Source organism: Pongo pygmaeus, chromosome 7 (genome assembly GCF_028885625.2).
Source record: "Pongo pygmaeus isolate AG05252 chromosome 7, NHGRI_mPonPyg2-v2.0_pri, whole genome shotgun sequence".
In the NCBI taxonomy this organism is placed as follows: domain Eukaryota; kingdom Metazoa; phylum Chordata; class Mammalia; order Primates; family Hominidae; genus Pongo; species Pongo pygmaeus.
In genome coordinates, this window is record NC_072380.2 from 11,943,155 (window position 1) to 12,231,512 (window position 288,358).

At 42.8% G+C, this 288,358-nt stretch overlaps 2 protein-coding genes and 1 non-coding gene across 4 annotated transcripts; 1 reads left to right on the forward strand and 2 right to left on the reverse strand.

Annotated features, from left to right (window-relative positions):
* Positions 1 to 10,633: 10,633 nt before the first annotated feature.
* Positions 10,634 to 10,739, reverse strand: LOC129043248 (U6 spliceosomal RNA). Its single transcript, XR_008504354.1, has one exon. It is a non-coding gene; the product is annotated as a U6 spliceosomal RNA (small nuclear RNA).
* Positions 10,740 to 13,509: 2,770 nt separating this feature from the next.
* On the forward strand, positions 13,510 to 122,076 carry MFHAS1 (multifunctional ROCO family signaling regulator 1). Of its 2 annotated transcripts, XR_010127149.1 has the most exons (4): positions 13,510 to 16,507; positions 108,305 to 108,431; positions 115,000 to 115,110; positions 119,385 to 119,407. XR_010127149.1 is itself a non-coding variant. In XM_054498161.2 (3 exons), the coding sequence occupies exons 1-3, from the start codon at positions 13,510 to 13,512 to the stop codon at positions 119,416 to 119,418; spliced, it is 3,159 nt and encodes a 1,052-aa protein (XP_054354136.1). In that variant the 3' UTR covers positions 119,419 to 122,076. The 2 variants fall into 2 exon arrangements, 1 of the variants encoding a protein (XP_054354136.1); XM_054498161.2 differs by lacking the exon at positions 115,000 to 115,110 and having other exon boundaries at positions 119,385 to 122,076.
* Positions 122,077 to 201,997: 79,921 nt separating this feature from the next.
* CLDN23 (claudin 23) lies at positions 201,998 to 204,228 on the reverse strand. The gene has a single exon (XM_054498163.2). It carries the CDS (start codon positions 203,694 to 203,696, stop codon positions 202,815 to 202,817), a length of 882 nt encoding a protein of 293 aa, XP_054354138.1. The 5' UTR covers positions 203,697 to 204,228; the 3' UTR covers positions 201,998 to 202,814.
* Positions 204,229 to 288,358: the final 84,130 nt, after the last annotated feature.

Sequence of the window (288,358 nt, forward strand, 5' to 3'; positions counted from 1 at the left end):
GATTTCGCCATGTTGCCCAGTCTGGGCTTGAACTCTTGAACTCAGGTGATCCACGCGCCTTGGCCTCTCAAAGTGCTGGGATTACAGGCATGAGCTACCACGACTGGCCCTTATAGATGCTTTTTAGATTAACTTTGAGCAAGATTAGACGGCTGGCTGTGATCAGAAAGGCTTCTGGTACGTAACTGTATTCTTACTCTATTTTCCATCGTCTTCTTTCAGCGAGGCAAGCTTGGCTTGAAGTCTCTCTCCTTCTTGATCTTACGGTACTTCCTTGAAAGTCTGCAAGAACTGCACACATGAAAACATACTATTTCTTGGTTAGAGGACTATCCACTTCTCACCCCATCTGCTTTGATATAACAATTTCCTTTAATGGACTGTAACTTGTAAACTCACTTCCAGATAAAAATTTCTATGTTAAGATTCTTTGGGTTTTAAAAAAGAGAAACCAATTCAAAGGCACTCTAGCAAAAGCAGGAGATTTATTGTAAGTCTTGAAGGCAGGGAGAGGAGCTAGGATTCAAGAATACCAGTCAAGAAAGCAAAATGTTGTTGGAAACTCAAGAAACGTGGCCTCTTATATTTGCCATCTTCTTTCTCCATGGACCGGCTTTTCTCTGCTCCTAAGTCCCCTTAATAGTCTGGAGTTGGCTGCTTATGGTTCCAAATTTACCATATGGACCCAGAGAAAGACGGCTTTCCTTCTCTCAACGCCTAGTCCAAATTTCTTGCTGTATTTTTTTTGTTTTTTTTTTTTTTGAGATAGAGTCTCGCTCGGTCGTCTAGGCTAGAGTTCAATGGCGCAATCTCTGCTTACTGCAACTTCTGCCTCCTAAGCTCAACTGATTCTTCTCCTGTCTCAGCCTCCCGAGTATCTGGGATTACTACAGGTGCCTGCTACCACGCCCAGCTAATTTTTTGTATTTTAGTAGAGACGGGGTTTCACCGTGTTGCCCAGGCTGGTCTCGAACTCTTGAGCTCAGGCAATCCATCCACCTCGGCCTCCCAAAGTGCTAGGATTACAGGCGTGACCAAGTCCAAATTTCTAAGAAAGAGACTTTGGCCCCGTTTCAATTAAGCACCTACCTCAGGTCTAATTATTCTAAGGCAAGGATGTGGGGTCACATGGACAAATGGCTCCCGACAGCCCACTACTGGGGGAGAAAGGGAGCAGTTGGAGAGCCATTGCGAATTTACACAGATACGAAAAAGGTGTGCATCATACCAACAGTATTTTTAAAATCATGTCCTAGAATCTTTTGTCAGGTTTAATGTTACGCATGAGGATATTTAAAAATAAACTATCCATTTTAAGAACATCATCTGCAAGAAAGTGAACACTAAAATTCAAGAGGAAACCTGAGTTTGGTTCCCGTTAAATCCAGTTGCTCTGCAGAGACACAGCCTGTAACACAGTCTGGATAAGCAGCAGGGACATATGATTATGTCCTAAGCTGCTAGGATAAGGCTTCTATAATTTTTCCAAATAATTTTGGAGGATATTTTCATTGAATTGGTACAAACATGTTAAACTTGCTAATAAGAACTTACTAAAATAAGCCCAACTAAGAAAAAAATAATAAATTCAATGTTCCATACTAGAACAAAACCAAACCTCTAATACATCAACTTAATATTCCAAGTATTGTTTTGAAAATATAAATTAAATGTTAACATCATCGTATTCAAGATCCACCAAGACAATGGAACAATATTATCTTACAGAGAAAGGGAAGGGCTTCCTCAAATTGTTCTGTAATACTAGAGCAGCCACTGTAGTTAGGGGACAAAGGAACCAGACAGAGGGGTCTGTTAGCTACTTCCATCAAATCAGAGAATTTTGAAATAGACTGTATCTTGTTAACTTTATCAGAGGACCACAGCTTTGGAAGAGCACCTTAATCAATAGTGGATAAATGCTTTATGTGTACGTTTTGAGGGAGAGAACAAAGATAGAAGTCTTCTTAAGTTGTCTCAAGTCTAGGCAGCTTAGCCAGGGCCTTACATAAATATTTGTGGGGTTAGTAATGAACTTATGACCAACGGTGATGCTTACATTATTAGACACCATAGTCCCTTATGGCATTATTTCAAGGACTCTCACTATTTCATAGGATGACATCGAGAGTAGATAGAGAATTAGGTTTTCTTGTTTTGTTTTACAGAAAAGTAAACAGAAATTGTTTTTGCTATAAGAGTCATTAGTATCAGAAATAAATGATAACTTTGCTTTTCCTGGGTTTTAGTAAATACATGGCTTCATAATGTTGACGAAAAAAGTCAAACTCTAAAATATTTGAAGAAATATTTTAATCGGATCCCAATATGAGTGACCATGGCTGGTGACACAGTCCTCAGGAGGTCCTGGGAACATGTGCCCAAGGTGTGGGGCACAGCTTGGTTTATACATTTTTGGGAGACATAAAACATCAATCAAATTCTTTTTTGTTTGTTTTTTGAGACAGAGTCTCACTCTGTTGCCCAGGCTGGAGTGCCAGTGGCATGATCTCGGCTCACTGCAATCTCTGCCTCCCGGGTTCAAGCGATTCTCCTGCCTCAGCCTCCAGAGTAGCTGGGATTACAGGCACGCACCACCAGGCCTGGCTAATTTTTGTAGTTTTAATAGAGATGAGGTTTCCTCATGTTGGCCAGGCTGGCCTCAAACTCCTAACCTCAAGTGATGAGCCCACCTCAGCCTCCCAAAGTGCTGGGATCACAGGCATAAGCCACCTCACCCGGCCAATCACATACATTTAAGATGTACATTGGTTCAGGTCAGAAAGGCGGGACAACGCAAAGCAGGGCTGGGGCTTCCAGGCTATAGGTAGATATAAAATTTTTCTGGTTGACAATTTGTTGAGTATATCTAAAGACCTGGGATCAATAGAAAGGAAATGTCTGGGTTAAGATAAAGGATTTTAGTGACCAAAGTTTTTAATATGCAGAGGAAGTCTTCAGGTGGCAGGCTTCACAGGGAATAGATTGTAAATGTTTCTTACCGGACTCAAAAGAGTGCTAGACTGTTTCTCAGTTGATTCGCTCCTGGATCCAGAAAAAGGCCTGGAAAAAGGGAAAAGGGGATTCTTCATAGAGTGCAGATTTTTCCCCACAAGAGGTGACTGTGCAGGAAACTTTCAAGGTATAGCAAGGAAATATATTTGGGGTTAAAATATTTTGATTTACTTCCTTGTTATGTGATGTTACGACAGAGTCAGGTTGGAAGGCAAGCACATTATATAGGGTTAAAATAACCTCTCTGATGAGATTTGATGGTCTGTAGGCCGTTACTCCCCAGACCCCTAGGGTAGGAATTTGGGCAAGAGAAGAAAAAAAGTCATAGTTTAGTCTGTCTTCAATAATAATAATATTAATAATAATAATTACACTCATTTGGTAGGACTTAACATTTTTTTCCCTTAGTTTTTTTTTGAGACAGAGTCTGTCTGTGTTTCTTAGGCTGGAGTGCAGCGGCGTGATCTTGGCTCACTGCAACCTCCACCTCCCGGGTTCAAGCAATTCTCGAGCCTCAGCCTCCTGAGTAGCTGGGATTACAGGCTTTTGCCATCATGCCCGGCTAATTTTTGTATTTTTTGTAGAGACGAGATTTTGCCATGTTGGGCAGACTGGTCTCGAACTCCTGACCTCAAGTGATTTGACCACCTTGGCCTCCCAAAGTGGTTGGATTACAGGCATGAGCCACCATGCTCGGCTGGACTTTACATTTTCAATGCTACGCTTTATAGTATGTGTTATGTCATTGTAGACTTTTCTGAAATTTTGGAACTATGATGTTCAAAAAGGAGGGCCCAATATCCCTGGGTCATTTATTTAAAAGGTAGGTACTAGTACATTTATTTTTAAACATGGAAAATATTTCAAAACCTTGTGGACGGAAGCAAGGTCTTAAACCATTTGTCTCACTGTGACTGCATCTCATTATAGTTCAGAGTGGTAACTGAAACTCCATTCCCAGGGCTACACAGCTTCTGCTCTGCACACACACCCTAGGAAGGAGGCGTGGAAGACAAAAGCACCTGAACTTCACTACCATGCCTAGGAGCATGGTTGGGTCTGTGGAGAGTGATGCCTTGCTCTCCCTTTCACTGAGGCACCATACAGGCCCTGATATGGTTTGACTGTGTCCCCACCCAAATCTCATCTTGAATTCCCACATGCTGGGGAGGGACCTGGTGGGAGGTAATTGAATCATGGGGGCAGGTCTTTCCATACTGTTCTTGTGATAGTGAATAAGTCTCATGATATCTGATGGTTTTATAAGGGGAGTTCTCCTGCACAAGCTTTCTCTTTTTGCCTGCTGCCATCCATGTAAGACATGACTTACTCCTCCTTGCCTTCTGCCATGATTGTGAAGGCCTCCCCAGCCACGTTGAACTGTGAGTTCATTAAACCTCTTTTTCTTCCCTGTCTCAGGTATGTCTTTACCAGCAGCATGAAAACGGACTAATACAGGCCCCTTTTGAAAAGCCCCACTATAGAGTATCTCCCTGTCCAAGGCTTGCCGTTAGCAATAGACACGAAGCGGGGGATGATAGGGACATCCTTTCTGCAACCCATTCTCCCTCTCCCCTCCTCCTGGACGTGCTTCATTTCAAAATGCCAAGTATGCTACAGTTAGCCTCATGTGTCATGACTATTTCACAGATGTTTTCCATTTGTCTTTCACTGGACTAATTTTCCTTGTTTTTCTCAGAAAGAGGATGTTTTCTCCAGGATTGGGTGGGCAGTTGGGGTTTGGGAGGGGACACTGCTACTTTGGGACCCCCAGGAAAAGTTCTGGAATTCTAGGTGACGTCAAGGCAAATCCTTCGGTTTGCAGTGAAATGGCCTGGGTCCTGTGGAATATCTTCAGCTGAAAGTACTTTCAACGGATGCTAAAAATACATTGCAGTTTATTTTCCCCAGTAGGGAGCATATGTGTTCCCACTTGACCTGGAAACACAAAGAAATCCAATGTTAAATGTAATGTTGCTCATTCCAAGACAAATGAGTTTTCTGGAGAGCAAGGGAAAGAAAAAACAACAGTCGTCTGGGTATAGTTTTGCCTTTGCTCTCTGGAGGAGTCAGTGTCTTGAACACATACTTTATGCTCCATGCTTGTAGTTAAGTGGCAAGTCTCAGGCTTCTTAGCCATTGCTGATCAGAACTGGCTTGCTTTCAAATCAGATGAGTCCAAGGCAGATTTATTAAATTTGGGAAAGAGGGGTGAGGTATGTTTTAAATATTTTTTAAATAAAATTTTTAAAAATCCAAACAAAAGGGGTCAGATTCTTTGTATCTAATCTGAGCTTAATAAATTCGTCTTCCGTCTTTTTTCAAAAAATGAAGTCAAAATATGAAGTCTGAAACACCCTCTAATTGGAGTGTAGATTTACGGACATTGGTATTAAACCCTTTCTGTGTAAAACTAGCAAATTGAACAAACACAGCTGATCTACAGCTAGCATAGACATTCTGTTGGTTTCCTGCAGTGACATTTAAGAATAGTTATTCAGCCCAGTTCTTGTAGTTGGGGACACTGTGTTTAGAGCTTTGGATTGCCCAATATAATATTCTTCAATTTTGTAAGAGCTCAGCTCAATTTCTACTGAAGACTGGGTGGCAACCCTGTCTCCAGCTGGTACCTCTTTCCCTCTTCTCTATAGCTTAAAATACACGGTCTGCTCCCAGTCAGTTAAGAACCAATCTCCTCCACCCTCCCAACCCCCGAAGAATTAGCACAGTGATTAAGTACATGAATTTTACAGTCTGCCTTGTTTTGAGTGAATTTTGCCACTCAGTATCTCTGCTTTCATTTTTCTCCATCTGTAAATGAGGCTAACAGAACCTACTATTCAGGGCTGTTGTGAAGATTAAATGAAATATTGCATGAAAAGCAGACAGCATAGTGCCTGGGTGCATAGAAAACTTTTAAGAGATGTTAGCTATTATGACTCGTGATTATTCTGAGATTTCCCATTGAGTGATGCCTAGTGGCAGGAGAGAACGCCATGATCACCAAGACCTCCTTTGACAAAACTGTTTGATGTCAATTTTTAAGACTTTATTTCTAATCCCCTGCTTTGGACCAAGCCTAACATCTTTCGAAGGGATATCTCTTCCTGGCCGGCTGCAGTGGCTCACACCTGTAATCCCCAGCATGTTGGGAGGCTGAGGCAGGTGGATCACTTGAGGTCAGGAGTTCGAGACCAGCCTGGCCAACATGGTAAAACCCCATCTCTACTAAAAATACAAAAATTAGCTGGGCTTGATGGTGTGTGCTTGTGGTCCCAGCTACTAGAGAGGCTGAGGCAGGAGAATCGCTTGAACGGGGATATTGCAATGAGTCTAGATCACAGCACTGCACTCCAGCCTGGGCAACAGAGCAAGACTCTGTCTCAAATAAATACATACATAAATAAATAAATATCTCTTCCTTTTCCTCTTTCTGTTTTTCTCTTGACTTTTTCCACTTCTATCTCCTCCAAAGACAAGCCAAGAAGGGTGTGGCTTAATTAAAATCTCGAAAGTGAGATTTTCTCTTAGTTGCCTTTAGCCACATAGGAGGAAGCATTGTTGTTGCTGTCATTTATTTAAAGCAAAATACGATCTAAAATTACAAGAAAGGAGAAACGTGGGAAACCCTTTGCCCCTTTTCATGATACAGGCAGAATATCTTCAGCTTCTCCAGACTTCAAGGAGAAAACTCAGTTCATTTTCTCATAAGATGTTGTAACCCAGCCCTGGGTCTCATTTGTGTGGAAGGGTTAAGTGATTGCCAAATTTTCTTTCAAGACTAGACAGGTAATTTTCATACTCCAAAGTCAGCTGGAACCTCTAGCCCATGAATATCCTGTCTTCTAAGGTAGTGAACAGTTAGGTAAATGAAATCAGAACTAAAGTCTAAATCAGAACTAAAGCAGCTGAAAAAGTGCTACATTTCCAGGAAGCTGTGCTTTCTGAACTCCTGAAGGGTAAAGGGAGAGCAAGTTAAAGGGTTTGTTTAAAAGACCAAGTCAGTTAACAAATTGTACTAGTTTCCTAGGATTACCCTAGTTTTAAGAACAGAATGTCTCCTATCCTGAGAAACTCCTCGGTCTTGTGCACATTGAAACATTTTGCCACCTTAAAATCAAGACTTGATTAAGTTGTGATAGATTAAATTAAAATTCAATGGAAAAGGGTGCTCATATGATTTTCAAAATGCATCTTTAATAGAAATAGAATAATATAAATTTAAGTGGAAAAAGCGTAGTGACTAAGTGTCCTCCTAAGAAGCTATCATTATCTAGGCAAATCCTGGCCACTCTGCCCATGTAGTTACAGTGCTTCGTTTGGTAGCACTTATACTAATTGCAAACTTGATCCCTAGAAGGAAATAATTAGCCTTTACAGGGACTCCTTTTGAAAACCCAAACCTTAAAGTGACACCAAATATCCTATAGGCCAAGAAAGGAGAAAGTTTCCAAAGGAAGTTGTTTAACATTTTCAGCGATGGGAGGTCAAAGAAGGAGGAAGGGTGAGTTGACCTTTAAGAGGGAAAGGCTCATCAGCATGGTGGGGATGGAAACCAGATTCCTGGACTGGCCCAAGGAGGGAGCGAGGGGAGAGGAGTCAGACTAGCGTAGACCAATTATGGAAGATATTTGACAGAGAAATGAAGTAAAGTAGTCAGACAGTAGCTAGGGCATTAGCAAGGTCGAGAGAAATCCGTCAAGATGGAAGAAGGTTGATTGAATATGCTGAAGACAGAGCAAAAGAAACCAGGATGAAAGCTTACTTGGGGCTTGTTGATAGTTCTAGCAAAGGATAGGAATAAACTACTCTTGCCCACCTCTATTCAGACTTTTTTTTTTGAGACAGAGTCTCGCTCTGTTGTCCAGGCTGGAGTGCAGTGGCATGATCTTGGCTCACTGCGACCTCTGCCTCCAGGGTTCAAGCGATCCTCCTGCCTCAGCCTCCTGAGTAGCTAGGATTACAGGAGTGCACCACCAGGTCTGGCTATTTTTTTTTTTTTTTGTAGTTTTAGTAGAGAGGGGGTGTCACCGTGTTGGCCAGGCTGGTCTTGAACTTCTGACCTCAAGTGATCCACTGACCTCTATCTCCCAAAGTGTTGGGTTTACAGGCGTGAGCCACCACACATTGCTAATCCAGACTGTTCTTGACAAAAGACACTTATCTGGAGCATCTAGGATTCTCCCTTCTAAATAGCCATGTTTTGGGGCCTTACTCAAGACACAACCTGTTTCCACATACTCTCCACTCTCGTGAATGACTCTGCCCTTGCAGAGAGGGTCTAGACTCTGGAAGAAAGCCAATGTGTATGGAATGTTCTTGCCATCATAAGGCAGCAGCGAAAGAGAAGACAATCTAAGAGTTAGAAAACAGGATATATTAAAAGGCTTAAGCTGAAAAGGTTTTGGAAAGTTTATAGATTAGGTTCATGACATCGGATAGACCTCTAAGGAAAGAAAATTTTATATAATAGAGTTCCTCTTCTCCAAACAATGTTGTTGTTGTTTTTGCTTTTAGAAAAACCCTACCATTTGCAGGGACACGCTTATCCTTTGCAGGGCCTGGGGAAAGCGTACACGTGAAGGCCCACATGCCACACGCCTAAATATCTAAATGTGTTACATCACCCTAACAGATCTGGCACATTCACACTCCTTGCCCTAGCCTGGGCTTCATCCAGCACAGAGAGAAGCTTTGTCAGCACACAGCTGAGGTCCAGCTCCTGCACAACCCCCACGTCTAGGGATGCCCACCTCAATAACTTCTTTTGAATGACTATGAAAGACTGCCCCACGCTCCCCATCCAGGCTTGAAGCTATTTGCATTGGGAATTCAGGGTCCTCCATACCATGTGTGTTCTAGAAGGTGGAGGGGGCATGCCCCCTTGGCCCATCAGAAACTTAATCACAAGGGGTACAGCATGGTGAGAGGAGGGCCGGGTTAGGTGCCCATGGCAGGAGTCCTTGCCTGGGTTGATACTTGGAAGGATCACTTGAGCACAGGAGTTCGAGACCAGCCTGGGCAACATAACCAGACCCTCTCTCAATGAAAAAACAAAAAAGATGATACTTTCATGAATCATTTCTTTCTTTCTTTTTTTTTTCTTTGCAAGATGGAGTCTTGCTCTGTTGCCCAGGCTGGAGTGCAGTGGCATGATCTTGGCTCACTGTGACCTCTCCCTCCCGGGTCCAAGCGATTTTCCTGCCTCAGCCTCCGGAGTAACTGGGACTACAGGCACCAACCACCACGCCCAGCTAATTTTTGTATTTTTAGTAGAGATGAGGTTTCACCATGTTGGCCAGGCTGGTCTCGAACTCCTGACCTTGTGATCCGCCCACCTTGGCCTCCCAAACTGCTGGGATTACAGGTGTGAGCCACTGCACCCAGCCCAGGAATCATTTCAATAGTTCTTTACAAAGCAGTTTCTTTGAAAGTGGAAACCACAAAGAAAAAAAAATTTTTAAAGCTATATGGAACACAATATATTTTCATAGAGTTTTCTTTTATCATTAACTTGTCTTTTATCATTTGCCTTTCTAGTTTTTAGCATACTGACTTTCTTTTGTTGTGTTGTGTTGTGTTGTATTTTGAGACAGAGTCTCACTCTGTTCCCCAGTCTAGAGTACAGTGGTGCAGTCTTGGCTCACTGCAGTCTCCACTTCCCAGGCTCAAGTGATCTACCCGCCTCAGCCTCCTGAGTAGCTGGGACTACAGGTGTGAGCCACCACACCCTACTAATTTTTATATTTTTTGTAGAGATGATGTCTTGCCTTGTTGCACAGGCTGGTCTCGAACTCCTGAGCTCAAATGATCTGCTCACCTCAGCCTCTGGAAGTGCTGGGATTACAGGCATATGCCCCTGTGCCCATTCACATACTGACTTTCAAAGAACTCATAGATAAGGATTCTTACAAGGCTTCCTACCATATTGACTGCATCAGCTGAGAGGCTCACAAAGAATTGCCCCCTTCAGCAGACTTATTCACTCCAGGCTTTCGGGCTTTAGTGGGGGTTGAAGCCCTAGCGCAGGGTCCTAGCCAGTTCTTTTTATTAGATAAAGCAAATTATAGATGATCTCCTGACAAATGAAGAGTGAAGTTTTCCAAGGACATTTAAAATAGAAGTATAAGCTGGTCCGGGTGGCTTATGCCTATAATCCCAGCTACTCAGGAGGCTCAGGCAAGAAGACTGCTTGAGCCCAGGAGTTCAAGTTCAGCCTGGGCAACAAAGCAAGACCCCCATCCCCCCCCCAAAAAAAAAGAAAGAAAAGAAAAGAAAGAAAATATAATTTTCTTTAGAGACAAAGTCTCACTCTGTCACCCAGGCTGGAGTGCAGTGGTGTGATCTTGGCTCACTGCAACCTCCGCCTTCTGGTTTCAAGCATCTCTCGTGCCTCAGCCTCCTAAGTAGCTGGGGACTACAGGTGCGCACCACTACGCCTGGCTAATTTTTGTATTTTTAGTAGAGACGGGGTTTTGACATGTTGGCCAGGCTGGTCTTGAGCTCCTAACCTCAACTGATCCACCACCTCGGCCTCCCAAAGTGCTGAGATTACAGGCATGACACACCATGTCCGGCCATTTTTCTTTTTTAAAATAATTTTTAAAATAAAAACATTATTAAATAAATGAACACCATGAATTTGCATGTCATCTTTGTGCAGGGCCATGCTAATCCTCTCTGTATTATTCCAATTTTAGTATATGTGCTGCTGAAGCAAGCACAATTTTCATTTTTCAATTGATTTCAGCTTCTGCAGGAGGAAGTATAATTTTCTGATGGCCTCTAAAGAGGAACAGTTAGCAGTTATTGAGATATAATCACGTAAGGTGGTGTAGCATGGTGATGCCTACTCCAGTCTCCTTACCCAGGCTGAGTTCATATTTGTGTTAGAAGGAGCTGCAGGATGGAGAATTTGGGGTCTGGCTCAAGAACAGTGTGAGTACAGGTGATGATCACAGGGGGAATACATTCTATACGGGGAATTAGCAGTCCTGCCTCTACTCTACCTTGCTGGTTGATTGAGAAGTCACTCACTTTGAGCCCATTTCCTCCACTGTGGGGGAAAAAAGGGTCAGCCTAGATAACTCAGAATATTTGTTGTAAAATTCTGACTGTCTCTGGGAGGGAGTGTGGGTGGGGCTACCCTGAACCATTTGAACTCTCGGAAGTCCTTCAGAGTGAACACAGATCAGCTCTTGCTGTTCACTTACTCACATTTCACCTGTGGTGTCAGAGCCTCGGGGACCCAGCAGAACTGGGGAACATCCTCCAGTTATAGCATGTACTACCTGCAGCCTGATAACCATCACTGGGGTGGATTTCCAGCCTCAGATGTTCAGGTGCTCTCTTTGGAAACACAAACTTCTCATGTTACTGCACCAAATATGGGTCCCCAAATGACAGCCATAGTGCACGTCGGGTAGAGCTGCAGTGGGTCAAGTGGTGCCTTTAACCAATTAAACGCAGTTTTGGATCCCTGAAAACTATTTGCTTCCTTATCAATCAACCTGAAGGGAATGATGGAGGTGACATTGGGAGTCTTGGTAGGTTTCCAGGCTTTCATAAGTTCGGGAGAAATTATTGACTTAGCATAGATGTGAGCTCAAAGAAACATTTCCTAACTGCAATAAAAATAAGCATTAGAGTTGAACAATGGACTGTGACTGTTTCCCGAAATAGCTGTTTTCTGGAGTCCGCGGAACAACATGTACTGTATTAATGGGGATACAGTATTTGTTTCACAGCGTTGTTGTGAAGATAAATGGGATACCCCAGATAAAACACCTTGTGTCCCCCCACATCTTAACAACCCTCCTTTAGGCTGGCGGGCCACCTGCTCAAAAGCCTTCCCCAGGGGGGTTAAAACCGTGGTTTAGCAGGTCTGGTACGGGTGGGCTGGGGGAGATCCTCTAAAGCCAGTGCGACCTTGACCCCAGCCAATGTCCAGGCTCTTGACACTATCCAGAGAATGAGTTCAAGGACAACTCAGCAAATAGTGACAATATGGAGATTTATTGCAAAGGGAAAAGTACACACTCAGGAAAAGGGATTGTGGGTGCACTCAAGAGACGGTCACTCACAACGGGGCTTGGGGCTGCTACCTTTATGGGTTTCTTTAACCAAGGGGTGAAATATTCATGAAAATTCCTGGAGAAGTGTGGAGATTTTTCGGGACTGTGGTGCCACCCATTTTTACTTCAAATATGGGTGTTCCCGGAACTGTCATGGCACTGGTGTGACTTAGGATGTTAAAGAGCATATAATGAAGGCCTAGGAGAAACCTAGGTCAAATCCAGGACCACGTTAGGTCCAGCCGGTCTTAGCCAGCTTGGTACACACCTTGGTTTTCAGGGTCTTACCAGCCCATAGCCTCTAGTCAAGTGAAACTGCTGCCTGGAATTTTTTATTCTCCTCTGAGCACCCTGCATTACTCCTGTCTCATGTTCAACACGAAATAGGGCCTCAGGAAATATTTACCAAATGAATGAATGGTTGCCTATTCTTCTGCTTTTGTTTGACCACACTCTTGTCCTAAGCTCCTATGATGATACCCAGGGCTCCCGAGTTGTGCCAGGTCCACTACGGCGTGGATGCAGGGCGAGTGGCAGGAGAGCAGGTAAAGGATGAGTAAGGGAAGCCGGCGGATCCGACGCATTAGAGAACAAGAAAAAGAAATCCTTAGAGACTGGGGGCCAACAAAGAGCCAGGCGCCGGCGAACCCACCAGGGGAACCCCGGAGCCCCACATCCGCCGCGGGGACGACCTCCCCGCCCAGCATGGTCCGGGGCGCGGGCCCGCCCCCCGCCAGGCGCCCCCGGCCCCTCACCCGGCGCCCTCCGCAGCTCCCGCCCCCGGGGCGTGCCGGGAAAACGCGGCGCCTCCGCCGGTCACGTGGGGGCCGCTCCGGCGGGCGGTGCTGCCGCTTCCCAATCGCGCCCTCCCAGCGCCGGGGACGCGGCGCCCGCGCTCCCGCCCGAGCCCGGGGAAACGGAGACAAGGAGGCGCCGCCGCCCCCTCCCCCGAGGCTGCGCCCCGGCCCTGCGCCCGCAGCATGCCCGCCGCCGGGCCGAGCGCCGCCCTCCCCCAGGAGCTCGAGGAGGCGACGCCGCTGCCGGCCGCGGGACCGCGGCTGCGAGGGTAGCGGGGCCGGAGCCGGGCACCCCGAGGCGCCGCGCGGCGGGCGGAGAGGGAGGAGGAGCAGGCATCCTCCGCCGCGCGCGGGCGGCGGCCCTGCTGCCCGGCGCGCCCATGGCCCGGCCGCAGGGAGAATGCAAGCTGCTCTCCACGCGCTCGGCGTTCCCCAGAGCCGCTCGCGTCGCCGCCGCCCCCTAGCAGCCGGCGCTCGGCCGCTGGCTGCGCTAGGACCCGCGGCCGCCGGCCGCCGAGCGCGGGAGGGCAGGCAGGGGCAGGAGCCGGAGGGCCCGGGGCGCGGCGCGGCATGTAGCTGCGGGCTCGCGCGTCCGCGTGAGGCTGTCGGCCCGGGGCCCCGCCATGGCTGGGATGGACAGTGGCAACCTGAAGACGGCGAGGCTGTGGCGGGACGCCGCCCTGCGTGCCAGGAAGCTGCGGAGCAACCTGCGCCAGCTCACGCTCACCGCCGCCGGGGCCTGCCCCGGGGACGGGGCCGACGCGCTCGAGTCTCCCGCCTCCCCCCAGCTCGTGCTGCCGGCCAACCTCGGGGACATTGAGGCACTGAACCTGGGGAACAACGGCCTGGAGGAGGTACCCGAGGGGCTGGGGTCGGCGCTGGGCAGCCTGCGCGTCCTGGTCCTGCGCAGGAACCGCTTCGCCCGGCTGCCCCCGGCGGTGGCCGAGCTCGGCCACCACCTCACCGAGCTGGACGTGAGCCACAATCGGCTGACCGCCCTGGGCGCGGACGTGGTGAGTGCTCTGAGGGAGCTGCGGAAGCTCAACCTCAGCCACAACCAGCTGCCCGCCCTGCCCGCCCAGCTGGGCGCTCTCGCTCACCTGGAGGAGCTGGACGTCAGCTTTAACCGGCTGGCGCACCTGCCTGACTCCTTCTCCTGCCTCTCCCGCCTGCGCACCCTGGACGTGGATCACAACCAGCTCACTGCCTTCCCCCGGCAGCTGCTGCAGCTGGCGGCCCTGGAGGAGCTGGACGTGTCCAGCAACCGGCTGCGGGGCCTGCCTGAGGATATCAGTGCCCTGCGTGCCCTCAAGATCCTCTGGCTGAGTGGGGCCGAGCTTGGCACGCTGCCCGCCGGCTTCTGCGAGCTGGCCAGTTTGGAGAGCCTCATGCTAGACAACAACGGGCTGCGGGCTCTGCCCGCCCAGTTCAGCAGCCTGCAGCGGCTCAAAATGCTCAACCTCTCTTCCAACCTCTTCGAGGAGTTCCCTGCCGCGCTGCTGCCCCTGGCTGGTCTGGAGGAGCTCTACCTTAGTCGCAACCAGCTCACCTCGGTGCCATCCCTTATCTCGGGCCTGGGCCGGCTTCTCACCTTGTGGCTGGATAATAACCGCATCCGCTACCTGCCGGACTCCATAGTGGAGCTGACCGGCCTGGAGGAGCTCGTGCTGCAGGGGAACCAGATCGCGGTGCTGCCCGACAACTTTGGCCAGCTCTCCCGGGTGGGTTTGTGGAAGATCAAAGACAACCCACTGATCCAGCCCCCCTACGAGGTCTGCATGAAGGGGATCCCGTACATCGCAGCCTACCAGAAGGAACTGGCTCATTCCCAGCCGGCGGTGCAGCCCCGGCTCAAGCTGCTCCTGATGGGCCATAAGGCTGCAGGAAAGACTTTGCTGCGCCACTGCCTCACCGAGGAGAGGGTGGAGGGATGCCCAGGAGGAGGGGACAAGGAGAAGTGCTACCCACCGTCACCTCCCGCTGTGAGCAAGGGCATCGAGGTGACCAGCTGGACGGCCGATGCCTCCCGGGGCCTGCGGTTCATCGTGTATGACTTAGCTGGGGATGAAAGTTACGAGGTGATCCAGCCCTTCTTCCTGTCCCCAGGGGCCCTGTATGTGCTGGTGGTCAACTTGGCCACCTATGAGCCTCGCCGCTTTCCTACTACCGTGGGCTCCTTCTTGCATCGGGTCGGGGCGAGAGTGCCCCACGCGGTGATGTGCATCGTGGGCACCCACGCGGACCTGTGCGGAGAGCGTGAGCTGGAGGAGAAGTGTCTAGACATTCACCTACAGATCGCCCTGCAGGAGAAGCACGACGCGGAGGGGCTGAGCCGCTTGGCCCAGGTGGTGGACGAGGCACTGGCCCGGGACTTCGAGCTGCGCTCTGCCAGCCCCCACGCAGCCTACTACGGCGTTTCGGACAAGAACCTTCGACGGCGCAAGGCCCATTTTCAATACCTGCTCAACCACAGGCTGCAGATCCTCTCCCCGGTGTTGCCTGTTAGCTGCAGGGACCCGCGCCACTTAAAACGCCTTCGGGACAAGTTGCTGTCAGTTGCTGAGCACCGAGAAATCTTCCCCAACTTACACAGAGTACTGCCTCGATCCTGGCAGGTGCTGGAAGAACTGCATTTCCAGCCACCTCAGGCCCAGCGACTGTGGCTAAGCTGGTGGGACTCAGCGCGCCTGGGCCTGCAGGCGGGTCTGACCGAGGACCGACTGCAGAGTGCCCTCTCCTACCTGCATGAGAGCGGCAAGCTACTCTACTTTGAGGACAGTCTGGCCCTCAAGGAGCACGTCTTCCACAACCTCACCCGCCTCATCGACATCCTCAATGTCTTCTTCCAGAGGGATCCCTCTTTGCTGCTGCGTAAGCTGCTCCTAGGGACCAGTGGAGAGGGCAAGGCGGAGGGGGAAAGCTCCCCGCCCATGGCGCTGCCCACCCCGAGCCAGGAACTGCTCCGGGCCACCCAGCTCCATCAGTATGTGGAGGGCTTTCTGTTGCATGGGCTCTTGCCAGCTCATGTCATTCGGTTGCTGCTTAAGCCTCATGTCCAGGCCCAGCAGGACTTGCAGCTGTTGCTGGAGCTGCTGGAGAAGATGGGACTCTGTTACTGCCTCAATAAACCCAAGGGCAAGCCTTTGAATGGGTCCACAGCTTGGTACAAGTTCCCATGCTATGTGCAGAACGAGGTGCCCCATGCAGAAGCCTGGATTAATGGGACCAACCTAGCTGGGCAGTCTTTTGTGGCTGAGCAGTTGCAGATTGAATATAGCTTTCCTTTTACCTTTCCACCTGGGTTGTTTGCACGGTACAGTGTCCAGATCAACAGCCACGTGGTGCACAGGTCGGATGGTAAATTTCAGATCTTTGCCTATAGAGGGAAAGTTCCTGTGGTGGTGAGTTACAGACCTGCCAAGGGAGTCCTGCAGCCAGACACCCTGTCCATTGCTAGCCACGCATCATTACCAAATATATGGACCGCATGGCAAGCCATAACCCCCTTGGTGGAGGAACTGAATGTCCTACTTCAGGAATGGCCTGGACTGCACTACACCGTGCACATTCTCTGTTCTAAGTGCCTTAAGAGAGGATCGCCCAATCCACATGCTTTCCCAGGTAAGCGGAGAGAGGGAGAGGTTCTTCTGTGGTATGCTGTAAGATACGTTTTTGGAGATACTTAGTTCTCATTTGGCAGAATGTTTATTTAACTTCACGAGTTCTCCAGGAAAGCTGCATAAGGGAAACACGGAGATTTGGAGATGAGCAAAAGGCAGTAAGTACCTGAGCCTTATGAGATGCAGTCACAAGTGTCATCCTCTCCTAATAGACTCCGACTTCCAAAACGGGTTCCAATCACAACATTTGCCATCTCCTTTCCCCTCTTGTCGATGTAGCCCACATTTGGTGGAAGGAAATTTCAGGTGGTTGAACAGATGCTGGACAGTGTCCGATGTTAGCCTCTTACTGATCCTTGGCTAAAGTGTTTATTAGACCCATCTCAAAGGGGTAGATGAGTTTGAGTTTCAAGTGTCCAGTGTCACAACTTTTAAAAAAAAACTTAAATTTTCGTGAGTACATAGGTTTGTATATTTATGGGGCGCGTGAGATGTTTTGATACAGGCATGCAATGCATAGAAATCACGTTGTAAAATGCGGTATCCATCCCCTCAAGCATTTAAGCACTCTGCTTACATTCACAGTGTAATCAGAAAGTAAAAATTACTGCTCACTTTTCTTAAGAAATTCCAGAGAAAATCTTTTATAATTGGAGTGAACGATGGATGAGTAAAGACAGAAATTTCAGACGGTAATGCATGACTAAATCCTGGGGCTGCTGCTCCCCTCCGCCCACTCAGGGGCATGGAAGATAGATGACTGAAATCTTTGAGGGGCGTTTCCTCGGGAATTTCCTGGCAGTTTCGAGTTTTATAGACGTCTTAAGGTTTGCTTTTTGGTAAGTGTTAAGCAAATGAAGCTTTCTGGCAGTGCTTAATAATTGAGATGGAAGGGACAAAAAGCTAAGAGTTTTCTGGGGAGTGTTTTCCAGTAGACTTTTTTTTTCGTTTTCTTTTTTAAACCATCATAAGCAAGTGGAAGAATTCCAGGACTAGTTGTCTGGTGTTTTTTGTTTGTTTTTTTTTGAAGACTTTTTTTTTCTTTCTTAGAGCAGTTTTAAGTTTATAGCAAAACTGAACAGAAGGTACAGAGATTTCCCATATATCCCCTTCCCCACAGGTGTAGCTTCACCAATGTCAACATCGTTCCCACCAGAGCAGTACATTTGTTTCAGTTGATAAACCTGCAGTGACACGTCAGTATCAGCCAAAGTTCATAGTTTACACAGGGTTTACTCTTTGTGTTGGGCGTTCTTTGGGTTTGGACAAATGTCCAATGACCTGTATCCCCCATTATAGTATCATACAGAGTAGTTCTACTGCCTTAAAAATCCTCTGTGCTCTGCCAATTCATTCCCCCCAACCCTGGCAACCACAGGTCTTTTCACTGTCTCCATAAGTTTTGCCTTTTACTTGTATGGGATTTTTTTTTTTTTTGAGCCTGATTAATTGGTATCAAACTAGTTTTTAGTTGGGAACGTGTCCATTTCCTCATCCTTTGTAGTTCTTTAAACAACTGTTTTTTTTGTGTGTGTGTGTGTGTGTGTTTTGTTTTTTGTTTTTTTGTGGAGCAGACTTGGTTAACAACATTCCAAGTGTCCTAAGCGCAAACCAGACAGAACAATAGCATCCTTGCAAGTTTCTCACCTGGGTCCCCACCCCCAGGGGACCCAGAGGGGTGATGAAATGGAAGACTGCGTCCCACTCTGATCTTTGTCCTGGTCAGAGGGGGACAACAAGAATGCAGCTGGTAATAGTATCAGGAAGGAATTGAATACCAATATTTCCGAAGGTGACATCTTTCCATTGCCTTAGATCTAGGTTGAATTTAATTCTTCAGCATGAAAAAAAGCCAGCGTCTTCAGTTACCAGTCAACTGAGCCATCCATTCTGTATGTTTATCTGGAATCTTGTCATACTCCATGACTTGGTAGACTCTTCAGTTTGTTTTATATTTGTCATTGTGTGTTATTCGTGGAAGCAAGATACTTCTTTATTGTGATACCAAGTGGAGTGAAGTGACTGGGAGTTACACATTTACAGGGTAGTTTACTGAAGGAGCTACTTGACGCCATTCTTAATCCAAAGTAATAAAACGAATGTTATTAGCAACAAAAGGAGAGACGTAGGTTATTGAGCAAGTAAAGATCTTCTAAGAACTTTGAGGAGTAAGGAGCAAGGCTGGAGTTTTTTTTTTTTTTTTTTTTCCTAACCTCAGCTCTTTATGTTTGATTTTTACCGGTCATAAATTCCATAGACAAGCTTGTACTGAGATGCAGAAACAAGCCCCTTGTCTTGTTTTGTCTATTTGCCTTTCAAATGAGGCACACCTGGTTTTGCAATCCAGGCTGTAAGGAAGAGATTTTTTTCAACATGGAAAACAAATGATTGAAAAATTGTAAAATTATCTTATAGATTGAATAGGAATAAATCATTAGTTGTTTTTAGAACACAATTATAAAATATATGCATATACATATAATTATAAAATATGTACATATAAAATACATACATATATACACCAACATACATATTTTTGTCTTATAGTCTTTTTGTTTTTTTTGAATTGTGTTGTTTTTCAAAAGTAGCAAAGGGCATAGAATAGTAGAAAACATGATTATAGTACGTTTCTCATTACATTAAGAAGATGCAAAAAACATTTTCCTCTTCTGTATTTTTCTGTGATAGCCATCATTTGTTAGTAATTGTTATAGTTGCGAAAGACTTGGTAAGAGTTAAAATAGTGAGTTAGAAATAAAAGCTAAATGTAGGAACAGAATTATGTTGAGTGTTTAAGTAGAGCATACATTAAAAATAGATTCATTGAATCCCTAGATTATTAAAATATATATTAATTCAGCAGAAACCCTTTGAATCTATTGGTAGCCTTTGCCTTTTCATGTTTTTTTGTTTGTTTGTTTGTTTTTGAGATGGAGTCTTGCTCTGTTGCCCAAGCTGGAGTGCAGTGGAGTGATCTTGACTCACTGCAACCTCTGCCTCCTGGATTCAAGCGATTCTCCTGCCTCACCCTCCCAAGTAGCTGGGATTAGAGGCATGCGCCACCACACCTGGCTAATTTTTGTATTTTTAGTAGAGGCGGGGGTTTTGCCAGGTTGGCCAGGCTGATCTTGAACTCCTGACCAGCCACCTCAGTCTCCCAAAGTGCTGGGATTATAAGCGTGAGCTACTATGCTTGGCCACCTTTGTCTTTTTAAGAAGTCATTTTGCTTTTGGGGACATTAAAAATTGGTTACTTTTATGTTTTATAAAAGTGTTAAGTTGTCCTATAAACTATAACAATTTTATATGAAATGCTGAAAAAGTTGGACTTTGAATTTTCTTAACTTTGGGATGTTAAAGTAAGAGTAAATAGTTAATTACTGTCTCCCTTGATTTTATACAGAAAAAATGTATAAAGTTGCACTAATACCTTTTAAAGTATTTTTATGTGAAAAGCCTATTTTGGCCTTGTCCTATTGGATTTTCTGGCCTGAGCTGCCCTACTGTAGTTGACCACGGAAAGTATAATGATAAATTTCTCTTTTCTTATTTTGGTTTATACAAGAAAAGTAATGGGCAGCGTGCAGTGGCTCACGGCTGTAATCCCTTTGCTTTGGGAGGCTGAGGCAGGAGGATCACTTGGGTCCAGGAGTTCGAGACCAGCGTGAGTAATGTAGCCAGACTCCGTGTCTACAGAAAAAAATAAAAATAAAAATCAGCTAAGCGTGCACACTTGTGGTCCCAGCTAGTTGGGAGGCTGAGGTGGGACAATCACTTGAGCATGGGAGTTTGAGGCTGCAGTGAGCTATGATTGTGCCATTGCACTCTGACCCTGTCTCTTAAAAAGAGAAAGAAAGAAATGATTGGAAAATGCACATCCAGCAATCACTAGTTTCATAGTTTTTGTAAAAATAAATCACATTGTCAGAGAGATGACTTATTTGTCTTATTTAAAATAGGTAATCTGACAACGTGATTATCTTTTTAAGACATCTTATTTAAGACAAATGGGTTGAGTGACAGGAGATTCTTTTGGAAACTCGGAGATGGCCTGTGGTGAAGCGTAAATGTCACTGTGAAAGTCTTGACCTGCTTTCTCCATCCTGGCCAACATCCTAGCTTGGTCTTCGTGGTGAAACCCCATCTCTACAAAAAATACAAAAAAATTATCTGGGCATGGTGGCTCATGCCTGTAATCCCAGCTACTGGGAAGAATGAGGCACGAGAATCCTTTGAACTTGAGAGGCGGAGGTTGCACTGAGCTGAGATTGTGCCACTGCGCTCCAGCCTGGGCGACAGGGCAAGACCCTGGCTCCAAAAAGAAAGTCTTTACCTGCTTCCTGCAGGTACCCTTTCTTTTTTACAGACTTGCTGCCTGTAGCTGGTAGCCAGGATTCCCTTCCTTTTGCTGTTTTCCTTCTCATTGCTTGGTCCTGTATACTTGTCTTAGAGCAAGTTTCTTCTTGTGGGATATTTGCTTATGCTTTTATTCTGTTCTACCAGTATGACCTCTAAACTCAAAAAGTTGGTACTCTTGAAGTTGAGCGAGGATATATTAAGATGTGGTGGTTAGAACATTAGGCCTGCAGCAAGATTCAAGTCCTTTGATATTCCTTTTAAGCGGATGAGTGAATACTGTGTTTTTGAATTGGAAGAGTGTGTCTTAGTGAGTTGAACTTGCATTGACTGCAGATTTTCATTAAATATCCTACTCTCCAAATTATTTAAGGTCATTTTAAAAAATAATGAGAAAGCAACCCAAATCAGTAGATAGAATGAGTTATGTGGCTTTCTTTAGCTTTACTGTCTTTCATTTACTCAGTAACTTGATGCCTTTCTGTATCTCCTGCCAAATGTCTTCTGTCCTTCAGTTTCTTGCGCACGGAGTGTACCTCTCTGACAACACTCAGCGTATTTGACTTGTTTTGTTGGTGTTTGGGTGTGTCATGATATATCTTTGATTAGGCTGTTCACCGCTTCTTCTGAGCCAGAGACACACCCGAGACTTTGTAGCCTCTGCAGAGCCTCTCAGATGTTTGCTGAATGATAGTTTGGTCTTTTTGTGAGAAATATCTTTTTTTTTTTTTTTTTGGGGGACAGGGTCTCACTCTGTCACCGAGGTTGGAGTGCATTGGGGCAATAATGGCTTACTGCAGCCTCGACCTCTTGGGCTCAGGTGATGATCCTCCTACTTCAGCCTCCTGAGTAGCTGGGACTCCAGAAACACCCTACCATGCTTGGCTAATTTTTGTGTTGTTTTGTAGAGACAGGGTTTCGCTATGTTGCTCAGGCTGGTCTCAAAGTCTGCCTGCCTAAGCCTCCCAAAGTGCTGGGATTATAGGCTTGAGCCACCATGCCCTGCCTGAGAACTATCTCTTTTTCTTTGTTACTCACACACTCAGTGAAAATCCCAGGTAGTATTGTAATGATTATCTGGCTTTGTTTAGCTTCCCAACTCCCTCCCCCTCACAGTGTTCCTTCAGCATTCCCATTGTGCCTCTATGACTGGTCTTACCCTTGAATGGGTCCTTCATTTTGACCACTGAAGCAAAGCAAAATTCTTGCCTTATTATATCTAAGTTTTAGAATTACTGGAATTTGAACATGACCTAGTTGTTTGGATTGAATTAGTCATTGTTTTTAATTTCACAAAGGTTATTCAATATCTCTTTGGTTAAGCTTTATTAATATTGATGCTTCTTGGCTTTTCTTTTTATGAACAGGCCTCTGAACTCCCTGGGACTTTGTTTTATGTAAAAATCAAAACCTTAATCAGGCACTAGGATAAACAAATACTGTGCAGAATAGAATTCTAGAAGGCTAGAAAGGCCTTTGGAGTATTTGAATTATTTTCAATATTAGGTGCCTCTTCTTTAAACCCTGGAATAGGCTCTTAAGTCCATCCCTGCACAAGTAGTTTAGAATTTCGTAAAGTATTTTTTCTTTAAAATTTTTTTTTCCTTTTTTTTTGTGTGTGTGTGTGAAATAGAGATAGGGCCTTGCTATGTTGCCCAAGCTGGTCTTGATCTCCTGGCCTCAAGTGGTCCTCCCCCCTCAGCATCCCAAAGGATTAGAGGCGTGAGCCACCATACCCAACCAGTATTTTTTATTTAATGGATATTTTATGTCATACTCTGAGGTTATTCCCCTTTGTCCGTGAAGAGGTGAGGGGCTTTAGCTCTGTATTACAGGAGGGGAACGAGTGGGGAAAGCTGGAATTCGACATTTCTGGTTTTCTTCTCATCTACCCATTAACTTGCTTCTATCCATGGGAGCCCTTTCTTTTTTTCTCTTTTTTTTTTTTTTTTTGAGACTGAGTCTCGCTCTGTTGCCCAGGCTGGAGTGTACTGGTGCTGTCTGGGCTCATTGCAACCTCCACCTCCTGGGTTCAAGTGATTCTCCTGCCTCAGCCTCCCGAGTAGCTGGGATTACAGGCATGCACCACCACGCCTAGCTAATTTTTGTAATTTTAGTAGAAACGAGGTTTCACCATGTTGGCCACGCTGGTCTTGAACTCCTGACCTCACGTGATCCACCCACCTTGGCTGCCCAAAGCGCTGGGATTACAGGCATGAGCCACTGCACCCGGCCCATGGGAGCTCTTTTTGATTAAGGACACCTGACAATCTATCCATTAGGGCATCAGAATGCCTGTTGATTTTGTTTGGAAAACCAGCGGGTGGGTGCAGGCCCAGTACTGCCCTCTCTTTTCTCTGGCAGCCTTGGCGTCCGTGTTCCCTGGGGATGGAGTTCTGCTTTGTGTTTCCAGTCTCTGTGAAAAGCACATCAGGTAGGGTCAGGTCTCAGGCCTCTCTGGTTCAGCTTTTCTTTTCTTTGGTTTTTGTTTTTGTTTTTGTTTTTAGATGGAGTCTTGCTCTGGTGCCCAGGCTGGAGTGCAGTGGCACAGTCATGGCTCACTGCAACCTCCACCTCCTGGGTCCAAGTGATTCTCCTCCCCCAGCCTTCCGAGTAGCTGGGATTACACCACGCGCCACCACGCACGGCTAATTCTTAATTGATGCCTGGCAAATGCTTTTTTGGTTGTTCATGATGTTTGGTTGGTTTGTTTGTTTTGAGACGGATTCTCGCTCTGTCTCCTAGGCTGGAGTGCAGTGCCACTATCTGAGCTCACTGCAACCTCCACCTCCTGGGTCCAAGTGATTCTCCTCCCCCAGCCTCCCGAGTAGCTGGGATTACACCACGCGCCACCACGCACGGCTAATTCTTAATTGATGCCTGGCAAATGCTTTTTTGGTTGTTCATGATGTTTGGTTGGTTTGTTTGTTTTGAGACTGATTCTCGCTCTGTCTCCTAGGCTGGAGTGCAGTGCCACTATCTGAGCTCACTGCAACCTCCACCTCCTGGGTTCAAGTGATTCTCCTGCCCCAGCCTCCCGAGTAGCTGGGATTACAGGCGCATACCACTACCCCCAGCTAATTTTTGTGTGTGTTTTTTTTAGTAGAGATGGGGGTTTCACTATGTTAGTGAGGCTGGTCTCGAACTCCTGACCTCAGGTGGTCTGCCCGCCTTGGCCTCCCAGAGTGCTGGGATTCCAGGTGTGAGCCACCATGCTCGGCCTATGATGTTCTTTATCTTAATGCATTTTAAAGGAAGCCAGTGTCATTTTCCCATGTGGTTTTTCTGGTATACACATTCCTGCCTTCCATATCTATCGCCTAATTCTTACAGAAATGGGGGAAGAGTGCGCAAGGGGCACTTAGCAGCAGGATGCAAGTGTGCATTTAATGTAGGAGCTGGCTGGCCACAGAAAGCCTTCTACCACCTGACGTTGAGGCAGTGAACACTCCAGCCTCCCAAAGCTGATGGTTCCCTGGCTGCTGCTTTCTTTCTTTCTTTTTTTTTTTGAGATGAAGTCTTACTCTGTCACCAGGTTGGAGTGCAGTGGCTCAATTCTCCTGCTTAGGTTCAAGTGATTCTCCTGTCTCAGCCTCTCCAGTAGCTGGGATTACAGGCAACTGCCACCACGCCTGACTAATTTTTGTATTTTTAGTAGAGACAGGGTTTCACTGTGCTGGCCAGGCTGGTCTCAAACTCCTGACCTCAGGTGATCCACCCGCCTCAGCCTCCCAAAGCGGGATTACAGGCGTGAGCCACCACGCCCAGCCAACATTCTATAGCAGGGAACATATAGATGGTGAGGAGCATGAGGTCTGATGGTGGAGGTGGAATAGGTGCAGGAAGGAAGATGTTTTCAGTGGTTCCCAGAAAGTGTGTACAGGTTACACCTGCTGGTGTGAGTTCATGGAAGGTCATGGAAGGGTGGCTGGCGTAATGCAGAGATGATCAATCGCATGTGTGCTCTGTACGATGGTGGCTGCGTAGATAACAGTTCCCAGACTCCACTGCCAGCAGGGCTGACTTATTTGTGGAGACCAAGAAGGAAACATTCTGAGTTATTTTTATTTTTGGCACTAAATCCTTCAAAACATTTTTCCTTCCTCAATCTCTTAGCTGAGAATACTGGGGCTTTGTTTATTAAAAGAGTAAATTTAATGAAAAGCTATCACCAACAAGTTTTTTTCTTTTGCTATAAATTTATAGAAGCAAAGAGTCTAAAAAGTGCACGTTGGAGCAGGAGAAGAATGTGGGCAGAGGAAGACAGAGGCACTGGGTTCCTGCTGGTGGGCTTGCAGGGACATTGTAAGTTTGGAGCCTGTTTCACCCATCTTAGGAAGGGATGGGTCAGGCGTGATGGCTCACACCTGTAATCACAGCACTTTGAGAGGCTGAGGAGGTGGATCACTTGAGGTCAGGAGTTCGAGAACAGCTTCGCCAATGTGGTGAACCCTCATCTCTACTAAAAATACAAAAATTAGCCAGGTGTGGTGGTGTGTGCCTGTAATCCCAGCTACTTGGGAGGCTGAGGCAGGAGAATCACTTGAACCCAGGAGGTGGTGGTTGCAGTGAGGTGAGATCGTGCCACTATACTGCAACCTGGGTGACAAAGCAAGACTCCATCTGGGAAAAAAAAAAAAAAAAAAAGGAAGGGATGTCCTGTCCTAGACCGACAGCCCCCAGCACCCAGCCTATTGCAAATGGTTTCCTTCACTTTTGCAAATCTGAACAAGCACACCTGGGAGAAGGGTGAGGAGGCAGGGAAACTGGAATCGTGTTAAGACTGCTCTCTGGAGGTTTCTGTTTTGTGTGTGCCATTCTGCTTTTTGGGTGATGTGGCTTAATGAGTCAAGCCCTGATGACTGATGCTGCTTTTCTTCCTCATCTTCCTCCTCCTCCTCCTATTGAGTGAAAGTCACATAATATGAAAAAGCCATTTTAAAGTAAACTATTCCATGTCATTTAGTACATTCCCAGTGTTGTGCACCTGCCAAATCTCAGCCAAGCATCTTTGGAGGGGTGGGGCAGATACATTGGTGGCATTCTTCCTGGGGCCAATTGACTGGGAATTCTTTGCCAGGCTTTGTGGCAACTTTCTTTCCAAGGTATGACTTAAGAAGAGTAGGGGTTTTGGGGCTAGGCCTGGAGATGCCGTGTTGATTGGAGATCTTTGACACGGTTGCGGGGATCCTCTTAGTGTGAATGAGAGGACAGAAAGGAGGGCATCCAGGCCTCCTGGTCTGTTCTAGGGTGTATGTGATTTAATGAGGGGTGACATACACGAGCTCCATAAAGAACACATAGAAGAGAAGTACAAATAAATGTTGTGTAATTCCTGTCTTCTGCATAGAGCTTTCAACTCCTGGAATGACTGGCAAGACCTAATGAAGGTAGAGTGGCCGCGGGTGGTGATGGTGGCAGTGATACAAATTTAGATGATTACCAAATTAGACAGATAAATGTCATCAATCCCTGTTGAATACCTGCTCCATACAGAAGTTTGAACTGAACTGGGAGTTCCAGGAAAATAAAATACATGATCTTGGGCTTGGGGAGCTGTGTTGGGATCTTGGTTAATGTCATTATTGATTCTTGTAAATATGGAATCTGACCCCATATGGAGAAAATCATTTGCATATTTGAATATTACTTTGGGGGGAACCCTGGCTTTTGATTTTTCCAGAAAAAAAATGTGATCCTACTGAGCAAAGCAGGCCACAGCTTTGAATTTCCTTCAGATGTATGAGTAGGTGGAAAGTAATGCTCAAGTCATTCTTTTGAGTTGACTTTCAGTTTGGATTACTTGTTTGCGAGAAATCTCAGGCAGAACTTGTGAGGATGCTGGAAAAAGGAAATTCATTGTACATGAGGATTTCTAAAAACTTCCCAAACTAATCAACCTTTCCGAGGAAAAGAAATGCCTCTTGTTCAGGAGTCCTTAACCTTTTTTTTTTTGAGACGGGAGTCTCTCTCTGCCACCCAGGCTTGAGTGCAGTGATGCGATCTTGGCTCACTGCAGCCTCTGCCTCCCGGGTTCAAGTGATTCTCCTATCTCAGCCTCCCAAGTAGCTGGGACTACAGGTGTGTGCCACCACGCCTGGCTAATTTTTTTTGTATTTTTAGTAGAGATGGTGTTTCACCATGTTGGCCAGCCTGGTCTCAAACTCTTGACCTCAAGTGATCCTCCCGCCGTGGCCTCCCAAAGTGCTGGGATTACAGGGGTGAGTCAGCATGCCTGGCAGTAGTCCTTACCTTTTTTGTCATTTATAGACTTGCTCCCATTTGGGAAAGGATTCAAATCATCAGTCATTTCTGAACACAAAAGACTATATGAATGCTGACTCCAAAGACAGCATCCATTAAAGTGCATACCATCATAATAAAAATATTTGACTGCTGGATTTCTTTGCTGAGAGATGCTTTGATGAAGTACTTTTCTACTATTAGCATATTAAATGTTGAGAAAATTAAAGAGTTTAATTTTCTTAGATCCTCCTTATTCCTAAAATGAAGTCTATGCTATTAACATTGTATTAGTACTAGGTTATAGCAGTAGTGAATTTTAGGTCTCTAGAACAAGCCTCCCTCCCTTCCTCCTCACTCTTTCTGTCCTTCGCTCCTTTTTTCCTTTCTTTTCTCTTTTTTTGAAAAGAAGGAATTTTTAAAAAAGTAATGGAAATGGAAAATATAAAATCAGAAAAATATTTCGCCTGGGTGCCGTTGTTTGACTTACCAACTTTATTATTGTTTTAATATGATTCTTGTTTTTCATGTCATAAAGGTTATCGTGTTAATCATCACATCAGTCTCCCTGTTTTTGGAAAAAAATAGAAGAGGTGACAATGTTGACATTTTCTCATGTTGCAGAGACGGTGCTAAGTGCCTCCTAGGGGTGATCTCATTTAATCCCCACAGCAGCCCTAGGAAGTAGGTATTATTACTGTCTTTGCTTTCAGAAGGAGAAATTGACATTTAGAAATTAAGTGAATTCCCCAGAGTTAGAGAACTCTAGGATATCAGCCCCGAACCTCTGCTCTGACCCACCGTCATGTGGGTCTCAGGTTGCCATTGATTTCCAGAGTACACCAGCTCACCTCCTCTCCCTTCATATTCTAAGTTCTGGGCAGACAGAGTCTGGAACTGCACGGGAGCTGCCCGTGCAGAGGTCAGCGGAGGTCATGATCAGGTGGAGGTAAGGTGGGGAGAGCACCATCAGGGGTCTCAGAGAAGGGTTCCTGGAAAGGCCACACTGCAGTTGAGTGTCAGAGGATGATTTCTAGTTAACCATCTGAAGAAGGGAGGTGGAGCATTTCAAGTTAGAATGCCATTTAAAAGGCAGGGAGCAGACAAAGACTTCAGCAGGCCTAGAGGTGGGCAAGTGTGCACAGATGCATTTTGCATTTAGAAATTATAATAAGGGAGAGACTTCTTTGTTTAAATGACATTCATGAACTGGTAGACACTTGCCAGTGACCCACTGGCCCATCAACTAGAGTTTTGGAAGCATTGTTCTAGCCTGTCCCTTTGTCATTGGGCTGGGCTCTCTTGAGACCTTGTAAGAGATTTATGGCTGGGAAAACGGAAGGGTAGTTTCACATGATTTGCTCAGACTCATAATCAAGTTATTGTTAAGCTGACAGAACACCTGCTCTGCAGAGCCATGTCTAAGCGTGCTGCTGGTCACTTTCACTATGTGGGAGTAGAGGGAGAAGAGGAGCATTGGTTGTTCATTCTAACATCAGCCAGAGAGCCGCATGCCTCTGTAATCCCTAGGAATGTGTTCCAGAACATCAATTTTCCCTGCTCTAAATCTTACCCTAATAGATCCTGCAATGAAGGCAAATTCGGATCTGACACAATTACCATTTTATTGTGGGCTGTTTAAGTTTCACTATATTTACTTTATGCTTTTTTGTGTGTGACACTACTCACTGATTGAAAATGCCATTTTTATTAAATTTGCATTAATGGAACACCATAGTGTTTTTTTTGTTTTTTTTTTTTTTTTTGAGGCAGGGTCCCACTCTGTCACCCAGGCTGGAGTGTGCAGTGGCACAATCACAACTCACTGCAGCCTTGACCTTCTGGGTTCCAGTGATCCTCCCACCTCAGCCTCCCCAGTAGTTGGGACTACAGGCACATGCCACCATGCCCAGTTAGTTTTTATATTTTTTGTAGAGACAGGATTTTGCCACATTGCCTGGGCTGGTCTCAAACTCCTGGGCTCCAGCAGTCCACTCACCTTGGCCTCTCAAAGTGCTGGGATTACAGGTGTGTGCCACTGTGCCCAGCCCTGGACCACCATGTCTTATGCACTTCATTTGTTGGACACCACTTACCACACTATGACAGTGGTTTCATTTTTTTTCTTTTTTTTTGACTGAGTCTTTCTCTGTCATGCAGGCTGGAGTGCAGTGGCATGATCTTGGGTCACTACAACCTCTGCCTCCTGGGTTCAAGTGATTCTCCTACCTCAGCCTCCCGAGTAGCTGGGACCACTATTTAGAAGAGTGATACGTTTGTGGATAAAAACTCTTTTCTTCATAGAAGAGGTGGAATACAGTATGATCTCTGTTCATATGAACACCTTATGCTCTTTTAAAAATACTTTTTCCCCTTTATAAAAACTTACAGGCCAGGTGCGGTGGCTCACACCTGTAATCCCAGCACTTTGGGAGGCCGAGATGGGAGGATCACGAGGCATACACCACTATGCCCGACTAATTTTTGTATTTTTAATAGAGATGGGGTTTCACCATGTTAGCCACGCTGGTCTCGAACTCCTGACCTCAGGCAGTCTGCCTGCCTCAGCCTCCCAAAGTGCTGGGATTACAGGCATGTGCCACCACACCTGGCTGACAACAGTGGTTTCTTGCATCTTATCATCATTTGAGTTTGTCTTCCCTTGCCTGCCAACTTATCAAAGTTTCCTCAATTACATTTAATCAAATCCTAGGGAGGACAAGATATTTTTAAGTGTTAGTTTATATTTTGTTTGTATTTGCTTTGTAGTTTGACTTGAAACAGTTGGGATTTTGTGTAGTTTTCGAATTGAAGCATTATAATATGGTGGTTAGTTGGAAGAGCTCTTGCAGTAGACTGCTGGGCTCTAATCCCTGTGCCACTGCTTCTTAGTTGTGTGACTTTAGGCATCATAATAGTTTGTGTTGGTTCTGAGGATTGAGTTATATGTGTTAAATGCTTAGAACAATGCTTGACACCTGGCAAGAGCTCAATAGGAGTTTGCTGCTGTTTCCACCATTCCAGAAGGTATAAGAGTCTAAACATACATTTAGAAGAGTGATAAGTTTGTGGATCAAAACTCTTCTTCATAGAAGAGGTGGAATACAGTATGATCTCTGTTCATATGAACACCTTATGCTCTTTTAAAAATACTTTTCCCCTTTATAAAAACTTATAGGCCAGGCGTGGTGGCTCACACCTGTAATCCCAGCACTGTAATCCCAGCACTTTGGGAGGCTGAGGCAGGCGGATCACGAGGTCAGGAGTTCGAGACCAGTCTGACATGGTGAAACCCCGTCTCTACTAAAAAAATGCAAAAATTAGCTGAGCGTGGTGGCGCGCACCTGTAATCCCAGCTACTCAGGAGGCTGAGGCAGGAGGATTGCTTGAACCCGGGAGGCAGAGGTTGCAGTGAGCTGAGATCATACCACTGTACTCCAGCCTGGGTGACAGATTGAGACTGACTCAAAAAACCATAAAAAATTTGGAGGGTAGAAGAAAAAAAAGTTTCTCATGGTGGGTATCTAAAGTAATCACTACACATTTTGCTCTGTGTCTTTTAGCTTTGTTTCCTCCTTGAGCTTAGGTTTTAAAAATATGTAGTTATAATTCTATAAATAATTCAAATATTGATTTTTTAAACTTATGCTAACATGAATGTAATGTCCTATGATTAGTATTTATACAGTAATTAAAAATGCTTGCATAATAGTACATCAAGGTGATTTTTCACCTTTGTTTATTTAACCTTGTGTTCTTTTTGTTTATCCAACCATTTGTGCTCTTGTTCCCAGTTTTTTTTTGTGAGTGATTCTCTGATGACTGTATTTCTTTGTGAAAACTCTTTTTTATTTGGGCAGTAATCCCCGAAGTAGAGTCATTGAGTCAAAGGCAAAGAATGTCATTAAATCTCAATGCACGTTTACGTTGCCTCCCATGAGAATGGGCACGTCAGATGCAAGATCTTTTTCACTGTACCTCCTCAACACTGGGTATCATCTATAAAATGCACTAACGTTTAATGGAAACAATATGTCACTGGTGACTGAAGATTTTAACTAGTGGATGTGAACGTTTTCTTGTATAAATGTTGCCTAATTGTGTTGCTTCTTTTCTGAATCCTCTAATAACATCTTCTGGCATCATCTTGGTGGTTATTCTTTTTTTTTTATCACGGTGTTTTATCAGTTTATATTAACTCTTCATATATGAAAGATAATAACCTTTTGTCTATCATGCTTAAGGCATTTTTTTTCTAGCTTGTTTCCCTTTTTGCTTTAAAAACCTTTAATGTTTTGAAGTTTTAAATTTCATTCAGTATATTAATAGCTTCTGCTGTGATTTCTTCTAGAGCTTAAAAAAAACCTCATAACATTTTTCTAAATACAAAGGTGACAGCAGGAATCACATAGTGATTCTTCACCCTTATAACTTTAACTGAAAATAAAAAAAGTACTATCCATATGTGGATGGTAGATTCATTAGCAAAGCCCCCTTTTTCATAACCCCTCCCCAAGCTGTCTCCTCTGTAAAATGTTTCTTGCTGATTTCTTCCAGGGAAAATAAAGCATGTATCTGCATATATTTTAATAGGAATGAGATCATGCTGTACTCCTTGTTCTGCACCTCGCATTCGATCACTTCAAAATATATTTTTGAGATGCCTCCATATGAACAGTTAGAACCCTATTATAGAAGATTATTGTGTGTGTGTGTGTGTGTGTGTGTGTGTGTGTGTAGAATGTTATAGTATATCCTACAAATATAGCATAGTAGTCTACCAGTGGATGTATTGTTTAGTCACACCTATACCGACAGACCTTTGATCCTTTTCAGATTGTTAAACTAAGTACGTTCTCCACCTTCCAGAGGTGTTAAGAAATACTCAGTTTTATTTCCTTCAGGGTTAATAATCCCTTTCTGTGCTCGAAACACTCTTGAGATGCAATTAGAAAAAGACGAATCTCTAAATCAAAGTGGTGGGACCTAAAAAAAGCCTTGAGGGTTATGAAGCCTTCGCTTTGTGATTTGAAACAAGGTAATTTTTTAAAATTGGCTTTGGTGATGCGTATTGGAACACCATTGTTTTCAGCATAATTATGCATTTCACAGCTTAATTCAGCCATTACACGTGATGCAGTGTTTAGACATAGCAATAATTACAAATTGTACATGTTTACAGATAAATATACCGCTGATCAAAATAAAACAGTGGCAGCAAGAATGATGTTCTGTCCACGTAAGAAATCAATGAAAAATAATTAAGAACGAACTGTATCTCCTTGACTCAAAACATTGCATCTGCCTTTCTGTCCCATCTGTTTTCTAAACAAAAGTCTGCCCGTGCTGCGTGGTTGTTTTTATTTGTATCCTATAACCATCCTCTCGAGTTCCACACCGTTGTATTTTCTACACCTAAGCTTGGTGTGTTCTGCACAGGAAATGTTTCTTGGATGTTTTATCCTCAAACCAAGTGGGAATTTAAAATTTAAGAGATTACTCACACTCTTTGCTTTTCTGTACACATGATAAAGAGTGGGTCTAACCCAGCACTCTAAAATGTGTTTGACCTGTAAAAAAAAAAAACAAGAAAAACAGTAAACAATTAAATCCTGTTATAGTTGCTTCTGTGTTTAAAACATACTTAATGACATATATATTTATTTGAAGCTAACAAAGTCCTCAGTCAGGTTCTTGGGAGTTTTTTCACAGGACTCATTGAAGTGTTTAGTCTTTAAAATCCTTCATCTCACGCTAACTGCCAAGTCAATGCAGACAGTGTGGCCGAACAGAGCTGGTCACATTTTCCCTGAACATGCTATTAAAAAATATATTTGCTGGGATTCTCTTGACTCATAGCATAGCTGAGGTGCCTTTGATTCAGGAGGGCTGTTGCTTATGAATTGCATGTGGAAGAACTAAAAATAGAAATGTGAATTTTCCAAAAGAACACTATGATACCAAAAATGGCTCACTGGCTTGCCTAGAGCTGGGCTGTTTTGTGCCCAAGGTACAGTGATAAGAACTGGGATGCAAAGCCCCGTAGGGTGCATCTGTCCCCTTCCCTGACACCACTCACCCCCAGATGGCTCATGAGTGGCACTGCCCGGTTGTCTCCATCTCACTTTTGCACGATGTTCTGCTGCCTGTCTGGGATGGAGCAGGTGTTCTTTTGAATGTATTTGTTAAGCCTCTGAAATATATGCATTTCCCCCTCCCCAAGAAAAACACACATGTGCATGCTCTGTGCTTTTCCCTGGTTACTGTATTGTTCCCATCTTTTTTTTAATTTTTATTTTTTCCCTTGGGATAGGGAATATCCACTCATTTTCTATTTGGTCCCTTCAGGAATTTGCCTTAGGGGCTGCTGGGCCAGGCTTCACTGCAGCCAGCCAGAGCTTATCAGCCGTGTGTTAACCTCTCCCAGACACTTCTTGAACGCAGTTCATGCATCCCAGCCTATGCATCTGAGCCTTCTCTGTGTAATGTGGTGAGGCATTAAAAGCTTACCCAAATAGCAGGGATGATTGCATCTTGTTGATTACCAGGGCTGATAACATTTTCTTGCTTAGCTAAAAAGAAAGCCAGATGACTGTTTCCAGGAACTGATAAACTGCCATGCATCCGGCCCCAGGTGGTCCGCATGAAGGAAGCTACAAGGTTGGAATCCTCCTGCTGTCCCCTTTTACAGTTCATAAATCTTCTGATTTATGGGGCCATTTGTGATTGCAGACACATTTATTCATGGGGGGATTTCCATCGAGATCATAACCCAATGTAAAGCAGGAGGAAGAATCAGGAATTAGAATGGTGTACATTGTTCTTTGTTAGAAAAGAATCCTGATTCTTTGGTTGTAGACAAATATTTGCTTTTGAAGAATCTGGTGGTGTGTCGGTGGCTTTGTTCATATCCGTGCACAATCACATGCTCCCTTGCCTCCCAAGGACCCAGAAGCTTATGTTACACAGTTCGTTTTATGCTTCCCATCCGGGCATGTGTTATCAAAGTGTGAATAACTTTTTGCCTTAGCCTCCTCTTCCTTCCTTCCTTCTCCCTCCTTTGATTTGGCTCATTTCTGGAATGGGGCTGATTTTCATCTCAGGGAGTTGATACAGTTTCCTGGGGAGGGTGACAGAACAAGTGTCACCTTAGCTATAGCTAGAGATGAATATTGCCATGCAGCTTACTTGCTTTATGTTAAACCAGCATTAGAGAAAGAGGCCTTGCATCTTTTATCAGCAAGCAGTATGTTAACCTCTCCCAGACACTTCTTGAATGCCATTCATACATTTGAGCCATGCATCTGAGCCTTGGATGAAATTATATCAGTGGATTAGGAAGTCGGGGGCCTGGACCTCTGGGAAACCACTTGGCCTCCCTGGGCCTCAATTTCTTCTGTAAATAGGAAAAAATGATTCTAACAATTCCTAAGCATTTACATCTGCTATCAGAGTCGCCTTAGATGTTGTGAGGGGGAAATGAATGAATAGATGTCAAGTCCCCAAGTAGTTTTTTCTTTGTTTGCTTGTTTGTGATCACTGTGTCGCCCAGGCTGGAGTGCAGTCTGGAGTGCAGTGGAGTGATCTTGGCTCACTGCAACCTCCACCTCCTGGGTTCAAGTGATTCTTGTGCCTCAGTGTCATGAGTAGCTGGGATTACAGGCCTGTGCCACCATGTCCAGCTAATTTTTGTGTTTTTAGTAGAAACTGGGTTTCACCAAGTTGGCGAGGGTGGTCTCAAACTCCTGACCTCAAGCGATTCATCCACCTCGGCCTCCTAAAGTGCTGGGATTACAGGTGTGAGCCACCACGCCCAGCTGCAAGTAGTTTTTACCATATAATAAGGGCTCAGTAAACATTAGCTCTGATTACCATCATCCTGGTTTACAGATGAGGAGCGGAGACACAGAGGAGGGCTAAGTCATGTGGCCAGGGGCACACAGCACGTAGCAGAGCCCAGGCTGTCCTCAGGAACCTGTGGTCTTTGCTGTCACCCTGTGCTGCTTCTCAGGAAGGCAATAGCTTGTCACCCATTAAAAATGGGTAGTTATTTGAATGAAAAGCAGAATAACCCCCGGAGGCAGAGGTTGCAATGAGCTGAGATTGCACCATTGCACTCCAGCCTGGGCAACGGAGCGACGCTCCCGTCACAAAAAAAAAAAAAAAAAAAAAAAAAGTAAGGACTCCTTGTGTGAAATGCACATGCTTGCTTTTAACATTGCAGTACTGGACTGTACACATTTGCTGGGGATTGGCAGTGACCAGCCATGGGGCAGAGCATGGGATGTGGGAGGGGAGCAAGGCCCTGACCCTGGGAAGCTGCAGTCCAGGGAAGCAGCGTGGACAGTAAGCAGAGACTTACAGGGCTGTGTAATAAATTCCAGGAGAAAAAGATCTCCAGGGGCTCAGAGAGGCCTGTGGGATGGAATCTGTCTTGATCCAGGTGTGTGTGTATGTTAGCTGGATGGGAGGTCTCCAGGGGAGGTGAGGCTTAGGGACTTTCTGTAAAACCAGGGCCCCTGACGTGTGATGGGCTGTACAAATTACTGGGAGCCTAACTATTCATTTATCAACGCACGTCTGTAAATATTTTTGTTTTCTTTTTAAACCTTTTTTTTTTTTTTCCTAGGAGACAGAGTCTTGCCCTGTCATTCAGGCTGGAGTGAGGTGGCGCAATTTCAGCTTACCACAGCCTCAGATTCCTGGGCTCAAGCTATCCTTCCACCCCAGCCTCCCGAGTTAGCTGAGACTGTAGGCGCACGCCACCATGTCTGGCTAATTTTTTTGTTTTTTGTTTTTTTTTTGTAGAGACAGGGTCTCACTATGTTGCCTAGGCTGGTCTTGAACTCCTGTGCTTAAGTGATCTGTGCGCCTTGTCTTCCTGAAGTGCTGGGATTACAGGTTGAGCCACTGTACATATCCCGTGTAAATAACTTTTAGCCTATCTATTCACTAGCTAACACTTTTTCACCAGAAGGAACTTCTGGCATCTCGGTGTTAAGCTAAATTAAAGCCTGATGGTTGTTTTCAGAGGATGAGAGGAGAATACTGAAGGGTCAAATGGGGAAATGTCAAATTTCCATTTTGTCAGCACACTCAGGGCAGCAGTGTGGAAGATGGATTTCAATGGAGTAAGAATGGAGTCAGAGGGACCACTTAGAGGTAATTCAGACAATAATAAACGATAGAGGCTCCCAGGTAGGTCCTTGGGGATGAAGGCAATTGAGTCTCGGATGTTAATGAGGCAGAGTCCTGGGCCTCTCTCCTCCTAGCTCTGAGCTCTTGAACCTTCCCAGTCTCCGGTTTCCTCATCCATTAGACAGAAAGCATGACTGATTTAAGTGTATGTTTCAAGAAAAATTTTAACCACAGTGGGAAGAAGAGTGCAGTGTATTTTAAAGAACAGAAAGCGGAAGTGATTTGATAAGATTAATTTCAACAGGACTGATGTGGAATGGCTGCTAGCTTAATTGGTTTATTAGAGTCCTGTAGCCACCCTCTTATGATGGATACCAAGTGAATTCCAGGAGATTTATAGTCTTAGGTTTGTAAGCAGTGCCATTTGCAGAGGAATAAGTTTCTTTATTTCTTAAATTTGGAGGGGTCTCATAGAAATAAGAGACTTTATAAATATCTAGTAACCTGTCACTGCTTTAAAATACCGCAAAGATAAATGATGCTGATTGCCGCGTGCTTGGCATGATGAATTATGTATGTAGCGTGCCCTGGAGTTCTTTTTGGCCGTGCATAACGAATCAGCTTTGTTCTAGCTTATTTTCAGTGGTAGTGCTTGTAAAAGAAGAGGTCAAAGCAGATGCATTGAAGAGATGTGGTTGGTGCAGGATAATTGGGTTTTGCTGTCCTGTTCTGTGCATTGCTTTCGTTTGTGCTTTGATTTTTCATTATCAACTTTGGGGAGGGTGGGAGAACAGCTTTGTGGCATTAACAGCTGCTTGATAGCACAGAGCAGGCAGTGACTCTTCTTGGTTCATGCACCTCGAAAGCGGCTCTCTTTTTGCCTTCCTCCTCCTCCTCTCTGCACCTGCTTTGCATAGCTCTTAACTACTTTTCCACCTAATAATAAAGGAAATTGAAATAAATGGTTAGGAACATGCCCATGATCTTTTTTCTCACTGACTTTCTCTAGATTCTAGATGAAACTAGAGAGGATTAAGAAGTATAAAATACAGCAGAGAATGTCTTTTTTTTCCTCTCCCTTTTTCTCTTCCCCTAGCAAAGATTTTTTTAGAATCTGAGTGAGATATCAGAGGTGCTGTTTACATATGAAGTAGCGATGACTATGGGTGGAAGCCAGTTGTAACGTTGCATAGTCATTTATAACTTCTTTCTATGAGAAGGTTACTACCGACTTTATGAGAGGAGCCTCCCAGACACAGGTGTCATGCCTGACTCATGAGTAATTCATTAGGAAGGGCCCAAGCCGTGTATTTCATTGTGGGTTTGTGAGCAGCCTCATCTTCCATAAGATGATCATTTGTTGGGCTGATCCAAGGCAGATCTGAGTAGTTGGGAGTAGCTCCAAATTGAGATGAGCCCAGGCCTACTGTGCATATCTGTTTGGAAGGGCACATCTGTCTACCAAGGGCTGGTTCCAGTATGTTAGCAGAGTGGCACTAGGTAATCAGTTTACAGAAGGTTTAAAAATGTTGAGGCTATCCTTCTCAGTGATTAGTTATGGCTTTTAGCTCATACTAGATTAAAAAAAATCCTTGCCTCTTTGCAAGAATAATCATTAACTTAGTTTGTCTATATTATTAGCTGAAAGATGCAACACAGTGCTCATGCAGTGTAGAGAAATGAGATAACATCTAGAGTTTACACGTAAGTAGCTATTTGTCAGGATATTTATTCATTGATTCTAGGTTAATACAGCAAGAATTTCCAGAGGCCTTGCAGCAAGGGATAAGAACCTGGGAGATTCAGCTGAATCCCCCTCAGAGCCTGTGCGTTGGGAACTTGGTCTAGAAAATGGATCAGGCTTGTGCACTGTACCACTTATTATAATAAATGGTAAAAGTAAATCCCGACAGAGTGCCACAGGAGTTCAGACGAGATTATAATAAATGGTAAAAGTAAATCCCGACAGAGTGCCACAGGAGTTCAGACGAGAAAGAGGATCCTTCCAGCTGAGTGGGGCCATGGAAAAACTCGAGTTCCGTTTATTAGTGGTAGGAAACGCATGTTGAGAATGAAGGATGGAGTTAAACAAATGGTCTTTCCCTCAAATCCCAGGGTTTTTAACCTGTTACTAAAAAAGTATAGCAATTTATGGCCAGGCACGGTGGCTCACGCCTGTAGTCCCGGCACTTTGGGAGGCCGAGGTGGGCAGATCACAAGGTCAGGAGATCGAGACCATCCTGGCTAACAGGGTGAAACCCCGTCTCTACTAAAAATACAAAAAATTAGCCGGGCGTGGTGGCGGGCGCCTGTAGTCCCAGCTACTCGGGAGCCTGAGGCAGGAGAATGGCGTGAACCCGGGAGGCGGAGCTTGCAGTGAGCCGAGATCACATCACTGCCCTCCAGCCTAGGAGACAGCGAGACCCCATCTCAAAAAAAAAAAAAAAGTATACCAATTTATAATGTTTGAATTATCATTAGCCTATTGGCGTGTAATAATACTTTGCATACTTTTAAAATCCTGCGGTTGGATTAATAAAAAAGAGTAGAAACATTGTTTTTATAAAAAAATTTTTCTGTGCGATACCTATAAGGAAGTACCTATGGGCCTACTTTTAATTTTAGACTATTTTAGGAATGTTTTATTTTATTTTTGGTATCTTAGGAACCATAAGAAGCATACTTTCAAGAATGTGAGGGTATATTTTTAACTTTTGTTATAAAAATGTAACAAAAAGTTTATATGGTGAAGAATTTAGTGGGTTTGCATATGCTAATGACCATTGTGATTTTAATAAAACCACAGCGTGTGTTTAATTCCATTTCCTACGAGCACAGACTTGAAGAGCTCAGTCCATCTGCTTTATTATCTTGTTTCCTTTAATCTATATTAATGCACCTTAGCAGTATCAGAAATTTTGTTAATATATTATGTGTAGCTGAACTGTAAGCTAAAAATAGATCATACCAACCCATCTCTCTTTCTTTTTTTCCCACTGTCACCTTCAAATTTATTCTTAGTGACTTGCAAATGATGGGATTGCACCTTAAAAATTGTCTTGTATCAGATATGTATTTCCCCATTCTCTAAAGAAGGCTAATTATGCAAGTACACGGTTCTTTCTTGATGCATGAATTCATATCATGATTTTATTTTCAGATTCCTCGAGGTAATTGCTTGTTAGACTGGTTCACAAAATGAGAGATTTCCAAGTAGTCATATGAACAGTTTTCATCCCGTTCATGCCATTCTGTCTTCTGCAGAAAATAAGTGAGTCGATCACTGTTTATGAGAATGTGTAAGAGACTGGGGAGAGAGAAGGGACTCAGTGGCCATTTTGTATCCCGGATCCTTTTTACTAGGGATAAGAGTGATCCTTACTGGCTGACTGCAGTGGCTTATGCCTGTAATCCCAAAACTTTGGGAGGTTGAGGTGGGAAGATCGCTTGAGCCCAGGAGTTCAAGACCAGCCTGGGCAACATGGCAAAACCCCACTTCTACAAAAAATAAAAAATTAGCTGGGCGTGGTGGTGCATGCCTGTAGTTCCAGCCACTGGGGAGGCTGAAGTGAGAGGATTGTTTGAGCCAGAGAGGCAGAGGCTACAGTGAGCTGAGATTACGCCACTGTACTCCAGCCTAGGGGACAGTGAGACCCTGTCTCAAAAAAGAAAAAAAACAAAAAAGAAGTGATCCTTACTAAGTCACCATAGATCCCTGTTCTAGGTTCCCATTCAGTGTCAGAGTTTTATCGTCTGATAAAACAGGGATCAGTTAGAGAGCTTTTAGCAGGCAAAATGACACTGAGTTTACTGGACCAACGGTAAAGAGAAGTGCTCCTAGGTTCCCAGGCCCTCTTCTTCTATATTCTTCCTGCTTAGAAAAAGAGAATAATAAAACCACTTCAGCTAGGAGTAAAGCTTTCCAAAAATTGCCCAGCCAGATCCCCAGGGACACCAGGATTTCAGCTTCTCTGTCATCACCTCTGTTTGAGGTTGGCATGCTTTGGCACTTTTTCCGTGGCTGCACTGTCAGGAGAGCAGGCCAAGCTGCTTGAACAAGGAGGGGTGCAGAGGACAGTCATTCTGTAGCTGGAATAATCCCTGCCCTAGTTTTTCTGCCTTCCTGAGAAAAATAATAGACACCACTTGTTTTACATCAACCAAGCTTCTGACCTTTTTGGACTACGAAAATTAAATTCTTCTACAACACTAAGTGTCAAATTTGGGAACCAAAAATAGTTGGACTAAGTGGCTGCCTGGTTTAATAGTGGCAACTCAATTCAGATCATAATTACTAGAAATTTCAAAGAAGTTATAGGAGCCTCACCTTGAGTAGACTAGGATTTGACAGTTGAGTGATATAAAATTGTACTTAACAGCCATTTTCTAAAATGAAGTTTTCTAGAGAGTAATTCATGTCAGGTGTCATCTGTTGCTTTTCTATGTGATTACACTTCACCAGGGCTGTCCTGGGAGGGGTCCCTGGTTGTGTTTAGCTTTCGTCGAGTTAGGGTAGTAATTCCTAGTCTCCTTCCTCTCCATCCTCTGTACCTTATGTCTCTCTTCCCATTTTTGATTGTTGTATCCAGGAGTTTCTAATTTTTGCCTTTTGAGTTTTGTTTCTTAAACTAAGTGGAGCTAGGTTTTTATGGAGAAATAATTTCTCAGCCTGTCATCTTGAGAGTGAAACTTTTTTTTTTTTTTTGAGGCGGAGCCTCACTCTGTCATCCAGGGTTGAGTGCAGTGGCACAGTTTTGGCTCACCGCAACCTCCAGCTCCTGGGTTCAAGCGATTCTCCTGCCTCAGCCTCCTGAATAACTGGGATTACAGATGCATGCCACCATGCCCAGCTAATTTTTTGTATTTTTTGTAGAGATGGGGTTTCACCATGTTGGCCAGGCTGGTCTTGAACTCCTGACCTCAAGTGATCCACCCACCTTGCCCTCCCAAAGTGCTGGGATTACAGGCATGAACCACCATACCTGGCCTGAAACATGTTTTTGGTTTGTTTTTTAATCTAGGTGGATTCCTAATTGATTTGTTGGAAACTTGATACCCTTTCTAGTAACTAATATGTGGTTCATACCTAAAGCCAAAAGAAATCTCAAGTAATTTTTTGGATGAGACAATTTTACCACCATGTTTTATAACTTTATGATATCATCTTATCTGAGTCCTCTCTCTCTCCCTGTCTCCTTCCCTTTCCTTTTTTCCCTAGTGCCTGTAGGTGTGAGTTTAAAGATAACATGACTGCCAAGTGACCCCAAGTTCAAGGACTTTTATCGTGGCATGCAACTGGAAAATTCAGTTTACATGATACATTTCAAAACTGTCTGGTGGGTAGCTGGTACAAATGATAGGAAGAGAGTAGCTAATTTTATGCTCATTGTGGTTCTATAAGATGATGTAAATATACGAGGATTTTAGGAGAAATGAAAAAGTGATCTCACTGAAACAGTTATTTGTAGATTGCATTTTGACTTGTCTGAAACACATCAAGGTTAACATAAGAATATTTAGGATATGAATTTGGTCCAAGGAACATTAAAAATATTTTTACTTGGTGATTCTGATAGGAAGACGTTGTTTCTACTAATGTCATTGTTTCTACTAATGTGGGAGGGTGGGCAAAGAGGACGAGGAGTCGGGCAGGGCCGTTTTGTTGCTTGGTGTGAATGGCATCCTTGAATTGTGCAGTGGACGGCCCTCATGGCCAGTAGCAGCAGATTTGGTTGAGCGTAGGGGTAGAAAATGGCTTTGCTTTTTTAACTTACCCTTCTGTGTTGATGTTACCAAAACACTAGAGATTTCGTTTAGGTCCTGCTGCTTGCCGCACAGAAAGACAATCACTGCTGAGACGAGTGTTGCCAGGGAAGAAGGCTTTAATCGGGTACTGCAGCCATGGAGATGGGAGCTCAGTCTCAAATCCGGCTCCCTGACCAACTAAAATTGGGGGCTTATATAGCGGGAAGGCAACGTAACTACGTGCCGGTAAACAGGAATTAGGGAGGTATAAGGAAGAGGAGTTGGTCAACAGGAAGCTGGTGGTCACTGAGGCAGCCATAATGGGTGAAGGGTCTGGCATCTCCTTGTCCAAATGCAGTGATCTGGTGAGTTTCAGCTCCTTGATATCTGGGAGACCTGATGGTTGGTTTTCTGAGAAAGGAATTCAGATAAAACAAATGTAACTTTCGTAAGTTTTAAGACAGGGTGGGTCAATTTCTAAGCTCATTAGAAACTACACATTAATATATGAGTTCTGTGAGATGGTGGGATGGGTTTCAGTTAGAGGTAAGGGCCAGACTCTGAGTGAAAACGGGCCATGGTCTGGGTTACGGACCAGTATGTTAGGGAAATGATTCTCTGAGGCAGTCCAAATAGGTAGGAATCAGATGACCAAAACAGAGGTTAGAAACATTTTAATGATATGGTCTGGAAAAATCTAAGGACTAGAGACCACGGGTACAAGGGGGTCATGGCTAGTGGAACAAGAAAAGATCATACATGGTAATAAATATAGGTAAGAGTCCATTCTGGATGAGGTCAGCTGGGCAGGAATTCTTTATGCTCCATCTAAGCAGGAAATACATGGAGGCCTTTGAAGACACACTGGCATGTGTGCAAGGAGCCACTGTTAATTTACAGAGGAAAAAGGAATGGAGGGAGTAACAGCGTCAGTTTGAGGTCCTGTGATATATCCATTGGGGGTGAATTGTCCCACAGTTATTAAATTATTTAAAAATCAGTACTGTATTCTAAGTTACACTGCCTGATTTCAATGCTTACTTTCCGGCTATAGTAATTAAGACAGTGTAGTATTGGTGTAAGTATAGACAGATAGATTGATGGAACAGAATAGACCCACACATACATGCCCAATTGATTATGGACAAAGGTACAAATATAATTCAGTGAGGAAAAGAATATTTTCAAGTGGTGCCAGAACAATCAGATAATTGTATTAATAAAAATGAGCCTTGAGTCATTCCTTGTACCATATACACAAATTAACTTGAAATGGGTAATAGATCTAAATGTAAGTGCTAAAACTATACGGTCTTACCAAGGAAGCATAGGAGAAACTCTTAGTGACCTTCAGAGGGGCAAAGATTTTTATTGTTAAATAGACTTTATGTTTTAGAGAAGTTTTAGGTTCACAGCAAAATTGCACGGAAGGCATGAGATTGCCCATCTGTTCCCTGCCCCCACACATGCGCAGCCTCCCCCATTAGTAGCATCCCCAACCACAGTGGGACTGGTTACAATCGATGAACCTACCTTGACACAACATTGTCACCCGAAGTCCAGTCGTTCACACTAGGTAGGGTTCACTGTTGGTGTTGTATGAGTTTGGACAAATGTGTAATTAGATGTATCCACTGTTACAGTATCATACAGAAGAGTTTCACTGCCCTGAAATTCCTCTGAGCTCTGCCTGTTCATCACCTCCACCCCCTAACAGCAGATATTTTTTCTTTTTAACATAGAAACTAAATAATTCTTTAGTTTAAGAAATTTTTTTAAACTTAATCTAAATTTAAAACTTTGGGTCTTCAAAAGATCTGTTAAGAAGATGAAGAGGCAATCTATACTCTAGGAGAAAATATTTGAAAAATATATATCTGATTAAAAAAAAACCTCTTATAGCTGAGACAACCTAGTTAAACATGAGTAAAATATTTTGGAATAGAGATTTTCCAAAATATGATATATGAATAGCAGGTAAGTATAAGATGTCAACATCATTAATCATTAGAGAAATGTAAATTAAACCACTAGGAGATACTACTGCATGTTCCCTAGAATGGCTAAGATGAAAAAGACTGACCATACCAAGTGTTGGTAAGGAGCTGTGACAACTGGAGCTTTCCTACACTGCTCTTGGGAGTGAAAAATGATACAGCATTTGGGGAAACAGTTTGCTAGTTTCATGTAAAGTTAAACACGTTTACTAGCTAACTCAGCAATTTCATTCCGAGTTAATTCACCCAAGGGAAATGAAAATACATTTTAAAAAGACACGCAAATGTTCATAACAGCTTTTTCCACAATTGCCACATACTGGAAACAACTTGTCTGGTGCATGGATAAACACATTGTGGTATGCGACATAGCAAGGAAAAGAGATGAACTACTGATAAAGGGACATGGATGACTCTCAAAAGCATTACGCTGAGTGAAAGAAGCCAGACAAGAGTACATATTGTATGAGTCCATTTATATGAAGTTCTAGAAAAGGCAAAACTGATACAGTGTCAGAAAGCAGGTCCGGGGCCGGTGGTATGGGGAGGGGATTTACTGCAGAGGGGTACAAGAGAACCTTTTTGTGGTGATGGGAATATTCTACCTCATGATTGTAGTGGAGGTTACAAGACTATATCTGTCAAAATGCATCAAGTTCTACATTGAAAATTGGTGAATTTTATTACATGTAAAATGTCTTTATTATATCTTGTTAATTTAAAAAATAAGTTTTGATTAAATGATTTCCTTAGATGTCCTGAAACGTGTCCTTTTCACACTAATTTGGTGTATGTCTTGTGATTATATCCTTTGTATATGAATATTTTGGTAAGTGGAACATTGTTGTTGGAGATATATCCAGATTTTCTACCTTAGTTTGTGTGATTGATTATATTCTCTTAGACTGAACCACGTGAAATTGTTGATATCCAGTCATTCTTGACCTACAAAAGCAGCAATTTCGCGTGGCATAAGTATAGTAGCAATTTTGTTTGCTTTTTAATTCATTGGAAAGACTTGGCAATGGTCACATCTTGATTGTTAAGTTTCAAGGATTTTGTAAGACACAAGGCCTCAGTGTTCTGTTTTAAATTACGTGTTTTATTTTGCTTTAATTCAGTTCGGTAGATGTTTTGTATATGTCTACCACTTTTCAGGCATTCTACTTGAAATTACAGTGGATGAATGTAAAGATGAGTTTGATATTACCTCAGGCCAAGAAACGTTAAGTGATGAAATTAAAAGGCACGTGTAGACTTTCTGTCATAATCGCTAATAGGAACTGTGAAATAGAACTCCCAGTTCTTGTCATGTCCATTGCAGTGATTATAATAAGGTATTTGGGCTTTCACAGTGATGAAATAAGTGGTTGTGGGTTTGTATACATATGTATACATAAATATGTATGCATATGAGCCCAGAAGAAATGGAAACGAGACCAGTGATTTAATTTGCATGAAAATTAGAATAGTCTGCCAAGAGCAAACATCTCTCTCAGCCTTTTTCAAGAGAAAAAAGGTCTTGTAGTTTCACATTACTCAGTGGATGACCTCACACTGACTCTCCTTTAGTTATTGGTTGAATGCATGGAGCCCTCAGTCCTAAGTGAGATGGTCTGGATGATGTGATGGCGTTTCATTTGGGAAAGCGGCTGTCGCTTCATCCTTAAGCCTCCTGTTTGCTGTGACGGTGGCAGAGCCACACGGCACCACAGGAAGAGCCCCGGGGAATTCCTGAAGACCCATTCTAGAGAATCTGGTACACGTGTATGTAGGTTGGTCACCTTGATGCCATATTTTCTCAGGCTTCTAGTAGAGATGCATGCCAGCAAAATAGAAAGGAACAGAGGGCATTCTTGAAGTTTCCTAACTGGCATATTTTCTCCTTCTCTTTTTCTAATAATTAAGTATAGGGGACTGAGAAGGCAGGGGTTGTTGTTATTTTTACATGGAATGGACCTACCCTAGCAATCAGATAAGATTGTTGACACGTAGCACAGTCTGTTGTCTTTGGGCATCTGCCACCAAAGAGAGTGTACCCAAGAAGGGCTGTCGTGTGGGTGGGATGGGTTTCCATATTTTGTTCTGTGCTCTTTCTGTGGAATCTCAGGCCTGCGTGTGCTCCCTCTGACCGTACCTTTGCTCTTGATGAAGGATTTGCAGCCCTGAGAGAGAGCAGGCAGACCCAAATTAATTATTTCCATTTTTTGTGGCACTGTGGGACAATGGGAGAGAATACAGGCTTTGGAGCCAGCCAAATGTGGTTTCATGTCCTAAATCCTCCACCTAAGGTATGCAATCCTGGTGGGCAAGTTATTTTAATTTGTTGGAACTGCCACTTACCTGAAAATGAGATTAATACCAGATGTCACTTAAAATTAGTAGAAAGTACAGTTGACCCTTGAACAATGCAGGCATTGGGGGCGCCAACACCCCATGCAGTTGAACATCTGAGTATGACTTTTGACTTTGCACAACTTCACTACTAATAGCCTACTGTTGACTGGAAGCCTTACTGATAGCATTAACAGTCAATAACACATATTTTGTATATTATATATATTATATATTATATTCTTACAATATAGTAAACTAGAGCAAAGAAAATGTTATTAAGAAAACCATAAGGAAGAGGAAATATATTTACTATTCCTTAAATGGAAGTAAATCATTGGTAAAGGTCTTCCTCCTTGCTGTGTTAAAATTGAGTAGACTGAGGAGGAGGAAGAAGAGGAGGGGTTGGTCTTGCTGTCTCAGGCATGGCAGAGGTGGAAGAAAACTGTCATATAAGTAGACCTGCACAGTTCACACCCGAGTTGTTAAAGGATCAATTGTATTTTATTAAGCTGTCTTTGAATAGCACCAAGTATCTTAGTGTATGAGAAGGCCTTTGAGAAGTTCCACAGTTAGGAAACATGGTGAGCTTTTTTTCTTTTGGTATGAGGGGCACAGAGTCTTGCTCTGTCACCCAGGCTGGAGTGGAGTGGTGTGATCTTGGCTCACTACAACCTCCACCTCCTGGGTTCAAGTGATTCTCCTGCCTCAGCCTCCTGAATAGCTGGTACTACAGGCGTGTGCCACTATGCCCATGTAATTTTTGTACAGACGAGGTTTCGCTGTGTTGGCCAGGCTGGTCTTGAACTCCTGACCTCAAGTGATCCTTCCACCTCAGCCTCCCAAAGTGCTGGAATTACAGGTGTGAGCCACCGCACCCAGCCGTGGTGAGCTTTGTTTAACGAAGCATTATTCAAACTTAGTGATTGAAGAATCTTTATGTGTGTGTATGTGTGCGCATGTGTAAGAAGTATCATCCCCTGGAGCTGGTATTGTGCAGAAAATATGTTGAGAAATACAAAACAGGGATATCTAGGTTGTGTTCATCTATGTAGTCTTTTTTGACTGAGAATGCTTTATCCTTGTTGTTTCGGATATTTTCGCTTTCTTTATTTCTATTTTGGTCTGAATCATGAGTGTAGTTGATCCTTGAACAACATAGATTTGAACTGCGTGGGTCCACCTAGACGCCACCTGTGCGTACAGAGGGCTGACTCATCTCATATGCAGGTTCCGAGGGCCAACTTCAGGACTTTATGCATAGATTTTGGTATGCTGGGGGTGGGGGCCCTAGAACCAAACCCCCCATATATACTGAGGGAGGACTGTTTATTTTCGTTTTTTACACAGCTGTATTGAGGTGCAGTTGTCATACAGTGAACTGCACACATTTCAGGTATACAGTTTGGTCAGTTTTGATGTGTGTATACCTGTGAGGCCATCACCACAATCAAGACAGTATCACCCAAAAGGCATGTTTTTAGTACAGTTGTAATCATAGCATTGCATAATCGTTGTCAGTAACACAGGTCTCATCTGTTGCTCTAGGTCTTAGTAAAATCAATCACTCTTATTGAACCCTTCCTGGCCTCCAAAACTGGATGGGCTGTTTAATAGAATTTTTTATATTTAATAGAATTTTAAACATTAAATTTCAATTTTCTTTCATTTATTAGAAATTTCAAAGGGTAATCATGTTATATATTTAGATTTTGATGACATGGAGACATCTGGGACTTGCTTAGTTTTAAAAAAGCAAAATTAATGTCATACAGCTATTGTAAGGACTGAATAAAATAATGCATATAAAAATGCCTAAGACAATGCTTGACATGTAGTGGGCACTTACTAAACAATTTCCTTCCTTCCCTTGCTGGCTCCTTAACTACTCCCTGCCCTGCATATCCCCCGTGCTCTGTCCCAGTTTGTGTTCAGATACTAGACAGATGGCTGTTGCTTTGGGATAGGTCAAAGGCTGTCAGGCATGGAGGCAAGCAAATGACCCAGATCAGTGAACGCCAGTCATTGTCTTAGAGCATTTTGTTTTGTTCAGCTCAGCTATTTGAATCATCTTGGATTTTCTCATTTGTTTAGAAAAAGGTTTCCCCAAAATTGGTGGTGTTGGGTTCCTGATAGCAAAATGTATCAACAAGTGGGCAGTCAGCAGATGGAATTTGCCCAACTCTACAGGGAAACTTGCTTTAGGTATTTTAAAAGTTAACTTGTCAATGTCACTGTAGGACAGTTATATAGCTACTGAGTTTACAAACAAAAGATTTTTTTTTTTTTTTTTTTTTGAGACGGAGTCTTGCTGTGTCGCCCAGGCTGGAGTGCAGTGGTGCGATCTTGGCTCACTGCAACCTCTGCCTCCTGGGTTCAAGTGATTCTTCTGCCTTAGCCTCCTGAGTAGCTGAGACTACAGGCACCTGCCACCACACTCGGCTAATTTTTATATATTTTTTGGCAGAGACGGGGTTTTACCATATTGGCCAGGCTGGTCTTGAACTCCTGACCTTGTGATCCACCTGCCTGGGCTTCCCAAAGTGCTGGGATTACAGGCGTGAGCCACCGTGCCGGGCCTGAACTCGTTTTTAATTAGAGTTCTTATTATTTCAGTGGCCGAATGGAGGAAAAAAGAGAGGACCTAAGCCCAGAAAATTCACAGCTTTGTTTCAGGGTCGAAAAATTTGGCATGTTTTGGCCTGGAAGATGTCTCATTATGGAGTCAGAAATCTGAAAGGGATATTAAATTAGGAGCAAACTTGTCCTGTGTTGGTTAACCATTGAAAGTTGCATTGGCAGTTTAATAACTAAACAATAGGGCCACATGCGGAATTTATTGATCTCTCATGAACTTTCTGTTTAAATCTTTATTGCTTTGACTTGATAGGCTTCTTTTTTTCCCTTCCACTTTGCTTAAGGGACTGAATTTGTTTTTGGCGTTCTAAGACTCTTTTTAGAATTTGGCAGTGCCTCTCTAGGATGTTTTCTTCTGCACTGCCTCCAAAACAAAATTATAAACAGGCTGACTCTTTCGGGATTTTTTTTTTTTAACTTTCCTGATGTAAAAGTGTCAGGTTTTGAGCAAGTTTGAAAGACGAGAACTAGAATATATTTCTGTTTCTGATCTAGAGAATCCTAGTGACTTGTAGGGCAGTGTATAAACAAAGCCATGTGGCTGCAAGGTTTCCCGTGTGAAGCAATAAACTGATAAATGCCTATGACGGGAATCTGGCTCATGGGCTTGAAACCATCCATTAACTCATTAGTTGATAAGACATCATGGGGGTCTGCTAAGTGCCATGGTGATGCTCTGTGCTGGGAAAGATGCAAAGATGAATAGGCTAGGAATAAAAGACAAATTTTATTTTTTAACTTGTCAGTATTTTTAATATTGAAATGTAGGACCTTGCAAGTAAAATACTATTAAGCTAATTTCCCAATTTAGAGTCTTTGAATTATTGTCTTGGATATTAAATATATTCAGTGTTTCCCACCAGTGGATCCCAAAGCCTCACCTGATACATTTGGCAATGGTCAGGCCCTCTTTTTTATACTCCAGAGGATTTCCAACAGGAAATATGTACACACCACCCCTTACCTCCCTTGCTTCTTTTCTTTCTGCCTCCTACTTTCTTTGATCTTGAAATAAGGGGAAGTATCTTCTGGGCAAGTGCTGTTTCTGTGCCAGGCTGTGCAGATCATGCTTGCCCCAGTGCCATGAGAAAGACACTCGAGTGAGCTCGGGACAGATCTCTCCAGCACTGTCCTGGCTTGACCCCACCTGACCAGTGACTCTTGTACCTTGCCCAGCTCCTTTGGCTGCTGGTGCAAAAAGAGCTAGAGAGTTTGTTTTCCAAATGGGCCCCAGATCTTACTTTCAGAGCTGTGCATGTGAAGAGTTCATGGGGAATCCCTCATCTCAGCAGACATGGGGAAGACTGTCTTCTAAACTGTAGTTCTGAAACAGGTAAACATTCAGTCCCCACTCGCTCTCAAAGCACAAAAGTGAGGAGGCTTATTTGGCATTGAAATAACTCAGCGTCATTTCTCATCTGTGTTTTTGAATCTGTTATGGCCAGTGTTTTCTAACCCCCTTCATATTACCTTGTCAGTAACTTGCTTCAGATGCAAATAATGGCAGAAAGCATAATTCTTTTTTTTTTTTGAGACAGAGTCTCACTCTGTTGCCCAAGCTGGAGTGCAGTGGCATGATCTCGGCTCACTGCAACCTCAGCCTCCCAGGTTCAAGTGCTTCTCCTGTCTCAGCCTCCTGAGTAGCTGGGACTACAGGCGCCTGCCACCACGCCTGGCTAATTTTTGTATTTTTAGTAAAGAGGGGGTTTTGCCATGTTGGCCAGGCTGGTCTTGAACTCCTGACCTCAAGTAATCCACCCGCCTTGGCCTCCCAAAGTGCCGGGATTACAGGTGTGAGCCACCATGCCTGGCTGAAAACACTGTAGCAAGTTCATGAATCAGGATTAAGGAATCTGTGGGATATATAAAATGATAGAATAAATTCTGTAATGTTCATTTGCATTGTGCAGAATAGAGACATTAGTGTGCATCTCAGTTAGGATTTAATTGCTCCTTCCCTGTGTTCTTGAAAGCGCTCGGTAAGCGCCTGTAATCCTCCATTGTATGATTCTAGCTCAGGTCTGGCTCTTTAACCAGACGATGAGCTCCTGTGGTAAGATGCCATGTCTTAATTCATCTATTTTCCCCTTGTCCTAGTACAATGTTAAGATTGCCAGATAAAATACAGGATGTCAGCTGAGTGTGGTGGCTCATGCTTATGATCCCAGCACTTTGGGAGGCCGAGGCAGGTGGATCCCCTGAGCCCAGGAGTTCGAGACCAGCCTGGGTGACATGGCGAGCCCTCTCTCAACAAGAAATAAAAAATAATTAGCAGGGGGCACATGACTGTGGTCCCAGCTTCTTGACAGGCTGAGATGGGAGACACAATTGAGCCCAGGAGATGGACACTGCAGTGAGCTGTGATAGTATCACTGCACTCCAGCATGGGGCACAGAGTGAGATCCTGTATCAAACAAAAAAACCCTAAAAAACCCAAAACCAAAAAAACAGGATAGCTAGCTAAATTTGAATTTCAGATAAACAATAAAGTGTTGATTATGGGTGAGTCTTATGCATACATCTATTGTTACATCTGAATTTCACGTAAGCAACGAATAATTTTTAGTACAAATATGTTCCGTGTGATATTATGATTTAATTAGTCATAATACATATTTTTTTCTTTCTTCCCTATTTTTGAGACAGAGTCTCCCTCTGTCACCCAGGCTGGAGTGCAGTGGCACGATCTTGGCTCACTGCAACCTCCACCTCCCAGGTTCAAGTGATTCTCATGTCTCGGCCTCCCGAGTTGCTGGGACTAGAGGCATGCACCACCACACCTGGCTAATTTTTATATTTTTAGTAGACATGGGGTTTTGCCATGTTGGCCAGGCTGGTCTTGAACTCCTGACCTCAAGTGATCCTCCCACTTCGGCCTCCCAAAATGCTGGGATTACAGGTGTGAGCCCCCGCACCCAGCCTATATTTTTATATTGTAAATTGGGCAACCCTATACAATGCCCATGACTTAGAAACGATTTTTTGCTTCTAAATCAGTGTAATGTGAACACAACTAAGATAAATCAAGGTGTTCATGGAGTTGATGGAATGCAAAATGGGAACTGGAAATAGTAATTAACCTCCTTTACCAGTGTGTTAGTGAATATGGACCGTTCAACCTACAACAACTAGATAACCTTGACAATAGAAATAGGTAGCTAAGCCAGGGGTGGTGGCTCCTAGCACTGTGGGAGGCCGAGATGGGCGGATCACTTGAGGTCAGGAGTTCAAAACTAGCCTGCCCAACATGGTGAAACCCTGTTTCTACTAAAAACACAAAATTCGCCAGGAGTGGTGGTGCACACCTGTAGTCCCAGCTATCCAGGAGGCTGAGACAGGAGAATCGCTTGAACCCAGGAGGTGGAGATTGCAGTGAGCTGAGATAGCACTATTGCACTCCAGCTTGGGCGATAGAGACTCCATCTCAAATATATATACGTAGCTAGGACCTGAACTAATGGGTGTGCCCACACTGTTGCCTTGTACTTACCAGGCACTTGCAATCGAAGTTGTGCGTTTTTTGTTTTTTTTTTTTTAAGAACGAGCAGACATCTTGTGCAGTTGTCCAGGTTAACTTACAAAAATAGTTGTCTGAGTGTATGGAACTGTAATTAGGAGTCAGATCCTGGTTCTCTTCTGCCTTCTCTGCTATTTCTCGTTGCTCCTTTTTACTCCCGAAAGGTAGAAAGGGGCAAGTCAGACAGGAGCTTGTCTCCTGTTGAGCTAGAGGGAGTAGCTTCAGAGCAAACTATGACGACATGGGGTCTTTTAAGCCTCTGTTTTTTGTTTTTGTTTTTTTTTTTTTTGTGGGGTGTGTGTGAGTGTGTGTGTGAGTCCGTGTATATGTACACAGTGCAAGTAAATAAGCCTGAGTGGATCGGAAGAGCCTCTTTTGTATAGTAGGAGACATGGAGCCTGTAGGGGCAGAGTTGGGGTCTTGAGAGCAGACACATGGGCTGAGTCAGGCAGTTGCTGCTGAGAACAGAATCAGGACCTCCTGCTTCCTTTGGGTTGTATTGGGTTTTTTAGGCCACCTTCCCAGCCACAAAGTAGGACTCTGAAATACATCTGGGTATAAATGTTCTTATGGAAATGAAATCACTTCTGACTTTAAGTATGTAGAAGTGAGGGCTCATACCCTTCTCCCAGAATGTAAATTTGACTCATTGGGGTTAACAACAATGATAGCCTAAGATAAGAAACTGTTTACCGGACTTTGTTCTTATGTCAGCCAAGCTAGAGCTTTGCATGGTGGGAAGCTTTCTGTTGGCTGTGCCCTATTAGGGAAGGCAAAAATAGAAAGCTTTTTCTCTGGACTTCAGAACAGAATCAATGCATGGTTATTAAAAGCATCAATGGCAAATGGCCATGGAAGTCAGAACCTCAGCCTTAATGAATGGCGATGGTGTCCACAGAACCCATTATTTTGCAAAGAAATAAAATAATAAAATCCTCCCATTGGTTTTAGAGTGGCTGAAACCAGCAGGCACCAGGTATAAACCCTCTTACGGGGGGGGTGTGTGTGTGTGTGTGTGTGTGTGTCTGTGTGTGTGTGTTTGAGACAGAGTCTCGCTTTGTTGCTTAACCTGGAGTGGCGTGATCTCAGTTCACTGTAGCCTCCGCCTCCCAGGTTCAAGCGATTCTCTTGCCTCAGCCTCCCAAGTAGCTGGGATTACAGGTGCATGCCACCACACCCAGCTAATTTTTGTATTTTTAGTAGAGATGAGGTTTCACCATGTTGCAGAGGCTGGTCTCGAATTCCTGACCTCAAGTGATCTGCCCGCCTTGGCTTCCCAAATGTGATTACAGGTGTGAGTCACCGCACCCGGCCATTGTGGTATGTTTTAAGTAGTCACGCTAATGACATTTATACCTTGCTTGGCACTCCTGAAACCTCAGCTCTCTGGAGGACAGAATATCTGCTAAGGGTGCGACTCCCATGGTGCTGGAGAGGGGTCTTCTTCGAATGGAAGCCGGCATTCCACCACCCACTCCCTATGTCTCCAAAACTGGGCTTGGCATCGCTGTTCCTGAGGGAGAGCTCTGTCCTTATTAGGGATCCGCCTGGTGACCTCAGATTTACACTTAAACTTCAACTATGTTGAGGGAAAACATTTTCTCTCTATCACCAAGAGAATGGAGAACACTGTGATCGCTTTTCAAGTCTCACCTGCCAGGAAATCTTTATTTTGTAGGGGGCATCAAAACTTCCTCTTTTTCCATGTACCTTAGTTTACTATTACTTTAAGTGTTTTGGTTGGTTTAACTTCCTGTATTTGTCCTATTTTAAGTACATTCTTTAGTTAAAGTGTTACTCAGTGAATGGAAAGAGAAAAACAAGGCAAGAGGAAGGGGTATAATATGAAAGAATAGAGTTTTGTTTTGCAGCAGTAGATAAGAACCGTGAACTTTCTAGTCCCTGGTGTTTTAATAGTATATGGAAACTCGATTTCGTTGTACTACATGGTAGGATGAATTTAATTAAGCTGCTAAGCAAACTTGTTGATTTAGATAACAACTCCACAGGTAGAGTTTGAAGAGGCTGTTTTGTGGTATCTAGACCTCACTTTTAAGAGTATTTCCCTGAACCTATCCATGCATTTCTGAGACGGTTGTTTGCTGACTGTTCATTTTATGTTTGTGCAAAGCCTAGTGTCCTACTGACTTTGTAGGGACTCATTGAAATGGCAGAACTGTGTGCATATTAAGTGCTGGAGGAATGCTAAATATTAATATTTGGGATCAACCACAAAATGTAGTTTCTAAGACACCCAAGACTAAATAAACTGTAGGACAAATGAAATGTGCACATTCTTTTTGGTAAAATTCAGCATCCTGAAAACCACCAAGGGTTAGGAAAAAGAGAAAACTGTATTTTTCATCTTCTGTAGTTCATCTAGCCTTGGGATTGTCTCCTAAGCTCTTGAGGCACACTGACATACGTGACCCTATGTAAGACTTTCGGGTGACAAAGTCGAGGAGATTCACTAAGGAGGAACAGAGCAGGTGTAGGTGATTAGTGCCCAGGGTGGTAAAACCACGGATGGAGCTATCGGGGTGAATATGGAACCTGCTGGCTGGAGATGGGGAAAGAGAAGAGACCGCTGAGATTACGTGAGTGTTGAAGGGTTAGATGAATTGGTGTGTAGCGGGTGCTGGCCTGGTCTTTCTGGGTGTTCTGATTTTTTTTTTTTTTTGAGACGGAGTTTCACTCCTGTTGCCCAGGCTGGAATGTAATGACGCGATCTCCACTCACAGTAACCTTTGCCTCCTGGGTTCAAGCGATTCTCCTGCTTCAGCCTCCTGATTATAGGTGTGCGCCACCATGCCAGGCTAATTTTGGGGTTTTTAGTAGAGACAGGGTTTTGCCATGTTGGCCAGGCTGGTCTCCTGACCACAGTGATCCACCCACCTTGGCCTCCCAAAGTGCTGAAATTACAGGCGTGAGCTACCGCACCCGACCCTGGGTGTTCTGATTTTATCTCTACTGATAAACTCTGTGGCTTTGGACATTTCAGAGTCTCTGGTTCTGTCTCCTAATCTTTAAAATGAGAAGCTGGATTAAATGATCTCTAAAGTCTGTTCCAGTTTAAAAATTCTATCGTTTGCTAGGAAAATATTAGCACCACAGTCTCTCTCTCTAATATGGGAAGTTTTTTCAGATTGGGTATCAGTGAGACTTACATTGCTATTAAACATTTAATAAAAAGTGGGAAATTATTACTGTGTATTGTCACAGACATGTTAAGCTATTTGCATTTTAATGAATGAAAGAGAACTTTAACTGTTAACATTTACCAAGGGGTGTAGCTGAGAGTTAATAGTTTACAAGGGGTGTAGGTGAAAGTTAATGTTTTATAAATGTTAACTAGTTTAATAGCTGTTAGTTGCCTCTGGATTTAAAGGTATACACACTGATTTTTGGTTTTGGTAGCCTCAAACCTAGTCAAGAATCATACAAAATTACCTTCATTAGAACAAGCATAGTATTAGCCATCAGTGCTATGTAAGGTAAGGTAAAGGTTTCAAACTCTCTGTGAGGCTTCATTAAATTCCTTTGCTTTCCTGAAAGTTTCTACCATCCTGAGAAAGTCTAGCGGCTTCTTCAGAGACCTGGTTGCTTTCTGTCTCAGAATATTTAAAGGAAAGTACATTTTCTCAAAATGGAATTTTCCCTGGGTCATACCAGGCAATTAGGGCTTTGAGCCATGAACCGTCTTCAGGATTTGGTTCCCTCTGAGAGAAAGGGAAAGGAGATAACTTTTGCCCTTGCTAGCAAGTGAAGCTTATCTACCCTTACCTGTTTGCAGTTTAGACAAATAGTTTATTTATACAAAAGCATAGTTTCCCTTGACCACAATGAAGCATCCACTTAGACTGCTCATTTCTTGACCAGGAGACACAAAATGCATTTTCAGCCCAGGGAAGGTTCTTTGGGGCCACAGTTGGGCTGAACAGGACCGCAGCTGTGAAGGTCTAATTTGCAACTGGTAAATATCTTTATAATAACCCCACGTTTCTTACTGACACAGAATACACACACGTGTAAGTGCACACACATTATGCACATGTGGGCTGGTGAAGGCAGAAAATCAGTGAACTGAAACCTTTCAGAATGAATTGCTGCAAGGCCGGGTGTGGTGGCTCACACCTGTAATCCCAGCGCTTCAGGAGGCTGAGGCAGGCAGGTCACTTGAGGCCAGGAGTTCAAGAGCAGCCTGAACCACATGGCAAAACCCTGTCTCTATTAAAAACACAAAAATTAGCTGGGCGTGGTGGCTCACGCCTGTAGTCCCAGCTATTCGGGAGGCTAAGGCAGGAGAATCGCTTGAACCCGGGAGGCAGAGGTTGCAGTGAGCTGAGGTCATGCCATTGCACTTCAGCCTGGGCAACAGAGCTAGACTCTCTGTCTCCAAAAAAAAAAAAAAGAGGTGAAAAGGAATTAATTGCTGCAGAGCTGTTCTTTGCATTGTGTACCTTTACCCTGCTACTGGGAGGAAGTGGTCAGTTCCATCACGTAGCAATTTAAGAGAAAAGTAAGTATAATAGTGTTTTGAATTGAGAAGTAAATCCCCCTTCCTACCTTCAGATAAAAAAAGGTAACTTGATTTAACCACTTTTTAAAAACACCAGTTTTGAGAACGGAAGCCGACTTCACACTGTTTGATTAAAGTGGTTCTGTGGCTATTAAATTCATTTGTGTTAAGTAGCCTGTGGGCCGATGGCTTGCCATGGCAGTCTGTGTTTTTCATTTGTTTGCTTTAAAAAACACATCCTAATGTAAGGACCAAAATCTTTGTCCATTCTCTGTTGAGTACTCAATTTATGGTTTAAAAATAACTACCTCTTGCGAGATCTGATTGTTTAAAAAAATTAATAACTGCCCAGCTCCGTTAGTAGTAAAAGGGCTTGTCTTTATCTCATGAAATATTTTAATTCAATTTCCAGTTAAACGATCAGGGGTTTTTGAGTTCTGCCTGAGCTGTTTGCCCTTTACGTGTGTCTCTTTATGTTATTGGTTTTCACTTTTATTCCTTTGCCTGCAGTGGAGAAGAAAATGAAATGGGATGTCATAGCTTTTTTTTTTTTTTTTCTCTTCTTCCTCTTTAGGCCTGACTGGCCCTTTTTAAAATGGAAAGTAGAGGCACTCCCTCCAAATGGGTTCAGCAGTGTGTAAATTGGACTCATAATCCCTTCTTTGAAGACTAGGAGGAGGCTATTATGATAAATGTTGGAGAAATGATTAAAGAGATGAGAACAGCAGGATGCAAGTGGCAACTGCAAACCCTGTGGTGTCAGGTGGAACACTCTGGGAGCTTGGCTGAAAGGGACAGAGAAGCAAAGGGATTAGCCAGTGCAGCTCTGAGCGGGCTGGGTGGAAAGCAGCCATCCCGGATGATTGTCCCAGCAGTTCAGTTGCAACCCAGTGTCTAGGCTGTGCTTTGTTTTTTCTCACCTTTTATCCTAGGATGGGGAAAACATCCCGTAACAGGGAAGGATGTTTGGATAGTGCTTTTAATATTACCTATGTGCATCACAGCAAGTATACTGCCTCTTTCAGTATTTACAAATCTTTTTCTTAAGCATAACTGTGGTGTGAAATTGAGGTTATTCAGCAACATGGGCTATACCAGGTATTGATTAGACTAAGCTGAGCATCCCTCAATGAATGAATTGACTTTAAACACCTGCAGTCTGAAGCAGTTGGGAATAGAAACTTTCCTATCACTGTTTATGATAAAATGGAATTTTAGTCCATACGCGTTTTCTGAAGGTCCAGAGTGTGCAGAGAATTTACTGCAAAATTGTTTTATACGTCTGTCATGAGATGTCTTCATCAGGTAGTTAGTAAATGACAATTCTAAGCATAGGGCTCTTTTTATTTCTTAGTATATAACCACCAGCTGTCTTATCAATAATGAATTTCCATTCTGTCTTTTGTCAAGGTAGATCCTGCCTGCTTCTGAGTAGATCCTGTCTGCTTCTTTGTTTCTTAAGATATTTCTGGCCGGGCATGGTGACTCACACCTGTAATCCTAACACTTTGAGAGGCCAAGGCAGGTGCATCACCTGAGGTCAGGAGTTCGAGACCAGCCTGGCCAACATGGTGAAACCCCGTCTCTACTAAAAATACAAAAATAAGCTGGGTGCGGTGGCACATGCCTCTAATCTCAGCTACTCAGGAGGCTGAGGCAGGAGAATCACTTGAACCTGGGAGGTGGAGGTTGCAGTGAGCCCACATCAAGACATTGTACTCCAGCCTGGGTGACAAGAGCAAAACTCTGTCTCAAAAGAAAAAAAAAAGATATTTCTAACTAGTGAGTATACACAAGTACCTGTGTCTCCATTCTTCCTGCCAATTAAAAAAAAAAATCATTGGTGTTAGCCTCATTTTGAGGATTCCTCTGAAAAATCTAAGACAGTTGTTTTTCTGAGTGTGTTTGGAGGAGGGATGTTGGAATTCACTCATTCATTTATTCATCCATTCAACAAATATTTATCGTGTCTGGCATATAGTAGATGCATAGTAAGTTTATTCCTTCATTCTGCAAGCATTTGTTGAATGCAGTTTATCAAAGGTCATCGTAGACACTGCAGAAAGTCATTGTTTTTATGGGTTTTACGTACTTGTGATGAGAGACAGAATGATGGGCAGGGGTGGGGCGGTGCTATTTTAGATAAGGTAGCCAAGGAAAACCTGTCTGCAAGGGATAATTCAGCAGAACCTTGAATGAAGTAAGGGAATGAGCAACCTTGTTATGTGAGGGAAGAGCATTTGAGGCAGGGAGAACAAGTGCAGAGGCCCCGAGACAGCTGTGTTCTTGGTTTGTTTGAGGCACGACAGGAAGGCTGCAAGCAGGGGGAGGAGAAAAGAGATCAGAGAGGTGCCAGCAGCAGAGGGAGATTCTGTGAGGGTTGGGAACTTTGAGCTGAGAACATTTTAAATGAACTAGTTTTAAAAGGTCCTGGAGAGTGTGTGGTGAATAGGTAAGGGTGAAGGCAGGACACTTTTGCAGTAGTTTGGGCAAGGAACACTGATACCTTAGACTTGCATAGTATCAGTGGAGCTGGTGACCAGTGGTCATTTTCTTCTCCTTCTCCTTCTTCTCCTTGTCCTCCTCCCCCTCCTCCCCCTCCTTCTCCTCCTCCTCCTCCTCCTCCTTCCCCTCCTCCTTCTCCTCCTCCTTTCCCTCCTCCTTCTTGTCCTCCTTCCCCTCCTCCTCCCCCCCACCTTTTTTTTTTGAGACAGAGTCTCGCTCTCTTGCTCAAGCTGGAGTGCAGTGGCGTGATCTCGGCTCACTGCAGCCTCCACCTCCCAGGTTCAAGTGATTCTTCTGCCTCAGCTTCCTGAGTAGCTGGGATTACAGATGCATGCCACCATGTCCGGCTAATTTTTGTATTTTTAGTAGAGACAGGGTTTCGCCATGTTGTCCAGGCTGGTCTCAACCTCCTGACCTCAAGTGATCCGCCTGCCTTGGCCTCCCAAAGTGCTGGGAATACAGGCGTTAGCCACTATGCCAGGCCCATTTTCTAGATCTGTTTGGAGGATTGAGCTGAAGGGGTTGTTGATGGATTTGTTCTGGATTTTGAGAGAAAGAGGTAAAGACAAAGGTTTTTGGCCTGCCAGCCGGAAAGATGGAGTTGCTATTTATTGAACTGGGAAAGCTAGGGAGAGGAGCAGATTTTGTGGGGAAAATTAAAATTGGGTGTGGGACCCATTTAGGTTTTTACTGTGGTTGTTATAAAAAGCTATTATTGTCTCATTCAGTCTTCTCTATGCTTTTCTATAGGGATAAGTGTGCTTTTGTTAACAAATCTCAGAGTATAACACTAAGCTTAAGATAGGGAAATAGTAAGTCAAAAAAAGGAAAATTCAGGATAAAGACTAGAAAAGACCACTGAGGAAGAAGCATTCCCAGGAGCCTGCCGTGGGCCTCCCAGCAGGAGGGTCTTGTCAAAGGCCATTCAGTGAAACCGTAAGTGTCTCATTGAGAACCTGTTTCCGGCAGCCTCACAGATACCACTCACAATCTTCTGTTCCTGGGTCTGCCTCTAGATAAGTGTGCACCCAGGCTTGGGTTTCACTACCCGATATGCTCTGTGATATGCTAATATTACTAAAAAGGAATATGATTTTCTACTGCTTCACAGATACATCCATTGTAATCTTGCCAATATTGGTATTGATGATGAAAGCACCTTTTTAAAAAAGTTTTTAAGTGTCTATAGGACTGTTTCTGACTTTTATATGAACTAACCTAGAAAACTACCGTTATTTGTTCAGCTGATTAAATCTGAAAAAGAATGGCAGTTGAAGCAGAACGTAGAAAATCCACTTGATTTTATCCTCTTTGCATATGAATGACAGAGGGCCAGTTTAAATTTCTGTTCCTAACTCTAAAGGGAAAAACACATGTGCATTCAGAATACTGAGGGTAGTTGTATCTTAATCCATTTTATAGGTCTTCTTAGTTTTCCTCTTACTCCAACAAAAATGAGTTCTTCTTCTTCTTCTTCTTCTTTTGTTGCTCTTGTTCATATCTTCATCCAAGGATTGCTTTGTCATGCCGATAGTTTTGGGCCTTCTTTTTAAAAATACAGCAGCAACCTCACCGACCAGTATTAGAACTTAAATTTGCTTATTTGGCCATCGGTTATGGCCTCTGTGCCAGACCCTGTTTTGATGTAGTAGTAGTGCCAGGTAACACCCCTTCTCTCTAGGAGTTGAAAATCAAGTTGGGGAAGAGGAATGGTCGGTAATCCAGTATGCCAATGTATAATTTAAGCTTTGAGAAGATGTAAGAGGGGTTCAGGGGGTAGAGAGTGATGGGTGGTGCATGAGAGATGGTCTGGGAAGGAGGCATCTGAAGTGGAGAGCTGACCTTGCAGGAGCCTCCCGTTTATGCCAGAGAAGGTGGACATAAGCCAGCCCTGCTCTGCAGAATTAGAGCACGCCAGTTGTGTCGTTTTTAGATCTTTTCAGATAAGAAGCTAGTGCAAGAGTCATGCTAACTTTAAACAATGACAGGTGTGCTGTGTATATGCCTAGGCGTATTTGTATTTTTGTAAACAAGACTGGCTAAGTGTGAATAGAGTCATGTATTGAAGAAGTCTGGACTATTTCCTAAAATGAGCAAATGACACATTTGAAGCCTGCATCTGGTGAGACTACCTGTAGGTCATTTTTCCCATTTTAAAGAGAAATAGTAATATTGAGACAATGATTAATTGACTTAGAATCATACAGTTTTTAGGGCTCATATGGAAGGACCTTTGGAGACAACGTTGGCTGATTTTTCCTGTTTCTTTGGATGACAAAGCTGAGCCTGAGAAACTGCCCACAGTTCCCCTGCTAGGTTAGTAGTAGAAGGGCTGACAGTACATTCTGGGCTTGCTGACTTCAGAGTTCCTTCTTCTCCATCTGTCATTCTTTTCCAGAGGATTAAAATCTGTGTCTCCATGCCTTTCAGCATGACACCCATGTAGTTAGAGTCCCAGAGAACAGTGGATTGTTAATTACTTAAATTGATCCCACAATCACTTATAAAATAAGATTCTGCTATTTTTTATATTTCGTCCTCTTTAGGCAGGTAATTCTGCTTTGGTTAATGATAAAACAGAGGTAATTAATTATTCAATTTCTACCTTTCCATTTTTGGACCTTAGCGTAAAAGTTAAGTTTAAGAGAAATGCGACTCCTTCCTTTCCAGCCTGTCAGATAGGGATGAGTTCGCTGGTGTTTATGGGAGCAGGCGCAGGGTGAAGTGTGGGGAGAAATGAGCCTCTGCCCTCTCTTCTGATGTGCTTCTTCTACACTGGACCAGCTCACCTTTCACTTTCTTCTTTTTCTCTCCCAGACAGACCCTGCTCCCTGCTTTCTCTCTCACTTTCTTTTTATTTATGTGTTTATTTATTTTTGAGACGGAGTCCCACTCTTTAGCCCAGGCTGGCGTGCAGTGGCATGATCACCACTCGCTACGGCCTTAACCTCCTGGGCTCAATCCATCCTCCTGCTTCAGCATCCTGAGTAGCTGGGACCAAAGGTGCACAACACCGTATCTGTAAGTTTCTTTATTTTTTGTAGACATGGGGTCTTGATATGTTGCCTAGGCTGGTCTCGAACTCCTGGCCTCAAGTGATTTGCCCACCTGAGCCTCCCAAAATGTTGGGATTACAGATGTGCGTCACAGCACCTGGCCCTCTTTCGCTTTCTTAGATGCTAACCAGATACTACTCTGTTGTTTTCCTGTTAATTCAAACCATGCTAATTTGTAAATGCAGATTGCCAAGGCCCAAGTGAGAAACTGGAGAGATCGATCACAGGGAGCACCATGAGCATCCGTCCTGTGTCCTGCAGCATCAGGTGGGAAGGAAGAGGAGGCAGTGTCTGGGATTTCTCTGTGATGGTGCATGGGTTACCAGGATTAGGGCATTGCTTCTCCAGCTTTAACGTGCTGTCCGATCACCTGGGCACCTTGCTCAAAATGGATGATGCTGAGTCCAGAGATTGGGGCAGGGGTTGAGGTTCTCCTTTCCTTACCAGCTCCTGGGTGATGCCGGTGCTGCTGGTGCAGACCACACTTGATAGCAAGGCTGTACGGATGAGGCTTCTAGTGCGATTTACACGTGCCTCCTGTGTCACTTCGATGTTGTGAGTTACTGTGTACCGAGGAAATGTTAGCATTCAAAATCAGACGTGGGGTCGGGCATGGTGGCTCACGCCTATTACAATCCCAGCCCTTTGGGAGGCTGAGGTGGGTGGATCTCCTGAAATCAGGAGTTCGAGATCAGCCTGGCCAACGTGGTGAAACCCTGTCTCTACTAAAAATACAAAAATTAGCTGGACTTGGTGGTGGGTGCCTGTAATCCAAGCTACTTAGGAGGCTGAGGCAGGAGAATTGCTTGAACCTGGGAGGCAGAGGTTGCAGTGAGCCAAGATTGTGCCACTGCACTCCAGCCTGGGCAACAGAGCGAAATTCCGTTTCAAAAAAAAAAAGAAAAGAAAATCAGATGTGTGAAGTTACAGTTTCTCCAGAAGAAGGTAGGGTGGGTTGTGCTGCTTCTTTCAGGACTTCCCTTGAAAACCTGCAGCAGGCAGTCCGGTTACTAAGATGATTTTAAAGGCGCAGCCTTGTTGGCACTCAGCCTCCCACATTGCTTGGCTCTCTGTTTCATTCTTTCACCATAGAGAAACACCAGCCCTGATTATTTTTAACTGCATGCCTTGCTGAGACTGAGTAGGGGTTTTTATTTCTGGAGCTAATGCAGAACATACATCTCTCTTTCTTTAAATGCAGGAAATCTCACATAGGGTTGCCAAAGTAGGATGGCATATTTCCTAAAATTCTGCAGCAACATAAGGGTGGCTTATTCTGGGATACGAACAGGAAGATCAAGTCTTTTTGGTTCAACCCAAACTCTCGTACCAGTGGGGTGTGGCACATGTGGAGTCTGGAAGGCTTCATGGAGCAGTGAAGAGTAAAACCAGGGGCTGGCTTCTTGTTCCTGTTCAGTCTCTCTGCAGCCTGGAAGGAGCTACTTAACTCCCTTTTGGCCTTACCATTGCCATTTTTGAAATAAAAGTCCTCCACTCGACTGTCTGACCGAGTGATTGTCAGCTCACAAGGCCTCTTACATTCAGCATGTTTGCTTGAGAGGAGTGAGTGAGTGTTTTGCATGTGATGGATCCATTCCCAGCAAACAACAAAAAGAAGTCTTTTTTTTTTTTTTCTTTTTTTTTTGAGATGAAGTCTTGATCTGTCGCCCAGGCTGTAGTGCAGTGGTGCATTCCCAGCTCACTCCACCTCCCGGGTTCAAGCAGTTCTCCTGCCTCAGCCTCCCGAGTAGCTGGGATTACAGGCGTGTGCCACCACGCCCAACTCATTTTTGTATTTTTAGTAGAGATGGGGTTTTACTACGTTGGCCAGGCTGGTCTTAAACTCCTGACCTCAGGTGATCCGCCCGCCTCGGCCTCCCAAAGTGCTGGGATTATAGGTGTGAGCCACCACGCCCGACCCAAAAAGAAGTCTTGAAGTACAGCCCGCCATTGGTATTTTTAGCACATTAAGAATATCTTAAAGAATATGCGAAGAAGATGTTACATAGTTAGCTTGACCTTTATTAAGGCACTTGGTAATTGCCCTACATTTTATTATTTTTTACTTATTTAAGGTTAAATGAAGACATTTAAAATATTACATGTGATGGGGCTTGTAGTTTTACATACAATGTCAAAGTTTGTGTGCCTTGTTTAAAACAAATCCAATATGAGAATATGCTTTTGTGTAAGAAGTGTATCATTTTACAAAAGGATTTATAAGATATTTAGAAGGAGGAATCCTGTAGTACTTTAAAAAGCGGTACCTTCTACACCATCTTTTTAGGAGCATATTTATCACACAAGGCAAGGCAAATCACTAAGTTAGGCATCCAGTACATAGAATTAGACTAGAAGTGTAGTGAGGTGTGAGATTTAGGGGGACAGAGATTCTAAGAACCAACGGCATCGAACTAATGGACTTGTTCCTAAAGGAATGTTGAAGAAGTGATCATCCATCTTAAAAGACTGTGCCTTCAGAAGAATTGAAGGATACTTTTGCTCTCGTGTACAGTGTGCTGTGTTTAATGGTATGTCATCACTGGGTCGGGTCCATGAATGACCAGCACCGTCACGGCTGCCAAGTCCTTGAGATTTGAACAAGATGTTCCAGATGGTAATGAACCATCTTTTTTTTTTTTGTATTGAGACAGAGTCTCGCTCTGTGGCCCAGGCTAGAGTGCAGTGGCACAATCTCAGCTCACTGCAACCTCCGTCTCCAGGGTTCAAGTGATTCTCATGCCTCAGCCTCGTGAGTAGCTGGGACCACAGGTGTGTGCCACCATACCTGGCTAATTTTGGTATTTTTAGTAGACACAGGGTTTTGCCATGTTGGCCAGGCTGGTCTCAAACTCCTGACCTCAAGTGATCTGCCTGCCTTGGCCTTCCAAAATGCTGAGATTACAGATGTGAGCCACTGCGCCCGGCCAGTAATGAACATTTTGTTGCGTTCCTGGAGTCTTCTTAATAATGAGGTAATGGCAGTCGGGTTGGAACAGTAGGTGCTTGGATATGTCTTTTGATGGATAACAATTCTTTAAAAACATTGAGTTACACTGTACAAATATATATGTGTATATATATGTATGTATATATCCATTTACTAGAATTAAGACAATGCATTCAAATACTAGTGGGTCTGTATCATTTTTTTTTCTTTTTCCTCCAATTATTGTGTTTATCTTGACTCGCTATCAAAACTCTGGAAATACTCATCTGAGACAGTCCAAATGGTAGGTTCTGGATTTTCCACTGTAATACTACATGAAATGAGATATTCTTTGTTTCTTAGAAACAGGTGGATTCAGCGAGGTGATTGTTACTCTTTGGGCTCATGTTACAAGGATATCATGATGGTGTTCCATTGATATATGTAATCAATAATATATTATGTTATTTCAGCCAGACTTAGGAATAAATAATACTGCTCTCTTTTATTGAGAGCAGCTTGGTGATTTTCAAAGTTTATTTATATGCCGTCATCAGATCTGCAGAGCAAGCTTATGAGATGAGGAAGGCATGGATTGGTGGACATAAGAAATGGAGGGTTAAGGCAAGTGGTTACTTACCCACAGTCATTAAATTCATAATTGGTAGATTTGGGACCAGAACTAGGATATCTCATTTCCAGCCCAGTGTTCTTTCTGTGATATTTGTTAAAGGGGCCGTTTGGTTAAAAGGACAGTCTGGCTCTTTAATGATGATAGCTTTCAAATATATAACACTCTACAGTTTGACAGGGTTTTACATAGATAGCACATTTTCTTCACAAAAAGACAAATAATATCTTTACATTACATTTGTTGGATGAAGATGTGGAGAAATTAGAGCCTTTGCATACTGTTGAGAAAGAAAAAAAACTTTATTTTTCTCTTTCTCAGTCAGTTTTTGCATCAAGTCTTTTATAGTCCTTTTTTTTTTTTTAATTCTCTCTTCCCCAGGTTTAATTTTCTTAAGAGGCAGAATTATAATACTAAGTAATACCCGAATAGATAGTTCCTGCAGGAAATGGGTTTATTGTTCTCATAAATTTTAGTGGTCTAGTTTGTCACTATTACTCTCATTTCTTAATAGCATTTGTTTTTCTAAGTAGTAACTTGTACTTGAATTAAAATCTTTCACATGTGTAGAGTGGAGCAAAGAGACCCTGCATATATTATAAAATGGTACATGCCTTTGCTTAGTTGTCATTGTGTTAGATCAGAGAAAGAGAAAGTCCTTTAAAATATGAAAATAACTGGTACTCAGGAGGGGAGAAGAGAAGGTTGAAGGTACATGGATTTTTTTTTTTTTTTTGAGGCAGGGTGTCGCCCTGTTGCTCAGCCTGGAGTGCAGTGGTGCAGTCTCGACTCACTGCAACCTCAGCCTCCCAGTTCAACCGATTCTCCGGCCTCAGCCTCCTGAATAGCTGGAATTACAGGCACCCGCCTCCATGCCTAGCTAATTTTTGTATTTTTAGTAGAGACAGAATTTTGCCATGTTGGCCAGGCTGGTTTCGAACTCCTGACCTCAGGTGATCCACCTGCCTTGGCCTCCCAGAGTGCTGGGATTACAGGCATGAGCCACCGTTCCCAGCTGATATATGGAATTTTATGTGAGGCTTATTAGGAGGTGTGGGATATAGGGGGAAGAAGGACAGCTTTGCTTCCTTTCATCTTTCAATATGAAAGCACAGCAGGATAGCGTAAAATTTTTTTAATGATGTATAGTTTGCATACAATAAAATGTACCATTTTAACTATACGTTTGGGTGAGTTGTGGCAGATTTAGATACCTACTACCACAATCAAAAATATAGACCCTTCCCCTCAATCCTGGGGTTCCTTCCTGCCTCTTCCCAACCAGGCCTCCCTCATGCCAGCCTCAGGCCACCACTGATGGCCTTTTTGTCACTATAGATTAGATTTGCCTTGTCTAGAGCTTCATAGAAATCCTAACGAATAGTCTTTTGTCTGACCTTTTCACTCAGTGTAATGTATTTGACACTCACTCTTGAGCTGCTGCACAGGTCAGTACTTCATCCATCTTATTGCTGAATATGCCAGTTTATTTATCCATTCACCAGCTGATAGACGTAGAGGCTGTTTCCAGTTTGGGGTGATTATAAATAAAATTGTTATGAACATGCATGTACAAGTCTTTGTGTGTTGGACATGTCATTGTTTCTCCTGAGTAAACACGTAGGAGTGGAACTGGTGGGTCACATGGTGTTAAATCATTTCACTGATTTTACTGAGCAGCCATAATACTGTTTTCCATAGCGGTTGTACCATTTTACATTCCCACCCACAGTGCACAAGAGTTCCAGTTTCTCCACATCCTAGCTAACACTTGTTATTTATTTATTTTTTTCATAGTAGCCATCCTAATGGGTGTGCAGTGGTATCTCATTGTGTTTTAAATTTGCATGTTCCTAATCCTAATGATAAGTGGTGTTGAGCATCTTCTTCTTCTTCTTCTTTTTTTCAGTTGAGATGGGGTCTCACTCTGTCACCCAGGCTGGAGTGCAGTGGCGTGATCTTGGCTCACTGCAGCCTCCGCCTCCTGGGTTCATGCAATTCTTGTGCCTCAGCCTCTCGAGTAGCTTGGGAGTATAGGTGTGCACCACCATGCCTGGCTAATTTTTGTATTTTTAGTAAAGACAGGGTTTCACCATGTTGGCCAGGCTGGTTTCGAACTCCTGATCTCAAGTGATCCGCCTGCCTTGCCTCCCAAAGTGTTGAGATTAGGCGTGAGCCACCGCGCCTGGCCGAGCATCTTCTTATGTACTTACTGGATGTTCTTCTTTGGAGAAATGTCTGTTCAACTCCTTTGCTGCATTGCTTTTTAAAATCTTTGGACTTGAAAGCCCAGCAAGGATAACTATTTTGTTGTTCTGCTCTAAGAATATATAAAGATCTTGCTCAACTCAGCAGAACATTTGTATCATCATTTCAGAACTGCAGTGGTATGAACATCTAGTTGCTAATTACATATTTAGAATAGTTCATATTTCAAAATGCTAAATAAATATTTGTGGGCACTGAGCCTAGTTATTATGTTTTGCCAAAGTCACAAGTTCCCCCACTGCACGTCCCAATCCAGTTCAGCTTGTACAAAAATGCTTAAAATCTTTTTTGCATGAAACTATGTTTTGGTCATGACATTAAGCAGACAGAATGAGACTTATATGTCTTTAAAGAGTCATTTTAAATAAACAACAAGATGACTATCACTGCGGGGGAACAAAAAGAGGAAAGAAGAAAGGTTGGTTAACTTAGAGAAAAATGGCAAAATTCAGATGGGAAAGGGAATCAGAATTTTTAGACCCCTGTGTGTAGAAAGGGAACTAAAGGAAGTTATCTAGGCTGTACTTCATTTGTTCTCCCCAACCTTGAGTTCATGGATAGAGATGAATGGAGATACCAGGAAGTGTTCAAAAAGGAAAACTGGGTGGTTGGGCGAGGTGGCTCATGCATTTAATCTCAACACTTTGGGAGACTGAGGTGGGAGGATCACTTGAGGCCAGGGGTTTGAGACTAACCTGAGCAACATAGCAAGACCCTGCCTCCACAGAAAAAACAAAATTAGCTGGGTGTGGTGGTGGACACCTCTAGTCCCCAGCTTCTTGGGAGGCTGAGGCGGGAGGATCACTTGAGCCCGGGAATTTGAGGCTGCAGTGAGTTCTGATCATGCTACTGCACTCCAGCCTGGGCAACAGAACAAGACCCTGTCTCTAAAAAACAAAACAAAACAATAAAATAGAAAGGAAAGCTGGGTACTTTTTCTAAGAAGCCAAGAGCCATTGATAATTACAACTCACAGAAGCAGACTTTTTGAGTGGGACACCACCCAGAACCTGAGGCTACTCAAACTATTATTTTGTGAGAAGCAACAGTGTTGCCTGAAATTTGCATTTGAAACAGTATGCTTTTCTCACATACACAGCCTTTATGTAATTGTTCAGTTGTGTTTTAAAAAGAAATAACATCATTGAGGTGTTTGGTTTTCTCCTTTTCTTTCCTCTCTGTCTTGCATGGCTCAGCATGTTGTTTTAGGTCAACAGATATATTATAGATTGGAGTTCAGCAAACTTTTTCTGTGAAGGGCTAGATAGTAATTATTTCTTGCTTCACAGGCTGTAGTCTGTCTGGCAACCACCTGCCTGTACCACTGTAGTAGCATTGGTTAGCAGAATTGCACCACCTTGGAAAGCAGTCGTAGATAATATGTAAATGACTGGCTGTGGTGAAGTTCCAATAAAACTTTATTTACAAGAACAGGCAGCGGGCCGTCTTTTGGCCGACTTTTGTTCTAAATAATCAAAAGAGGCCATGAAAAGTTTAATTTCCATACATGAGAACTGGGTCTGAATATTGACTCTTCTATGTAGTATAATGGGTGTCCCAAATACTCTTACCCAGTAAAGGATCTTTTAAAATTTTAATTTGAAACCATATTCAGTGGCAGGAATCCTGAGGGAGTGAGAGAGAAAAGCTTTATAAATATTAATAAGTGCTGAAAATTAAGTTGTTGAAAAAATTGTTCTCATAGAAGATCATTCTATAGCAAGTTTGGAATTTAGTTTCAACTTTCATTTCCTTGTAGAAACATCTTCATCTTGAGGAAAATGAGAGAATTAATGAACATTTGTTTCCTGAGTGTGAGCTATGGTACCTTGTAGTCACTGAGATGGCGGTTGCATGGTGGGTATCTCATAATTCTGCTCCGGGATGCCCACCATCTAGAAAGATGCTCAAGACCCATGGGACAGGATATTTTTTAGGAATGTGTGTTTTAAACTTTTCTTGCAGTATTTAATTTGTAAATAAACTTTATTAAGGTATAATTTATATACAGTAAAAACGCACCTTTTTTTTAAGTGTGTGATAGATTCTATGGGTTTTGACATGCATTCACTCCCAATCAAGATAGGGAGCATTCCCATTACCCCAAATGTACCCTCACTGCCCTAATGCTCACCCTCGAACAACCACTCATCTGCTTTCTGTCCATGGCAATTAGGTTCACCTATTAGAGAACTTCATATACATTCAGTCATTTAGTATGTACTTTTTTTGTGTCCGGTTTAGAGGTTTCCAAACTTCCTTGGTTCACGGCGCCTTTAGAATCCATAATTTTTTCATGGTGTTGAAAGTTAAAAGGGATACCTACCAGTTCCATTAGATCCAGAGAACTCATTAAAAGTAGCTTACATGGTGTCCCACAATTATTGCTGTTTCCCTCAAACATTTAAAATATCCAGTGGCATGTCTGTGAGTTCACTGGGGGCCCTGGGGTGATTTCATGCATAGTTGAGGAACCACAGATCTGGCTTCTTCTACTTAGCATAATATTTTGGAGGTTTATTTATGTTGTTACATGAATGAATACAGTCATGCATCCCTTAATGATGGGGATACTGAGAAATGTGTCATTAGGCAATTTCATTGTTGTATGAACATCATAGAGTGGACCCACACAGCTTACATGTTACAACCTATTATGCACCTAGGCTATGTGGTCAAGCCTGTTGCTCCTAGAATACAAACCTGCGCAGCATGTTACTGTAATGAATACTATAGGCAATTATAACACAGTGGTAAGTATTTGTGTATCTCAAATTTGAACATAGAAGAGGTACTGTCAAAATACAACATAAAAGACAAAAAATGGTGCACTTGTATAGGGCACATCTCGTGAATGGAGCCTGTGTACTGGAAGTGTCTCTGAGTGAATCAGTGAATGAGTAATGAGTGAACGTGGAGGCCTAGTACATTACTGCACATTACCGTAGGCTTTCTAAACATGGAACACTTAGGCAACACTAAATTTATTTTAAAAAATTGAGTTATGGCGGCAATAATGTCACTCTGTGACAGGAATATTTCCACTCCATTATAATCTTATGAGACCACCATAGTATAAAATGTCATTATGCTGCATGTGACAGTAGTCTGTCCTTTTTTTTTTTTTTTTTTTTTGACAGAGTCTCACTCAGTTGCCCAGGCTGGAGTGCAGAGGCACGATCTTGGCTCACTGCAGCCTCCGCCTCCCAGGTTCAAGCGATTCTCATGCCTCAACCTCCTGAGTAGCTGGGATTACAGACATGTACCACCACGCCCAGCTAATTTTTTGTATTTTTAGTAGAGACAGGGTTTCACCATGTTGGCCAGGCAGGTGTTGAACTCCTGACCTCAGGTGATCCGCCCACCTCAGCTTCCCAAAGTGTAGCCTGTTTCTTTTTATTGTTGAGTAGTATTGCATTTTAGGAAATACTGCAATGTGTTCATTCATTTGATGGGACATTTGGGTTCTTCTCATTTTTTTGGCAATGTGAATAAAGCCACTGTGAACATTCACATGCAAGGTTTTGTGTAAGCATATATTGTCCTTGCTCTAAGATTAGAATTGCTAGGTTATATGGAAAGTGCATGTCTAGCTTTTTATTTACTGATTGATTTAATTTATTTATTCTTAAAGACAGGGTCTTGTTCTGTCACCCAGGCTAGAGTGTGGTCGTGCAATCGTGGCTCACTGCAGCCTTGAACTCCTGGTTTCAAGCAGTCTTCTACCTCAGCCTCCTGAGTAGCTGGGACTTCAGGCATGCACCACCACGCCTGGCTAATTTTTAATTTTTTTGTAGAGATGGGGTCTCCCTATGTTGCCCAGGCTGGTCTTGAACTCCTGGCCTCAAGCGATCCTCCCACCTCAGCCTCTCCATATGTTAGGATTATGGCATGAACCACTGCACTCAGCCCATGTCTAGCTTTGTAGGAAACTGCCAAACTTTTCTAGCATGTTTGTACTGTTACATTCTGATACGGTTTGGATCTGTGTCCCCACACAAATCTCATTGAAATGCAATCCCCAGTGCTGAAGGCGGGGCCTGGTGGGAGATGATTGGATCGGGGGCGGTCTCTAATGGTGTAGCACCAATCCCCCTTTGGTGCCGTTGTCACGATACTGAATTATCATGGGATGTAGTTGTTTAAAAGTGTGTGGCACCTCCCCCTCTCTTTCTTCCTCCTGCTTCTGCCATGTAAGACACCTGCTCCCCCTTTGCCCTCCGTGATGAGTAAAAGCTCCTTGAGGACCCCCTAGAAGCAGATGCTTCCATGCTTTTTGTACAGCCTGCAGAACTGTGAGCCAATTAAGCCTCTTTTCTTTATAAATTACCCAGTCTCAGGTATTTCTTTATAGCAGTGTAAGAATGGGCTAATACACAATTCGACCAATAGTTTGTGAAAATTCTTAGCCTGGGCAACAAAAAGAGACCTCGCCTCGACAAAAAATTAAAAGTGAAAACTTAGCCTGGAGTAATGGCATGTGCCTGTAGTCCTGGCGACTCAGGAGGCTGAAGTGGGAGGAACACTTGAGCCTAGGAGTTCAAGGTGGCAGTGAGCTATGAGTGAGCCACCACACTCCAGCCTGGGCAACAGAGAGAGACTCTGTCTTGAAAAAAAAAAAAAAAAAAAGAAAATTCTGGTCGCTCCACATGTTCATCAGTACTTAGTATTGTCAGTCATTTTAATTGTAGGCATTCTAGTGGTTATGTTTTATATCTTAGTAAGGTTTCTATTTGTGTTTCCCTGATAGCTAATGATGAGCATCTTTGCTCATTGTGCCATTTGTGTGGTTATTGGCTGTGTGTGTGTGTGTGAGTGTGTGAAGTGTCTTGTTTGAATTTTTGCCCATTTTTAATAGGGTTGCTTGTCGTCTTATCATTGAGCTGTATGAGTTTTTAAATATATTCTAGAAACAAGTCCTTTGCCAGATGTATGTATTACAAACATGTTCTCCCAGTTGGTGGCTTGCTTTTTCATTTTCTTCAAGTGTCTTTTGAAGAGCAAGAGTTTAACATTTCAATTTGTCAAAGTCTTCTGGTTAGTACTTTTTTTTTCTTTCTCTCTGTCCCTCTCAAGGTTAAGAAGACCTTCACCTAGAAGTTTGTGATTTTGGCTTTTGCATTTAGGTCTAGGATCTATTTCAAGTTACTTTGGTGCGTGTGTGTGTGTGTGTGTGCACGCGCACACGCGCATGTGCACCTTGAACTAAGGGTTGAGGTTTATTTTCTTTTCCATACAGATATCCAGTTGTTTTAGCACCATTTGTTGAAAAAAGCTATTCTTTCCCCTTTAAATAGCCTAGGCTCTTGTCAAAAATCAATTGATGGCTGGGGGCGGTGGCTCACACCTGTAATCCCAGCACTTTGGGAGGCTGAGGCAGGCAGGTGGATCACGTAAGGTCAGGAGTTTGAGACCAGCCTGGCTAACATGGTGAAACCCGTCTCTACTAAAAATATAAAAGTTAGATGGGCGTGGTGGCGCATGCTTGAACCCGGCACATACTTGAACCCCGGAGGCGGAGGTTGCAGTGAGCCGAGATTGCACCACTCCAGCCTGGGCGACAGAGTGAGAGTGTCTCAAAAAAAAAAAAAAAAAAAATTGACCATTTATGTGTCTGTCTATTTCTGAACTCTATTCTGTTCCACTGATCTATATGTCTGTTCACATTACCTTGATTCTTGTAGCTTTGTGGTAAATTTTGAAATCAGGTAGTTATGGAGATGTATTTTTCCCATCCAAGTACTAACCAGGCCCGACCCTGCTTAGCTTTCCAGATCAGGTAGTATGGCTGTAGACAAGAAGGTGTATTTTTAAGTTGGATGTATTCGATCAAACTTTTATCAAATGCATTATTCTACTCATATTGGAAAAATGAAGTGAGAGTATCATTTTTCAAAGTTGGCATTGCTTGGGACTGATTTGTGACTCCCAAATTATATGTTGAAGCCCCAACCCCCAACGTATATTGGAGGTAGAGTCTATAAGGAGGTATTAAGGTTAAATGAGATCATAAGGGTGGTTGCTGATTCAGTGGGATTAGTGTCCTTATCGGAAGAGTCCCCAGAGAGCCCACTGTCGAAGCCCCAACCCCCAATGTATATTGGAGATAAGAGTCTATAAGGAGGTATTAAGGTTAAATGAGATCATAAGGGTGGTTGCTGATTCAGTGGGATTAGTGTCCTTATCGGAAGAGTCCCCAGAGAGCCCACTGTCTCTCAGTCTGCCATGTGAGGACATAGCAAGAAAGCAGCATTCTACAAGTCAGGAAGAGGCCCTCAGCAGACACCAACCATGCAGGCACCCTGATCTTGGACCTCCCAGCCTCTAGACTGTGAGAAACTACATTCCTATAGTTTAAACTACCCAATCTGTAGTATTTTGGTATAGCAACTTGAGCAGACTAAGACAAAGAGCAAGCTGACTTTAAAGGAAGGGAAAATATACTGAGAATATTGGCTGGGCACGATGGCTCATGCCTGTAATCCCAGCACTTTGGGAGGCCGAGGTGAGCGGATCACCTGAGGTCAGGAGTTTGAGACCAGCCTGCCAACATGGCAAAACTCCGCCTCCACTAAAAATACAAAAATTAGCCTGGCATGGTGGTGCTGTAATCTCGGCTACTCAGGAGGCCGAGGCATGTGAATTACTTGAACCTGGGAGGCGGAGGTTGCAGTGAGCCAAGATCACACCACTGCACTGCAGCCTAGACGAAAGAGCAAGAATCCATCTCAAAAAGAAATATATAGGATAGGATTCCTTGCTTTAGGGCCAGCTTTGGTGACCTTGGGTACATGTTTCCTTTCCTGTAAAATTAGAAAATTGGTCCAGAGAACTCTAGAATAGCCCCCACTAATGTCCTATTTAAATTTAATAACCTGTAATTTTAGATGGATTATGAGTGATTTTCTCTTTTACTTGTACTCTCTGCCCTGATTCAGGTTTTAAAATAGCTGAACAAAAACAATACTGAAAGTCAAATCGTTTGATGAAAACAGTGGCTGACACTTAATAATAACTTAGTCTTCTTCTAGTTAAAATGCTTCAGGAAAATCCTGATGTAGATAGAACCAGACTCTAGTTTATTTATGAGTTTTTACAGTCATTTCTTCCTTGGGCCTTTTGCTTAGTGTTTCCTGACACAGAACTTGAAGCAATGCTTTCTCCTTAGTTAATGGCTCCCCAGGCCAGAGGTGTGGGGCCACCTCTCATATCTGTGTCTTGGGACAGATCTCAGGATTGGAGAGAAATTAGAGGTCATCTAGTCCCCTGCATTTCAAATGTGGTCCCTGGACTAGCTTCGATCTCCCCTGGGAGAATATTAGGAATGCAGAATCCCAGGCTGCACCCCAGACCTGCCAAAGCAGGCATACTCTAAAGCAAGGCTGAGAAGCACTCTTCTAGTTGAACAGTGAAGAATCTTCTGTATGGTCTTCCCAGCAGACCGTCTGGCCTCTGGACACCTCTGAACATGACCTCATGTGAGGCAATCTGTTCCATTCATGGATAGTTCTGTTCAAGTCTCTTTTTTGTATTTATCTGAAATGTATCTTCCCCTACCTTCTAGTTTAACTTGCTGTCATCCATTGGTCCTGCCAGTGTGTCTGGCACTGAGGATACCCCACACAATCTCCTTTCTCAAAGATCTCGCAATCTTTTGTTTGTTTGTTTGAGACAGAGTCTCACTCTGTTGCCCAGGCTGGAGTGCAGTGGTGCGATCTCGGCTCACTGCAATCTCCACCTACTGGGTTCAAGCGATTCTCCTGCCTCAGCCTCCTCAGTAGCTGGGATTACAGGTGCCTGCCACTTTTCTTGGCTAATTTTTGTATTTTTAGTAGAGATAGGGTTTCACCATGTTGGCCAGGCTGGTCTTGAACTCCTGACCTCAAGTGATCTACCCACCTAGGCCTCCCAACGTACTCTGATTACAGGCATGGGCCACGGCGCTGGACACATCTCAAAATCTGATATAGAAATAGAGATGTCCATGAATGAACTAGAGCACAGTGTGAGAAATGCAGTGAAGAAGATGATGTCCAGGGTGCTGAGCTACACAGAGAAGGGTGCTGGAGAAGGCCTCCAGGTGGGGGTGCAGCCCGGTACACATACTGAGTTGGAATCTGCCAGACTCAGGATGGGAAGGGGTTCTGGGAGGGTGCTCCAGACCCAGAGAAGAGCTTTGCAGAGGCATGAGAGGTGACGTATTGGGGTCCCTGAAAAGTTTGATTTCCTTATGTTAAAGTAGCAAGGAGCTGGGAAATTGGGCAGGGGGCTGGATCACAAAGGGCCCATTCTGCAATGTCCAAAGAGTTCACTTGAATGTGAGAGGCTGGGGCGAATAGATTTGCATTGTAGGAAAAAGGCTGCTGGCTGCAGTAACGGGCCAGAAGAGGGAGGCAGGGGTGCTCTCAACAGATTGACAGAGCCTAATCTGAAGGAAAGACATGAAGGACCGAGCTAGGGGCAGGATAAGAGCTCGGCCCCTAGTCTCTAAGGAATCTCCCTCAGAAATCTAAAGCAGCAAATCCTGTCCCCTCAATTCTCCACTTTTGCTCGATGCTTATTTATTAGGGGCCAGTTCTTTCCAGGCTAGGCACGCCATGAGGAGTGCACAGATAAAGCTGGCGTGGGCCTTGCCTGCATTACAGAGTGTCACTGCTTAGTGGGCAGTGGGCATCTCCAGTTATTCCTTCTTCATGTGATATTGTTTTAAATGCCCTTAGCTTTTGCGTTTTTCCTCTGTGGAGTGGTCTAGTTGATATTCCCCTTACTTGGTCGTGTCTGAAACTGAATTGCAGGCTCTAGGTAGTGGCGTGAGCAATGTGGACTAGGGCCCGGGCTGTTACCTTCTTTCTGTGAAGACAGCCTAAGATGCAGTATGGCCCTGCGTCTTTGAAGGCCATCTGAGAACACTGCAGCTTCAGACTGCCCTAGGTCAGAGCTACTGGCAGTGCCCCAAGGAGGCCTTGGCATGTGTTCTGCCTCCCCACTATTTCTCTTCTGTATCTGATGGCTTTGATTTCACCGCACCTAAGTGTAAGCTCAAACTATATCCTATTAGGCATTATCTTGTTAAACAGTTCCTGTTGCTCCAGGCTTTTGAGATGTTTTTTAATCTCTGGTTTCATCCTGTTAATTGATTCTCTTGGTTGTAAGCCACACAAATGATTGACGAGTTCCCTTGTATATTTGCATCAGCATCATTCACTGAAACGTTCACGAAGGTAGGGCATATGTCAGAGTCCTGGCAGATGTAGGCTGCTTCACACTGTGCCTCCAGATCGGGAAAGGTGGCATTCCTAATCACCGGGGGAAGTAAATTCATCAATAAATGTGGTTTAGGACAGCTGAAGAGCTGTTAGAAAAAAAAGGGAGCTGGGGTCCCTCCAACATTCCTTAGATGAAAATAAACTACATAGCAAAGAAAGTCTCTTAAAAAAAAAGAAATTAAATTGTCTGAAAGATTTAGATTTAAATAATGAACTCATGAAAATTATTAGAAGAAACATGAGTAAGTTTTAAATATATCTTGGAATGGAGGCAGAAGACTTTCTTCCCCCCTAAGTGTGTCACAAAACACAGAAGCTGTAAAGAAAAAGACCAACTTTCCTAAAAGAAAAATTTCATGAGGAAATTTTAAAGTTCTGTTGGGCAAAAATTCCATAAATGAGGTCAAAAAACAAGGAATATATTGGAGAAAAATATTTGCTGCCTATGTGTCAGAGCTAATTCCTTTCACATGGAAAGAAGTCTTAGAAGTCAATAGAAAAATGAAAAATGGAATAGTTAAACCAATGTTCATTGCTAGAAGTGAGCAGGTGAAAACATAGTAAACTTCACTTTGTTTAAAAATGTAAAGGAAAATAAAGAGATGTCATTGTTTTCACCTGTGAAATTGGATGTGATTAAGTCTGATAATACCCACCTTGCTGGTGAAAGGATGAGAAAACAGACATATTTAGTTGACCAGTGTTGTTGAAGGGCATTTCTACAATATCCTTAGACTAGAATTTAAAAGGTTCATATTCTTAGGCTCAGTAATTCCACTAATGACCCTGTAAATGTTTTCCAGCATGAACACAAAAATAGCTACACAGATATTTGTAATAATAGCATTTATACTAGCAAAAAATAGAGGCAGCCTATATGACCATCTGTAGGTGTCCAGCAAAATATTGTGTAGTGTAAAAAATGGCACAATTCTCTATGTACTAACTAGGAAAGGTTCAGGATACTAAATGGAAAAGCAAATCTCTATGCATAGGAGGATATTGTGTTAAAAAATTAAAAAGATATACGGGATATCAGTAAGGAAGATATTAGCTATAAATTAACAAAAATGAAGGGAATGTATTTACCTTGTACAACAAGACATCTGCATATGTCAGCGGTGCAGGGTTGGGACAGGGTCTCACTATGCCATCTCTGCCTTAGATGCCATCTTTCTGCTCTGTGGTACTAATTATGTGGGCCTCTGTCCTCATGGAAGCAAGATGGCTGCACTGTACCAGACCTCACATCTGCATTTCTGATGGAAAAAAGATGTAAGGAGGAAAGTAAGAAGTTGGAATCAGAAAACCCAAAATATTTCCAGAAATGTCCAACCAACTTCTTCTTTTTTTTTTTTTTTTTTTTGAGATGGAGCCTCACTCTGTCACCCAGGCTGGAGTTCAGTGGCATGATCTCAGCTCACTGCAGCCTCCACCTTCTGGGTTCAAGCAATTCTCCTGCCTCAGCCTCCTGAGTAGCTGGGACTACAGGCGCCCACCACCACGCTCGGCTAATTTTTATATTTTTAGTAGAGATGAGGTTTCACCGTGTTGGCCAGGCAAGTCTTGAACTCGTGACCTTATGTGATCTACCCTCTTGGGCCTCTCAAAGTGCTGGGATTACAGGCGTGAGCCGCCATGTCTGGCCCAACTTCTGCTTACATTTCACTGGCTAGAACTATCCCATGGCTACCCAGACCTTCAGGGAATCTGTCAAAGCAAAAATTTTGATTAGGCACGTGTTCTTCCCTGACACACAATCCAGAGTTCTGTGAATATGGAAGAAGAGGAGAAGGGATATTGGGTAGGCAGCTAGCAGTGTGCAACACACACACACACACTTTGTGTTTGCATGCAGTATTTCTGGAAGGTGCCTGAGAAATGGGTAACAGTGGTTACCTCTGTGGAATAGACTGGCAGTCAGGAGGAAGGTGGACATTTATTTTTCACTTTATAGTGTTCTTTCCTGTAAATTTTTAAAAAAAAATATGTTTTAACTTTAAAGGAAGGAAGTTGGTAGGAAGCTGACAACAATCCATTATCAGAACATCTTGGGTACAGCTGTCCAACCAGTTACTCAGAACCAGGTCACTTAACCTCTGTGGACTTCAGCCTCAACTGCAAAATGAGAGGCTAGAATAGATAGTATCTTAGGCTCCTTTCACCTCTGAGCCTCCTCCAGTTAATTACACAATCTCCAGGAGCTGAAGGAGAGAACTAAGAGTCAGCTCCTTTAGCAAGAAAAGACATCCAGCATTTTAAACAGGTTCTTACTTAGCCTTTGTTATGGCTGAATTGTGTTCCCTCTAAAATTCATATGTGGAAATCTTAATCCCCAGAAGGTAACTGTATGTGGAGTTAGGCTCTTTAAAGAGGTAATTATGGTTCAGTGAGGTCATTAGGTTGGCCCCTAATCCAGTAGGACTGGGGTTCTTACAAGAAGCGGAAATTTGTACCCAAACATCCACAGAGGAAAGGCCACGTGAAGACACTGGGAGAAGGCGGCCACCTGCAAGCAGAGGAGAGAAACCAACCCTGCCAGCACCTTGATCTTGGACTTCCAGCCTCTAGAATTTGAGAAAATAAATACCTGTTCTTAGGATGGGCATGGTGGCTCACACCCATAATCCCAGCACTTTGGGAGGCTGAGGCAGGTGGATCACTCGAGATCAGGAGTTTGAGACCAGCCTGGCCAGCATGGTGAAACTCTTTCTCTGCTACAAACACAAAAATTAGCTGGGTGTGGTGACACGCACCTGTAATCCCAGCTATTCGGGAGGCTGAGGCAGGAGAATTGCTTGAACCTGAGAGGCGGAGGTTGCAGTGAGCCGAGATTGTGCCACTGCACTCCAGCCTGGGCAACAGAGCGAGATTCCATCTCAAAAAACAAAAAAACGCAACCCTTTTCTTTAAGTTCTCCAGCCTGTAGTCCTGTGTTACGATAGCCTTAGCAAGCTGATGCAGTCTTCTGTCCCTTTACACTTTTGTGAGGGGAGCTCTGCATTTTGCAGAATCTCTAGGATAGCATGAGATTGCACTGACTTATCTACTGCCTCTATTCCCTTCCCTGGTGAAAGCAGGTCCCCTAGGAGTCTAGCATGGGAACCTGCAAATGCTAAACGTGAGCTGGGGGCAGAGAAGCGCATCTGACTGGAAGAAGCAAATCTGTTCCCGTGAGGCCAGCACAGCCTTCCTCCAGGGTCCGATCGCTGTGCACACCGCCTTCCTGGGTTCCTTGGGGCCTTGCCTCCAGCTTGCTTACCTGTTCTCTAATCTATTTTCTTTCCTTGAACTTCAGAATTGATGGATACCCTGTCTCACTCTTGACTCCTTGCCTGGCTTCTGACTGCTAAACCCATCTGTACTACAAATGGTTTATCTTTTAGAGATGATCTATATCTCTTCAGCTGGTGAGATTTGAGAGCAGGATCTTATGTTGTATGAGTGACCACATAATAGATATTGGCAAGAATCATTTTCTTCTGATGGAGCAGAAAGGGATGTGTGTGTGTGTGTGTGTGTGTGTGTGTGAGAGAGAGAGAGAGAGAAAGAGAAAGAGAAAGACTTTCATTGCCCTTTAAGCCCACACCCCAGCACTGCATCTGAGCCAGAAGACTCTGAAATGGCCTGCAGTGTTCTAGGCCATTTAAGGGAGACTGAATCTTTTCTGAGGCTAAGTGAGGGCTGGTTTTCCTGTGCTGGAGTGGGTAAGGACTCCGGGGTACCCTGTGTGCTGGGAGGGAGGCAGGCCCATATTTCTAACAGATGCTTAGATGATGGAAGGTAAGGAGAGGTTGGCCTCCAGGCATCCTGCTCCCCGCAGAGCCCCAGAGAAGGTGGCCTTATTTATGGAGTTTGCCTGTCTATTTACTGGCTTCTTCTCATGGGAGCATAGAAGACCCCGCTGGTCAGGTGTCAGACAAGAGAGCTGTACGGATGCATAGATTCAGTTCTGGCTCGCAGGCAGGTAGCCTGAGCTCCTAGGGGGAACTGTTTTTTGCTAAGTAGCAAATGAAAAGCATGTTTATTTATGCACAAAATTAAATCTCTCCTATTTTTATACGATTTACCGTTGTTTTCTTCCCTGTAGGGAAATCTGCTGTGATAGAGAACTGCGTAACAGGCATTTTATGTGAGCGCTCACTCATACATTCTGCACCACGTGGCTAAGGTCTTTGAAGCCCAGGGAGACAGGCACATCTCTGAGTGGCGAGATTCTTTCTTTTTTCAGCCCCCACTATCTTCTGTGCTACATCAGAGATGGAGCACAGCCAACGTGGGTCTGTTGAAATTTCGCAGATGATGCTCTTCTTGGTGACCTGTGGGTTCATTACCTGTGTCAAAGACTGAAGACGGGAGAATTAGGGAAGTGGTGGCCTGGGAGAACCAAGGACATGTTTATGTGCCCTATTTAGGCGATTGTTCTACTTCATGCTAAATTTGTGAGTTTTATGAAGCCTAGAAAATTAAGCAGAAAATATATTTTTACAGTATTTTAAGCTGGAACAGACTATTTAAAGCTGGAAGAGACCCTAGAGATAAACCAGTTCAGTCTCTTCGTTTTGCAGTAGAAGGGGCGAGGCCCAGAGGACTCATGGTGTTTCGGGAACTTGCAGGGAGTTAGCGCAGCACCAGGATCAGAGCGCGGAGCCCCGTGTCCAGCTCCCTACTCTTTTTGTTCTGACAGTGATGCCCACCGGGCCTTCACAGTACATTTCTCTGGATACAGAGAAAAACATTATTCATCTTAAAGCAAGGTTTCAGAAGCTGGTTTTATAATAATTTGTTAGAGGCACATAACAACTTGCAAATAAACATTTACAGTTAATGAGAAAAATGGATATCCCTGAGAAAAACCGTTTGTAGTTACTGTGTTCTAGTCAGAGCTCTTGAGCTAATTTAAAAGGAAAGTCAGGATTCTGGCAGGAGGAGGGCTATCCCCAGATTCCAAGGATGGGAAAGAGAATCTCTGTGTGGACTGGAATCCAAGACTGTTCTGTGTCCCTCTGTCTCTCCTTCCCAGTCTTCTGTCTGTGTCCTCTGTGCGGGATCCCATGCCTGGCTCTATTACCCTCCCTTCCTGCCACCAGCCTGTCAGTACCTCCTGTCCTGATTTTCTGGTTTTCAGTCATTCCAACCCCTTCTCAGTTTCCCTGACTTGGTCCCTGTCCCCGTCTCAGTCCCCCTGACTTGGTCCCTGTCCCCGTCTCAGTCCCCCTGACTTGGTCCCTGTACCCTTCTCAATCCCCCTGGCTTGGTTCCCTGTCACCATCTCAGTCCCCCTGACTTGGCCCCTGTCCCCGTCTCAGTCCCCGTGACTTGGGTCCCTGTCTCCATCTCAGTCCCCCTGACTTGGGTCCCTGTCCCCATCTCAGTCCCCCTGACTTGGGTCCCTGTCTCCATCTCAATCCCCCTGACTTGGTCCCTGTCCCCATCTCAGTGCCCCTGGCGTGGTCCCCTGTCTCCCGCTCCATACCCTGCCCCCATCTCTGTCCCTCTGCATCAGGCATGGTCACGTCTCAGTGCCATCTCACCCTCTCCCTGAGGACTCGCTCCATTTTCCTCTCCCCTCAGACCAGCTTCTTCTGCAGCTGTGCACGATGCAAACGACCGCTCCAGCCCCTCTTGGCTTCGGTCCCCCACCACAGACTAATTCTATCTCTCACCCCAATTTCAAATCCCCAGGGAGCAGTCTGATCTGCCTGCTTCAGCTCCTCTCAGCCTGCCTGGTGCTGTCACACAGAGGAATTGGCTGCCCGTGGCCAGGTGGACAGTCCTCGTCTTGTGTGTGGCCAGGGTCTCAAGGCCTCATGCTACACACTTGTGTATAGCATCTCATGCAGGCTTCACCTCAGTCCTATGAGGCATGCAGTGACCTCGCCCTTAGACATCTGCAAACTCAGACCTGGAGCTGTCAGAGCCATTTGTCGAGGGACACGCTGCTAGGAGATGGCAGAGCTGGAGCCAGCCCCCAAAGCCAGCGCTGCGCTGTTCTCCTTTTGATGTGGGCTTATCCAAAGTTAATCAGTGAATTCCTCACATGTCCACATGCTCCTATGCTGAGTAAACCCAACTGTCTTTTGCACATATTTGGAAAAGTTACTATTAGGCACCTAGACTAGGCTTGATAGCAATAGGATTTTATCAAAATCTTAATGGAAAACCTGCGTAGTATCTGCTAACATCTTTGCATGCTTGGAGGCAGAGGAGGATTTAATATACATCAAGTCTGTGTAGCAACATCAAAGGAAGATTTAAACACTGCTGGCTTTTTTGTGTGATATTTAAAAAGCACCCCCCGCCTTTTAAGAAAATGTGAAGCTCTGGCGTAAATCAAAGTGTGATTAATCAGTGTTGATTGACTTGTATTTTCATAACCTCTGGCATTAGTAACGACTTTGTATGGACATAAGAGTTGTAAGCAAATTTGGGAGGGAGGTGACTGCTTCATGCTATTCTCCATGCCGATCTTCGATCTTTGTACATGCTTACTTGCATTCTGTAAAATTCGGCGTGATGAAATCCAAGAACCAAAAATGCAGGGTGGAAATAGGCTTAGTAGTAAGTGACCTTCTATTTCCACTTCCCTCCTCCTTGTTAAGATTCTTTGACCTCCTGCCACAGGGGCCTTACAGGCATCCTGTAAGCTTTGCACAGAAGCTGCTAATCCCCCGGCAGGCAGTTCATTCCGTTTCCATCTGGCAGCTGCTCCCTCTCACACCCAAGGACTCACAGGGAGTGGCCACTGGGCCTGCAGACCCCTGGGAACAGGCAGGGGGAAGATATGTGGAACTGAGACCCAGAGGCCTCCCCACTTCCCTGTGCTGACTCACGTAGGCTCTCATCTCTGTTGGCTTTTAAAGGAAGAGGGGTAGGAAGGACAGTGAAATTAGAAGCCTTGCCAGGTCTTGCTTGAGAGCTTCTCTCTCTCACTGCTGCTATTTTTTCTTCATCAAGTGTGTGATGTGGGTTTGTTCAAAGCATCCAGTGGCTTCTCCACTTAGATCATTTAATTCCACGGTGCAAATGGCAGCACAGCTTTGGGCTGGAATCACACTTTGCACTTGGTCAAGGCCACCTTTAACTGCCTGGCCAGGCGGCTAGAGATTTTCCCGGGGCACCCCTGGAGTTTTTCCCATCCTGACTAGAGAGAATCTCAGAGCGGGAGCCAGCCCCAAGTGAGAGGGCCTCTGAAAGACCACAGGATGGGAACATGGACGTGTGGCCTCGTTTCCTCAAGGGGATGCAAGGAGATTGATTTGGCAATGGGGGATTCCATGAAAAAAATAATTTATGATATTAGTCCACTTACGTAAAATTGTTTGGGTGAGTGCGGGCGGATGTGCAGGGTGGGGAAGAGAAAGACACTGAGATCAAGTGAGTAAAGGATTTGGGAGCAAATACCATTCTCATGCTAACCTGACTGTCAGATAATATACCGTCAGATGAAAGAAGAGAATGTTGCAGTTATGCTTATGGCATGATTCTGCTTGGAAGAAAAGAAATCAACACAAAAAATTCCTGGTGTGTGCATGCGCTTTTGGAAAAAGGTGTAGGGAAGGGCACACAGCAGTCTAACCCTGGGGACTTGGGAAGGGGGAGTAAGGGAAAGGACTATATCCTTTTCTTTACACATCTTTATATTTATTTACTTATTCAAACCAGCACTGTTAATTTTTGTAATTAAATAAATTTAGAGGAAGACTTTTTAAATGTGAGAGAGCTGTGCTAGGGGAAAAAAATCAGAACAAAAACTAAATTTACACTGGGATAGATTATTTTAAGTTTTGTGTTTCATAGATAATCTATATAGACTGGGTGTGGTGGCTCATGCCTGCAGTCCCAACACTTTGGGAGGCCAGAGGGGGAGGATAGTTTGAACTCAGGAGTTTGAGACCAGCCTGGGTAATGTAAAGACCCTGTCTCTATCAAAAATAGAAAAAGTCAGCTGGGCATGGTGGTGTGCACCTGTGGTCTCAGAAACTCGAGAGGCTGAGGCAGAAGGATTGCTTGAGCCTGGGAGGCTGAGGCTGCAATGAGCTGTGATCACACCACCACACTCCAGCCTGGGTGACTCAAAAGGCACAAAAGGCTCTGCGGGGAAAAGAAAGTTGTCTATTCTGTCCACAGCCATGTATTTCCCTTCCTGGAGGCAGCCACTTTGGCCAGATTCTTGGATATTCTTTTTTTTTTTTTTTTTGAGATGGAGTCTTGCTCTGTCGCCCAGGCTGGAGTGCAGTGGCGTGATCTCGGCTCACTGTAAGCTCCGACTCCCGGATTCATGCCATTCTCCTGCCTCAGCCTCCCGAGTAGCTGGGACAACAGGCACCCGCCACCACGCCCGGCTAATTTTTTGTATTTTTAGTAGAGACGGGGTTTCACCGTGTTAGCCAGGATGCTCTCGATCTCCTGACCTCGTGATCCGCCCGCCTCAGCCTCCCAAAGTGCTGGGATTACAGGCGTGAGCCACCGCGCCCGGCCAATTCTTGGATATTCTTAAAGAAATGCTCTATGTTTTAAACAATCTAGAGACTTGTTTATAATGTATATATTTGCATGTATATAATGAGTAGGGAAAGAAAGTCTCCCTCCCCAAAATGGTAGTAGAATAGAAACAGTGTTTTGTGTGCTTTTTAAAAGTTAAATATATACACTGCGAAATATTGGTATATAGAGAGCTGTTTGATTCTTTTTTACTGGCTGCGTGATAGTCCGTTATATAAGCCGACTTTATTTAGCCAGCGTTCTATTGATGAGCATTTTGATTGTTTTCAGTATTTTACTCCAGAAACAACACTGAAGACTTGAGATTGTATTCTTTGACATGTGTTAGTATATCCGTAGAATAAATAGCTTGAAGCGGAATAATTTTTCTCCAAAAAGGGGCTACAAATAATACACTTCCTTCAGAAACATGTGAAAGTGCTAGATATTCTTTATAGAACAAGGTCTGTGTTGGAAGTGGGACAAAATATAATGATAGTGACAGGGACTATAGAGAAGGAAGTAGGAAAGTCAGGGCCCTTGCAGTTGCTTCTATCATAGACACCTCTCTTTCCAGAAGATATTTTTGCTCAAACTTTGGTTTTTATATTTCAGGGTAACAAGGGTGTGAGGGAGGAAGTCAACATTGAGTGAGCTGCTATTATGTGCCAAGCCTAGGGTTAAGTCAATTTCAAGTATTGTTTAATTCTTACAGTGTTCCCGTAAGGTCCATATTTGGCATTTACTATCTACAGTTCACAGATGAGAAAAATGAGGCTCAAGAGGCTAAGTCAGTCCCGCAGGGTTATCCAGTGGATAAATGGCAGAGTCACCTTTCAGACTTCATGAAAGTACTTGTGCTTTTTACAGTCCTTCTCCTTCTCTTCCTCATAGAAGTATAGAAATCTCTGTAGCTCTTGCATTGTGAAGGATCTGGGGATGCATAAACCATTAACTAGATGGAAGACCAGTTTCACCTGAGGTTGACCTGTGATGTATGACTTTGCCTGTGCTTAAGAAGTCACTTTTAATAAGTTTGTAGGGTGTGCAGACAAAATTTACTGTTGGATTATGTGGATTGTCTTTAGCCACAAAGGGCTCTGTTCCAGAAACTCTTCTGAGTCTACTGACTTTAAAGGAGAAGAGCCAGCCCTGAAGTGTGATGCTCTGAAAGCTGGTCAGGTTTCAAGGTGGACCCACAAAGCCCACATAACTTAGAACATTCTGAAAGAGTATGGTGTATGGGTGGCCATGATTTCTTGGTGTTCTTAGTCCATAATGGGATGCATAGGTGAGAATGTATGGATAGATACAGGCTAGAGCAGGGGTCCTCAATCCCCGGGCCACAGACCAGTACCAGTTCATGGGCTGTTAGGAACTGGGCTGCAGGGCAGGAGTGAGCAATTTCATCTGTATTTATAGCCACTTCTCATAGCTCACATTACCACCTGAGCTCTGTCTCCTGTCAGATCAGCGGCAGCATTACATTAGATTCTCATAGGAGCATGAACTCTATTGTGAATTCTGCATGCTAGGGATCCATGCACTCCTTATGAGAATCTAATGCCTAATGATCTGAAGTGGAACAGCTTTATCCAGAAACCATCCCCCTCCCCAGCCATCCCTGGAAAAATCATCCTCCACGAAACTGGTTCCTAGTGCCAAAAAGGTTGGGGACTGCTGGGTTAGAGCCACAGCAAGGAGAACAGGAGAGGCGAGAGCCCCCCCAATCTGTGGGCTGGGATGGAGTCCAGGGGCACTGCGGCAGCACTTGAGGCTGCAGCAAGGCTGGGGCTGTGGCCAAGGATACAGGTGGCCTCTTAGGTGGAATTGTTGAAAGCCTCAGAGAGAGCACTGAGAGGAGGAATGAGGCCATTTATTATTTTTGAAAGTCAAGTATGTGTAGGTTGGCAACTGCCCATAGTTTTTATTTCAAATGGCTTTATTAAATGAATTACCTCTGATACAAATGGACGTCAATTAACAAAGAGCTTGGATGTAATTTGATGTAATTTCTCAGCTCAAGAAATCAAGTGCTTTTTTCCCCCCCTTTCATAGAAGCCAGGGTAAATTTTCTCATAGCTGATAGAGATTATTATGGTACTCATTTTATCAGAAGTGATGTAATATTAAGTCTAGATGGAGGAGAAGATGGTGCTCTTTGGAGCTAATTTTCAGAGTCTGCCACTAGATTGCTGTGTGCTTCTATACTGAAAGCAGCCAGTGTCCTGATCTCTAATTACCCTTAGCCTTCGCGTCTCTTTAACGTTTGGAGGGGTATAGTGTTGGATGAACTAAAGCTTGTGTCTCACTTTTAAGTTACAGTTCTCTGAACCTTGTAAACAGGTAGGGAGTCATTTCCTGAGGTTGAAGAAGAAGAGAAAGAAGCCACGCTTATATATATCTTTAGTTGATTAGAGATTGGTGAGAGTATGTTAACCTTGACTTACCTTTCCCTAAATGTCAGCTCTTACATGTGGGTCCTTCAGTCAGTAGGTGTGTTTCCATGTTATTGCTACTCCTTCAAAGTTTATAACCATCAACTGTCTTTAACTACTTTGACCTACTGATATAATAACCATTGCTAGGTAGTGTCATCTACCAATTATTATTAGATAGTATCTAGTATTATTAATATTAGAACTTTCTACATGTTTGCATGTAGCTTCAGCTTGAATTTCATCTCATAGAATATACTTTTTTCTTTTACAAACAATACAGTGAGGCACAAATGAAATAATCATAAATATTTCACAAAAAGATGCATGCTTATATGGCATTTCTGCCTGTGTGTGCATTCGATCTGAGATTCTCTGATTCTTTAGCATGAAACTCATGGGATATGATCAATGAAATTTGTCCCTCTCAGAACCTGTCAAGCATTTTATTTTCTTGGGGAGGATGGTCGTGCCATAACCCCAATTGATATTTCTTGGTAATAGTTTAGGTTTTGGGTTAACCATAGGGTTTTGTGTTTTTGTTTGTTTGTAATTGAGATGTAACTGGCACACAGAAAAATGCATAGTTGAGTGTCCAATATGATAGATTTTGACATATACATACACCCATAAAATCGTCACCCCAGACCCCATGATGAACGTATCCATCACCCTTACTCCTTGCTCACTTGCATTCCTTCCTGGCTGCCATCCTCACCCCCAGCAACCACTCATCTGCTTCCTGTCACTCCAGGTTAGCTTGCATTGTCTAGAGTTTTGTGTAATCGACTCATCCAGTATGCACTCTGTTTTTGGTCTGGCTTCTTTTACTCAGCATGGTTATTCCCAGGTCATCGATGTTGGCGTATATATCCATGGCTCATTCCTTTTCCTTCCTGGGTAGTAGTCTATTGTATGAATACACCACAGTTTGTTTATCTGCCGACCTTTTAACGGACGCTTGTATTGCTTCAAATGAGGGAGTTTCTAGTTTTTGACTACTTCAGATGAAGCTGCTACAAGTTTTTGTATGGCTATATACTTTCTTTCCTGTTGGGTAAATATCTAGGAGTGGCATAGCTGGGTAACATGGTAGGTGTATGTTTCAACTTTGCAAGAAATGCCACCCACAGTGTAGGAGAGTTCCAGTTCCCCCACATCCTCACCAACACTTTATTATGCTGAGTGTTTTTCATTTTAGAAATTCTAGTAGGCATGCAACAAACATATGAAAAAAAGCTCAACATCACTGGTCATTAGAAAAATGCAAATCAAAACCACAATGAGATACCATCTCACGCCAGTCAGAATGGCAATTATTAAAAAGTCAAGAAGCAACAGATGCTGGCAAGGCTGTGGAGAAATAGGAATGCTTTTACACTGTTGGTGGGAATTTAAATTAGTTCACCCCTTGTGGAAAACAGTGTGGCACTTCCTCAAAGACCTAAAACCAGAAATACCATTTGACCCAGCAATTCCATTACTGGGTATATACTTAAAGGAATATAAATCATTCTGTTAGAAAGATACATGCATGTGTATGTTTATTGCAGCACTGTTCACAATAGCAAAGACATGGAATCAACCTAAATGCCCATCCATGATAGACTGGATAAAGAAAATGTGGTACATATACACCATGGAATATTATGCAGCCAAAAAAAGGAACAAGATCATGTCCTTTGCAGGGACATGGATGGAGCTGGAAGCCATCATCCTCAGCAAACTAACACAGGAACAGAAAACCAAACACCGCATGCTGTCCCTCATAAGTGGGAGCTGAACAATGAGAACCCATGGACACAGGGAGGGAAACAACACACACTGGGGCCTGTGTGGGGGGCGGCAAGAAAGGGAGAGCGTTGAGAAGAATAGCTAATGGATGCTGGGCTTAATACGTAGGTGATGGGTTGATCTGTGCAGCAAACTGCCATGGCACACGTTTACCCATGTAACAAACCTGCACATCCTGTACATGTACCCCAGAACCTAAAATAAGAAAAAAAAAAAAAAAAGAAATTCTAGCAGGCATGAAGTAGTATCTCATGTGGTTTTAATTTACAGCTCCCCAGTATGCGTCACGTTGAGTGTCTTTTCATGCTCTTATTTACCATCGGTTTACCTTCTTTGGTGCCTGTTAGAACTTTACCCATTTAAAAAAAATATTGTATTTATTTTCTTAAGTTTTGAGAGTTCTTTACATATTTGGCACATAAGTCTTTTATCAGATATATACTTTGCAAATATTTTCTCCCAGTCTGTGACTTGTCTTTTCATTCAGCATTTTTGGAAGAGCTTAATTTTTTTAACTTTGATGACAGGCTTACCGTTTAAAAAGAAACTAGTCATTCCTTGCTTAACAATTTGGATATGTTCTGAGAAATGCACCCTTGGGCGCTTGTGTCATTGCACGAACATCACAGAGTGCACTTACACAAACCTAGATGCTCTAGCCTACTACACACCCAAGCTGTAGGGTCTAGCCTACTACGCACCCAGGCTGCAGGGTCTAGCCTACTACGCACCCAGGCTGCAGGGTGTAGCCTACTACGCACCCAGGCTGCAGGGTGTAGCCTACTACGCACCCAGGCTGCAGGGTCTAGCCTATTGCTCTTGGGCTACAAACCTGTACAGCATGTGGCTGTGCTGAATATTGTGACCATTGTAACACGATGGTAAGTATTTGTGTATCTAAACATAGAAATGGTACAGTTAAAATACAGTATAAAGATAAAAAATAGTGACCAGGCATGCTGGCTCATGCCTTTAATTCCAGCACTGTGGGAGGCCGAGATGGGCAGATCACTTGAGGTCAGGAGTTCGAGACCAGCCTGGCCAACATGGTGAAACTCTATCTTTACTAAAAATACAAAAATTAGCTGGGCGTGGTGGCACACACCTGTAATCCCAGCTACTTGGGAGGCTGAGGCACAAGAATGGCTCGAACCTGGGAGGTGAAGATTGCAGTGACCGAGATCATGCCCCTGCACTCCAGCGTGGGCAACAGAGCAATACTCTGTCTCAAAAAAAAAAAAAAAAAAAAAAGATAAAAAATGTGGTATACACCTGTGTAGTGCACTTACTATAAATGGAGCTTGTAGGAATGGAAGAGTCACCACACTGACTCTGGGTGAGTCAGTGTGGGTGAATTTGGAGGCCTAGGACATTATTACTGCTGTAGACTTCAACACTGTGCATTTAGGCCACATCCAATTTATTAAGTCTTTATTTCTTTAATAGCAAATTAACCCTAGCTTACTGTAACTTTTTTACTTTATAAACTTTTAATATTTTTAACTTTTTGATTCTTACAATAACACTTAGCTTAAAATACAAAATTGTACAGCTGTACAAAAATATTGTTTCTTTATATACTTATTGTATGAGTTTTTTTTCTATTTAAATTTTATAGTTTTTTAACTTTTAAAGCTTTTTTGTTAAAATGAAGACACACATTAGCTTAGGCCTACACACGGTCAGGATCATCAATATCACTGTCTTCTACCTCCACATCTTGTCCCACTGGAAGGTCTTCAGGGACAGTGACAGTGATGGAGCTGTCATACCCCATAATAACAATTCCTTCTTCTGGAACACCTCCCGAAGGGCCTGCCTGAGACTGTTTTACAGTAGTTTTTTAAAATAAGTAGGAGTACACCCTAAAAGAATGATAAAAAGTATAGTATAGTAAGCACATAATCCAGTAACATAGTCATTTGTTATTATTATATACTGTACATAATTGTTATGTGCTAGCATTTTATGACTGGCAGTGAAGTAGGTTGTTTATACCAGCATCACTGCAAACATGAGAATAATGCATTGCTGTATGACATCACTAGGTGATAAGAATTTTTCAGCTCTTTTATAATCTTATGGGACCACCCTTATAAATGTGGGGTCCACCATTGATCAAAAAGTCATTGTATGAAGGCCAGGTGCAGTGGCTCATGCCTGTAATCCCAGCACTTTGGGAGGCTGAAGTGGATGGATCACTTGAGGTCAGGAGTTTGAGACCATCCTGGCCAACATAGTGAAACCCCGTCCCTACTAAAAATACAACCTTTAGCTGGGCGTGTTGTTGCACGCCTGTAACCCCAGCTACTCAGGAGGCTGAGGCCAGAGAATCGCTTGAACCCGGGAGGTGGAGGTTGCAGTGAGCTGAGATCACTCCACTGCACTCCAGCCTGGGTGACAGCGAGACTCTATCTCAAAAAAGCAAAAAAGAAGTCATTAGACAGTGCCTGACTGTATTTTATTCACAGTATCAAGCACTAAAAAACCTATGGCAAAAACAAGCACAAAGCAAAAGCAAAGCATGCCTGTAGCCACACTACCCCTTCCTGACAAGACAGTGTCACAGGAACCATATTCATTCACACACCTAGAGCAGAAACCCCAGTCAAAAATAAGAAGTAATGATTTCCAAGACCGTGAGCATCAGGCAACAAAGGACAGTGATCCTGAGCTATGAGAAATGAAGGAGGCAAGCCCTGTCATTGCCCCAGCTTACTGTCTTGAGAGTTTCCAGGCTGTGGTGCCAGGAGGGTGGCCTAGATAGCCGACCCAGAGGAGAGAACTGCAGAAAGAAAGATGTCCAGAGATGTGCCCACCACCTGGGACCCAGCAGGGTACTGACCAGCCCGTGTAAGTAACCAAGACTGGAGGACAAAAAGGGGGATGCTAAGATCTTACTCCAGCTTCAGTCTCCCCCTACCCAACACCCCCGAACCACTAAATGATTCTTCGTATCTCTGCCTTCCCCCATCAAAGGAAGCAATTTGCAACTACGATTCAGAAGAGGACATTTTGCACTACACTTACAGGCTTCTCTGAGCCATGTAATCCTCAAAATTGAGAAAATATTTTAAGAGGTTGGCATTAGAATCGCCCCACATGAAACTTGACTTTGTTGTGGTTTTCTCTTTAGTTTGAAAAAGATCCAGTAATCTGGTAAGACAGCAAAGCAGGGTGACCACTTCCTGGAGTGCTTCTGGTTTTGGGGTTTTTTGTTTGCCCTTGGATGGCATGCAGGGAAGGTGGTACTGCCCAGGGAAGTCTGGAAGCTTCCTAGCTGGGGACTTGTGTACCCTGTGGAAGAAGAGGGTGTGGACTCTGGCCCCCGCAGCCTAACCCTGTGCCACACCAGTGTCGGATTCAGAACCACACACCTGAGGGCACTTGAGAGACCTCTGTGTTTATGCCCCAACTTATGGATTCGGGGATGGATGAATTTAGTTCTTTAACATATATGTAGGGCCTGCCGTGTGCCTGGCATTGTTCTGGATGCTTGGGATCCAACAGTGAGTAAGGAAAATCCCACTCTTGTGGAGCTTACGTCCCCACAGAGGAGACGCAGCATCAGCTAATATGCGTCAGGTGGATGTTAGTTACCCAAAGGAGAATAACACTGGCCTTGGCCAGGCATGGCGGCTCATGCCGGTAATCCCAGCACTTCAGGAGGCTGAGGTAGGAGAATCACTTGAGACCAGGAGTCTGAGACCAGCCTGGGCAACATGGCGAGACCTCATCTCTACAAAAAATAAAAATAAAAAAATTAGGTATGATGGTGTGTGCCTGTGGTCCCAGTTACTTGGGAGGCTGAGACTGCAGTGAGCTATGATTGCGCTACTGCACTGCAGCCTGGGTGACAGAGCAAGACCCTGTCTCAAAAAAAAAAAAAAAAAAATTTATTCTGGTTTGCAATTACAATTTTTCAGAGGTTGAAGAGGTTTAGGAGTGCTGGGTTTAAATTAGTTGTGCAATTTAGTGCTTTTCCTGTCATCATAGATGCTGTGGATTTCAAATGGCCTCAAGTCCTGGCTGGATTTTATTCTGCAGATGACACTTGGGTAGGGGAGTAGATAAAGAAAAGCTGGTGTTGATAGAGCATTCCAGCCGGAATCCTCTCCCTGTAGTGCTGTGGGAGATGTTTCTGCACGCGCGGTATTATTCATGAGCAAAAGGAGAAAGTTGAGCCATTTCAAGGTTCCTTCTGGCCTTGAGGCGCTGTGGGTCCAACTTCAAGCCTGTGGGTTTTCTCTTCTCTCCCAGGACTCTTCAGGGAGGCCTCAGCTCTACCAGACCTCCCAGTCCCAACCTTCACTTCTCCTCCTTCCTCCCTTCCTTGGAGAAAAATGAATTTGTAGAAATGTTAGGAGACAAGAAGCAAGTATACTTGACCCTTGAACAACTCGGGGTTTAGCAAATACACTTGACCCTTGAACAACTCTGGGTTTAGCCCCCTCCCGTGGAATCACATCCACATATAACGTTTGATTCCTTGACTTAACTAATGATAGCCTATTGTTGGCTGGAAGCCTTAACGGATAACATCAATAGTCCATCAACATGTATTTCGTATGTTTTATATATTATATACTGTTCTCTTACAATAAACTAAGCTAGGGGAAAGAAAATGTTTAGAAAATCATAGGAAGAGAAAATGTATTTACTATTCAGTGGAAGTGGATCGTCATAAAGATCTTCGTCATCATCTTCGTATTGAGTGGGCTGAGGAAGAGGAGGGGTTGGACTTGCTCTCTCAGGAGGTTGCAGAGGTGGAAGAAAATTTCCTGTAAATGGACCTGCATGGTTCAAACCTTTGTTGTTCAGGAGTTGACTGTATAAGGCTTCTGATCATTTTTTTTTTTCCCAAGATGGTCTTGCTTTGTTGCCCAGGCTGGAGTACAGTGGCATGATCTAGGCTCACTGCAACCTCCACCTCCCAGGTTCAAGCGATTCTCCTGCCTCAGCCTCCTGAGTAGTTGAGATTACAGGCGCCCGCCACCATGCCTGGCTAATTTTTGTATTTTTAGTAGGATGAGGTTTTACCATGTCGGCCAGGCTGGTCTCAAACTTCTGGTCTCAAGCAATCTGCCCGCCTCAGCCTCCCAAAGTGATGGGATTACAGGCGCGAGCCACTGCGCCCAGCCTGGCTTCTGATCATTATTAAGGACTTCACATGATTCCCCTTAGTACTTCAAAGTCAGGTAGATTTTGATACAGTCTTTGGGGGCTAGTTTTATAATTTCAGGTCGTAAAGGTTCCTCTTATTTTCTCTTGAAAGGAAAAAGAATGTTGGGAGGAGAACGTTGTCGTCTGAATGCTTTTATGCCGTCTGCAGTAACTTCTCTGAGCCTGGAACCATTTTCCAGTAAGCAGTAGGTGACAGGCTATCAAAATAAAGAGTAACCTTTTGAAAGCACTTCACTGCAGCACTGTGAGCTTTTTATAAACTTGACTTGCGTTTTGTGAGAGGAGAGGGCTGAGCTAGGTTTGGGCTCTGCTCCTCCCCCTCCCCCTCTCCCCAACTCTCTTTGATCTGTGAAGCTTGTCTCATCCTTAGCCAAGTCTGCTGGAACTTTATCCAGAGCAGGAAAAGGGGAAATAGTTTTCCTTTCTTGGGTGGATTTGTATTTATATAAACCCTTAGCGAGCAAAATGGAGCCAAGTGGCACACGCGTGTGCAGGGAGGTGTGGTGGGAGGAGTGAGTGGTGGGAAGAGGCGGCTTTGACTTGGCTCAGATGGTGTCAGACCTTTTAAGGGTCAGTGAGGAGAGGATGGTGTAAGTCCTTGTGCACATTTTCTTAAGGACATACTTACACATAGGACCATTATAGAGCAACAAAGGGCAGGGTGTGTGTGCATCTCACTATATGTCTATATCACCATAGAGCAGCTGTCTCCAACCTTGTTTGGCACCAGAGACTGGGGTTGGTGGGCTGGTTTCACGATGATTCAAGTGCATTACATTTGTCGTGCACTTTATTTCTACTATTATTACATTGTAATAGATAATGAGATAATTATACAACTCACTATAATGTGGAATCAGTGGGAGCCCTGAGCTTGTTTTCCTGCAACTAGTTGGTCCCATCTGGCGGTGATGGGAATGACAAATCATTAAGCATTAGATTCTTACAAGGAGCGTGCAACCTAGATCCCTCACATACGCAGTTCACAATAGGGTTTGCCCACTCCTGTGAGAATCTCATGCTGCCCTGATCTGACAGGAGATGGAGCTCAGGCAGTAATTTGAGCAATGGGGAGTGGCTGTAAACAGATGAAGCTTTGCCTTTTCACCTACCACTCATCTCCTTCTGTGCTGCTCATGGACCCATACCAGTCCGTGGCCCCGGTGCTGGGGACCCTTGCTACAGAGTCATTCCCCCAACCCTTATCTGTGAGGGATACTTTCCAAGTCCCCCATTGGATACCTGAAACCACCAATGGTACCAAACCCAATTGCCATCAATTGGAAAATGTTTCCGGTCATATCTTTTGCCCACAAATGTAATGCCTTTTTCATTTTAACTAAGCACTTAGCAGGTGGTGTAACCATACCTTTTGCAGTTTGAGGTGCAGCAGCAAAACTAGCACGGATTTATTTTTCCTTTTTCACAGTTTCACAGATAGAAGATTCGTTCTCACTGTAGATCTAGTAATTTCAGCATGCAATTTTTTTTCTTTCCTTATTAAGTCAAGACCTTTCAGCTTTTTACTAAAGCACTTAACATCTTCTCTTTGGCAGATCCAAATCGCCAGCGTCACTACTCTTGCGCTTTGGGGCCATCATGAGTAAAATAAGGGTGACGTATTAAGCACTGCAACACTGACAGTGGATCCGATAACTGAGAAAGTGCCTAAGTGATGAGCAGGTGGGGAGCGTCTACAGTGTGGGGACACTGGACAAAGGAGGGTTCCCAGGGGAGCATCTACAGTGTGGGGACACTGGACAGAGGAGGGTTCCCAGGGGAGCGTCTACAGTATGGGGACACTGGACAGAGGAGGGTTCCCAGGGGAGCGTCTACAGTGTGGGGACACTGGACAGAGGAGGGTTCCCAGGAGAGCGTCTACAGTGTGGGGACACTGGACAGAGGAGGGTTCCCAGGGGAGCGTCTACAGTGTGGGGACACTGGACAGAGGAGGGTTCCCACGGGAGCGTCTACAGTGTGGGGACACTGGACAGAGGAGGGTTCCCAGGGGAGCGTCTACAGTGTGGGGACACTGGACAGAGGGGGTTTCCCAGGGGAGCGTCTACAGTGTGGGGACACTGGACAGAGGGGGTTTCCCAGGGGAGCGTCTACAGTGTGGGGACACTGGACAGAGGAGGGTTCATGGTGCTGGCAGGTATGGAGCTGGACAGCTCGAGATTTCATCATGCTACTCAGAATGGTGCTAGATTTAAAACTAATGATTGTTTATTTCTGGAGTTTTTCATTTAATATTTTCAGACCCAGATTGATGGCTGGTAGCCGAAACCTTTGAAAGCAAAAACCGCAGATGATGGGGGACCATTGTATATCTAAATATATCACTATATATGGTGATACATACAGATGAATGACAAGTTCAAGTTCATTTTACTTTTTAAATTGTTACTAAGAGAATAATGTTGTAGAAGGCCTTAGCTCTCCTTTGCAACATTGACCTCGGAAGTTTTAACTTCTTACAGTGTGTCCCACTATTAATTTACTTCCATGAATTAGTCTCAGCCTTTCACACCAGCTCTGGGCACTTGTGGATGGTGAGGTTTTTAAGTGTGCGTGCCATCCACGCGAATGCTTTCTTTTCATTGTAGGGGGTGCAGGGAAAACGTTCCCTTTGATCTCAGAAGAAGGTTCAGTGAAAATCAACTGATGAAAGGCAAATTAATAAGAATAAGAAGATTACAAAGGCAAATAAATTTATTAACATTCGAGGGGAATCACAGTAGGATACAGAAGCTATACCCTTTTTCATAGGGGAGGGAAGAGATGAGAATGTAGACAGTTCTTTTGAGAGGCAGTAAGTGATGATTAGGGAGAATGAATGGACCACAGAGACCGAAATGAACTTGTAAGTGATTCTCTTTGGAATCTGAATGGGCCTGAGAGGCAGACATTATCTTGGGAAAAAGTCTGTCAGGTGTGGTCACATTCGTTAGGCTTTTTTTCTGAGATAATGAGATTCCAGGGAGGGCATAGAAAGCATTTATGTTTCTTTTGGTAAGCTCTCTTGGTCAGATAAGGACGTTCCAGGAATAGTCCCTGCCCTTGTGGTTTGGGGAGGCACAAGACAAGGTTAGAGGGACCTTCATTCTGAGGCTTACTTAGAGGCCGCTCAGCTTTCAAAAGCGCCCAGTGTGCTCAGGTGCCATATTTTGAGGAATGATTTTTCTATACTCCCAACATCATAAAACCACCTCATTTAAGCTTCAAGTGGTGCCTCATGGTTCCTTTCTAGGTTTTCTTTTTTTTTTTTTGAGACAGAGTCTGGCTGTGTCCCCAAGGCTGTAGTGCAGTGGCACAATCTCGGCTCTCTGCAACCTCTGCCTCCCGGGTTCAAGTGATTCTCCTGCCTCAGCCTCCCAGGTCGCTGGGATTACAGATGTGTACAACCTCGCCTGGCTAATTTTTGTATTTTTAGTAGAGGTGGGGTTTCAACATGTTGGCCAGGCTGGTCTCGAACTCCCGACCTCAAGTGATCTGCCAGCCTTGGCCTCCCAAAGTGCTGGGATTACAGGCCTGAGCCACCGGACCCGGCCCCTTTCTAGGATTTTTAGAAATTCCAGAGAAATCTCATACAAAATCTAAAGAAAGCATCTATTGTTCTTGTGTTCTTGCAATTTGTATAGTATCAAGGTTCATCTGGGACTGATGAAGATGCTGAGAACAGTAAGTTTAAAGAACTTTGATATAGAACAATATTTTACTTTGCCATTGTTCTGTCTTTTAGAACCAAAAATAAAGCCCTTCTTAGTAGGTGACTCAGCTTCCTGCAACCTTGCTGGGGAAATTTCCCCTGCATATTAATACATGCCACGTAAGCCAGCTTCACTTGCTGGCCCTGGATGTTTATTCTGGCCCCCAGGAATATTTATTTTGTGTCTGGTAGAGCCTCACACTTCAAAGTGGAATCTTCCTGAAGTTTCTACCTGGCCTCTCATCCCAGTGTTGTAATGGACACTTGGGGAAGGAAGCTCCCCAGGGACTCTGGAGATGCCAAGACGTTGACGCTTTTGCAGCAGGTGGGTGTCCCGGGAGGAAGAGTGGCCTGGAGGAGGGGAGATGGGCTCTCCTTCTGTTGCAGGTGTTAGAGAAAGCAGGAGGAAGAGGAATTCCAAATAACCAGGCATGAGGAAGACGTAGGGAAGAATGCTACAGAGGATTGGATTTGTGTGAATTATTTTTGAAACAAAACAAAACAAACAAACCCCCAAACAGGCCGGGTGCAGTGGCTTATGCCTGTAATCCCAGCACTTTGGGAGGCCAAGGTGGGCGGGTCACCTGAGGTCACAGGAGTTAGAGACCAGTCTGGCCAACGTGGTGAAAACCCATCTCTACTAAAAATACAAAAATTAGCCAGGCATGGTGGTGCGCGCCTGTAATCCCAGCTATTCAGGAGTCTGAGGCAGGAGAATCGCTTGAACCCGGGAGGTGGAGGTTGCAGTGAGACAAGATCATGCCACTGCACTCCAGCCTGGGCAACAGAGCGAGACTCTGTCTCAAAAAACAAAACAAAACAAAAAAAACCCCTCCAAACAAAAGGTTATTATGAAAGGGAAATGCAGTTGACCCTTGAACACACACGAGTTTGAACTGTGCAGGTCCACTTACAGAAGGATTTTCTTCCACCTCTACCACCCCTGAGACAACCTCTACCACCCCTGAGACAACCAGACCAACCCCTCCTCTTCCCCCTCCTCCTCAGCCTCCTCAATGAACAGACAATGATTAGGAAGACCTTTATGACGGTCCGCTTCCACTTAATGAATAGTAAATATATTCTCTCTCATGATTGTCTCAATAGCATTTTCTTTTTTCTAGCTTATTTTATTGTAAGAATACAGCACATGCTATATGTGACACACAAAATATCTGTTAATCAGATGATTACATTATTGGTAAGGCTCAACAGTCTTATGGTCTGTTACATTATTGGTAATGCTCAACAGCCTACGGTCAACAGTAGGCTTTTCATAGTTAAGTTTTTGGGGTGGTCAGAAATGATACGTGGATTTTTGACTGCTTGGGGTGTTGATTGTTCAAGGGTCAACTATATAAGCTTGTAATGTGAGGGAAGAGACTAAATTCTGGTAGGGATTTGAAAAATAATAGCAGTTTTTTCCCCTTGGCTTTCTGTGGTTGAACGTTTGCCAAATGCATTGGAAGAGGTGTTGTGATCTGAGGTCCCAGCTTTTTGATCTAGAAGAGACCTGACTGATGATCCCTCAAGGGGCCCTTGGACCAAATGCAGCTCCTCTTGGTTTAGCAAACCTGAGATCATTTAGTCATCCCCTTCTCCCTCCTATCTTTCAAACCAAAAAATTATTTTAAAAAAGCTTTATGTAATTAGCAAGCAAACATTATTGTCAGGACAATTGTCTTCTGCCAGGAGTTGGGCTAAACAAGGAAAAGCTGAGCTCATGGGCTCCAGGTGGAGCACCTGCCATGAAAGGAAAACTGAAAGGTGCCCGTCATCCGTGCCCAGTGTGTGGGCCTGGCACAGCTTCCCTGGCATTATTCATTGGGAGAATCTGAGAACCATTGTGTGAGTCGCAGAAGTAATCAAGAGTGTGACCTTTTTTCTTCCTTCTACCTATAACTATCAGCACTTTGGAGGATGCTTGAAAGAAGTGGAAGAAGCTAAGTGCTGACACTGAGTTTGTTTAGTGTTGCCTAGTGACCAGGCCATGAATACTCACTGAAGATAGGTGCTGAGGGCATTCTGATTTAAGGGCATCTCTGAGAGGCCCCAACTGGCCTGGTTTGTTTGCCCTGCCGATTGTACTCTGTGACTGATAACACTTCACAAATGGTTTCCAAAGCTTCAAGACACTGAGGGGTGTTTCTGAGTGTTTTTTGTTTGTTTGTTTGTTGTTTTTTGTTTATTTTATTTTATTGAAGTTTCAGCATTCAGAATCAAAACCGGACTTGAGAATTCCACAAATGCCTGAAAATGGAAATTTTCTTACATTGTTAAACTGCCCAGAACTCAGTGGATTCCTACATTTTGAAGAGTTGCAGAGATGTGTGCTGAAAATGAAAACAGTTCTAGGAGAGGGTCATAATTTTTGATGGTGTAAGTTTTTGTAGCTGTCGTTGGAACCATACCTTAGGATATATTCAATTATCAAGTGACCCTATGAGTTTGAGTCGTTTTGAAAAGGAATGATATCTGTGGGGCATTAGTTCCAGGACCCCCATGGGTACCAAAGTCTTTGGATGCTCAAGTCCCTGATATCCAGTGGCATGGTATTTGCACATAACCTACGAACATCCTCCCGGATGCTTTATTTTAATTTAGTTTTTTGAGACAGAGTCTCACTCTGTCACCCAGGCTGGAGTGCAATGGCACAGTCTTGGCTTACTGAAACCTCTGCCTCCCGGATTCCAGTGATTCTCCTGCCTCAGCTTCTGGAGTAGCTGAGATTACAGGCATGTGCCACGATGCCCCACTAATTTTTGTATTTTTAGTAGAGCCAAGGTTCCACCAGGTTGGCCAGGCTGGTGTCTAATTCCTGACCTCAGGTGATTTGCCTGCCTCGGCCTCCCAAAGTGCTGGGATTACAGGTGTGAGCCACTGCTCCCAGTCTCCTCCCTTACACTTTAAATCACCTCTGGGTTACCTATAATAACTAATACAATACAAATGTTATGTAAATAGTTGTTAATACTATATTGTTTAGGGAATAATGACAAGAAAAAAGTCTATACATGTTCAGTACAGATGGAATTTATTTTTCTTTTCCTTTCTTTTCTTTTTTTTTTTTTTGAGACAGAGTCTTGCTCTGTCGCCCAGGCTGGAGTGCAGTGGCGCGGTTTTGGCTCAAGCGATTCTCCTGCCTCAGCCTCCCAGGTAGCTGGGATTACAGGTGCCTACCACCATGCCTGGCTAATTTTCATATTTTTAGTAGAGAATGGGGGTTTCACCATGTTGGCCAGGCTGGTCTTGAACTCCTGACCTCAAATGATCTGCCCCCCACCCCTCGGCCTCCCAAAGTGCTGGTATTACAGGCATGAGCCACCACGTCCAGCCCAGATACAATTTAAAAACAATCTTTTCGACCTGCAGTTGGTTGAATCCATGGATGCAAAACTCACTGATAAGGAGGGCTGACTCTGTAATTGAGCCAAGAGCAAACCTTGTTCACAGGAAGAATGCAACATCCCTACAGTTTTGGGGAACCACTCTTTGAATCCCCAAAACCCCCTAAGAATATATGTGGCTTAGTGCTAGAATATACCTGTAGGTACCCCAGCTGACTTGTTAGTGGCTCTGCAGGAAGATTGTTGCCAAATCCAGCGATAGCCTGCATACCTTGGGTAAGTCCCTTGCAAGTTCAGCAGCAACTCAGCCCCTTTAAGGGTGTTCCAGCTGCCTTCCCCATGAGTTCAGCATCCCATGTGGGTGGCCTTCCAGGGACCACAGCTGGTGCCTCATCATGTTTCCCAGAAAGTTCTATAGCTTGCTTTCCGCACAGCCTGCTCCCTTACCCCCCAAGATAGCTTCCCAGGGAATTTGTTGGCACCCAGAGGACAGTCCCCTGCCTGCTAGCTTTGGCCAGCTGATCATGGACAGTCTGGCCTAGGGCAGCCCAGCCAGCTTCTCCACCATCCAAGGAGCTGCTCTGTACCTTACCCTTCATTACCTATAACTGGGTAGCTTATAAGGAACAGAAATCTATTTCTCACAGTGTGGGAGGTTGGTAAGTCCAAGATCAAGGCACCAGCAGATTTGGTATCTGGTGAGGGCTTTCTGATTCACATACGGTGTCTTCTTGCCATGTCCTCACATGCGCTTGTATGAACTCTTTGGATATTTAGAAGAGTAAGCCTTTAGAGAATCTTCTCATGACTACAGTAATAGTGTCAAGAACTTACTAGGTGCCAGATACAGTGTTTAGTATGTTTCATGTATGTATTACCTAATTTAAACATCACGATATCCTTGACACAGGATATCGGGTAGTGATGAGTTTAGTCAGTCCTGCTGTCAAAGTTCAGCACAGCCACTTCTTCCTGTGACCATTGGCAAACTACCTCTTGCATCTAAGCCTCAGTTTCCTCTTCTGTATATAATGAGGATAATAATTGTCCCTACCTTCTGGTGTTGTTGTGAAGACTGAGATGGTACATAAACAACATCAAGCCAATAAAAAGTGCTCGCTAAATGTTAGTTGCTGCTATGGTCATCTTTTCTTCTTCCTGGATTAACTTAGGCTTATTTTGCAGTTTGACATACGTTACACTATGATGGTAAGGTACAGTGCACGCATCGTTCTCCATTCTGATAACAAAAGTTGCTGGGTCCTTCGTCTAAGTGTTCCCCACTCTGAAGTCTTTCCCAATCCTGTGAATCAGTATGAATCTCTCCTTCTCCAAACTCCTCCAGCATCTCATGTAAATTTCCTCGGGGACCTCATCATACAGGACTGTAGTTCTTTGCACACCTGGCCTTCCCCTGTGGACACTGGGATCCTCCACGGTGGCTGTGCCCTAAACTGTCAGACCCCTGCATCTTCTTCAGTCTTCACACACAGTAAGGTCTCAATAGTTAGTCACTCAGTGAAATAATGCACTTTATTTTGAAGATCAAGTTTATGTTAAATTTGAGAATGATTAGCTTCTGTTTTGCTAGATAGCACACACATAAACCATTCTTCATATTTGAGTTAAGATCATTTTGAAAGGAAAAAGCTGTTTTTCTTATGTTCTTAATCTAGGAACTGTGCACATTTCTTAAATCCTAAGGATACTGGCACCGCGTAGTAGATTATTGGAGTATACAAACGTGCTGGAAACTGTGGACTGTTCTACTTGTTGCTCAGTATTTGTTAACAACAAGTGAATTTTTCACATGTGTGAAACTTCTCAGTGCCTTCCACCTTCGTGCTCTGTTTCCATGGATGGCAGTGCTGCTAGAGATAAGACCCAAACAAAACCAGTTACCTGGCTCTGTGTGACGCGGAGAGTCTGGGGTACAGTTAGAGTTGATAATGGAGGCTTAATAGTCTGCTGTACATTATTTCTTTCTTTCTTTTTTTTTGAGACAGAGTCTCACCCCGTCGTCCGGGCTGGAGTGCAGTGTCTCAATCTCAGGTCACTGCAACCTCCATCTCCCAGGTTCAAGTGATTCTCCTGCCTCAGCCTCCTGAATAGCTGGGACTACAGGCGTGTGCCACCACGCCCCACTAATTTTTTGCATTTTTAGTAGAGACGGGGTTTTACCATGTTGGCCAGGATAGTCTCGATCTCCTGACCTTGTGATCCGCCCACCTCGGCCTCCCAAAGTGCTGGGATTACAGGCGTGAGCCACTGCACCCAGCCTATTATTTCAAATTCTCTGGCAAAATGATCTGACCACCGAAAGCTATGTCATACTAGCCAAGAAGCCTGCTGCACCAGGCTGGTGCCAGGGATGGGTGCTGAGGACAGGGGCTTGGCATCCGCAGTTGTTATTCTGAGTGCCCAGGCAGATAAAAGCAGGTGGAGCTGGGGCCTGTGTGGAATTCCAACCAGGAGAGAGTTTTCAGGGGAAACCAAAGAAGCCGCATCTGTGTTCAAGCCCTGGGGATGATTTTAGGACAAAAGTAGAACTTGAAGATAAGCAGGCAAGGAGCTAGGTGAGGGCAGTCTCAGAAGTAAGGGTGTTAAGAGACTGGGGAGCCCACAGCAACTTCTCGTTGGAGTCCTGGCCCCTGTGGTGCATGGTGGGTGGGTTGGTTTACAGACGCGCAGCTCTCTGTGGGACTTGGAGCAAATCTGTTAAACTCAGAGGGCTTCTGACTTATTAGTTGATGTTTGGACTGGACACCTTCCAGGTTCCAGTCTAGCTCGAACATGCTGTTGCTTGGGTTCATTTTATTACTTTGATAAGCATTTAACGTTTACATTTTTAACTTGCATTTTTATATTTGGGGATCTTTTCCTAGCTGGTGTTTGAAGTGCATTTCTGATATCCACATAGCCATGCTACAAGCTAATGATGCTAAATTAACTTTTGTAGCAGTCTGCTGTTTACAGGAGTTTGGTTAAGGAACTCAAATTACATTCAGTTAATATTGTGTGACACTATATAAAAATGTTCACATCAGGAAATTAATGTCTTTCATAAAAGTATGCCGCTTAGTTCATTAATTAAAAATAGTGTTTTTGATTGCTCATTTAGGAAAGATGAGTTCTGGCATAAAGAAGCAGTCCCTGCTTTGGGGAGGCATTAGTCTGGGGGCAAAGGGTAAGGGCCCCAGAAGTGGGTTCCCAAGTTCACATCCCAAGTCTGCTGCTGGTTAGCTCCTGACTCTGGGTACATCGCATAAGCTCCCTGAGCATTAGCATCCTCATTTGTAAAACGAAGATAAACCCATCTAGGGCCATTGTGAAGATTAAACGAGGTGTACATTTAAAACTGCAAGCCCAGTGCTGACATGGGCCTGCGCTGTCAGTGTGGTCTTTGCGGAGGATGAGACATTTAGAAATACGGTATTTTTGTTTTGTTTTGCTCTTTGAGACGGAGTCTCACTCTGTCGCCCAGGCTGGAGTGCTCACTGAAACCTCTGCCTCCCGAGTTCAAGTGATTCTCATGCCTCAGCCTCCCGAATAGCTGAGATTACAGGCGCCCGCCACCATGCCTGGCTGATTTTTGTATTTTTAGTAGAGACTGGGTTTTACCATGTTGGCCAGGCTGGTCTTGAACTCCTGGGCTCGAGCGATCCACCCGCCTTTGCCTCCCGAAGTGCTGGGATTAGAGGCATGAACCACTGTGCCCAGCCGGAAATACAGTATTTTGAGGCAAAGGAATTTCATATCGTTATATGTCAGCAGATACAGTGGTCCCCTTATCCATGATTTCACTTTCTGTGATTTTAGTTACCTGTAATCAACTGTGGTCCAAATACATGTGAATGCAGCATAATAATATTTTTTGAGAGACCATATTCATAAAAGTTTAATTATTAATACAGTATATTGTTATCATTGTCCTATTTATTGTTGGTAATTTCTTACTGTGCCTAATTTATAAATTAAACTTTATCATAGGTATCTACTTATAGGCAAAAACATAGTCTGTATAGTCTTTGGTACTGTCCTCAGTTTCAGGCATCCGCTGGGGTCTTGGAATGCATCTCCCAGGGATAAGGGGGGACTGCTGTTCTTTGGAGTCTCTAGAATTTCTTTTTTTTTTTTTTTTTTTTAAGACAGATTCTCACTCTGTCGCCCAGGCTGGAGTGCAGTGGTGCAATCTCGGCTCACTGGAACCTCCGCCTCCCGGGTTCAAGCGATTCACCTGCCTCAGCCTCCTGAATAGCTGGGACTACAGGCACCTGCCACCAATGCCTGGCTGATTTTTGTATTTTTAGTAGAGGCGGAGTTTCACCATATTGGCCAGGCTGGTCTCGAACTCCTGACCTTGTGATCCACGTGCCTTGGCCTTCCAAACTGCTAGGATTGCAGGTGTGAGCCACCGTGTCCAGCCTGGAGTCTCTAGAATTTCAAGTCAGCAGTAGAAGTGGTTGGTGCAGAGAGTTGAAGTTTTAATTGCAGTAGTGTCTTTCCCCAGTTGGTGTACATTTCACATCCTTGATTTGGTTAATTGACTTTCTAGAAGCCAGACGTGGTGGCTCACACCTGTAATCCCAGCACCTTGGGAGGCTGAGGCGGGAGGATTGCTTGAGGCCAGAAGTTTGAGACCAGCCTAGGAAACATATCGAGACTCCTGTCTCTACAAAAATAAAGTAAAAGGTTAACATTTAGCCAGATATGGTGCTGCATACCTGTGGTCCCAGCTACTCGGGAGTCTGAGGTGGGAGGATCACCTGAGCCTGGGAGATTGAGGCTGCAGCGAGCTATGATTAGGCCACTGCACTTCGGCCTGGATGACAAACCAAGAGCCTGTCTCCAAAACAACAACAAAAAATCTAGTTCCTAGGTTTAAGTAGGGCAGTTTGAACAATAATGTGTCCCATCTGCAGCCAGGAGCTGTTTCTTGAGTACTCTCTGAGAAAGGGCAGGGTGCCCTGGGTATATGGATGAGAGAATGGAAGTCATCACTGCTTTTAGAGATGTAATGATCTAATTGAAGAGAGATTACATTCAGGGCATGCAGAATAATAGCGTTCCTTTAAGTATTGTGGTGATCCATTAGGTTAATCATGTGTTTTTGCTAGACTCGTTAGATAGTGTTGTGTCGTGCATCCACTTCACACATACCTATCAGGGCAATCCCCGTGCCCGGAGGAGGCTGGGCTGATCTTAGGCTGTTTGTGTTTTTAACACCTTTAGTCTGCTGTGTTTCCACATCATTTATATAGGGCTTTGTTGAACGGTTGCTGTGGTCTGCTTGAGTCCCATCTGCCCCAAATCCTAATTATGAACACCTTCTTGGCAGCACTTGCTTCGGTGGGCTCTGGGGACTCTGGCTCAGTTGGTGATATCTAGATAAAGATCCCTGGAGTCAGTCTGTTAAAAGGAAGGTGAGCAGAGCAGTGACAGATGCTGTCTTTGTCTAGTGTGGGCCTTCCTGCCATAACCATGAAAATTTTCTCCACGGTGACGCAGAGGAGAATTTAGGTGTTGGCGCTGGCGCCCAGGCAATTCTGCTGTTCTTGGTTGCACATTTGTTCTCAGACCCTTCGCTGCTTCACCTCTGCCCTTCTCCCCCTGCCCCCATCCCCAGGCAGTGCTGTTTTTGTAAAGTGAGCCCATTTTTAGAGCACATCTCCGTAACACATTTTTCTCTCTCCTCTTACAGGGGAGTTGCTGAGTCAGCCCAGACCAGAAGGAGTGGCAGAGATCATTTGCCCCAAGAACGGCAGCGAGCGAGTGAATGTTGCCTTGGTTTACCCACCCACGCCGACTGTGATCAGCCCCTGTTCCAAGTGAGTTCTCAAAGTCCCTCTGGCCCCCGGACCTGGCTCCTGATCCCAGCTCCATAGATATGACAACAAAAGTCCAGGTTAAACTGCATCTGCACAAACCTTGCAAAGTCCTCCTGAACAGACATAATTCTCCTGGATGACATCAGCATCATGATTTATACAGCAAAACAGGAACTTTTATTTCCTCTTTTTTGTGATTTTGTTTTTACTTTTGCTAATAAAGTCAGAACATTTTTTGACAGCCTTTTTGAGATGTCATTCACATACCACAGTTCACTTACCTAAGTGTACAGTTCATTGGTTTTTAGTTTATTTGCAGGTATATGCAACCAAAAAGAACTTTTTTTTTTTTTTTTTTTTTTTTTTGAGACGGAGTCTCGCTCTATCGCCCAGGCTGGAGCGTAGGGGCACGATCTCGGCTCACTGCAAGCTCCGCCTCCCGGGTTCACACCATTCTCCTGCCTCAGCCTCCCGAGAAGCTGGGACTACAGGCGCCTGCCACCACGCCTGGCTAATTTTTTTGTATTTTTTAGTAGAGACGGGGTTTCACCATGTTAGCCAGGATGATCTCGATATCCTGACCTCGTGATCTGCCCGACCTCGTGATCTGCGCGTCTCAGCCTCCCAAAGTGCTGGGATTACAAAAGAACATATTTTTTTGATGGGCAGTCTTAACTCTGTCATTGCAGAATTAAGTTGGCTCTCATCAAAAAACAGTGCAGGCCCATTTCATGAGCAAAGCCTGCAGAAAGTCAGTAATAGACTGTTTTTTGTTGCATGGTTCTGATTTTGGAGTCAGTCCCTGAAAATCAAGGGCTGTGCAGTTTGCCACCACCTTGCTCCAAAATGGACTTAAAGACAGAGAAGGTACACATGCAAAGTAACTTTTAGATAGAACATTGGGTTACTACTATTCTAGATAACACTCATCCTGTTTGGGTTTTGTGTATGTGTGTTTTTTGTTTCGTTTTGTTTGTATTAAGAACCAAAGAGGCCGCTTTTAAGCTGAGATGAAATGCCTGTTACCTCAAATCCTGAAAAGCAGCAGCCACAGATCTTCTTGGGTCAGATCTCATGATCTGGGTGATGTCAGCACCATGATTTCTCCAGCAAAGTATTCATATCCGTGCAGCAAACTCGACTTTTTCTTCCTAGCTGGCCACATGGAATTTTTTAAGAAAAAATTATGTATGAATCTAAGCCTTTTTTTAGGGAGGTCGGAAAGTGTGCCTTTGGGAATTGTGACCTGTCATCTCCTCTTGCGAATCTTGCTGTCTGGCCGCATTCCAGGCAGTGTGACAGGTGTCCGTCTCGCCACTCACGTGGCAGCTTCTCTCCTTTTGGTGTGCTCCCTGCAAAGCAAGGGTTGCCAGTGGCATTCTCATTCATTAGCTGCTGCAGTAGAAGTAGAGGGCACTTGGCTCAGTGCCCCGTTTCTCCAAACTGGGAAACTCATTACATAGAACATCCCTAATCTATCCTTGCTGGAAAATATCACTGAACACCCAGGGGAAACTGTTATCTAATGCTCTTGTATTCAGCGTACTATTTAACTATCATGTGCATGGTTTAATTTATCACTGACCCTAAGACATTGTGAATCTTGAAGTGCTTCTTAAATATTAAAATAGGATTACAGAGTAACCGTTATTAGGTTGGTGCAAACGTAATTGCACAATTACGTTTGCACCAACTGAATATAAACCTGAATATCCCCTGTCCTGAACATATCAAACAACAGAAATTTTATTGTTTCTTTTTTAATTTCTTTGAAATTGTACACATTGGTCCCTTTCTTTCAGATACACCTGGGTGAGGATGGATAAGGGGATATTATATGTTTTCTTTTTCTTCTGTCTCTCTCTTTTTTAATACCCCGTAAGTTCTTAAAGCTCAGGGGGATATTACAGAACCAGCAGGGTATGAAACAGAGGAAACAAAAATTCAATATACTTTTCATTGGCGTAAACTTTCCAGAGCCAAGAGAGACATGAACCTATTGTTTTGCCATAGCCACATGCCGTCGAATAGGTGCAATAGAGGTAGGAGTTAAAATATCCATTTGCACTAGAAACCTTCCTGGCACCAAGCCAGCTTTATCAGTGTTTTCCCATGGGCTTCTTGTACTGCCGCAGAAAGACCACGTTTATACCAACCTGAAAAAAATGTTATCAGCCTCTCTCTCGACAGCGTATTGAACCTGAACAAACAAGCAGCCTTAAAGTCGTGGGTAAGCGGCGGTACGTGGCGGCAGACATCTAGATGCCGAGGAAGCCTCTTTAGGGATTGAACCACTTTTGACCTAGCTATCAGAATAATTTTATTTTGAAATAGGTTAAAAAAAAGTCTCATGAAATGGATGACAGCTTTGCAATATAATTCTCAACTCTAAATGAAGGAATGTTCTCTAAGTAGGGAAGTTTCATATTCCTGGCAAGACGTTTCTTGGAAATTACCCTATTTTAGTGCAGCTGCAAGGGGTAAATGGTCTCTTGTGTGACTTTATAGAAAAGCACATGTAGATGTGAAGCCTGTGCTTGAGGTGCCCAGTGTTCCCCCACCTTCACTGCCTTAAGCACCCACAGTTTACATCCATGAACACATGGACAAAAACCCATGTGGAGGCCGGGCCAGGCTCCGGGGAAGGTCCCATTCATGGGTGGATGACAATGGATTGGAAGGTGGGAGATTTGGGGGAATCGATGAGGATAGCTGGCAAAGAAGGTAGTCGTTAAGTCAATACAGCTTGGGCCTGAGCCTGAGACTTGGGGCCTCAGCAGGCACTAGACATTGGAAGTCTGGGGCTATTGCACTGGCTTCCAACTCCAGCCAAGGTAACTTAAGCAGGTCACTATAGAGGTCAGGCTTTTTTTTTTTTTTTTTTTTTTTTGGACAAAGGGTCTCACTCTGTCACCCAGGCAGGAGTGCAGTGGTGCGATCTCAGCTCATTGCAACCTCCACCTCCAGGGTTCAAGTGATTCTTCTGCCTCAGCCTCCTAAGTAGCTAGGACTACAGGCGCACGCCACCACACCTGACTAATTTTTTGTATTTTTTGGTAGAGACGGGGTTTCACCATGTTGGCTGGGCTGGTCTCGAACTCCTAACCTCAAGTGATCCACCTGCCTCAGCCTCCCAAAATGCTGGGATTACAGGCATGAGCCACCGTGCCCAGCCAAGGTCAGGCTTTCTTAATCAGACATGTTAAGTTAGAATTTCTCAGGGAAGGGACCAGGCATGAGTCATTAAAAAACAGAAGCCACCCAGATGAGTCTAACGTGTGTACACGACTTTCTGATGGCTCAGTTCCAGTCCATGCCTCTAAGGGTGGGCTCCCTGGCCAGTGGGGCCTTAGGACTGCTCTGTGGTCAATACCTGCTCTGCAGCAGGAAGGCAAAACTGTCCATGCTGTCTGCTCTCAGCCTCAGCACAGTCCCTCCCACTCTCGGGTAAGGTGAACATATCACTCACTGTTCAAATCAGGAGAGGATTGAGAGTGATGGGATGGCTGTCAGTCATGCTGGGATGATAGGTGCCCACCAGAAGGCTCCCAGGTAGACCAGAATAATCACCCTTGGTGATTGCTGGCCATTGTGGGGCTTAGGTGGTTGATCTAGATCTCATGATGGTTTTTAAAAAGACATTCCAAGCTCTTCTTTGACTGGTTTAGCCCTCTCCTTTATTGGTCAAATCAGAGACTTGTCATTTAACTGCCTGTCTTTGACTAATGGTATTGCAATGCTTTCTTTATAAAGAAGAACCCGTAGATGACTGTTATCTGATTGGCCTTTTTTAAATGAATTCCAAGCTTTTCTATTTCTCATTTTAAAAAATTTCTAGATGTTTTATTCCCTCATGGGGAGAGACAGAGACTAAGAAGTAAGTAGTGATTTTTTTTTTGTTTTGTTTTAAGAACATGATTTACTCTTATAACTTGTCTCAGTGGATTGGTGGTTGAGGTCTCCACCAGCATTTCATTGGGAAGAGGTTTCAGGAACAGGATGAAATGCCTCCCCTTCTGCACCTCACCCTCCAGGGAGAAACACGAGCTGAGTGGCTTCTTCTCCCCCTTGCTGATTATCAGATAGAAATGTGAGTAATTTCCATGCTTTGAATATCTTGAATTGATTTTCAAGGATATCTGCATTTAAGATGAGGTGAACATCACCTAGTAGCACATTTGCCTGGGTTGCTCTGAAAAATTCTGACCTCCTCAAGGATACAGATTGTGACAGATACATTTTTAAAAGCTTTATTGATGTATAATTTCCATACCAGAAAACTCGCCTGTGCAATGATTACTAATGTATTTACAGAGTTGTCTTTATACAGCCATCACCACAATCTAATTTTAGAACGTTTTCTCCACCCCAAAAAGAAATCTCCTGCCTATTTGCAGTTAACTTGTGTCTTATCCAACTCCTGGTTCATGCAGTCAGTAAGTTTTTTTTTCTTTTTTTTTTTTTTTTTGAGATGAAGTCTCGCTCTGTAGCCCAGGCTGGAGTGCAGTGGCATGACGTCGGCTCACCACAACTTCCGCCTCCTGGGTTCAAGCAATTCTTCTGCCTCGGCCTCCAGAGTAGCTGGGATTACAGGCACGCACCACTGCACCTGGCTAATTTTTTATTTTTTGTATTCTTAATAGAGACGGGGTTTCACCATGTTGACCAGGCTGGTCTTGAACTCCCGACCTCAGATAATCCGCCCGCCTGGGCCTCCCAAAGTGCTAGGATTACAGGCGTGAGCCACGTGCCCGGCCAATAAATATTTTTAGTGTCACTTTCAGGAGTGGTTTTGCTGGCTGGTGTGTTAGTATGAAGCAGATTTCTGAGTTTTTTGTGTTTTGTTTTGTTTTGTTTTGTTTTGAGACAGTCTCACTCCTTCACCCAGGCTGGAGTACAGTGACATGATCTCAGCTCACTGCAACCTCTGCCCTCTGGGTTCAAGTGATTCTCCTGTTATCCCCCCCGAGTAGCTGGGACTACAGGCACATGTCACCATGCCTGGCTAATTTTTGTATTTTTGGTAGAGATAGGGTTTCACTGTGTTAGCCAGGATGGTCTCGATCTCCTGACCGTGATCCGCCCGCCTCGGCCTCCCAAAGTGCTGAGATTACAGGCGTGAGCCACCACACCTGGCCACTTTCTGAGTTTTAAAGGGGTTCTCATAAACACGTTATCCTTGGCACAGTTCAGTCTAAAGGCAGTGGCTTGTCTTGCTCCTGCCACTGCCAGCCCCCTATTTCCTGGATGGTGGAGAGGAGCTGGAGCTGCTTGGAGAGCTCCTCCTTTAGAACTTCTTCATGGCAGCCTAATTAGGCCCTAGATATTTCAGGGGTACTGAGCCTTGACATTAGGAGTCAAAATACATGGCAAACATATACTTCCGGTGGGCAAGTTAGGAAGCAAGTAGACCGCATTATCTTTTAAAGCTTTTATTTGTGAATTCCTGTCTCTGTCCAGCTACTCTTCAGGTTGAGACCCAATATTCCAATTCCCAGGGAGCGTGAGCTTCTCTGGACAAATGGCAGCTTCTCTGGACAAATGGCAGCTTGCATTTCATTTCTAGGGATCCTGCAGAATGCTTCTCTTTCTCCTTCCAAAGAGCTTTAGAGCAAATCCGTCCTCCACCAAACTGAAGACTCTTTGATAACCTGCCAGATAACCCAGTTTATCTACTGATTTTTGTGTAAAAGACCAAGAAAATTCAACAGGTCATCGTATGAAAATGTTTTACCTTGAGGCATTACTGGCATGCGACCCACATTCTAACATGTGGTTTCTTAATGGACTGACCCTTGAATATACAGGAAATGGGCATGTGTCACTCTTATTTCCTGATCGTTGGCGTTTCTCCGGCAGCGATACCTTATCTGTCTGTGCTCTGATATGTGGGGAGTGGTGGGAGTTCTGAGACTGAAGAAGGAAGTTCATTCTGATTTTGGCTGATCATGTGTTAACAGAATTAGCAAAAAAAAAAAAAAAAAAAGAGTGGGGTGGTGGTTTGAAAATTGTTGAGCTAAGCTTTCTCCTTTTTTAGGAAGTACTAATAAGAATAGAGGGGAAGGCTGAGTTATTGCATTTGAAAATACCCTTTTAAAATCTTGGATTATTGCCTATATACTGTAGAGTTCCCATTCAAGCAAGATCCCCACTAAATTCCAGTTACTTGGTGTTTGTAAGTATTCTCAAAAGTACTGCGATTACTTTGCACAGGAATTTTGACAGTAACATCGTTTTGACATAAAGACATTTAAGACCAATTGCAGTAGCCTTTCATAAAAAGCAGGATGAAGTCTGTAGCCTTTATATCACCAAATAAACAGGCCATGTATGCCTAACAGCACACAAATCAGTATGAACTTGATAAAATATTTTTAAAAAGCAATGGCATGAGATGAATTAGGCTTCATCACAATGGAGAATTTTTCACTGACCACAGAATTTTAAAATATAGAGGGTGAGGATGGGATGGTATTTTATAAGAAAAGGCCACATGTGGAGGTTGCCTATGGGGTATTTAGTTTCCCATCAGCCACATTGATACTGGAATTTTTCCCTCTCTGCTTAGGTATCTTCATACTTTCTTGGAAAATTAAGTGGAAAAGATAGTGCTTCTTTTCCTTATGCCATCATTTTTACTGTACCCAAACTGTGACTTTAGGAGCACCAATTTTTAAGGGTAAGTCTCCGTGAAGCAGAGAGAATTTCTTAAATAGGTAAGGCCCTCTTGAGGACTTGGAGAGATTAGGGGGGATATGGGGGTGTTGGGATGAAGAGATTTTGGAGAACAGGAATCCTAGACAAACCGTATACATCTCTAGAATCAAGTTGCATATGGGAATTAGGAAGAAGGGAACTGCTCGATTCTTTTGCTTAATTTACTATGATATTGCATAGACAGTGATCTTAGATCCTTGTTCGAAAAAGGAAGTCATTTTTTAAAAATTTTACTATTATGCAGAAATAAAACATCAAGTGGGTCCACACCTTCAGGAACTACACAGGAAAGTACCGGGATGGTCACAAGTAGGGAGAGGGAGGGACTGGGGGCAGGAGGGGAGAGGGGAGGAATGGGCAAGGCCCAGTAGGCAGGTCTAGGACAGGCTCATTTGAATAATCTCAGTGGCCCTGGGGCAGAGGGGTTGCCTTAGTCATCTGGCACCTGGCTCAGGGGTGATTAGGGCAGGTGGATAGTGGCCTGGAGTGTGAGAGCCAGTAAAGGAGGTGTTCCAGGTGTGGGTTCAGGATTAGTTGGTTTGTATTTGAAGAGTATACTCCGGGCAAGTTGTTATACCATCTCTAGGAATTGGCTAATCCTAGGAGGGGCAGTCCCTTCAGAGTCTGCAAGGCGCGGGATCAGAAAGCACCAGAATACAGAAAATAAAAGACGTGGTTAATATGGCATGCCATGGCTTCAGTTTCAGCCTAAGTGTCTCAGTACCTTGAGTCATAATTTCTTTGTTGCATCCTGGAAGGGCAGATTTCAATTCCCTAACCTGGGAGGACTCGGGGGCTGGGTGCCCCCCAGGCTGGCCCCTCCCTTCAGCTCCAGACCTCTGTTTCCAGTGTCTCACCTGGCATCATCCCTGGATGTCCTTCAGGCTTCACAGGTGTACAGCTGAATTTATTGCCTTCCTCCCGCAAAGTTCTTCCTCAGTCTGTGACCTGTCTTGGCTAACAGCGTAGCTTTGCACCATCGGCTCCAAGCTAGGCATCCGTGAGCCTCAGTGCCTTCCTCTGCTTTTTTCCCTATATGTAGTAATTCTCCAACACCTTTTATCCCATCTCATCAGTGTCCTGACATGAATGAATTTGACCCACATCTTCAGCTTCAGCCTCGTGCTTCCCTCTAGGGCCCAACCCCCCCAGTCACCACTTTCCCCATCTCTGCCAAAGTTCCTGTGACTGAGTCTCAGCTGGCTGCCTGCTCTCTTATCTTTTTGTCCTTCAAACCGACAATAATTATCTTTTAACATCAGACCCCATCACATCTCTCCCTCTTGAAAAGCCTTGGATGGCTTCCTGGTGATAACAGGCTCAAGTTCAGACTCCTGGCCATGGCTCACAAGGCCCTGCACAATCCGACCCGGCCACTCTGCCAACACAGAGGACACTCCCTTACCATGGGAGGTCAACCGTGGTGGGCCCCGGCTGCCTCTCAGTCCCCTGGCTGGCTGCTGCCTTTCTCTCCTACCCAGTGAAGGCCCATTGGTTGCTGAGGCCAAGGTCATGTGTCAGCTCCTCTGGGGAGCCTCCCCTAACCGTCCTAACTGTAACCAGTCACTCTGTTCTTCATGTCTCCTCAGTACTTTCTATTTCTTTGTTTGAGACAGAGTCTTTGTCTGTCACCCAGGCTGGAGTGTATTGGCACAATCTTGGCTCACTGCACTCTCCGCCTCCTGGGTTCAAGCGATTGTCCTGCCTCAGCCCCCCGAGTAGCTGGGACTACAGGCGTGCAACACCACGCCTGGCTAATTTTTGCATTTTTAGTAGAGGCAGGGTTTTGCCATGTTGGCCAGGCTGGTCTCAAACTCCTGACCTCAGGTGATCTGCCTGCCTCAGCCTTCCAAAGCACTGGGATTACAGGCATCAGCTGCCGCACCTGGCTCTCCTCAATACTTTTTATATACCTCTTTTGGTAATGATCTCATAGTATCTTGGCTACTTTTTACCTGTGGCTTTTTCATCACATCTGACCCATCATTCATTCAACAGATCTTTGTTGAGTAATTATCCTCTAGTAGGCATTGGGCCGGGTGTTGAGGATACATAAAGAGCTAAATCAAATCCTGCCCTCCAGAACCTAATAGCCTCTTTGGAGAAGATAGGAATCAAAGCCATAACCAGGCAAACTTATCAGAGTCTAATTATAATTGAAACATGGTACCTGCCATGATAGGTGTATGAACAGAGTCCTGTAAGCACAGGGCTTACAGAAAGAACTCTACTAGGAAGAATCAAGAAAAGTTCCAGGAAGTCGTTTTTGAGGTGGATCTTGAAGGAGGAGGACAAGTTTATGGAGATAGAGAGGTGGGGAGAAACAGAGAAGGTTGGTGATTTTGATGGTTGTTTTCTCTAAGATCCCAAATGTGGAAAAAGGCATAGATGTGAAACAATTTTCAAGCTGGTTGAACAGTGGGATATTCCCTCTAGGTGCCCTTGATTAGGTATTCTTGTGTTTCTCAGTCTTACGTGTAGCCCAGGGAGCAGACTGTCTGCATTTCTGAAGGTCTGTTAGATTCAGTGGGAAAATGTTTATGTAACACATCTCCCACGTGAACCTAAAACTCACACCACCAAAGTTAGCTGCTAGGTTGAGACATGTGTTTTTACACTGCCATCCTCCTTACAGTTAGATTGATTATGTTATTAGTTGAATTTGAGGCAGTTTTCAAAACCCTCTCTTCTGGGAGTTTACTATATTAATAGGCATTCAAAAAATTCTCATGGCAGAGTGCTTTAGAAATGTGAAACTCTTTCCTAGAGCTCCAAATATCCAACTTCTCTTTTAGCTTTGGCATCAGATCACCCTAGTGAAAGGCCTGGCTCTGTCACTCGCTAGTATGCACCCTTGGGGAAGTTATTTCATCTTTTGCAACCTTAGTTCCCTTCTTAGTAAGATGCTGAGGCCGGGCGCAGTGGCTCACACCTGTAATCCCAGCACTTTGGGAGGCCAAGGCGGGCGGATCATGAGGTCAGGAGATAGAGACCATCCTGGCTAACATGGTGAAACTCCGTCTCTACTAAAAATGCAAAAAATTAGCCGGGCATGGTGGTGGGCATCTGTAGTCCTAGCTACTCAGGAGGCTGAGGCAGGAGAATGGCGTGGACCCGGGAGGTGGAGCTTGCAGTGAGCCGAGATTGCACCACTGCACTCCAGCCTGGGCAACAGAGCGAGACTCTGTCTCTTTAAAAAAAAAAAAAAAAAAAAAATTGCTGAGTAAGATGGAACTTACATGGTGGGATTGTTAGGAGTTGAAGATAAATAATGCACTAGAGTGAACAACGTAATTCCTGGCATGTAGTTAGTAAATGAGAGGTTTTTCGTTTTTTTGTTTGTTTTGTTTTGCTTTGCTTTGCTTTGTTTTGGTGATGTCATTATTATCATGCTTGAATGAGCCCATGACAATCTTGTATGGACTGGAGAAGTGTTTAGGCAGATGCTGAATTATCAGTGTCCATGAAATCGGTGTCTCTCCTAACGAGAGATGGGGGATTGGAGGAAACAAATCATAACTCCTTTTTCCTTTCCTTTCAATGTCTTTGTATATTTTATTAAAAGTTGCTAAAAAAAAAAAAAAAACACTTTCAAAAACATCCCATCACATGTCATTGTAGGGAAGCAAAAATGAGAAGAACACTTGATATTTTTTCCTCTAACCATTTTATTGGAACTGAATCCCGCTTTATTTGCTGAGGCTGCAGTAGTTTATTCATTCTATATTGATCAGGCTCCAGATTTTCGTGGACAACTTAACTTATAACATTTTAAGTAAAATCATGCATTTTAGGTGGACAGACATCTCACTTTTTAGTATATATTCCTTCTCCTAGAGGATTATTTGGTGTGTGTGTGTGTGTGTGACCGTGTGTGTTTATTGAAAGGAAACAGTTCCGTGTTTAGAGTTTTGGGTTGTTAGTTAGAGGTCTAGTTAAGCTATAAAATTACAGTAGAATAAGTGGTGACAGCCAGTTAGTACAGTTCCCTCTTTATAGCTGAACTGAGCTTAACACACTAACAGAAATGTTTGGCAAATGGACTGCTAAAATGACTCTTTCCTTTGTGGGGACATTAGTTGCCTGACATTTACATGTTTATAATGAGTCCTAGAAGTAGAAATGAAAATATGTGCAGAAAATAGATTTCTATCATCACTTCCTTTTCTTATTGAGGGTAGCATTGTCCAGTACCTTTTTGTCATCTCTGTGCTTTCTTCTTGTCCACCCATACAGGAAGAACGTTGGTGAAAAGCACAGAAACCAGTGACGTTTGTGGCTGTGGAATTTCCATGGAGAAAAGAGAGCATCTGAACACCTGGACCATCTTTTGCACCTGGCAGACCCTCTGCACTCCCCCCAGCGTGTTCTGTGAACTTGAGTGACAACGCGTGCTTGCAGGGTGCTTTTTGGAAGACTGGGGAAGAGGTGGGGAGGGGGTGGTGGGGGGAAGCATGGGCGAGAACATGGAGCAAATGTTTTACAACCTGAACCTCAGAACTGTGATCCTCCAAGGAGCGCGCTACTTGAAGAAAAGAAAAAAAAAAAAAAAAGTCGAATGGCTTCTCAGGGATTTTGTTTTCCGTGCACATATAAGCCATAGTTACAGCACAGGTGGCAGTATTTAGAGCACTCAGATTTCAGTTCTGTTAAATGTGAAAGAGGGATCGACTGACGTTCATTGCTGTTCCATAACTAGTGTAAAATATGTATATGTTTATCTTTATTTTTATAATATACAAATACATTTAAATTTATACAGTTTGAAGCTTCTAGCGTTAGTTCACACTGGGTGCAATATTCTGCATGAGAACTGTGCCAAGATGGGGCTGATTTCTTATTTTAGTGTAAGACTTTTTTGTTTTTTCTTTATTCTTTAATCCTCCTCAGATTAAAAAAAAAATTCTCCCTGTTAGCCCGTGGATTAAGTGTTGGTTCATAGAGATTGCCAATAATCAGAAACAACCTTAAATGTGCATTTAAGACCGTGTCCCTTCCCTTCTTTTCAATAAAGGTCCCTGCCTATATAAATCATCAGGCACGCTGGTGGGAAATCCTTTGCTCTCCAATGTGTTATTAGTGCTGGGCAGAGATGGGGCACACTCAGGGGCCAAAGAGGACGAAAAGTCCATGCAAAACTTGAGTCTTTTAATGGCTTAAGATAATCAGGAGTCAGTTCTGAATCTTACAAAGTGCTCTGCTTAATAAGTACCTTACTTAGCAGAGCACTTTGCAAACATATTACTTATTAGCAGAGCTCTTTGTAGACCTTCCACATCTGGCTGTCAGACCTTAAGGTTGTGAATTTAGGCTCCAGTTATGTTCATTGGAGAGCATAATGCCACACGGGTTATTTATAAATACAGAGCCTCTGATTGGACGGTCTCCTGCCAAGAACTAGTAAAACCCTTGCTTTAAAATCTTCACAAGGTAAAACTTAAAAAGCCAACCAAACAAATTGCTCTCCATTCTACTTTTAATTGGGCCAAACAGCATATGCTACAGTAGTAACATGTTTTTCGGAGAGTGTAAAAAACTCTGTTCACATTTGCCTCCTCCGTGGGTTGATCGAAAATGTATAAAACTGGCTGCTTCTCGCCAGCCTCAGACGAGAAGAGTGAGTTGCTGGTACTCGCTACTCTTTTACTTCTTTCGTAAAGTATTGACTCTTGGAAGGCCACAGTATACAAAGTCTCAACATGTTTTTTAAAAGAAATAAGGAGCAAGCGACTGCCCTGCTAGACATCACAAACCGATTTTTGTAGAATATTTTGTGCCCCAGGCGTTAATTTCACTGACTCCAGAATCTGCAGTTCGGAGAATGATTTCTTATGATCCTAAAAATCGAATGGGATCAGACGATGTTTGCATTTTTTTAGTACTTGAATAGGACACCTCAAGTTTGAGATTTCGTTTTCTTTTAGAACACAGTCACAACATTAATCTGGTGAATCCTTTTGTCACAGTTCTCGTGTGTGTGCGCGTCTGTGTGCGTGTGCATGTGTGTAAAACTGAATGGTAACATTTAATTGCTTTTTGGACCGTTGAATAGTTGGGAAGTAAGAATTTTTTAATTGGCATGAGACAGTTCCTCAACTGTTAAATTAACCAACTTTGACCCGTCTTTAGGAAAAGGCTTATTTGTATGATTTTGGGCTAACTCCCCGGGGACCATATTAAATGACAAAAATGCTCCTTTGGGTGACACACCCTACAAAGTATTTGCTGTTATGAACATAAATGCCCACATTCTTAATATCTAATATTTTTGACAAGTAATGTTTTGTGCTGTCATCTGAACCCTAGAGAAGCAGTGTCAGAAGAAACCTTGGTGTCACATGTGTCTTAGCAAAAGGGTTACCATGATAGAGGGTCATGTGACCAAAAGATGCTCCAGAGAAGCTTGAGAATTTGTTTCAGGGTGGGAGGAGGGTTGGAGATACAAAAATCACTCTGCTCTACAGGACTCCTCAGCTGTCTATGCAAGAAATTCCGTTTTCTCTTTCAGCACCTGGAAAGACACAGCAGCCCACTGAGGCGACAGGCGATTCACTAAGCACAAGAGGAATGTTTTCTAAGCAAGGCGTCCCTTGCCTCTCAAACAAATGCCCTCCAAGTTTGTTAGGGTTTCTATTCCTGCAACTTGTGGTATCAAAACCACTTCCTGGAATTGTCAAAGCACTGCCAAAATAAATGTTTTTCCCCCTTCTAAGAAAAAATGAAATGACAGTGCTCATATTTGACACTTGTGTATTGGACTCTCTTTTGAATGAATAAAAAGGAAAGGGTTTGGTGTAATTCCTGATGGGGTGCGTGTTGTTTTTCATGCCATGGTTTGTGAATTGTAATTGTGGTTTCCCATTTCGTTGTCGTAACTGGGCAGAAATTAAAAAAGAAAAATCAATAAAAATACAAAGAAATGGTTAAACAGTTGTATTCCCAGAGCTTAATTATTTCTAATTTTGTTCATTTGTTTTTACTTTTAATTCTATCAGTTAAGGAATGACTGTTTTATAGTTTTAGTCCTTAGTGGTACTGTTGGAGCTGTGGGAGGTGGGTGGTGGTAGCTCTCATCTGTTTGGTAATTGGTCCCCGAAGAGAAAACTAAAGAGTCCCTGTTTTAAAACTGCCTGTTTTCAGGCTGAGGATGTAACTCTTGAATATCAGCTCTCTTAAATCAGAATCTTTTTTTTTTTTTCAATGATCCACTATATTCCTAAGTCACAGCTGTTGAATTTATGGTAGCTTTGGAAGTTCCCCTGATCTTTCTTTCAAAGGCTCTTGGCAGAAGTCCTGCTACATACTGCCCAGGGTGCCCTATTTGCAAACTGGAAGAGCAGGCCCCTCAGGTACCCATCAGAGGATTTAGTCCTCCATATTGTTTAAATAAAGGCAAAGAGAAGATAAGGAAGGACCAAAGCCAGGGTGTTAACGTGGTGAATCCATAACGAGTCTGCAGCAACCTCAATTCTTGCCTCCTCAGAAGAAAGAATTCAACCGAGGGGCATAAGACAGCGGGAGAGACCGAGGCAAGTTTTAGGGCAGGAGGGAAAGTTTATTAAAAAGCTTTAGAACAGGAACGAAAGGAAGTACACTTGGAAGAGGGCCAAGCAGGCGGCTTGAGAGATCAAGTGCACAGTTTGACCTTTGACCTGGGGTTTTATACGTTGGCATTTTTCCGAGGTCTCCCCTGATTCTTCCCTGGGGTGGGCTGTCCACATGCGCAGTGGCCTGCCAGCGCTTGGGTGGGGGGCGCATGCGCAGTGTTACTGGAGTTGTGCGCATGCTCACTTGAGGTTTTCTTCCCTTACTAGTTGAATGGCTCTAGAAGGTCCTATACCAGTCAAACGCTGTCATTTTGCCTCTTAATGCGCATGCTTGAGCCCACTCACCCAACTCCTGAGCTCTTATCCGAAAGCGGCTGCTCACCAGCTTCAGGTGTTTTCTATCTGTTGGGAGCCTGCCTTTCCCTGGCACCGGCTGTGACCAATTATTATTTAAGAGAGACAGTGTAACAACCACCTGACCATCTCACCTGATGGTTGCTTGGGGGGGTTCTTCTGCCCTGCTCATGTCTGCCTGACTACCTACTGTAACAAGAGGAGCCCTGCCCTGAAGACAGCGCAATACAGGGAAGAAGGGATCGCTTCAGACCAGGAGGGCCTCACTGCAAGACTCCTGACAAGGCAGGTAGAGCTGTGGGGTGCGCAGAATTCAAAGCCACTTCTGCCAACAGAACAGAGGAAACTAGGAGGCAGTTAGAATTTCCAAAAGAGAAGTGTCACAAGAGGTGCGTCCCACGTGGGAGAGGTGTGGCTGGCCCTACGGCTGCATCCAGCTGAGAGGTGACAGCGTGTTGGCAGTCCTCACAGCCCTCTCTCGCTCTCGGCGCCTCCTCTGCCTGGGCTCCCACTTTGGCGGCACTTGAGGAGCCCTTCAGCCCACCGCTGCACTGTGGGAGCCCCTTTCTGGGCTGGCCAAGGCCGGAGCCAGCTCCCTCAGCTTGCAGGGAGGTGTGGAGGGAGAGGCGCGGGCGGGAACCGGGGCTGCGCGCGGCGCTTGCGGGCCAGCTGGAGTTCCGGGTGGGCGTGGGCTTGGCTGGCCCCGCACTCGCACTCGGAGCAGCCGGCCAACCCTGCCGGCCCCGGGCAATGAGGGACTTAGCACCCGGGCCAGCGGCTGCAGAGGGTGTACTGGGTTCCCCAGCAGTGCCAGCCCACCGGCGCTGCGCTCGATTTCTCACCGGGCCTTAGCTGCCTTCCCGCGGGGCGGGGCTTGGGACCTGCAGCCCGCCATGCCTGAGCCTCCCACCCGCTCCGTGGGCTCCTGTGCGGCCCAAGCCTCCCCGATGAGCGCCGCCCCCTGCTCCACGGCGCCCAGTCCCATGGACCACCCAAGGGCTGAGGAGTGTGGGCGCACTGCACGGGACTGGCAGGCAGCTCCACCTGCAGCCCCAGTGTGGGATCCACTGGGTGAAGCCAGCTGGACTCCCGAGTCTGGTGGAGCCTTGGAGAACCTTTCTGTCTAGCTCAGGGATTGTAAATACACCAATCAGCACCGTGTGTCTAGCTCAGGGTTTGTTAATGCACCAATCCACACTCTGTCTCTAGCTACTCTGGTGGGCCCTTGGAGAACCTTTATGTCTAGCTCAGGGATTGTAAACACACCAATCAGCACCCTGTGTCTAGCTCAGGGTTTGTGAATGCACCAGTCGACGCTGTATCTAGCTATTCTGGTGGGGACTTGGAGAACCTTTGTGTGACACTCTGTATCTAGCCAATCTAGTGGGGACGTGGAGAACCTTTGTGTCTAGCTCATGGATTGTAAACGTACCAATCAGAGCCCTCTCAAAGCAGACCACTTGGCTCTACCAATCAGCAGGATGTGGATGGGGCCAGATAAGAGAATAAAAGCAGGCTGCCCGAGCCAGCAGTAGCAACCTGCTCGAGTCCCGTTCCACAGTGTGGCAGTGTTGTTCTTTTGCTCTTTGCAATAAATCCTGCTGCTGCTCCCTCTGGGTCCACACTGCTTTTATGAGCAGTAACACTCACCTCGAAGGTCTGCAGCTTTACTCCTGCCTGAGCCAGCGAGACCACGAACCCACCAGAAGGAAGAAACTCCCAACACATCCGAACATCAGGAGGGACAAACTCCAGACACGCCCGACCTTAAGAGCTGTAACACTCACCGCGAGGGTCCGCGGCTTCATTCTTGAAGTCAGTGAGACCAAGAACCCGCCATTTCCGGACACACAGCAACCCCAAGCACTCACTCTGTGCCACTGCCTCCTTCTTCCTGGTGAAGGTCGTGCAATTAGCACACATCAATTTGGGCCTTGTTTTTCTTTATCAAGAAACTGAGTTCTTTGCTGAGCAGGCCACGCAGAAGTACGTGTCAGTGGTGACAATTAGAAGGGCATTGCTTATCACATATGTTGTTCCCTCCTAAGGCAATTTCCCCTTTTTGTGAGCTTTTTGAAAGAACTTCCAGGTTCACTGAACTTTTGTAAACCAAAAGGTGAGTGAGGCAGGTCTCAATAGATTTGAGGTTTATTTAGCCAAGGTCAAGGAGGCGCCTAGTAAAAAGCACAGATCACAGGAGCATCTGTGACCTGTGTTTTTTCCAAAGGGGTTTTGGGAACTTTGGTATTGAAAAGGGAAAGAGCAAGCAACAGGGAAAAGTAGGGAGGGTAGGCAATGAGGCGGATGGTTTCCTTGTGAGGCTCTGATCAGCTTCAGTGAATTTACATTTTACCTGTGAAAAGAGGGAGTAGAGGAAAAAAGCAATTATTCATTGTCTCCAGCTTAGTAAATCTACATTTTACACAAGATAAGCTCAGTAAATCTACATTTTACACAAGTTAAGCTCAGTAAATCTACATTTTACACAAGATAAAGTTAACGTTTAAAGAGGGAGTATAGGAAATGAGGCTGTGACATGAGATTGTGAAATTACAGCTGTCTGGGAACAGAAGGAACAGCAGTTTTTGCGTGACTCAGTTCCCATGCTGAACTTTCCCTTTGCCATCCTGAGTTTGAGATCCTGAGATTCTATTTTCCTTTCACTCTTTGAATAGAGTGCCTGACACATGGTGGCAGCTTCTGTGCCAAATTCAAATGCCCAGGGCTTCCTTTGCCCATGGCTGCTGGTGCCTCCCAGTGGAACTGGCAGTGACAAAGGCCATCACCTGGTGGAAATGCTGCTCCTGCTGCCAAGTCAGAAGGGGGTGTGGAAGGACTGGAAGGGGTGTTAGAAAGCAGATGACCTTCTAAAGTGATCTGTGTTTGACGGCATGAGAAAATTCACCAGGTAACAGAAACCCTATTTGAATATTTGTAACCTCTTTCAGGGAAGCAATACTTTCTTCATCTTTAAAAACTAGGAATATTTTTTAATGAAATGAATTTTATTCTAAATGCTGAGAAGGATTCAGACTGCTTCATGGAACATTTGCGTCTCCTGAGGTACAAATACAGGCTCCTCTTTAAAATGATTCTGAGATCCAATAAGAAGTGCTGCATTAAAGAAAGCTTAAAAGAGGCTGGGCACAGTGGCTCATGCCTGTAACTCCACCACTTTGGAAGGCCAAGGAAGGGAGGATTGCTTGAAGTCAGGAGTTTGAGGCCACACTGGGCAACACAGTGAGATCCCCATCTCTACCAAAAAAAATTTTTTTTTAATCAGCCGGAAATGGTGGCATGCTTGTAGTCCCAGCTACTCAGGAAGCTGAGGTGGGAGGATTGCTTGACCTCAGGAGTTTGAGGCCAGTCTGAGCAACACAGTGAGACCTCATTTCTACCAAAAAAAAAAAAAAAAAAAAAAAACCCGGTGTGGTGGCACATGCCCCAGCTACTCAGGAGGCTGAAGCAAGAGGATCACTTGAGCCCAGTAGGTCGAGGCTGCAGTGAGCCATGATCACACCACTGCACTCCAGCCTGGGCAACAGAATGAGACCCTGTCTCTAAAGAAGAAAAAGAAAGCTTAAGAGAGCCTTTGCTGCAGGACTCTGAGAACCCTTTAGATACCAATACAAAAGGTGCATCTCCAAAAGCTGAAAGAATGTGCAGCATTTCCATGTGTATCTGAGCGTGGAAGGAAGACGCCTTTCCCCAGAGCCGTCTGGACATGCCCCCAGACTAGTGTTTCCAAAGTAGGGCCATGTACTTCAGTGCAGTCTCAGGCGTTCATAACTGAGGCACAGATGGCATCAAATCATAGAGAATCACTTGTCTTTTGCATTATGTAGGAGGCAGCTAGGTGCACTGACTCCAGACTACCTCCATTTGAATCCTGGCTATTCTGAGTGTCTCAAGGTCAGATAACCAGACCCACACATTTGTGTCTTTCCACAATGTCAGACTTTTGTTGATGCTATTTCAATCACAGAAACCACGAGCTACATAGAATTACCAAGGAGGCGATTCTCCTTACTATTACCCATTCAGTCAGTAGTCAGAGCTGTGAGGCTCTAACCGTTCCAAAAGTCAGTCAGCATTGCAAACCGTATATAGTGTGGTATGCTTAATCGATATATAAATGTTATAGATTAAACATTCCACATCAAATAAAGTAAATTTTACATTAAGAGAGGCCAGGTGCAGTGACTCACGTCTGTAATCCTAGCACTTTGGGAGGCCGAGGCAGGCAGGTCGCTTGAGGTGAGGAGTTTGAGACCAGCCTGGCCAACGTAGTAAAACCCTATCTTGAATAAAAATACAAAAATTAGCCAGGTGTGGTGGCGTGCACCTGTAATCCCAGCTACTTTTGAGGGTGAACCTGGAGAACTGCTTGAACCTGAGAGGCAGAGGTTGCAGTGAGCCGAGATGGTGCCACTGCCCTCCAGCCTGGGTGACAGAGTGAGACTCTGTCTCAAAAAAAAAAGAAAAAAAAGAGAAAAGGGATGAGGGAAAGGGTTAACCAGTCCAGGAAGAGCAATGTAGACAAAAAGAATGTCCTGCAAGGTCTTGCAAGGAAGAGTCTTTTATGTGGGCACAGACTTCAGAGGTGGATGCCAGGTGCTTATCACAAGTGACAGCAAGACAGTGTCTGTTAAGATGGGCGTTTTGAGCTGGCGAAGTCCTGCTCTCCAGAGTCCTTTGGTGAGGACTGATAGTGGAAAAGTGTGCCTGGTTTTGTCCTTATCTGGCTGGGTGCAGTGTCTTTTGATTAGGTGAACATCTGGTCCCTGTCAGCATGATGCCTTTTAAAATGTAAGATGGAGTCCTTTTCTAAGATGGAGTTGCTTATGTTAATGCTGCTTGATCCACTGCCTCTGCCATTTATTCTATCTTGTACCTCAGAGTATTAGTCCGTTTTCACACTGCTATAAAGAAATACTTGGCTGGGCACAGTGGCTTACACCTGTAATCCCAGCACTTTGAGAGGTCAAGGCGGGTGGATCGCCTGAGGTCAGGAGTTCAAGACCAGCCTGGCCAACATGGTGAAACCCCGTCTCTACAAATATACAAAAATCAGCTGGGCATGATGGTAGGTAACTGTGATCCCAGCTACTCAGGAGGCTGAGGTGGGAGAGTCGCTGGAACCCGGGAGGCAGAGGTTGCAGTGAGCCGGGACCATGCCACTGCACTCCAGTGTGGGCGACAGAGCAAGACTCCATCTCAAAAAAAAAAAAAAAAAAAAAAAAAAAGATGAAAAGAAATACTTAAGACAGGATAATTTATAAAGAAAAGAAGTTTAATTGGCTCACAGTTTTGCAGGCTATACAGGAAGCATGATGGTTTCTGAGACCTCATTGAAACTTTCCATCATGGCAGGAGGTGAAAGGGAACCAGGCACGTCTTACAGGGCTGGAGTAGGAAGAAGTGGGTGGGGTGGGGAGGGGGTGCAGCATGGGGCTACATCCCTAAACAACCAGATCTCAAAATAACTCACTCACTATTGCAAGAACAGCACCAAAGGGGAAATCCACCCCCATGATCCAGTCACCACCCACCAGAACCCACCTCCAACCTTGGGTACTACAATTTGACATGAGATTTGAGTGGGGACATGGACCCAATATCACTCAGTTTCCTCTTGTGTAAAATGGGGAAACAATCTACCTCATACAATTGTTATAAATGTTAAATGAGATACCATGTGTAAAGTGCTTTGACAGCACTAATCAAATACAACTATTCTATTGCATAGTTCTCTCTTTTTTTTATTCGAGACAGAGTCTCACTCTGTCTCCCAGGCTGGAGTGCAGTGGCATGGTCTCAGCTCACTGTAAGCTCCGCCTCCCAGGTTCATGCCATTCTCCTGCCTCAGCCTCCCGAGTAGCTGGGACTACAGGCACCCACCACCACACCTGGCTAATTTTTTGTACTTTTAGTAGAGATGGGGTTTCACCATGTTAGCCAGCATGGTCTCGACCTCCTGACCTCGTGATCCACCCGCCTTGGCCTCCCAAAGTGCTGGGATTACAGGCGTGAGCCGCCACACCTGGCCGCATAGCTTTCTTTATACAGAGAAAGCAGGCCTCAAGTTCAGAGCCTTTAGCAGTATCTAGCTAGAATGTTTAATTTTTGTTTTCATTATATTTAATTGGCTTTTTGCACAAGTGATAAAACATTTGCTTTAAAAATGAACACATTTAGAAAGATACTTAAAAGTATATTAGAAAAAGTTTTAATAAGTGCAGTTGATACACAGATGTAGAAAAAAATGTGACGATATGGTAAAAATTATGAAAGTGGTATGTGAAAGTCTGCATAGTATAATGAAACTAGACAGTCTGGGGCTCCTGGTCTAATGTGATCCCACTGATTAATGCAACCCATGGGACAGACCAGGTGGTTTGCCTGAGTAAGTCTGAAGGACCACAGAAGCTTTTAAAGATGATCAGATGCAGTGGCTCATGCCTGCGGGAGAACTTTGGGAGGCCGATGTGGGTGGATCATTTAAGCTCAGGAGTTTGAGACCAGTCTAGGTAACATGGCAAAAACGCGTATCTACTAAAAATACAAAAATTAGCCGGGCACAGTGGCATGGGCTTGTAGTCCCAGCTACTTGGGAGGCTGAGGCAGGAGGATCACCTGAGCCTTGGGAGGTCAAGGCTGCAGTGAGCTGTGATGGGGCCGCTGCACTCCAGCCTGGGAAACAGGGTGAGACCCTGTCTCAAAATAAATAAATAAATAAATAAAATAATAAATAAATAAAAAGATACTTCCTCCAGTTTTAAAATTTCTGCTAGAAAGAGGCTTATTGGGAGATTATGGAACAATTATTACGTTATAAAACGAATATTTTTAAAATTTGAAAGGTAAAGTAAGTTGTGCATTCTTAAAATTTGTTTCAGCACAGCCTTTTCACATAACTCTGAAACTTGGGTAAATTTATTTGATTTGTGAAAACTTTCATGTTTTTCAGGAGGTCCTTATGGGTAGAATACTTTTTCTCGGAATGTTTTACTGAAGCCAAACTGAAAAAGTGAACCCACATGTTTCCCTCGTTAGAAATAAAAGCCAAATCTCGCTAACCGATTTGGTACACATAGAACAGAACAAATTGCTTGGGTTTATTTTATGTTCAGTGCTTGAGAAATCACGGCATGAAATGGGGTTGGGTACAGGCCACATACCCAGTGTGTGTTCAGGGGTTTATGCAATGCCCTGCCAACTAGAGATGCAGCCACTCTTTCCTACTCCAGAAAGCATTCCTCACTGGTAAATGAGCAGGACTTCCAGAATGTAAGGGACACAGAATGAAGCTCAGTTGAAATTCTCCCCAGCAAAATGGCCCATTTCACTGGGGAAAAACATTTAATTAAATTAATTAATTAATTAATTTTTTTTTTTGAGACAGAGTCTCATTCTGTCATCCAGGCTGGAATGCAGTGGCATGATATCAGCTCATGCAATCATGCAATCTCTGCCTCCCGGATTCAAGCGTTTCTCCTGCCTCAGTCTCCTGAGTAGCTCAGACTACAGGTGTGCACCACCACGCCCGGCTAATTTTTATTTTTTTAGTAGAGATGTGCTTTTGCCAGGTCGGCCAGGCTGGTCTCAAGCTCCTGACCTCAAGTGATCCGCCCACCTGGGCCTCCCAAAGTGCTGGAATTACAGGTGTGAGCCACTGCACCCAGCTGAAAAGTATTTTAAAAAGCAAAATACAAACAAGTCATAATTGAAAGTCTCTGGAAATCGTCCTAAAACATATAGCAGATGGAGAAACAGTCATTCGAGAAAATGTATAAACAGCTGGGCATGGTGGCTCACTCCTGTAATCCCAGAACTTTGGGAGCTTCAGGTGGGCAGATCACTTGAGGTCAGGGGTTCGAGACTAGCCTGGCCAACATGGTGAAACCCTGTCTCCACTAAAAATACAAAAATTAGCCAGGTGTGGTGGCAGGCACCTGTAATCCCAGCTACTCGGGAGGCTGAGGCAGGAGAATCTCTTGAACCTGGGAAGCGGAGGTTGCAGTCAGCAGAGATCACCAGTCTGGGCAACAGAGTGAGACTCTGTCTCAAAAAAAAAAAAAAAAGAAAAAAGAAAAAAAGAAAAAGAAAAAGAAAATGTACTAAACACCAGTAAGAAGAATAGCCAAAGTCTGTGTCCTTTGATCCATGACCTTGCCTACGCCTCCTCCCCATAGCTCCAGAAGCTCTATTCTGGGCCCCATTCTCGGGCAGATGCGACCAAGAAGACAGAGATTCCCGCTCCACTTGACACCCTGTCTGGGGCTGCAGTTTCACCTTGGGAGTGTTAAAGCACACTAAATATGGCCTGAGAAGGCCTCCGTACCTCTATATTTGAGTACTTGCAGATGAACTGTAACTTAGCTTAATAGACAAGATTGAAAACCTAACTTAAGAGTATGCCCTGTTGTCATGCCTGTAATCCCAGCACTTTGGGAGGCTGAGGTGGGTGGATCACCTGAGGTCAGGAGTTCAAGACCAGCCTAGCCAACATGGTGAAAACCCCGTCTCTACTAAAAATACAAAAATTACTTTGGGAGGCTGAGCCAATCCCATCGGCCATACTTCAACCACTCATAGACTGCTAAGTGTTCAAACTGTTGAAATAAGGCAAACACCGACCTGCAACCAATCCAGCTGTTCTGTACCTCACTGCCAGTTTCTGCACATCACTTCACTTGTTTTGTCTGTAAATCTTCCACCGTGTGGCTGTGCTGGAGTCTCTGTGAATCTGCTATGATTCTGGGGGCTGCCCGATTTGCGAATCGTTCATTGCTCAGTTAAACTCCTTTACATTTAATTCAGCTGAAGTTTTTCTTTTACCAGGAGGGAGGGGCTGCTGGCATTTCTCATCCTCCCCAGCTCCTTATTGTGGAAGATCTATTCCAAGCAAGGGTCACTAACAGGACTAGGGCTTCCTTGCACTTAAAGGGCAGAAGCTCTGCAGCAGGCCACGAATAAGAGGCCTGATTGCCCCTGCCAGCTCTCTCACAGGGCAGAGATTCTATACCAGGGAAGGCAAACCAAGACCACCAGGGCTGTTACATCATCCTCCCTCAGTGCCCCCCTGTAGAGCAGGGATGTCATTCCTAGAAAAAGGCCCTGTGGTGGTGGGGTCGGGGGGAGGGCATGCTGTCAGGGTGAAGAGCTCTGCAGCTCTGCCTGAGGGAACTGACTTTATTTGAAACAGTACCTGGAGAACTGCATGCCTAAGGGTGTTGTCAAAACAGTGGAGACTGCGTGGAGAGCAGTGAAGGAGGCTGGAGCTCCAGGATATGAGTGGAATGGCAGAGCAGCTGGAAGTTTCATAGAACCAGGGCAAGAGCCCAGAACAGCGCTGCTGGGATCCCAGTCAATTCTGGGATCACAGTCAATTCTGCGAGTTGGGAAGGCGCTGCACGTGCACTAGGTTTCACCCACTCAAGGCCAGTCAGAGCAGGATGTTGGGCAGACCTGAAAGCTTTCCCCAAGCTGTGCACAGGCCAGTCAACACAAGGCAGAAGGCTTGTAACCAAATGCAAGTCCAGCTGCTCACTGCTTGCACAGTCCAATTAATGAGTGAGGGCTGATAGAAAGAAAGCGACTTTTATTCCAGAGCTTAGCTGAGGGGAAGAGGTATAGGCTTCTGCCTTAAGGGAACCACTTCAACTTTGGGGGCGGAAAGCAAAGGTTTTAAGGGGTACTTGGAGTGAATGCTATGGAGAGGAGGAGGTGCGTGGTCTGCATGACTCGCAACTTGCTGGCTGCCACCATCAAGGGCAGAGCTGGGTTGTAAATTGATTATCATCTTGAGGCAATTTCCTGGTGGGGGAGAATCCCGGAGAGTGCATGGTTTGGTTCAACATTTGGTCCTTAGAATTTCTAAGCAAACATGTAGTTAGATAAGCTCTCAGTGCAGGGAGTGCCTGGTGGAGAGAAGGTAAAGGTTAGAACTGCATTCCTAAAGAGCTAAGTAAGAGGTGAACATGCAGGGAAAAAGAGAAAAGATAAAGATAATTTTTAGGAAAATGGGGTAGTCGTTTACAGTCTCACTGGTACAAGAGGCATAAACACAACCTCTGAGCAAACACTGGCTGAAAAATAAGCTACTCCAACCCAGGGGTGAGGCCTAGGAAGCCAGGCTTAAAACTAAAATTGCTCTCATTCCTGACTGTCTGGAAGACTGTGTGTGTGTTTGAGGCTGAGACATCTCAGGAGTGATTAAAGAGGGACTCCAAGCTACTAGTCCCTGGCTGAATGCAGAGCCAAACAAAATGTAAATTCCCCAATGTGTGATAGCAACCTCTGAACTACACACATATCCAACAGTAAAGGATGAAAATCTAACTAAGGAGCTTAAGCACAACCTTTGAGTAACTAGTGAGCTATGCAGACCCAAGAAGGGGAAATGTATGAGCAGGGACATCAAAGAGCTTCAATAAAGGAAATTATGTAGCTAATGATAAAAGCTGCATAATTACATGTCTTCATTTTTCTTCTCTTGAATGATTTAAAAAAGCAATTGCACAAAACAATAGGTATCTAATTTTGTTGTTGGTCCTGTAACATACAGAAATGTAATATATTTGACAACAAGAGCACAAAGGAGCCAAGTGGAACCAAGCTGTATTGGTGTAAGGAAATACACAAGATGGTATCAATTAAACCACACACTCTTTAATAACTGAATCAAAGAAGAAAACACAAGGGAAACTAAAAAATATATTAAGATAAATACAAATTAAAACCACAACATACTAAAACCTATAGGATCTAGCTAAAAAAGTGCATGGGGGAAATTTAGAGCTGTAAATGCCTATATTAAAAAGAAGAAAGATCTCAAATCAATAATCTAAACTTGACCTGAAGATGCTTGAAGAATAAAAGCAAACTAAATGCAAAACAAGTAGGAGGAAAGGATAAAGAACAGAAATAAATGAAACAGAGAACAGAAAAATAGATAAAAGCAACAAAATTAAAAGTTGGTTCTTCGAAAAGATCCACAAAATTTGGAAAACCTTTAGCAAGATTGATCAGGAAAAAAGGAGAGAAGACTCAAGTGTGAAGGAAAGAGAGGCCATCACTACTGACCTCACAGAAATAAAAAGGGTTATATAGAAACACTATTGTATGCCAAAAAGCTGGATAACCTAGATGAAACTGGGCAAATTTCTATAAAGACAAACATTACCAAAAGTGATTCAAAAAGAAATAGAAAATCTAAATAGACCTGTGTGAAGCAAAGAGATTGAGTTGGTCATTTTAAAATTTCTTACAAAAACAAAAAAAAAGACTGGGACCAGATGACTTCACTAGTGAAATCTACCAAACATTAAAAGAACTAAGACCAGTTCTTCTCAATTTTTCCAAAAACCAGAACACTTCCTAACTCGTTTTATGAGGCTAATATTTTCAAAACCAGACAAGGACATCACAAGACAAGAAATGTAGAGATCAATATCCCTAAAGAATGTAGAGGCGAAATTTCTGGGGGAAAAAAAAAAAAAACCTAGAAGAGTGAATCCAGCCACACATACAAAGAAGTATACACCATAACCAAATGGGATTTATCAAAGAAATTCAATGTTGGCTTAAGATTTGAAAATTAATTGATGTAATATAATATATCAATGGAATAAAAGACAAAAACCAAAGATTTCAGAATAAAAAAGCTAAAACCCATTCATGATGTAAAAATACGGTAATAATTAAAAAAAAAAACCTAACTATCCAACAAAGTAGGAATGGAAGGGAACTTCATCGATCTGATAAAGAATATCTATTAAAAACCCACAGCTGACATAATATTTAATAATATGATAATATTTCAGAAAAACTAAAAGCTTTTCTTCTAACTTTAGGTATAAGATAAGCGTGTTTGTTCTCATGAACTGGCACATAGTACTGGAGATTCTAGCCAGGCAAGAAAAAGAAATAAAGGCATCCAGATTGGAAAAAAGAAACAAAATACCTCTATTTCCATACACCATGATCTTGTACATAAAAAATCCTAAAGAATCCACCAAAAAAAGAGTCATTAGAACTAACTATGAGTTCGGTAAGGTTACAGGATACAAGATCATACAAAAATCAGTTGTGTTTCTACACACTAGCAATGAACATTCCAAAAATTAAGAAAACAATTCAATTTTCAATAGTATCAAAAAGAATAAAATGCTTTGGAACAAAGTTAACAAAATGAGTGTAAGACTTGTATACTGAAAACTACAAAATGTTGAAAGAAGACAAATAAAAAACAATCTATATTCATGGATCACAAGATGCTAAGATGGCAAACCATTTTTTTTTTTTTCCTTTTTGAGACGGAGTCTTGCTCTGTTGCCCAGGTTAGCATGCAGTGGTGCAATCTCGGCTCACTGCAGCCACCACCTCCCAGGTTCAAGTGATTCTCCTGCCTCAGCCTCCGAAGTAGCTGGGACTACAGGCACGTGCCACCATGCCCGGCTAATTTTTGTATTTTTAGTAGACGGGGTTTCACCATGTTGGCTAGGCTAGTCTCGAACTCCTGACCTCAAGTGATCTGCCCACCTCGGACTCCGAAAGTGTTAGGATTACAGGCGTGAGCCACTGTGCCCAGCTGTCAATACTCTAAATTTATCTCCAGATTCAACACAATGCCTGTCAAAATTCCAGTTGCCTTTTTTTGTAGAAGTTGACAAGATGATCCTAAGATTCATTAGGAAATGCTTAAGACCCAGAATAGCCAAAAAATCTTAAATTAAAAAAAAAAATGGAGGATTCTCACTTCCCAAACTCAAAAATTGCAACACAGCTACAGTAATCAAGACAATGTATTATAGTACTGGTATAAGGAGATAAACACATAGACCAATAGAATAGAATTGGGATTCCCAAAATTAACCCTTACATTTATTTATGTTTATTGATTTTTGATAAAGGTGACAAGACAACTCAATATGAGAAAGAATAGTTTCAACAAGTAGTGTTGGGACAACTGGGAATCGACGTGGAAAAGAATGAATTTGGACCCCTACCTCATACCACACACAACATTTAACTCAAAATAGATTATAAACCTAAATGTAAGAGCCAAAAACGATCAAACTCTGAAGAACATATAGTAGTCAATCTTTGTGACCTGAGATCAGATAATATTTTCTTAAGATTCAAAACCAAAAGCACAATAGACAAAAGAAAAAATAGATAAATTGAACTGAACTGTATCTAAAGGTTAAAACTCTTGTGCTACAAACAAGGCTGTCAAGAAAATGAAAACAACACACAGAATGGGAGAAAATATTTACAAATCATATATCTGATAAGAAAGTGAAATCCAGAATATATAAAGAGCATTCATCATTCAATAAAAGACAAATAATTCAATGGAAAAATGAGCAAAGGATTTGAATACACATTTCTCCAAAGAAGATATCAAAAGGCTAATGAGCACATGAAAAGATACTAAAAATCATTAGCCATTCAGGTAATGCAAATCAAAACCACAATGAGATACTACTTTGCACCCATAATAATGGTATAATAATGACTATAATGTAAAAGATGATAACTGTTTATGAGGATGTAGAGAAATTGGAATCCTGATACGTGGCTGGTAAAATGGCATAGACACTTGGGAAACAGTTTGGCAGTTCCTTAAAATGTTAAACATAGAGTTACCTTATGACTGGGCAATTCCACTCCTCCAGTTCCAAGAGAACTGAAAATACATATCCATCCAAACACTTGTCAACAAACATTCACGGCATCATTATTTATACTAGCTAAAAAGTGGAAACACTCATATATATACTGATGAATAGATAAATAAAATGTGATGTATTCACACAATGGAATATTATTTGGCAATAAAAAGGAATAACGTGATATCACTTGGATGATCCAGAAAACATTATACTAGGTTTAAAAAAAAAAGCCAGTCATAGAAGACCATACTGTATGATTTCATTTCTATAAAATATCCAGAATAGGCCAGGCATGGTGGCTTACACCTGTAATCACAGCACTTTGGGAGAATGAGGCAGGAGGATCTCTTGAGCCCAAGAGTTAGACGCCAGCCTGGGCAACATAGGGAGACTCCATCTCTACAAAAAATTTTTAAAAAAAATTAGCAGGGCATGGCGGCACATGTTGGTAGTCCCAGCTACTTGGGAGGCTTAGATGGGAGGATCACTTGAGCCCAGGAGGTTGAGACTGCAGTGCAGTGAGCTGTGAGCCGTGATCACACCACTATACTACAGCCTGAATGACAGAGCAAGACCCTATCTCAAAACTAAATAAATAAATATCTAGAATAGTCAAATAGATAGAAAGATTAGTGGTTGCTTACAGATAGAGGGAGAAGAAATAGAAAATGATTGTGCATGGGTATAGAATTTCTTTAGGGGGAGCGGAAATGTTCTAAAATTAGATTGTAAAGACAGGTGGACAACCCTGTAATTATACTAAAAAAATCATTGAATTGTATACTTTAAAAGGGTGGATTATAAGGTAAAAGCAGTAAAATTATTTTTAAAAATGATAGATGAGCAAGATTGCCTCTATATGAAAAGGTAAACTGTATATAGTCTTTAGTTTATTAGTTGCAACAGATTACTGGACATACCTGAAAACTCAGTGAGGAACCTCTGTGTGTTATAAACACTTTGCTTAAGAATTTCTATCCTGGCCAGGTGCGATGGCTCCCGTCTGTAATCCCAGCACTTTGGGAGGCTGAGGTGGGCGGATCGCCTGAGGTCGGGAGTTTGAGACCAGCCTGACCAACATGGCGAAACCCCGTCTCTACTAAAAATACACAATTAGCCGGACATGGTGGCGCATGCCAGTAATCCCAGCTACTCGGGAGGCTGAGGCAGGAGAATTGCTTGAACCCAGGAGGCGGAGGTTGCAGTGAGCCAAGATTGCGCCATTGCACTCCAGCCTGGACAACAAGAGTGAAACTACCTCTCAAAAACAAAAAAAACAAAACAAAACAAAACAGAATTTCCATCCTACGTGGTCATGGGAGGAAATAGTAGATAAATTTTACTTTTAGTTGTTAATACTGCCTTGAATTTATTCTAAGAGTTTATATTTAACTTTTGTTAGGCAACTCCTTTGAACTTAGTTCCTGAAGTTCTTTCTTGTGTGCATGTTGCTGGAAGGAGGTAGCAGGTAAATATGGCTCTCCACTTCTTTGTTTTGAACATTGAGGAGGTCTGGAAAAGTCAGCTTGATGTCAGGTCACATGTAGCAGCACAAATAGGAGCTCTGCAATAATAATAAGAGAAAGATGGAGGATTAAGAGGTTTGGAAATGAATTGCTTATCCTTCTTGTACTGTTCCAAGTGTTTTAAGTGCCTTAATCAATTTTATCTTCCCAATCACTACCTGAGGTAGTGTGTTATTGTGCTGGGACTGCCATAGCAAAGTACCATAGTCTGGGTGACCTAAACAACAGAAATGTATTTTCTTACAGTTCGTGAGGCTCAAAATCTGAGATCAAAGTGTTGGCAGGGTTGATTCCTTCCAGGGGCTGGGAGTGAAGATGTCACTCTCCGTGGCTGGTAGATGGCTGTGTTCTTCGTGTGTCTTCATATGGTCTTCTCTCCGTACATGTCTGTGTCCAAATATCCTCGTCTTATAAGAACACCAGTCATATCAGACTTAGGGCCTACCCGAATCTCATTTAAACTTAATTACTCCTTTAAAGACCCTATCTTCAAATAAGGCCACATTCTAAGGTACTTTGCATCAGAACTGCAACATATGATTTTTTTTTTTTTTTTTGAGACGGAGTCTCCCTCTTTCACCCAGGCTGGAGTGCAATGGCATGATCTCAGCTCACTGCAACTTCTGCCTCCTAGATTCAAGTGATTCTCCTGCCTTAGTCTCCCAAGTAGCTGGGACTACAGGTGTGTGCCACCACGCATGGCTAATTTTTTTGTATTTTTAGTAGAGATGGGGTTTCATCATGTCAGCCAGGCTGGTCTCGAACTCCTGACCTCAGGTGATCCACCCACCTCAGCCTCCCAGAGTGCTGGGATTACAGGCCTGAGCCACCATGACTGGCCTCCATAAGACTTTTTTTAGGGGAGAAATAATTCAGCTCATAACAGGCAAGTACTATTATTATTATACATCCCACTTCCCTCCTGTTAGGAGAGGTAAGAGCACAGGTTTCTATGAGAAAGCCCTGGAGAACATAGGCAGAGAGTGATGGAGCCATATTGAGGATGGAGTGATGATGTTTTCAGGTGAAACACAAGACTGAAATAAAGGAAAAGATTTGGAGTCACAAGTGGTTAGGCTGCTGGCCAGTGGCCTAGTAGAGTCTGAGGTCATGAAGGAATGTGCCTATTGAATACAGCTCAAATTTCTTGGTCAATTGGCTTAAATCTAACTTAACTCTATTCCCTGTACAGGTGTACTTGAGGTGGTGAGTGCAAGCATACCTCTGCTTCCAAGGGGGACTCCCTTGCCCACAGTCCCTGCTGCCTCTCCCTGAGTCCCTCATTGCTGGTTGAAGGAGGCATGGGCATCTGCTGGCCTGGCATGCAAACATGGACCAGTCCAGCAAGGCTTCTACTTTTAGGACTAGAAATGGGCAACACAACAAAAAGTAGGGGCAGAGGGAATGTGATTCGGAGAGAGGGGTCAGAGTGGCCACTAAGGCCACTTCCAGGTCAAAACTAAGATGGAACAGACCTGGTTAAGGCAGAAGAAGCTGGCTGAAAGAGAACTGAACAATGCAGAAAAGCATGCCAGAGACCATACATTCTGCGAGTGGATCTGAAGATAGTCAGGGGTCTCGAGTCACCTCCATCTCCCCAGTCCAAATATTTCTTAAAAGGACCCATCTCCCCCAGAAACCCACTGATTGCAAGAAACCCACTGAATGGATCCTTGCATTTGCAACGACAATACCCAGTTGAAGCAATACCCCTTTCCTAAGAATTCCTTCATTCCATTATTGGGCACTGCCATGGTCTCAATGCTTGTGTCCCCTCAAAATTCATATGTGTAAACCTAATCCCCAGTGCAATAGTATTAAGAGGAGAGACCTTTAGGAGGTGATTAGGTCATGAGGGTGGAGCCCTCATGAATGGGATTAATGCCCTTATAAAAGAGGCCTGAGGGAGTTGTTTGCCCCTTGCATCATGCCAGATCACAACAGGAAAGTGCCATCTATAAAGCAAAGAGAAAGCCCTCATCAGACACTGTATCTGCTGGCTCACTGATCTTAGACTTTGCAAGATCTAGTACTGTAAGAAATAACTTTCTGTTATTTATAAATGACTCAGTCTAAGGTATTTGGCTATGGCAGCCTGAATGGACTGAGACAGGCACTCATGTGCTAGGTGCTATTTGGGGCAATGAAGATTCAATACTAGATAAGACCCTTGCATAGAGCTGATTTGCTTGTGGTCACAGATGGTAATGTTCGATACTCACTACTGGATTACTCAGCACAGCTCCATGCCCTGTGCTGGCCCATCCTGGCCACAAGCTTTTCACTCACACTGTTCAGAGTATTTCCTCATCATAGAATTCCCTTCACCAGCTAAAATCCTAACCCATTTCCTAGTCTAGCTCAAATGCTACCTCTTCCTTATAGCTTTCTAGAAACTCCCAGACAAGGTTAATTTCCCTCTTTCCTATATCACTTAACACTTCTGTGGCCATCGTGGCTCTATGCCATTTGGCCTCAGAGTTCAACTTATTTACATGCCTAATCATCTTCAGCAATGTAAACTCCTAAAGAACCAGAAATGAGCCTGATTCCCCCTATTCCTAGGGCTTATCATGGAACTTTCCCCATATGATCCATTCAATGAATATCAGTTAAAATTAAATTCAACCTATGAGGACCCAGTGAGGGAGAAAGTGAGCAGGACATTGACCTTCATCCCTTATTCCCAGCTTCCATATCCGAGAATATGACCCACCCTATTTCCTAAAGTAAAATGAAATGGCGATGCATAATTAAAGGCTTCAGTCTAGCTGCCCTCCTACAAATCTAAATTATCACCAGCTCATGGATAAGCTAGGTTGTTTTTCAGCCTTGGCATGTGGTCAGGATTGCACTAGGAAGAAAGCATAATAAAACACTTCCAAGTGCTTTGAACTGGCAAAACTGTGTTTATACAATTACATGAAAACAAGCTAATGTGATGGCATTGTGGACATTTAATGATGTTTGGGGTCAGGAAATTACAGTTCCCTGGTTCTATGTTTTACTGCAGAGTGGTTTGCATCTCATCAGAAAAGAATCTCACTTTGGAGTTAGCCCTTCGTGTGTGGGGCTTGCTACAAATAAGGGCTTGGGGAAATGAATTCTTAAGTGAATTTTATTTCCTCCTGAGAGGTGAATATGATAAGTGGATTCAGCTTCTGGGATGCACCAGAAAATTCCACTACTGATGTGCAGGTGGCAGCAACGTGGAGAATAATAAAAGATATCTTCTGTGTCTTTTGTGTGTGTGTCCAGGATTTTTTTCAACCACTTCTTCTATGGAGCCCCATGGACCTTGCCAAGACCTCATGGACATGGGCCAGAGATGAGCTAATGCAGTACTAGAAAGAGCAGTGAACTTGCAATTGGAAAACCTAATTAAAGACTCAGATAGTCACTGAGCAGCCGGGGGATCTTGGGCATCTTGCTGGACTTCTTTAAATCTTTGATTGCTCATCTGTATACTCAATAATTGCTTAGGGTCCCTTCAACAGTTTGAGTTGAATCTATGTCAGTTCATTAGACTGTTGTCCCACATCTACAAAATTACTGGAGCTCACCTATCAACATTAGTGTTACTCTTCTAATTACACTGATTTATACACATGTTCTGACCTGGCTCTTTTTGTGACTAACGCTGCATTTTCAAACAGTGGCCTGAGGTAATGCGATTTGGCTGGGACTGTGACACTGTGTCCATACATGCTATTAGGGGCACAGCTTCCAGGATTGCTATTATCTCCCTAGCAGCATATTCTAATAGATAGTTCATTCATGTGATCACTGGCCTTCAAGGATTTTATCACAGTATTATTTTTAAACTCAAAAGAACTAAATGTTCAAGTTCTTAAGCCAAGAGGTTGGATGAGGGATACATTTTCTGTGCAGGGGTAATCACTTGTAAAAATAAGGATATTTGACACAATTCTAGGAAAATGGTAAATCTGACTTCAGAAATGTTTACTCTTTGGGCACCTCTAAAATGCTCTTCTTGGAATCCCTGTCTTTGAAACATGGACCGATGAGACTATGAAGTGCAGGATTCCTGAGGCCAAACTGCCCAGATGGAATCCAAAACAGATTTGCAATGCATTGGGAAGACTGTAGCTGGGAATGGCGGTGCATGCCTATAACCTCAGCTACTTGGGAGGCTGAGGCAGCAGGATCGCTTGAGCCCAGGAGTTCAAGACCAGCCTGGGCAACATAGCAAGATCTTGTCTCATAAAAAAAAAAAAAAAAAGGATTATAAAATACAGATGCTAAGAGGGATTGTCTCAGTAAACCCACTTTATTTTTGACATCTAGTGCTATAGATGCTTTCAAACACTGTCCCTTTAAAGGTTGCCTTTTTTGGACTCATAGGTCATAGCACACTGAGGTCACAGCAGTGGAAGCTGGAGCACTCTGGAAAGCAATTAGCAATATCTGTTAAAAGTCATTAATGTGTCCAAATCCCTTCATCAAGTAACTCTACTCTCAGAAATCTATCCCAACATTATAAAGAGATGGTCAAAAATGTATGTATAAAAGATGTTTCCAATAAAAATTAAAAACAACAGGAAAATGATTCAGCACAGTACGTGATAGAAAATGTCACTAAAATGATGCTTCTGAAGACTGTTCTAATAATATACAGAAATTTGTATGCAGTCTTAGTAAAGAAATGAGGTTGTGAGTTTTACGTACAATATTTTTCAACACACGTGAAGACAAATGCAAGACAAAAAGTTAACAGACGGGGCTGGCACAGTGGCTGACACCTGTAATCCCAGCGCTTTGGGAGGCGAAGGTGGGAGGATTGCTTGAGCCCAGGAGTTTGAGACCACCTTCGGTAACATGGCAAAACCCTGTCTCTACAAAAAATAAAAAAGTTAGCCAGGCATGCTGGTGCACATCTGTAGTCCCACCTACTCTGGAGGCTGTGGTGGGAACATCCCTTGAACCTGGGAGGCAGAGTGCTGAGATCGGGTTACTGTACTCCAGCCTGGGTGACGGAGTGAGACACTGTCTCAAAAAGATAAGGCTGGGTGCAGTGGCTCATGCTTGTAATCCCAGCATTTTGGGAGACGGAGGTGGGCAGATCACTTGAGGTCAGGAGTTCGAGACCAGCCTGGCCAACATGGTGATGCCCCATTTCTACTTAAAATACAAAAATTAGCCGGGCTTCGATGGCATGTGCCATAGTCCCAGCTAGTCAGGAGGCTGACGCAAGAGAATCACTTGAACTCGGGAAGTGGAGGTTGCGGTGAGTAGAGATCACGCCACTGCACTCCAGCCTGGGTGACAGAGCAAGACTTCATCTCAATAAAAATAAAATAAAATAGAAAGATAAAAAGCTAACAGATTACTTTAGATTTGGAAGGATGGGTGGTTTTTCCCTTCTCCTTAATACTTCACTCTGTTTCACAAATGCCTACAATAAGCTTTACCTTAAAGCTTTTATAATTATAAATTTTTAAAATTATAAAAGTCATTTAAGAAACACAGCTGCTGTTCGTCCCTTAATTACTTGTTCCTTATTTGAGATTGCCTTGTCTCCCAGCTCATCACCTGGTTCCTCTCTCCCTGCAGAACATCAAAGCTACAGAATTGACTTCTGCTGGTGATGACTGCAAATGTCACAGCCCATAAAGCCAGGTTTAATGGAAAATCCCAAGGTGGTGGGGACAACAGCCTATTTATTTTCAAATGATTATTTTAAGGATAACAGAAAGAAACACAGCAAGATGGGCCTTCATGGATGACTCTGGCTCTGAATCCCTGAGCAAAGTCAAGGGCCAGAGAGAGCAGACCAGTGCCAGCACAACTTGATCCTACAGGAAGGCAAGGATGGTTTCATACTTTTTTGGAACAGGCTTTTCTGTGGGAGCTCCAAACTCTTGGAAGATTCCAGTGTTTTCCCCCTAAATTAACCCATCCTAAAATAGTCAAGGTGAGGCCAAGGAAAATCAGAGAGCAGACTTTAAGCTTTGGATTTTTGGGCCACATCCAGCGTATGAGCTTTTTCTACAAATTTGTCTTATGGGGTAACAGCAAGTATACTTTGAAGGGATATCCCCCAGGGTTGTTACATCTCTGAATAATGAAATTATTGGCAGTGTTATTTTCCTTTTGATGCTTTTCTGTATTTTCTAATCTTTTTGAGTGAGTTTGTGTTGCTTTTATAAGGAAAAGAATGCTTTTTATTTTTAACATCATAATTGAGGGTGATATATGAAAAAGGTGCATAGGAAAGAAGACTCAGAAGGTGGTGAAGTAAGATTTTATATATATAATCTTATTTATAATTAATAATATATATCTTATTTATAATATATAATATATATATCTTATTTATAATATATATCTTATTTATAATATATATCTTATTTATAATATATCTTATTTATAATATTATATATCTTATTTATAATAAACAATATTATGTATCTTATTTATAATGAACAATATTATGTATCTTATTTATAATAAATAATAATATATATATAATACTTTATTTGCATTTCCTAATTGCTTTGTAATGGAACTACATTCCATTTCCCATCAGAAAAATATACATTTATTTAAATATACCTGAGTCCTAAAGTTCTAAGTGAACTCTAGAGAAATGTTTATTTTCATGGATAGATATTCTTTTATTTCTGGGGTGGGAGGAGCAATTCATTGGCTCCAGATCATTAGACATCCACATAACTCAAGCTTGATGCCGTTGGAAGTATTTACTGAGCATTTTACTTAGGACTGCACTGGTCTATTTGTTTCACTTATTTATTCATGCAATATACATTTTGGATATTTTATACTTAAAAATAATTGAGACAGAGTCTCGCTCTATTACCCAGGCTGGAATACAATGGCATGATCATAGCTCACTGCAGCCTTGAACTTCTGGGCTTAAGTCATGCTCCTGCCTCAGCCTCCCAAGTAGCTGGGACTACAGGTGTGCACCATCACACTTGGCTGATTTTTCTTTTTTACTTTATTTGTTTCATTTATCTATTTTTTGAAGAGAAGGGGGTCTAACTATGTTGCCCAGGCTGGCCTCAAACTCCAGGCTTCAAGTGATCTTCCCACTTCGGCCTCCCAAAGTGCTGGGATTACAGATATTGGCCATTGCACTCAGCCATAACATTTTTTTTTTTTTTTTTTTTTCTGAACTCAGGTGATCCACCCGCCTCGGCCTCCCAAAGTGCTGGGATTAGAGGCGTGAGCCACTGCGCCCGGCTATTTTATTTTATTTTATTTTATTATTTTTATTTTTTATTTTATTATTATTATTATACTTTAAGTTTTAGGGTACATGTGCACAATGTGCACATTAGTTACATATGTATACATGTGCCATGATGGTGTGCTGCACCCATTAACTCGCCATTTAGCATTACGTATATCTCCTAATGCTATCCCTCCCCCCTCCCCCCACCCCACAACAGTCCCCAGAGTGTGATGTTCCCCTTCCTGTGTCCATGTGTTCTCATTGTTCACTTCCCATCTATGAGTGAGAACATGCGGTGTTTGGTTTTTTGTCCTTGTGATAGTTTACTGAGAATGATGATTTCCAGTTTCATGCATGTCCCTACAAAGGACATGAACTCATCATTTTTTATGGCTGCATAGTATTCCATGGTGTATATGTGCCACATTTTCTTAATCCAGTCTATCATTATTGGACATTTGGGTTGGTTCCAAGTCTTTGCTATTGTGAATAATGCCGCAATAAACATACGTGTGCATGTGTCTTTATAGCAGCATGATTTATAGTCCTTTGGGTATATACCCACTAAGGGGATGGCTGGGTCAAATGGTATTTCTAGTTCTAGATCCCTGAGGAATCGCCACACTGACTTCCACAATGGTTGAACTAGTTTACAGTCCCACCAACAGTGTAAAAGTGTTCCTATTTCTCCACATCCTCTCCAGCACCTGTTGTTTCCTGACTTTTTAATGATTGCCATTCTAACTGGTGTGAGATGGTATCTCATTGTGGTTTTGATTTGCATTTCTCTGATGGCCAGTGATGATGAGCATTTTTTCATGTGTCTGTTGGCTGCATCAGTGTCTTCTTTTGAGAAGTGTCTGTTCATATCCTTCGCCCACTTTTTGATGGGGTTGTTTTTTTCTTGTAAATTTGTTTGAGTTCGTTGTAGGTTCTGGATATCAGCCCTTTGTCAGATTAGTAGGTTGCAAAAATTTTCTCCCATTTTGTAGGTTGCCTGTTCACTCTGATGGTAGTTTCTTTTGCTGTGCAGAAGCTCTTGAGTTTACTTAGATTCCATTTGTCAATTTTGGCTTTTGTTGCAATTGCTTTTGGTGTTTTAGACATGAAGTCCTTGCCCGTGCCTAGGTCCTGAATGGTAATGCCTAGGTTTTCTTCTAGGGTTTTTATGGTTTTAGGTCTAACGTTTAAGTCTTTAATCCATCTTGAATTAATTTTCGTATAAGGTGTAAGGAAGGGATCCAGTTTCAGCTTTCTCCATATGGCTAGCCAGTTTTCCCAGCACCATTTATTAAATAGGGAATCCTTTCCCCATTGCTTGTTTTTCTCAGGTTTGTCAAAGATCAGATCAGCCATAATATTCTGTACTTTAAGTGTATGGATAAATTCATTTGTCTGTATGCTGAAGGAACTTTCTCTCTTGCTGAGAATATAGATGAGTTAATCAACAATTATAGTTCAGCAATGGTTCTTAAAATTAAGCATGCATCAGGCCAAGCACAGTGGCTCACGTCTGTAATCCCAGCACTTTCGGAGAGTGAGGTAGGTGGATCACTTGAGGTCAGGAGTTCAAGACCAGGCTGGCCAATATGGCAAAACCTCGCCTCTACTAAAAATACAAAAATTAGCCGGGCATGGTGACATGCGCCTGTAGTCCTAGCTACTTGGGAGGCTGAGGCAGGAGAATTGCTTGAACTGGGGAGGTGGAGGTTGCAGTGAGCCAAGATCGTGCCACTGCACTCCAGTCTGGGTGACAGAGGGAGGCTCCGTCTCAAAAAAAAAAAAAAAAAAAAAAATTACGTATGCATCAGAATCGTCTGGAGGGCTTTTAAAATCACGGATTGTTGGGCTACACCCCAGAGCTACTGATTCAGTCAGTCTGGGAATCCCAGGAAATGCTGCTGTGACTGGCCTAGGGCTCACACTTGGAGAACCACCGCAATATCAGTGCTTAAAAGAGAAGTATATAGGGTGCAGTGGGACCGGCTTCAATGGTGTGTTAGTGTTGAAAGCTGTGAACGTGGAAATGAGATGGCAGAGAGCACAGGCCCACAAGGCAGACTTTGCAATCAGTCCATTAGAATCCTGGAAGCCTTAGTTACTAGGTAGCTCTCCTCCTCTTTCAGGGCCTGGCAACAGCTATCACCTCCTTCCCTGCTACTCTCTGGGACAGAATTCCCCCAACTCCATTTCTCTCCTGCCTCCTCTCAAGACTCTCTTTAAACTTCAAAGAAATAAGAAGGGGTTCTACATCCTCTGAAGAGGATAGACTCCAGGCTGTAGGTGGCTAGGAACTGGCCTCAAAACAAAAAGGACGCCAAATCATTAAAACAGTTCTGATGCCATTAGACATACAAGGAACATAACCTCACCGCTCTTGAGTCAGTCACCGAACCACAAGGCCCTTCAAGAGGAGGCTTCACTAATAATAGCATCATTGGCCCTGGCAGAGACTCTTCCAAATGCTTGTGTAGGTGAAGGTGGGTGGGAAGAAAAGGATCCATGTCCCCTCGGCTGAAAATGCCTATAAAGTCGACTGTGTTGGATAGATCCTTTGCTGTAGCTGCAGTGACCCCCATTTAGTGACTCTATGAGTATATAATGTAACCAATGGTTTCTCCTAAGTCTGCGTAATCATAAAATGTTGTAAAGCTTTGCTGTATTATTAAGTTAGTAAGGCCACATATAAAATACCTCCTGGATGAAGGTCGACTAGATGATTACAGTATTCCCTGAGTGGAAGTTCAGCTGTCAAACAGAAATGGCATGAGCTTTAATTTCTGCAACTGTGAACCTTGTATTTTGTCAGCTGGGTAAATTTAAATGTACCAGGAGAGCTAGTCCTTTAAAGTGACCCATGGAATAGACAATTTTGCAGTAGTATACTCATTCTCTAGTTTTTATTTAATATAAAGTGGAGTTTTATGGATTGCATAAATAAGTCTATAAAGGCGAGAGTCAGTACACCACAATATTATATTTCTTTCTTGAACAAATGTGTGTGTGTGTAAGGAATAAATGTGAGAATAAAAATAGCATATAGAGAGGCGAGGTGTGGTGGCTCACGCCTGTAATCCCAGCACTTAGGGAGGCTGAGGAGCATGGATCACCCTCTGAGGTCAGGAGTTCGAGACCAGCCTGGCCAACATGGTGAAACCCTATCTCTACTAAAAATATAAAAAATTAGCTGGGCATGGTGATGGTCACCTGTAATCCCAGTTACTCAGGCGGCTGAGACAGGAGAATTGCTTGAACCTGGGAAGCAGAGGTTGCAGTGAGCCAAGATCATGCCATTGCCCTCCAGCCTGGGCAACAAGAGCAAAACTCCATCTTAAAAAAAAAAAAAAGGGCATATAGACAAGAAATTTGGGGTAAAATTCTTCGCAGTTTTCTCTTTTAATCTAGTAAATTTTGCTAGTCACTTGCTTCTTTCCCTTTCTTGTCTTGCAGCTGATCTGATTTATCTTCCTATGTATCTGATGAATGGTTTATCCAGGGACTGGCAAAAGGAGAAAAACAAGATGCAGAGGAATGAGACTGAGAATACCACAGAGTGAACAGTTTCCCCAAAGTGCTTCATTTTGGCTCCAGGTAAGTTATAATCAACTGAAGCTGTCTTTGGTACATTAATTCAGGGCATCAGATGTCAGAATCCACATTTCAAAGTGCTTTCCTTGCATCTAAGAACACACTAGGCTGGTCTCTATAGAAAAAAAAAAAAAAAAGAGCACACTAGTCTGGCAGGACTTGAGTTCATGTTTTTTTTTTTTTTTTTTGAGACAGGGTCTCACTCTGTTGCCCAGGCTGGAGTGCAGTGGCATGATCTTGGCTCACTGCAACCTCTGTCTCCTGGGCTCAAGCGATTCTCCTGCCTCAACCTCCAGAGTTGCTGGGAGTACAAGTGTGCCACCACGCCCAGCTACTTTTTGTATTTTTAGTAGAGCCGGGGTTTCAGCATATTGGGGAGGCTGGTTTCGAACTCCTGGCCTCAAGTGATCCACCTGCCTCGGCCTCCCAAAATGCTGGGATTACAGGCATGAGCCACCGTACCCAGCCGAGTTCATGTTTTCTGTGTGCAATGCAATGATGAGGTAGAAATTATTATCCCCAGTTTATAGATAGGAAAACACAGATGATAAAAATAGAAATATTTGTTTTTTTAAAATGGCCATTTAGTTTTTAAACAGCAAAAATATCCTAGGAAATATGCTTGACTACATGTGGGAAAAAAGTTAGATTTTTCTTCTAAACACATACGTAAGTAAATTCCAGAAGAGAATATGGAGATTAACTGTAAACATAGAAAATACAGAACTACTAGATGAATAGAATGAATATTTACCTAATTTCAAATACAGTAGAATTTTCTAACAAAAGCCATGAAAGAAATTACTTCTTTTGATAATATGCATCTTTTAAAAGTTCTAACAGTACTGCAGACAAAATATAAACGTGGAAAATAGATTTAAGGAAATATTTGCAACATACATGAATGAAGAGATGGTGTACTATAAAAAGAAATTTAAAAAATTAGGGCCGGACGCAGGGATTACACCTGTAATCCCAGCACTTTGGGAGGCCAAGGTGGGTGGATTACTTGAGGTCAGGAGTTAGAGACCAGCCTGGCCAACATGGTGAAATCCTGTCTCTACTAAAAATACAAAAATTAGCCTGGTGTCGTGGTGCATGCCTGTAGCCCCAGCTACTTGGAAGGCTGAGGCACGAGAATCACTTGAACCCAGGAAGTGGAGGTTGCAGTGAGCCGAGGTCGAGCCATTGAACTCCAGCCTGAGTGACAAGAGCGAAACTGACTCAAAAAAAAAAAAAAAACCCCAAAATTAAAATAAACAGTCACCACCAGAAAGGGAGCATGGAGAAGCAACCAAGTATTTTTGAAAAGAAGAATCTGACTTTATGTCCTCAGGTTAAAGACAAAAACTGTAAGCAATTATTGTAGTTAGTAGGTTTGTAGGTTTGTTTTTTTCACAGTGTTATGTGTTAGCATTTCTGAAGCTATGTATATTCTATAATTGACAAAATAATGGAATCCAGATTTTTTTTACTATCAAAGAATGGAATTACAAATACACGAAGGGAGAAAGCTACAAAGCATCTTGTAGTGTTGGATTGGAATTGGAGGTATCAGTATAAATCTGTGGTTTTAAATATGTAGTTACAAAAATCAATATGAATCTCAGGACACAGACATATACCTGGCTCTGTTTGCTGAGAGTGTCTAAAAGCAATAATATTTGGTAGCAATGAGCACATTTAGTGCCCAGACATGGTTTTTAAATACCACCCTCCACTGAAAGGAACCAGAGCTCCTTGGAGAGTTGGCTGAATCCAAAAATGAAACATTTTGCTGTGCAAGTAAGTAAAGAAATGCTCAAAGAATGATAGGGTCACAAAGACATAGGAACTGGATCGAAGAGGCTCCCACTGACCAACTCTGAAACAATTTGAGCATCAAAATAAAAGATAGCACAACAGATTATCATTCACTGAATAAAATTAGAATCCATGAGTAACTACATTGATATAAATGAATGAATGAAGGAAGGAATGAATACATAAATAAACGGATGGAGAGAATGAAAAGTGCTTCCTTAGAGCAGGATGCAAACTAATAAATGAGGAATGATGGAATGAGAGAATTGCCTTTTGATAACCATCAAAATAATAACTGATTCAGCAAGAATCATCAAAGGATGGTAAAAATAGCAAGTAAAATGCTATTTTATTTTATTTTTGAGACAAGGTCTCTCTCTGTCACCCAAGCTGGAGTGCAGTGGTGCAATCTTGGCTCACTGCAGCCTCAACCTCCTAGGCTCAAGCAATCCTTCCACCTCAGCCTCCCGAGTAGCTGGGACTACAGGCGCACACCACCACACCCAGCAAATTTTTGTATTTTTTTGTAGAGACAGGGTTTTGCCATGGTGCTCAGGCTGGTCTTGAACTCCTGGGCTCAAGCGATCCGCCTGCCTTGGCCTCCCAAAGTGCTGGGATTACAGGTGTGAGCCACCATGCCCAGCCACAAGTACCATTTTAAAGATTAATAGGATACTTACAAAGTATCTAGTTGCTCCCTATCAGATAGCTTTTAATTTCAAAGAGTAAAATGGCAACTTTTACAGTAGCGCATGTTGGTAGGAACCACCTTAATCAAATGATTAGAGTTAGCAACATCAGTAGTGTGTCAGAACCACAGCACGTGCCTCCTGCACTAAGAAAAATACTGCATCACTTCTGCAATATTCCTGCCAAGATGCGTAACATGAACCTAACCAAGAGGAAACACCAAAAAACTCAAAACTCTTTTACAACATAATTGACCTGTACTCTTCTAAAGTGTCAAAGCCAGACAACAAAGGCTGAAGAACTACCCAGATTAAAGGATACTAAGGGTACGAATGTCATAGGTGTTCCTGGATTAGATCCTGGACCAGAATCTTTTATTTTGCTAAAAGAGCAATCGTGAGCCAATTAGTGAAATTAAATAAATTCTGTGTAGATTAAATTCTACTATAATCTCAATGTTAACTTTCTGATTTTGATAAATTGAATCTGGGGGTATATATAAGACTGGTCTTGTTTTTAGAGAATACACACAGAAGTATTTATTTATTTATTTTGAGTCAGGGTCTTGCTCTGTCTCCAGGCTGGAGTGCACCTCATAGCTCAATGTGTGATCATGGCTCACTGCAGCCTCAAACTCCTGGGCTCAAGGGATCCTCCCACCTCAGCCTCTTGAGAATCTGGGACTACGGATGTGCACCACCACACCCCAGCTAATTAAATTCTTTTTTTTTTTTGGTAGAGATGGGGTTTTTCTATGTTGCCCAGGCTGTTCTCAATTTCCTGGCCCCAAGCAAGCCTCCCTCCTTGTCCTCCCAAGGTATTGGGATTGTAGACATGAGCCACTGTGCCCAGCCACACGGAAGTATTTAGAGGGAAGTGGGCATAAGGTTGGCAATTTACCATCAGATAGTTCAAAAAAAGTAATATACGTAGGAGAGAGAGAGAGAAAGCTACAGAGATATGAAGCAAATATGACAATGTTTGTATTTGGGGAATCTGGGTAAGACTGTATTGGAATTCTTTATTCTGTTTTTGCAATCTTTCTATAAGCCTGAAATTATTTCACAGTAAATGGTAGAGACAGTGAGAATTTTTTTAAAAAGTCTCTCCACAAACACACACAGAGACACACACATGCAAAAACATGACTGACGGAAATTTAGCAAAAGTGTTAATAAAGTTTGTATCTGGATGGTGAGATTACATAGTAATAAAAACATTACATTTGAAATTAATCTTTATGTTTTTACATACTACACATGCTCAGTCATGTGTATTTATTTTAAAAATATCCATTTATTTAAATTTTTAAAAGCTCTAGCAGGGCCTATGGCCCTTGCTCTGCCTGTGATGAAAGGCACCTTTTTGATGACAGTTGTTTGTCTTTGTTGCTGCTTGGCTATGCATGGACACACTCATCTGGGCTCCACCAGCAGCTGTGGTGGTAGCAAAATAGTTCTGGGTATGACCATGACAGCAAGACAGCTGTAGTCTCATATGACTGAGAGTGTCACATGCTTTTCCCCTGAGGTGCTGAGTAGACCGTATACCAGCAGGAATTCTAAAAACAGCAATGTGCATCCTTTATGCTGTGGAAGCACCCTGTCATTTTCTTGTGGCCCAAGCATTCCAGAGTGAGAAACTTGGAGTGTGTCTGCATTGTTAAAAGTATCCTTTGATTTTTTGTTTTTTTGAGACAGTTTCGCTCTTGTCACCTAGGCTGGAGTGCAGTGGAGTGTGGTGGCTCAATCTCGGTTCACTGCGACCTCCGCCTCCTGGGTTCAAACAATTCTCCTGCCTCAGCCTCCTGAGTAGTTGGGATTACAGTTGCCCACCACCATGCCCAGCTAATTTTTTGTGTGTTTTTAGTAGAGACGGTTTTGCCATGTTGGCGAGGCTGGTCTTGAACTCTTGACCTCAGGTGATCTACCCGCCTCGACCTCCCAAAGTGCTGGGATTACAGGCATGAGCCACCACGCCCGGCCTGATTTTTAGAAAAAAATTATTATTTATTACAGATTTATAGAGCGTGCCCTCTTAATTGTTGTGCCTTGAAAATGTGTTCTTTTCCCTGTGGTTGTAGTTTTTAAAATAAATTTTTCAACAGCACATCTCATACTATTGAGTAGAAATAACAGGAAATCAATACATACGAGTCTGATTGTCTCATTAAAATATAATAAGTGAGTCAAAAAGGTAAGTGGCTGGAGTGAGCAGAAAGCGCTGCAGTTCTGGGCTATAAAGTATAGATGATGCAATGAGTTTGACAGCCTCTTTGACCAATTTATTTCACAGCTTTCTAATTTCTGCCAGTTAGAAGTGACACAGGTGGGTCACTGAGTATTCATTCCTCTGGCCTCAGGCCAGGTGACTCTTAATGTCAGGATGTCAGAGGGTAGGTCACAACCCAACTTTCTCCAAAACTTCTAGAAAAGTCTTTCACAATTTTATGTAGGCGGACACTCTGAATTTTTTATCAATCAAAATCCAGACCTAATTGATGAAGCCCTTTAAAACATAAAGCTGAGTCTTTTATTTACTTTGTGGTTTCAGAGAAAGTCCCATGTCTAGTTGTTCTAGATTGTTCTACTTTCCTTCTGTTGCTATGAGAGATCATTTCATCTATTTATTCTCAAAGGCTGCCACCATCCAAAACATGGAGAAAAACCCTTAGCCCCTCATTAGAGGAATGAGACTTGGAGTTTCTATTAACCCAATTTCTGACCAACCTCTGTTTGACTCAGACAATTTAAGATATACTCACATTAAATGGCATGCTCTTTGGGAAACCCAACCGGCTTTCTGATATTTACAAAATATTTAAAGAAAGAGAATAAAAAGCCTTTAGAGCAAAACCCTGGAAATATATAATTTACTTCCCAAACATTCAAAAGAGAATGTATGATAGTAAAAAGCTTATTGTTCTGGATTAAAACCAGGCAATGTGTTTAGTCACTTTCCAGAAAATAAATTTAAATCAGGATGTGAAATTAAATATAAAAATATAACAAGATTAGTAAATAGCTTTAAGATCTTAAAATTCAAGTGTGTCTCTGTTGTTTACATCGTAATTATTTCGTATTAGTGGTATTAATAATTTCATCACCTTTTAGTAATAGTAATATCTAACACATGTAGTTATTTTAAGGTGACTTATACAGTAGCCTTACTAAGTAGGTACAATTATATCTTTTTTACAGATGAAGAGACAAGTACCAAGTGTTGATTGCCCAACTCTACACAGCTAATAAATGGCAGAGCACAGATTTAAGTTCTAAATCCTGAACACAGAGCCCAAGTTTTTAGCTGCTACATTGACTTTGTCCAAGTTATTATCAGAAGCAAATTGTAGCGCCAAACTTTCCTGTTTTGCGTCCCAGCACAATTTATGGGCGGTCTCTCCTTCTCACCCAGGAGTGTTGGGTAAATGTTTAACAACCAACCTTCTGAAGAACTAATTTATAGCATTTGCCAATTTCCATGGTGTAAATATTCCTCCATGGCCAATTTCAAGTTACCAACTTGGTGTCACTGACCATGAGGTTGAGAAAAGATGGACTAAAAATTTAGCAATCGGCTCTCAAGAGCCAGTCCTATCAGATAGTTCATTTTCTGGGTGTAATTTTAAGGGTAAAACTGAGGCAAGGGTGAAATTAAGGTCTTGGGTTACCGTTTCAATGGTGTCTGACTCTAAGCCTTCCTCCAGACAAATTTCTGAGGTTACTAAGTCTCAGGGGAGAAGAACCAGGATGAGGGTTTGCCTTGCGCTCCTGAGAGTTTGGCATTCTGCTCCGCCACCTGGTGGCTGTAACTGACAGTTGCTGTATTCTCTGCTGCTGTCTTGAATTCAGGTTTTAGGGTTCTTCTCCCCGAGATAGGCAGCCTTCTTTGCCCAGGAGCAAGTTCAGTTACTAATTAGGCTTCTCGTGGGTAATCGGACTCTTTAATTGACAATCTCCTTTACTGAGACCTTTAAGATAAATTCCCAGGCATTGGGCCAAAGGGCACTTGAGTAACAAATTAGCAGCCTTGTTGTCCTCTGCTGAAACTACCCCAACTCCACAGCAGTACAGAGCATCCCCAGGCTTGGTTCATAAATGCCAGAATATCCGGTGTCCCAGCAAATGTCCCAAAGCTCTTGTCACTGTTTTCTAAGAGGCTTAGAGGATCCTCAGCAAATAGGTCTTCAAGTCTTCCACATTGATATTCGATAGTTCCAAAAGCCTAAGGCATAATCCCATCCGCCATCGCATAAGCCTGCCCTTTCTATCACTGCATAATTTTAAGATTATATATAGATATATATAAATTATATACATATATAGATTATATTATACATATATAGATTACATATATATATAGATGATAGATAGATGATAGTCAGATAGCAATGATTTGGAGGTTACCTTTTGGTTGCACTGATCCATACCACCAATCTGCTCCTTAGTGTATTAGTAACTGAGCACTAATCCTATATTTGGAAGTTCCTCAAACATTCTTCCCTTCTTCATTTATTTTATTTTATTCTATTTTATTTTTTGTAGAGACGGGGTTTCGCCATGTTGCCCAGGCTGGTCTTGAATTCCTCAACTCAAGTGATCCTCCCGCCTCGGCCTCCCAAAGTGCTGGGATTACAGTGTGAGCCACTGCACCCAGCCACCTTCTTCATTTTTGTATCTTCTACTTACTATGAATTTATTCATATAACAAGTATCTATTGAGCACAGCTATGTGCTAGTCACGTGGCTAGGATGTGGACACAATGATGAATTAGACATAGATCCAGCCCTGAGCTTGAGGGGCTACTGTGGTGTGGTGGAAACTAGAGAATACATTTAGAAGCCTTAGACAAAGCAGAATGCTGTGGGTGTGATGATGAGGGGCTACTGCACTCCAGCCTGAGCAACAGAGTGAGACCCTATCTAAACAACAACAACAACAAAAAGCCCGTACGTTGCTATAGGTTGCTTCAACAAACGGTTTCACATGTCTCTCTTCCTAAAGATTCCTTTTCAGCTGGTTTGAGACAGAGCCTAGGAATCTTCATGTTAAACGTATTAAATGGACACTCAGATAATATTTGATGCAGGTGGTCTAGGAAACCCATTTTGAAAAGCATCGACCTTTAGAGGTGGGTTGCTCCCGAGTCCCCCTGGCATCTTGCCTCAACAGTGCTTTTGTCAGCAGACTGAATGCTTAGCAAGAACCTGCAGTCCTGGAGTTCTGAATGAGTAGATTTTAAACTGGGGCCTGTATCACCCTGAGGTTACAGAGAAACTTTACAAGAGTTTCTTGCCGGGTGGTTTTCAGGGCATTCATTTATTGACCCTCAGCTTCCTTTGTACTGTTTTGTAAAATCCATCCACAGAGGCACTGCAGGGCCACCAGGGAAGGGTCTTCTCTCCCCAACTGCCCTTTTGTCCTCCCATTCTCAGCCTCAAGCTCCTGGGCTTAGGCGATGCTCCTGCCTCAGTGATTCTTCCACATTTCTGAATATTTGAGATCATAGACTACACGGATTTGTAACATTAGGTCTCAAACTAACACAGTTTGAGATTCATCTGGGAAACAGAGGATGAAATCAGAGAGGGGTGGACAGTGGGGAGGCGGGCTTTCTAGGACAATGGAGAATGGCAGGCAGAGCTGTCATTCAGGGCCATCTAAGCACAGCCTCTGCTTTCTACCTGGAAGGGGAGGTAGCCTTGTAGGTTGTGAGGCAGGTTCAGGAACAACGAGAGGCCAATGCTTTCCAATACTTCCTCAAATGGAAGCGCATGGATTACCAGTGTATATTATTCTAGATTGGCAATGCCCACCTGAGTCTAAAAGGGTTGTTGCACTACAAGGGTTTAGCTGTTTTCTCAACATTGACGAGGCCCTACCTGGACAGAGAATGACACCAGCCCCTTGAGTACTATAGGCAAGTCAGGGGCCAGGACAAACCTCTCCAGATCTCTCACTCTCTCTGGGAGCCTCCTTGTTTCTGTTAATTTCCCTCTTTTCACCTAATTCAATTGGGAAATATAGCAGGTGTATGGGAATGTGTGTGTTTCTGAGGGGGAATGTCACTTCTCACTGATCTACAACCCACCTTAAACACTGCAGCATTACATCATGAACAATTTCCCTGGTCAAAACAACAACAGCAACAACTCAGTCTAATGAATACTCAAGATTTTACTACATGGCCATGTCATACTTTATTTTTCTAGAACGCAGTATTATTTATATGTATATATATATTAGGTTTCTAAATTTTTATGGTTATATATAAAGTGCTATATCTTTCAACTTTTAGAAAGTTGCTCTACAAATCTTATTTATTCATTCAAAGAGTATTTATTGATATTTACTATGTGTAAGTCACTGGTCTGGGTAATTTAGAGAGTCCAAAGATAAATCATAATTAGACACTGCCCAGAGGAGCTTATGACTTACAAGGGAATTAGTACTCTATGGATGGAAGTTATGCTTTATTTCATCTTGATAAGGATCCTGTGAGATGGACAAGGCGGTGCCCCCGTCTTCATTGCTTTTGTATGGAGGAACAGGAAGTGCAGACACGTTATGACCCTTGCCTGAGATCACAGATGGTCTTCAGTCTAGCCTCACACTTGATTGATAGTTTGGCTATGGTAATCTAGGTAAATTGTTAAAAATAAATACATTAGGAAAATGCAATGTGATAAACATTCATAAATAAACTTGTGAAATCTTCAGGTTATGTTAAATTAGGTAATAGATATTCATAAAATGAGTCATTTCTAAGTGAGTTAAAATACTGAAACATAAATTGCTGAACATAAATATATGTTCTTGGCTTCTTGAATTTTATATAAAGACTAAATATATGTGGGTTTATTAATACACACAAAAATTATGTTTTGGGGAAATGCTTTTTAAAATGATAAAATGGTTCACATCTACAAAATATTGATATGTGACAGACACTAAAAAACATCTTATTTCCTAGGTTTTCACTAGAAATTAAAGTTATTAAGAGTTAAAAATTCTAACTAATATATATAATTCTGCATATAAAGTACACCAAAAAATACGATATATTTTTAATGAGAATTCTCCTTTTATGAACTTCCCTGGCTCTATTTGTTAGAATTTTAAACATGTGACTGAACTTTGATTCTGACAACTTTCACACACCTGCAATGATCTTCTAATTTACTTACCTTTCCCCTCCTTTTTTTTTTTTGAGACAGAGTCTCGCTCTGTCACACAGGCTGGAGTGCAATAGCATGATCTTGGCTCACTGCAACCTCCACCTCCCAGGTTCAAATGATTCTCCTGCCTCAGCCTCCCAAGTAGCTGGGATTACAGGTGTGCACCACCATGCCCGGCTAATTTTTGTATTTTAGTAGAGATGGGGTTTCGCCATGTTGGCCAGGCTGGTCTTGAACTCCTGACCTCAGGTGATCCACCTGCCTTGATGGGTGGATCAAGGTGCTGGGATTACAGGTGTGAGCCACTGCACCCGGCCCCTCCTATTGTCCTTTTCAAAAACTATCTGGACCATTTGACCCAGCAATCCCATTACTGGGTAAATATTCAAAAGAAAACAAATCATTCTACCAAAGAGACACATGCAGGTGCATGTTCATTGCAGTGCTATTCATAATAGCAAAGACATGGAATCAACAGAGGTGCCCAACAACAGTAGATTGGATAAAGAAAATATGGTACATGTACACCATGGAATACTACACAGCCATAAAAAAGAACAAAATCATGTCCTTTGTAGAAATATGGATGCATCTGGAGGCCATTATCCTAAGCGAATTAATGCAAGAACAGAAAACCAATTACCACATGTTTTCACTTATAAGTGGAAGCTAAACATTGAGTACTCATGAACATAAATATGGGAACAACAGACACTGGGGACTACTAGAGGAGAGGAAGAAGGGAGTGGGGCAAGGCCTGAAAAATGACCTATTGGATACTATGTCCACTACCTGGGTGATGGGATCATTCATATCTCAAACCTCAGCATCACACAATACATCCAAGTAACAAATCTGCACTTGTACCCCCGAGTCTAAAATAAAAGTTGAAAAAAAACCTATCTGAAAAGATTTTTAAAACTCTGTTTTTGAATACTTTCATTGATTTTTTAAGAAAAGTTGTGTCCGATTTTTAATTGTTAAAGCTTTTCTTGTTCTTTGATTTTTATTTTAAAGTGATACTGTTCTTGTTTTATAGATGTCTTGTGTTTGCTTATTTCTCAAACAGTCATAGTTTCTATGGAACTCTCTTATGCTCCCTGCGTTGTCTCTGTTTCTCTGAATTTCTGGTTTCCATTAGTCTGTTTTGGTCCTTTTCTCTTTACTTTTTTTTTTTTTTTTTGAGATGAAGTCTTGATCTGTTGCCCAGGATGGAGTGTAGTGGCATAATCTCAGCTCACTGCAACCTCCGCTTCCCAGGTTCAAGTGATTCTGCTGCCTCAGCCTCCCTAATAGCTGGGACTACAGGTGTAGCACCACCACGTCCAGCTAATTTTTGTATTTTTAGTAGAGACAGGGTTTTCCCATGTTGTCTAGGCTGGTCTCGAACTCCTGACCTCAAATGATCCACCCACAGCCTCTTAAAGTGCTGAGATTACAGGCGTGAGGCACCGTGCCCAGCCTCTTTCACTTTACTTTTATTTTAGATCTCGTTTTCCCCAAATATCTGGCAAGTTTGGCCCAGCCATTTATGAGTGAGGCATATTTTTGAGCTGATTGTAGGTTGTGTATCTCATGAGGCTTGTGTATCTCATGAGGCTTGTGTCTGGTGGTCTTTACTATAACAGGGTTGGGAAGCGACTGTGCTGCTTTATTGGGCAACTTCTAAGTGTTAATATCCCCAGAGAAGGATGCATGCCCCCGTTTCCTGTTGGGAGAGTGTAAGCTTGGGTGCAGGTGTGACAGACCCGGGCAGAGGAAGAGGCTGGGTGGAGAAAGGTAGGTAGACTCTCACATACTCCTTGTATTTTTGGATCTGGCATCTCTACTTTTGGAGAAATCTTGAGAATCATCTCTAAAGAAACTTGTGGCTATTCTTGTGGGTTTCTTGATGACACTGAGTTACTAGGTTGGTGCAAAAATAATTGCAGTTTTCACAATTTTAATGACAAAAACCGCAATTATTATTATTTTTTTTGGAGATGGAGTTTCGCTCTGTCATCCAGGCTGGAGTGCAGTGGCGCCATCTCAGCTCACTGCAACCTCCACCCCCCCGGGTTCAAGCGATTGTCGTGCCTCAGCTTTCTGAGTAGCTAGAATTACAGGTGCCCACCACCACAACTGGCTAATTTTTGTATTTTTAGTAGAGATGGGTTTCACCATGTTGGCCAGGCTGGTTTTGAATTCCTGACCCTTAAGTGATCCACCTGCCTCGGCCTCCCAAAGTGCTGGGATTGCAGGTGTGACCCACTGCGCCCAGCCCGCAATTACTTTTGCACTAACCTGATACTAATTTAGCCTGTCTGCATTGTTGCCCTTTTTTTTCTCTCACGATCTTGTGACGTTTACTCCATGCGGACATTAGAGGCACAGTTGTTGGTTCTGTGATCATGTATCAGGGAGATAAGAGTGATGGCTCAATTAATATATACTCTGAGCTACTTAAATTTCAGTCATGATATATAAGGAAGAAAAGAATCAATAAAATGAGCATATTATTGACAAGTGCTCAAACACCTGTCAGTATAAGCTGTCAACAGCAAGTATTTATAACAGATGATATTAAAAGTCTCGTGTCATGAGAAAGATAAATCTGTTTAGAAATCTTTTTTTGGTGACAAGATGTCAAGCACAGCAAGTAAAAGTAGTCTAGCATCTTCTAGTTGTTGAAAGTAAAGTTTGAAATGATGCCACTGCTCATGGTTCAATGACTCTGAAAACCATAGGCCAGGAGAGCTGCAGCGGATCTTAGGGTCCATCTGGTATCATTTCCTCTTTTTACGAGAAGGAGGCTGAGATTCAGAGTGGTATATAAATTGACTGTTCCTCATAATTAAATGTTACATACCCTTTTATAACATAGATGCTTTTTTTTTTTTTGAGATGGAGTCTTGCCCTGTCGCCTGGGCTGGTGTGCAGTGGTGCGATCTTGGCTCACTGCAACCTCCACCTCCCAGGTTCAAGCAATTCTCCTGCCTCAGCCTCTAGAGTAGGTAGAATTACAGGCACCCACCACCACGCCCAGCTAATTTTTTTTTTTTTTTTTTTTGGTATTTTTAGTAGAAACAGCGTTTCACTACGTTGGCCAGGTTGGTCTCAAACTGCTGACATCGTGATCTGCCCGCCTCGGCCTCCCAAAGTGCTGGGATTACAGGCATGAGCCACTGAGCCTGGCCAACGTAGATGCTTTTTAAAAGTTGGACGTCTCTGCAGCAATTACACTAGGTCTTTTGTGTTTCTCAGATCATGCTTAGATTGTGTGGTATAATGTTAGGAATGAGATATCTTTCCTTACACACTTGCTAAGCTTAGAGTTCATGTGTTAGAAGACAGGGTTTTGCATTCCACGTTGGGAGATGAAGCTTCCAGAGCAAATTCCTGAGCTCTAGTCATCTCCTTTGTTCCCCGGCGTTCCTCTAACAAAAGCCCCTCAACAGGCTCACCCACTGACTGCTAGATAGAGCCTGGCTTCTTTGACGGGGTCTGCTATCTAACCCCCACCATGGGCAAACGGTCCAGAGCCTGTGCCCACACGTGCTCCAGAGGTCATGTGAGCTTGCAGTGCCCCTAAGACCCTGGCTCTTAGCCAAGCACATCTAATTTCCTTTGATCCTCCAATCTGACTTCCTCATGGAAGCTGTCTGTGTCCTGGCCCACAGTGAGGATAATAGGATGAGGCCCCTTGAAGAAGTTGAGTCCTCTGAGAAGAAGACACCAAGACAGGATTAGATGTGCAGGAGATTTCCTGCGGGAATGCCTGTGAAGGATGAAGGGGAGAAAGCAGGACCAGGCAAAGGAGCGTCAGACAGAGATGCAGGCTGGCTTCTATCCGGGAGAGGAGGAAGGAGGGAGGGTGGGGGACGAGGAGTTCCAGGCAGCAGTGCAGCTCTGCAGGCATTGCAGCCAGGCTGGAGAGGATCTCCTGAGCCAAGGGGCCCATAGAGGAGTTCCAGTCATGGAGGACTTGGCAGAGAGCAGCCCAGGGCCAGGAGCAGCGGCTGGGGGCTGTCAGTCAACTTGCTCCCTGCAGCAGGAGGCTGGGGCTGTGTGTTTCCATGGCTGCTGTGCTTCTGAGCCTTTCGCCATTGGCTGCTTTCTCATCGTGCCTCGATGACTTGTTATTTAAGGTTGTGTGGGTAGTAATGATTATTATTAACGTTTATGGAGCATTTACTACATGCCCGGTGCTGTGCTAAGTGCTTATTTGCTTAGGAGATACAAATGTCTCAGGCCTCAAACTCAAGCTTTAGAAATTATTTTTTATCCCTGATTTTATATTTTGGGCCCACGTTGCACTGGTGATAGGAATGCAATCTTAGCCACTTCAGGTATTCTCCAGTTAATCCAGGAGTTCTCACCTCCCTCCTTACTCCTCCAGTTGCATCTGAGTTCCAAGGGGGTTTAGTGCCAAGGAGTGGGTGAAGGGCCTGGCCCCTGGGGCTTGTGTGCCCACTCTGGCATCTTTTGCTGAATCCTCATTCTCACTGGCCTCTGATTATCTGTGCCCGTTGGCACCTGGGTGATGTTCAAAGTTCATCTGGTTTCCTAGTGAAAGGCCCTCAGATAACCCTGCTTCCTCCTTTCTCCAGCTCGAGGCCTCTCTGGGCTGTGGGCCTCTGACCACATCTGTGCCCGTCTTGATGCCCACCTGTGCCAGGCTGCATCTGGAGCTGTCTCCTTAATGACTCCACACTGCCATTTATGTTTGACCCTCGTGACATCTCCTTCATTTAGGGGCGAGAGATGCTGGGTCCTGCTGCTTTCCCAGGGGGCCACCCAGGAAATAGGGCCCAGGCTCCTTCTGTGTGCAGATTCTCAGCCTTCTCTGAGTGTTGTGTCCTTGCTTTGCCCATATACCCCAGTCTCTGGTTCACTCAGCAGCATTTTAGTGCTTGCTTCCCTTCTGACACCAGAGTAGCTATGATTACAAAGTCAAAAGGGCTGGGCCTGGTGGCTCATGCCTATAATCCCAGCACTTTGGGAGGCCGAGGTGGGCAGATCGCTTGAGGACAAAAATTTGGGACCAGCCTGTCCAACATGGTGAAACCCTATCTCTACTGAAAATACAAAAATTAGCCGGGCAGGGTGGCATGTGCCTGTAGTCCCAGCTACTTGGGAGGCTGAGGCAGGAGAATTGCTTGAACCTGGGAGGCAGAGGCTGCGGTGAGCCAAGATCATACCACTGCACTCCAGCCTGGGTGATAGAGCAAGACTCCCTCTCTAAATAAATAAATAGTAAAAAAATAACTGATGTTGGTGAGGCCGCAGAGAAAAAGGAACTCTTCCACACTATGGGTGTGGATGGGGATGTAAATTAAATCAGCCACTGTAGAAAGCAGTTTAGAGATTTCTCAAAGAACTTAAAATAGAACTACCATTTGACCCAGCAAACCCATCACTGGGTATATACCCAAAGAAATAGAAATCATTCTATCAAAAAGACACATGCACTTGTATGTCCATCACTGTGCTGTTTACAATAGCAAAGACATGAAATCAACTTAGGTGCCCATCAATGGTAGACTGGATTTTTTTAAGCTTATAAGCAACAGAAATTTATTTCTAGTTCTTAAATAATTTCAACTTTTATTTTAGATTCAAGAGGTACAGGTACAGGTTTGTTACCTAGGTATATTGTGTGACACTGAGGTTTGGAGTATGAACAATTCCATCACCCAGGTAATGAGTATAGTACCTAAAAGGTAGTTTTTAAACCCCTGAGGCCCTCCTGCCTTCTCTCCTCTAGTGGTTCACACTATCTGTTGTTCTCATATTTATGTCCATGAGTACCCAATGCTCAGCTCCCACTTGTAAGTGAGAACACGTGGAATTTGGTTTTCTGCTTCTGTGTTAATTTGCTTGGAATAATGGCCTCCAGCTGCATCCACATAGCTGCAAAGGATATAACTTCATTCTGTTTTTATGGCTGTGTAGTATTCCATGGTGTATATGTATCACATTTTCTTTATCCAATCCACTGTTGATGGTCACCTACGTTGATTCTTTGTCATTGCTATTGTGAATAGTGTTGCAATGAACATATGAGTGCATGTGTCTTTTTGGTAGAATGATTTATTTTCCTTTGAAAATATATGCAGTAGTGGGATTGCTGGGTCGAATGGTAGATCTATTTCAAGTTTTTTGAGAAATCTCCAAACTGGTTTCCATAGTGGCTGAACTAATTTACATTCCTGCCAACAGTGTATAAACATTCCCTTTTTTTCTGCAGCCTTGCCAACATCTGTTATTTTTTCACTTTTTAATAATTGCCATTCTAACTGGTATGAGATGGTATCTCATTGTGGTTTTGATTTGCATTTCTCTGATGATTAATGATGTTGAGAATTTTTTCATGTTTGTCTTCTTTTGAGAAGAGTCTGTTCATGTCCTTTGCCCTTTTTTAATGAGGTTGGTTTTTGCTTGTTGAACTGTTTAAGTCCCTTGTAGATTCTAAATGTGAGATCTTTGTCAGATGCATCGTTTGCAAATATTTTCTCCCATTCTGTAGGTTGTCTGTGTACTCTGTTGATAGTTTCTTTTGTCGTGCAGCTCTTGTGTTTAATTAGGTTCCACTTGTCAATTTTTTTGTTGCAATTGCTTTTGAGGACATATGGAGGACTCAGAAAAACAGAAGTTTTATGAAATAAATTCTTTGCTAAGCCTGATGTCCAGAATGATGTTTCCTAGGTTTTCCCCTAGGACCTTTATAGTTTGAGGTCTTACATTTAAATCTTCAACCCATCTTGAGTTAATTTTGTGTATGGGGAAAGATAAGGGGTCCAGTTTCATTCTTTATATGGCTAGCCAGTTATTCTGGCACCATTTATAAAATAGGGAGTCCCTTCCGCATTGCTTATTTTTGCTGACTTTGTCAAAGATCAGATGGTTGTAGGTGTGCAGCTTTATTTCTGGATTCTCTCTTCTGTTTCATTGGTCTACATGTCTGTTTTTATACCAGTACCATACTGTTTTCATTACTGTGGCCTTATAGTATTGTTTGAAGTTGGGTAATATGATGTCTCCACTTTTTTTGCTTAGGCTTGCTTTGGCTAATCAGGCTTTTTTTTAGGGAGAGGCTCTATGAATTTTAAAATAGGTTTTTCTAATTTTGTGAATAATGATATTGAGAATTTGATAGGAATAGTACTGAATCTGTAAATTGCTTTGGGCAGTATGGCCATTTTAATGATATTGATTCTTTCAATCCATGATCATAGAATGTTTTTCCATTTGTTTGTGTCATCTATGATGTCTTTCAGCAGTATTTTGTAGTTCTCCTTGTAGAGATTTTTTACCTCCTTGGTTAGACGTATTCCTAGGTATTTTGTTTTTTTGGTGGCTACTATAAATGGGATTGTGTTCTTGATGTGGCTCTCAGCTTGAATGTTATTGGTGTATAGAAATGCTACTGAATTTTTGTACATTAATTTTGTATCCTGAGACTTTACCGAGGTTGTTTATTGGTTCTAAGAGCTTTTTGGTGCAGTCTTCAGGCTTTTCTAGGTATAGAATCATTAAATCTATGAAGAGAGATAATTTGACTTATTTTCTTATTTGGATGCCTTTTATGTCTTTCTCTTGCCTGATTGCTCTGGATAGAAATTCCGGTACTATGTTGAATAGGAGTGGTGAGAATAGGCAACCCTATCTTATACCTATTCTTAAGAGGAATGCCTCCAGCTTTTGCCCATTCACTGTGATGCTGGCTGTAGGTTTGTCATAGATGGATGACTCTTATTATTTTGAAGTATATTCCTTTGATACTCAGTTTGTGGAGGGCTTTTTTTTTTTTTTTAAATCATGCCCTCTGCTTCTATCTGTCAAGCCAAGGGAATCATCTCTTCTGGGGTTGAAAACTGGGTCAGCAGCATTTTTCTAAAATCTATTACACATACCAGAGCCTTGGCTTTTGCTCTGTGCTTTGTATGTATTACCTCAATTCTTAGAAGTCTATGTTATAGAAGCAAAGGCACAGAAAGATTAACTGGTTTGCTAAATGCCACACAGCCTGTAAGTGTGAAGCTGGAATTTGAATATACTTGATCACACTTCAGAAATTATACTTTTTTTTTTTTTTTTTTGAGATAGAGTCTGCTCTGTCACTGAGGCTGGAGTGCAGTGGCGTGATCTTGGCTCACTGAAACCTCCACCTTCCAGGTTCAAGCGATTCTCTTGTCTTAGCCTCCCGAGTAGCTGGGATTACAGGCACCTGCCACCACGCCTGGCTAATTTTTGTATTTTTAATAAAGATGGGGTTTAACTATGTGGGCCAGGCTGGTCACGAACATCTGAACTCAAGTGATCTGCCCACCTTGGCCTCCCAAAGTGCTGGGATTACAGGCGTGAGCCACTGCACCTGGCCTTGGAAATTACACTCTTATCCACTCCTTGGAATCATCATTGACTTTCTCTTTTAGGGTAGGTTTTGTTTCCTCAATTAACTTTTAATAATTTTAGGAACAGATGATCCAATAAGTATTTATTTACTCTGTAAAATTAGTTTATATAGAAGCTGGAGATATATTATTTGGACTTAAGAAAACATCTTTTTACCTACCCTAGAAGACAAAACACGGAAATGTTTTTTACCTGCCTAGGGTCATCACTACGTCTTTGATCTGGAAGATCTTTAAGGGAGAATAATCTGACTTAGAGGCTTATTCAATCACTTGCCATGAGGCAGAGGTTGAAGTAAGAGGGCTCTGAATCCTTTTAGCTGAGTCTATGGAGTCTGGGAGTTCACTAGGCATCAAAGGAATATATCTCAAAATATTAAGAGCCATCCATCTATGACAAACTCACAGACAACATCATAGTGAACCGGCAATGTTATGTTGCTCAGGCTGAGTGCAGTGGCTATTCCCAGGCATGATCATGGCTCACTGCAGCCTTGAACGCCTGGGCTCAAGCAATCCTCCTGCCTCAGCCTCTCGAGTAGATGGGACTACCGGCGTGAACCACTGCACCTGGATTTTAGTCTGTGGATTCGGAGTGGCTAAGAGATTCAAACAATAGCCTTGAAAATTGTATGGGTACACATATAAAGTGGATTTGGAGAGGGGCTTTCCTCTCCAAATGTGTACGTATTTATATGTCTCTACAGGGATATGTAAACATGTAGTACAAAGCATAATATTTATTATATGTTTTACCTCGATATGTGGGGATTACTGAGAGGAATGTGAAGAAAAAACAAAGACAAGGTGAAGACAAGCAAAGGAAAAGAAAAAAAAACTGCCCTGAACCTTCCCTCAGTGATGTATGATACAATCAAATTAATGCATTTAAAGTTACATTATTTAAATGAAATTGAAAACATAAACTTGAAAGAAATAGAAACAACAATGAAAAGAAAGGCTTTCATTGTCTGTGGATAAATTCTTTGTAGTTTTTGTGAAAAAGGATTCTGAAGAAGGAAAAACAGAAACTGACTTCAGATTAGTGCTGTTAGGTGACATCATACCGACAGCACACCCCGGGTTCCCCTTACCTCAATGCGGATGCAGCTACTCTATTGTATCGTGATATGGTTTGGGTGGCTTACATAGTTGCAGGAGCATGTTGGAATAAATGAATGAATGAACGAATGAAAGTATCTTTACCAAGAAGAGCTGATTGAAGCTATTGTGGCCGTTTAGTATGGTCACTTACTAATTTTTCTTCCGAAGAATTTAGTAGTTTCATGTGGTCAGTTGCTGTGGAATTTTTGGGAGTTGGACATTGATACCAACAGGAAAATACAGCATGAAAGTAACACATTTTACCCTTCTTCAAGGGAGGTTGTTCAAGCTGCTTGGCAACGGGGTTGATTTTCCCATGAATAAATCAAGGATGTCACACTCTAAAGAGTTGTTGAGTTTGAACTGCAAGATTTGGGTTTAAACCCAGAATCTATCGTTTACTAGTTGTATTTTTTGGACAAGCTATTTGGTTTCTCTGAAACTCGGTTTGTTTCCTTGTCTGTAAAAAGAGGTGATGAGAGTCATTTTCTCATAGTATTGTTGTGAACAATAAATGAGATAATGCATGGGGAAGATGCCGGGCACATAGGATGCATGGAATAAATGTGGGTGTTTGCAGTGAGAAGTGATGAATTTCCAGGCTGGAAAGATGGCATGATTCTGGGATTCCATGCTCAGTGGTCATCTCAGGGTCCGGCAAGGGAAGATATTCCTGGTGAGAATTAATTGCCTTACCGCTGTCCCTTATATGTAGAAGATGTGTCCCTGTAGCTCCTGTCTGGGGATACTTGCCATATTCATGGAGGCTGGATACTTACTTTGGTTCCTTGTGCAATATGCAACGTAGACACTATTTAAGGGACCTTTTGGTATGAGTCAAAAGTGGCATTAAGGGCAAAGTGTGCTCCCCAGATTGAGCCTGCAGGTGGCAGCAAAAACTCAGACTTGGAAAGCAAGCCCACAAAGCTCCAGGTGTATCCTAGAGGGTTCTGCTTTCAGTGGTTTATGGAAAAGACCTGGAAGCTGTAAGCAGCTGTAATTTTAGTGGATTCAACACACCATTCACAGCTGTAGTCTTTTCTCCAGTGTGAGTAGAGATAGCTCAGATCATTAGAACAAACTTCAGAAAAATCACGTATGCACGTTTCTATACGTTTAAAAAAAATCAGAACCGTCTTCTCGGCAATAGGAAATTAGGCTGTTAGTGAGAGACTGCCACCAGATGATGACCAATGAAACCATCATTAATGCCATTTATGCTGGAACAAAGCGGTGGACTGGGTTGTTAAGGAAACGTGGCACACCCTCCTCGGGGTAGAAAGGAAATAGGGAGGTATCAAATGATTTCTCATCACCTGTAAACTCATGTGGCTCTCCTACAGCTGATATCAAAGTCACTGCTTTTGAATTTCATTTTATTTAAATTATTTGTTTTGCCTGTGCTTGATTTATCTCTGCCTATCCCTTAAATATCAAATTTTCTGTCAAAAGTTTTAAGTGTGTGTCTTGTAGGAAGCATATAGTTTGGTATTACGTCTTAATCCGTTCTGAGAGTCCTTATCATCTAATACTGGTGTTCAATCCATTTGCATTTCTCCTTGTATCTCATGGATTTGATTTCACATCTTCTTACTTTGCATTTTACTATTTATTATATCTATTGTTGTTCATGCTTTTCTCCTTTTCAAATTTCTTCCAGATTAATCAGGACGTTAATTTAAAAAACTCTCTGTGTCCTCCTAAAATACAAAGCAATACAAATTTTACTATATATCTTCTATATTTTAACTTATAGGGTTAGAAGTCTCTGTGAATATGTGACTATACTAAAATAGTCACTCTGACTCTCTAAAGATTCAACATCATTCCTACTCCCCCACCAACTGAGACATTGAGAAGACATTCACTTTCCCACTGAGTCTCCCATTCCTAACCTCTATATTTTATTAATGAAGTTAAGAATTGAGTTATGGATAATTTTTATAACTTTTTTCTTTTTTTGAGATGGAGTCTTACTCTGTCACCCAGGTTGGAGTGCAGTGGCACGATCTTGGCTCACTGCAGCTTCTGCCTCCTGGGTTCAAGTAATTCTCCTGCCTCAGCCTCCAGAGTAGCTGGGATTACAGGCACACACCACCACACCTGGCTAACTTTTGTATTTTTAGTAGAGATGGGGTTTCACCATGCTGGCCAGGCTGGTCTTGAACGCCTGGCCTCAAGAGATCCACCCACCTCAGCCTCCCAAAGTGTTGGGATTACTGGTGTGAGCCACCACACCTGGTCAATTTTTATAACATTTTTGAAAACACTTTATAATTAGTAGAATAAAATAGTACAAAGAATATCGGTAATGCCCTTTACTCAGATTTACCTGTTATTAACGTGTTATAACATTTGCTCTATTCATTTGCTTTCCCTCTGTACACACACATGCACACACACATGCATACGTGTGTGATTATTTTCAGAACCATTTGAGGGTAAGGTACGTATATCATGGCCGTTATCCCTAAACACTTCAGTGTGTACTTCCTAAGAAGAGTGACATTCTCTTACATATCCATAGTATAGTTACAAATTTCATAAATTTCTATTGATGTCATATTTTTATCTAATCTATGGCCCATATTCATGTCTTGTTGGTTGACCTAATAATATCTTTCACAGGACTCCCCATTCCTCTCCAGGGAGGATCCAGGCCAGGGTTAAATATGACATTTTGTTGTCATGTCTCTTTAGCCTCCTTTGACCTGCAACTCTCCACAGCCTTTCTTAGTCTTTTATGACATCAATAGTTTTTAGGCGTACATTCCCCTCTGACATTCTAAAAATAGAATGTTGTTTCGTTTGCATTTTTCTGATGAATCTGTTGTGACTAGATTCAGGTTACACATTCTCATGAAGGGATTTTGTGTCTTCTTCAGGACATTCTATCTGGAGGCCTGCAGCATCCCCTGCCCTTCATGAACCATGTTAATTTTGATCACTATGCAGGTTGTGTCCCTGATAATTTTAATTGTTTCTGATATGTATCTGATATGAATGTAGCCATTCTAGCTTTCTTTTAATTAGTATTTGCGTAATATATGCTTTCCATCCTTTTATTACATTTATCACATTTTAACCTATCAATATCATTGCATTTAAAGTGGATTACTTACAGACAGCATATAGTTGGGTCTTTTTGTAAAATGCATGCTTATAAATTTCTGTCTTTTAGTTTGTTTAGATCACATCTTAGTCTGCTGGATTTTTATAACAAAACACCATAAACTAGGTGGCTTATAAACAACATAAATTTATTCTTCAGAGTTCTAGTGGCTGGGAAGTCCAAGATCCAGGTGCTGGCAGATGCAAAGTCTTGAGAGTCCACTTTCCAGCTCACATGGTGGGAGGGGCAGGTGCTGGCAGATGCAAAGTCTTGAGAGTCCACTTTCCGGCTCACATGGTGGGAGGGGCAGGTGCTGGCAGATGCAAAGTCTTGAGAGTCCACTTTCCGGCTCACATGGTGGGAGGGGCAGGGCAGCTCTCTGGGAGCTCTTTTATAAGGGTATTAATCCCATTCATGAGGGCTCTGGTCTTCGTGACCTAATCACCTTCCAAAGGCCCCCCCTCCTAATATCATCACTTTGGTGATTGGGGCTCAACATATTAATTTTGGGGAGATGCAAACATTCAGACTATAACAAATTAGTATAATTTAATGTAATTATTTATATGGTTAAACTTAGGTCTACCATTTTATTATTTGTTTCCTGTTTGCTTTATATGAAAAAAAGAAAAAACAAACCCTGGCAGGGGTGAAGGTTAATAAACACGTAAACCATAATACATGTGCAGGGGAACTGAGCAATTAAGTAAATGCACGGCAGATGATGGGAGCTAGTTTTCTCACTGTTGGAGTGAGATGTTACAGATAAGCAAGGGGCAAATGCTAGGATGATCCATATGGTAATGGATTAGAGATGCAGACATGACATTAGTATGAATTCATTTAGTTTAATACAGATATAGATGGTCATAGATGGAAACATTGATAGATATGTGTATATGTAGGGGTTAGTATACACACATATGTTTCTTTGCTCTATCAGCTGAGAAGGCCTGTAAGCAATAACCTGCCAGTGCAATGGGCATATGTTGCATCCACATCTTGATTTCTAATCCCATTCTCCAATAAAAGGAACTAGGGCTTCCTGAGAAATGGCTGATTCTAGGGCTTGAGCAGGAAATATACAAGATGAGCCTGGAGGCCGGGTGTGGTGGCTCACGCTTGTAACCCCAGCACTTTGGGAGGCTGAGGTGTGTGGATCACCTGAGGTCAGGAGTTCAAGACCAGCCTGGACAACATGGTGAAACCCCATCTCTACTAAAAATATATATAAAAAGAAGCTGGGCATGGTGGTGGGCGCTTGTAATCTCAGCCACTTGGGAGGCTGAGGCAGGAGAATTGCTTGAACCTGGGAGGCAGAGGTTGCAGTGACCCGAGATCACGCCACTGCACTTCAGCCTGGGTGACAGAGTGAGCCTCCGTCTTAAAAAAAAAAAAAAGAAAAAGAAAAAGAAAAAAACAAAATGAGAGTGGAGTATCTTGCAGCATCAGAAAGTGAGGAAATGGTCAAAGAACAGCAATAACAATAACATTAATAGAGATATGTCAAAAGAGTGCAGGAGCGCTTTCAAAGGTCAACTTAAGCAAGTTTTTCTTCTCATATTCATTTTTAAATTTTCATTCATTTTTATTGTATTGCTTAAAATATTGCAAGATTAGAACAAATCCTTTTTTCAAGTCAGTCTTGGAGTATACAAAAATATTAGTCATCTCTCTACCTTCTAATACTACATAGCGAAGAATGGATGTTAACAGCTGATGCGTCTTTTTACATTTCTTTAAATTTTATTTTAGATTCTGGGGTATATGTGCAGGTTTGTTACATAGGTAAACTCATATCACGGGTGTTTGGGGTACAGATTATTTTGTCACCCAGGTGCTAAGCATAGTACCCAATGGTTATTTTTCCTGATCCTTTCCCTCTTCCCACCGTTCACTACCAACATGCTTTCATGTCATGACCATAGCGAAAGGTGCACATAGAGAAAGTATCATTCCCTCCCAGGTTCCTCCTATCCATTTCCTGCTCCCCTCCACTCCTTGTAGGCAGTCCACTTCTTTGATATCTGGTTTATCTTTCCTGCATTTCTTTTTATAAAGATAAGTAGAGAAATGTATGTGTTCTTATTTTTCTTTCTTCTTACACGAAGGTAACATAAATATATGTTTGTTTGCATTTTGATTATTTTTCACTTACAGTAATAATGTCACCAATTCCAGGTCATTAAAATTTTTTCCTTATAAGATATTTATTTTTCTGTTTCAAAAGCATTTATTACCACTCAGAGTTTACAATTATATTATTTGGGATATAATTGTAGGAAAGTGTCAGATAGGAAAATTGTTCCTTTTTTCTTTCTTTTTTTGAGATAGGGTCTCACTCTATTGCCAAAGCTGAAGTACAGTGGCATGACCCTGGCTCACTGCAACCTCCACCTCCCAAGCTCAAGCCTCGTGCCTCAGCTTCCCAAGTAGCTGGAACTACAGGTGCACACCACCACATCGGCTAATTTTTGTATTTTTTGTAGAGATGGGCTCTTACCATGTTGACCAGGCTGGTCTCAAACTCCTGGCCATAAGGGATCTGGCTGCCTCAGCCTCCCAAAAAGGAACAATTAACACTTGTGCGATGAGGTAGGACCCACAGGGAGAGTACAGACGCCTAGGTGTGCCACAGCAGAGAGTTCACTCCAGAGTATGATTGAACAGAGTGCGGGAGAGGCTGCCAAAATTGGGAAGGAGAGAGTAGTAGAGAATAGGCTACTTTAAGAGGACAAGTGGCTTTCTTGAGAGGCACATGGCCAGCCTGGGAGACTTTGCCAGATGGAGAATGAAGACTCTGACCTCACTTTCCCTTCCTTGAGACTCCTGATGGGGCTCCTCAGTGTCTGAACCCAGTGGTAGCCTGAGGACACAGGGCCCCCTTGAAGAGTCCATGCCTGTCAGTCTCCCAGGCAGGACAGGGAAGACAGAAGGTGACCTTCACACTCTTTTGCAGCATCTGTTGGAATTGTACATTTTACAAGAATATATATTCCATTCCCAGGATTCTGTATTCTTATTTTGCTTCCCTGTCGTTAAGTCTTAGAATTGAATTAATCTTTACTTTCTTTTTGAGCATTTTGTGATTTTCTTTGTAGTGGTACAACAATGATCAACTTCTGAATTCTTGAAAGTCTAAAAATATCCTTCTTTTTTTTTTTTTTTTTTTTAATGAGACAGAGTCTCGCTCTGTTGTCCAGGCTGGAATGCACTGCCATGATCTCAGCTCACTGCAACCTCCAGCTCCTGGGTTCAAGCGATCCTCCCACCTCAGCCTCCAAAGTAGTTGGGATTACAAGCATGTGCCACCACCACTGGCTAATTTTTGTATTTTTAGTACAGATGTGTTTTCACCATGTAGCCCAGGCTGGTCTTGAACTCCTGACCTCAAGTGATCCACCTGCCTTGGCCTTCGGAGGTGCTGGGATTACAGGTGTCAGCCACTGCACCTGGCCTAAAAGTATTCTTCTTTTGCACTTATATTTGAACATGATGCATCTGTACAGGATTCTCAGCTCATGGGAAATAAGACTAACAATAGAAACTTCCACGTTTCTTTCTATTGAAAGTCTGAAATGAGAAGTTTGGCGCTAGCCTGGATTCTCTTGCTATTCAAGAACTCGTTTTCTCTGTCTAACATGTTGTACAGCTTAAGGGTCCCTAATCCGAGTATGCAAAATCTGAAAGGCTCCAATATCTGAAACTTTTTGAGTACCAATGTGACTCCACAAGTGAAAAAGTCCACACTTGACCTAATGTACAGAAATTTGTTTCATGCACAAAGTTGTTAAAATAATGTATAAAATTACTTTCAGGCTATGTGTATCAGGTGTATATGAAACATAAATGAATTTCATGTTTAGACTTGGTACCATCTCTGGGATATCTCATTATGCATATGCAAATACTCCAAAATCGGAAAAGATCAGAGATCTGAAACATTTCTGGTCCAAGTAATTTGGATTAGAGATACTCAGCCTGTATTTTCTCCATCCTCGGGGTTCAGAAATTTCAGTGATGTGTGGCCGAGGGTATCTAATCTCATTCATTTTGCTTGGGAATTAATGAACACTTTCTAACAGGAAACAAGTGTCTTCAGCTCAGGGAAGTTTTCTTTTTCTTTCTTTCTTTTTTTTTTTATTTGAGATGGAGTTTTGCTCTTGTCACCCAGGCTGGATTGCAATGGCGTGATCTCGGCTCACTACAACCTCCACCTCCCTGGTTCAAGTAATTCTCTTGCCTCAGCCTCCTGAGTAGCCAGGATTACAGGCACCTGCCACCATGCCCAGCTAATTTTTGTATTTTTAGTAGAGATGGGTCTTCACCATGTTGCCCAGGCTGGCCTTGAACTCCTGACCTCAGGTGATCCACCCTTCTCAGCCTCCAAAGTGCTGGGATTACAGGTGTGAGCCACTGAAACACTGAAACTGGCTTTTTTTTTTTTTTTTTTTGAGATGGAATCTCGCTCTGTCGCCCAGGCTGGAGTGCAGTGGCATGATCTTGGCTCACTGCAACCTCTGCCTCCCGGGTTCAAGCGATTCTCATGCCTCAGCTTCCTGAGTAGCTGGGATTACAGGTGCCTGCCACCAAACCCATCTAATTTTTTTATTTTTAGTAGAGAAGGGGTTTTGTTATATTAGCCAGGCTAGTTTCAAACTCCTGACCTCAGGTGATCCGCCCGCCTCGCCCTCCCAAATTGCTGGGATTATAGGCATGAGCCACCACACCTGGCCCCAGGGAAGTTTTCTTATGTATACATATGTGAACATTACCATTTCCTCATCAAGTGCTTTTTGTCCCTCTGAAACTCCTATTATTCACAAAATTAAACTCCAGGCTAGGCTCTCCATTCTTATCTCTTCTTTCATATTTTATATTTCCTTGTATTTTATTTGGTGTTCTCAGCTCTTTCTTCCATTTCTCCTCCCCAAATCACAGTTCATTTATCAAGATTTTTCATGCCCTTTCCATTAAATGTATAAATCTGTAAATCATACTTTGAATTTCTGCACATCTTGTTTTTGCTCCCATTACATCTCCTAAGCGTTCTCTAATGTTTTTTTATCAATGTTCTCTCCTGTCTTATCAGTGAGTTCTGCTTCATTAGAAACTACCTGTCTACCCTGGCCAGGCTTCCTACCTGTGAGGCAGGTACTTCTTCAGTGTCTGCCTGTTCGTGAAGGTGGGCTCCCTCAGCCACCACAAAAGTCAGGATTTTGAAGAACAATGGCAAATGCTGGACTGGCAGGAAATGATGAATGAGATGGCAGATTGGTTTTATGGTGGACGAGAGGAGGCCTTATTATTTTGAGGGTGAAGAGAGGTGCAAGTTGTGGGGAGAAGCTCAGGGGAGAGAAGAAAAGGCCCTTACAACCATAGAGCCTTGGAACAATTCATTTCTCATCTGCTGCTCAGCCCAGGTTCTTCAGTCTCCCAAAAGATCACGTTCAGCAAACATGCAGAGTACCAAAAAAGAGACCCAACAGAGTCTCTCAGTTGGGCTTCAGCATTTGCAGCTTGTACCTTGGAGGCTCCCTGCTGGGAGTGGCGAAAACCATCTCATTAGCCTAGGCTTTCTGCTTTCCACATAGCACGTCAAGCAGTGAGTCTCTGCACTTGTCCATCCTCTGGAGAATTCAGTCCTCAGGTGCACTCAAGAATCCCTTTGGAGATCTGTGCTGCTCAAAGAGGGGACATGGGTCAATGGCGCTAGCCTTACCTGGGAGTTTGTTAGAAATGCAGAAACTCATGCCTCACCCCAGATCTATTCAAAGGAATGTACATAGTAACAAGATCCCCAGATAATTTGTGTGCACCTTAAAGCATAACAAATGCATGCCCTTGGCCACCGCCCACAGCCACGGGCACCTGCTGGCATGTCACCCTTATCTCAATTGTTGGGTAGTGCTTGCAAAAACGTGGGAGGATGAAAGGTCAGGAAATTGCATGCTTAACCTGGCATTTTCTCTGAATCCCTTCCATACAGATTTTCAAGCATGTTTTTAGATGTTTGTAACAATATGGTTTGGGATGTACAGAATATTGACATTTGAAAATATCTGAGATGACTGGGTGTGGTGGCTCACACCTGTAATCCCAGCACTTTGGGAGGCTGAGGTCAGGAGCTAGAGACCAGCCTGGCTAACATGGCAAAACCCTGTCTTTACTAAAAATGCAAAAATTAGCCAAGCATGGTGGCGGGTGCCTGTAATCCCAGCTACTCAGGAGGCTGAGGTAGAAGAATCCTTTGAATTTGGGAGGCAGAAGTTGCACTGAGCCAGGATCGTGCCACTGCACTCCAGCCTGGGTGACAGAGGAAGACTCTGTCTCAAAACAAAACAAACAACAACAACAACAACAACAACAAAAACTAAGAGACGGCCAGTTCTACCATCTGATTTTACATAAGAATCCCAGAGGGTCTAAGAAACTTAACAAAAATCATACAGCTAACAAGGAGCAGAGCAAGAAATAGAATTCCAGTCTCTTAATTTCTTGGCTGCTGCTTTGTTTTCCCATTTATTGCCTAGATCTTATTGGGGAATAATTTCTGTTGTTCCGTAAACAAATGAACATTAATCTTCAAATATTAGCAGGACAAACCTAAATAAGAACCAAATTGGAAAAGACAAAAACAGCAACAATCACAAAAAAAAAAAGAGAGAAAGAAGAGAGAGAATCTGTTAAATGAAGTAGCAAGCTACACTTCTTAAATTTAACTTTAATTTTCAGTTCAGGGGTAGATGTGCAGGTTTGCTATATAGGTGAACTCGTGTTATGGGAGTTTGTTGTACAGATTATTTCATCACCCAGGTATTCAGCCTAGTTCACATTAGTTATTTTTCCTAATCCTCTCCCTCCTCCCACCCTCCACCCTCAACCAGGCTCCAGTGTCTGTTGTTCCTCTACTTACGTCCATGTGTTCTCATCATTTGGCCCCCACTTATAAGTGAGAACATGCAGTATTGGTTTTCTGTTTCTGCAAAAGATAAAGGCAGTTTCTGTTAATTTGCAAAGGATAATGGCCTCTAGCTCCATCCATGTTCCTGCAAAGGACATGATCTCATTCTTTTTAATGGCTGCATAGTATTCCATGGTTTACGTGTATAAAACAGATGGACTCTTTCAAAGTGACTCAGTTTGCCATATTGCCAAACAAATAGCTGGGAAAATTCACACAGATTTGACTTACTTCATAAACAATCCTCTGTGGCATGTTTCTTTTTTTCTTTCAAATTGCTGCTTAAATTTCATCTTGTTCGTGAAATCTTTTCAGGCTAGTATCTCCTGGCACATCATCATTCAACATTTATTCTCTTTAGTTGTTTGATGCACACACCCACACAGCTCTCTGCTATCCAGAATGAAAGAGTATAAAGTATTGGTGAATCGACTCATAGATGGAGATTAATATACTGAACATATATAAATCAGCAAATTTCAGTTAGAAAACAAAATATAACACCAAATTAAAAAAATTGTATAGCAATTTGCCTCATCTATTTTATTGTTTTATTTTTGTTTGCTATTTGCTTTTTTTTTGTTTTTGTTTTTGACGGAGTTTTGTTCTTGTTGCCCAGGCTGGAGTGCAATGGCATGATCTTGGCTCATCACAACCTCTGCCTCCTGGGTTCAAGCGATTCTCCTGCCTCAGGCTCCTGAGTAGCTAGGATTACAGGCATGTGCCACCACACCCAGCTAATTTTGTATTTTTAGTAGAGACGGGATTTCTCCATGTTGGTCAGGCTGGTCTCAAACTCCCGACCTCAGGTGATCCGCCTGCCTTGGCCTCTCAAAGTGCTGGGATTACAGGCATGAGCCACAGTGCCTGGCCCTGCTATTTGCATTTTATTGATACATAATAGATGTATTTATTTTCAGGGTACATTTGATATTTTGATACATTCATACAATGTGAAAGATCAAATCAGGGTAATTGGGTTATCCATCATCTTAAGTGTTTATCTTTTTTTTATGCTAGGAACATTTGAATTACTGTCTTCTAGCTGTTTTGAAATATACACTAGATTAGTGTTAACTATAGTCACCCTACCGATCTATTAAACACCAGCTCTTATTACTTCTATCTAACTGTATTAATGTATCCATTAATCAACCTCTTTTCATGCTCCCTTCTCTTCCTGGCCTCTGGGAACCACCAGTCTACTCTTTATCTTCATGGGATTTACCTTTTTAGCTCCCATAGATGAATGAGAACACGCAACATTTGTTAAATGTTCATTGATATGGTTTCAGAGGTTCACATGTGTCCTTAGCTAAATTCCAAGCTGTACATGTATAGGGTGGGATTTCATGAGGCCAGACAAAGAGTGACTACTGAAGAGTTATAAGATAAACAACTCATGGATCTTAACAGGTTTCAGAGACATTTGAATTCTGAGCCATTACTGAACACCTGGGATATTTTGTAGGCTCCTGGAAGGCTATTGGCTCTAGAATAAAGGCTTAAGAATTATTAAGGGCTGGGCCCATTGGCGTATGCCTGTAGTCTCAGCTGCTTGAGAGGCTGAGGCCAGAGGACAGCATGAGCCCTGTAGTTCTAGGCTATAGTGAGCTATGATCATGCATTGCAACTAATCATTAGAAAATTACCACTTCTTGGATTTTGGTGTTAGTATCTACATTAATTTCCTAGGGCCGACATGACAAACTATCACAAATTGGATGGCTTGGCAGAACAGAAATGTATTGGCTTACAGTTCTGGAGGTTAGACGTTTGAAATCCAGGTGTCAATGGGACTGGACTCTCTGGGAAGCCTCTAGGGAAGGATGTTCCTTTTGCCACCGCAGCTCCAGGTAGCCCCACACCTTCTTTGGCTTCTGGATAATCCTGCCGTCAACCTCCCTCCATCTTTCCATGGCCTTCTCTCTATGTCTCCTCACATTGGTTTCCTTCACAGATAGGCATGTGTCTGTGTCCAAATTTCCCCTTTTCTTTCTTTTCTTTTCGAGATGGAGTTTCACTCTTATTGGCCAGGCTGGAGTGCAATGGCTCGATCTTGGCTCACCACAACTTCTACCTCCAGGGTTCAAGTGATTCTGCTGCCTGAGCCTCCCAAGTACCTGGGATTACAGGCATGCACCACCACGCCCAGCTAAGTTTTGTATTTTTAGTAGAGATGGGGTTTTTCCATGTTGGCCAGGCTGGTCTCAAAATCCCAACCTCAGGTGATCCACCCGCCTCGGCCTCCCAAAGTGCTAGGGTTACAGGCGTGAGCCAACATGCCCGGCGCAAATTTCCCCTTTTCATAAGGACATTGGACATCTCGGATTAGGCCACATTCTATGAATTTGGTTAAATTTGCAAAGACCCTATTTCCAAATAAGGTCATGTATTGAGGTACTGGGAGTTAGGATTTCAACATATCCTTTTTAGGGGACATAAATCAACCCAAAACAGCACCAAAGAAGAATATCAGCAATGATCTGAAAGGGCTATTGAAATACTTTTTCCCCGGCCAACTGCATATCTGTGTAAGGCCAGATTTTCTTTGTATACTGGAACCAAAACAACACACTAATAGATGGAATGCAAACACACAGGAGAGTGCAGCTGTCTTCTATTAATGTCATTAAAGAGGCTTTCAAAATGTGAAACAATACTACTGTTCTCATTAGTTTATTTTGGAAAATGTGATTATTCATAAAAATGTGTTGTATATGTTGACGTAATCAGTTTATTATTGCTATTTTAATTGAATTAAATAAATAAATATTCTTTAACATTCTTAGCTTTAATTTAGGATACAGTAAATATTGAGAGATATAGGTAGATATTCATAAACAAAACTTGGTGGAGGGGCGTCCTAAAATTTTTTTTTTTTTCTTTTTAGAGACAGTCTATGTCGCTCAGGCTGGAGTGCAGTGACTATTCCCAGGCATGATCATAGCTCACTACAGCCTAGAACTACAGGGTTCAAGCCATCTTCCTGTCTCGGCCTCTCAAGTAGCTGTGACTACAGTTGAACACTTTAGAGCCAGAAGCCTTTTGGGCCCCTGTGAAATATCCCAGGTGTTCAATAACTGCTCAGAACTTAAATATCTGAAACCTGTCAAAATCTATGAGTTGTTTATAACTCTTCAGTAGTCATTCTTTGCCTGGTCTCGTGAAATCTCACCCTATACATGCACAGCTTGGGATTTAGCCAAAGATACAAACTCGTGTAAAGATTTTGTAAACTCTTATGTAGCTCTTTTTCTTTTTTTATTTTGGGATGGAGTTTTGCTCTTGTTGCCCATGCTGGAGTGCAATGGTGTGATCTCTGCTCACTGCAACCTCTGTCTCCTGGGTTCAAGCGATTCTCCTGCCTCAGCCTCCCAAGTAGCTGGAATTACAGGCATGTGCCACCACATTGGGCTAATTTTGTATTTTTAGTAGAGACGGGGTTTCTCCATGTTGGCCAGGCTGGTCTCGAACTCTCAACCTGAGGTGATCCGCCTGCCTCGGCCTTCCAAAGTGCTGGGATTACAGGCGTGAGCCACCGTACCCAGCCAGCTCTCTTCTCTTTAGTGCTCTGCCTCTCAAGTTCCAGCTGCTTCAGGCTGCCCAAATTCTGATCTCTGTGTATCTCTGTCTCCTTAATTATATGAGACCACTGTGTTCCTCCTCTATTGCCAGGTTTGGTAAATGCCTCCAGGTGAAAACTCATGGTGATTGTTTTCTTTCTTTGGGGGATTAATCTCCCTGAAAACAATTTTTTCATGGGAAGTTGACCAGTTTTCTAGGTGTTTATTTACAGGGAGAAGGTTAGTTCCCTGCCAGTTCCTCTGTCATACCCGTGACCCTATGCCTTTTATAACAACAGCTCTTAATTCATTTTTTTTTTAAGTTCTGGGGTACATGTGCAGAACATGCAGGTTTGTTACATAGGTATACATGTGCCATGGTGGTTTGCTGCACCTATCAACCCGTCATCTAGGTTTTAAGCCCTGCATGCATTAGGTATTTGCCCTAATGCTCTCTCTCCCCATTCCCCTTCACCCCCTAACAGGCCCTGGTGGGTGATGTTCCCCTCCCTGTGTCCATGTGTTCTCATTGTTCAACTGCCATTTATGAGTTAGAACATCTTAATTCATCTTTTAAACATTTTGAATTTCTTTTCGTAACTACTTTCAGATTACCCAGAGCTCCTAAGGAAACTGAGCCCGCACCTCGCGCGCCTCTCTGCTCCTCCCAGCGAGCGCGGCTGCAGCCCGGAGACGCCGGTATCCAGCGCCAGGTCTTCCACGCCCGACCCCTCCCGGGTCTGGGGCGCTGGACACCCGTCCTCCTCCTTTCGCCGGGATTGGCCACGCTGGCAGCGTCGCGGTGTCCAGGTCAGGTGAGTGGGTCGGGCTGCCAAGGGCGCCCAGGGAGAGGACCGCTCTGCAGGGCGCAGGCGTCGCGTGTCGCCGAGGGGCGCGGCAGGGGCCGGCGGCTGGGGCCCCCTCGCGGGGTGTGTCCTGTCCCATGCTGCAGCGTCGGGTTGTCCAGGATCTAGGAGAGCGTGGCTGGGCCTTCTGCAGGGGCCGCCGTCCATGCCCCGGGCTCGGACCACCTGCTTCTCGGCCCTTTACAGACCTCCCGGTGGCTGGGAGGGGAGGTGGGCTCGGCGGACAAATTCAGTGTCTTTCCGTTTTTGCATCCTCAAGCAGGTGGGAGAAGAGGCCCTCTCCAAACCTGAGAGCGGGGCGCACCCTCCTACCTGGGCTCTTCCTTCTAACGTCGGGGCCGAGTGGGATTTGCTTTCGCCTAGATCTCGGTGGGTCGGGACCCGCCCCCCGGGTTTTACAGGCAGCAGGTTTAGCCTCTTGGAGACGCCGGACCTCGCAGACAGGTGCCCAACTCCAGAAACAGCCCAGAGGAAACGGTGTTGGGGGCTTGAGGTGCATTTAGGAAGCCACTTTCTGGAGGCACTTATTGACACCACTCAGGTGTAGGCAGACCCCAAAGCAGGGGTGAGCTGAGTGCCGGTTCCAGGGTGACCCAGACACGCACAGTTCCCGAAGGGTGAAGGCGGTGCCTGGAGATATAGCCCGGCGCCCAGCACTTGTTAAACCACCTGGCCAGGCAGGTGCTCCTGGTTAGCCCCCTATGTTTGGAAAGCCGATTTTAAGCCATTTTAACTTATGCAGACTCTTTCTTGGTCAAGATACTGTGAACCAGTTTGGAGGGGGCGCCACTTAGCAGCTGAGTTGCATCTCTTTCAGGAAGGATTCTAACCCTTCGATTTTGCTTCAGAATTTTTGCCTAACCGGGTCCAGCCTCTCTGTTGAAGCTGATCTGCCCACACCAGTTCTGAAACAGGAGTCAATGTTACTTACCTTTCTTGCTTCTACTAAGCAGTGATTTCCAATACCTTCTAGTGTGAAGACACCTTTATGATGTCTGTTTTAGAACGGCACATAGTCATTGTACTTGGTATATTGACAGACTATGAGAAAGCTACCAGGAATTTAATATGAAAATAAATACATTCATAAATAAATTGCTTATGTATTCACAGCAAGCATTTACCTAAATTTGGAAAGTAAGGTTTGAGACTCATCTGCAGATAATGTTAGAATCCACATGCACTTTTGGTCCCTGGACCAAGAATCATCATTGTTCAAGTTGTCACTCACCTGATGTGAGTCTTTGAGGGCTGACTGCAACCTTGTTGTCCTTCTGGAAGAATCTGTGGGAAGAGGGAGCAAAAGAGTTAATAGTTTATGAGCATTTATGTGGTGGGTATTGTGCCAAGCGGTTTTGTGCTCACTTAATTCCTGAATCTTCTTAGTGTCACTTATTTACTAGCAGCATTTTATAAACAAGAAAACTGAAGTCCAGAGGGAAGAAGGAACTCTCCCAAGGTCGCGCTTCTAGTAAGCGATCCAACTGAAACTTCCACCCAAGTAGCCTGTTGACTGAGCCTGAGCTCCCATGTTAGTTACTGACATCAACTGCTCTCAATTTAATAGTTTTCTTCAAGTCATGTGAGGACAGACGGAATGTGAGTAGATAGCAAAGTTGTTAGCTATCCATTAAAAACTAATATTGCTTAAGTATTTTATTTTTAATGGTTTTTATAAGCCAGACTTTTAAAATCAAATGAGTAACTATACTAAGTACAACTTAGTAAGTACTAAGTACTTAGTGGTAGTACACTAAGTACCACTAAGTATTTAGTACAAGTACAACTAAGTACAACTAAGACATGATCCCTTTACCAAGATACTTGAACACTGGTGTTCAATAATCTGTTTGAATTTCTGCTTTCAATTCTCTAGATATAAACCAGAAGTGGAACTGCTAAGTCATGTGGTAATTCTGTGTTTAACTTTTTGAGGAACTGCCAAACTGTTTTCTGTAGTGCTTGTACCATTGACAGTCTCACCAGCAATACTTAAGGGTTCCAGTGCCTGTTATCATTCTCTTTTGTGGGAGCTGCTGGTCAACTGTAGCCTAATGAGAAAACATTAAATTTAGCATATTTCTCTTATGGAAGTGAAGGGTTTCCGTCATGGAAAAAATAGATGTTTGTTACTTCATGGCCATGTCTGAGGTCCACACCTGGGCATCAGAACAGATTCTGAAATTAGAACCCATTGTATGTTTATCCTTTCGTGTTTCTGCTGGCTGAGCTTCTCCAAATCTTCCAGTCTCATTTCTCCTCTTTGTAAAATGGTATTCTTGTGCCAGAATGGTTGAAATAAATCTCATGTATCTTCACCATTCATTAATAATGTGTAAAGGTTATGGCTGCTATTGTAACACTTATCCATAAAGACACAGGATGGTATTTTAGGTTAAACTGTGATTAGGAGGTTAAAGGATTTGTTGTCTTGATGCTTTGGCCTGTTGGGTAGATCAGTCTTGCCACCCTGAGCTTTATTATCTGTTACCCTTAATCAGTAGTTCCCTCTCTCTACATGGGCTCTACCTGCAGCCTTACCCATTTAGGTGGGAAGGTGTATTAGTCTGTTCTCATGCTGCTAATAAAGACATACCCAAGACTGGGTAATTTATAAAGTAAAAGAGGTTTAATGGACTCACAGTTCCACATGGCTAGGGAGGCCTCACAATCATGGCAGTAGGCAAAGGAGCAAAGTCACATTTTACATGGTGGCAGGCAAGAGAGTGTGTGCAGGGGAAATCCCCCTTTTAAAACCATCAGCTCTCATGACTTATTCACTATCTCCAGAACAGCACGGGAAAGACCTGCCCCCGTGATTCAGTTACCTCCCACAGGGTCCCTCTCATGACACATGGGAATTATGGGAGCTACAATTCAAGATGAGATTTGGGTGGGAACACAGGTGAACCATATCAGAAGGATACAAGAGAAAAGGCCCTGGTTTAATAACATGAGAGTTACACTCAATGATGATTTTTATATTGAGAATTCATCAATAAATTTTCATCATATTATGAATAATTATTGAAGCCTATTTTGGATAAAACAACTTATTTATTCATTCTTTATTAGGAGTTTGAAGTCGGTTTCTGGTCCTGACCCTGGAGAGGTCTGGGTTTTGTATTATACACACGCCCAGGCTCCTGCGGCATCATTCCGCCGGCATCCTGTGGCATTCCTGGCCCACTGCAGGACGTGACTGGCCACTGAACTTGACTTGTAGCCATACATTGAGTATTCTCCTGGGATGGGAAGGCATCATGCTATTCTAGAACCCCATGGTTTTGGAGAAATGATGTTTTTCTGGCAATGCCCCAAGGAACCACATTTCTTTCTGCCAAACAAACAAACAACAAACACCAAAATAAATCGTTCCTGGTCCTGTGACTCATATTCTAAAGGGTCCCTGCTGTCGAGCTTTGAGAATGACAACACTTGATCTAAATTTCACCAGTTATACCTGGGAAGCTTAAGTTGTTTCCATCATCTTGGACACGTTGTCCTATGGCACCAGTAGTGAAGTCCAGGCAGTAGCATTTGTCATTCTGAGTTACACTCTGGCCAGCTTGACATGTGACTTCCCAATAAATGTTGCTAAAGTACACAAATCAATATTCTGTACCAGTCAAACATCTGGGGTTCCTATACTGATGTGTCTGTTAAATTATATTCATGTGAGTGGGAACTCTATAGAGAAAGAGACTGTCTATTCAGGCCCCTGGTTCAGTGACTTCCACATAGTGAGCATCTGGGAAGTGGCTCCAGAGAACAAAAATACTGAAAAGATTGTTCCTGGGTCCTCTCTAACTTAGGGCTCTCTATCATCAGATGTAGACGAGTGCTGTCGGTCATGTGGTCCTAGTAACCAACTATGTCATAATACTCCAGGCTGTTACTCCTGTGACTGTATTCAAGCTCACCAGCTCTACAATGGCACCAACTGTCAAGTTACAAGTAAGTTTCAATACCGGAGGCAAAGCCTGGCTCCTGCTCTATTCTTAGCAGTAATAGATAAAAGTGATATAGATGATTCATGTGAAAATCTAGTATAGAAATGACTTTATTCTTTCCATAAGGAAGCTGCTATTATAACATTCATTGTTCTGTTTGAGGGTCAGTTGCTATTAAATGTCTTTAAAATGACGTCATCTATACACAATAGAACTAGGTGCTCCAGAGACCCAGTCAATATAATCTCACCTTCTCCTGTGTTTCTTTACCACTGGGACACTTAATTACATTCAGCTACTGTGTATGAAGCATGGAGAGGACTTCCATTGAGGTGGGAGAGGAGCTGACTCTGAAACTAAGTAAGGCAATAAAGTTCCAAAGATGAATTTTAGTGTGTTGGGGTTCAGAGGAAGGAGGGGGAACCAAGGTGATCCACTAGCTTTCTTCTGCACACATAGTCCAGACTTTAGGGATAAGTAGATTTTAACATAGGAGATGGGAAAACACCTTTAGTTAAAGGAAAAAGTGTGAAATAAAGCTTCAAAGTAATGTGTCACTACTTCTACTTCTAGTACAGCTGATAATGTTAAAATTCTTATAGCAGCAGATTGAAAGCTTGATGTCTTGGATCAACAAACAGACATCTGTGAGATTCTCATATCTTTAAATTCAAGGCCAGCATTGACTGCATATGATCTTGAGAGAAGCATGTATGTACTTCTGGGTGGATGAAGTCTTAAATGTGTTTGTCCTTGGGAAGTTGAACTCTATTCTCCTCTATCCAAGTATATTTCTTGGTAGGAAGAGCCTTACCTTCTTCAAGCCACGTAGCCATAGTCTAAGAAGCATAGGTATTTATCCGGACAATCTTCTTCTGTGACTCACCTGTTCTGAAGCATTAATGTGTATATAATTTTGATTTGAGACTTCTATAATAAATATCGTCTAAAACTGAGGTCACATTCTCTTGGATTCCTTGGTTATGTTTCTGCTAAGGTCCTCCTCCTTCCTAATGGCCCTCTGTATGTTGGAAACACCTTAGCACATCTCTGGCCATTATTCCTTTTGTCCTATTTTCCTCACTGTAGTATGTGAAATTAGAAAATGTGGAAAAGTTGTGCTGTCTGTTATCCAGGCCTGTTTATAGATGGCAGGGTTTCTGACAAGCCATCAGCATATAGTTTTCAGCTCATCTTTACATTGAGTGTGCCAGTGTCAGTGTTGTTTTTTCTTGAGCATGTTATTCGTATTGAAAACTGACGCTAGAAAATACAGATGAAATTTCTAGTGAAAAATGGGAGGCTTCCAAAATTCTGTTTCAGAACTAGAGTGCATGCCTTTAAGAACCAGTGTAGCATTGCTCAAGGAACATTCTGTGACCCTGAGCTTTCAACCTTGAATCTGTGCAGTGCCAAGGCTAAATTTATAACTCCAGAGGAAGGCGCATGTTCTCTGCAGGTGGCAGAGCCCAACAAAGGGGTCAAACCAAATATGGCCAGCCTCATCTTAACAATTTCCAATAATTTCTAAGTCACTTCTCCTTTCCTGGGTAGGAGTAACTTCATGGATGTGGGAGTATACAGAAGTGTAATTTTATGGAAGTTCCTCCATATGCAAGTGTGAGGAAATAGTAAAGAAATTCTCCCACTCTAACACCCAGTATGTAGGAAGAATTTTACAGCACATCAAGCCCTGGGGGTACCAGCGTCCTCATTCTGTTACTCCAGCCCCGCTTTCATGCTTTGCCTGTTTGTCAACATCCCTGGTAGTTAATATTTGAGTTCTTACTATAATACCTAGTGATGTGCTGGAAAATGTTTAACAATCAACTCTCTGGGAAAAAAATGTGTGCACATATGTACCTACATCTGTTTATAATTAAGCGTACTGATATAAAGGATATGTAACACAATGTACAAATAAGAAAATACACAATATTCTTTTCTTTGATTTTTGTTTTAGTGTTTTTTTTTGTTTTTTTTTTTTTTGAGATGGAGTTTCTCTCGTGTCACCCAGGCTGGAGTACAATGGCGCAATCTCGACTCACTGCAACCTCCACCTCCCAAATTCAAGCGATTCTCCTGCCTCAGGCTCCTGAATAGCTGGGATTACAGACACACACCACCATGCCCAGCTAATTTTTGTATTTTTGTAGAGATGGGGTTTCACCATGTTGGCCAGGCTGGTCTCAAACTCCTGGCCTCAGGTGATCTGCCTGCCTTGGCCTCCCAAAGTGCTGGGATTACAGGCATGAGCCACCATGCCCGGCCTGTTTTGTTTTCTTTTTGAGACAGGGTCTGAGTCTGTTGCCCAGGCTAGAGTGCAGTGGCACAATCATAGCTCACTGCAGCCTTGACCTCCTGAGCTCAAGCACTCCTCCCACCTTAGCCTCCCGAGTAGCTGGGACCACAGGCATACGCCACCATGCCTGGCTAATTTTTTAATTTTTTTGTATTTTTCTGTAGAGATGAGGCCTCACTGTATTACCCAGTCTGATCTCCACATCCTAGGCTCAAGCAATCCTCCTGCCTCAACCTCCCAAAGTACTGGGTTTACCAGTGTGAGCCACTGCACCTGGCCATGATATTTGTTATTACAAATTTCATATAGCTAACTGATATTCACAGACTGCTTTTTTATTTGGAATTCTTAGATCAGAAGCCAATCTATGGTTACAATTCAAGATTTAACAAAAGTGATGAATAAGTGCTTGATTACTATCTGATTAGGCAAATAAGTCAGTGTGTGAGTGTTCTTGACATGAATGTTTTTTGATGATTTTATTTCCATAAACAAGTGAGATGAAAGTGAAGCAATGAAGACTTGTGGGAATTAGTCCAGCGGTGACATAAATGACTTCTTTGCTGAACTGGATAGTAGATTTCAAATACTATGGAGATATTTCCTCAATTTTTTATGGTATTTAAAATTTAATGGTTATAGACACAATACACATATATTTAGTCTGCCTCATTAATACTTCACCACTTCCTTTAAGACTACACTAGGGATTGGCCAACTTTTTCTCCAAAAGGCCAGATAGTAAATATTTTAGGCTTGGTGGATTCTCTGCCATTGTTTCACAGAATTAGCCATTGATAACATGTGAGTGAATGGCCATAGCTTTACTCTGCTAAAGCTTTACAAAAACAGGCATTAGGCTGAGTTTGGCTCAAGGGCCATTGTTTGCCAGTTCCTGGTCTAGAAGTCAAAATGAAAAAAAAAAAAAAAAACAAATGAAATCCCCGTTTGTAGTGTTTGCCAATTATCAGGGTGCAAATACTCCCACGATCCCAGATTTCAAGCTACCAATGTAACATCATTAAACATACAATTGGGAAGGAATGTGCAGTAGCAAACCTTTACATGGCATTTCCACCATATGCACATAAAAGACAAATTAAATGGTACCCATGCTTTCCCCCATCATAGGTGACTTGTTCAGTATTAGTTAATAAGAACTTGACTCTTAGGGTTGCAAAGTTTGAGTCTTCTTTTTTTTTTCTTTTTTTTGAGACGGAGTCTCACTCTATCGCCCATGCTGGAGTGCAGTGGAGTGATCTCGGCTCACTGCAACCTCCGCCTCCTGGGTTCAAGTGATTCTCCTGCCTCAGCCTCCTGAGTAGCTGGGACTATAGGCACCCACCACCATGCCCAGCTAATTTTTGTATTTTTAGTAGAGACGGGGTTTCGCCATGTTGGCCAGGATGGTCTCAATCTCTTGACCTTGTGATCTGCCCACCTCGGCCTCCCAAAATGTTGAGATTACAGGCGTGAGCCACCGCACCCAAGTAGTCTGAGTCTTCTAAGAAATAGAAATAGAACACACTCTTTAAACAAATCCTGGAGCAATGGGATTAGAGGAGCCTACGAGTTCTACCTGGTGACTATGGACAAAGCCGCTCTTGTGCTGTGGAACAAGAGGACGCAGCAGCCTTCTCGGTGTTGAAAGAGCCATATATAAAGAAAATGATCATCTTGGCAGAGAACCAGGAGGTGGCCAGCTAGCCTTCCTCTGTGGGGTTATTCTTTGAGATCCACTTTACCTGACTCTTTGCAGTGTGTTTTTCTAGGATAAAATCCTGGGCATCTTTATGTTTGCACTGGCAGTGGTCCCAACCCACAATTCTTCAGGCCTTCTCTCTAAGTTGTCTATGTTCTGGAAATTTCCCAATGGCTAAAGTTAGTAGGCTGGAAAGGAAAAAACTCCTTGCCCAAATTCACTGTGAGTTGATGATAGGCTAACGTGCCACACTTAACCTAAGGATCCAGGCTTTGGGCCAGTTACACATTTTCTTCCTGTGAGACAGAAAAATGTATGTACACAGCCATGACATGATTTTCTGAAGGAGGGGGACAGTAGGGGCACATGCCCATTGCTGGAACCTACTGGACTGACTTGCTGAAGCAGCTGTTTGCTTTGGATCCCGGGGTTGAAGGAGCAGCCCCAACCACCGCTCCTGCTCCTCCCGCTCCTCCTCTGCCACATCTGCTTTGCATCCATCCTCTGTTCCCTGTGGAAATGGGAGGAACATGTTTCTTGGGAGCACCTCCGTGACGGCACATGCACCTGTCAGGATGGCTCAGATAAAGAGTGATCCTCCCAGTCCTGCCACAGACCAGGTCTGCCACTGTCTTCTCTTCTCAGGCTTCTGTCCAGGCACACTGACTCAGCTTTGAGTGCATGCTATGAATTTCCTGAGTGTTTACTATGATCATACTAACTGTCCCTAGACAAATCAATGTGGATGAAAGCCATCGGATGTCAGAATACTGAATCTGTGAGTGTTTGTTTTATCACAATTAAGTGTTTTACCAGGTATAACTTGAGGGGCAAAGAGAACTCACAATGCAGCCCTGAATGAGTCAGAGTTCCCCTCAGTTTTTCTTGAGGCATCCAACATCTGAACTCCTAGGCTTCTAAAACCATCCTTATCCGTGAAGAAAGAATCTCCAGTCATTCAGTATCTAGTTGAGTAAAAGGAATTAAATTGAAGAGCAATCTAATTTGTGGAAAACATTTGGGTCCCATAACTCTGATAATGTATTTGCAAGAAGTTTGCAGAAGACCTTTAAGAAACCTAATAACTCAGTATACTTTTCAGGGGGGTGGTGGGAATATTCCACAGGTAGTAATAGGTGCTCAAAAGACCATGGAGGATGTGGCCATATTTGTATCCCAGACCCTGAAGGACAGATTCTTAGATGTCCCAGGGAGTCCTACGAGGCTGATGCAAACACATGCATTGGAGCTTTTGTCTGCTTGGCACCATCACATCCTGTAAGGATGCTCAGACATGCATTTCCATGGGGCAAGTTTATGATGGTCCTGCTGACTGTCTGGATGCATCTGGTAACATGGGCTGGAGTAACTTATTCATCATCACCACACATGACTTATTTTTACTAATATCTAATTCTGCAATGTTCCTCAAGTTTTCATCCTATAAATTATTACCTTATTATCACTGTGGGTTCTTTAAACTGAACAATATGAAATATCTAACTATCGGCAACAGATATAGACTGTGAGGACTCCAGAAAATTCATGTGCTCTCTGATTCTATTTAATTAAATTAATTAAATAATTTACTTTTTGAGACAGAGGAGTCTCACTCTTTGGCTCAGGCTGGAGTGCAGTGGTGCAGTCTTTGCTGACCACAACCTCCACCTCCTGAGTTCAAGTGATTCTCCTGCCTCAGCCTCCAGAGCAGCTGGGATTACAGGCACGTGCCACCACACCCAGCTAATTTTTGTATTTTTAGTAGTGACGGGGTTTCACCATGTTGGCCAGGCTGGTCTTGAACTCCTGACCTCAAAAGGGATCTGCTTGCCTTGGCTTCCCAAAGTTCTGGGATTACAGGCATGAGCCACTGTGCCCGGCCTTGATTCTATTTTAGAACAGACAATAGGATAGTGAGCTCCAAAGGGCTAGACTATTTGTATGTTGTCTCAGAGAACATGCTTTTGATCTAGATTTGATTCAGTCAATTTAAAGAGATCACATTGTGACGATAGCCAGGGGTGAAGGAGGTTGGACAAACTATTTGACCCGCCTTGGTGTTCTCCCTTTTAAAAGTGGAAACAACACTTTCTGCCTTGTAGGGTTGTTAAGGAACACAGAGAATGTGGAGAAAGCTGTCCTGTTACAACTTGATACTGTCATGTTCGTACTCGAATACTAGCTGCAGATGGTTACAGAAATATCCTGCCAAGGCGAATCACTTGAACCAGGGAGTGGGAGGTTTCAATGAGCTGAGATTGCGCCACTGCATTCCAGCCTGCTTGGTGACAGAGCGAGACTCCATCTCAAGAACAAACAAACAAACAAACAAAAAATACCCTGCCAAATAGGGTCTTCATGGAAAGGTGTTCTCACGGGCAGTCAGTTGAGCAACTGTGATATCCAATTCTTGTGTAACCACCATCCTCTAATTCCACAGCTCCAGCTCCAATGGTATCTAAGATTTATAAGCTATAGAATAGAAGAGACAGTGAGCTCAGTATTGAATCTGGTCATAACTAGTAAAGAAAAAGATTTGGAACGGGAATCTTATAGTCAATAGTTCTCATTGACTTCACAATTTAAATTCTCTTCTTCCTAAAACTTCACTAGCTGGAAGACCAAGCAGTTATGACCCTAGTCACATCATCTTAAATAGAGGTCCCCCAGCTGCACAGGAGTGGAAATAGCCCTGTGATACCAGCTTAAGGCAGAGGCAAGATGTAGTTTTATTGCTAATACTGCTGTCTTCCTACCCAGTCGTTTTGCCTTTAGCATTCACGAGGGGGAGTAATTCTTGTGCCAATAATAATAAAGAATATGGTGAAATCACTTAAATACAACTTTAATTTTTGGATTTCTCTTTTGTTAGAAGCACCCTGTTGGCTACTTCCTGCCTTATGTGTGCACCTTCTACCACTTTCACTAGATCCGTTTCCATATCTGCAACTTGTAGATTTGCTGAACCCACAATTTACTTGGACTCAAAATATTAAAATAATTCCAGATACACCTACGTCCATGGGAAAAATATTTCTAGTCCATTTACTCACCACTTTGATCTACCGCATGAATATAGAATATATTCCTTATAGAATATAACTTTGGTTAAAACTATGCATATGGCCATTTAAAAATAGATTGGTATGATAAATAGACTGCAGTGGTCCTGAAACCAAACATTTTAAGTGTCTTAAGTTATATAGTTTTAAAAATATATATAAACTTTTGACTGTTTTTCTGTTTGACCAAAAGTAATGGTAGTGATAATGATTTCATAAATTCAAATTTATCTAGTTAAGCTTACTAGAATTCTTCTTCTGAAATGGTTCTTTTTTTTTTTTGAGATAGTATCTTGCTCTGTTGCCCAGACTAGAGTGCAGTGGGGCGATCTCAGCTCACTGCAACCTCTGCCCCCTGGGTTCAAGCAATTCTCCTGCCTCAGCCTCCTGAGTAGCTGGGATTACAGGCACACACCACCACGTCTGGCTAATTTTTTTGTATTTTTAGTAGAAATGTTCACCATGTTGGCCAGGCTGGTCTCAAACTCCTGACCTCAAGGGATCTGCCCGCCTCAGCCACCCAAAGTGCTGGAATTACAGGCATGAGCCACTGCACCTGGCCTGAAATGGTTCTTAACTAACAAATATGTATGCATATATATCCACACCTCACTACTTGTGTTTGTACGTACCTTGTCCATCACATAAGTCCATCACTCTGTCTCTGTGGCTGGTGGACACAGCAAGCATCATTAAGTTGCCCCAGAGGCTCAGCTGTATCTCAGAGAAACCATGTCAGCCTCACAGAACTCTCAACTTGTCATGCACAGAATGAATCTTACTATCTTCTCCCAAGAGCCAAGCTCACTGATAATTTTGCTCTAGGTAAATTTCTCCCTATGCACAAAATGCATAAAATGACATGAAAGAATCAGGCTCAAAAGCATGTACAAATGATGTACTACAGGATGACCACTTTCTCTGGACAGGTTTAAGTTAGTGCCTTGGCCTCCTTTGGACCTTAAGCCTTCCACCAGCCTTTCAGGGCTTGTGTTCCAGCTAGCTCAGCTGACTTCCCCAGGCTATGTGAGAAATGTTACCCTCAGCCCCACTCTTCTGCTCTGCAGGTCTCATTTCCTACTTGGATCCAAGAAACACCTGCCATTTCCTCTTCCTGGGAAGGTTGCTGACTATATGCAGCCACATCCCTGCATATCAGATATGTACCCTCTTCCCCTTGCTCCGTCCCTGGCTTATTTATACTATACCTTTTTTTCCTATCTTTGGTCTCCTATGAATGTATGCCTAGGTGTTACCCTATCAGAACCTAGTTTAATATATCCTGTTATGCTTTCTCCATTCAAGAATTTACAAAACACATCCAAATGTCTGTTTTATCAGAAATACTTGATCTTGTAGATAGATACTCAAGATTTTATATTGAACAATTCCTAGCCATCCCTGTCCCCTAAATAGATTTTCATACATCAATTTTGTAACTATCTATTTGTAGAAACGTCTTGTTATCAACTCTAAGAGTCTTCTATTGTGATCATCTCTACATTACGTGTTGGTTTCTCACTTAATTTCTCTACACCCAATAGATGGAGCAGTGAACCTGTGGCAGATGTAAAATCTGAATTTCCTTCTAGAAACTCAACTTCTGTAATATAGTAATAGGTTTGAGTTTTCTTCTGGAAAAACAAGACGCTTTAGAAAAGTTAATTGGTTCGTGCATTAAGCTGAAAGAGCTCCACACAACGCTTGACTTTTTGTATCTCTAGCAATTAAGAGTTAGATTAGGACTTTACATTCATTCTCTTTAGGAAGCAAATGGGTGACGGTCATGGATGGTGAGGGGGAAGTACAAAGTTTCTACTATTTTAACTACCGAGGAATACCGATGGAATTCAGAGAAACCAGGAACTAGAATATAGAGTTTGTTGGGTTCAGACTAATAATTAGCTTTTGTTTGTTTTTGTTATGTTTTGTTTTTGAGACAGGGTTTCACTTGGTCCAGCTCAGGCTGGAGTGCAGTGGTGCAGTCATGGCTGTCTGCAGCTTTGACCTCCTGGGCTCAGGCAATCCTTGAGTAGTTTGCCCTCAAATTGCCCCTCAGCCTCCTGAGTAGTTGGGACTATAGGTGTGAGCCACCACACCCAGCTAATTTAAAGAATATGAACAGACACTTCTCAAAAAAAGGCATATATGTGGTCAACAAACACATGAAAAATAGCTCAGAATCACTGATCATTAGAGAAATGCAAATCAAAACCACAAATGAGATACCATCTCATGCCAGTCAGAATGGTGATTATTAAAAAGTCAAGAAATGGCCAGGCACAATGGCTCACGCTTGTAATCCCAGCACTTTGGGAGGCCGAGGCGGGCGGATCACGAGGTTAGGAGATCGAGACCACCGGTGAAACCCCGTCTCTACTAAAAATACAAAAAATTAGCCGGGCGTGGTGGTGGGCGCCTGTAGTCCCAGCTACTCGGAGAGGCTGAGGCAGGAGAATGGCGTGAACCCGGGAGGCGGAGCTTGCAGTGAGCCGAGGTTGCGCCACTGCACTCCAGCCTGGGTGACAGAGACAGACTCCGTCTCAAAAAAAAAAAAAAAAAAAAAAAAAAAAAGTCAAGAAACAAGGCTGGGTACTGTGGCTCACACCTGTAATCCCAGCACTTTGGGATACCGAGGCAGGTGGATCACCTGAGGTCAAGAGTTCGAGACTGGCCTGGCCAACATGGTGAAACTCCATCTCTACTTAAAAATACAAAAATTAGTCAAGTGTGGTGGCAGTGCCTATAATCCCAGCTACTCAGGAGGCTGAGGCAGGAGAATTGCTTGAACCTGGGAGGCAGAGGTTGCAGTGAGCTGAGAAGCGGCCACTGCACTACAGCCTGGGTGACAGAGTGAGACTCTGTCTCAAAAAAAAAAAAAAAAAAAAAAGTCCAAGAAACAACAGATGCTGGTGAAGTTGCATAGAAATAGGAACACCTTTACACTGTTGGTGGGAATGTAAATTAGTTCAACCATTGTGGAAGACAGTATGGTGATTCCTCAGAAATTTAGAACTGGAAATACCATTTGACCTAGCAATTCCATTACTGGATATACACCCAAAGGAATATAAGTCATTCTATTTTAAAGATACATACACATGTATGTTCATTGCAGCACTATTCGCAATAGCAAAGACATGGAATCAACCCAGATGCCCATGATAGACTAGATAAAGAAAATGTGGTACATATACAACATGGAATACTATGCAGGCATAAAAAGGAATGAGATCATGTCCTTTGCAGGGACATGGATGAAGCTGGAAGCCATTATTTTCAGCAAACTAACACAGGAACAGAAAACCGAGTACCGCATAGTCTCACTCATAAGTGGGAGCTGAACAACGAGAACACCTGGACATAGGGAGGGAAACACTCCCTGGGATGTTCTGGAGGAGGATGGTGGGAGGAGAGCATGAGGGAAAAGAACTAATGCATCCTGGGCTTAATACCTAGGTGATGGGTTGATCTGTGCAGCAAACCACCATGGCACACGTTTACCTATGTAACAAACCTGCATATCCTGCACATGTACCCTGGAACTTAAAAAAAAAATTGTTATTAAAAAAATTTTGCAGATCAGTCAGCTTCCTCAGGCTCCACTTTTCAAATTTTATTTCTCTCCTCTCAGCCTCCTTTAATTTTTAACTGCCACCCTCAGAATAAAGTTAGAGAGGCCCTTTGAAAATATCTAATTCATTCTTCCCAGTTTTATGGATGAGGAAACAGAAGCCCAGCAAGGGCAAGGCCTACCCTCTTGGGAGACAGGTATCATCAAAGTTCTAGAAAAATTGCAGTGATCTTGTCTAGCCTCCCTCAGCCCGGTGGTGAGTGGCAGCTCTTTGGGAGCCACTGTGCATAGCAAACATGCTGGTGCGGGAAAAGTGTCAGTGGCCTCAGGCTCCATGTCACTCTCTCTATGCAAAACAATGGAGAGGCATTTGGTACCTGTGAAAGGCATCTCCTGCCCTCCCAGGCTCTCAACCCTGCTTATTGGTCACATTGCTTTACAAGAGGGGCTGCTGGCTCACCTTGTCAGAGCCTCGGTATAACTTGGGCCACCAGTAGGACAAGAGTTAAATGGGTTCAATCAAGTCTTAAGCCATTCTCTCCACGTGCCACTGAAGAATCAAGTCCGCTTGTCAGCACTGTCCCCCCTGCTAAGCTCTGTCTATATTTTCCTTGATTTGAACAAATGAAACCTCATTTTCATGTGTTCAGTCCTCCTTAGTGGAGGACTATTCACACATGAAGTTGCTTATTTTTTGCTTACATGTTGGCACACGCCTGTAATCCCAGCATTTTGGGAGGCTGAGGCAGGTGGATCTCCTGAGCTCAGGAGTTCGAGACCAGTCTGGGCAACATGGAGAAACACACTCTCTACAAAAAATGCAAAAAATTAGCCAGGCATGGTGGTGTGTGCCTGTGGTCCCAGCTACTTGGGAGGCTGAGGTGGGAGAATCGCTTGAACCTGGGAGGTTAAAGCTGCAGTGAGCCAAGATCATGCCACTGCACTCCAGCCTGGGTGACAGAGGGAGACCCTGTCAAAAAAAAAAAAAAAAAACAAAAAGAAATTGCTTATTTTTGATTCTGGAAATGTTACCCCCAAAAAATCAGGGTTTGTTGGTCCGATGAATAACAAACCACGCTCCTTGAGAACGCAGGTGCGTGATCAATAGGAGTTTTATTACTTGGTGTAAGGAAGAAGGGCACTGGGATTATTCTCCAAAGCAGTGTCTCCCAGAGGGAATGTGACAGGAAGGTTTTAAGGGGTAATGGAGAGAGGAGGGAGTCCGTTGCATGCAGAGGAGGGGTCCTAGTGGCACCAATGCAGTGAGTCCTCATGCCAGCACATACGTCGCATGTGGTTGCTCGTGAAGCTGCTGCTCCCCTGGGGTGGAGACTATAGAATGGCCACGAGGAAAGTTCATCGAATTCATCTGTAAGTTGCTGGGGCCTGTCAGGAGCTGCTTTTAACCTGCTGGGTGACCATGCAGGGTCTAGGAAGAAACATACTGCAGGGCACGAGGCTGCAAAACAGGCTGATTGCTCAAGTTGATTAAATTCCTAGAATCCCCAGAGACCCTCCCTGTCTGCTTACAGAAATATTCTAGAAGACAGGGTGAATTTCTTCCATATGGTATTCCCTCTGAAAGAATCTGTTAGCCTGGCAAAGAGTAGATGACAAGGTTGACTCAGGGTTACTCCGTTGTACCACCAGCTGCTTCTTGGCCTTACCACCCGATCCTAGAAAGAGAAGCAAAACTAGCTGGTAGTGAGACTGCGACGCCCACCTGTTTTCACATTTTCTCTAGTGGAAACTTGAAGTTGTTCTTCTGCCTAAAAGGCTTCTCTCTCTCTTCTTTCAGTTCTCTGCCCAAGTACCTCTTCTTCTTGACCACTTTTCCTAAAATATCACCTTTGGCCAGGTATGGGAGCTTTCAGCTCTAATTACAGTACTTTGGGAGGCCAAGGTGAGAGGATCACTTGAGCTCAGGAGTTTGAGACCAGCCTGGGTGACATAGTGAGATTCTGTCTGTTAAAAAAAAAAAAAAAAATTAGCTGGGTGATGTGATACATATCTGTGGTCCCAGCTACTTGGAAGGCTGAGGCTGGAGGATCCATTGAGGTTGGGAGGTTGAGGCTGCAGTGAGCCCTGATCATGTCACTGCACTTCAGCCTGGGCGACAGAGTGAGACCCTGTCTCCAAAAAACAAAACAAAACAAAAACAAAAAACACCTTTCTTCCTCCATCCCTTGATTTCTGGCTTAATCTTTTTCATTTTATTTGTACATGATCACTGGAGATTAAGTTCCACACAGAATGGGCCTGGATGGTATTGTTTTCCATGGTGCCCACAAATGTGCTGGCAAAATGTCAGACGCTCAAAGACATACTGGGTGAACGATCTACACAATGAAGGGAAGGATGGTTGCCAAAGCACCCTGACAGCACCTCCCGCAGCCTCCACGGTGGAGAACCAGCTGTGTGCTCAAAGCCACACCCCTCCTTGTTGAGGGCGTGTGTCCAGATAAGAGCCAGATTGGCGAACAGGTAGAGCAGGGGTGCGTTAAAGCAGTTTCTGCCCTACCTTCACAGATCTCGCCATCCTCCTGGCATCACTTGAGTAATCTAAAAAAGACTTTATCCATTCAATGGGGACTCATACTTCCTTTGGGGATTGGGAGGATTAAACATGAGTCTGGTAGGTCAGAAGGGCTTGATGCAAGACGGAAGTGCTTTGAGTGTGTTCTCTGCGGTGCAGTTGCTGTGCTGGTCAGTGGTAAGTTTAGGACAAGTTTAGGATAAATTCTTGCCCACAGCAACAACTCCTGAGACTTGCTGTGGCATAGAATGACCCGCAGGGCAAACGTGGATCCCAGACTGATGCAGGACTCTCTTTCCATGCTGTCCTGAACTTTTTTTTTTTTTTTTTTAGACGGGGTCTTGCTCTGTCGCCCAGGATGGAGTGTGGTGGCGCCATTTTGGCTCACTGCAAGCTCTGCCTTCCGGGTTCATGCCATTCTCCTGCTTCAGCCTCCCAAGTAGCTGGGACTACAGGTGCCCGCCACCACACCTGGCTAATTTTTTGTATTTTTAGTAGAGACGGGGTTTCACCGTGTTAGCCAGGATGGTCTCGATCTCCTGACCTCGTGATCCGCCCACCTTGGCCTCCCAAAGTGTTGGGATTACAGGCGTGAGCCACCGTGCCCGGTTTTTTTTTTTTTTTTCTTTAAGACACAGTCTCGCTTTGTTGCCCCGGCTGGAATGCAGTGGTGTGCTTTTAGTTCACTACTGCCTTGAACCCCTGGGCTCAAGTGATCCTGCTGCCTCAGCCTCCTAAGTAGCTAGGACTCTAGGCATGTTGCCACTATGCCTGACTAACTTTTAAAAATTTTTTTGTAGACATGGGGTCTAGCTATGCTGCCCAGGCTGGTCTTGAACTCCTGGCCTCAAAGCATTCCTTCCACTTGGCCTCCCAAAGCACTGGGATTACAGGCTGTCTTGAACATTTCTATAGCAAAAAGGAGTTTGTATTTTTAAAGGGGGAGTTTTGGCTTTTTTCTCTTGATAGGGGAAAAGTAGAGTTTTAACTCTCAGCAACCGAATCCTAATCCTCAGGCAGGAAATGTTTTGCATATAAGGCAGCGGAGAATCATTGGGTTGAGGAGAAAAGCAAAACACACAAAACATCAGTTTTGTTTGTTCTTACCAAAGCTTCCCTGGAGGTAGAATTATGATGCAGCCCAGACTCAGCATTTGCCAGGAGCCCAGTACCTGTATGGTGTCTGCTAGGTGCTGATTTCTCAGGTCCCTAATTGCTGCCTTCGGAGGTGTTAGTGGAAAAGAGCCCTGTTGCACTTTCTCCTTTCTGGCTCTGTACCCTCGAGCAAGTCCCCAAGCTCATCTCAGTAGCAGGCACTCAAAGGTCTGAATATGAGCCACCAGTTGGGACTGAAATTCGAGTGAGACAGTCCCAGCGAAAGCCTTGCAACTCCAAGTGTGGTCCATGAGCCGGCAGCATTGGCATCTCCGGCAAGCCAGTTAGGAAATCTTTTCAGGGCCTCACTCCAGATCTACTGAATCAGAATCTGCATTTGAGATTCCAAAGTGATACAGCCTACACCTTAAAGCCTGGCTTCAGAAAGAGAGAAACAAGTGATTCCAGTACCAAATGGCAAGGGAAGTGAATCTCTATCATCCCTTCCACTCTAACATGCAGCATGTGCTATTAAGTTAGCCTCACTATAGCTATTATCAGTGCTTGCTGAACTGAATGAATGTTCCTACCTCTGAACGGCAGGTTTTAAAGATGCGATTCAGTTCAGTTAAAGGCACCCTTAAAACAACGACTTGGAATTGAAGCCAGCCCTGCTGGAGACCCAATCCCCTTCATGGAACACATAGCTGCCTTCCTGTGATTCTAAACACCACTGCTACAAAGGAAAAGATTTCCAGTCTCGCCTCAAGTGGAAACTGGTGCTTCTCGTTTTCTCAACAATAGACTTGGCTTTGCACAGAAACGGCATGAACCTGAAAACAAAGCAATCAGGGACTTAAGTGGGGCCCGTTGGCTTTTTTTAGTAACCTTATGCTAAGAGGTGCAAAGATTTGAGTGCTAGATTTCAGACGCAAGTGCGGAGGCAGCCAGGAAATTGTTAGTAATGAATGTTTAAACTCCCAAAGGTTGTACTGAAGACAAAAGAGCTTTTGTGGATATACTGAAACTATTGTTTTAAAATTTTATTTATAAATAAAAGATATATACATATGTGCTTTCATGTGATTAACAGGTTCCATTTTGTACAAAATATTAAACCTAGAGTCCTCTGCGTCCTGGATGAGGCGTCCAAAGGGTGGAATAGTACAGCATTAGGACATTCGTTCTCCTCCCAGCTTCTGGAAGAGAAATTCTTGCGTGCCCTCGACTTTCACAACAAAAATAAGTGAGAAAAAAGATAAATCCCATTTATGCAATGATATGTAGCTATGAGTTAATCACGTTATTTCATTCCATGAAATCCCTTAAGCTGCTGGCATTTGCATGGCTCTAAGTTTATTTTAAGAGGCTCATTCAAACATGGCCAGGAATATATTGGCCTCTTGAGAGTTTGCATGGCAAGGAGTTATACAGCAGGAAAAAGAAAAAAAACCCAATAATTATATTGATGCAAGATTCATCGGTATTTTAGAATATTGTCGTTTCAACATGTTAAATTGTTTCTGAGCACTGCTGATTTCAACACTGTCCCTGGTCCACGTGACGCAAATGCCACCCTTTCCATATATTCTTCAGCAAAAAAATATGAAAAGCCCGTCACTCCCTAAGAGGACCCTGATCCCTTTGGAGAGGAAAACTAAACTCTTTAAGAAGAAAACCAAACCCAACCTGAACTAATCGTCTAAGGAGTCCTGTTTGGTCCCACGAAAGGAAAATTTCCATCCGCACCAGTGAGGGGCAAGTGTCCGGGTTCCAACTCGAAGCCAGGCGGGCCTGTGTGGGGGTGAGTCCTTTGCCACCCGGCCCCCCCCAGGCTCTGCAGGCGTCTAGAGGTCGGAGTCGCAGGGCAGCGAGCTGTCGCAGGGGTGGGTGCTGCACGAGGGAGCGTCCGGGGACTCGGCCGCCTCCCATCCCTCCCCGTCGAGGACGTCCACCGAGTTGGTGTAGGCCTTGGGCCGCGGCCGCGGCATGGGGAAGCCGACCTGGGGCTTGGGCTTGCGGTGCTGGGCAGGCGGCGGTCGGTGCTGGCCGTCGCTGTAGTACTTGATGGCGGGCGCCAGCTCGGGCTCGGGCCACTCCACTCGGATGGTGCTAACGCTGCTGCGGCGAGGCCCGGCGGAGGGCGCCTTGCGGCGGCGGCGACAACGCTCCTCGCACCAGGGCGCGAAGCTGAGCGCCAGCGAGAAGCCGCCCAGCAGCAGCAGGCAGCTGCCCAGGTAGCCCAGGACCAGGCTGTAGCTGACCTGCACCGTGACCGGGCTGGCCGGGGCGGGCAGGACGTCGCGGTCCCCCAAGAAGTGGTTGTACCAGGACACCGGGATGAGGCTGAGGAGGCCAGCGACGAAGAGCACGACGCCCGAGAGCCCTGCCAGCACGAAGCTGGGCTCGTCCTGCCAGCAGCGCACGCCCAGCGACGCCAGCAGCAGCCCCAGGACCGTGGCGGCCAGCGAGGTGACCATGAGTGCCCGCGCCACCAGCACAGGCTGGGCCTCGAAGTAGCCCCACTCGTCCGTCTGGCCGCACTCGCGCTCACTGCTGCTCTGTTCGCGACACATGTCCCACAGGCCCTGGTACAACTCCACGTCCACTGGCTGGTTCAGGAAGCCCTTCACCAGCCGCCAGCCTGGCGCCAGGGTGCCGGTCAGGTTGAGCAGCAGCCCGCAGGGCGCGAACACCATGCCCAGCGTCATCACCACCGGAGTCCGCATCCCGGGCCGCCGCGCCAACGGCGCCCCTGCAGCCTGCCTTCCTTCTTCGCTGTCCCCTTCTCCGCCGTCGCCTTCTCCCTGCCGTGCTCCGGGGACCCGAAGTCAGCCGTGGCTCCGGGGCTCCGTGGCTCCGGGGACCCGAAGTCAGCGCGGGCGCCCCGGGCTCCGGGTCGGGCTCCTGCGCCCTGATCGCCCCAGGGACACTCTTTGTCTCCTGCGCGGGGACCGTCCCCACTTAGGCTAGTTCCTTCCTCGCGTCCCGGCTGCTCCGCCCTCCTACTGGCCCTAATCGAAACCAGCCCGCGGGCGGGTCTGACCGAAACCGCCAGTCCGGGCGCGGGTGCGCAGGGGCGGCCGCCGCGGCCAAACCCGGTCCGGGAGAGAGGGACCCGAGGTGCGCGCAGGAAGCGGCGGGGCCACCTCGCCCGCGGCAGGCGAGATGGGGATCCGAGCGGCGGGGACACCCCACCTTGCAGCCGGGCGGCTGAGCCACGCCTGGCCTGGATTGCTCCCGGCAGGAGCAAAGGTCGCCCCGCCCCTGGCTCCTCGCGCCGCCCCGCGTGGCCTGGCGGGCGGTGGGCGGGGAGGGAAAGAGGCGGTGCTGGCGGAACGCGGTGGCTGCGCAGCTTCCCTGCTGCTTAGCGGATCTCGGTTCCTAGAATTTTTTTCTGGTCCCTGCCCGTCGACCCTACGCTTATAGCTTCGCCCTCTACTCCCAGAGGGTTCCCGATGGCCCCCAAGTTTGCTCTGCAACTTGCAGCCACTCGCAGAGAAGTGGGCGGTGCCGAGCGCTCTCGGGGGTTTGGAGGTGCGCTGGGTGAGTGTGCAGAAGCCCACCCAGTCCAGGAGCGTGTCCCAGAATGTTGCACCTGATTATGTCCTTAATAAAGGCTCCACACTCTGGATTAAATTCGTCTCTAAAGAATCCGTGCCAGTGTGTTTCTGGGCAGAAGGGTTACACGAGGATTTTACTTTCCTTTTTCAGCCTTGTGAGACTTTCAAGGGGACTAGAAAGAGGGACCAGTGTTCCTGGATGTCCTGCTTAGCATTTTTTGCAGGTTTATTTAATTTTACAGTGTCCTGTGGCCTTTCCTCCTCTGTAGGTTATTTTACAACTCTATAAATTATAGAAAGCCTGTAGTATTGCAAATGACTTTTGTCAACATCAAGGCTAATGAGTTTGTCCCAGTGGAATGATTATTGTCCAATGGATACTGACCAGTATGGCATTGATTTGTAAATTCATTTTAGCATTCCTGTTTGCCTGTATATGTGTGTCCTTTTATTCTTTGCTTTTTTTTTCCTTTTTCTTTTATCTATTTATTTGTTTTAAACAGGGTTGGGGAGTTTCACTGTGTTGCCCAGGCTGGTTGCAAACTCCTGGGCTCAGGTGAGTCTCCCGCCTCAGCCTCTGGAGTAGCTAGGACTGCAGGCAAGTGGCCAGCTTGTTTGGTTTTAACATCATACTGGTTTCCTTATTTAATAATGAGTTAAATAACATCTTTCACACATATTCATTTTATATTTGTGTGGAAGTCACGATGGTTACATTTTTTCTAAAAATTATCCTTTAATAACACTTTTTTGTATTTTCTATATTTTTACAATGAAAATGTATTACCTTTATAATTGTTTAAAATTAAAACTGTTTTTAAAATTCAAGTTAATTTAGCATTGTTTGAAATAATGTTGAATATTCCAGAGTGGACAACACTAGGAATGACAGTGACTGCTTTTTTTAAAAGAATATTTTTAAATTAAAAAAAAAAACCTGGGGTAACATACATGTAACATACAGTTGACCGTTGTAACCATCTTTAAGTGTACAGCTCATTGGTATGACATACATTCACGTTGTTGTGATACCCTCACCACCATCCACTCCTGGGATTTTTTCCTCTTCCCAAACTGACAATGTACCCACTAAACACTAACTCCCCTTTCCTCCCTCCCTCACAGGCCCTGGTGATCACCATTCTACTTTTTTCTCTATATAAATTTAACTACTTTAGGTACCTCATATAACTGGAATCGGATAGTATTTGTCCTTTCGTGACTGGCTTATTTCACTGATCATAATGTCCTCCAGGTTCATCCATATTGTAGCATGTGTCAGAATGTCTTTCCTTTTGAAGGAAAAAAATAGAATGATATTCTATTGTACATAAATACCACATTTTGTTTATCCAGTCTTCCATCCATGGACACTTAGATTGCTTTTACCTTTTGGCTATTGTGAATAATGCTGTTGCATCATTCATGTAATAGTGATATATACATCACTTTTAATTTTTTTTAATTAAAAAATTTTTTTCGAGATGGAGTCTTGCTCTGCTGCCCAGCCTAGAGTGCGATGGCAAAATTTCGGCCCACTGCAACCTCTGGTTCCCAGGTTCAAGCAAGCAGTTCTCCTGCCTCAGCCTCCTTAGTAGCTGGGATTATAGGCACCCACCACCACGCCCAGATAATTTTTGTATTTTTAGTAGAGACGGGATTTTACCTTGTTGCCCAGGCTGATCTCGAACTCCTGACCTCAAGTCATCTGCCAACCTTGGCTTCCCAAAGTGCTGGGATTACAGGTGTGAGCCACCGTGCCTGTCCTATGCATCATTTAAAATTTGTCTTGTTTCATTAACTGTGTGGTGATTGACTATCTGAAGCAGGAATCAATTTGCCATCCCTTTCATACATATCAGAAGGTATCATGTGCGACACTGCCACCTCATAAATGCTTCATGTGATTTGAATCTTCTTCCAAAATAGTTTCGTTTTTGCTTAGATCTCTGTGGAATGAGTGAAGCCCAGGTGTTATTTACCTGTGGGGAGGAAGGGAATCCTGGGTGTTCTACCTCCTAAATCTGCCTTTCGTCCTTCCATGTCTCTTTCTTCTCTACTGCCTCTTCCCAGTACAGGCCATTCTCCCAACTTTCTCCTTAAGCTGCTAACTGGTCTCCTACACCGGGCTTTGTGGCTCCCTTTTTATTAGCCACTCCACCCTCACAGCTGGCCTGCATTAACCCTTTACAAGACCATTCCCAGTCCCACCCAGCCCTGCATTCTAGCCCTGTCTCTCCCTCCCTTCCCCCTCATCTCCTCACATTATAACCCAAAGAAACTGGATTTTCCCCCACATTTTCCCCAAGCATTGTGTGCCCTTTTGCTTCTAGACCTTTGTAAATGCCCTTCTCTTTTCCTAGTGCCCTGCCTATTACTTCCCCACTCCAATGCATCCTTAGATCTTTGCTTAAGTGCCATTTTCTCTGGGAGGGTTTCCTCATCCCCTAGATTAAGTTAATTTTTCCTTTCGTATACTCCCATGACCCCGTTTGTATCACAGCACTTACCACAGTTCCTTAGTCCTTGAATCATCTTGTTTTCTAGCTGGTCTGGGAGTTCTCTGAGGGCAGGGACCATGTAGATCTTGTTCTGTCCTCCAAACACATCTTGGTGCCTGGGCCACCTCAGCCACTCAACAAATCAATTTTATGTCTTTCTGCCCTGTGTTCTTCCACATAGTACCTACAGAATTTTCCAACAAACGACCATCTGGCCAAAACAGATTGTGACATACATCTCAGTAAGCAGGTTGATTTGTCTGAATGTTTCTTTTTCCTTAGCATAGAAAACAATCTATCCCATACGGGTATGGGATAGCTCCAGATATTTACGACGAATAAGCGTAGGCCTGTGGGGGTCACTTTCTGCGGCAATAGAGAAAGAAGTGGCTGTGTTAAGCATAGCATCTGGGGATACAGCTGACCTCGGTTCCCTGGCCTTCTGAGTTCATCTGAAGTCTGAGGGAGAAATACAGCGTAAGTCACTACGTGGCAGGAATGAATGAATGATTGCTGAGATTAGGACCTGGCTGTGTAAGTGGATACCCAGATTCTACCACGGATTTCTTTTCTGAAGAAGGGCCCAGTAGTAATGCAAGAATCTGTCGACTATGCTGCAGGTTTTGAAATGAATAGTGAGCCCCCAGCAATGAATTCTGAAGGGACTGATGCTGAGTCCCCTGTTTGCCTGCACGCTAGGCCTCTGCTACCACCTCGCAGAAAGGTGCAACCTTCTGCAACAGCTTCATCTTGGAAAGCCACATTACCAACTTTGGCCAGGACAGAGGGTCCACTAGATCATCGGTCCCCAAACTCTTTGGCACCAGGGACAGGTTTCATGGAAGGGTATTTTTTCCGTGGGGTTGCAGAGGTGAAGATGGTTTCGGGATGAAACTGTTCACCTCGGATGATCAAGCAACCTAGATCCCTCGCATGTGCGGGTTACAATGGGGTTCACACTGCCATGAGAATCTAATGCCACCACTGATCTGACAGGAGGTGGAGCTCAGGCAGTAATGCTCGCTCGCCCGCGCTCACCTCCTACCGTGCGGTCCAGTTCCTAACAGGCCACAGACTGGTACTGGTTGGTGGCCCAGGGGTTGGGGACCCCTGCATTAGATCACTTTGCCGTGATAAGATGTCCTCAGATTCCCTCTGCCAGGTCTTTATTTTACTTTCTCCAAAGGCTATTTTCTCTTTTTCTTCTTGGAACTCTGAACACCCTTTCCTGTGTTTGCTAAGCGATAAGACAATTTTGTTTACAATGTTATACTATGAGAATTCTGAATATGAGTGAGAAATGAACTCCACTGATAATCATCCTATGGTAAATCCACTTCAGTGGGTTATAGAATAAAAATTAAGCTATGAAAAAACTTAAACTATGATCTTTATTTTTAAATAGCATTAAAACAGCCTGAATTGAATAAAGCCCCTTCAATATTGTATTAGTTTTTCTTGTTGGCCAGTAGTCCAACAGCTGTTTTACCACCTGTGAGTGCCTAATATTGTAGAAAATAAATCAATAACTTTTGACATCCAGTGTAAAGTAGCCCTCTTGTTAGCTCAGTATGACTTCCCTCTAATTTGTTCTCTTTATAGAATTTATCACTGCCAGGTGTTTTCTAGTATTTGTGTACTGACTTATCTGTATTGTTTCCTACACTGCATTTTAAGTTTCAAAGACTAGAGATGTTGCTTGTGGCTATATCTCAGCTGCTGGAATAGTGCCTAGCTCTTAGTGGTACTCAATACATATCTATTAAATAAATGAAAGAATTTTTGTAAAGTTCCTACATAGTAACACAATAGAAGAATATAGCATACATCGCTTTTTAAAAAGTTACAGTAACATGCATGTAAAATTTACCATCTTAACCATGTTACATGTACAGGTCACCTAGGTACAGGTCAGTAGTGTTAGGTTCATTCACCTTGTTGTGCAACCAACCTGCAGAACTCTTTCTATTTTGCACAACTGGAATTCTATACCCATTCATCAATTCTCCATCCTTGCTATCCCCTAAGCCCCTAGCAATCACCTCTCTATTTTATGTCACTCTGAATTTGACTACTCTAGATAGCTTATATAAATGGATTCATACAATATTTGTTATCTTGTGACTGGCTTATTTCACTTAGCATAATGTGCTTGAGATTCATCTGTGTTATAGCATATGTCAGAATTTCCTTCCTTCTTATTATGGCAATAAATAATATCCTATTGTCGATAAATTCCAGATTTTGTTTATGCAGTCATCCATCAGTGAACCCTTGGGTTGCTTCTACCTTTTTTGGTTATTGTGAATGCTGCTGTGATGTATACATTTTTTTTTTTTTGAGATGGACTCTCACTCTGTTGTCCAGGCTGAAGTGCAGTGGAGCAATCTTGGCTCACTACAACTTCTGCCTCTCGGGTTCAAGCGATTCTCCTGCCTAAGCCTCCCAAGTAGCTGGGATTACAGGTGCACACCACCATGCCTGGCTAATTTTTGTATTTTTAGTAGAGACGGGGTTTTGCCATGTTGGCCAGGCTGGGCTCAAACTCCTGACCTCAAGTGATCTGCCTGCCTCGGCCTCCCAAAGTGCTGGGATTACAGACGTGAGAGTATACAACATTTGAATTTGTCTTATTTCATTTCGTGTGTGGCGACTTTAGATGGCCACTAAAACAGGAATCAACTTGCCACCCTCTCACACAAATCAGAAGGCATCCTGTGATACTATGCCACTGTTTCAAAAAATATGCTTAAGTTTTATCTTCTAGTGGCTTCAAACCCTTCTTGGCGTAGAGTCACGGTGGCCTCCCTTGACAAGAGGGAAATGCTGGGTGGGATTTGGGGTGGGGCTGTTCTAGGAATCAGCAGCTGCCTCTGTCTCGCCATGCTTGCTTCTCTTCAACCCTGGCCCTTCCTGTCTACTGCAGGGCAAACATATTTACCATGCCATGGACTAAGTTCACTGAGGTCTTTGAGATAATTTTCAGTTTGTGTTGTTATTTATTTATTTATTTTTATTCACAAGGGGTTTGTTTCATTTTTGGCAAAATTTATCTTTTGAGAAAACCACACGGCCACTGGGCAAAGTCCTAAATGTAAAAATCGAGTACTACAGTGATGGTAACTCTTTCCACATTAATGTACAGACCCAATCCAATCCCAATAAAGTGTCAGACAGGAACTGGACAGATGATTTCAAAGTTCATTCAAAAAAAAATAAATGAATGAAACACATCAAGAAACTTTTAGATAGAGCAGTTATGAAAGGGTCTGCACACTCCAGCTGTTAAATGTAGTTTAAAGCTATAATAACTTAAATTCTATGTTAGCACTAGAATATGAAGGTAGATCAATAAAAATATCATCAGTTGAAGCCAAAAAGTAGACCTTAGTTATACATTTATAATACAAGAAAAGTGGGATTTCAAATCATAGAGAAAGGCATGAAAACTCAATAGTATTGTGGCAATTGGTTAGCTTTGGAAGAAGAAAAAACCTAAGTTCATACATATACATCACAAAATATGTAAAAACATAGGTAGGTGGACTACCTAGTTACATGTAAAAACTAATACTGGCCGGGCGCGATGGCTCATGCCTGTAATTCAGCACTCTGGGAGGCCGAGGCAGGTGGATCACTTGAGGTCAGGAGTTCAGAGACCAGCCTGGCCAACATGGTGAAACCCCATCTCTACTGAAAATACAAAAGTTAGCCAGGCTTGGTGGTGGGTGCCTATAATCCCAGGTACTCAGGAGGATGAGGCAGGAGAATTGCTTGAACATGGGGGTTGGAGGTTGCAGTGAGCCGAGATCGTGCCACTTCACTCCAGCCTGGGCAAAAGAGGGAAACTCCATCTCAAAAAACACAAACAAAAACAAAACAAAGCAAAAAACCACGAACAAAGCACAACAAAACAAAAACTAATAATAAAAGAATTAGAAGGAAGTGGAGGTGGAGATAAAGCTACAGGAGTGAAAAGGTTTTCTAAGCAAAACATCCAAGATGGCAATGATAGAGAAAAAGGTTGATAGATTTAGCTACATGAGAGTTTAAAATATTTTGATTTCAACATGCCTCACACAAAATTAAGACAAATCTTTATTAGTTTATGTGGTGGAAAAGAAGTTGATGTTTCATCTATATGGCAAATCAATAGGAAATCTTAGTATTGCGGTGAAAATTGGGTGAAGAATATGCACAGAGAAAAAGAAAATAGACATCAACTAATCAAGTTCCAAGGTGATCAATTAAATGACCCTTTTATTCACAAAAATGCCAAATAGAACAAAGAGAAACCATTTTTTTCTTCTTAAATTCGAATCATGTAGGGAGAAAAATACTACCCAAATTTGGCCAGAGTTGCAGAAAAAAATCACCACTAGAGGTAAAGTAAATAAACATTTATTTCAGACATGATGTTGCAATTTGTTTTTAAAAATCTTAAATATGAACCTTCACTTTGGTTTCTGAATTAACTTTCTAGGTGTTTGCTTCAAGGAAATAAACAGAATATGTAGAAAGATTTAGTATAAAGATATCCACTAGAGTACCTTTGTTGTTGTTGAGATGGAGTCTCGCTCTATTGCCAGGCTGGAGTACAGTGGTGTGATCTCGACTCACTGCAACCTCCACCTCCAGGGTTCAAGGGATTCTTCTGCCTCAGCCTCCCCAGTAGCTGGGACTACAGATGTGCGCCACCACATCCAGCTAATTTTTTGTATTTTTAGTAGAGACAGGGTTTCTCAATGTTGACCAGGATGGTCTCGATCTCTTGACCTTGTGATCCACCCACCTCAGCCTCCCAAAGTGCTGGGATTACAGGTATGAGCCACCACGCCCAGCCTAGAGTGCCCTTTATAATAAGCTGATTATAAAGTAGTGGGGCAGTATGAAACAATTAAATCTTAAAAAGAATATCTGTATATACAAAAATACTAGAAGGAACAATGGGATGTACAATTGATTTTTATTTTGTTTGAGATTTTACACATTTTATTTCTCTAGAATTTTAAACATATGAAAAAGATTATTTAAAAAAATCATGATCAGTTAAGTGTCTCCATTTTTCTAATTTTGAAGTAAAATCTCACATTCCTATGACACGCATTTTTTCTCCCGTAATTGTGAATGTGCCATAACTAGCTCTAGTCTTTTATGGCCATAACTAGCTCTAGTCTTATGTGAACAGAGCTAAATTCTATTTTGATACAATGACAGGCCATTCACAGAAATACATGCAGAATAAATGATGTGCGCATGTTCCAGGAAAAAATGGAGTGGTATATTTACACATGTCTAAGTATTTTTTATGTTTAAACTTGATATAGAAACAGTCTTTACATGGGAACAAATAGCAATGACGAAATTCAACGTACAAATCAGTCATAACAAAATTCACATATGGCATTGACTTTGAACTTCAAGAATACATTCAGCAAATATGCTGTATACTGGTAAAGAGAAAAACCAGACAGCCTGATTTCTCATCTTTATATTATTTCTTCTTTCTGAAGGTCATTTTAAATATTATCATATTAATACTGGTGAGCATAGCATCCTTAGAAGTATTAACAAACATATTTTCTTATTTTTTTCCTAGAACTCTGAATACCCTTTCTTTCCTGTGGTCGCTATGAATGGTCTAATTTTATGTTTACAATATTATGCTACTGGAATTCTAAACTTATGTCCAAAATATGTTGAACCTAGTAACACAGGGAAACATTGTATATTTCTAGTTCATAAACTTCAGTTACAATGTTTAGGCCAGGGCCGGTGGCTCACGCCTGTAATCCCAGCACTTTGGGGTGCTGAGGCAGGTGGATCACCTGAGGTCAGGAGTTCGAGACTAGCCTGGTCAACATGGCAAAACCCCATCTCTACTAAAAATACAAAAAAATTAGCCAGGCATGGTGGTGCATCCCTGTAGTTCCAGCTACATGGGAGGCTGAGGCATAAGAATCATTTGAACCTGGGAGGCAGAGGTTACAGTGAGCCAAGATTGCACCACTGCACTCCAGCCTGGGTGACAAGAGTGAAACTCTGTCTCCAAAATAATAATAGTAGTAATAATGATAATAAATAAATAAAAGAAAGTTTGAATTATATAAAAGGGAAAATTTTAGCTGAAAGATGTCAAATAAAACTGTGGTGGTTTTTAAGAGAAGTATTGCCCCATCCCATAGGACTTACTATTTTAGAGAAAGTAAACACTAATTAATTTAACAAGCCATTTTGACTGATGAATCCCCTGGACTTGGGAAAGAAAAAGGAGTATAAAAGCAAGTGTCTCCTTCCATATTTTCGGGCATAATAGTCTCCCCTTCCCTGAACAGTAATGCATTGTCATATTCTGAGTAGCAGGACGGACATGTGATTTTTCACCAGTCATTGCTAGGAGTGGAACGCACTGTAAACCTGCACTGAAAGTTCTTTATCCTGTCTCGCTGCTGCTCTCAGTTATGTTTTACCTAGACAGAAATGGGATAAATTCCACTGAAACAGCTACAATATGAGAAATAGAGGAGTTACTCATTATTAACATTGATTAATACATACTGATTTCAAAAGTACATCATATAGACACATGCAGAAACGCATATTGCTTGCTTTATGGTTGATGTAAGAGTTGTTTAAAGTCTAGTAGATACAAAGTGAATGTCATAAAATGGAGTATACGCTTTTGAGAAAGACCATTTTGTCATCAGCTCAGCCTTCTCTGCCACTTCTACCTTGTAGATGCCGTTCAAAACGGAACCTGTTAAACTTGCCAAACTTGTCATTTGTTTGCAAAGCTTGATGCCATGGATTAGGCATTTTATCAGGTTTTCAGCTCATTTGGGTCAATAACAACATATAATGTTAACAATTGGACAGGTATACTTTCATTCCTGACCCCGTTACGTGTCAGAGAGACCTGGGAAAAATGCCCAACGATAGGGAACTGGGCACACCTGCTATAGTATGTGCAAATAAGCCAACGTTGAGGCTGGAAGGACATTAGAGAGCATGTACTCTAACGTCTTACTTTCCTAATGTAAGTACCCTGGTGCAGACAGAAGTGACTTTCGAACTGATAATGTGAAGGTAATTAGCGCCAACTCTGGGAGCCTTTTTTCTTCAACAGTAAAATGAAAGCCAGGTGTGGTAGCTCACACCTGTAATCCCAGCGCTTTGGGAAGCCAAGATGGGAGGATCCTTTCAGCCTAAGAGTTTGAAACCAGCCTAGGCAACAAAGTGAGAAGCTGTCTCTACCAAAAATAAAAAAAAATAGCTGGGTCTGATGTTGGGCGCCTGTAGTCTCAGCTACTTGTGAGGCTGAGAAAGGAGGATTGCTTGAGCCCAGAAGGCCAAGGCTGCAGTGAGCTGAGGTGGCGCCACTGTGTGCCAGCCTGGGTAACAGAGCAAGACCGTGTCTCAAAAAAAAAAAAAAAAAAAAAAAAAAAAGTAAAATGAAATGGTTTCAACTCAGTAGGATTTCCGTAAGGATGGGTGAGAAAACCTTTAAAAAATACATAACATATAAAAATCATTTTTTTTATTTTTGAGATGGAGTCTTGCTCTGTCATCCAGGCTGGAGTGCAGTGGCGTGATCTCGGATCACTGCAACCTCCACCTCCCGGGTTCAAGCGATTCTCCTGCCTCAGCCTCCTGAGTAGCTGGGACTATAGTCACATGCCACCACACCCGATTAATTTTTTGTATTTTGCTAGAGACGGGGTTTCACCATGTTGGCCAGGATTGTCTCGATCTCCTGACCTTGTGATCTGCTTGCCTTGGCCTCCCAAAATATTGCGATTACAGGCGTGAGCAACCATACCCGGCCAAAAATCATATTTTTTATTAATACTAACAGAGCTGGATTAATCTATATTTGGGTAATATTGTGTTTCAACCTCCTTATACTCATCATCTAGTATTTCTGAAATTTACAATAAAAATGAGAACCTACAAGAATATAGCAGAGAGCAGTACATTTGTATTGATGACGTTGTTAGTGATGTGAGAAGGCAATATTTAGGTATATCTAGTTTTCTGTACCTATGGAATATAAGCTAGAGTCAACATACAATGCAACATTTTTATTTGAGGCAGAGTCTCGCTCTATCGCCTAGGTTGGAATGCAATGGCGCCATCTCAGCTCACTGCAACCTTCTCCCGAGTTCAAGTGATTCTCATGCCTCAGCCTCCTGACTAGCTGGGATGGCAGGCGTGCGCCACCACACCTGGCTAATTATTGTATTTTTAGTAGAGATGGGGTTTCACCATCTTGGCCAGGCTGGTCTTGAATTCCTGGCCTCAAGTGATCTCCCACCTCGGCCTCCCAAAGTGCTGGGATTATAGGCATAATCCACTGCGCCAAGCCAAAAATATTTCTCTCATTGACATTATAATTGAATATTTCTGAAAGTAGGATTTTTTAATTTTAATTTTACTTATGTATTTTAGAGATGGGATCTTGCTATGTTGCCCTGGCTAGCCTCAAACTCCTGGGCTCAAGGGATTTTTCCACCTCCAGTTCCTGAGTAACTAGGACTGCAGGTGCATGCTACTGCACCCAGCAGAATATTTATATGTAATTGGGCGATTTGAATGTGAAGTTTCAAACTGGAATGATAAAATGAAGCTGTGAAAAGGATACAAATTACAGTGGGTAGAATGGAGAAGACAGAAAATCAAAAGAAAGCAAACACATTAGGAATTGGCAGCCTTCTTTAAGAAACCTACAGTGGCTAGTCAACGCCCTGTTCTGTTATCAGCCCCCAGCCACATGTTATTTGTGTTTTGATTTAAATAGGTTTTAAATCTCTTAGACGATTGATTCTATTAGAGAGTAATTCGTGAACAGTAAATTCTAGTGATGATGTTGCTTGGTTGTCGACTCTGCTCTAAATACCAGATTTAATTGATTGGAAGATATGTGCTCCCTCTCTTGCCTGGGGAATACCCGCTGATGCCATTGGGAGGAGGTGGGCCGGATTTAGAGGATGCGTCAGCTGAAAGATACGTGGGAGAGGTAATGACCTGTGTCACCTGTTAGTCACGTTACCTGTGAAAAGTTACTTATTGTGCAGGCAATAAAAGTTACCTCATGGAGGCAAGAGTGCCTATCTGCCACTGGTTGGCAAAGAAGGAAGTTGCTGACAGAAACCCATAAAGTATGTGAATTTTGAACTGCATGATAAGCAAGATAGAAAGTAAGGGAGAGGACATTGGTAAGAAATGACATACCAGTGACAGGTTTGGCTAGTTTAAAATAAAATTGCAAGAGACTCTAGAGAAGTTGGCAATCAGTTTCACTAATTAAATTGAGGATGGCCAGTGCTCACCATACACATAGCATGATTTCCATCTTAAAGACATAGAGCATTGAGTCAGTTGGCCTGTGCTGCATAAAAATTATATCCAAATTTTTGTGACAAAGCAACAACGGTTTGTTATTTCTTTCGATTCTCTGGCTGGGCTGGGTAACACTTCTGCTGGTGTTGCCTGGGGTTAGTCATGGGGCTGATGTCAGCTGGGATCTGGGCTTGGCTGGAATAGATGTATGAGACAGCATGGCCTCTCTTTCTTTGTGGTCTCACATCCTCTAAAAGGCTGGCCTGGCTGCTTCGCTTGGCGGTTCAGGGTTCCAGCAGCAAGAGAGGGCAACCCTAATACAGAAACACTTTTTAACCCTCTGCTTGCATTTGCTAAGTAACGTGGTCAAACCCAGAGACAAGGGGATTATCTAGGGCATGTATAGAGAGAGGTGAGAACAAAGCCAGGTCACAACTCTGACTATGGATCACAAGTACGTTCAACTATCTCCATTTTATTTTATTTTATTTTATTTGAGACAGTCTTGCTCGGTTGCCCAGACTGCGTACAGTGGCACAGCTCACTGCAACCTCTGCCTCTGGGGTTCAAGCAATTCTTGTGCCTCAGCCTCCCGTGTAGCTGGGACTACAGGCATATGCCACCATGCCACCATGCTCAGCTAATTTTTTGCATTTTTAGTAGAGAAGGGGTTTCACCATGTTGGCCAGGCTGGTCTTGAACTCCTGGCCTCAAGCGATCCATCCGTCTTGGCCTCCCAAAGTGTTGGGATTACCGGCATTAGCCAACGTCCCTGGTCAACTATCTTTAAATAGGAATATCAAAATATCTTAGGAATATCTACAACCAAAGAGTAGAATTCCTCTAGATCAGTGATGTCCAATAGAGATATATGCAGTTATGTATGTAATATAATTTAAAATTTTCTAGTAGTGACATTAAAAAAGGTAAAAAAAAATGAAATTAATTTTCATATGATATTTTATTTAATCCAGTATATCTAAAATGGCTTCATTTCAACATGTACTCAATATTAAAATTATTGGTGAGAGATCTACATTCTTTTTTTGGTGCTAAGCCTTCAAAATCTATGTGTTTTACACTGTGTCACACCTCAATTCAGGCTCACCATATTCGGAGTGTTCAGTAGTGTCAGGTGGCATGTTGTCATTGGGTTGGACAGCACAGAACTAGATGCTAACAGCTGGGGAAGAGGAAGAAGTGGAACTGGAAGGCTGAACTCCATTGACAGTCTGTATGCAGAATAGTCATCTCTTGACAGCTGAGGATGGGAGGTAGGAGAGGGAGGATCTGTATAAAAAACAGAATGAATGCTCGGTAGTGAGAAATCTATTCATATAACCCGTTATATTAATAAATTAAAAAAATACTAACAGATTCTTTTTGTAAAATTTAAAATCAATTTTTAAACTTTTATTTAGGTTCGGAGATACACGTGGAGGTTTTTATATGTGTAAATTGCATGTCATGGGGGTTTGGTGTACAGGTTATTTAATCACCCGGGTAATAAGCATAGTACCTGATAGACAGTTTTTCGATCCTGTAAGATTCTATTTTGTTAACATTCAACATGAATGACTAATTAAAACAACAACAACCACCACAACAAAAACCCATGGTGAAATAAAATAGAGGGATATTTCCCTCAGTGGTAAAGAATATTTACTTAAATCAATGACCAACTTCATAAGTGGTTTAATAGCAGAAGCATTCCCAGCAAGTTCAGAACTATTTTTTAAGCATTGAGCTGGAAGGGCTAACCAATGAAATTAGATAAGGGCCTACATTTAAGGGTAAAAATATTGACAGGAAGAGGCAAAATAGAAAAAAGATCCCATTTACAATGGTGATGACAAGAAAATTAATAGGATTTCAATGAAGTCGTGGCAGGTTAAAAATGACTACAAATTGTTTGCCAGTTTGCTTAGAAAGAGGTTGAATCTAATTCACCCCTCAATGACTAGGCTTGGCCATGTGACTTGCCTTGGTCAATGGAACACCGGCAAGTATGGCGTAGCAGAGGCTTGACAGTTGCTTACGCATTGGAGCTTGTCCAAGTAAAAAAGCTAGTCTAGTGTGTGGAGGATGAAAGGATGCTTGGAAGAGGGCCATGGTACCCAGCTGCCAGCTCGATCCAAGGCTCCTGACAAGTCCATCTTGGTCCCTGCACTGCAGCCAGCTGAATGTAGTCTCATGAATGAGCCCAGACAAGAATATCAAATGATAGAGAAATAATAAATAGTCAATCATTAACTTTGGGGATGGACTGTCATGCAGCAATAATTAACTGATACAGAAGAAAACTGCTTTAGAATCCCGGAGTTGTAGTTATTTTAGAAATCATCTAATGGCCTTGCCTTATAACAAAGGGATACTGGAAACTGGGACTAGACAGCTTAAGAGAGGGGATGACATGGGCAGGTCTGAGGCCAGCAATTTCATCTCCATTTATGCATTAATTTAGTCATTCTTTCATCAAGCATTCTCTGAATGCTCACTGAGCTTGGTGCTTAGAAAAATGGAACAGGCTGAGTTCAGAGGGAGAGACAGGCATAGGAGGGAACAGCCATGATATCAAGAGATAAACAGTGTAATAAAAGTATATGCAGAGGGCTGTTTCCAGGGACATGGGGCCAAAGTGGGAGGGTCACTGAAGTGACATTTGGACTGGGTCATAAAGGATCAATAAGATTTTATGAGTCAGAGAAGGTTGGGGAAGGACATTTCAGGCAGAGACAGGAGTAGCAAAGGCCCAGAAATGTCTTAGTGTAAACAAAATCAAGGAAATGGTAGGGGGTACGGACCAGTCTCTAGCCAGGTGATAAAAGGACATGATTCAATTTGACTTTTGTCCTTGCAGAACTCATTCTGCAAATACATTTTGGATTTCCAAGGAATCAAGATTTCCAAGGAATCTTGATTTCAGCTAACTCTCCACCACCCTTTTTGCAACAGTTTTCAGCTAGGACCTACAAAGTGAAAAGGACACCTCCTGTAATATTTAGCTAGACAGTTCAGAATTTATGCCTTGTCTCATCTTTGCTGTTCTCTCTTTAACGTAATGTAAGTTTCACTGCTGATTAATTTTATCTTAATAGACAGGTAAGCACAATTTTGCACATGACATTTGGAGATGATCTGTACTTGGAAAATGAACTGATATATTTTCTTCCCTGCAGAAGATGGGAAAGGAGAACTCTAATAGGTTACAACCAGTTTACTTCACCAGCTCCCCCTTTGGCATTGAAATAAGCCTTTTAACTTCTTTGTAATATACCTGAATATCATTTATTAGAATTTGACACAAAGACAAGTGTTCTTCATTGTTTGTATTTGTAACTAGGGAAATATGTTTTCTGAGAGTTTTAACATTTCAATCCATCATCTAGCTAATCCTTTTAATCCCTGTAGATAAGTAAATAGAAAAAAATGTATCAATCATTATTTTCATTTTTACTAGCCCACATCCTCATTCAGAGGTTGCACTGTTGATAATATTAAGGCAATCAGGTTCTTTTTTAAACACCTGACTCATTGCTTGTTTCTAGTTAATATGGAAATAAATGGCACTCTCTCTCTCTCTTTTTGATAAAAGGCTGGCTTGTGCTGTTCCAGTGCTTAAAGTGAAATTGAATGTCAAGTGAAGCCATCTGAAAATAAAAAGGGACCTGAAATCATCTTGTCTCTTTATTTTGTGACACGTTTCATTCTTCTCATTCCAGCAACTTTTAAAAAATTCATCCAGTTTGCTTCCATTTCTGTTATTTTAAAAATATGTCCTGTTGTTTCTTTGATTTTCTTAAGTAGCATAAGCCACTCCTGCCCATAGACACACACACACTTATTCTGCCTTGTTGTGCTGGGCTGTCAGGAGGAACCACTCTTAACTCTAGCGCGATATGAGCTCTCTTCCAGGAGGTAATGGAGCTGGCGAGCTGGTACTTGAGGGATGAGACTTCACCAGGCACATAAAGGAGAAAAGCAATCCAGGCAGAGGAAACGGTGGGAACTAAAACATGGAAGAGTAACTCCTGAGGATCATGAAGTGTGTCCTACTATAAATGTATAAATGTGTGCGTGTGATGTCACCATTGCCAGGACTGTGATGCTGCTGAGGCAGGTTCAGAAAAAACTTGCATGTCACGCTGGAGGGTGTGGTCTTTGTTCCGCAGGTGAGAGAACTATGAGTGGTTTTAAAGCCAGGTAATGCCATGCCCTGATTTAGTTTTGGGCCATCACTCTGTAGCAGAACAGAGGGAAAGTGGGGCTGGTTAGGAGGCTATTTAATTGCAGTGTATCACGTGACAGATGTTAGACTTCGACGTCAGTATTCCAGAAGAGAAGAGCAAAAGTAATGTGGTATTGGGGGTGGTGGTTAGCCTGGCGACTGGGTGCATGGCGAAAGCCAAGTTTCACAGCAAGACAGGGAAAAGAGGGTATGTGTGAATGGGGGGAGGCCAGGGACAGGGACGTGGGAGGGGAGGAATTTGGCTTTGGATATTTAGAAAGTTTAGGGAGGAAGATTCCATAGATGACTCTGAGATCTGATAATGGATCAGGGTGAGATCTGATGCCTTTTGTTTGGTTGCTCAATTGCCAGCATTTTTAGACACTTGTTTATCTGTTTGGGTGTTCTCTCTTTCCACCTGCAGCTCCCTAGATGTTTACAGTCACTTTTCATATATATATATATATATATATATATATATATATATTTTTTTTTTTTTTTTTTTTTTTTTTTTTTGCGACGGAGTCTTGCTTTGTTGCCCAGGCTGGAGTACAGTGGCATGATCTCAGTTCACTGCAACTTCTGCCTCCCAGGTTCAAATGATTCTCCTGCCTCAGCCTCCTGAGTAGCTGAGATTATAGGCACGTGCCACCATGCCCAGCTAATTTTTGTATATTTAGTAGAGACGGAGTTTCGCCATGTTGGCCAGGCTGGTCTCGAACTCCTGACCTCAGGTGATTCTCCCACCTCGGCCTCCCAAAGTTCTGGAATTACAGGCATGAGCCACCATGCCTGGCCAACTTCTCATTTATAACAATGAAAATTTCACATTGCTTTTTTTTTTTTTTTAGGCTGAAATGTACTCTTCTAGCATTTAAAGTCAAAGTGAATAGAATGTCAGGTTAACCCACTTGAAAATAAAAGGAACCAACTGCCATAACAAGACTTAAAAAATAATAATATAGAGCTGCTGCTTTTCCTCTCTCTCATGTTTTATTTTCACCGTTATAATTTTCTCGTAGTTATCCACTTTGATTTTTTTCTTCTAATATTCTTTTCCCATCTTCCCACTTAGAAGGAGGCAGTAGATATTGGGGCATTTTTCCTGGTCATTTTCAGAGCATTGGTTGCAGGGTTAGTTACCTACCACCTACCTAGGAGATGGTGGAAGTTACCTCCCCCTCTCTCAAGCTGTCTCAGGGAAATAATTAGAAACTCAGATTAAAATTTTCATTCCCAAAGCTTGAGCTGTGAAACAACAAGATACATGAAAATATTCTTGGAATATCCTTACTCATAAATGTCAGAAAATGCCTTCCTTAAAAAATAGAAATGTAAAAATTTCTGCTTTTTATTGCAACACTTATCTGTGGGCATGTAATAGCCCTCGCTGAATAGTTGTTGAATGAATTAAAATCTAAATTATTTACTTTTTAAAATTATTATTATTTTTGAGATGTAGTCTCACTCTGTCACCCAGGCTGGAGTGCAGCAGCACAATCTCAGCTCACTGCAACCTCCCAGGCTGGAGTGCAGTGGCGTGATATTGGCTCACTGCAACCTCTGCCTCCCGGGTTCAAGCGATTCTCCTGCTTCACCAAATTTTTTATTTTTAGTAGAGACGGGGTTTCACCATGTTAGTCAGGCTGGTCTCAAACTCCTGACCTCAGGTGATCCGCCCGCCTTGGCCTCCCAAAGTGCTGGGATTACAGGAGTGAGCCACCGTGCCCGCCCTAAAATCTAAATTATTAGAAAAAGGTTTCTCAACTCTACAAATGACTCCTCCTTTTTATTACACAGCACCACTGTTGTAACAAAATGATGTTAGTTTTGATCTCCAAACCAGTTCTGTAAAATGCTAAAAACTCATGATGATTCAGAGACATGTTGACTGTCATCTGCCACCAAATTACCATTTAAAAAGATGAAGAGTCCTATATTAGATAGAAAGAGGCCTCATATAGAATATTTCATCCCCCAAAGCAGGTGCTCATCAAAATAGATTCTAATAATTATAGACTCTATGTTCAGTGGATGATAGGCTTATGTTACAGCAATCAAAGTGCCTTTTTTCAATTAGTACATGTCAAATAGAATAGGAAGGTTTGGGCTTCTCTGTAATGACATGGTTATTAGTGATTTCTTAGAGTGTTGTAGTAATGGGCCGAGCATGGTGGTTCACGCCTGTAATCCCAGCATTTTGGGAGGCCATGGCTGGTGGATCACCTGAGGTCAGGAGTTTGAGACCAGCCTGGCCAACATGGTGAAACCCCATCTCTACTAAAAATACAACAATTAGCCAGGCGTAGTGGTGCACACCCGTAATCTCAGCTGCTTGGGAGGCTGAAGTGGGATAATGGCTTGAACCCAGGAGGCAGAAGTTGTAGTGAGCCAAGATCGCGCCACTGCACTCCAGCCTGGGCAACAGGGCAAGACTCTCTCTCAAAAATAAATAAATAAATAAATAAATAAATTAATTAATTAATTAAATAAAAAGGATGTTGCAGTAATGTAATGTTTTCCAGCATTATTTTAACGAGGTTCGCTGAATCAAGTTACCTATCCATGGTTTGGCATCAAATCAACACACCTGGGGCAGGTTCTAAATTTGTCTACATTATTTTTCTTTACGGAACTTTCCAAACTCCTGCTAGGCCACAACATGAAGCTGACAACTGTTTCTTTCTGAGTGAAGATCCTGTCAGACAAGTGAGCCATTGGGACTGGAACCCGCTGTGGGTTTGTGTGTTGTGTGTTGCAGAAGGCAGGGTCCCTTTGCATAACGGATCCTCCTGAGGCTGAGGCTGGGCTTGAGTTTGTTAGTCACAATTTTCATTTCCATAATGAAAAACCACTTTCTTAAAGACAACTTTATTAATCAAAGAGTGGAATTTCAGATTATAGGGACAATTAAAGATTTGGATGAATTTTAGCATCCATTCTGTCTATAGTAAAATGAAGATGCTGTGCCTTCCATATACCGATTCCTGGGTGCGAGCATCGTGCATAGTACTTAGCTCACATCAACTCATCCGATTCTTTTGCAACGGGGCGTGAAATGTGACTTTTCCTGTGCCCTCCTTGTATTTGGCAGAGGCTTCAAAGCTCAACAACAGCAGGTGCCAGACCATCTCTGCAGAACCAGTTTGGCCACCATCACTCATCATCCACCTCCAGGCTCCATAAGAAAAAGTGCAAAAATTCCCTAGGAAGAGCAGGGCAGACATCCCTCTAGAGTCTCCTGCCATGGCGTGGCCTCCCTGTTTTCTCACTATCTCCCAGGACCCTGTGTACAAGGTGGGCTCTGCAGAGCTACAGTAAAAACCAACCTGATTCTTCCTCAATACCATGGCATGTATTTTTCTAATAATTGTTCTTCTCTGTCCTTGGATGAATTTCTGAGTTCATTGATTTACCTATCACCTTCAGATATTAAAAAATCTAATACGTAGTTGAAATGCCAACACACATTTATTTTTTTTTATTTTAAAAAATATTTTAAAAGTAAATACATAAAGACAGAGTCTTGCTATGTTGGCCATGCTGGTCTCAAATTCTCAGCCCTGAGTGATCCTCTCGCTTTGGCCTCCCAAATTGTTGGGATTATGGGCATGAGACACCGCACCCAGCCCCAACCCACATCCAATTCACCACAGTATTTCCTCTCCTTAGACGCATCCTGTCTTCAGCTAGGAGGTCTACAGTGTGGCCAGGCCACAGTTAACTTCCTTCCTATCCCCTCATCTGTCTTCCATTAGTCCTTTCCCCGAACTTACTATGCTCCTTTGGGGTTCAAGGGAAGAGAGGAGAAGGGTTGAGGGGCTGAAAAGGCTGTCTCTGACTGGGGCAGTGCTAATCTGCCCACTTAAGTGTGGCACATGGCCACATATGGACTGTGTGTCTCCTGGGTCCCTCTTGTGGGGATCTTGGACAGCCCCATTGGGCACAACCAATGATCATTCCTGGGTTGGCCTCTTCAACTTCTATCCACTCTGACTCCCTGTAGGTGGGGATTACTGCTGCCACCTCCCCTCCTCCCAAGATGGTCTTCTCAGGTGGTGTCTCCTTCTTTCTTTCTTTGGCCCAGATCAAGGCCATCTGGCCCATGGAAGTCATAGCCCCTGTGATGCCCCTGGTGTGGTGCTTCTAGCTCCTCCTAGAGCCCACTCCTCCCTCTGCCTCCAGGGAAGCTCAGCCACAGCTTCTAGCTTTCAGCCTTTTTATAAAACACAAGTGAGGCTGGGCATGGTGGCTTACACCTATAATCCCAGCATTATGGGAGGTTGAGGTGGGAGGATCGCTTGAGGCCAGGAGTTTGAGACCAGCCTGGGCAACATGGCAAGATCCCTTCTCTAAAATTTTTTTTTTAAATTAGTCAGGCACGGTGGTGTACACCTGTGGTCCTAGTTCCTCAGGAAACTGAGGTAGGAGGATTGCTTGAGCCCAGAAGCTCAAGGCTGCAGTGAGCTCTGATCATACCACTGCACTCCAGCCTGGGTGACAGAGTGACACCCTGTCTGTAAAAAACAAAGCAAAACAAAAACCATGAATGAGACACCAGTCCATGCATACTCTCCACACCTGAAGTTTTCCAACATTTTCTAATATTCTCTGGTTTCTCTCTGATCTGAAGCAGGTGGGTTGCGGAAGGGCACCCCTTTCCCTACCTCCCTCCTCCCATTTGGGTGAACTGCATGGCACCCCAGCAACCCTCCACAAGGACACTCTCCCTGGCAGCCTCTCTAACACATCTTTAATATTCTTTTATATCTTGAGAGGAGTAATTGGCTCATTCGGCAATGGCGGCAAATGGGTTTGGGGATAACTCTGCAAGTCTTGTGGAAATGGCCAAAAGCCTGCCTGAAAACGTGGGGGTGCTTGACACTTCTTGTTTTCAGTTTTGGGTCCTTGGTCCAAACTCTACTGACACTTAATCTGTGGATTAGGAGTTTACAAATGTCCTTTTTACAAATGTTGAAACTAAGACTCAGAAAGGTTAAATAAGTTGCCCAAGTTTGCATGATTAAGAAATGGTAAAATGGAATTCTGCTTACTGCTGTCTCGTGATTTCCCAGAATCCAGTGAGTGTTTACAAAACCTGGGATAGGGGTTAGGAGAGGTTGCTTGAGTTTCTGACTCAGCAGTTTTATTGCTATTCATGTAATGGAAAACCATATTCTAAAACACAACTTTGCAAGCACAACCGATCTGTTGTATGGTCCTGAGTTTAGCTAAAATTTTATTTCTTATAAAAACTGAGGCTATGTGGACTGTAGGTGAGTCCTTTTTGTTTCCCAGAGTTTAGAACAAAGAGTCAGGAGACCGACCCCACAATCTCCAAAGTCCATTTTTCCATCTGAACTGATAAGTAGGGTCCTTTAAGGTGGTGGAAAATAAGTACATTTTTAACATCTCTCTAGAATAAGAAACACAAGGATATTGTATAACAGCTTAGGACTTTTGTTTCCCTTTGACTTCTCACATTGCTTTTGTGTAATGTTGGCATTCAAAGTTTCTTTATTTTTTTGGTTAACATCCGTGTTTGTTTCCTAGGGCTGCTGTTGCAGAGTAACACAGAGTGGCTTAGAACAACAGAAATGCATTATCCTGCAGTTCTGCAGGCTACGGTCTGAATCAAGGTGTCAGCAGGGCTGCGCTTCCTCTGAGCCTCTAAGGGAGGATACTTCTTTGTGTCTTCCAGCTTCTTTTGGCCTCAGGCAATTTTTGTTTTGCAGCGGCGTAACTCCAATCTCTGCCTCCTTCGTTACGTGGCCTTTTCCTTATGTGTCTGGGTCCAAATTTCCCTGTTCTTAGAAGAACACCAGTGATATTTGACTGAGGACCCACACTCCAGTCTGACTTCATCTTCACTTAGCTAATTACATCTGCAAGGACACTATTTCCAAGTCAAGTCACATTCAGCCATACTGGGAGTTAGAACTTGAGCATACCTTTCTAGGGGGCCACAATTCAACCCATCACAACTCTCAGTTACATATTTCCACCCCCATGGAAACAGGAGCTGCAAAGGGCATTTTTGTGAAGAAGCTAAGGTTGTCTTTGAAGCCTGCCTTCTTTCCCCAAGGGCAGAGGAAAACTTCCGCCACTCAGCATCCTAGCATTCTCAAAGCCCTCCATTTGGGACACAAGGAATTTTATCCATTCACACATCCAATGTACGTTGGTTTGGCTCTGTCCCCACTCAAATCTCATCTTGAATTGTAGCTCCCATAATTCCCATGTGTTGTGGGAAGGACCCAGTAGGAGATCATTGAATCATGGGAGTGGTTTCTCCCATACTGTTCTTGTGGTAGTGAGTAAGTCTCTCAAGAGCTTTTGGTTTTATAAGGGGAAACCCCTTTCACTTGGTCCTCTTTCTTGTTTGCCTCTACGTAAGACGAGCCTTTCCCTTTCCGCCATGATTGTGAGGCCTCCCCAGCTGCGTGAAACTGTGAGTCCATTAAACCTCTTTTTCTTTATAAATTATTCAGTCTCGGGTATGTCTTTATCAGCAGTGTGAGAGCAGACTAATACATACAGACATTGCTAGCCCTAAATTATTTTATGGTTATTCCTCCTAGAATCTTTATCTTTTAAATGTTGGTAATTTGAGCTGAAGGAAAAGAATTTCTGGTTAAAGCGAAGACAGAGAAAGGGAGAAGGAAGCTGGCCTCAAGGAAGCTTCCTTGGATATGAATATGCCATAAGAACAAATCAGAAACATGGAGCCAATGACTTCAGCTCTCTGTACACTGCTTCTTACAGAACCAGCAAAGCAGACCCTGGGCCCAACCACTCTGCAACACAGGGAATGTAAAATGGCTCCTGGCTGTCATACTCTACCTCTGTTGACTATTTCTGAGTGCGCACCTGCAAGTTGTGCAGAGCCATTAAGAACTGCCCTTCTCAGCCGGGCGCCTGTAATCCCAGCACTTTGGGAGACGGAGGCAGGTGGATCACTTGAGGTCAGGAGTTTGAGACCAGCCTGGCCAACATGGTGAAACCCCGTCTCTATTAAAAAAAAAAAAATACAAAAATTAGTCAGGTGTGGTGGTGGGCGCCTGTAATCCCAGCTTCTCAAGAGGCTGAGGCAGGAGAATCGCTTGAGCCTGGGAGGTGGAGGTTGCAGTGAGACAAGATTGTGCCACTGCACTCCAGCCTGGGCAAACAGAGCGAGACTCCATCCCAAAAAAAGAACTGCCCTCCTCAGCCAGATACCACCTGAGAGGGACCTGAATTTGGCAGTCGTGATCAGCTGCCGTTCTAGCACGAACAGTTTTTGGCATAGTGTATTTTTTAAGAATAACAGATTAGGTTTATTATCTAAAATGAAAACTTAAATAGAATATTACATGTAGTATGATTATGTATGCTATTGTGTTATATAATTTACATAATAATATAATTTTATCTAAATTTAAAACAATTTACTATAACTAGTTCTATTCATAGCATATGTGTATATTTCATTCTAAATAGCTGTATATTATTTAATATAAAAAAGTTATAAGAACTTTCAACATGCTTTTTAAAAACTAATTCTAGGACAATTGCAAATAAATAAAAATGCTATTGCCTTCAGTGCATATAATGAATCGATTGTTTTGCATATAAATTCAAGAATAGAGTTTTCTCAGCTCACACCAAATAGGTACTATTCACCCCTTGGCAGATTTCTCTGGGCTGCTTTTCCCAGGGTCTCCCGTGGTTGCTCTGTCACACCACTGCAAGGGCACTGGCAACTTTGTGTTTTCTTTTCTTTTCGTTTTTCTTGAGACAGAGTCTTGGGCTGTCATCCAGGCTGGAGTGCAGCAGCGCGATCTCAGGTCACTGCAACCTCCGCCTCCCGGGTTCGAGTGATTCTCCTGCCTCAGCCTCCCAAGTAGCTGGGACTACAGGCGTGCACCACCATGGCTGGCTAATTTTTGTATTTTTAGTAGAGGTGGGGTTTAGCCATGTTGGCGAGGCTGGTCTCAAACTCCCGACCTCAGGTGATCCACATGCCTCAGCCTCCCAAAGTGCTCGGATTACATGCATGAGCCGCCGTGCCCAGCCTATTTTGTGTTTTATACCAGCCTGCCTCTAACACCATTCCTGGCATAGAGCAGAAACTTAGTAAATATATGTCTTTTAACCTCAGTAAAATAAATGATTGAGTTTATTCCTTTTAAGGGTAATCAGTCATGGTTTAAGACAAAATTGGACTTTCTATAGACTGTGCCAGTCTTGATAAGTCTTGAAATCTTGAGAACTACTAAGGTTACCAATTTTAAGAGTTAAAGCAGCAATAACAGCAAAATACCTTTTGATGACCTAAAAACTTGTTGCATCATTTCGTATGAAAGATTTGAGAGGTATAGCTAGAAGAAAGACTGCCAGCTTGGAAACCAAATTCAGGCTTGATCAAGGCAGATACTGACCAGTGACTCAAAAGTGACAGAAAGCTTCCTGTATTTAATCAAAGATTCGAAGTCAACAAGTAACAGAAAGATAAAAATAAGGCCACTTAGGCTGCTTGGCATACGACTGCATCATTCTGTTAAACAGGAAAACAAAACTACTTAACCTTTGCTTTTGTATTTTATCGGGAGACACGAGGGTCCGGTGGAAACAGTTCAGGTCTCACGTAATAATAGCATTTGCTGTTCTTTAGGTTTTAAAAATTTTGATGGGGGGGGAATTCACTTTTCTATTTCAGGTTTCTCATGCATAAAATGAGGACAATAATACCGGTAGCATGGTGTGATTGTAAAAATTGAGATAATACAGTATCGTGCATGGTGCCATCTTTAAAATTTCTTCTGTGGATCGCACATCCCCTTTCTGCTACTGCTCTAGGGCTCTGCTTCTGAACAAAGCATGTCCTCTCAAAAGACTTGATATTAGGCCTCCGTTCTCACAGACTCTTGTCATCATCCTGTTCCAATTAGTTCTTTGGCTCTAGCCCATCAAGTTCCACAATGACCTCCATATCTGTTAGATCTCATGGTCAATTCCTGTCAATTTCCTGTCCTCAGAGCAGCATGTGACACAGCTGAACACCCTGCTTTTCTGGAAATGTAGTTTTCTCCAGGCTTCCAGGATTGCACTGTTGCCTGGAATTCCTCCACTGACACGACTCTTTTACTTATCTCCTTAGTTCACTTCTCCTTGGTGTATTTCTAAATGTGGGGGCACTCCAGGATTTTGATCTAGGACATCTTCTCCTCTGTCTCTCCCTGCTGCTAAGGCCATCAAGTCATCTTATGCGTATGTTGAAGACCCTTAGCCTCTCATCTGAGCTCCAGAATTGCATATGGAATTGTCCACTTGGATTTCTAAGAGGCACCTCAAACTTAACATGATCCAAAGCAAACTGTCCATCTGAACTTCTCCCCTGTCTTCATCCCACCCACTTCTTGCCTAGTCTTCCTTTTCTTCCTCCATGGACCTCTCTTTTATTTAGCTGCTCAGACAAAAAACTAGAAGTCATCTCTTTTTTTTTTTTTTGTGATGGAGTTTCACTTTTGTTGCCCAGGCTGGAGTGCAATGGTGCGATCTCGGCTCACTGCAAGTTTCGTCTCTTGGGTTCAAGTGATTCTCCTGCCTCAGCTTCCCGAGTAGCTGGGATTACAGGCGCCCACCATCACACCTGGCTAATTTTTGTATTTTTAGTAGAGATGGATTCTCGTCATATTGACCAGGCTGGTCTTGAACTCTTGACCTCAGGTAATCCGCCCGACTTGGCCTCACAAAGTGCTGGGATTACAGGCGTGAGCCACCGCACCTGGCCTAGAAGTCACCCTTGACTTCTTTCTTTTTCTTTTCAGGTCCAGTGCATCAACAGGTTCTATCTGGGCAGCTTCCAAAATGTATCTTGAACCCAACCACTCTTTATCATCTCCGTGACTAAAGCTGTAATCCAAGCCACCATCACCGTTCATCTGGGTTCCTGCCAGGATCTTGTACCTTGATGGCCCAGTAGCCATACAGAAGCTACAGTTATCTCCTGAAAGCATAAGTCAGATCAGGCTTGAAAAGCCCGAAAGCTCTTATTACCCTTAGAATGGAATACCAACTCTTTGGCCTGACCTGCGGTTCAACATGACCTGGTCCCCTGACTTGTTTTGCACATACGTCTTTCTCATTTTCCTCCTCACCCACCATGGTCTGGCCTCAGTGATGGTTTTTCTATCTCTCCCACATGCTGTGCTTCTTCTTCCCTTAGATCCTTTGCAAACGCTCATCCCTCTTCTAGGAATTTGCTCCCTGAGGTTGTCACACTGTGGTCCTGTCTCATCATTTAGAGCTCAGATGTTATCTTCTCAGAGACTTTCGCTGTTGTGCTTTGCAAAAGGAGTCCCTCACACCATTCCAGCACTTCCCTATGGCCCTCCAGAATCTGGGGTTATATTTACTTTGTTTTCTTTTTTCATTTGAGACAGGGTGTTGCTCTGTCACCTAGGCTGGAGTGCAGTTCACTGCAACTTCCACCTTCCAAGTTCAAGCGATCCTCCCACCACAGCCTCCTGAGTAGCTGGGACCACGGGCACACACTACCAAGCCTGGCTACTTTTTTGTTGTATTTTTAATAGAGATGGGGTTTTGCCATGTTGCCCAGGCTGGTCTTGAACGCCTGAGCTCAAGCCATCTGCCTGCCTCAGCCTTCCAAAGTGCTGGTGTAACAGCCCAATGAGTTCGCCTTGCTTGCTGCCTAGACAGAGCCGATTTATCAAGACGAGAGCTCTGGGCATGGCGGTTCATGCCTGTCATCTCCGCACTTTGGGAGGCGAAGGCAGGTGATTCATCTGAGGTCAGGAGTTTGAGACCAGCCTGGCCAACATGGTAAAACCCTGTGTCTACTAAAAATACAAAATTAGCCAGGTGCGGTGGTGTGTGCCTGCAATCCCAGCTACTTGGGAGGTTGAGGCAGGAGAATCACTTGAACCTGGGAGGTGGAGGTTGCAGTGAGTCGAGATGGCGCCACTGCACTCCAGCCTGGGCAACAAGAGTGAAACTCCGTCTCAAAGGAAAAAAAAAAAAAGACATAGGAATTGCAATGGAGAAACAGTAATTCACGCAGAGACAGCTATGCAGGAGATAGCAGTTTTATTATTACTCAAAGATCAGCATTTTTAAAGATAATTTGGCGGGTAAGGGTTTGGGAAGTGGGGAGTGCTGATTGGGCAGGTTGGAGATGGAATCACAGGGGGTCGAAATGAGTTTTTCTTGCTGTCTTCTGTTCCTGGGTGGGATGGCAGGACTAGTTGGACTAGATTACCAGTCTGGGTGATATCAGCTGATCCATCTAGTGCAGGGTCTGCAAAATATCTCCAGCACTGATCTTAGGTTTTACAATAGTGATATTATCTCTAGGAGCAAGTTGTGGAGGTTCAGACTCTTGAAGCCAGACACTGCATGATCCCTAAACCATAATTTCTAATCTTGTCAATAATTTGTTAGTGCTGCAAAGGCAGACTGGTTCCCAGGCAAGAAGGGAGTCTTTTCGGGAAAGGGCTGTTATCAATTTTGTTTCAGAATCAACCCACGAACTGAATTCCTCCCCAAAGTTAGTTCAGCCTACGTCCAGGAATGAACAAGCACAGCTTAAAGGTTAGAAGCAAGATGGAGTCTGTTAGGTCTGATCTCTTTCACTGTCATAATTTCCTCAGTTATAATTTTTGCAGAGGCAGTTCCACTGGGATTATAGGCGTGAGCCACCGTGCCTGGCCTATATTTATGATTTATGTCATTTAGCATGTTTCCTGTCTGTACGATGTGCGCTCTATGAGGATAGAAGGTTTGTCTTCTTCAATGATACATCCCAGAGCCTGGCAGAGCAGGCATGCTCATTATGTATGTGTGGAGCAAATGAAATTTTAAAAATGGGGACAGTAGGACATCCAGTAGATTGGGTCTCTCCGGTTCTTGTTTGCGTGTGCATATGCATGTGTTTATAAGGATTTTTAAATCGACGATTTCTCTCTGTGTATTTTTATATTTTTAATTTGATGTCATTTATTTATTTATTTTTTTGAGATGGTGTTTCACTCTTGTTGCCCAGGCTGGAGTGCAATGGCACGATCTCGGCTCGTTGCAACATCTGCCTCCCGGGTTCAAGCGATTCTCCTGCCTCAGTCTCCCCAGTAGCTGGGATTACAGGCACCTGCCACCATGCCTGGCTAATTTTTGTACTTTTAGTAGAGATGGGGCTTCAGCATGTTGGCCAGGCTGGTCTGGAACTCCTGACCTCAGGTGATCTGCCCGCCTCTGCCTCCCAAGGTGCTGGGATTACAGGCATGAGCCACCACGCCCGGCCGATGTCATTTATTTTAGTTCCTATGTGTTAAGTTCTGTGTTTGAAATTGAGGATACAAAAATGAATGAGATCTGATACTTTGGGAAATTACAATCCAGTGAGGAAGTTAGGCACATAAATAGATTTTTTAAAATTGTAGTATTATAAAATATATATACCATAAAATTTATCATTTTAGCCATTTGTAAGTGTACTATTTATTAGTACCTCATATAAGTGGAATGATACAGTTCCTTCTGTCCTTGTGTATCTGGCTTATTTCACTAAGCATAATGTTCTCAAGGGTCATCCCTGTGGCATATATAAAATTTCATCCATTTTTGTGGCTGTATAATATTCCATTGTAAGTATATACCACATTTTGTTTATCCATTTATGTGTTGATGGGCACTTGAGTTGCTTCTATCTTTTAGCTATTGTAAATAAGCTGTTGTGAATATTGTTATACAGGTATCTGTTTAGACCCTGCTTCTAATTCTTTTGGATATGTATCAGGGATTGGAATTGCTAGGTCATATGGCAATTCTATGTTTAACTTTTTGAGGAACCAAAATATTTTCCAGAGCAGTAACATCATTTTACATTTCTACCAGCCATGTTCAAAGGTTCCAATTTTTCCACTTCCTCACCAACACTTGTTGTTTCCCATTTTAAAAAATAATAGCCATTCTAGTTGGTGTACAGTGGATAAGTAGATGTTTACAATTCATTTTGTGCTGTAGATGAACTAATAGAGGAGTGAATTGTATGCTATGGAAGTTCTGAAAACTAGAATGTAAAGAGATGCGCTGATCCATCATAATAAGGTATAAATTTTCAGCTACTTTTGTAGTAGTAGAGATGAGTTGTTTTATTCTATCTGTATACTCTCACATAATTCCCTTTGTAACTGATAGTATACATTTCTGAGACGGCTCAGTAGAATAGGAATACATGTAAATTGCTCCAGGAATGAATGAAAATTGATTGGTCTACATGAGAACAAATCCTTAGTCTCATAAGCACCACATCTTAACTCACTCTATTTATTGCCCAGATTCCCACCCATCCATCCATCCATCCATCCACCCATCTATCCATCATCCATCTATCCATCCATCCATCCATCCATCCATCCATCCATCCATCCATCCATCCATCTATCCATCCATCCATCCATCCATCCATCCATCCATCCATCCATCTATCCATCCATCCATCCATCCATCCATCCATCCATCCGTCCATCCATCTATCCATTCATCCACCCGTCTATCCATCCATCCACCCATCCATTCACATAACCATCCATTTACATTCTAACAGAAAATAATTGCAAAATCTGTTGACTCTGGGATGCAAATATTTAAAGTACACGCAATTTAATAATCTAAAATATTGCAAGACATTTACTTGAAGCCTAAATGGCATTCCTGTAAAAATAGTTTTATTAGTGAAGATCAATTCCCAGTGTATTTGAAAAATCCTATTTAACCTATTAAGTAGTTGAATAATGATATTAGTAGGGCTATAGCAAAAAAAAAAAAAAAACCAAAATAAAACAAAAAAACAAAAAACAAAACCATTGTTTCTATGGGAAAAGTTTTAGGTTATTTTGGTAAGGAGGAGGGAGATAAGGTGATGCAGGTCAGAGGTCTCATCTAGATAGGATCTAGAACAGGGTACCCTGAGCATATCTCCCCTTCATAGTGGAAGGAGCGCCAGTCCTCTTCCCTTTCTCCTCTTCCCCAACAGCTGCCCTCCCGCTCTTGCCCCTATGTTCCCAGAGAGAAAGCCCTGGTGTAAGTGAGAGACTATAAAACGACAGAAGTAGGGGCGAGATGCTCACGAAATGTAAATTAATCCTGATGTGCCTTCCAACATGCACTATCCTGTGCTTACCAAGCTCTCTGAATTTCAGTTTCCAGAACTGTGAAGTGGGTATGATAACGCCATTTTACAGTCATCCTAAGAGAATTAAATGAGATAATATATAAAAGCACTTAGCATGGCCCTTGGCTCATAGTAAATGTCCCAAAACAGCAGCTATTACGATGATTATCATTATTATTGGGATCAAGTGACATGTGGAAATGCCTGAAATACAGTCAATTCTCAACGGACATTAGTTTCTTTCCTTTTTCATAAGCAAGGTTGAGAGAGAAGTGGCATCTGTGAGGGGGAACATTATGGCACTTGGATACCCCGATTTGACGATTTTAGGCCTGAGATTGGAGAAGGATTGGAGAGGTGATGGCTACAGGGAGAAAAGCCAGACGTTGCAGGTGGTAGGTCCATTTATTCATAATGTGGTTGTCGTGGTGGGAGAGTACGTTATGAATAAAAGGACTGCTAATGTGGGGGACATATGAATGGGGTGGATGAATACAAGCTCTTTATAACCTTCTTCACTGACCCCCGACAATGTAAAGCTTATTAAGAGCTAGAAAATGCTGGTACCCCCCTACCTGGGAGGGCTGAACTGAAATGCGCTTCAGGTCTGATCTTTTGGCTCCACCTACCGGAAAGAGTTGGTACTTCATTCTCTTAAAAGCCCAGACCTCATAGTCGACTTCAGGCCCAATTGTTATCAAAGAGATTTTGGTTTTGTGTATGGGTTTATGGTTTTTAAAAAATTAATATAAATACACATTATATCAATAAGAATTTAGTTAGGCTGACTCCTAACTAAACGAGTTGCTTAGGGTTACCCAGTGAGTGGCTAAGGTAGTTTTACTATTTGCATTGTTAGAAATAACCACTGATTACATGTTGCCCAGAACAAAGAACACCTGAGGCCTCTCATCAGCCTACCCCTCAGGGCAATAAGGTGCAATAGGAGTCCGTGCACCTGACCGCATGGCCTGGACCAGAGGGGCTGCTTGGATCTCTGCAGACCTACTCCTAGTGCTCTCTGTCCTGGTCTTCATCATCTTCTCCAGAGGTGATATGGCCTTTCCTGGGTCTGGGGTTTCCTGCAAGCAGCTCTAATACTTTTTTTTAATTTTTTTTTCAGACAGAGTCTCGCTGTGTTGTTGCCCAAGCTGGAGTGCAGTGGCACAATCTGGGTTCACTGCAACCTCCACCTCCCAGGTTCAAGCGATTCTCCTGCCTCAGCCTCCCAAGTAGCTGGGACTACAGGCACACGCCACCACGCCTGGCTAATTTTTGTATTGTTAGTAGAGACGGGGTTTCACCATGTTGGCCAGGCTGGTCTCAAACTCCTGAGCTCAAGTGATCCAATCACCTTGGCCTCCCAAAGTGCTGGGATTACAGGCATGAGCCACGGCGCTTGGCCTCTAATACCTTTTAATGCAAACTCAGTGCAATCCTCTCATTTGTCTGCAGGTGTCAGCAAATCTCAGGGAGTGACATGCAGGGTACCAAGACACGGTCTTTTGTCACTGCATTGTGGCTGAGATGGGCAGGAGAGGGGAATAAAGAAAACTGACAGTGATTTACAAGCAATGCCTCCAAGAGAGTTTGCCTAGGCTTCCTTCAGAAAGGCAGTGGCATCTTTGAGAAATCCCTTAAGATGTGGTCTAAATACCCAGGCACATCTTTCAGGGCCTCTGCCATTTTTGCTGTTTAAATGCCCTAAGCTCTCCAAGCCACAATGTCCTCATCTGCAAAACTGAGAACCATACTGCAGCCACCTCCTAGGATGAAGCGTGATAAAACATGCTAACTTACTTTTTATAGATAGCGACTGTACTCTGGAAGTCAGAATACTAAGAAATACTTTTTGGTGAGAGTCGACTTTGAGTGCCTCTCCTCATTGCTTCTTCTTGAGCTGACATCAGCCCAACTTATATTAAAAACTGGATAGGCAGCTTCTGCACAGATAGAATTGGTCACATCGGGGTAAACAAGGTGCCTAGAGGGAAGACTTGGTTTGCAGGAAGGTTCCTGGGGCCTCTGAGAAGGGTCTTTTAGAGCATCCGGGGACATTCACTTTGTTGCAGTTACAAGAGACCCAACTCATCCCTCAGACAGTCTCTTGTCCCAGGTGACAGAAGCCAGACAATTGAGTGAGATTTGTTTTTTCTGACTTGCGTCTTGTGTGGGATGAGGGAGTTCTATGAAGGTGTCTGCTCTATTGGTGTCAAAATGAACGGAGGGTTGGTGGTTAGTTTCTTAGTAATTTTACACAAATTCACAGGCTTAAAAACAACAGAAACATATTTCACAGTTCTAGAGGTAGAAAGTTTAAAATCTGGTAGAGCTGTTCTTCCTCTTCTCTGTGTTGAATCTCTCTCTTTTAAAAAAACAAAAAAACAAAAAAACAAAAAACAAAAAACACACAACTTGGCAGGGCACATTGGTTCACGTCTGTAATCCTAGTACTTTGGGAGGCTGAAGTGGGTGGATCACCTGAGGTCAGGAGTTCGAGACCAGCCTGGCCAACGTGGCAAACCCCCATCTCTACCAAAAAATACAAAAATTAGCTGGGTGTGGTGGCAGGCACCTGTAATCCCAGCTACTTGGGAGGCTGAGATAGGAGAATTGCTTAAACCCTGGAGGTGGAGGTTGCCGTGAGCTGAGATAGCACCACCGCACTCCAGCCTGGGTGACAGAGCGAGACTCCATCTCAAAAACAACAACAACAACAACAACAAAAACCACCACGATGGCATTTAGGACACACTCAGATAATCCGAGATAATCTCCACATTTTAAGTTCCTTCACTCACTCATATCTGCAAAGACTTTTCTTTGTAAGGTATCATTTACAGGTTTCACAGACCTGATGTCTTTGGGCAACCATTTTCTACCCACCACAGAGGAGCTTAGAGAGTCTGCCATTTGTTGCTAAGGATGGAACCCAGGAGGGCAGGAAACGAGGTTACTTAAACAGAGATTCTGCTGTAATCTGTCCTGTGCTCCAAGACAGGATATGCTCAAGGAGCTCAAAGAAACTTTCCGGCTCAGCAGATGTGAAATTAGCAGAAGTGTTAGAAGTATGGAGAATTGCTGTAATGGAATAGCTTTACATAGAGGCAACCAAAATCTGCAATTTGTAAAGAAGTAGGCTGTGGAGGAGGACTCAACACAGATTTCCTTCAGTTGCTCACCTCTGCGTTGCAGCAGGGAAACAGCTGCAGACAACATGTAAAGAAAGGGCCAAGGCTCTGCTCCAGTTAAACTTCTTTTGCGAAAGCAGGATTTCTGCTTCTGGGCAGATGGAGTAGACATATTGTTTCCTACACCTCCCACTAAATACAACTGGACATCATGGGCATTGCATGTCAAAGACAGTAAAACTCTGAGAGGTAAAGAGAAGAAGGCAGACCAGCTTGAAACCCCAGAATCTGAGGAACAACAGTGGTGAATGCCCTGGTTTCTTTCTTTTTTTTTTTTTTTTTTGAGACAGTCTCACTCTGTTGCCCAGGCTGGAGTGCAGTGGCATGATCTCGGCTCACTGCAACCTCCCCGTCCCAGGTTCATGCCATTCTCCTGCCTCAGCCTCCCGAGTAGCTGGGAGTACAGAAGCCTGCTGCCACGCCGGCTAATTTTTTGTATTTTTTAGTAGAGACAGGGTTTCACCGTGTTAGCCAGGATGTCCTGGTTTCTCTCTTCTTTTTCTTTCTCTCCGTCTCTCACTGCCTCATATATCTCAGATTTGGAGCTGATGAGGCCAGTAACCCAGAAGTCCCAAGTGGTAGAGGCAAGAAAGCACCAACAAAACCCTGCTCTCTCTAGCTAAAGGACAAGGAAAGACAAGCTAGTAAGATGGAAAATTTTGGGAAATCACTGCTCTTTTCCAGACAAACCCCACCAAAAACTCCCTCCTTGCAAGGCTGAATGGGGAGGCTGGGCTTCCATCCTCATGACACTGGAATGAGGCATCCTGACCTCCCAGCCAGGATAGGGTCACAGAAGTTTAAGTAGGGAACAGGGAGATTCTCTCCCCTCCAGTGATGAGCTCCATCCTTGCGGTGTCAGCAAAGGCCACATAGGGAGCCCAGATTCCTGCCTCCAAGGGAAGAAATGACATGTCCCTCTACTTCCCCACTAGGATGGTGTCAGAGGAGGTCCAGGGAAGAGTCAGGGCTTCTGCCATTACCTGGTGGTGATGAAGTTGCCCCAGATGTCTTCCTAGTTAGAACTTCGAAAGTATAGTCAGAGCCAGGGCGCGGTGGCTAACGCCTATAATCCTATGACTTTGGGAGGCCAAGGCAGGCCGATCACCTAAGATTAGGAGTTCAAGACCAGCCTGGCCAACATGGTGAAAACCCGTCTCTACTGAAAATACAAAAATTAGCCTGGAGTGGTGCCGCACTCCTGTGGTCCCAGCTACTCAGGAGGGTGAGGCAGGAGAATCACTTGAAATCGGGAGGCAGGGAGCCGAGATCGCACCACTGCATGCCTGCCTGGGTGACAGAGTGAGACTTCATCTCAAAAAATTAATTAATTAATAAAATAAAAAATGAAAGCGTTGTCAGAATTCTGGGATTCTAATCCCAATTCCACCATTTACCAACAGGATAATCCCAGACATATTTCTCCATCTCCACAGGGAACACGACAGCATTGCCCAAACTTCAGACTTCAGTTCATGGTGCTTCTCCCTAGGGTTTGTTTTGGGGCTCAGTGAGATGATGAGGGGTTAAAATGCAATAAGAGTTATTGAAGAAAGAAGTACAAAATAATGGCTATAAAAATTATTTGAGGGTGGGCACAGTGGCTCACGCTAGTAATCCCAACACTTTGGGAGGCCGAGGCGGGCATATCACTTGAGGTCAGGAGTTTGAGACCAGCCTGGCCAGCATGGTGAAACCCCGTCTCTATTAACAATGCAAAAATTAGTCGACTGTGGTAGCACAGGCCTGTATTTCCAGCTCCCCGGGAGGCTGAGGCATGAGAATTACTGAACGGGAGGTGGAGGTTGCAGTGAGCCGAGATAGTGCCACTGCACTGCAGCCTGGGTGACAGAGTGAGACTGTGCCTCAAAATAATAATAATAATTTTAACGATTATTTGAAAAGAATAAGGAATTGAGTATTATCATTATTATTTTTAGTTGGAGGTCTTAGGTAGCTCTAGAACCTGCAGTATGCAGGCAGGATGGTTCACGACCATCAAAGTCACAGGGACCTCAGCCCCATGTGTCCCTCCCTTTCCCTGGCCAGGTCTTGGGTGACTCATGAACTTTCCTAGTGTCGTTGCTTCTCCCGCTTGGACTGCAGTGGCACTGTCCCTCTTCTGCTGCCTCCCAGCTCCGCCTCACTGATGGAGATGCCTTTATTTTAATCTCTTACAGTGCCCTGGAGAAATACCACTTGCCATATTTAATTGAATCTAAAATGTCCATTTTAAGCTCCATCATTAGCTGATGTATCACAAAGAGAGGAAAAATCATTGTCAATGAGACAGTGACACGGTGTCTTAATGACAGGCCTGCCTGATGAGTGAATTGGCCACACCAACGTCTTGTTGCACTGGAATTTCTTTCATGGATTCTAAAGGGCTTGACAATTTCCCCTGCCTTCAGCTGCACTGCTTGGCTTATGCTGGGCATTCCCTTTTTATAGCTTGATAATTCGGTGTGAATTAGCTTCACTTTATGTTCACTAAAGCAGGGCACTCAGACTTTAATATGCGTACAAATCAATGGGACTTTGTTAAAATGCAGATCCTGATTCAGTAGGTTTGGGGCAGAGCCTGAAATTCAGAATTTCGATCAATCTCCCAGGCGATGCTGCTGGTCTGTGGATCACACTTTGAGTAGCAAGGTTGTAAAGCACTTGGTTTGTTCTGCAAGAGAATATGGAATTGCAAGCATTCCTCCTGTCATGAATATTAACTTCACAAATAACAAATGTATACACCCTCCGCCCCACCCGCTCTGTCTCCTCACCTTTCTGAATACATTGTAAGTTTTCCTTTCAATGCTGAATCATAGTATAATCTTTCCGAAGGCATTTTACATGGCAATTAAACCCGGCACATGAAGTGCCAACAGTGCACATAATCCCGCTGAAGTGATGACAACAGCCACAGCTGTGAACAAGTTTGCACATGCCGCAATGACAATGAGGTCACGTGGGTGCCTGGCGGGCCGTGATTGTAGGATGCTTTCGATCTATTCCAATGTCAGAGAATTCAGAGCTGTTAAAAGGTGAAAAAAATCTACATCTTAGAATCAATGCAAAGTGGAAAGTAATTTATTCTTTCAGTTTCTTCCATTTCTCCCTTTCCTACTTCCTGCTCTGCTGTCAACTTGAAGACTTTTTTTTTCAGGGGCTGATGCCTGTCAGAAATTTCCTTTGCTTTTAGGGAGTGAGTTTGCTACCCCATCCATCCGGGCCCATCCAGAGCCCTGCCTGGGAGATGGTAGCTCTTACCCCATGACATTGTTGAAGGGTTTTTGTGCTGGGACTGTCTGTCACCTTCCAGGCTGGCTGCTCATCCTCTTCCCCAGAAGCCCACGAGTTATAATCCCTCCTGGACACTTACTTGGCATGACCACGCTTTCTGCGAGCTTGCAAAATGAGTGCCCTGCCTGGGATGCTTGCTGGTAATACACTGAGCCTAGCGCAAGATAGGTGCTTGGAGAATGTCTGTTGAATGCTTTGGGGAGACAGCGCACAACTGATCAGAATGCCTGGAATTCTTGAGTCACTGAGGATGCATTTTTATCTGCAGAGACCACGGACTGCATGAGCGCGTGACATCAGCTGGGGGTGAGATTGGGGTGGCAATTTCCATTAGCTATGCTTGGAATTTTTCTCACCACTTGACATATTATCAGCCCTTGACCTAGAGTGGAATATCACCCAAAAGAGGGGACAGGATCAACAAACATGGAAAGAATTTAAATCTCTGGCTCCACATTTCCCAAAATATTTTCTAGGAAGAAACATTTGAGTTTCCAGGGATTTCGATAGGTGTGCTTCCAAAATGACTCTGCCTACTGTGTGAAGTAAGCACACATCTCCACTTGTTTTCCATTGAACTCTACTCTAAAACCTGAACAGAATACGTATCAAATAAGATTGGGAAATTCTGGAATGAAATTGAAATTCAAGTGAAACAGTTTTCTTTCCTGCACACACCTGGGTCACCTTTATTAAGTGTGCATCTCTAAGAAGGGGTTTATTTGTAATTAATATTTCTCAAACAATTTGATTACAAATTGCGTTTCCCCTCAAGAAGCATCACAAGAGATATGCTGCTTCGTGGCCGGCCATGGCGGCTCACGCCTGTAATCCCAGCAATTTGGGAGGCCGAGGCTGGTGGATCACCTGAGGTTGGGAGTTCAAGACCACCCTGGCCAACATGGTGAAACCCCATCTCTACAAAAATACAAAACTTGGCCGGGCATGATGGCAGGTGCCTGTAATCCCTCCTACTTGGGAGACTGAGGCAGAAGAATCACTTGAACCTGGGAGTCAGAGGTTGCAGCGAGCCGAGATTATACCCTTGCACTCCAGCCTGGGTGACAAAGCGAGACTCCATCTGGAAAAAAAAAAAAAAAAAAAAAAGCTGCATTGTTTCAATGTTGTCTGTGTCCCCACACACAGATTCAATGGATATGACACCTTGCATATATATATATATATATATATATATATATATATATATTTTTTTTTTCTTTTTTAGACAGAATCTCACTTTGTTGCTCAGGCTGGAGTGCAGTGTTGTGATCACAGCTCACTGCAGTCTCGACTTCCTGGGCTCAGGTGATTCTCCCACCTCAGCCTCCTGAGTAGCTGGGACCACAGGCATGTGCCACCATGCCTGGCTAATTTTTGTATTTTTTGTAGAGACAAGGGTCTCACTATGTTGCCCAGGCTGGCCTTGAACTGCTAGGCTCAAGTGATCCTCCTGCCTTGGCCTCCTGAAGTGCCAGGATTATAGGCAGGAGCCACCACGCCTGGCCACCTTGCATATCTTAAATGAAAGTTACGCTTGCTTTTGATAGCTGTCATGTTTTGGAGAAAACAACCTATCAGTTCATGGTGACTTTGACTTGGCCTATCTGATGAGTGGCTATAAATGGTTACTTCTTCTAGTTTACTCATTATACCAGGCTTGCTATTTGTCCCTGCTGAGTGGCTCATGTGGCAATAATTAATGCAATTATATAGCACGATTAGCTTTTCTTTCATAAAACTCAGTGAGCTTGATGAACCAAGAGGGCAAAGGAAAAGAAGTAATGAAGCAGCTTGTAATTGCACAGAGACGAGCTGCTAGATTCAACCCTGCTGGAAAGTTGACGCTGAGGAGATCTGAATCTTTGAGTTATTTCCATAATTCTATATTGGGAATACAGAGGAAGGAAAATCAACAAAGAGCTTTGTTAGAAAGCATATTGAGTATTAATCAACACTTAGAGGATAATGTTTGCTCAGACATAGAGTACCTAGAATTTCTTTTTTAAGACACAGTTTCACGTAGGATAAAGTCTATTAAATTTTGCAGCGTAATAAACTGCTATAAAAATAGAAGATTGGCCGGGCAAGGTGGCTCACACCTGTAATTCTAGCACTTTGGGAGGCCAAGGCAGGTGGATCACTTGAGATCAGTAGTTCGAGACCAGCCTAGCCAAAAGAGTGAAACCCTGCGTCTACCAAAAAATACAAAAAATGACTGGTTGGGGTGGGGTGCACCTGTAGTCTCAGCTACTCCGGGTGGAAGAATCGCTTGAACCTGGGAGGTTGCAGTGAGCTGAGACTGTACCACTACACTTTAGGCTGGGTGAAACAGAGTGAGATCCTGTCTTAAAAAAAAAAAAAAAAAGAAGTTTAATGCAACATCATTGCTTGAGCTACAGTTTCTGTAAGTCAGAAGTCCTGGCAGGCTTCAGGGGCTTTTCTGCCTCAGTTCTCTTTTATTGCTTTTTTTTTCGAGACAGAGTCTTGCTCTGTCACCCAGGCTGGAGTGCAGTGGTGTGATCCCGGCTTACTGCAACCTCCACCTCCCAGGTTCGAGCAATTCTCCTGCCTCAGCCTCCCAAGTAACTGGGATTACAGGCATGCACCACCATGCCTGGCTAATTTTTGTTTTTAGTAGAGATGGGGTTTTACCATGTTGGCTAGGCTGGTCTAGAACTCCTGACCTCAAGTGATCCACCTGCCTCGGCCTTCCAAAGTGCTGGGATTATAGGTGTGAGCCACCACACCTGGCTTGATTTCTGCCCCAGTTCTTACAAGTCTGCAGTCAGGTGTCAATTGGGGTCACATTTGAGGCTCAGGGTTCTCTTCCAAGCTCATGTGGTTGTTGGCAGAATCCATTTCCTTGCAACTGGAGAACTCACAGAGGCTGCATCTTCAAGGCTGACATCTATCTGGCTTTGAATTTCTCTGACTTCTTTTAAAGGCTCATCTGATTAGATTAGATTAATCTGGAATAATCTCTTTTTTTAATTAATTCAAAGTCAACTGATTAGGGATCTTAATTACATCTGCAAGATCTCTTCTGCCATATAAAGCAAAATAATTATGGGAGTGGTATTCCATTGTACCCACAAATCCTGCTCACTTTCAAGGGAAGGGGCTTATAATGAACATGTAACCAGGGGGTAGGACTCTTGGGACCCAGCTTAGAATTCTGCCTGCCATATGAAATGAATACACACCTCCATTTACCTCCCACTAAGCCCAAGTCTGAAACCTGGACAGGGTACAAGGACAGCTGTTTGAAAACTCTGCAAAATAAATATCAGTAGGAAATCAGGGAACAACACCAGAATTCTAAGAGCCTTAGAACTGGCAGACAGAAACAAGACCCAGCATAATACTGAAAATGTTCAGGATATTAAAAAAAACCTCTAATTGTGAAGCAGCATCGTTGTCTGGGGTAAATACCTGAGGTTCATTGTCTCACAGCCACAAAAAAACTACGACATGAAGACATAAAGAGTGAGCTTAAGAGCAGAAGTTTAATAGGTGAAAGAAAGAGAAGAGCTCTCTCCTGCAGAGAGAGGGGTCCTGAACGGGTCGCCAGTCCAAGGCGAAATGCAGAGCTTGAGGAGGTGGTGTCTGATTTACACAGGGCACGAAAGATTGGTTGGACCAGGTGTGCCATTTGCATAAGGCACAAAAAAACTGGTTAGGACTAGGTGTGCCATTTGCATAGGGTGTGAAAAGCTGGCTTCTCCCATCTTAATCTTGTATTATGGATGGGTTCTCTACCCGGCCACAGCCATGTTGCCTGTTTCTTTACTGTACACGTGGTAATAAAGAGAAGGGAAGATGAAGCCTCCATGTTGGATGTGCCTGGCCCCTGCGTAGCCCTTTTCTGTTGGTACACTGCTGGCATTCATGCATGCAAGCTTCCAGCTTGCTTATCTATCTTTGCAGCTTAACTTTTCAGGCTGCTCCTTGATAGAAAAAATAATTTCTTGGGCTACTTTTTGTTAGAAGGGAAGCCTTGCCGAAGACCCTTTACCCTCACTATTTGCCTAAATAATTTATTTCTGGCTCCTGTATCATTTGCATGGGAAAAGAAAATCAACAGACACCAATGATTAGATTACACAGATAATAGAATATTCTAGAAGGACGTTAAAGAAGCTATTATTAACCAGCAAGTCCAAACGCTCTTTAACTTTGGTTTTAATTTGGTCTTCCTTTTTCTAGTTTCTTAAGGTTGAAGATGAGGTAATTGATTTCAGAACGTTCTTCTTTCTAGTGTAGGCATATAGTGTTGCACATTTACCCTAAGAACTGCTTTAACAGCATCCTGAAAATTTCAATATGTTCATTTTCATTTAACTGAAAATACTTTCTAATTTCTCTTTTGATTTCTTCTTTAATCCATTTAGTATTTACAAGTATATAATTTAGTATTATTTAGTTTCCAACATCCAAATAATTGGGATTTTCCAGAGATCTTTTCATAATCGATTTTGAATTTACTTCCACTGTGGTCAGAGAACATACTTTGTATGACATGAACACTTTCAAACTTATTGTAACTTGTTTTATAGCCCAGAATATTGTCTATCTTGGCAAATGCTCTGTGTGCCCTTGAAAATAATGTGTGTTTTGTTGTTGCTAGGTGGAGTGTTTTATAAATGTCAATTATGTCAAGGTGCTTAATAGTGACTTTCAAATCTTTGATAAGCTCGATGACTTTCTTTTTACTTCTGTCAATCAGAGAGCTAATTATTGAAATAGCCAAGTATAATTTTGGATTTATTTTGTTCTCTTTGTAGTTCTAACAATTTTTGCTTTATGTGATTTGAAGCTCTGTTTTTATGTGCCACTGTTACTAATTTGCCACTCTAATTTTCTTTTCATTAGTATTAGTATGCTGTATCATTAAAAATAATTGTTAAATTATTTTACTTTACCCATGTTTTAATATATAAAGAACATTTCCTCCTCTTCTTCTTCTTTTGACTTAACAACAGAAATTTATTTTTTCACAGTTCTGGAGGCTGGAAGTCTGAGATCAGTGCGCCAGCATGTTTGGGTTCTCGTGAGGGCTCTCTTCCTGGCTTGCCAACAGCCACCTTCTCACTGTGTGCTTACATGGCCTTTCCCTGGTGCCAGTGTGGGTGGGGACCAGGAGAGCAAGAAGAGCATGTCTTATAGACAGTATTTATTTGGGTCTAGATTTTTAATCCAGTCTGACCATTTCTGCAGTTAATCAAGGATGTTTAGCTCATTTACATTTAATGTGATTATTGATATGATTAGGTTTAAATCTGCCATCTTGCTGTTTGTTTTCTAGATGTCCTATCTGTTCTTTATTCACTTTTTTCTATTTTTGCTATCTTTTCAATTAACTGATTCTTAAAATAATTTTTTTTTATTATTGGCTTGCTAGCTATAAATCTTTTTGTCATTTTAGTAGTAAAATATAGTGTATATAGTTTATAGTGTAGAGCATATAATTCTAATTTTTCACTGTCTTCTTTTATGTGATCTACCACTTCGTGTGTAAGAATCGTACAATAGAGGCTGGGCGTGGTGGCTCACGCTTGTAATCCTAGCACTTTAGGAGGTCAAGGTGGGTGGATCACAAGGTCAGGAGTTTGAGACCAGCCTGGGCAACACAGTGAAACCCCATCTTTACTAAAAATACAAAAAAAAATTAGCTGGGCATGGTAGGGGGCACCTGTAATCCCTGCTGCTTGGGAGACTGAGGCAGGAGAATCGCTTGAACCCAGGAGGTGGAGGTTGCAGAGCCGAGATCGTGCCACTGCACTCCAGCCTGGGTGACAGAGCTGAGGTCAGGAGATCAAGACCATCCTGGCTAACATGGTGAAACCCCGTCTCTACTAAAAATACAAAAAATTAGCCAGGCATGGTGGCGGGCGCCTATAGTCCCAGCTACTCGGGAGGCTGAGGCAGGAGAATGGCGTGAACCTGGGAAGCAGAGCTTGCAGTGAGCAGAGATCACACCACTGCACTCCAGCCTGGGCAACAGAGCGAGACTCCATCTCAAAAAAATAAAATAAAAAGAATCATACAATAGAATATTTCTATTTCCCCCCTCCTGGTTGCTCTGCTAGCACTGTAATATATTTTACTTACACATATAAAGTTTAACTACATCGTTCTTATTTTTGTTTAAATATTCAGTTATCTTGTAAATAGATTTAATAAGAAAAATCACATATAGTTACAATTTCTGGTGTTCCTTATTTGTGAAGCTCCTTACTTCCTTCTGCCTAAAAGACTCTAAAATGTCTTGCGGTGTGGATTTGCTAGTGAATTCTTTCAGTTTTTCTATGTTTGGAAACATCTTTATTTCATCTTTGTTTCTGAGAGATATTCTTGCTTGGTGTAAAATTCTAGCTTGATAGTTTTTATCTTTCAATGTTTTAAAGATGTCTTTTTGCTTACATTGTTTTCTATAAAAAAAATCTATTCTCATCTTTATTTTTGTTTACTCTTTATGTAACACCTTATTTTCCTCTGGCTGCTGTAATATTTTGTGTTTATTATTGATTTCTTTAACAATTTGATTATGATATGTCTTGGTGTCTTTTTGTTTCATGCTTCTTTTGCTTGGGGGTTTGTTGAACTTCTTGGATCTGTGAGTTTTTAGTTTCAATTAAGTTTGCAATGTTTTCAACTGTCATTTCAAGTATTTGTTCTGTTGCCTCTCCTCTCCTTTGGCAACTCCACTGTACGTATATTAGGCCACTTGAAGTTGTCTCACAATTCACTGATCCTCTTTTAATTAAAAATTTTTTTTCCAGACGAGCGTGGTGGCTCACACATGTAATCTCAGACTTTGGGAGGCCGAGGCAGGTGGATCACATGACCTCAGGAGTTCAAGACCAGCCTGGTCAACGTGGCAAAACCCCGTCTCTACTAAAAAAATACAAAAAAAATTAGCCAGGTGTGATGGCACACACCTGTAATCTCAGCTACTCAGGAGGCTGAGGCAGGATAATTGCTTGAACCTGGGAGCCGGAGGTTGCAGTGAGCGGAGATTGCACCACTGTACTCCAGCCTGGGCAACAGAGTGAGATTCCATCTCAAAAAAAAAAAAATTGTTTTTCCTCTCAGTGTTTTATTTTGGATAGTTTCCATTGCCATGGTTTCAAATTTACAAATCTATTTTTTTGCTATGTCTAATCTACTATTAATCCCATCAATTTTTTAAATTTTAGATATTGTTTTTTATTCACAGAAGTTCAATTTGAGTATTTTTGTTAAATCATTTTTCTCTACTTAACTTTTTGAATATCTGGAATATGGTTATAATAACTGCTCAATGTCCTCGTCTACTAATGATAACATCTGTGTCAGTTCCGAGTCAGTTTTGAATTATTTCCCCCATTGTGGGTTATATTTTCCTTATACTTTCAATGTTTGATAATCCTTATCAGATACCACCCATTGTGGTTACTACCCTTTTTGGATACGTGATACTTTGCTTTCCTATAGCTGTTCTTAAGCTTTTCTCTGGGATGCGATTAAGTTGCTTGGGTATAGTTTGAGCCCTTCAGGTTTAGATTTCATAATTTGTGAGGTGGATCTGGAGCAGTGTTTGGTCTGGGGCTAATTATTTCCCACCACTAAGACACAGTGTCCATGAGTATTCTGCCCAGTGTTCAAAAATTTTTTTTCTCCCCGCTGGCTGGTGGGAGGGAACAGGTAATAGTCTTGACACTTGGTGAACACTGGGTGCTATTCTCCGATCCTTTCAGATGTTTTCGCCCCTTTGGCATTGAGTAGTATCTTCACATGCTGTCATGATCCATACTGTGCTGAATATTGACAGAACCCCGTCCAGATCCCAGGATTCTCTCTCTATACAGCTGTCTCTGCTGGTTCTCTGTCCTGTACACTCCAGCTGCCTTGCTATCCCTGGACTCTCATTCCATCTTCTTACCTAAAGGAGTCCACCAGCTTCTACCTGGGTTCTCCCTTCCTGTGCCACAGTCTGGAAACTCTCTCAAGACAGTGAGCTGGGACAAGAATAGGGCTCCCCTAATTTGTTTCCCATCTCTTGGAAGTCACTGTCCTTCATTGCCTGATAACCAATGTCTTGCAAACTGTCATTTAATACATTTTGCTGTTCTTGTTTGTGTGTGTTCATACTGGTTTCAGGCAGGTGGCAAAATGTGTCCACCTTAAGTCAAAATCTGACTCCATCTTAAGCAGAAACAGTTTTCTTCCAGCAGTGTATCCTTGCCACGTATATTGAATAATCACAAAATGTTTTGCTGATGCAAAAGTGAGATACTGGGAGGTTAAAGGCCTCACCACAGAGCCAGTCCATCCTCTCCCCGTGATGCTACCTCCTGGAGGAAGGGCATGCACTTTTCGTGTCTTTGCAAGAGAAGTTTTAGTAGAATCTTTCCATCCTGGCACGTTACTTGGCTATAATTACATTACAAATGCTAATGGGAGTTATAATCACAATTATGCTAATCTCTGTGTTTAGTGCCTACTGTTGCAAGTAATTATGGCCAATGAGCTCAATTTGTAAGTTAGCATTTATTAAAGTTAGCCACTGAAATATACTGTCTTAGGCAGACTGCCTCTAACATTTTTGACTAAAGTGATTTACTTAAACAATTTCCTAATAGGGAATAAGTGCTTACAAAAAGGCTTTTCATCTTTATTTTCCTTTGATGAAACAGAAAGGAAAATATGCCTGGAGTCAATGTTTTGGCCTGTCTGTTAGATAACAAGGGCTCTGTGAAGTACTTTAAAAATATTTCAGAGAAAGTTTTCTGAACAAACTGCCCAGCTCTGGCTCAGAGCTCTTACAGGAACTGTAGAGGAATTGATGAGGAGAAACCTCACATCCCAAATGGCAGCAAATAAGAGACTTGGCAGCCTGTGTAGGCAGTGGAAGACAATTAGGACAGGAAATTAAACACACACACGATCTCTTTATATTTACGTTTCATGCATTTATCTGGGAGTCCATCAAAAGCAGATATGTTAAATGGATGTAGAACTAGACAGGCAAGATTCTAAAGTGTAAATTTTTCTCATTGGTAAAAGGAGAACTATAACTGAGATGGTATTGAGAGCCTTTGCTTTTTCCAGGAGTTGATGATTTTCTGATCACCAACTCCAGGCTCCAGGACCTCACGCTGGCCTGGGCTTCCCAGGGCCCACCTTGGGGTACCCAGCAGGACTTATTACAGTGGAGGCTGGCATCCACCAACATGTGACCTCTCCCAGTTTCTGTACTCCATGTCTTTAAGGCCTGATGGTTCTTCTTGGTTCATCTGATCAATGAATACAAGGAAGGCACTGCTTGTATTGTGGGTGCGCTGTGGGGCACAGGCAGGAAATGCACAAGATACCCCCTGAACACTTCCGGCCTGTGTCGCACCCAGCGCACCTGCAAGGGGAGGGAAGAAAATCATAGAGCTCTTATTTATATTTATTTTTATTTCATTCTTTTCTTATTTATATTTTATAATGTTTATAATATATTAGGTATAGTAATATGAACATGTGATTCAAACATATATACGTACAATAATACACCCATCTAATTTATACATAGTTAACCCTAAACTTGCCCTAATTGTGTAAATCTCCTTTCTAGGTATTCTATCAATTTGTCTTCTTTTTTTTTTTTTTGAGACAGAGTCTCACCCTGTTGTCCAGGCTGGAGTGCAAGGGTGCCCCCTTGGCTCACTGTAACCCCTGCCTCCTGAGTTCAAGCGATTCTCCTGCCTCAGCCTCCCAAGTAGCTGAGATTACAGGCGCATGCCACCATGCCCAGCTAATTTTTGTATTTTTAGTAGAGACGGGATTTCACCATATTGGCCAGCCTGGTCTTGAACTCCTGACCTCAGGCGATCCGCCTGCCTCGGCCTCCCAAAGTGCTGGGATTACAGCTGTGAGCCGCCATGCCTGGCCAATTTGTCTTCTTGAAGACAGCTCTGTCAGAGCCTCCGAACCTGTGCCAATCTGGGTTTCTGGCTCTCTGGGTTTGCCATATACCTGTCGCCTTATGCCGTCTCTTGGCCAACATTTGGGAATGATCGTTGCTTCTTTCTCTCTTTAGTTGCATGGATCTCGTATCTTCCTTTCTCTGGGTATATTTCTGGCATATCTAGCTTCCTGAGAAAAGAGTAAAAGGAAGGTGTGGTGTTATGATATATATCGGTTTTCGTCCCCAGTTCCTGGCTCATAACTCCTATAGCCCTTGTTAGTCATTTGTTATAATTCTGGTTTGTGTTAGGCCTCAGGAAGCAGAATCTCTCCAACCTTCTCCTGCCCTCCTTTCACCTGCCCCAAGGCAGGACTCTAATCTTCCCCACCTTTCTGATGTGGGTCTTAAGATTCTCCTCAGAAAGGGTCCCACCCAATACCCTGGGGAAGGCCTGCTGACATGAAGTTTGCAGAAAAATCCAAGAAGACAGGGTTCAGTGAGCTTCTGGGTGGCTGAACACGGAATTTTCTGGAGGGTGGCACCCAGGGAGGGCATGGAAGCTCTGCACCCCTTCTGTCATACCTCACCCTATGCATCTCTTCATCTGTATCCTTTGTAATACCTTTTATAATAAACCAGTAAATGTAAGTAAGTGTTTCTTTCAGTCCTGTGATTTGCTCCCGCAAATTAATCCAACCCAAAGAGGAGGTGACGGGAAACCCAACTTGAAGCCCATTGATCAGAAATTCCAGACGCCAGGCATGGTGGCTCACATTTGTAATCTCAGCACTTTGGGAGGCCGAGGTGGGTGGATCACTTGAGGTCAGGAGTTTGAGACCAGCCTGGCCAACATGGTGAAACCCGGTCTCTACTAAAAATACAAAAATTAGCTGGGTGTGGTGGTGGGCACCTGTAGTCCCAGCTACTTGGGAGGCTGAGGCAGGAGAATCACTCGAACCTGGGAGATGGAGGTTGCAGTGAGCTGAGATCATGCCACTGCACTGCAGCCTGGGTGACAGAGGGAGACTCCATCTCAAAAAATGAAAAAATAAAATGAAAAGAAGTTGCAGAGACCTGGATTTGCAACTGGAGGAGGGGCAGTCTTGTGGACTGAGCCCCCAGCCTGTGGGGTCTGACACTATCTCTGGGTAGACAGTGTGGGAAGTGAATTGGAGGACACCCAGCTGGTGTCCACATATTTGTTACAGAAGTCTTCTTCTGTGTTGATGATTGTTGTGGCAGTGTGAGTAGAGGGGAAATGTGGTATGAGTTTTTCTCTACACAGAAGGTAAATCCTTAAAGACTTTGTGCATTTGAAAAAAAAAAAAAATTTGGTGTTTTTTCACACTTAATTAATAATTTGGCTGGATATGGAAATCACTTTGCCTTAGAAATTTGAAGGCATTGCTCCCTTCTCTTCTAGCTTCTAGTTGTTGTTGAGGAAATTGAGGCCATTCTGATTCTTGATCCTTTGGATAAAACCTCTTTTATTTCTCTTTTCATGTTGGAAGTTTGTCAGATGTTTTCCACACCTTCCCTCCAAAGAGTAACCACCGTGCTGACTTCTTGCACCTCTGGCCCTAGGTGAATGTTTTATGGTGGAATCACAGGGTATGTGCCCTTTTGCACCTGGCTTCCTTCACTTATCATCCTATTTGTGAGATGCATCACAATGCACAGCAGTGACTACTCAGTCTCATTGTGGTAAGAAAATCTATTGTAGGCTGGGCACGGTGGCTCACCCCTGTAATCCCAGCACTTTGGGAGGCCGAGGTAGGTGGACCACAAGGTCAAGAGTTTGAGACCAGCCTGGCCAACATGGTGAAACCCCATCTTTACCAAATACAAAAATTAGCCAGGCATGGTGGCGGGTGCCTATAATCCCAGCTACTCAGAATGGTGAGGCAGGAAAATCCCTTGAGCCGGGAAGGCGGAGTTTGCAGTGATCCGAGATCACGCCATTGTACTCCAGCCTGGGCGACAGACAGAGCAAGACTACATCTCAAAAAAAAAAAAAAAAAAAAAAAAGCAATTGTAGAATAAAGTACAATGTATGTATTCCAAATGTCCGTTGTGTGTATCATCTTATTTTTGTTTTATGGATTCAATATATTGTCTTGTCTCTCTGAGAATATTAATATTAATTAAGCCCAGCATGGTAGCTCATGCCTATAATCCCAACACTTTGGGAGGCCGAGGCAGCAGGATAGTTTGGAGCCAGGAGTTCGAGACCAGCCTGGGAAGCAAAGTAAGACTCTATCTGTACAAAAATGAAAATAAATTACCCAGGCTTAGTGGTACATAAATGTAGTCCCAGCTACTCAGAGGGCCTGAGGTGGGAGGATCGCTTGAGCCAAGGGGTTCGAGCCTGCAGTGAGCTATGATAACGCCACTACTTTCCAGCCTGGGTGACAGAATGAGACCCTGTCTTGAATAACAACAATAAAAAAATTAGATGATTTTTTTCTTATCTCCTGTGTAGTCTTTATTTCCTAAGTTACTTCTAAAAACTGGTTTAAGTCTTTCTCTGCGCTTTCCTCAAATGTCTGGTAATCCTTGGCTTTCTGCTTTTATTGATGCTTGAGGCTCTAAAAAATTGATTGCTAGAGCTCTGTGCTCATGAGTGGGTCTCTAACTGTGGCATTCGTTTGCAGGGTGATCTGACTACATTATTTTCTTGGAAGACATCCTTAGTGTTGGTATCTTTAATTTTTTCTCCCTCTCTTGAGCTAATTGTATTACTCAGGCAATAAACTTTTAAGCTAAGGTATAACCTTGACTCCCAACAGTTTGAGAGCCAACTGGGAGAAGAAGACTGGAGAAACTCAACTTTGGTACTGAAACTGCCTTTGCAAAATTATGACTGAGACAGTGAAAGAGATTTAACTTCAATGACTCCATCTTGCTTCTAACCTCCAAGCTGTCCTTGTTCATTCCTGGGTGTAGGCTGAACTAACTTTGAGAGAAACTTAGTTTATAGTTTATAGTTTAGACTGGGTGTGGTGGCTCACGCCTGTAATCCCAGCTACTCGGGAGACTGAGGCAGGAGAATCGCTTGAACTGGGGAGGCGGAGGTTGCAGTGAGCCGAGATCACACCATTGCACTCCAGCCTGGGAAACAAGAGCGAAACTCCATCTCAAAAAAAAAAAAAAAAAAAAGTAGGCTAACAGATGAGCTGTTTTATGTTTTAAAAAGATTTTAAAAGATAAGAATGTTTTGTCATTGTGGTGAAATGTACTCTGTCTCTCTCTCTCTTTTGGCCACATGATCATTAATTTCTTTCTGCAGAGTTCACCTTGAATGCAAATTTGAACACATCTCTCTGATCCTGCCATATGTTTTCTTGGTTGTTGCTGTGATTTCATTAGCTATTGTAGAGTTTAGAACCAGTTGATGCTCTAAAAGTGATTTCTGATGCTGGAACTTGTAAGATACAACTACCTTTAACTTTATATAAAAATTAGAATCTATGTAGAGAAGGCAGGCATGCAGGTGTTAACTCTTTCCTGTCCTATAATACTGGGAATGGCAAATGGAATGAGTTGATTTTTTTCCCCCAATCCCAGTGGCCAAAACTGAGCATGACAGAACAACTAAAAAATGAGCTGGGAGTACTGTAGAATTGCATAATCAAGGCAAGCAATTAATATTAATAGTGTGATCTTTACAGTTTTGACAATGTGAAATAAACTTAGTAATTTTGTTTTGTTTTGTTTTGGTTTTTGAGATGTAGTCTCGTTCTCTGGCCAGGCTGGAGTGCAGTGGCACAATCTCAGTTCACTGCAACCTCCACCTCCTGAGTTCAAGTGATTCTCCTGCCTCAGCCTCCTGAGTAGCTGGGATTACAGGCACATGCCACCAGGCCAAGCTAATATTTGTATTTTCAGCAGAGATTGGGTTTCATTATGTTGGCTAGGCTGGTCTCGAACTCCTGGCCTCAAGTGCTTCACCCACCTCAGCCTCCCAAAGTGCTGGGATTACAGGTGTGAGCCACTGCACTGGGTCATCACTTGGCTCTTTTCTACAGATCAAGTGACCTTTCAGGACTTGAAAGGTCCTGATGCTTTTTAGGGTTAACTGGGCACCCCTGGCTGAGGCACATTCCAGCAGACTAAAGTCAAGTTGTCTTTTGCCTGAGCACACAACCAAGAGAACAAGTCCTGGCATCATGAATGTGACATGGCTCTCCTTGTGTTTGGAAAAAAAAAAAAGAATTGAATCTGGGCCCATTAATAATGCAGTCCACTGGTTTGTGCCCAAGACGTTGAATCTGAGAGTAGTGGCCATTTCCAAAAGATGATCTGAGCCTAAAGGAACTACATAACCCTTCCCCCTGTTTGTCTTTGAAGACCCAGTTACCTTGAAGTCACCTCTTTATACCAGCAGCAACACTCCAGCCTCCATTCACAAATTATCTCCGATGCAGCCTCCCTGGGAAAACTTAAAAGCCTATTTAACAAGAGGAGCCTGCTGCCAAGAAGTTGGCTTGGGAGAATGGCAGTAATTAAATGATGTTAATATTTAGGCTGTTGCCGGTATAACAAAGCCTCCTTTCTTTGTATCAGGTGGGGACATGTTAGCACATTGCCTCTGTCTGGGAAAGGAGGTGAGCAAGGGAGGAAAGAGACTATTGTCGGGGTGTGAGAAAGGGGAAGAGGGGAGCAGTGAGGCAGGGAGGGGAGGCTGACTTCTGAGATCTGAAAGAAGAGATTGATGCTGGGAGAGAGAGAAGCTTAATGTTGATATTCATCAGAGATGAGCCCCTTGGCATTGCAGCCTGAGACTTATCAGAAAAGGTGAGATGGAACAAAGCTACTTTCTTTGTTAAATGGTTTATTTTCTGTGAGAGGAGGGCAGGGAGCAGTGCAGGGTTTCAGGGAGAGCCCAAGGGAAAGAAGAATAAAGAGAACTGTCCTAGGAACGATGTAGTGGATGAATTTTGCACTGTGTACTTGGCTAGAGCCAGGAGACTGCTAAATTCTCAGCAGTAGCCTCAGTTACAGTCTTGCAGTGGTGGGAAGAAAGGACTGGGAAGATGGAAATTGGAGTTCTAAAAACCAGCATTTCCTCTTTCTAGTTGTGTGATCCCTTGTAAGTTGTGAAACAATCAATCACATCTCTAGGAATGGGGAGCTGCCCCGCGCTGGCCAGACTCCCCCGCCGCCACATGCACTAACAGGGTGACCCTGCCATCCTGTTGGTCTGGGTGCATGAACACGTCTGTGCTGTTTTGTCTGCTCCAGTGTGTGCTTGTCTCATGATTTGAGTTGATCCAGAGGTCGTTGTGATGGATGTATCCTGCAGATCTAATAAATAAGTAAATTCGTGCCACTTCCTTCAGCTAAAGCAATTTCATCTGTTCAGCCCACGAACAGGATAAATGGAATGCACAGCTCAGGGCTCAGGGCCAGGGTTCCAAACATGTGGGAAAGAGCCTGTATTCCTCATTCATTGCTGCCTGAGTTGGATAGACTGCATCTAGGAAGCCTGAATCCAGATCAATCTCTCTCTCTCTCTCTCTCGTTTTCTCTCTCTCTCTCTCTGTTAGAATTTAACTCTGGATGAGATGATCTGAACCTTAGAGGATTATTGTGCAAAGACCAGGTTGCTGTTTGCAGCTTCTTTCAAGATTCTCTGTGTTGGAGTTAAGAATGAGTGGGATGGTGGGACAAGAAAAGAGGAGAGAAATTTAGCCAGAGCATCTTCTTTTACTGAAGAAAAATACATTTGACCTGGCCTTGGTTTCAGATCCAGGACTGCTTACTTTTTGTTTAAGCATGGGAAAAAGAAGTTGGAAAATTCCACCACTGGAGGACTAGGGTAGGGATGGGGAGGTATAAAGAAAAGAGTAAGCAGTGGGTCCTTCCTTATGCTTCAATTATTGTTATTTTTTTCTGATTATAAATGTAGAGAATATTATAGAGAAATTATAAAATATAGAAGAGTCCAAGGAAGGAATTTCAGACGCTTATAATAGCAATATTAAAGGATAAACACTGATATAATTTGGATATTTGTCCCTGCCCAAATCTCGTGTTGAATTGAAATCCCCAATTCTAGAAGGAGGGCCTAGTGGGAGGTGTTTGGGTTGTGAAGGCGAATTTCTCATGGTTTGGTGCTGTCTTTGAGAGAGTGAGTGAATTCTCATGAGATCTGGTTGTTGTCTTTGAGATAGTGAGTGAATCCTCATGAGATCTGGTTGTTGTCTTTGAGATAGTGAGTGAGTTATTGTGAGATCTGGTTGTTTAAGAGTGTGAGGCACCTCCTCTTGCTCTCTCTCTTGCTCTTGCTCTAACCATGTGATGTACCCGTTCCCACTTCACATTCTACCATGAGTAAAACCTCCTTGAGGCCTCCCCAGAAGCCGACCAGATGCTGGCACCATACTCATACAGCCTACAGAACTGTGAGCCAATTGAACCTCTTTTCCTTATAAATTACCCAGTATTCACTGGTATTTCTTTATAGCAATGCAATAATGGCCAAATAAAAAGACTATTAACCTGTTGGAGAATCTCATTATTTTATTACAGTCTTATATGCTGCTTTTTTTTTCCTCCTAGTAAGTATTTTGTGGGAATCTTCCAAGGACATTGCAAAATCTGCAAAATCATGTTTTTTTAAAAAGCAGTTGATTAGTACTTCACTGATGGATAAAATATGTTATTTAAGCATTTCCGCATGCTGGGCACTAAGGCTGCTTTCTTTCCTGTTACACGAGAAAAGCGCCAATGTACACCTTTGTACACACATTGTGTTTGTGCAAATACATAATTATTTTTTGAAAATGTGTTCTTAGAAGAATTATTAAACTAATTCTTGATTCTCTTCCAAATCCTAGCAGGTAGAAGTGTTTTGGAGAACAGCCTTAGCATTACCCAGAGGGGCTCTAACAGCTCAGCTTTGGAACAGAGGGCATCTCATGTGCTTCTCAGGCTCACTTTAGTGCAGGTGTGTGTGTGTGCTGTGTGTTTGTGGTATGTATGTATGATGTTGCGTGTGATGTGTGGTATATGTGTGTGCATGGTGTGTTTGTGTGGTGTGTGGTGTGTGTATTTGGTGTGTCTGTGTGGTGTGCAAGGTGTGTTTTTGTGGTGTGTGTATATAGTGTGTGTAGTATGTAGTGTATGTGGTATGTGTGTTTATGTGTGTGTGTGTGTGATGTGTGTATATGATATGTGTGGTATGTGGTGTGTGTACTGTGTGTGGTGTGTATGTGTGTGGTGTGTCTATATGGTGTGTGTGGTGTGTGGTGTGTGTGGTATGTGTGCATTTGTGTTGCTATGTGGTGTGTGTGGTATATGTGTATTTGTGTGTGGTTTGTGTGTTGTGTGTGATTTGTGGTGCGTGTGATATGTGTGTTTGATGTGTGTGTATGTGGTGCATATATGTGTTTATTGTGTGTGTGCTTATGTGTGTTTGGGTAGGAAAGAAGAAGGTGCTGTAGCCTTGCATCAAGTGGTCCCTTGAATTTCTGTGACCTCTGACTTGCCTGGGTTCCGGAACAAATCTTCCACAGCTGTGCTCCTCCTCAGAGTGAGTGGATGATCCCCTGAGGTGTGACCCCCACCCCTGAGATGTGACCCTCCCTGAAATGTGGACCCCTGCGGTGTGATCCCTTGAGGTGTGAACTCCTGCAGTGTGATCCTCTGAGGTGTGATCCCCTGAGGTGTGAACCCCTGCAGTGTGATCCTCTGAGGTGTGATCCCCTGAGGTGTGAACCCCTTAGGTGTGATCCTCTGAGGTGCAAACTCTTGAGGTGTGATCTCCTGAGGTGCGAACCCCTGTCGTGTGATCCCCGAGGTGTGAACTTCTGAGGTGTGATCCCTGAGGTGTGAACCCCTGTGGTGTTATCCTCTGAGGTGTGAACCCCTGTGGTGTGATTTCCCTGAGGTGTGAATTCCTGAGTTGTGAATCCTTGTGGTGTCACCTGAGGTATGAACCCTGAAGTGTGATCTCCTGGGGTGTGCACCCCTGTGGTGTGATTCCCCTGGGGTGTGAACCCCTGAGGTGTGATCCCCTGAGGTGTGAACCCCTGTGGTGTGATTCCCTGAGGTGTTAACCCCTGCAGTGTGATCCCCTGAGGTGTGACCCAAGGGGTGGATTTGGGGTATGGCCTGGGATTGCTGGGGGATACGGAAGAGGGAAAGGTCCAGGGTTTCTAAATTTTCTCAGGCAGATGGGAGGCATCTTCTTAGTTCCCTGGGGACTGTCAGAGACCACCATTCCCCTTTTTTCCCTGGCTCCCTTGGCACATTTGAATTAGACCTTGTGAGATCTCACTATGGCATTTGTGGGAAAGGCTATAAGAACATAAATGGGTGTCCAGCCTGGGGGCCAGGTGAGGGAAGACAGAGGCAGAGGATGGCAGTGCCCCACCAATGTCCAGGGGGAGCAACACCCTCATGCGGGCCATCCACTGAGAAACCTTGACCACAGTGGGGTAAGTGAGGCCCCTGTGTCGTGCTGCATCCGGCTTCGCTCCATGCTCATGACACATCCTTCTGATTAATGTCAGGAGGCAGTGGCTCTGGGCCCTTGGTAGGGAATGGGGCATTTTTGTTGCTGGAAGGAAACATCCCTTGGTAGAAATGAATACATTGGCACTTGGCTTTGCATACTGGAGTGTGAGTGAGTCAGCCTCCCTGCGTCTGTGTCCACCGAGGGCACTGCAGGGCTAGGGGCAGCTTTGATTGTGGTAGAGGCACTGGGGCCCCTGTGAGAGCCCTGAGGAGCTTCTCCCACCCTCTCATGGGGACTCTGTAAACCTCTTGGTGTTACAGCTTGTGCTTCTCTCGTGCTGGCTGCCAGCCCACAGAGATGTGTTTTTCAGGCCACACAGGCATTGGCTCGCCTCTTTTTGGTGATTTGGAACTGACATCACAGTCCTCTGACTCCAGCTCTAACACTGGCTGGTCCGCATATACGCGTCATCTATATGCACACAAAAGCTGTCATTATTCCTCCTGCTATGGAACCTGAATTACTGACAGCTATAGAGTTGCTTCTGTCCTCAGATAGGTACAAACAGTTCCTGACTTATAATAGTTTTGACTTAAAATTTTTTGATTTACAACAGTGTGAAAATGACATGCATTTAGTTCACCCCTCAACGTATGATTGGGTTTTGTCTGGATAAACCTATCAAAAGTTGAAAATACTGTGAATCAAACACACATTTTCTGTTTCTTTCTTTCTTTTTTTTTCTGTTGCCCAGGCTGGAGTGCAGTGGCACAATCATAGCTCAATGTAACCTCAACTCCTGGGCCCAAGCAATCCTCTCACCTTAGCCTCTCATGTAGCTGGGACTACAGATGTGTGCCACTACACCTGGGTAATTTTTTAAAAAATTTTTTAATTTTGTAGAGGTGGTAGGGGGTCTTACAATGTTGCCCAGGCTGGTCTTGAACTCTTGGCCTCAAGCTATCCTCTTGCCTCAACCTTCCAAAGTGCTGGGATTGCAGGTGTCAGATGCTCAGCCCATGCTTTCAATTTTTAATATTTTCCATTTACAGTGGGTTTATCCAGGCATAACCCTAGAGTAAGTCCAGGAGCATCTGTATATGTAAATATAGAACTGTTGAATTCTATCCCCTTTAAAATTTACATATTAAAGTCTTGGCCAGTTATGGTGGCTCACGCCTGTAATCCCAACACTTTGGGAGGCCGAGGCGCATGGATCACTTGAGGTCAGGAGTTTGAGACCAGCCTTGCCAACATGGCAAAACCCTGTCTCTACTAAAAATACAAAACTTAGCTGGGCATGGTGGTGTGCACCTGTAGCCCCAGCTACTTGGAAAGCTGAGGCACAAGAATCATATGAGTCCTGAAGGCGGAGGTTGCCGTGAGCTGAGATTGCGCCACTGCACTCCAGCCTGGGTGACAAAGAGAGACTCAGTCTCAGGAAAAAAAAAAAAGTCCTAACCCCCAGTATGTCAGAATGTGACCTTATTTGGAAATAGGGTCACCACAGATAAAATTAGTTAAGATGAGTTCACACTGAAGTAGGGTGGGCCCCTAATTTATTATGACTGGTGTCCTTATAAAAGGAATTGCAGGTGAGGTGGCACAGTACCCAGGGACAACTCCATGTGAAGACTGGAGTTAGGGTGCCTCAAGTCAAGGAACGACCAGAGGTGAAGAGCGAGGCAGGGAACAGATCTTTCCCTAGTGCCTTCACAGGGAGCATGGTTGTGCCAATACCTTGATCTCAGATGTCTAGCCTCCAGGACTGTGAGAGAATAAATTCCTATTGTTTGCAATATCTTGTGATGGCAGCCCTAGGACACTGATACACCAATAGCTCAGAAACTTGGTAGATCTTTGAATACCTCTGTTTTATACAGAAAGACAGGCCAGAGTCATACCCATTTTATAGATGGGGAAACTGCATCCCAGATAAATGAAATGATTTATTTGAAATTACTTTCTTACAAAATGCTTTAAAAGAAAAAAAACAGAGAAATGTTAACTAGGACAACATACAAATTGTCTGCCAACTGTTAAGCTCATATCCAACGCTCCTGACCACTTTAAGATTAGGCCTTTGGGATCCCTGTTTTTAGAGAGGGAGTGGCCACAGATGAGTAGCCCATCATGGGGTGTTGAACAGTGCACCAAGCCAAGACTCACTAGAATGCTGAAGAATCCATGAATAATCCATTTATGTAAAACCTGCCAAAAGGGAAGGGTGTGTACACCTAAAGTATTTATTTTTATGCCACGAAATGCCAAAGAATGCTTTGATTTTTTTTTTTCTTACGTAGTTTTCACCCTGAAGAAGGAACTCTCTGGGCTCCTAAATTCACATGTAAATACCTGGATCAGAATCACATTTTTAGAGCCCAGTCAAGAGGGGTTAAACTTTCAAGACTCTAAAAAAACAAGCTGCAAAGAACAGAGGACAGAGCAGGGTTTAGAGTCAAGAGATGCCTTTGGGGTTCCAGCTCTGCTCTCCCTAAGGGCATGGCCCTGGGCAAGGTGCATTAATGTCTCTAGGTCTTATCTCAAAAATGGGATGACCAATCACACCTAGTTCCAGAGGGTTCCAATGGAATAATGTCTATGGAAGTGCTGTATAAAGGGCAAAGTCACTAAGCAGCACAGGTGTTTGGGTTTTAGGATGAAAAGAGGATAGCTCAGAATTTCATGGCAGTGTGGCACCAGGGAGCACCCCAGTGTCAACCCTTGAGTTCAAATGGAAGAGGGGCTGGACGGTAGCTTGGTCAGAAGCTCTGAGATGGATTTCTGACTTGGCGAAGAGGATAATGAAAATGGAAAGCATTTATGGGGGGGCCAACACAGAATTTTTTTTTTTTTTTTTTGCAAAATGTGTCATGTATGTTTATTTTAATGGCAATAGGGGTCTATGACCAATCCATTCTCCCTCCAAAGAGTTAGGTGCCTCTTCTTTAGAAAAGGTGCAGAGGTGACTCACATAGAATGGTAAGGGCGCAACGAGCTGGAGTACCTTGAAAGAGGTTCACATGACACACTTTGAGATCTGCATTCATCAAATCTAATCAATAATCCCCTCTTTCCACTTTCTTTTTTTTGAGATGGAGTCTCACTCTGTCGCCTAGTCTGGAGTGCAGTGGCACCATCTTGACTCACAGCAACCTCTGCCTCCCAGGCTCAAGCGATTCTCTTGCCTCAGCCTCCCCAGTAGATGGAATTACAGGTGCATGCTACCATGCACAGCTAATTTTTTTTTTTTTCGAGACCGAGTCTTGCTCTGTTACTCAGGCTGGAGTGCAGTGGTGTGATCTCAGCTCACTGCAGCCTCCGCCTCCCAGGTTCAAGTGATTCTCCTGCCTCAGCCTCCCCAGTAGCTGGGATTACAGGCATGTTACACCACATCCAGCTAATTTTTTTTTTTTTTTTTTTTTTTTTTTTGAGATAGAGTCTCATTCTGTCACCCAGGCTGGAGTGCAGTGACTCTCTCTTGGCTCACCACAACTTCTGCCTCCTGGGTTCAAGCGATTCTCCTGCTTCAGCCTCCCAAATAGCTGGGATTACAGGCACCTGCCACCATGCCTGGCTAATTTTTGTATTTTTAGTAGCAACAAGGTTTCACCGTGATGGCCAGGCTGGTCTCAAACTCCTGACCTCAGGTGATCCACCTGCCTTGATCTCCCAAAGTGCTGGGATTACAGGCATGAGCCACCGCACCCAGCCCTAATTTTTGTATTTTCAGTAGAGACGGGGTTTTGCCATGTTGGCCAGGCTGGTCTTGAACTCCTGACCTCAAGTGATCAGCCCGCCTCAGCCTCCCATAGTACTGAGATTACAGGCATGAGTCACCATGCCCAGCCCCCTCTTCTCACTTTCTCCACCTTACTCAGCACCTACAATGCCTCTCCTGCCCGCTTTCTATGACTAATTTTCCCCCTCAAGGCTTCACCTGTGTTGTCTGGGGAGGAGTAGGAGGTGATACTAGAATAAGAAGTGTCATCTGCCTCATGTGTACCCCCCAGCCCCCTTACTTGGAGTTGGATGTCCTTTGTACACCAAAAGGAGACTCTGAAGGAGTGACCAATGTCAGGGTGGTACTGTGAGGCAGTCAGACTGCCGCTCCCATCCTCCCAGGAAGATGTGAGGGAAGGAACCTGAACACAGATGCTTGTGCATTTGTCTGGGAGTTAGGAGGATGAAGGCTGGAGGCGGAGTGGGCGGGAGGAGGGAGGAGAAGAAGGGAAGGGAGAAGCTGTGACTGACTTTGAAAGAATTGGGTTGTTGGACCTCATACATTCTCAAGGGCTGGGAAAGCAGACGTGAATGTCCTCAAATTTAGCTAATAGAGAACATCGATTTCCTTTATGCAGCTCAGCCAAATGCATTTAACTTCTACTTAAATATTGCCAGCAAGTATTTTTCAGTTCTTACAATAAAATCCTCTTTTTAGGTCACCTTTCAAATTTCCTGGCTGTCCCTTAGAGGGGCTGCATTCAGGGATAATGTCTTAATTCAGCAAGACATCTGACTGTTAATTACACTGCTAATATGCATTTCTTCCTTCCTTTTTTAGAGAAATAGAGAGGAAAAGACAAACCCTCATTTTCTAGAAGTATTTTCTTGTCCTGTGTTTTAGCACTACTGTATATATATGATCCCTTCTCTGAAAGCTTGCCTCTAGGTTTACCTGTCCACCAACCATTTAGCCAGGCCCAATGTCAGTAGAAAAGCAGTGGATTAATAACAAGAGCAACAAAAAGAGCAAGAAGAAAGCATATTCTTCTTTGTTAGTTCTCCTGGCTGCGCTACGTCATAATTATGGTTTCATACAGCCTCTGCATTTTTAAAAATCTGACTTTAGGTGACAGTACAGAAAGCCAGTGATGCTTTTACTCTCATATGCCTTAATGGTAAAATGTATATAGAGTTTGTGAACTGAAAATTGTCAGGAACTAAAGAATATTTTATGATCTAAACTAGTCGTCACTGTTACAGTGCATCTAACAAGAGAAAATCTTCAACAGCCCTCCTCCTCCGTGGAAGCTATCTAGGAAACACATCTCAACAATTCAAGAAATTCTCATACCATGGGTGTTCCTGGCTTCCTGCTATTTTCTCACTCCTTCTCCCCTCAGCCTTCACCCCCACCCTAATGAATATTCAGCCTGCATCCTTCAACCAGGATTTTGAATAGGATGCTTCCTGTTTTTCCTATTAAAGATTAACTGTTGTCCTGGTAAGAGACTGTTTAGTGAGAGCTTGCAGCTGGGAATTCCTGTTTATTTTTTTTTATGACCCTGGTTCTGGGGACAACATATATCTCAAAGTTACAAATAAGGCCTTGTGTATTCCAATGGCTCTGTTAGTCCTGACTCTATGTTGCATTTTTTAAAAAAATCTACATGCCTGTCCCATCTCACTGTGAGCAATTCAAAGGCAGGAATTAAGTCTTATTAATTTCTGTCTTCTGTTGCCCAACATAGTGACCAGAACAGAGCTCAATAAAATGTGTTGAATAGATAAATGGGCTGTTAAAAGAAAAACTTTAGCCGAATTAAATTTAAAGGAGGTAAATTGAGCAATGAACGATTCACGGATCAGGCAGCCCCCAGAATTACAGCAGATTCAGAGAGGCTCCAGGGACACCTCATGGTCAGAACAAAAAAAGGGAAGTGATGTACAGAAATCAGAGGTGAGGTACAGAAACAGCTGGATTGGTTACAGCTTGGCTTTTGCCTTATTTGAACACAGTTTGAACACTCAGCACTGTATGAATGGTTGAAGTGTGGCTGCTGAGATTGGCCAAGACTCAGCTATTGTTACAGGCCATAATCCTAAATTAGGGTTTCAATCTTGTCTGCCCACTAAGGTAGGTTGCAGTTCGTCCACAAGGACTCAAATACAGAAGTATGGAGTCCTTCTCAGGCCATATTTAGTTTGCTTTAACAAGGCATAGCAGTGATAAGTTCCAGGGAGAGGTGGTCAGAACCATTCATCACTGTCCTCAGACTAGAAGAGGATAAGGAGGGATGAGAGCCATTTGTGCCTATTGTGTACCTTTTTGGCAAAGTCATGATTACTTAGTCATGTAACATGTAACTTAGCATGACCCACTGGGTCCAGAAACTGGGTTTAATTTTTTTATCCAACAGTGAATTTTTCCACACTTCACTCAAGCACTTAGTAGTTGCTATAGCTTTGCTTCATTGCAGCGGCTTCATAAATGATGGCTGTTGTTCATTGTTTGTGGCATGCCTGGGAAATCAATAGCTGAAAATGTTTTGTGAACCCTTAGTAGTTGTTACCTGGGTAAGTTTGGAATGTTCCAGAAGAATTAATTTACAATCAGGTGATAGTTTTGTCATTTTACAGGGAATGATAAGCAAGTGCATGTTTGGAAGTGTGATTCTACCAAAGCTGTTTATAAATAAGTGCATATTTGCCATTTAAAGTAGTAGTTTTTTTGATCTGTGACTTGGGCTTCATGGGATTAGCCATGAGGACATGTCTGGGAGTCTCCTCACAATTAGAATGAGATCCTTGAGTTTTTTTCCTAAAAACCTTATGGATGGTGTTTTGCATTTGTCATCTGCAAGAAAACATGTAAACACCCTGGTATTTCTTTAGTACTAGTTTTTAAGGGCTGCAAGTGGATTTTACAAACATGATTTCATGAATCCTTAAATAAAGCCTGGGAGACAGTAGACACACTTAACATTTACCAAAACTCTTCAATAGCTTCTTGCCACCATAGGGATAAATTCCTCCACAGCTCGCCCTTTCTCAGACACTAACCTCCAGTTACACCAAACGATTGCAGGTTTCACCTCATGCGCACTCTCTTGCCTTCAGCCTTTTGTGTACACTCTTCCTTCTCCCAGACCCTCCCTCCCCAACTCCTAATCCTCCTTCAAGATGAGAAGCTTGAATGTCACCTCCTCAGCACAGCTTCCTGATTTCTACACCCAGTTAGGTCGCTTGCTAGTTGCTTCCTCACAGAGGGAATTACACAGAAAAATTAAGGTCCACAATGCAAACATTTCCAGAGTAATCACCACTTTTTAAGTTATTTTCTATGTCAATAGAAAATATTTGAGTTCTGGGCTGTCCTCTTTGTGATAATCCATGTCCTTTTATTTATGTATTTGAATTGATGTTCTGTCCAAAGTTCCTGCCAAAATTACATTTTGGAGGAGCCAGGAAGAGCTTGTCAAACATCTTGATGTGTGGTTTGTATGGTTTCATTTGGTCTGACGATCTTATCTATCCAGAGAAAAAGCAAGTCACACCTCTATCTTTGCCTTCTTTCTCTGGATAGTTTAATGTATTATTAATAGTTTGACCATAATTCAAATTCCATTTTTAGGAGCATCGGAAGATTATATGACATTTCTTATTTTATTAGAACATTCTTTCATTTAATATTGCTTAAAAAAAGCAGCTAGTACGTAGAGGCTGAGAAGCCTTTGGTTATATAAGCTGCTTTATGATGGTTTTATTTTAGTTGAACAACATATTTGTGATTCTTAATAATATTCAGAACAGCAGAAGGGTCAAGAGAGCAGATTTTGAAGGAAGCCGTGTCACGTTCGGTACATAAAGTACTATATCTGAGGTTCAGTTGTCTCATTTATATCCTGGAAATGACAATAATATCTATCTCATAGGATTACTATAGGGGTTAAATGTAATAATGAGTTATTACATTAATAAAATGTAATATGTAATGAAGAGTTTAGTATGATATACAGCTCAAGGTAAGTAGTCAGTGCTAGCTATTTTATTACTATACACATATATATATATACTAACAATGAAGTGGCGTTGTTGGGGTAATAATCTGGGGTAAATACCCAAGATTCATTGTCTCATGGCCATGGAAAACTAGGACGCAGGCACACAAAAAGTGAGGTTCAGAATGGAAGTTTAATAGGCAAAAGAAAGAGAGGAGATCTCTGCAGCAGAGAGGCATGCTGGAGAAGTGAGTTGCCGGTTCCACAGTGGAATGCAAGAGTGTTTATAGATGAGCTTGAGGAGGTGGTGTCTGATTTACATAGGGCATGAACGATTGGTCAGACCAGGTGTTTCATTTGCATAAGGCATGAAAAACTGGTTAGGACTCGGTATGCCATTGCAGATGGTTCTCTACCTGGCCGGTGCCATGTTTCCTGTTCCTTTACTGTACACGTGGTGAAAAAAAAGAGAAGATGGAGTCTCCATGTTGGACATACCTGGCCTCCAGGTAGCGCTTTTCTATTGGCACAGCGGCTGGTATTCACCTGTGCAAGTTTTCAGCTTGCTTATTTATCTGCAGCTCAATTTTTCAGGCTGCTGTTTGTTAGAAAGGAAATGATTTGGGGGCTGCCTTTTGTTAAAAGGGACATTTCACTGGGGACTCTGTTGCCCCTACTATCTGTCTAATAATTTCTTTCTATCTCCCACATCAGCAAGCAGCCCTTTTCCCTTCCTGATGAAGCAATTTCCTTTTCCAAGTTGACCTCCTGTAGGTGCCACAAAAGTTACAGCAGTCATAGGGACAGTGAGTTTAATCTAGTTTTCTGTTCCTGTGATGCTAAAAAGCTGACCTAAATTCTCTTAGGTCACATAGTCCCATAAGCTCTCTGAGGGTAAGAAGTGTAGCATCCTCATCTTTGGACTCCCTGTAGCCCATTGTTCAGTGGTACAAGACTGGTCTCTACCATTTGCCTCCGTGATGGTTTCTTCGTTCTGTTCTTTCAGCATGGTTTGGATGGCCATCTCTCTCCTGCATGGAGCCACCAGTGGACTCATCCTGATCCTAAGGCCCACTGTGTCTTGCCCATAGGTGCTCAATGAATGTTTGTTATTAGGAGCATGCAGATGACAAACATTCCTTTTCAATGAGAGCAGATGAGAAAATAACTGCCTTATTTTAATCCCAATTTACTTTTCTTCCATTTTATGATCTTGATAAAAAATGTGAGGAAGGATTTGATCACAATTTTCTTCACTAATTCTTCACCTACCTACCTAACCAATCAACAAAGCCCTCAGGATTCCGCACAGGCATCCAGCTCCTACTTTAAGGGACAGCTTAAGTCTTTGTGGTCATTATCATTATTAATGAGTTATTGATTAGCAAATGCATTAGTCTGGTATTCAAGCAAGGGCTGCTGATGGAATTGTAAATAGAAAGACGTTTTAAAAGTTCTATTATGATTGCTCAAACAGATTACATTGGACATCTTTGGTTCTCATTAATTAGAGCCATGGTGGACACAATTCTAGAGAATCTCCTGCCTATAAAAGTAAAGGAGGGAAAGCCCTCATGGATACGTATAGGTTTTATTAATTTCCACCCCTTCTTCAAGAACTCATAACCTGTAAGAGCCAATGAAAACAAATCTATCCATTTATCTATCTTTTTATTTATTTATTTATTTATTTATTTATTTATTTATTTATTTATTGCCACTTGCCAGTCAACAATGACTCCTGCTCCTGATTGCGTAATTGTTTTGAAACTTTTCTCAGGCCTAAGATAGAAGCCTCCACACTCCTTCCCATCTTCTCCGTCTCTCACCATTTATTATATGACATCACAGAGGGACACTCCTCTTAGAGTAACAGATTCTGATTTTTATTTGTCATTTACTATTTCGTGAAAAGAATTCAGAAGGAAGTCAAACTAGCCAGTTTTTCAGTCGATAGGGGTCTAAGTGCTATAATCCTGATTCTCAATTTCCCGTCTGTCTGTTGAAGAACTTGCAGGTCACTGGGTGAGACTTAAGCATCCCTAGGGCTGTGACATTTTTTCGTCTGCCTGTAGGAAAAACTGGAAGAGGCCCCCAAAGTTTATAATACCCGAAAGACAAAGTTTCTTAAAACTTTCGTTCTGCTAGGACAATGAAAAACCCTCCCATGGAAATACTTGACTTGGATATCATTATCTATTTAGATGGTAAATTTGTGAGTACTATGATTTATAACATGAGAGCTGCTTCCTGGGCCAAATTTTGAGTTTGTTTATTAATCCTGGAAACCATTATAACCAAGTTAATAGGAAAAAGGAGATCCCTGAACTCTGTGTACTTGGAAGTTCCTGAAAACAGTTCAGAGTTAGTAACTGGCTGCCCCCAGGTAAAATCCATGCAAATAGCAGTGATGAGAAACCTCTCTGGAATGCACCCCGCCTCCTTCTTTACTTAGTTGTTTATGTTCAGTGACTTCCTTAGAATCACGTCCTTTCAAGAAGGATCATTCTAAGAGTATTTTTGTTACAGGAAATTTAGAGGCAGAATGCTGAATTTCACAAAGATATAAAGATGCAATCAATTTGTCCCTAGCCTAAGGTGTGTTCTATTTGCCATGGAATGGGGCTTAACTGAAAGTTAGTCAATTCTGATAACTTGAGGAGAATTCATAATGTTTAAACAGAGGATCTGAGCCAACTTGCAACTAAATCACTTCTTAAAAATTATTTTAGCCCGGGCTTGGTGGCTCATGCCTGTTTGTCCTAGCACTTTGGTAGCCAAAGTGGGAGAATCACCTGAGGTCAGGAGTTCAGAGACCAGCCTGGCCAACATGGTGAAACCCCATTTCTACTAACAATACAAAAATTAGCTGGGCATGGTGGACGGCACCTGTAATCCCAGCCACTCAGAAGGCTGAGGCAGGAAAATCGCCGAACCCGGGAGCTGGAGGTTGCAGTGAGCCGAGATCGTGCCACTGCACTCCAGCCTGGGTGACAGAGTGAGACTCTGTCTCAAAAAAAACAAAACAAACAAAAAAAGTTTCTTCATCCACCACAAAATGTCTGATTTCATTTGCTGGATTATCAAATGATTAGTGAAAATGGCCATCATGAATGGAGTTTTCACAATTAGCCACTGGTAAAGTGAGGATGAGATTTTTCTGCCTTGCCAGCCATGAGGCTGGCATCATGGTTAATGGGGGTAATCTGTGCAAAGAATTTTGAGGAGTGCCTGGCATACAGATGGTTCTCAAAAATGTTAGGTAGTTTTATCATCATCGTTAATAAATAAATAAGTTCGAATCTATGATCAGTGCTAGAGAAATCTGGTGGTCAATATAAACTCACAACTCAGGAAGGTACAACTGTTCATTTTCCTCTAAAATTTTGATAAATTTGCAGAAACTCCTGTCCTCCACACTTTCTCTCCTAGCCTATTAATTGAAGGAAATAATTTGGTTTAAATTTCTAACTGGGATCTGTCAGCAGGACGGAAAGTCAAGGTTTCTATCATTATGGAAACAGGTTTCTACAGATCATTTTCATTTTTTAAAAAGTCATGTTTTTAACCTTTCAAGAATACACGTCAAAATTTAAGGATTACTAGAATAGAATCAAACATTGTAAAAAAAACTCCATATTTTTAGTAAAATGGGCATGTGAAAATATATGTTTGTGTATCTTCACATACCCATTTCATATATATGTGTATATATGATATTATATGATATATGATATAGAGTCATATATACATATATGTGTACTTGAAATATATATTTCATATATGTATACCCATTTCATATATATGTGTATATATGATATTATATGATATGTGATATAGAGTCATATATACATATATGTGTACTTGAAATATATATTTCATATATGTATACCCATTTCATATATATGTGTATATATGATATTATGATATATGATATAGTCATATATACATATATGTGTACTTGAAATATATATTTCATATATGTATACCCATTTCATATATATGTGTATATATGATATGATATATGATATAGAGTCATATATACATATATGTATACTTGAAATATATATTTCATATATGTATACCCATTTCATATATATGTGTATATATGATATATGATATATGATATAGTCATATATACATATATGTGTACTTGAAATATATATTTCATATATGTATACCCATTTCATATATATGTGTATATATGATATTATATGATATATGATAGAGTCATATATACATATATGTGTACTTGAAATATATATTTCATATATGTATACCCATTTCATATATATGTGTATATATGATATTATATGATATATGATATAGAGTCATATATACATATATGTGTACTTGAAATATATATTTCATATATGTATACCCATTTCATATATATGTGTATTATGATATGATGTATGATATACAGTCATATATACATATATGTATACTTGAAATATATATTTCATATATGTATACCCATTTCATATATATGTATATATATGATATTATATATGAGATATGATATATATTCATATATACATATATGTATACATGAAATATATATTTCCTATATGTATATATATGAAATAGGTATGTGAAGATACACAAACATATATTTTCACATGCCCATTTTAAATATTTGTGTGTTTGTGTGTGTGTATATATATATAAAAATAAATAAATATATAAAATCAGAAAATGGAAAATGTCTAGAGTGCCTGCATTAGGAGACTTCAGGCACCTGGGGAAAATTATTTTCTGACCAGTGGTCTCCGGAAGAGGAGCCAGGCCTTGTGTGTGGCCTTGGCCTGGGTCCCAGTCTTGCACTTTCTCCCTCCAGCCTGGTGGGCCAGGGCCAGGGGCCTTTGCTTTAATCCTACAGTTTCTGCTCAGTCATTAGCCCTTCCTGTGACCCTCATCTGGATGTGATCGTCCCTCTTTTACGCTCTAGTAACAGTAGTGTTTTGGGTGGGTCAACATCCAAAACACTAGTGTCCTCATTTAATTAAGGTCAGGTCTCCTTATATTGGGTTGGCACAAAAGTAATTGCAGTTTTTGCAATTACTTTTAATGGCAAAGGCCACAATTACTTTTGCACCAATCTAATAACTCCCTTCATGGCAAAAACTTTTTGCTACCTTTATACTAAGTGTCTTGTACTTAGCAGGTGCTTTAAAAATGTATTAAATGAATGAATGAAATAAAAATAAACTTAAATTCAATGATATATCATTTATTTTGGCACCTGATATAAATTAGGTATCAATAAAGGGTAGCTATGATTATGAGGATACACAATTTCAGAACTAAGTTGTGAGGCATTTTATTTCCATATCTCAAGTAGCATTTGAAATGCAGCTTTAGGTGAAAAAGTTTAGGCTTCTAGACCATGTTTTTAAAAAGTTAATCAAACAATGAAAGCCTTAGTATATAGTAGAATTTCTCTTGTATGTTGAACTCCCTAGAATATGCTCATGAACATATGTCTTTTTCAAGATAATTTTATTTTTCATGTTATGAAAATGTTAATGTAATTATACTAATCTTAAAATAAACAAAATCATGCTTAGTTTTGTCGTCCAGAGATAACCATATGAATATGTAAATTTTGTTTTCTAGGCAGGATTCTTTTTTTTCAACATAGCTGTGATTCATTCAAATGAGTGAATTTAACAAATATTTGCATTATGTTTTTTATGTGTCAGGGCTGTGCTTATAGTGTGTACACTGTGTTTACATAGAGAATATAATTTTGTATTCAATTTTTTAGCAAATATAATAACAGACATTTGCCAATGTTATTCAAAACTCTTTGTAAATATAATCATGCTTTTTAAAAACTAAGCATCCTATGGTTGATCATTTTGGTCCTTTTCAATATTATAATACTGCAACATTGTTTTAGATGATTAGGATGCTTTGTTTAGGAAAGATTCCCGGATATTTACTGGGAGGAAAGCTATGAACATTTTAAGACTTTCGATTTACCAAGTTGCTTTCCAAAATGGGGTACAAATTAACTGAATGGAAAGATAGAAATACAGAAAACAAAGAAAGGCAAATAATTGTGATATAGTATTTTGCAAATGTTGAAATAAATTCTTTAGCTAGAAAAAAAAGAAATACAGGAAACATGGAGAAACAGAAAATGTTTCTATATACAGAATACAGAAAAACACAGTTTAAAAAAGTATACGTTAATATTAAGGCTTCCGTGGCAAACCAGAGAGTGAGGTGATGTTCAACCCCACTTTGTCAAATGCTTGAAATTCATTTGTAGTTGCCAGCTTATCTGGAGGTTTTGACGGTGCCCAGAGAGAGAAGGAAGTGTCTGTTTGAGGCGCCTTGCTCCTAATCCAGTGTCTCCTAAAAGCACAGAACCTTGGTAATTTAAGCAAGATGTCTTTCTGGTATGCCTAGAGGCACCTAAAACCATGACACAGTTAGGACAAATATAGTAGATTGTACACACACAGGAGTTTCATGTAACAAGTGAAACCAAGGTTTCTTTCAAAGCTTAGGGTTTCTTTCATGTTAAATATACATTCTTATTTTTAGATAGGAAGAACTCCAGGTTGAAGCAAGCAGTGTAATATAATCTTGTATTGTCTTGAAGGAAATTAGCCAGGGAATTGATTCATGTTTAGCCATGTCATTCCAGGAATCCTTTAAGCTGACTATAGGGAGCTAATACTTCCTGAAAGTAATTTTACCCAAAAGAAACACAGACTTTTGGCCGGGTGCTGTGGCTCACGCCTGTAATCCCAGCACTTTGGGAGGCTGAGGTGGGCAGATCACGAGGTCAGGAGATCGAGACTATCCTGGCTAACACGGTGAAACCCCATCTCTACTAAAAACACAAAAAATTAGCTGGGTGTGGTGGCGGGTGCCTGTAGTCACAGCTACTCCGGAGGCTGAGGCAGGAGAATGGCGTGAACCTGGGAGGTGGAGCTTGCAGTGAGCCGAGATCGCACCACTGCACTCCAGCCTGGGCGACAGAGCGAGACTCTGTCTCAAAAAAACAAACAAACAAACAAACAAAAAACAAAACACAGACTTTTGAGGTAGAAGAGACAGACATTGCAGGCATGTTTCAGTTCAATTACATTCTCTCTTTCTCTCTCTCTTCTGACTGATAAATGACATACAGTACACATTTTAGAAATTTAGGTGGCTTTGGTGATATTTCAAGATTTTCCTTACAACTGACAACTGAGTATAAAGCTCAGAAATTTGGCAGTGAGTAAAGAGGTAGAATATTTACCTGCCCAACTCTTGGAACCCTTCCCAAGGCATGCTCCTAAAGGCTGAGTGTTTAGCTAACTCTTATAAATGCAAAGATTTATCAGGCCTTCACTGGCTGATTGCAAGTGTTATGCACATGAGGTCATGATTTCAATTCCCACATAACACAGTTAACTGTACTTTATTTCATAACCAGGCTACCTTGTCCTACACTGAATTGGTGTTTGTAAGGAGACAGCATGAGGTAGGCCCTGGGAAGGAAGAAACACGGGGATAGAAGCTCCTTTGATTGATCCCCTAGTATATGCCATTAATTTTATAAGAAAGACCAGGTAAAAGAGGAATGATCAATCATTCACTGTAAATTCATCACCAGTGTGGAAGAAGAGTTTATGTGTATGAAGGACAGTTCATTTCAAATTATAATATATACGAATAAAATAATACTATCATTAACCTCTGCATTTCTTTCTTTTTTTGAGACGGGGTGTCGCTCTGTCACCCAGGCTGGAGTACAGTGGTGAGATCTTGGCTCACTGCAGCCTCAGCCTCCCGAGCTCAAGCGATTCTTGTGCCTCAGCCTCCCATGTAGCTGGGACTATAAGTGTGCACCACCACACCTGGCTAATTTTTGTATTTTTCGTGGAGACAGGGTTTCACCATGTTGGCCAGGCTGGTCTTTAACTCCTGACCTCAAGTGATCTCCCTGCTTCGGCCTCCCAAAGTGCTGGGATTACAGGTAAGAGCCACCTCGCCCAGTCCAACCTCTGTATTTCTTATCTAGTGCATTCACTCATTTATTCAATAAATATTTATGAAGGGCCTATCATGTGCCAAAGTTTATGCAGGAAAGGTTAATTCCTTTTATCTGGACAGTGTTATGTGACACAACCTTTAGCAAACAACAAAACCAATTTTCTAGTCCATGTGGGCTTCTGTAGCAAAATATCATAAACTGGGTTGTATATAATCACCAGAAATATATTCTCACAGTCCAAGAGACTGGGAAGTCCAAGATTAAGGCACTGGCAGATTTGATATCTGGTGAATGTCATCTTTTTACTGTGTCCTCACCTTGCAGAAGGGCTAAACCTTGCAGAAGGGCTAAACAAGCTTCCCTGGAGCTTTTGTATAAGGGCACTAGTCCCATTCACCCCTAAAGGACCCACACCTTAATACCATGACCTTGAAGATGAGGTTTCAACATGAATTTTGGAGGAGACAGTCAGACCATAGAACCAACGAAAATCTTGATAGATCATTGGCACTGGGAATGACTTGGGTCTCTTGCTTGGAGAGTAACTACATTGATATATTAACAATCTCGAACTCTTGACTTTTTTTTTTTTTTTTTTTTTTGAGACAGAAGCTCACTCTCACCCAGGCTCTAGTGCTTTGGCTCACTGCAACCTCTGCCTCCCAGGTTCAAGTGATTCTCCTGCCTCAGCCTCCCGAGTAGCTGGGGACTACAGATGTGCACCACCATGCCCGGCTGATTTTTGTATTTTTCGGTGGAGACAGGGTTTCACTGTGTTGCCCAGCTGGTCTCAAACTTCTGACCTCAAGTGATCTGCCTGCCTCAGCCTCCCAGAGTGCTGGGATTACAGGTGTGAGCCACCACTCTGGGACTATATTATTAATCTCTATTAGGTAATTGCTTCCCTGGGAAGAGATAAAGCCAACTACAATCAAATAGAATGAAAAGGAAAGAGGATTGGATATGAAAATTTACAGAGTCCAACATTCCAGGACATTGGAGGAGAAGCCATTGAAGACAGTTTAGAAGGAATGATAGAAAGGCAACCACTTTTTCTCTTCAAATCAAACCAAGGTTTTGGCATACTAGAAATGAAAAGCAGAGTTCCTCCTTTGTAAGTGCAGCTTGACCAGATCAGAGATTTGACTTTCCCTGGGGACTTTGTTTCTAGAGATCAGTGTCTCTCCTCTGCCATATTAGAGATATTTTTCTCCTCCTATTGAGTTCCGGTTGAAATGTGAACATCTGACACATTAGTTCCCTGTAGCATGGTCAAGACAAGGTTATTAGATTTCCATAAGACATTCTTAAATTCAGCAGCTTTTTTCAACCTCTCCCCCAGTCAACAGTAATAACGTGATGGGTGATATTCACTAGGGCCACATAGGTAAAAAGCAACTCTAAGTACACAGATTAAAATAAATGGTAAAACCTATGTTACACGTTAAACTCTATCATAGACACAAGGAAAAGTAATTTTTGAAAATAAATTAATTTGTTCTGTTCAGGCAAATTTCAGGATTTCAGGGACAAAGATGACATTCTAAACACACACTCTTGGCTCTTTTTCTCTCTCAGTTTCTCAAAAAAATGACAAAATAATGTAATTTAAAAAATTCTATAGATTACTGAAGATTAGAGAAGGGATTGACTCTGTTTGGTGGCAAGTCTGTGTGGGTTTCTTATATTTCTGTATATCTCACAAGCAGAGGCAATGGCCACATTTGTTCTGGACTATCTTTTCAAGGATGTTTGTATAGCAAACAGTCTTAGAAGACAGAGATAGTGCCTCCCTACATAACAAATGGCAGGCATTATAAAAGACTCAGATACCCTAAGCTCAGAGTTTCTCTCTTGTAACTCAACCCACTGCATGTGAAGGAGACACCTGGTTGTCTTCTACTCACTCTGTGAGATCTGAGACTCAGAGAATCAGTACAAGATAAAGCAAATGCTCTAGCTACTGCTATTGTTGTAATAAAGTTCTTTGCCTCTGACCCAAGAGTCTCATGTCTTCTGTCAACATCCATGAAACTGGTAGCTTAACCTGTTAATTTGCAAGTAGAGTAAAATCTCAGACCCTTTATAACTCTTGATAGTTTTGCTGACATGGATGGGATGCCAACAGAGACCTGACTTTCTGGAAAAGGAGGAATCCTATGAGCCAATGAATGGGATTTGAGAGAAGTCCATGGAAAATAGTAGTGAAGATATTGGCCACTATTTTCTACTAATACCTAATTCTAGCCTGCTTTTAGTTTCTTTAGTTGTGTCTGTTCCAGATTTTTTAGTGGAATCATAGTTACTTTCAATATTTTTTAAATAATAAAGGCATTAAGCCTATAAGTAAACCATCCCTCAGATCCAGAGAGCAGCATCTCCCCGACTGGGAATGGCCATGGAAGTTCCTGCCACTGGCTCACCAGGGAGGGCAGAAGGAAAATGGCTAGAGTTTGGTAGGTAGAGATTGCATGAGAAAGGGTTTCCTATAACCTGCTGGCTTATGAGGCACCATCAGAAACCCCAGAAAAGTTTGTAGGATTCCAGACAGAAGAGCCCATTGCTTGGCTTACCAGGATTTAACTGGGGACTCTAAAAGCCTCACCAAGAAGTTCCATATGTATCTGGGCAATGGCTGGGCAATGGCTGGAGATGTGGCAAGTAGGCGGGTGGACCTGAGAGCAGTCCCTCAGGATGACATAGGCGGATGAGGGTGCCCTGTCATTCAGGATAGGGTTGAGCATGGAAGTCCCAGTGGGGTTCAGTTGAGGAGAATGCAAAGCATATAGAATGAGGGACTAGAAACTGTGATAGGACTATGGACATCGGTGGATATACCATAGCATGATGCCCAAGATCCAGATGCCTTGCTGTGAGAACCAAGAGCCAGGACAGCAAACAAACCCCAGGGAAACAGCTCCCTTCTGGGGACAAGAGAAGGAGGAGAGGGAGGAGGACAATCTTTAATATTCAATTGCCAGTGTTTAAATCTAAACTGACCCTTCTTAAAACCAAAAGCAACAGAGATACTGAGTTGAAATGGGGATTTAGGAGGGAAATTAGGTACTGTCATAGACAAGAAGATCAAGTTACATGTATAAATACCTGAGTTGGAAGTTTTAAACCTGCTGCATCTTAAATGCATTCTTAATCCCATCTCCCGATGCGTGTTTTGTCCCTTTTCTCCCTGGTGCCTTCAATTTCGGTCCACTGGCTGCTCTGGATTAGTCATGCTCCTGTGATTCATTACCGTGCTCACCAAAAATTCCTTTGCATGACCCCTTGATCCCCTTAAACTACCACTGCATTTCTTATCACTCCCACCTGAATTTCCTGTAAACATACTTATATCTTTAATTATTTAATTCCTGTTCATTCCTAGAGTCACTATTATTTGGTGTTGGTCACTGCTATCCTACTGGAATTGAGCTTTTACAGTTCACATGCAAAAAATCAATCCATAATTCAATCAATCAATCAACTTTTCAGAGTCCCTCCTTTCCCATATCTCTGTGATATTTGTCAGTGTCGATTGAGCTCTCACTCTCCTTGAAACTCTTCCTTCTAAATTTTTTTTCTTATCCTACTTTCTCTTAGATTAAATTTGGCCTGATTCTAACTTTCAGTAGGCTTGAGTAATTTATTCCAGACACTGAAGCTCACCTTTTGGGTTTTACTTATTCAACTGAGATGTTAGATTGAATTGTGCTGTTTATTTTTAAAGATAAAGAAACAAATTACCATGGCAAAGTCTAGCTGGTGGCCCAGGTACACTGCCACCATACTAAAGAGCTGGTGTCTGGAACTGTTTTTGTGCATAGTAGGAAAGCACTAAATCACCCAGTGATTTGTGCTATCTGGCAGAGACCATCTGATTGATGTTGCATACATTTGCATAAATTAGTCTCATGTTTCTTCTTCCTGCTTAACGTTCTCAAAAGGAAGACTGCCCAGCCTTTGAGAATATTGAAGTCAGAAGGCTGAGCTGTGGTGGCCATCTGACATTGTGGAGTGCTGGCTTGCAATGAACCATGGTAATGAGTGCAGGGAGAGTACTGCACTCTTGACACAGGGAAGGCTAAACCCTCACTTGCTCCACAGAGGAGGCATAATTTCTCTTACTTTTGCAGGGATGCCATATATTTGGGGATGCTGAAAGCTTAACCAGCTAAAGACCTCTGCTCTCTGATTTGGAAAGGGCATTAGATATAATGCTATTTCTGATTGCTTTTTCTTTTTGTTTTTAACCATATTTTATAGCCAAATAGAAACAAATGCATTTGCTCCCTGAAATAACTTCAGAAGATATTTTCTTGAAACACTGCTGGTGAAGTATGTGGCTACCCTACGGAAGTGTGGCTTACCAAATGCAAGCACACGGGTATGGAGGACAAAATCCCCAAAGGAAAAACCCAGAAGGAACAGAAAAACAAAAGAACCAAACCCCTTGGTATACCCAAATACTTGTTTATATTCATCTCAGAGTATTTTGAAATAAAACATTATCTCCAGAACCTTTTGTGATTTGTGAAAATTTCCTTAAATTTGAAGTGTAGTGTTTACCTTTTGATAGTGAGTCCAAGTACCTGTTGAAGAATAGGATAGTGAGAGAAGGATGTAAATTGCACAGGATGCAATAGGTCCTCAGAATTGCTAACTGTTATTTATTACCTTTTGGTTCTGCTGTAAGAAGTAGTTGGTGACAATATTACTTAAGTATCACCATCTAACAAACCACCCCAAATCTCAGCAACCTAAAATAATAATTCATTACTACTCATGAGTCTGTAGGCCAACTTGGCAGTTCTGCTGATTTGCGTTGGGCTGGCACACATGTCTGTGGTCAGTGAGTAAGGTGGCTGTGTGCTGGATTGGTTAGGAAAGCTACTATGATATATACGGCTGTTGGCTGGCTGCCAGCTGGGGCAACAAGATGATAGAACCCCTTTGTTCCTCATTATCAGACAGGCTAGCCCAGGCTTGTTTTCACTGTGGCTGGACAGGATTCCAAGAACGAGAGCAGAAGTGAAGCTGGACAGCTCAGAACTAGCTCAACACCATTTCCACTTTAGTCCATTGAAAAAAGCAAACCACAAGGCCGGCCCAGACTCAGGGAATGGGAAATAAGACTCCACTTCTTGATGGGAGGAGCCACAAAGTCACATTGCAAAGGGTGGGGTGGATACAGGGAGAGGAGAAGAAATTAAGGAAAAATTTGCAATCCATATACTACAGGGATATCTCTAATAGTTTAATCATTTTTAGAAACTTTGCAGACAGACTTATCTGAGCACTGTGCCCCAAAAGATATGACCGAGCAATTAGATTCACTACAAGAATCTGATAACTAACATGTGAAAAATAAACATCTTCAGTGTTTCAGAAGAATATGGCATAAATTTGACTTACGTGTTAAACCAGAGTCTTCACAGAAGGAAGTGAACATCATGGGCATGCCTTCTGCAAATAAGTATTGGTGAAAACCCCTTTACTTTAAGTAGTTTCTCCTTTGAACAATTAAACTCTGGTCATTCTTCACATAAACACTGTCTGTTACATGGGAAGTAGCCTAGAGGTTATCTAGTCTAGTGATTTTTCAAGTCTGCTCAGTTCTGTGTGCACTAAAGTTTTCATGGAGGCGTCCCAGAGACCCTCTTCAGCTGTGGGGAGATGTCGGAGGGGAAGAGGGGGAATGATCTGGGATGAGAAATTCTTGGGGAAGTATGTCAGAGCTCTGAGTCCTCTACATAAATCCAATTCAACCAGGCTAGGGCTGCCTTTTCCTATTTTGCTTATTGGGCTTTGATAAACAATTTCACTGAAAGTTAATGTTTACACAGCTTTTGAAAAGGTTGGAACTCAAGAACTAAAAAATAAACAACCCAATTAAAATATGGGCAAAGTACCTGAATAGACATTTTTCCGAAGAAGACATACAATGGCCAATAAACACATGAAAAGATGTTCAACATTGTAAATCATTAGGAAAGTGCTAATCAAAAGCACAGTGAGATACCACCTCATACCCACTAGGATGGCTACTACTAAAAAACCAGAAAGTAACAAGTATTGGTAAGGGTGTGGAAAAATTGGTACCCTGTGTACTGTTAATGGGAATGTAAAATGGTGCTTAGGAAAACAGTATGGCCGTTCTTAAAAAAATTAAAACTAGAATTATCATATCATCCAGCACTTCTCCTTCAGGGTATGTAACCAAAAGAACTGGAAGTAAGGACTCGAGATATTTATACACTTATGTTCATAGCAGCATTATTCACAATAGTCAAGAGGTAGAAGCAAGTCACATGTCCATGATAGATGAATGGCCAAACAAAATGTATATCCATACAATGGAAAATTATTCAGCCTTAAAAAAGGAAATACTGACACATGTACAAGATAGATGAAGCTTAAAGATCGTATGCTAAGTGAAATAAGCTAGATATAAAAGGACAAATACTTATGTGAGGTCCCTAAAACAGTCAAATTCATAGAGACAGAAAGTAGAATGGTGGTTACCAGGAGCTAGAGAGGAAGGGGCAATGGGGAGTAAGTGCTTAGTGAGTACAATTTCAGTTTTGGAAAATGAAAAAAGTTCTGGAGGTCATTATCCTTAGTGGAATGACTGGAAAATAAAAAGTAAAAATCACATGTTGTCACTTATAAGTGAAAGATAAACAATGGGCACATGTGAACATAGAGAATGAAGACTCCAAAAGGTGGGAGGGTGAGAGAGATATGAGGGATGAAATAATACCTATTGAGTACAATGGACATTATTTGAGTGATGGATGCACTGAAAGCCCAGACTTTACCACTACACAATATAACTATGTAACACAACTGTACTTGTACCCCTAAATCCTTAAAAAAAGTTTTAAAAAAAGAAAAAAACAAAAACATTCTAGAGATGGATTATAATGATGATGACAGTACAGCAATATGAACATACTTAATGCCAAATAATGTCCAAGGACTTTTAAGTGGGCTGTACTTGAGTTAAACACCTAAAAATGGTTAAAATGCTAAACCTTATATATTTATATTTTACTTACAATGGAATGAAACAGGTTGGAAAATCTCTGATCAAATCCAAACCCCTCATTTTACATTTGAGAAATGCAGACTTTGCCATTAAAAAAAAAAAAACCCATCAGAGTGGTACATTTGTTACCAAGAACCTACATCAAAACCTCATCACTCAAGTTCATGGTTAATTTTAAGGTTTACTGTAGGTGGTGAACATTCTATGGGTTTGGACAAATATGTAATGACATGTAGCCACAATTATAGTATCATTCAGAGTATTTCCTCTGTGTTCTGCTTATTCATACCTCTATCTCCCCTAACCCTGGCAGTCACTGATATTTTCAGTGTCTCCATAGTTTTTCCTTTTCCAGAATGTCCTGTTGTGGGGATCATACAGCATGTAGCCATTTCCTATTGGCTTCCCTCATTTAGTAACATGCATTTCAGTTTCTTCTGTGTCTTTTCATGACTTGATAGCTCATTTTTATTTAGTGCTAAATTGTCTGGACATATCATAGTTTATCCTACTGAAGGATATCTTGGTTGCTTCCAAGTTTTGCAATTATGAATAAAGCAGCTACAAACATCCATGTGCAGTTTTTTTGTGGACAAGTTTTCAACTTCTTTGAGTAAATACCAAGGAGTGTGTTTGATGGGTTATATGGTAAGAGTATGTTTAGTTTTTTAAGAAACTGCTAAACAGCCTTCCAAAGTGGCTGTAACCATTTTGCATTTCCACCATTAAAGAATGAGAGTTCCTTTTGCTCCATATCCTTGCTAGTATTTTGTGTTGTCAGCGTTCTGGACTTTGGTCATTCTAATAGGTGTAAAGTATATCTCATTGTTGTTTTAATTTGCATTCCCCCGATGAAATATGATATCCTTTCACGTTTATTTCTCATCTGTATATCTTTTTTGGTGAAGTATTGTTAACGTCTTTGACTTATTTTTAAATTAGGTTGTTTTTTTATTGTTGAGTTTTAGGAGTTCTTTGTATATTTTGCATAACAGTCCTTTATCAGTATGTCTTTGGCAAATATTTTCTCCCAGGGTGTGGTTTATCTTTTCATTTTCACTTGATCTTAGCCAAAAGGCTGAGAAGCAATGTCTTTCATTTTCTTGACAGTGTTTTTCCCAGAGTAGAAATTTTCAATTTTAATGAAGTTCAACATAGCAATTCTTTCTTTTATGAATCATGTCTTTGGTATTGTATCTAAAATCATCAGCCTAAGGTCATATAGATTTTCTTCTATGTTATCTTTTAGGAATTTTATAGTTCTGTGTTTTACATTTACATCTGTGATCCATTTGGAGTGTTTTTGTTGAAGGCATAAGGTCTGTGCCTAGTGTGTCTAGATTCATTTTATTTTCTTTTTTATGCATGTGGCTGTATAGTTGTTTGAACACCTTTTGTTGCTTGTCAAAAATCGGTTGACTATATTTATGTATGTCTGTTTCTGAGCTCTTTATCCTGTTCCATTGATACATTTGTCTATACTTTTGCCAATGTTTGGGTAGTGTCACTCCTCCAACTTTATTTTCTTCCTCAAATATTGTGCTGGTTATTCTGAGTCCTTTCTCTTTCCATATAAACATTAAAATTAGTTTGTGGATATATGCAAAATAATTTGTTGGGATTTTTATTGAGATTGTATTAAATCTATATATTAAGTTGGGAAGAACTGACATGTTGACAATATTGATTCTTTCTATCTCTGGGCATGGAATATCAATTCATTTATTTAGTTTTTCTTTCATTTGTTTTCAAAAGAGTATGGCTTCCTTCATATAGATCTTGTACATATTTTGTTAGATTTATACCAAAGTATTTCATTTTGGGGGGTGCTAACATAAATGGTATTGTTTTAATTTAAATTCCACTTTATTATTGGTATATAGAAAAGAAATGGACTTTTGTATATTAACCTTGTATCCTGAAAACTTGCTGTGATTGCTTATTAATTAGTTCCAGGAAGTTTTTTTTGTTGTTGCTGTTGTCAATTCTTTTGAATTTTCTACATAGACAATCATATCATCTGTGAACACAGGCAGTTTATTTTGTCCTTCCTAATCAGTATACCTTTTCTTTCTTTTTCTTTTCTTGTTACATTAACTAGGACTTCCAGTACAAGTTTGAAAATGAGTGGCGAGGGGGATATCCTTGCCTTGTTCCTGATCTCAGTGGAAAAGCTTCTGGTTTCTCACCATTAAGTATAATGTTAGCTGCAGGTATTTTGTAGGTGCTTTTTATCAAGTTGAGAAAGTTTCCCTCTATCCTTAATTACTTGAGAGTTTTTATCATGAATGAGTATTGTGTTTTGTCAAATGCTTTTTCTGTATCTATTGGTAAGATCATATGATCCTTCTAATTTAGCCTCTTGATGTGATGGATTACATTAATTGATTTTGGAATATTGAAATAGACTTATATACCTAGGATAAATTTCAATGGGTAATGGTGTATAATTCTTTTTATATATAGTTGGATATTATCTGCTAGAATTTTGTTGAGGATTTTGGTGTCTATGTTTATGAGAGATATTGGTTTGTAGTTTTCTTATAGTGTCTTTGTTGGCTTTTGTATTAGAGTGATGTTGGCTCTGTAGAATGAGTTAGGAAGTATTCCCTCTGCTTCCACCTTCTGAAAGAGATTACAAATAATTGGCATAATTTTTTCCTTATACGTTTGGTAGAATTCATTAGTGAATCCATTTGGGCCTGGACCTTCCTGTTTTGGAAGGTTATTAATTATTGCTTCAATTTTAAAAAATAGATATAGGTCTAATAAGAGTGTCTATTGCCTCTAGTGTGTGTTTTGGCAGATTATGTCTTTCAAGGAATAAGCCCATTTCATCTACATTGTCAAATTTGTGGGCACACAGTTGTTTATTATTCTTTAAATGTCCATGGATCTGTAGTGATGTCCCTCTTTCATTTCTGATTTTAATAATTTCTTTCTTCTTACTCTTTTCTAAGCCTGACTAGAGGCTCATCATTTTATTGATTTTTTCAAAAAAACAGATTTGGGATTCTTATCTTCTCTATTTCCTGTTTTCAATTTCATTGGTTCCTGCTCTAATTTTCATTTGTTTTCTTCTGTTCGCTCTGGAATTTTGTTTGTTTGTTCGTTTTTGAGACAGAGTCTAGTTCTGTTGCCCAGATTGCAGTGCAGTGGCGTTATCTCAGCTCACTGCAACCTCTGCCTCCTGGGTTCAAGTGATTCTCTTGCCTCAGCCTCCCGAGTAGCTTGGGATTACAGGTGCATGCAACCACGCCTGGCTAATTTTTGTATTATTAGTAGAGATAGGGTTTCGCCATGTTGGCTAGACTGGTCTCAAACTCCTGACCTCTAGTGATCCGCCTCCTCAGCCTCCCAAAGTGCTGGGATTACAGTCATGAGCCACTGCACCAGCCTGTTTCCTCTGGATTTAATTTGCTCTTCTTTTTCATGTTTCCTAAGGTGGAAGCTTAGATGATTTTTAGATCTTTCTTATTTTAAATGCTGTAAGTTTCTCTCTAAGCACTGCTTTTCCTGCATATCGCAAATTTGCCTAAGTTGTGTTTTCATTTTGATTTAGTTCAAAATGTTTTAACATTTCTTTTGAGTTTTCGTCTTTAAACCATTTTAATTAGAAATGTGTTAAACTCCAAGTATTTTGTGATTTTTCCAGTTATTTTTTGTTATTGATTGCTACTTTAATTCCATTGTGCTCTCAGAGCAGGCCCTGTATGATTTTTATTCTTTTTAATTTGTTCAGGTGTGTTTTATGGCCCAGAATGTGGTTTACCTTGGTGAATGTTCCAGGTGAGCTTGAGAAGACCATGTATTCTGCTCTTGTTGAGTGAAGCAGTCTATGGATGTCAGTTATACTCACTTGATTGATTATATTGTTGAGTTCACATGTGTCCTTACTGACTTTCTCCCTTTTGGATCTTCATTTCTGATAAAGGAGTGTTGAAGTCTCCAACTATGATAGTGGATTCATCTGTATCTCCTTGAAGTTCTATCAGTTTTTGCCCCACATATTTTAACACTTTGTTGTTAGGCACATATATGTTAAGAATGTTTATATCTTCTTGGAGAATTGCTTCCTTTATCATTATGTAATGCCTCTTTTTATCCATGGTAACTTTCTTTGCTTTGAAGTCTGCTTGTCTGAAAGTAATATAGCTACTTCTGCCTTCTTTGGGTGAATATTAGCATAGTCTTTCTTTATGCTTTTTTATCCATGGTAACTTTCTTTGCTTTGAAGTCTGCTTGTCTGAAAGTAATATAGCTACTTCTGCCTTCTTTGGGTGAATATTAGCATAGCCTTTCTTTATGCATGATTTACTTTTTTTTTTTTTTTTTTTTTTTGACTGAGTCTCACTGTGTCACCAAGGCTGGAGTGCAATAGTGTGATCTGGGCTCACTGGAACCTCTGCCTCCCAGGTTCAAGCGATTCTCCTGCCTCAGCCTCCTGAGTAGCTGGGACTACAGGCACATGCTACCATGCCTGGCTAATTTTTGTATTTTGGTAGAGATAGGATTTCACCATGTTGGCCAGGCTGGTCCTGAACTCCTGACCTCAAGTGATCTGCCCACCTCAGCCTCCTAAAGTGCTGGGATTACAGGTGTGAGCCACCGTGCTTGTCCATCGTTTACTTTTGTTCTATGTGTATGTTTATATTTGAAGTGGGTCTCTTGTAGGGAATAGATAATTGGGTATTAATTTTTCAATCCATTCCAATAATCTCTGTCTTCTAATTGGTACTTTTAGACTACTGACATTCAAAATGATTATTGATATAGTTGGATTGATATCTACCATAGAGACTTTACTTTTTTCCCCTGGCAACATAACTTGGAGAACTTTCCACATCAATCAGTACATGTAGATCATCCTATGATTATTTTAACAACTGCCTGCTATTCCACTATATGGATGTACCACAATTTATTTAACCAGTTCTATGATGACAGGCATTGAGGTCATCAAATCTTTTGCCATTGTATCTATCTTTTTAGTTGTACCTCCCTTTCTGGACTGTTAGTGCTTCTGAGGGCATAGACTACAACTTACTCATTGTTATTCTTTCAGAACTCTGCACAGTGCCCCAGCCTTAATATTACTACTTATTAAGGAAACGAATAAATGAATTTAGCAAGCTGGGCCCAGTCACTTTAGATTCTGGTCCTGATTCCTTATATGTGGGCTTTCTGAGCTTGGGCAGGTCCCATCACCTTTCCAGGCTTCAGTGTCAACACAAGTAAGTAGATAAAATGACACAGTGCTTCCAGCTCTGAACTCCTATGATTCCTAGTGTTAGACTGACCTAGGAGCTGATCCCCTTTTCAGCCTCAGGACCTGAGGTGAGGAAAAGTCCCTCTCCTGCTGTTGAATGAAGCCCCATCTTACCTGGGCCACCACCCAGAGCTTGGTCTGTTCAAAACCTGGTTATTTTTATTTGGGAGTAGACATGAAGGGTTGGTTGGTCCTTTAATCCTCAGGGCCATGTGAGATGGCTCTGCACTGGGATGAAGATCTTTCTGTAAGAGGTATTTGCCTGGGCTACAGTGTCTGATACAGAGTTTCACACAGCCTAAGTGCTATTTGCATAAAATGTCCCCATAATGCAGGGCATTGTGCCTTTTCTGCAAAGAAAAAAAAAACCATTAACAAAGGGCCTCACAATGATGGGAAAATGGATGTTAACATTTCTGCCTGACTGATAATCTCTGATGTTACCCTTGGGAAGCCCCAGCTTTCAGAATGATTTATTTGTCAGGGTTTGGCGTTTTTTTAGTCCCATAATGGGTTATCTGGCAAATGCAGCAGTGGGCAGTAGCAGGAGGTTCAGTGCTGGAAACAAAATGAAGAGAGTTTTATGTTTTCTGAGGATTTAGTTGTTTCTGTTTTCTGAGGTGAAGTTTTCATTTCAAACAAAATAGAAAGGGACAAAGAA

Coding starts and splice junctions, on each gene's coding strand:
- MFHAS1 (XM_054498161.2), top strand. CDS start 13,510: ATGGCTGGGATGGACAGTGGCAACCTGAAGACGGCGAGGCTGTGGCGG. Junction 16,508..108,304: donor CAATCCACATGCTTTCCCAG/GTAAGCGGAGAG, acceptor CTCCTCTTACAG/GGGAGTTGCTGAGTCAGCCC. Junction 108,432..119,384: donor GTGATCAGCCCCTGTTCCAA/GTGAGTTCTCAA, acceptor CCACCCATACAG/GAAGAACGTTGGTGAAAAGC.
- CLDN23 (XM_054498163.2), bottom strand. CDS start 203,696: ATGCGGACTCCGGTGGTGATGACGCTGGGCATGGTGTTCGCGCCCTGC.